This window comes from Phascolarctos cinereus, unplaced genomic scaffold, assembly GCF_003287225.1.
Source record: "Phascolarctos cinereus isolate Bilbo 61053 unplaced genomic scaffold, phaCin_HiC Scaffold_5;HRSCAF=322, whole genome shotgun sequence".
In the NCBI taxonomy this organism is placed as follows: Eukaryota; Metazoa; Chordata; class Mammalia; order Diprotodontia; family Phascolarctidae; genus Phascolarctos; species Phascolarctos cinereus.
The window spans coordinates 6,212,528-6,464,103 of NW_027555958.1; the positions used below are offsets into that span (position 1 = coordinate 6,212,528).

At 46.2% G+C, this 251,576-nt stretch overlaps 1 protein-coding gene across 3 annotated transcripts; it reads left to right on the forward strand.

Annotated features, from left to right (window-relative positions):
• The first annotated feature begins 80,383 nt into the window (after positions 1-80,383).
• SH3BP4 (SH3 domain binding protein 4) lies at positions 80,384-208,298 on the forward strand. 3 transcript variants are annotated; one of them, XR_013486767.1, is made up of 6 exons: positions 80,384-80,672; positions 126,197-126,266; positions 187,557-187,800; positions 192,500-194,850; positions 195,348-195,592; positions 204,745-204,821. XR_013486767.1 is itself a non-coding variant. In XM_020974923.2 (6 exons), exons 3-6 carry the CDS (start codon positions 187,683-187,685, stop codon positions 206,126-206,128), a joined length of 2,883 nt encoding a protein of 960 aa, XP_020830582.1. In that variant the 5' UTR covers positions 80,388-80,672; positions 126,197-126,266; positions 187,557-187,682; the 3' UTR covers positions 206,129-208,298. The 3 variants fall into 3 exon arrangements, 2 of the variants coding, with proteins under 2 accessions (XP_020830582.1, XP_020830584.1); XM_020974923.2 differs by lacking the exon at positions 195,348-195,592 and adding an exon at positions 205,904-208,298 and having other exon boundaries at positions 80,388-80,672; positions 204,745-204,933; XM_020974925.2 differs by lacking the exons at positions 126,197-126,266; positions 195,348-195,592 and adding an exon at positions 205,904-208,298 and having other exon boundaries at positions 80,388-80,672; positions 204,745-204,933.
• Positions 208,299-251,576: the final 43,278 nt, after the last annotated feature.

Here is a 251,576-nt window from a genome sequence, read left to right on the forward strand (position 1 = left end):
ATGAGAAATACACATTGTTTGGCAGTCAAGGGAACCTGGCCATTTTGCAGGGAATCACATGCCTCCTCATACCCTGAAGTGACGTATTCCTCGGAGGTGATGTAGTAAGAACCGAGTTTTAAAAACTGTCTTGTGATCTGCTCCAAATGTCAAGTGAGCAAGTATTTATTAAGTTCTTACTATGCATAGCCCACAAATCCAATGAAATATTGTATAACATTATAAAATATAAGTAAAATAAAATCAGTATATAAATATAATAAAAAAGATTGTCGCTGCCCTCTAAGAGTCACATTCTAATGACAGAGGACAGCACACAAAGCAGGTGGGCCAGGCTGGACATGGTGGTGTTCCAAGAAGAGCTGGCCCACGAATGCAGAATGTCTGGCCTGGACCTTTTCTCAAGATGGTAGCTCCAGGAGGAACTACCAATGAAGGTAGGGGCTTCCGGGACCAAGGGATCTTTCTGACTGAGAAGATCCCAGGGAAGGAGGGAGCTTCCAGGGTGAAGAGGTAGATAAGAAATGGTGGTGAAGTCCTGAGAGGCAACAGCAAAACTGGGAGGGGTTTAGAGCCAAATGAATGGACCAGAAGTTCAACTATGGGAAAGGGAATGCAGAAGCACAGAATTTTAGAGTTGTAAAGGATTCCAGGGGCCCCTCAGCCCAACACACATCTGAATAAGAATCCCCACCTTAACATCCCAAAGACGCAGTCATCCAGCCTTTACCTGAAGACCTCCAATGACAGGAGACTCATTACTTCCCAAGACAACTTCTTCCACTTTGGGATAGTTTTGATTGTTAGGAAGTGTTTCCCTGTACCAAGACTACTTCTTTCCTTTTGTAACTGGTTCTACCCTCCAGATCCAGGTAGAAAAATTCTAGTCCCTCTTCCAAATAATGGGCTTTCAAATACTTGAAGATGGTCATCACCTTCCCCCTACTCGATCTTTTCTTCCCCAAACTAAATATCCCTCAATTCTTCAACTGGTCCTCTCTCCTATGGCACAATAACAAAGCGCTCACCACCCTGGTTACTCATTTGTGGATGTTCCCCAGGTTATCAATGCCCTCCCTACAATATGGCGGCCAGAACTGAGCCCAGTAGTCCAGCTGGGGTCGGACCAGAGTTGGAATGAGTTTGGTGCCCAGAAAGAGCTTATCCTGTGGATTCCGACAACACAGACGTTGTGAGTCTCAGGTGGAGAGACAGGAAGGAAGGTGATAGATAAGAATCGCATTGCCTGAGCAAACCAGAATTAAACCTCAGCCCCAGGGGATCAGATGTTTCCACTAGATCTGAAGTTTTGAGTCCTAGGCTAGAGGAAGCCATTCAAACACTAGATTTTGTCAATGATTTCAGCTTGTAAAATAGCAAAGTTGACTAGATTGAGTCACTCATCCTTTTCCCTGGACCCCCTTTCTAAGGAAAATGCTGCAGACAAGGCTGAGATCTTCATTATAGAAATATCAGTTGCTATTATAACATCTCCCCCAGTGCGTATATATACACACATTCCCTTTGCATTTATCTCATTGATCTTCTATTCACACAGCCCACACCCAATTATGAGGCCACTCAGCTGGTCCAGGAATGGGCAAGGTAACCCCCCTTAGAAATGACAGCCACCAGGCAGGTCTGTCAGCCAGTACCTGGCTGAGCTGTGGAGCTTCCAGCCCTGTATGAGGATGGTGTCCTTCCCTCTCTGCCTGCCTTTGGCCCCACAACAGATCCCCACCCCACCCCACCCCCCCCCGAACACTGATGCATCTCTTCTCCCAAACCCTGCAAGTTTCACTGCAGGGAGCCCAGGGCCGGTCTATCTCCCAGGCCCCCCAGTGCCTTCAGGACATTTATAGGAAAGTGTCACTGACAGTGCTCGGCTCCCCTCCCCATGAAGGAAAGTTGTTGTAAAACTTCAAATTGAAGTTGCCTGGGCCTTCTCTCCCCTCCCCCCTCTTCTTTTCATTGCCTTTAAAAACAAAACCAAACAAAACTCTTCTTGGCCTTGACCTCTCCCTCCCAGCTGGAGATCTTGCACCAGGGATGAGCTACTTCATTATGAGAGTTTTTGATTAGTTCAGGTGGCTGCTCTGCCCCACTGCTAATAACCTTCCTGTCACTTAGCTCAGAATTTCATGAATAAGCATTATGATTAAAAGAAAAGAGGGAGAGAGAAAGGAGGGAGAAAGGGGGAAGGAGAGACAGAGATAGAGAGGGGAGAGAGAGACACAGAGACTATGGGAGAGAAATAGGACAGTAGAGACTGAGAGAAAGAGAGGAGAAAGGAAAGAGAGGGAAGAAAGGAGGGAGAGAGAGAAAGAATGAAGAGAAGAGAGATGGATAGATAGAGGAGAGAGAGGGAGAGACAGAGGGGAGTGGGGAGGGGAAGGGAAAGGGGGGATGGAGAGACTAAAAGAGAGAGAAAAGAAGGAAAGAGGGAGAGAGAGAGCGAGATTGAGAGAAACAGAGAGAGAGAGGGCAGAGAAAGCAAGCTCAGTATTTCTTACTTCACTTGTCTTTCTTCCCCTGCACTCATGGAGTCTACCTTAAGAGAAGCCTAGAACCATGGAGCAGAGAGCAGTGCAGTGCACTGGCCAGAGTTGTGGTTGAGCAGGGAAGGGCCATTTCCACTCTATACCACCTAAGTGACCTTGACCGAGTCACTAAGCTTTCTGAGCCTCACTTGATGGTCTAGCTGACCCCTAAATTCTCTTCCAGCTCTAAATCTATGTCCCTGTGAGTCGTCAGGAGGCAGCTAGGGGGTACAGTGGATAAAACACTAGCCCTGGAGTCAGGAAGACCTGAATTCAAATCTGGCCTCAGACACTATGACCCTGGGCAAGTCACTTCCTCTGTGTTTGCCTTAATCTACTAGAGAAGGAAATGGCAAACCACTCCAGGATCTTTGCCAAGAAAACCTCATGGACAGTGTTATGAAGAGTTGCACGTGTCTCAATGGCTGGACAACACAAATCTTCAAGTTTGGAAAGAACTTGACCCTTCCTTAGGCCAACTCAATGTAGGATCAACTCCTCCACGTCCTCTCTAGTGTATGGCCGTCCACACTCTGCAGGACCATGTTTCCCACGATGGGAAACTCACTATTGCCCCAAGCAACCATTCCACTGTTGCAGGCTCAAAGGGTGCAGAATTCCTCCCGTGCTGAGCCCAGGTCGATCTCCCTGGACCTTCCACTCAGTGATCCCATGTTTCCCCTCTTGACCCAAGGAGAACAAACTGATGCCATCAGCAGCATCAGAAATCTTGGGATGGCTGCAAGGGTGACATGTCAGCTCCAAAAGCAGACACTGGTAAAAGTCACAAAGGACACTGAGCACCTGACTCACATACGGTCCCAGCATCCTCTGGGCTCCTCAGCCAGTCACTGAGGGCAAAACTACTCAGCCCCTGGAACACCATGACTTGCAATGAATGTTAATTTGTTTATGGTTCAGCATCAAGCAGGTCACAATGTTCAACAAATATTGCAGACCTCTGCATTCCTTGGCCGTTCCTGAGCATAGATCGTTCTGTGCCACCTCTGGGACAAGAGGCAGGCTTGGTGCTGGCTGCATTTCTGCAGCAGCCAACAGCATTGGCCAAGGAATACTCTTTGAGGAGTTCTCTTTTTTTTTTTCTAAATCCCTGAGCTTCTCATTTACATGAGTGAGTCCTTATCACCCCCTGCCCATCTTGGAGCCCTAGCCTCTCTTAGGCCATCTGACCTGGTAAGTCTTTGCTCATGGTGATACCCATGAAACCGAACAAACGCAATAGCAAAAGCTAAAGAAAGAACACCAATGGTGCAGTTGCCTATGGGAGCATGGCCCCATCTGACCTCTGTACAAAAACCTGAGTGTGCAGGGAAGCTGGCGGAGATGCCTTTTGTTAGGTATTAGTCCTTATACTCCATGAGGCCCTGAAAGCACTTTCATCAGTGGATCTGGGATTCCATCCACTCGGGCCATCTCTCCATTGATGCAGATCACCACGCAGACAAGCCATCTCACCCTGGATAACTCTCATCCACATCCTCTTCCACTGGGAGCCTTCCCTCAGGCCTCTTGACATGGGCAACAGGGCAGCACACAGACTGTCCCTTGGTTAGCACCGTTGCATGACCTGCACAACTTCTTTTCCAGGAATTCATCTCTTGTGCAATATCTTTTTTTTTTCATTTTAGGATTTAATTTTATTTGTTGATGTTTCCTGAAGTGTGCCTGTGTAGAACCGTGTTCCTATTGCCTGAGAATAATAAAATAAGATTCTCAGAAGAAAGCAGGCAGACTATGTGGTCAAGGATAATAGGATTTAGAACTGGAAAGGATTTTAGAGATCAAGTCATCTAACCCTTTTGTTTCACAGATGAGGAAACTGAGGCCAGAAAGATTTAAGAGATATGATCAAGGTCACAAATATAAGCAGTAGGGCAAGGATATGAACCCAAACCCTTTAAACCCAAAGCCAGTTATAATAAATATCAACAAAACTGACCTTCAAGCTTGGGTTTTAAGATTTATTAGGATGAATTAGATGAGGGGTTCAGAAAACGAACCATCCACTTGGTCCAGAAGTACAATGCACCAATTTTAGAGAACTTCAATTATCTAAACATCTGTTAATTTCTTTATCTGATTTTCTTATGATGTTGGCTACATTGATTTTATTTGTACAAAAATTTTTAATGTAATTGAAATTATCCATTTTACACCTCACTCTGCTCTCTATCTCTTGTTTATTCATAAATTGTCCACCTATCCATAAGCCTGATAGGTAATATGTTCCATGTTATTATCAGTAAAATATTTTTTGGTAATTTGAGATGGCACTGAACATATAAATTAGCTTAGGTAAAATCATCATATATTCACAGATATTTTAAAATGTCTAGAGTTATTTTAAATGGATATCCCTTACTATCTCTTCTTGAAGGGTTTTGTTGATAGTATATAGGAATGCTCATGATTTCTGTGACTTTACTTCTTAACCTGCCACTTTGCCCAAATTATTAATTGTTCCAATTAATTTTTTAGTTGAGTCTCTAGGATTTTTCCAAATATATCATCATATCATTCGCAAAAAGAGGTAATTCTATTAACCTCATTTCCTATTCTTATTCCTTCTATTTCTTTTTCTTCTCTTATTGTCATTGCTAGGTTTTAGCCACTCCCCAGGCACCGTTATTCATGGTATGTCCGGGACCCAATCTTGGGCCTTCCTCTCTTCCCCCTAAGCCATGGCTAGGATCCCCAGCTCTTTGGTAATATCTTAAAAAAAAAAATCCTCCATTCCCCACTCCATCCATGGCTTGTTCTACTTGGAACAAGAGGGCAGAAGTTACAAAGAGACCAATTTAGGCTTGATTTTTCAGAAAGCTCCCCATGATCAAAGCTGTCACACAGTGAACTGGGCTGCCAAGAGAGGTAGTGAGTTCCCCCTCCTTGGAGGCCTTGAAACAGGGGTGGGGCCCTCAGCTAGACCACCACTTGCTGGGGATATTCTATTGTGGGGAATTCCTTTCATGTAGGACCAGACTAACCAACCCCTGAGGTAACTTCCAGCTCTCCAATTCTGTGATTCTTGCACATGGGTTGACCATTGGGTACAACCATCATAGACCTACTGAACCTCTCCATCTTCCTAAAGCCCTGCCATGTGGTCATGCCTTGGGCTCAGAAGGGGCAGTGGCCCCTGTCTGCTCATGGCACAGTTGGCAATACTCTCCACAGCTGCCTAGAGCCAAGTCCAGCACCCCCAAAGCAGCCTACAGCTAATGCACTCTTTCCATCTCTGATCCAGCCGTAAGTGGGATAATTGTAATCTAGGGTTGCCAAGGGGGGGGCACACAGAAAAAATGAAGGCGTCATGCTAGATAATCTCTATGGTCTCTTCCCTTTCAGAGGACCTAGATTCAAATTCTTCCTCTGAAACTTACTAGCTGTGTGATTTGGGACAACTCAAACTCTCTGGGCTTCAGTTTCCAATCTCTAAAATTACAGGGGTCCCTTCCTCCAAGGACCTTTCTTACTACTGACCTTCTGCAAGTCACCGACCCTCTTTAGGTATTAGTTTCCCCATCTGTAAAATGAAGGGGCTGTGGCTCCCTCCTGCTTCGTAACTATGATCCTATAGTGTTAGTTATTCTATCCATTCTGAGTGTAAAGGCAGTTTGACATAACAAGAGAACTGGACTTGGAATTAGGAGTGACCTGGTTTCACATCCCACCTACGACATTTACCAGCGGTCTAACTTTGAGCAAGTCATTTGACTTCTCTGGGCCTCAGTTTTCTCATCTGGAAAATGAGAATAATAAAACTTGTATGGCCTACACCTACTGCCTGGAGTTGTTGTCATTGTGAGGTTCAACTGATGTTGGTCAAGTGCTTACTAAAGGTCAGCTATGCCTGTTATTTGAATGGATCAGGTATGTGGGTTGGGAGTCGAACCCCTGGACTTGGACTCCAGCTCCAGAGCCTTGTGTCCCCAGCCTCCACTGATCCCTTCTGGCTTCCCAAGCCCCTGTACCCACCCATCCATCCTCAGGGAAGGGGCATTGCAGATGAGCACCAGCTGAGGCTAATCCTGGTTTCTTGTGTGGTGTCCATGACAACTGTCACTTGGGGGAGATTCACAGCTAAGGGGAATATGAATCATTGAATTAGCAATGCTTCTATTGAAGCCACCACCACCCAAAGCCAGCCAAGTCCTGGCCCCCTGGGCTCCCACACGAAATTCAGAAATGAAACCCTGTCACTCTCAAAGCCATGGAGTGCCACCAATCGATGAAGCAAACGTGCACTTATTAAGGCCCCACTGTGCAGGGCACTGAAGATACAAAGGCGTGTTCTGTTAGGGGAAACAACAGGCAGGTATCAATATATGGAAAAATAAGCAGGATCTAAATATGCAAAAAATAAATAAACCATGGTTTTGTGGGGGTGGGGGAGGTGCCGCCAGTGCTCGGAGTGGGGTAGGAAATGTATCCTGTGGGAGGTGCCCTTTGAGCTGAGCTTTGAGGGAAGCTAGGAATTCTAAGAGGCAAAGGTGAGGAGGGAGGGCTTTCTAAGTAGGGGGGACAGACAGTGCGAATGCCTGGGGATGGGGGTGGGAGTATCTAGTTTGAGGAAATGAAAAAAGGCTTTGTTAGAGTGAATGAAGGTAGTTAATGTAAAAGAAAGCTAGAAAGGTAAGGGAGGGAGAGAAAACACGTGCTTATGAATTTTTTATTTGAAAACAAAGAGGTCAGCTGGGCTTGGATTATGAAGGGCTGGAAAGGTCAAGCAGAACTTGTGTTGTGTCCTAGAGGCAATAGAAGCCCCCGTAGCTTTCTAAGTAGGGGAGGGGCATGTTCAGATCTGAGCTTTAGGAAGATCACTTTGGAGCTGAATGCAGAGGGGAAAGGCTGGAGGAGCAGGGAGGTCCATTAGGAGGCTGTTAGAATACTCCAGGTGAGAGGGCAGGACTACGTGAATGTCAGCGGGGTTCTGACTTCACAAGCCAGGGCCAGGCATTCATGGACCGCTTTGAGGTTAGCCAAGCCCTTTATAAACACAATTTCATTTGAAATAGATAAGAGAAGAAACAGGGGAGAAAGCCCTCTTCAGAAATTCTCATGTGAATGCTCACTGAGTCAGTACTCTGGAGGGTCTTGATGGTGGTGGCTTTAAGAACAAGTATTTCTAATTCCATTGACTGTTTAGTGCTGCTGGTGTGGAGGAGGAGGAGGAGGAAGGAGAAGGGGAGAGGAGGAAGAGGAGAGGGAGAGGAGAGGAGAGAGGGGGAGGAAAAGGGGGAGGAGGACTGTCAGACTTAGGAGATGGAACAGTGCCCAGGAATAGATGGTGTGTCAACTGGACTATAATACGCCTGCAAAGGCAAAATATGAAATATGCCTGGAGAGGGATGTTGGAGCCCGCTTGTGAAGGGCCAGAAGATCAGGATGAGGAGTTAAAATTATCTGAGATAGCAGGGAGGGACTAAATTTAAAATGCTTGTAGGATAGAGGGATGGGAGGCACCCTGGAACCCCTGAAATCTCCCAGGATGCCCAATGCCAAGCAGGAGAGAAATACTGCCAGTGTCACATCTCCCCATGACTGCAGTGCCAACCCCCCCACCCCCACACTACCTTGGGTGCAACCTGAGTAGCACCACCTGAAGAAAGTGCCAAACATGTGGCTGCAGGTAATTAGTATTCCTCCCAAGATCTCAGACTTTCAAATATTAACAAACCAGGCTTCTGAGAATGACTGTAAGGCCCTAGTCAGACGTGCAAGGAAAAAATCCAGCCCAGACCCTGGGAGCCGCAAAAGGCTGATCTGCCTTAAACCATTATAGGTCATTTCTGGGCCCTATAGACAACTGTTGATTCCTAGGGGCTAGCTGACCGTGATGACTTTAATGGGGGCGGGGGGAGAGAATAACTTCGATTTCAGTTAATAGACATTGGACAGGACAGTCTGGAGCAGAAGGGGTTTTCACTAAGAAATTACTGTGATATAATGAAAAGGATCAATAAAATGTATTTTTGGAAAGAAGGAAAGGAGAGAGGAAGGAAGGAAGGATTTTTTTAAAAGAAAGAGAAAAGAGGTTGAAAAATAAGTAGAAGGACATCTCAAGAAAGGAAAAAGAGAGAATAGAAGCAAACATTGTAGTGAATGGGCATATATCCCAAGGAGTTTAAAGTTGCAAACAAAGACCCAAATGACACCAGAATGTTCAAAGTGGAGCATTTGTGGTAGAAAAAAATAAACAGGGGCATCAAGGTGGTGCGGTGGAAGGTGGAATAGGTCAGGAGGACTTGAATTCAAATCTGGTCTCAGACCAGACACTTGACACTTACTAGCTGTGTGACTCTGGGCAAGTCACTTAACCCCAATTGCAGAAAGAAAGAAAGAAAGAAAGAAAGAAAGAAAGAAAGAAAGAAAGAAAGAAAGAAAGAAAGAAAGAAAGAAAGAAAGAAAGAAAGAAAGAAAGAAAGAAAGAAAGAAAGAAAGAAAGAAAGAAAAAAAAACAACCTGAAAACAAATCGAGGGACCACTAATCAGGGGATGGCTGCACAACCCATGCTCTCTGAGCACTATAAGAAATGACACTATACTTATACTACAAGAAATGACAACTGTAAGGAATTCAGAGAAACAGGGAGGATTTGTATGAACTGATGCAGAGATGGAAATTAGAAACAGGAAAAGCATTTACACAGTGATTCCCAAGAGTATACAACAGGGGTTCTTAAACTGTTTGGCTTCACCGTTTGGGTTTCTGATGAATGTTGCCTACATCATAATTGAAGAAGAAACTCAATTTCAGACAGAAATTAGTGAAACAAAGGTTTTTTTTTCTCCAATTAAGTTTATAACTCCCCAAAATCTGCCCAGTGACCTTAGGTTAAGAATCCCTGGTGTAAAATGGTGGCTCAGTAGATAGAGCACTAGGCCTAGTATCAGAAAGACCTGAGTTCAAATCCAGCCTCAGACACTTAGTGGTTGTGTAACCCTGGATTAGTCACTTCACCTCTATTTGCCTTAATCCATTGAAGAAAGAAATAGCAAACTACTCCAGTATCTTTGACAAGAAAACTCCATGTATCGTATTGGCATGCCATGGTTCATGGGATCACAAAGACTCGAGCACAACTGAACAACAAAGGAGAAAAACACTAAAAAGGGGAAAAGGGAAGAGAACGAGTATATATATATATATATATATATATATATATATATATATATATGGTGCCTACTATGCGCTGGCACTAGACTGAGTGTCTTACCAGTATTATCTCATTTGATCCTCACAACAACCCTGGGAGGTAGGTGCTATTATTCCCATTTTAAAGTTAAGGAAACTGAGGCAGATACAGGTGAAGTGACTTGTCCAAGGGATATCTATCTGGAGTATGTGAGGCTGGATTTGAACTCAGGTCTTCCTGCCTCTGGACCTAGAGGTCACTTCACTTCACTGCCAAACCCAGTTTGATCACAATGCACAATAACAATCCCAGAGAACAGATGATCAAACTCTTTTCCTTCCCCTGCCTAGAGATGGGGGCTGGAGTAGGCAGAATGCTGGGAATGTTCTGTCAGACCTTGGGGCATCCATCACTTTTCCTGGCTGGCTGTTCTTTGTCGGGTGGGGGGGGGAGGTCAGTGCGAATCAAAAAATGACCATGATTTAAAATGCATAGGATACAAAAATTATTCAAATTACAACAAATGAAAATATTCTTAAAAGATAAATAAAGAAGAAATGTATGGAAAAGAAGACTGGATTTCATGTAGGAGACCTAGATTCTGGTCCCAGCTCTCCCAGTGTTGCGTGCTGGGACCTTGGACAGAGTACCAGGGGGTCTTGGCCTCCCCAATCATGAGTTTATTTACCTGAAAAATGAGAGGCTGGAACAAAATAATCCATCTGCTTCTAATGTTCTGCATTTGTATGAGCTAACACTCTCCAGGCTAAAGAGATGCCTAGGCTATGGGCTAAGCTGCACTAACAGAAATAACCATGCAAGTGCTTTAATTCTCAGAAAATGACATCCACTCAAACAGATACTGAAGACATAATCGATTATTAAATGAAGTCAAGATAACTTGGCAGTTAAATGCTTGTGGAACTGAAATGAATGCAATAATAAATACTGTACATTCATTTTACACTTCATCAGAATTCAAGATGTAAGAGAATCCATTTTGATTATCAGTAGTAATCATAATTTAAGCATTTATGAAACACTGACTCTGTGACAGGAATGACTGTGTGTGGACCTGGAAAGAGAAAAACCCAAAGGAAGCAGAACCTACCTTCGAGAAGCCAGCATTCTATAGAGAGAAAAACAGAATGTGCTCAGGTAAGGAAATGCACAGTACAGTGGGAGCTGGGGGAGCAGAAAGGGGAGGGAACACATTAACAATGTGGTGGGGATGGGGGGGTGGGCTAAGAAAAGCCCTTACGTAGTAGGTGGCAGCAAGCTGAGCTTTGATTGGAGCTAGGGGTCAAGAGAAGGTCTGCTCCAAGAATGAGGAAAAGTCTGTGCAGAGGTATGGAGCTTAGTGTCTGGCATACAGTAGGCATTTAATAAATGTTGATTGGTATTGATTGATGGAGACAGTTCATTGAATCTCATGTAGAAGTTACAGCAAGTTGGCAAGTTTGACTGAAGGCTGAAGAGCACAAAGGGAGGAATATGAAATAGGCAACTAGGTGGCTCAGTGGCTGATAGGACTTGGAACTGCCAAGATCTGAGTTCAAATCCTACCTCAGACACTTACTAGCTGTATGACTCTGAGCCAGTCACACAGGTCTTAATTTTCTCATCTGTAAAATGGAGATAATAACAGCAGTTACCTCACAGGGACATTGTGAGCTTCAAATGAATTAACATAGAAAACACTTTGTAAACCTTAAAAGTCTATATAACTGCTAGCCATTATTGCTGTTATTAGTTATTGTTATCAATAACTCATCTTTCTATAATGACTTCCGTTTTACAAGGTGCTTGCTTTACAGCCACTCTAAGAAGAGGGAGGTACAGTTATCAGCCACATTTTATAGTGAAGAGACTGAAGAGAGAGAAAGCAACCTGTTCCACATCAGCACCATGGAGAGAGCCTGGACCTGCAGTTAGGAAGTCCTGAGTTCAAATCCAGCCTCAGACACTAGTTGTATGATCCTAAGTTACTTAACCGCTCTTTACTTCAGTTTCCTCAACTGTAAAATGGAATAATAATAATAATTATTATTATTATTATACCTACCTCTTAGGATTGTTGTGAAGTTCAAATGAGGTAATATTTGTTGTTGGTGGTGGTGTTAAAAACAACAAAATCAATTAGTGCAGTGACTGGCATATTGTAGGAGCCATATAAATGCTGATTTCTCTCCCTTCCCTGCTCCGTGTCATACAGTGAGTATATGTCAGACCTAGAGTTCGAATCCAGCTTTAAAATCAGGGCTCTTTACATTACACGGTACTTTCTTTTATACAGATTTTTAGCATATATTTCCATTTTATTTTGGCAACAACTTTCATTTACTCTGATTAGTGGAGAAATTGTGAAAAAGCAAATAGTAGGTAATCCCCAGACCATTTATTCGCAGTCCTGGAATACTCTCAAAAATTGATGCGGGGGTGGAGAGAGTGTTGTAATTCAGCGTCTCTTCCTGACTATGCTTCGAGCTAATACAAAAGTGAGCTGGCATTCCCCGAGCACACACCAGTGGATGGCAAAAGGAAAAGGCCCAGGCATGCACTGGGCACAGGGCAAACCAGCTAGGGATTCTAATCTGCTGGTGAGTAATTCCTGATTTTTAGCCCTGTGCTAGTTCTGCAGTCTCACTGACAATGGGAGATCATCTTCCCCCTCCCTCTCACATTTCCTCCACAAAAATTCTATCCAAAGAGCTGAACATCTTCCTCTGGGTGACCATTGACCTCCTCAGGCCGCCCACCTGTTAGCCCTCAGGTTGGTTAATTAACAAGCATTTATTAGGCACCTACTATGTGCCGGACATTGTGCTATGTCCAGGACATACAGAAACAAACGGTGAAACACTCCCTGCCCTACAGGAGCATGTGTTCTATGAGGGGAAGCCGTGTGTGTATACACGTGGAAGGTAATCAAGTGAATCAGTCAATCAATCAATCAATCATCTCATCCCACTCAGCCCATGGAGCTTTATCAAATGAGAACACCTCCACTGAGTCGATCAGTGAGTTGGAGATGGGGGAGGGGGGAGTCTGTGAATCATTCAAGCAAGTACTTCAGATATGAAAAGTCCTTCAACCATTTAGCAATCCTTGACAGCCATTGGATGACATGGAACAACTTGTACAGAGTATATTTAGATTGGTTGGGGAGATCTGCCCGTATTAGTGGGACTTCACAAACCAGCAAGGCCGGCAGGGAAGTGGGCCTTCAGGCATCTGGGGGCCCAGTGGTGAAGCCATTGCAGCCACGTGCTTAAGTAAGACGGTTCTGCGTCTCCCCACTTCTTTCCCACTGAACGGCAGAGGTCCTGGTGAGAGCTGACGGCTCAGGTGATTCCCAGAACAGCAGACCCCGTGTCTCATTGGGAATGAAGAGCAAATGCAGGAGAGGTGGCTTTAGCACGGCCCAAGGATCCCAACAGAAAGTTCACCTTACTTCAAGAGAGCAGCACGAATATTTCACATAGTTCGGCTTTCAGTGCATTAGTGGGAGACAGTGTCGGACTCTCGGGGGACACTTTGTGCCAACGCTTCTTACCACACCACCCTAGTAAACACCCCTTTCTAAAAGCTAATGAAGTCTGCCTGACCAGCGTATAATCACAGGGGGGAAAGCACGCTAGTGGGGGCATATGAGCCAGGACCGGAAAGACACCCCCGAGGCCTCCTTTGAGCAGCAGCTGGGCTCTGGGGACTGACCTGCCTGCACGAGTGGGAGCTGGGACATCCCAGGGCATGGCTACTCATAGAACAAAAAATCAAATAGAGAGGAAAGAGAAAGTGTGTGTTGGGGGATGGGCTAGCAACGGAGGAAAATCAGCAAAGGCTTCTTACCTGGACGAAACTGAAACAGCACCTCCTCCAGGAGGCTTTTCGCATGCCTTCCCTCTGAGATTAGCTTTAATCTGCTTTCTAAAGATCTTCTATGTGACTAGTTACTCACATGCTATCTCATCCAACAGAATGTAAGCTTCTTGAGGGAAGGCACTGTTTTTGCCTTTCTTTTTACTCCCAGGGATTAGCCTGGTCCTTGGTATACAGTAGGTGCACAATAAATGCTCATTGACTGCTGGTGACAGGCCACAAAGGTGGGAAGGAGCCTGTATTTGGCCTGGGCCCGGTAGGCAGCCCATAGAGCTTCTTGACATGGCTGACGTGGTCGGTCAGGTGTGCTCTAAGAATCTCACTTTGCCGGCTATGGAGAGAATGACATGGACCGGGGAGGGACTACAGGAAGGGAGACCTAGGATGAGGCAGATGACTTGAGCTAAGGGGAGAAGTATGTGAGTAGAGAAGGAGAAAGAGACCTGGGACCCAACAGGTACATGTGGGGAGGACAGCCCAGGGCTGGCTACAAGGGCTCTTCTGCTGGGGCTAAGAGCATTATGGGGGGGACTCAGCTTCCAATCAACAGTGGCTGGCTCTTGTCAGGTGTCAAACAGGTGCTGAATAGGATTCCTTCAGACTCGTTTTCTTGCCGATGATAAAACAGGCTTATTTCCCTTTGAAGGCCGTGGCCATGGCAGCTGGTGGCACCCAGGTAATAGCCGTCGTGACAAACAGCCTATTTTCTGGGCCCATTCTTGATTTCAGGAGGAAAATGCTGTTTGTATGGAAAGGAATGGCCTTGACTGGTGGCAGCACCCTCTGCTTCCTTCAGATTGCTCACGTCTGGCTGGCCCGGTGTGCGTTAGTGCACAGGACTGATCTGTCACAAGCACTGGGATGAGGTTATTTAATAGACAACTAAATTTAGCAGAGAAGTTCCTCAGCATCCTTGCCCCTCCCCCCAAAAAAAGCCAGTGGCTGAGTATGGATATCCCAGTGAGAATGGAACAGCATTCCTATAACACAGGGCTGGTGGTCTAGCTTTATCTGGGCACCTCCCCACCCCCCCAAATACTGGGCCCTTAGAATAACAAGGAGAGAGCAGCACAGCTCAGTGCATGGAGGGGCCTGGAATCAAAGTCAAGTCCTCTCTCTCTCTCTGTGTCACACACACACACACACACACACACACACACACACACACACACACACACGCCTGATCCTTAGAAAAGTCATTTGGGGCAGCTAGGTAGCACAGTGGATAGAGCACCAGCCCTGGAGTCAGGAGGACCTGAGTTCAAATCCAGCCTCACACACATAACACTTACTAGCTGTGTGACCCTGGGCAAGTCACTTAATCCCATTGCCTAGCCAAAAAAAAAAAGTCATTTCAGAGTTTCTTCTTCCAGAAATGGGGGGGGGGGTTGGACTCGGTGGCCCTTGGGGTCCCTTCTAGCTGTAGTTCTAGCATCCTAGGATCTCAGACCCCCCCAAAATATTCCCACTCTGGTGTGTTTGAAGGTTGTTAAATCCTGCTCGACTGGACCTTAGGGTGAATTGGAAATGAGGCCAGCAGGGTATAAGAATAAGGAGGGCCTTGAATGACAGACCAAGCAGAAAGGACTTTGGCCCCTCGTACATGGGGAGTCATTGGAAGGTTTCTGAGCAGGGAGGCAGCTCCCTCCAGAGAGGTCCCCATGTCAAGGGCGGTTTAGAGCAAACGCTGAGCTAAGCACGCTGTGCTGCTCAATTATGAATAGATGAAGGAGAAAGAGGACGGAGGAGAAATTCTGCCCGTGGATGAGAGCTTTGGCACCTTCACAGATGCTGGTACAATCCAAAGAACAGCCAGCAGACCCTTTCCCACAGCGAATCATCTTCAAAAGCGTACCTTTTTACAACCCCAGTCTGGGAACCAGATTGTCCAGAGCCTGGGTCCGGAGGACAGAATGAAAAGAAAATCAAGCCTTGAGAAAAGCACCCCAGGCCCCACCTGCAGAGCTCACACCACCCATCCTAGCTAGCAATTCATAGGGAGCTTCTTGGGCTCAGCCCCTGGATAAATAATGCAACCTTAAAACAGAGATAAAATATGCAAAAGCAGCATACATAAATGCATTAGCAGCGGGCCTCGTGTTTCATTTTTGACAACTTATGAGTTTAACAGATTTGGGGAAGTGAAGCCATCCTGAATTTTCTCAGCCTTTTTTTCATGGGGATCTTGGGAGGCATTAATGTGGCATTTATCTCAGGAAGCCCTGGGTTCAAATCTCACCTCTGACACTTCTCTACTTTATGACTGTAGGCAAGTGACCTCAACTCTCTGAGCCTCCATCTGCAAAATGGAGAAATGAATTGATTCCTATTTCATGAGGGTCATTGTCAGGATCTAATGAGATCAGGTAGATTTGTAAATCAAGTGAGATACTCTATACCAGGCATTGTAGGAGGTGCCAGGGAAACAGGAATGGGAACCAGCATTCAACTGGATATACAGATTTAGAGTTGGAAGGGACCTTAGAAGCCATCTGGTCCTGCACCCTTCTTTTACAGATGGGGAGACTGAGGCCCAGAAAGGGGTAGAGATTTGTCAAAGATCTCACAGCTCTTTGCACCAAGTCTAAGGATTCTGAGAGACAGAAGTAAGGACATCATGCATGCCAGGCAGACTAGCTTTTTGTTAAGTGCCTACTGTGTGCTAGGAAAATTTGCCAAGGAAAAGTTCAATAATCCATGATTATCATGCATCTAAGCTTTATATAACTTCAGCTTCCACCTTTTGAGTAAACCAGTCCCAAACCCTTACCCAGCTGTATACCATAGTGTCATATGGTTTTTTGTCCCTCAATAACAGGGGAAAGAACATCGGCTCTGGAGAAAAAGGGCTTGGATTATAAATCTATCTCTTGAGGCTTACAACCTGCATGCACTCAGGTGATTCATTTAATGTCTCTGACTCAGTTTCCTCACCTCTAAAAATAAGGATCTTGGGCCAAATGGCATCTAAGGTTCTCTCCATCTCTAGAAAGATGATCCTGAGTCACTTCACTGCTCTAGGACTCAGTTTCCCCATATGCAAAATGAGGAGGATTGGACTTAGATGATGGCCTCTGAGATCCCTTGCACCTCTAATTACAGGATATCATCCCCCAATCTTAACCCTGCCTTTCTCAGGTACCAAGCGATATTCCCCAAATTCTGAGCCATGGAGAAAGTCAGCATCCCTGTTGGGGATCCATGCTCAGTGGATGGAATCTATGGAAGATCCAGTGGTCTCCCTCTTCTCCTAGAATGTAAGTTTCTTGAGGCTAGGGACCATTTGTGTTGCTTCTTTGAATACCCAGAACTTCACCCAGCACTTGCCTCCTGGAAGGCTCTTGCTGAATGATCCGAACCCTCAGCATCACTCGGTGGCAGTCAGAATGCTCACCTGCCAGCCCCCTCTCCTCATTTCCTTGGTCTCTTCCTCTGTCTTCATCCTTCTTTGGGCCCCCTCTTGACCTGGCACAATCTCCTTGCAGGCCAGCATCCTGAAAGGGACTAGTAGCTGTAGCGAGCATTTGCACAATGACAAGGCTGTGATTCCTGGATCCATTCCGACCCCCTTCCCTGTGATTTCAGATACTTAGTCGGCCTCTCTGGCCTCAGTGGAGCTCTAGTCTTCAGCATAGCTAGAACTGATCTCCAGGTTCCAGGAGCGAGTGAGTATCAAGCAACGAGCCAACATGGCCTTCTCTGTAAAATTATGGTATGGGACAAGATGATTCATTCCATGCCATCCAACCTACTTCATCATTCATTCATTCATTCATGAGCTGCCTGTTATGTCAGAGTGCTAGCAGCACAAAGATGAAATGGCCCCTTCCTTCAAGAAGCTTACATTCTATGGGAGAGAAATGATGCTACACAGATAGGTAAATGCAAAATAGATGAAAAATGCCTACAAAGTCATTGGGGGAGGGGGAAGAAGGGATGGGAATTCAAGGACAAGCCTATCTTCAAGGTCACTTTCCCCTGGAGCCCAGGCATCCCCAGGGATTATCCAGACCAGAGGTTCCTCACCTTGTTTATGCCCTTGACCCCTTGGGCAAGCACCAAAGAAGCTACTGAAGACCTGCCCCACCCTCCTGCTCAGAATCCTGCTGGTTGCTTCCATTCGTAATAGAAGGAAATGCTAGTTTTCAGTTAGAGGTGAATGAAAATAAATGGATTTTCCCCTCATCCAAGCGAAAGAAACTATTCACTGCCAAAATCTGTCCACAGACCCTTTCCAGGCTAGGAACTCCTCATCTGACACAATTCTTTAATTTCACAGAGAAAGAAACTGAATCCCAGAGTGATATAAAATGACTTACACAAAATCAAACAGCTGCTTAGTAACAGGGTCCAATCTAGACCTCAGGTATCTGATTCCCAACCCACAGGGCTCTTTCTACAAAGGAAAGCTGAGGGATGAAAGACCACAAGATCCAGGCTCGCGGAATTGAGATCTACAGCCCGTTATCAGAGGTCATTGAGTCTAACTCCTCATTTTACAGATGGGGAAACTGAGGCACAGGCAAGGGGAATGACTTGTTTAAGGACACTTGAGTTACCTAAGAGGGCACTGTGGCTGGAGGAGGAGAAATAAAGAAACATGAGAAGTTTTATTTCATTTCCCTATCAGCTGTTAAAAACTTCTGAAGCTTTCGGCTAGTAGGAAATCTAAGGACAAGAATTTATTCCACCCCAACACCCCCCCCAACTGAGGATGGGAGGAAAGAGTGAGTGGACAAAGCAATTGATTTATATATAATGATACACTCAGCACATGTCAGCTCCAATTTGGGCAAAGATTTCTTTTTGAAGCTTGCTTTTATTTCAGACTACCAAATGTTATGAATCTATGCATTATAATTCATCTCCCAGCTCCCAGTCTCTGCTTTTTCATGTCCATCCTCCACAGAGCTGCCCAGAAAACCTCCCTGAGGCCTGGTTCTGATCTCCCTTGGAAGCCTTCAGTAGCTCCCTAGGGCCTTTGGAATAAACTTTAAACTAAGCCCTCCGGAGTCTAAACTTACCTCACAATCACTTCTCTTCACACTGAGTTCCAGCCAAACTGGCTGTTCCTTAACCCACAGCCTACCAGCTGTTCCCTAGCATGAGCATGTAGTCTCCAACCTCCATGCATGTGCACGAGCTGTGCCCCAGGCCTAAAGAGCACGCTTTCCTTATCTCTATCACTCGGAATTCTTTTCCTTCAAGACTCCACTCGGGGGCCACCTACTCAGCGAAGGTTCCCTGATACCCCAGGTAGGAGTGCTTTCTCGCTCCTCCAAATTTCCGGACCGTTGTGTGGCCCTGTTTCCTGCCCTCTCCTTTCCCCAACTACCTATCAAGCTCATCTACCTTCTTGTAGCAGCTGCTGAGTCGTTTTCAGTTATGGCGGACTCTTTGTGGCCCCATTTGGGGTTTTCTTGGCAAAGATACTGGAGGGATTTGTCATTTCCTTCTCCATTATCTGCCCTACTCCCATAGAATGTAAGCTCCTCGAAGGCAGGTACTTGTTTGTGTTGTCTTCACATCCCCAGGGCTTAGTGGAGCTCGCTGGACAAGGACACTCCTCTAACATGGTGAGTCAGAACCATCTTTGTCATTTACAATCTCAGGGAGTGTCCTGAGGCCACGGAGAAGTAAAACCATTGGCCAAGATCACACAATTCCAGTCCATGGACCCAGGTCTTCTTGACCCTGAAACTGGCCTAGTAGACATTTGATAAAGATTCACTGTATCATCGAATGATTGAGAATCTACCTTCAGAAGCCAACAGTAGTAAGCCCTAAGGCCAAAAGACATGGTTATTTTTCAAGATTTGACTGAAAATAGCCATTGGTTTTTGGTTTTACACAGCCAAGGAAGAAGAGGCAGCTAACTCCCCAAAGTCTTTTGGTAACAGCTCCTTTGTTCCATTGTCTGGAGGAGAGGGGAGAGAAGATAAGACCCCAGCATCTTCCACAATCACCTCTCCCACTGGAGACATAATATTTGGAATTAGACTTTCAAATGATGTGTACAGATGGACCCAGAGGCTAGGGTTTCTCCGTAAATATTTATCCTCCCTTTCCAGTTTGCTGAGGAAGCTTTCTGGGTTTTTCCTGACAGGTTGTGAGTGACATTTCTTTTGGTGGGGGAGGGAGGGAAGGATGGGGAGAGGGTGGTAACAGAGAACAGAATCCCAGAATCTCAGAGCAGGAAAGTCCAACCTAGATAGGAAACCAAATCCCTACAATACAACTGACAAAGGACCATCTAGGCTGGCTTAGAGACCTTCAAAGAGGGGGAGGAACCCCTCCCGCTCCAGGCTGCCTGCTCTGCTTTGGAATAACTCTGAGAGAACTGATTATTAATGACCAAAGAATTGGGGACATCCAGAGTTCTTCCCTTCTTCTAAAGTCCTGATTTTACTAAGTAAAAAATTCTGTCTCTAGAAGGACATCACTGATAATGAGATTGAATTAACTCTCCTCAACCTTGGCCAGACCCCACCCAATTTAGGAATTTAATCTGAGGTAGAGAGAAGCCCATTGCATTCTGCTCAGGTTTGGGTTGGGATAAATTTTTTGATTAGATTGTCCAAAGCTGGGGGTGGTCTGGGATAAGACTCTCAGTCCAAGGGTGACTTGCTGTCATGCTCAGCCCCTCATTTTAATATAGCCCACCTCCCATTCTGTTAACCAATCAGAGCTGATCTTCACTCCTCCCCCAAAAGAACACATAAGCCCTGAGCCATGAAATACATGCCATGTAACTACTATGATTGTCTTTGGTCAAGAGAGAAGGCCAAATGTGCTGGCCTTATTAATAAAATGACTAAATTACCCATAAACGATGTCTCTTGAACATTTGAATTGCCATAACTCTGTGCAGATAATGTGAATGTCTAACCCTGCCTCTTTGCTACTCCCTCCATGTCTCCAAGTTTATCTCTTTAGGGATAAGCAGAAAAAGTCTAGTCCCCCTCCCTAAAGGGTCTTAGGTATAGAGACAGAAGGAACCTTAAAGGTTGTCCAGCCCAACTCTACAAAGGCAATAATGAAACAATTCTTTCCCTAAAGGAGATCACATCCTACTGACCAAAGTGTCAGAGACCCAGAGACAGAAGGGACCTCCAAGTTTGCCTGGTCCCATTCCTTCATTTTATAGAAGGGGAAACTGAGGCCAGGGACACAAAGGGCCACACAGGCGATAAACATCGAAGGCAGAATTTGAACCCATGTTCTTTGACTCCAGAGTGAGTACTTCTTACTGACATAAAATACAAACAAGAGAAAAAAGCAAATTCAGGAATGAGACAAAATAAATCCAGAGTGATGGAGGGGGCCGCTCACAACTCTGGGGACCAGGAAAGGGCCCCTGAAGGATGGAGCTCATGAGCTAATCCTTGAAGGGAGGCCTGGGGGACAGCCCTGTGGCAGGCACCCTGTCAGTTCTGTCTTAGTGGATTCCTCCAACATTGGAAAACTGAGGCCTGAAAGTATTCACAGAAACATTCCATGCACCCATGTGAAATGGATAAAGGGAATCAGGCCAATTCTTCCAAGCTGTGAAGATTTAATTAAACCTGTCATATCCCAAATTTCATAATCATAAAGAGATTTTCTAGCAAGTAAAAAAAAAAAGAATGCAAACAAAGTGAGTATTTCAGAATTTAACAGGCAGTATGCAAAGTCCCAGAGGGCAGAAATTGTTTGATTTTCATCTTTGCGTTCCTGGTGAGCCCCCAGAGCCTGGCACTGTGTGCTTCATTGCAGGAGCTCAGTAAATTCTCATTGACTGATATTGTATCATCTCAGTAGAATATAAGATTCTTGAGAGCAGGGACTGCTTTGCATTTCATACTCTCAGAGCCGAGCACAGGGCTTGGCCCACAGTAAGTGGCTAATAAATGTGTGTAAAGTTAAAATTAATTTTAGCCCTTCAGAAAAACCTGGGAAGACTTGTATGGTCTGATACTGAGTGAAATGAGCATAATAACAGCCACATTGTACAATGACTAATATTGATGAACTTAACCCTTCCCAGCAGTACAAGGATCTAAGACGTCTCCAGAGGCCTCCTGATGGAAAACACTATCCACATCCAAAGAAAGAACTACGGAAGTTGAATTGCAATTTTTTTTCTCTTCTGTTGAGTTTTGTTTCCTCTTTCTGATGGTTCCTCCTATCGGTTTTAATTTTTATTTACAACTTCACTAATGTTAAAATATGTTTAATAGGAATGTGTATGTAGAGCCTATATCAGATCCTGGGACTTTGGGAGGGTGGTGGGGAGGAAGGGGGAGAAAAATTTTAAACATAAAAGCACATGGAAGTGATTGTTGATAAATCAAAATAAATTAATAAAATAAAAAAAAAACCCAAAACCAAAACAAAACCAAAACAAGAAAACAACCCACAAACTTCAATCAAGGAAAAAGTCAACAAGCACGTATCACATGCTGGGTCTTGTGCTAAGACTTTGACATACAAAGAAAGACAAAAAGAGCCCCAGCCCTTAAGAAGCAATCATCCTAAAGGGCAGACAACACACAGAAAACTACATGCATATACAATACATGCAGTGCAAATGGAAAATCAGCTCAGGGAAGGACCATAGGTAGAGGATGCAGAGGAAGACTGGGAAAAGCCTTCTCACTTAAGGAATTTATTCTGAAAAAGAAAAGGATTAAAAAATTTTTTTTAATTTAATTTTAGCCAAAATATTAAGCTGGGATGTCGATCAAGGGACTGGTGCTTTGGCTGTCCATAGCCACAAAGAAATCAATTTCAATGCAATTTTAATGACTGCATACTTTCCAATATATGGAAGGCATGGAATAGCCACAAAGACTCTCTCTTGGCCTTTAGGAGAATTCCAGCTCAGTTCCTCAGGCTTCAAGCAGGCAAGTCTCTGAAAACTCCTTGGTTTCTCCTGTCTCAGACTCCCCCAGGAAAGAAGAGACTGGAATAGCCCAGAGGATGTTATGGTAGGAGAATCTTGGGCTCTAGTTCGGTCGTTTTCAGTCACGTCTGACTCTTCATGACCCTGTTGGGGGTTTTCTTGGCAAAGACGCTGGAGTGGGTTGCACTTTCCTTCTCCAGCTCATTTTACAGATGAGGAAACTGAGGCCAACAGGATTAAGGGACTTGACCAGATTCACACAGCTAGGATGTGTCAGAGGCTGGATTTGAAACTCAGAAAGAGGAGTCTTCCTGTGGCCTTTTAATAGGCCTTCCCACCTTTTCCTTCCCTTGATCCATCCTTCACCCAATGCCAGATTTACTTTCCTTATATGTAGTTATATTACTCCTCTACTCAAAATTCTGTAGTGGCTCCCCATTGCCTACTGAGATAAACTCAGATTCTTGGCATTCAGGGCCCTCTACAGTCTGGTACCACCCTGCCTTTCCTGATGAGCCATTTCAGTCTCTTCCATGTTCTTCATGCTCCCAATGGATCACCTCCTTCTGGCCCCAGAACAAGATGGCTTTCCCCATGCTGTCACCTCTGAGTCTGACTTGCCTTTGGCCCCACCCACTGCAGACAGAGAGACAGGGAAGGGCACTGAATGGCCAGTCTACCCAGTTCCCACATTCTTTCAGGGGCTTGTGGGAAAGACTCTTAACACTTGGCAATCTTGATCCAGAAGGCCACTCCCCTGCCCCATGTCTCTGCTCCCAAGGCTGTGGCCATAGGCAGCTCCCAGATGTGATGCTCTCCCTTTCCTGCTGTATCTGGTGAATTTCCACCAATATTTTGAGCCAAAACCAAATGCCATTCCTCCGTGAAGTCACTGTAACCTCCCCAACATGGCAGAGACTTCCCCCCTCAGACCCAATGAGAAGCTGATTGAGAAGAGAATTCTTCCCTTGGGGGCTCCCCCACCTCTTGAAATACATAAGTATCATTGAGTCAAGTGAGGAAAGTGACAGACTGGGGCTCCGTAAACATGATGTCTGTGAAATTATTAATGCATTTGGAAGTCTGGAAGAAGAATATGTGATTGCAGACCTCAAAGAGACATATAAAGCAGGGTTTGTTGGGCTCTGACACAGTGCACCCAGCCCAGCTTCCTGGAATGTTCAGGTGCCCCCCATCTCCCATCCTAGGACCATGATTTAGAGCACCTGGGAGGCACCTGGGGGCCACCCAGGCAGGCACCCTCTCTTTGCAGAGAGGCCTTCCCCTTGTCTCAGTGAGCCATCCAGCCGCAGCCGAGGATCTGGCCCCAGTCCCAATCAGAGAGCTCTCACTGGCTGATTAAACAGTGATTGAGGTCTGGATTTCGAAAGGACCTGGCTTTTCTTCTTGACTTTCATGTGGCCTTATATCACTGGATGCTATAACCCAAATGTCCCCTGTGAATCCTTAGATACATCTGGTGAAGCAGCAGAAGGAGAAACCGCAGGAAAGATACCCCCAGTGCTTCTAGTGGCTGGGCCCCATGTGCTGGCCCCTCACTTCCTGCTTCTGCGAGGAAACCAGGGCCAACTGGCCGGGGCAATTAGGGTGGCTGGTGGAGCCGAGCCAGGCCAAGAAGTATCTATGCAGCATTTCCCATGTGCAAGGCACTGGGCTAAGTGCTGAAGACACAGAGAAATGACACAGAGTATGGTCCTTGTCCTCATACTGTCATGGAGGAGAAAGCATGCAGACAACCATGTACACATGAGCTATCTACAGTGTAGATGGGCTGCAATCTCAGAGGGAAGGGTCTAGAAAGGGCAGGGGCCAGGGAGGGCTTCTTACAGATGGTGGGACTTGAGATGAGTCTTGATGGAAACCAAGGAATCAGGCCAGAAGACAGAGCTGCGTTCCAGGTGTGGGGGACAGCTGGTGAAAATGCCCAAAGGTGGAGACAGAGCATCTTGTTCTGGGAATAGCAGAGACCAATGCCCCTGGCTCGGAAAGAAGATGGAGGGAGTCAAAGGGTAAGTCGTCTTGGAAGGCTGAGGTGGGGCCAGATTGTGGGGGCTTCATTAGCCAAGGAGGGTTTTCTATTTAGTCCCTGGGGTTTATGGGGTTAAGGGGTGATAGGATCCTCTCTGCTATGTAGGGAATGGCCTGGAGTACGGAGGTATGGGAGGCAAGGAGCTCAACCTCTGAGAAAGCACTGGGTGCAAAAACTGCCATCAGGTGCCTGGTTTTATCACCGCCATCCAGCGTCTTCTCCCGCTAGCCCAGCTCCAACGGAGCGGGAGACCTGGGTTCGAGCCACTGGCAGCTGGGCAGGGATGTGGGCAAGTCACTTATGCCTTCAGTGTCCCCGCATCCGGCACTGCGTTCTGTGCACTGCCCATGCCGAGTAATGTTTGGTGATCCAAAAGAGGTGAAGTAACAGGATTCCAGAACCCAGAGCCGGAAGAAACCTCAGCCACCACTGAGGAAGGATCTCCATCACAACCACATCACTCAGCCAGTCAAGGAGAGCCATTAACTAAGTGTGCATTCCGTGCCAAGCACTGTGCTCCACGACCTCAGTGAGAGACACCCCTACCTCCCCATCAATGAGCAATGATTAGGCACCTACTGTGTGCTCGGGCCAGCACCCAGACACAGAATAACAGCAGTAACAGCAGTCCCTGCTTTGCAGGAGTCTACATTCTCTGAAGGAAGACAAGCATGCATTCCCTTCGGGGAGACTCGGAGAGTGCTCAGCTTCTCTTTGTCTTTTATACTGGGCCTCACTGTACCTCACTGCGGTTTGTTTTATTTTAAATGCAATCCTTATTAACAAACACGAACATTTCAAAAGACACAGAAGAGAAAAGGGGCTTGAACGTGAAACTTTGAGCCGGTTTGCCCTAGTGTTAAAAGTAGTGTATAGCAGCCATTAGGGCAGCCCGGGGGCTCAGTGCACAGAGCAATAGACTTGAGTTCCAATGCACCCTCAGACACCAGCTGTGTGACCCTCGGCAAGTCCCTTCACCCTGTTTGCCTCAATTTCCTCATCTGCTAAATGAGCTGGAGGAGGAAGTGGCCAACCACTCTGGTGTCTTTGCCAAGAAAACTCCAAATGGGTCCAGAAGAGTTGGACATGATGAAGAATGACTGAACATTAACTGCAATAGCAGTAACAGAACTGCCCTGCTCGCCTGCTTTTCTCAGCTACTACTACTCTCTTGTATGAATTGTTAAAAGTGTTTTATCGGTGGTCTTTTCTTCCATTCTCATTTTGTTACCACTGCCCATTCCACCCCCCACTCCACCTGAAGCCCTGCCTTGTAATGACCCAACATAATGAAGCAATACAAACCTCTGTCCCGTTCTGCACCTTTAGCCCACCCCCTGTCTGCCAGCAGAGAAGAAGCCCATTCTACCAGCAGCCCCCTGGCATCTTGACTGGCCCCTGTGTGGGTTGGGGCTTTGAAGCCTTTCCAAGTCGTTACATAATAGTGGCCGTTGTGGAAGTTGGACTCCCTGTTCCGCTCATGTTTCTCTGTATCAGTCCACCGACGTCTTCCTAGAAGGAGTTTGTTCAAACCTTCCCCAGCTGATGACTACCCTCTTTGTCCTCCATTCTGGGTGGGAACAGAAAGCACTGCCAGGGATTTTTTTATGCATACAGGTCTTTTCCCTCCATCCTTGCCTCTTGGGATGTGTGCCTGGTGGTTTATATCAAAGGCTAATCCCCGGTTTAGTGTTTTGGGGTTGTAGTTCCAAATTCCCTTCCAGAATAGTGGGACTGCCTCACAGTTCCACTAGCAATGTATGAGTGTGCCGCCAACATCTTTGCCAGGCTTGGGGGAGGGGAGACTTCCTCTCTGCATTTCCCACCCTTCCTCTTAGTACTTCCCTGAGGGACCAAGCAGAACAGGTCTTAGCTCTTTTCCCTGTAACAATGAATATCCCTTATGATACCCAAAGAGAGCATTCGTCCCTCCCCAAGTCCCTTATCTGGGCTGGAAACACAGTTCTTTCAACGAGTCCTCATATGGCATGACCGCCCTTCTCTGAATGGTCTCCAGGTTAGAAATAGGATTCCTAAACTGGGGTGCCCTGAGCTGACCGCGTTGCTCCAGGTGGAGCCTGACCAGGGCAGTGTCGGGGGATTCTTGCCTCTCAGTTCCTGGGCATTGTCCTCTGCATCTCGTCATGCACCTCACTCCCCATCTGTTAGCTTTCTTCCTGTGTGGAGTAACATAAAGATCTGGGAATGTATGTCTCAAATGCAATGTTTGGTTGCATGCTGTATCCCCCATTATAATGGGAACTCCATGGGAGCAGGAACAGGCTTTTGCCTTTCTTTGTATCCCCCAAACTTAATAAGTGCCTGCCACATAGTAGGAGCTTTTCACAAATGCTTGTTGACTGACTGACTGACACATACAGGCCAGAGCAAAGCTGAGCTGCAGCAAAGCCCTTTCTGCGATTCTAGGGGCCAAACTGTCCTGGCAACCCAGCAGACCCAGCATAGCTCATTCCTGCCTGTGGAACACATAGCCTCAGCCTTATTGGCAACAGGGACATGTACACTCACATCTTCTCTGTCTTCCCCCTGGTTGGAACAAAGGTCAAGGAATGAACCGTTGAAATCCTGCCTGTGACAAAGAATACATCCCAAGATCAACTGAAATGAAAATAGAAAAGATTGCTAAAAAAACAATGAGCAGGGTGGGGAAATCACCTTAGTAAAAGGCATGAGCTGATTCAGCTGAAAAGAAAGTCAAAAGGCTGCTGGGACTGGGTCCTACCAAGTCGGATGTGAAAAGAGGCAGGCAGCAGGACTAAGGCTGGGTTGTTTGGAGAGCTGGAAGGGAGCATCATTGAAGGACGGCGAATCAAAGCCCTACCTTTACTTAGGCAAAGCTGGACAAAGTAAAAATCGTTAATGTCAAAGAAATGCGCGTACATATCAGGAAAGGACTGGGGAGTTACAAAGCAGAGAAAATGCCTTAATTCCCTGGGAGAAGGCTGTGGTGTCAGTGGATAGAACCCCGGGCACTGCGAGTCAGGGAGCCTACCTTCCAAACCCTCCGACGAGCATTTATTAAGCACCACCAGCACTGAGTGAGTCACCGCCCTCTCTCAGCCTCTATTTCTTCACTTGTAAGAAGAGAGGATTGGACTCTATGCAGACACGCTGAGCTCTTTTCTAGTTCACGCTCTTTCATGAATGGGTGGGTCAACAGCTCAGAGCCTCAGTTTACCCCTCTCTAAGACAGGGCTAATAACTGCAATACCTCATGCCAAGGGTCATTTTGAAGTTCTAATGGGTAATGTTTAGCTTGCATTTCCAGTGTTTTAAGATGCGCAGAGCCTATACAACAACAACCACGTGAGGTAGAGATTTCCTTTTCCCATTTCTGTGAGCTCTAGAACACCTATGCAGTGGCTCCAGAACTAGACCGTGAGGAAGGAAGCGCTGAGTTTCAATCCTGCTTTAATGACTTCCAAGCTGTGTGACCCTGGACAGATCACCTAACCCCTCCCAGCCTGCTTGGGCAACAGCCACCTTGGCCCACTGGCTCCCCTGGGCAAAGGAGGCAGGGCATGCAGAAGACACGCAGAGCTCCCCACCACCAACCATGTTGTATCTGAACTACAAGGCCAAAGACCAGAGGCAATCCCTGGACAAACTGTCAAAGCCAGTTAGGTTGGTCTCCTAGCCCCTGCTTCCCCAACCCCCTCCTCTAAGCCACAGAAATTAATGTCTAGTGATTGAATTTCAGACGTGGCTGAGCAGACCAGAGAGGCCTCCAAGGATGGCTGTCCCAGCCTACCTGTAAGGTCTCCCCTGACAAAGACAGAATTCTGGAAGGATCTTAGAAGTCACCTAATTCAATCTACCCATTGGAAAGATGAGACAACTGAGGCTAAAGAGGCAGCTATGTGACTTAATGGACACAGTTGCCAAGAAGTTATATTTTTTTCTTAAGTAGCTGATTTCTAATGGACAAGTCTTTGTGCCTCAGTTTCCTTTTTTTGTAAAAGAAAAGGGTTGTACTGGAGCACAGATTTTGAGCCAGAAGGTACCTCAAGGGCTGGCTAATTGAATTCCATCCCTTTATCTAGGAGGAATGGGGGTATCCAGAGGCAGAGCCCCCCAGGTAAACATGGCGTGTTGTACCTGGAGGGTAGACAGCGATTCCTCACCTGGGTTTAAATGCTGCTTATCTGGGCATGTTAAAGTGAAAGCTTTCCAACCAAGAGCCCTCCCAAACCCCAAACCCTTGAGCTCCCAATGTGAACAGGAAAATTATATCATCATCCTCAGAGATAAAGAGGCTGCAGCCTCTCCTGGAGATCATTGACTCCCTGAGATCGATAAGCAATCCAGTCACTGTTGTTCAGCAGGCATTTCACCTCTGAGAGAAAGCCCTGGAGCATAGCGCCCCAACCCAGCCAGGATCCTCTCAAGATGATAGGACTAAGGGAGACACATCTGCTGCCCTGATTTTTACCACCCTCCTACAAAAAGCTTCTATGGCCAAGGACAGGACCCTAGAATGTCAGAGCTGGAAAGCATGGCCAAGCTTATTTACTCCCTTCTCAATTCATTCATTTATGCCACAAGCATTTATTAAGTGCCTAGTGTGTACCCAGAACAGGACTAGGCTCTGGGAATACAAAGAAAGTCTGTGAAACTGCCCCTGCCCCCAAAGTGGTTCCATTCTCTTAGGAGGGCCAGGCTGACACAGGGTCACATGGCCAGTGTGTGTCAGAATTTAGATTTGGTTTTCATATTAAACCTATTTTCACATCAGTCATGTTGTCAGGAAGAACTAGAACCAATGGGAGAAAGCATGAGAAAGAAGAAACAAAAAGAGAGAGAGAGAAAGAGAGAGAGAGAGAGAGAGAGAGAGAGAGAGAGAGAGAGAGAGAGAGAGAGAGAGAGAGAGAGAGAGAACAAATAATATGTCTCGGTCTGCATTCAGACTCCATAGTTCTTTCTCTGGATATGGATAGCATTGTCTACCATGAGTCTTTTGGACATGTCTTAGATCCTTGCACTGCTGAGAAGGGCTAAGTCTATCAACGTTATTCATGGCACAACATGGCTGTTACTGCGTACAACATTCTCCTGGTTCTGCTCACTTCACTCAACATCAGTCCATACAAGTCATTCCAGGTTTTTCTGAAGTCTGCCTGCTCATCATTTCTTATAGTACAATAGTATTCCATTACATTCATATACCACAACTTGCTCAGCCACTCCCCAATTGATGGACATCCCCTCAATTTCTAATTCTTTACCACCACAGAAAGAGCTACTATAAATATTTTTGTACATGGGGGTCCTTTTCCCATTTGTTTGATCTCTCTGGGATACAGCCCTAGAAATGCTATTGTTGGGTCAAAGGGTATGCACATTTTTGTAGCCCTTTGGGCATAGTTCCAAATTGCTCTCCAGAATGGTTGGATCAGTTCACAACTCTACCAACAATGCATTAGTGTTCCAATTTTCCCACATCTTCTCCAACATTTTTCATTTTCCTTTTTTGTCATGTTAGCAGGTGTGATGTGGTACCTCAGAGTTGTTTTGATTTGCATTTCTCTAATCAATAGTGATTTAGAGCATTGTTTCATATGACTATAGATGGCTTTAATTTCTTCATGTGCAAACTGCCTGTTCATATCCTTTGACCATTTATCAATTGGGGAATGACTTGTATTCTTATAAATTTGACTCAGTTCTCTATACATTTTAGAAATGATTTTAGGTCTACATTTAGGTCTTTATCAGAGGCACTGGTTCAGAGTTTAGATTTGATCCTAGGTCTTCCAACTCTCTTGAGCACACCATACTGCCTCCCATGGTCACATGTGTAAATAAACATGTATGCCAATCAACACAAAGACATCTGGGGAGAGGGGAGGCACTAGCTACTGATGGACTGAAGAGGTTTTCTTGGGAAAGGCCCTACATGCTACATGTGGACATTCATAGTTGATCTTTGAGGCCATGAGTAGAGTCAGGCCCCTGTTTTAAGAAAATCACTTTGGCAGCTGTGTGAAGACGACTGGATCAGTGGGGAGGGTCTGGCCTCTTCTCAAGTGACCGTGAGGTCCAGTGCACGCTACCCACAAGGATGTGGTCCTCCAAGCTCCATAAGAAACTCAACATCCTTTTTGCGAAGTGTTGCCCATTGCTGGACTTTGGGAAGAGGAGGCGAATTGTTTGAATCAGTCCTTAAATCGCTGCTTTACATTTGTGGGATTTTTGAAATGTTCTAAGTAGGTTAAACAAGATTGGAAAGAATGCGTTGGTAAGACCATTGGTGCAGGAGTCAGGAGACATTGGGGATGCCCTTGGGTCAGAACCCTGTGTGACCACAGGAATGCTCCACCTCCCAGGTCCTTGGTTCCCCCATGACTCAGCCCCAGACCAGGACAGTGGCCTCTTGGCTGGACTCTTTGTGCCAGCTCTACCTCATCCATCACCGAGCTCCCAAAATAATGTAACCAAGGCACTTCTTCTGCTCAGAAGCCTGTAGTGGACCCCAAGTGCCTCTGCAGCCCAGCATTTAAGACCCTCCCGCTAACCAGCTGCAGCAGCAGCTGGGTGGTGCAGTGGACAGATCTCCTGGCCCTGGAGTCAAGAGGACCTGAATTCAAATCCTGCCTCAGACACTCACAAGCTGCATGATCCTTAACCTCTGTCATCTGTAAAATGAGGATAATAATAGAACCTACCTTACAGAGTTGTTGTGAAAATCAAATGAGAAAATATATGTAAAGCACAATATAAACATGAACTTTCATGATTATTGTTATCATTATTATTATTATCTCTAGGCCCTTCCACCAGCCAAAAGACTTCCACAAATTTTCCTCTTATTCATTTTCCCTATCACTTTCTTTTTTTTCCTTTTTAATTTCTTTTTTCTTTCTTTTCTTTTCTTTTTTTTCCCCCATTACCTTCTACCTCGTGTTGTTCCTTGTGTTACTTACCATATAAAATCAGCAGAGGAACAGACCTACGGCCTGCTATAAAGCCCACAGGCCGGGGGCTAGAAGGGAGCTCAGAGGCCATCTAGTCTGATGCTGTCACTTTACCCATAAGGAAACTGAGGCACAGGCTGCTTCCCAAGATCCCTGGCAAACCCAGGTCCTTCCTGTGATTCCAAAGCCAGGGCCCTTTCTGCCCACCCAAAGGGCAGAGGGCACCACAGGTCAACGTGATGGGTCATCAAACAACCTCAGAACATTGTGTCAGCTGTTGGAGGGAGAGGGAAGAGGCAGCAGAACAGTCCCTTCCTTCGCCATGCATTTCTACGTGCTTTACTTTGCTCTCTCTGAGCCTGCAGAGGCAGAAGGGTGAGCTACAGACGAGCTAAAGGTGGAAGACTGGTGCGGACATTTGGGAGATGCTTGTAATTAGACTCAGACCTAGGCCAGACTCCACTCACCCTCTTGGCATTTTGGGCAATGAACGCTTAGTCATTTTAAATGGTCATCCAAGTACCCCTAAGCTACATCCAGAGATTTCGTCTTTCAGATCAAGTTAATAAAGCAGAGCAGGATGAATGGATGGATGGATCTATGGATGGATGGATCATTTCTGAGGTCTGCAGCCAAATAGAAAGTATCTTCATTCTATCGGGATGAAAGCGAGCTGTCCAGATCAGCTGACAAAGCAAGGCCAGAGAAAATGCCTGCCCTTCTCTGACAGGGGCCTGGGCCCAGACGATGGTTGATAAAATGAGTTACTTCAATCTAGTCCCTAGAAGACAGTTATTCACATACCAACAGTAGGAAAAATTTGCCATTTCTATGAAAAAAAAAAGAGGAGCTGGAATAGTCTTCACTCCAAGTCAGAGCCAAGCTAGAGCATTCCTTGTGAGCATTCAGACCATGTCCTCAGAGTCTTGCAGCTTACATCCCACAGAAACCACAGCACAAGAGGCAGTGTTGCCTAATGGAAGGAGAGCTGACCTCAAAGACAAGAAGAGTTGGGTTGTATGAACCTGGCCAAGTCACTGAAGCTCAAAGTGTGCCTGGCAACTCTCCCAAGACCACCTTCCGCCCGAGCTTAGAAGAGTTCAAAACCTTTCCCTGCCTTGTTGCATTCATTTGGTCTTCTCTGACTCAGGCTAAGAAAACAGGGTGTGCAGCACCCCTCTTTGTCTGGGCAGGGGTTCTCCACCTGTGTCATGATCACCTTTGGCAGTCTGGTAAAGACTGGGCCTCAGCTCAGAATCATGTTTTTAAATCATTGGAGGAAATGCTAAATTTCCATTCGTTTTTAGTAAGAAAAAAAAAGGAAAGAAAGAAAGAAAGAAATTGGGTTGTTTTTTTCTCCATCCTAGTTCATGGACCTCCTGACATCACCCCAAACACCCTTCATGGCCCACAGATCCCAAGTTTAAAAACCCCTGAGTTAGAGAGATGAGGAAATGAGAATAAAGCTGGCTTCTCCTCAGTCAGAGGTTCGAGGGTGCAAGGATTTACAGCTGGAAGGGCAAAGAGGGCTCATCTAAGCTGGTGCCCAATTAGAAGGGTGAGGAAGGAAAATGGGTTCTGCAAAGTGGAAAATGCCCAGCAGTCAACTCCAAAGCTCCCACCCCGTTAAAGAGGGCCACCATAAATCACTGCCGACAACTCATTAGGTTTTACAAAAGATGTGCCGAGTTGGAGAGATTCTTCCAGATCATTTGCAAGAATGTGTGAACTAATTAGGGGCTGTTCAATGTACCTTTGCAGAGAAGAGTTCAGTTTTCATGTCTCTGGGAAACAATTTATACCAGAGATGGAAAGCTAATCGCTAATCACTAATTGTTTCAGAAATCATCACAACCAAACCAGATTTCCAAACACCCTGCAGTTGTGGGGGAAGACAGAAGGAGGAGGGAGGAAGGGTGGGGATTGGGTGCATAGATTTTTAAATAAATACAAAATGCCCCCCCATAGTTCACTACCCCCACTCATGCCCCATTTTGAGGTGGAGGCGACCCTAGAGTAAGACTCTGGAAATGGTAAAATGAAAGCTATGCAGAACTTCAAGAAACAACATAACACTTGTATGAACTGATGCAGAGAGAAAGAAGTAGAAGCCAGAGACAGTTTGCATAGCAACCTTAAGAAGTGACCAGTCCACTTCAGAAGACTGAGCATGAAGCACGGATCTGACCTCTGGGCGCAGTGGTTATGGGCAAGTCTAGGATGAGACCCACGTTCCCAGGGTTGGTCGCCATGTTGGGCTGTTTTGCTTGCCTTGATCCATGTGTTATGTCGACAAGGGGAGATGATTCTATCAGGGCCAGGCAGAAGCGTATTTCAGCCAGCTTCAACAGACTGGGAAGAGTCACTAAGGAATGTTTATTCATTAGGAGCATTTATACTTTGGAATTCAGAAAGTCCTACAAAACAGGGCTTGATTCATTGTTCTGCTGATTGTCTAGACTCAGGAAGGTGATGGAGAAAATGTTGATAGTACAGATTACACTTGAAAACACATCCTACTGTCTGTGGTGTCAAGATAAAGGATTCACCAGAACCAGCCCTGCTGTTCCTTGCAACCTTCACTCTTTCCAAGATGGTGGATTTCACCTAACAGCACCTAGAGCCATGTGGCACCTTAGAGATCATCTCCAATCACTTCATTTTACAGATGGCAGTCAAGCTAAAGGCTCCCTCCTGCATGAGCTTTTTCCTGATGCCACCCCCAGATGCTGGGGTCCCTCCATTAATTTATTTTTGCATTTACTTGTTATATGCATGCCCCGCATCCCCCCCATAAAACATCAGTTCCTCTGGTTAGGATGCTCTCTTTTTATGTTTTCTTATCACCAATGCAGAGGGCAGTGCCTGTTAACAATAGGCAATCAGGGTGATTCGTGGTCATATCTCAGTGATGACACGTGTTGACCGTGCAGTTCACCAAACCCTTCTGATCTTATTCTCTGTTAATTTGTTGACTAAGCCCACCCTATAGTTCTGCTGCGAACTCTTTTTTTAATCTGGTGACATCCCTTACATTTTTCTCTATTAAATTTCATTGAATTCAGTCCATTCTTGTAGCCTAATCTTCTTGGGTGATGTCTGAGGTCCCTTCCAACTCTGAGCTCTATGGTCTGTGCTCTGCTCTTTGGACCACACCTGTAACCCAAAAGCTCACTTGAGAAATAAAAAGCTTAAATCCACCTTTGGTCCATCAATCAGTCTGTTTTAGAACAATCACATTTGGCTGGATTCAAGTGGGTGTTTTCAAAGGAGGCCCTTTTATTCTCCCTTCAAACAGGCTTGTGTATATATATAAACATGGTCTTATACTAGGTTTAAATGTTTTGTTAATAAAATCCATCTATTTGCATCCAAATTGCATGAAGATTCCATAGCTGAGCTCCAGATAAGCCAGGGTAAGGTCACAAAGCAGCATCCCAAATGCAGCAAATTTGTCAGGAGGGAAACAGACCCTGGCAAAACTAAGGCGGTACACATGAATTTAGGCCTGCATATACAAGTATGCACACCAGCACACACACAGCTGGGTTATTTTGAGGCGCAAACATTTACATTCCTGTTTCCTGGTATTATTTGCAAATTACCCAGTGATTATGCAGGATTCAATGTAGCTTTGTTTTTCCCTAAAGCTTTGTTCTCATAGACTGGGGTGCTGACTCCCTCAAACAGCACCTAAGAAAGCCAGAGGACAATGTCGGGTCTGGAAGCCCTCACCTCTGTGAAGGAAGCTGCTGTGGGGTCATTCAGGGTGAGAACTCAGCAAATGCTCCTGTAAAGACTTTGGATGCCAAACCCCTTGTCAGGATCATTTCTGTCCTTCTGGAAAACCAGAAGCTAGACATGACCTGACTTCTCCCTTCTCCCAAGGAACACATCAAGATTGACAGTCAGACAAGTGTCCAAGAAAGTCCCAGCGTGCCTCCATCCTATGCCCTGAAGAAACTCAGCAAGCAGTGAGTGCTGGCTGCAAACGCAGAAAGGTTTGCTCAAAAGTCCTGAAGGGTCCATGGCTCTTATTAAATCCGATCAAATCCAGAGGCCACACAGGCACTATGTAGACAGATTTAGAAGGAGGAAGGAGGCAGCTGACTGATGTCTCCCTTTGCCCCAATTCTAACCCATTGTTCTCTAGTACCCCCACACACACACACACATCTCCAAAGCCAGGAATACATAGATTTGTGTTACTCAACAAATAGAGTGGGTCCTCCTGAAAGTCTGGGGGATTTGCCTAGATTAGAGAATGGGTAAATCAAGCACGTTTCCTTCTCTCCAGGGCTCTGAGAAACTGTCCAATGAACACAGCGAGCAAGTTGTCAGCCTCTGCCTTCTACAATCCCAGGACTTTCAAATGGGTCTCTTGGGACCATCATTCATGCTTTTAAAACCCCGGGGTGGAGTGGGGGAAGAGGGAGGAGAGGCTCCCTCCCTCTCTTTCTTGCAGAAGTGGGAAGCTATAGGTGTGGAACATTGATTATACTATCTATCGGATTCAGTTGCGCTGGTTCATTTTGCTGAACTGTTTTTACCTTTTTTTAATTGTTTTCTACAGGGGCAGCTAGGTGGCACAGTGGATAGACCACTGGATTTTGAACCAGAAAGATTCCTCTTCATGAGTTGAACGCTGGCCTCAGACACTCACTAGCTGTTTGACCCCGAGCAAGTCACTTCACCCTGTTTGCCTCAGTTTCCTTATCTGTAAAATGAGCTGGAGAAGGACATGGCAGACCACTCCAGTATCTGTGCCAAGAAATCCCCAGATGGGGTCACAAAGAGTCAAACACAACTCAACAACAATAAAGGGGGGGGGCAGGCAGGAGAAAGAATATGTCTGGAAATACAAGTTGTGTAAAATAAAAGATATCAATATTTGTTTATAAACCCATGTCACCTAGCTCAAAAACCTTCAGTGACTCTCTGCTGCCTCTCAGAAAAAAACACCAACTCTTCAGCCTGGAATTGAATCTGAAGCAGGTTTTAGAATTCAAAGGTCCCTTGGAGAACCATGTGAGCGAAAGGTTCTTCTCTAGGACCCTGCTTGAATACTTCCAGTGATGGGCACTCCCTCACCTCTACCTGCCCTCCCAGGCAGCCCCTGGTGGTGCTCTGGGACTACTCCAAAGAGCAGGATGTTGGGGCAGCTAAACTGCATGGTGGATGGAGCTCCAGCCATGGAGTCAGGAGGACCTGAGTTCAAAACTAACCTCAGGCACACGACACTTTACTAGCTGTGTTACCCTGGGCAAGTCACTTAACCCCAACAGCTTCACCAAAAGGCAAAAAAAAAAAAAGAGTGGGATGTTCTTCCTTCCCTCAGACCTAAATTTTCCTCTTTACAACTTCCTTCCTTTGCTCCTGGCTCTGCCCTCTGAGATGAAAGAGCACAAAGGCAATCCTTCTTTGATGTGACAGCCTTTCTAAGCCTCTGTGGCAGCTCTCAAGCCTACTTGGCTGCCCAAGCCTCTTCCACACTAACTATCCCCAATTCCTTGGATGGATCCTCCATCACAAGAAGTAGAGAAGCACCCAATGCTTCCCAAGTGGGAGTAGCCTCCTGACCGACCCAACCCCACTCTTTATTAGAACCAAGCCCAAAGCCTCCAAGCAGAATGGAGAAAGGTAGGGGACAGATGCAACGAAGCATTTCAGGAGAGTACTTTGGGCGTGATGCCCATCAGACCTTGGCAGCAGAAGGAAGTCCATGAGGGTTTTCCAGTCGGGATGTAGCCACCTCATTATACCAAGCATGTTGCCAATTTGATGGGTAAGATCTGCCATCCTCCCTGTATCTGGACAACAAGGGATGCTCCAGGACACCAGGGAGAGGTGGTCCATAAGGTCTCATGGGGGCATTTCTGATTGGTTTCCTATCTGTGACATCACAGGAAGGGAGGCAGCAGTCAACTAGGAAAGTAGCAGCTTCTGATGGCTCTGGACTTGGGAAGATAACTGATGAGGAGGGAGCCTCCAGCCCTGATGGTGTCTAGAAAAGGACATTGGTACCAGGCCAGAGAAGAGAGGCCTGTCTGGAGCAGAGGCAGCCTGTCTCCAGAAAGAGAGCAGTCTTTTCAGACTTCAGAACTTGGCTCACCAAAGTGAATGGTTCAGACTGGTCATAACACACTCAATTAGAACTCCAGGACAAACAGTGAATGTGCCTGAAATAATTAGTCATTTTTATTAGCCATTAGCTTCACTAAGTACCTTCCTGTTTAGCAAGGACTTTCCAATCTGGTATGTAAAGGAAATAACATCACAGGGCAGGATGCCTGACACTAGCCTCATAGTGGAATCTTGGGAGTCATACAATAGACCAGCAGGTAAACTCTTTATGGTGCCCTGCCATCTTAGCATGTTAGAGCTAGAAGCACTGTCGGGGGACATCGAGGCCAACCCCTGCCTTTTAGAGGGGAAGAAATGGAGAACAAGAAAGTAGAAGGAACTTGGCCAAGGTCAGCGAGAGAGTAAGTAGTACATCCCTTGTCACCAGCGATGATTTCAAGCAACCATGTTCTTCCTGTTACTAAACAACTAATTCCCCATCCTAGATTTAACCAAATTGAAACCATTAAGGTTTCTGACTTGAAAATAAAACAGTATATGCCTCAGTGAGCAAAGAAGCTATTTCATTTCCCTACTTTCCTACCTTGCTTCCAACCTCCTCGTTCCCTTCGCTTTTGAGAGAGAATTTCACATCAACACTGTCACAGATTCTATGAGTTTGAAGAGGATGTCTAGTCCATACCTATGTGGGCACCCTGGCCTGTGAATGATCCAGCTTCCTCTTGCAGAATTCCAGGGATGGACAGCTCATTTCCTAAAGGTACAGCCATTTCTCCCGTTGAGGAGCACTGACACTCTTTGAAGGGAAGCACATATAGATATGTGTGTTGATATGTATTATATTAGATATATATATATGGACATGTTATATACCGCGCTCAATAGCTTCGCTCACAGAGAACGTAATTGCTATAACTGTCCAAGAGTAAATGGCCCCTTAAATTAAAGTAACGGGAGAGGCTACTGTAGTCAATAAGGTACTTTGCAGGGGGAGAGGGAGGGAGGGGGTGGCACTAACATTTCTGGGAATCAAGAAAAGCCTCACACAGGAACTAGAACCTGAGCTGAGCTTTCACACCGCCTGCCTCTGGGCTACTCCCCCAAACTTGCACTCACACTCCCTTCCAAGTTGTCTCTAGAGAGTACCTATGACCTTGGGCTCCACGGGGGCAACCCCATGAGTCTGCATTCCTAGCCCACACCAGTGTGCTTCCTTTTAGCCCTGCTTTGGGGGCTTTTCTCATTGAATGAGATCTGTGGCACACTGATCACATTGTCCCCTACCTTCTTCACCTTCTGAAAGCGTGTGCCAATGTGTACAGTATTGAAGAAAGCACTGAACAGAAAAGGAAGGAAGTCTCCCAGTTGGAGAGGTCTTCAGTCTCTGTTTGGTGACTTTGTTGTCAGATACTGACTACACAGAGAAAAATAGGGGAAAAACATTTATTAAGCACCCCCTACATGCCAAGCACTGTGCTAAGTGCTCCCAAATATTGTCTCATTATGAGGATTCTGCCCTGAAGAATGAGATTTTAGAGACAATTTTGTACAGTTTGGATGTCTTTTAGGGAAGGCTCCAGGCTCCAAAGATACAGTAAAAAGAACACTTCTGTAAATAGGCATTTCCATGCCTGATTGGCATCACCTGGCCATCTGGGCATTACATCAATACTTCCTGTCTAAGATTTTCCCTCAAATTCCTCCTCATTCCCTAAGAGTTCCAGAAAACCTTGAATGGATTGGAAGGCATTCCTGCAATAACTTTTGCTCAGTTCTTCCCAGCAATTTGCTGACTGTGGGTCAGGAAGGTGAAGCAAATGGTGTTTGTAGCATTTCTCCAGCGAGCCCTGAATAAAAGATGCCCTTTCTCCACTCTCCTGTAGGATCTGCCTTTCACTCCTGGGACAGGAATGCACGGCAGCCGAGCTCCCACTTCTTCCCAGCCTGATCTGTTGTCTCTACTCATCATCATAGGCATCACCAATTGGCAGTTTCAATAAGAAGCACTATATTCCATTGGAAGTGACTCTCTTACTTGCCCATCTTGGAACTTCCTGCTGGCCCTGAAGCCCCCTCACGCTGGATCAGCCGATCACCCCCGTGGCCTTTTAACCAGGAATATCTGTCTGCTAGGTGAGACTCCTCTTCTCTTAATGAGTTCCTCCTGGAGCCGAGTTTTGTGAAGGGGCCCTAGCCAACCAGATCTATTCTTCTGCTGGCCCTGGCCTTGACATTATGGACTTCCAAACCATGCCCCCTCAAAGAAGCCTTGATCTCCCCTCCCCGTTTCAGGTCCCCTTGGTATGCTTTCTTCCCCCATTCGAATGAAAGCCCCTTGAAGGCAGGGCATTGTCTCTCTTTCACCTTGCATTTATATCCCCGGTGCTTAGCATAGTGCTCGGCACTTAGTAAGTGCTTAATCAATGCTTGCCTGGCCTGGCCTGGCCTAACAAACAGTCAGTAGACACAGGTAGCTCTTATCAAATGGCATGATGAGGATGATTTTGTTGAGTCATTTCAGTTGTGTCCAACTCTGCAGGATCCCATTTGGGGTGTTCTTGGAAGACATACTGGAGTGGTTCGCCATTTCCTTTTCCAGCTCATTTTACAGATGAGGAAATGGAGGCAAATAAGGTGAAGTGACCAGCCCAGAGTCACACAGCAGAAAGTGTCTGAGGTCACATCGGAACTCAGGTCACCCTGACTCCAGCGCTAGCGTTCTATTTACTGCACCGTCTATCTGCCCCAATGAGGACAGTCATTTCAAAACATTTCCTTAACAAGCCTGAGGCACGATCGTCCACAAATGTGCATTCATCCTTGGAAAGAGGTGGCTCAAGCCGAAAGTACAATTGTAGGAGGGACACGATGTTATATCTATATATATACATATATACATATATACATATATAAAGTCCTTAGCCAGCCTTAAAGCACTGTAGAAATGCTGGCCACTGCTACTAGACTTCCGTGTAAGTTACCCTTTGGGTAAGGGCAACTTTCAACTGATATTGTGGCTCACCCAAGCCCTTTCTTGTCTTTATAGAGTCCTCATGCAGTTCTGCTTGAATGCATCTCTGCTGGTGGGATTACCCAGGCCTGGAAGTCCTTTAACCCACAGCATAAGCCTAACCCTAGGCTGAGGGTCTGCTCTTTTTTGCAGCCAATTCTCATTCACCAGGTGTCACCATCCTCACAGCTGTTTCCTCCCTCCAGGGACTCTCCATATCCGTGTCTGTCAACACTCTTATTCAATAGTGTACTGGAAATGTTAGCTACTGCAACAAAAAAAGAAAAAGAAATTGAAGGAATTAGAACGTGCAATGAGGAAACAAAACTATCACTCTTTGCAAATATGATGGTACAGAGATTCCTAAATTCCTAAAGAATCAACTGAAAAAAGCTACTTCAAACAATTAACAATTTAGCAAAGTGGCAAGATACAAAATAAACCCACATAAATCATCAGCATTTCCATATATTATTAACAAAGTCCAGCAGCAAGAAATCAAAAGAGAAATTCCATTTAAAATAACCATTTAATTCCATTATTTTTATTTATTTTATACATACCTTTATTATTATTAAAATATATTATTGAAAATATTTAATTCCATTAAAATAACTGTAGACAATATAAAATACTTGAGAGTTTACCAAGACAAACCCAGGAAATATATGGACACAATTGCAAAACACTTTTCACACAAATAAAGTCAGATCTAAACAATTAGAAAAATATTAATTGCTCATGTATAGGCTGAGCTATATAACAAAAATGATAATTCTACTGAAATTAACCTATTTATTCAGTACCATACCAATTAAACTATCAAAAATTTCTTATAGAGCTAGAAAAATAATAATACAATTTATCTGGAAGAACAAAAGGTCAAGAATATCAAGAAAATCAATTTTAAAAATATGGGGAGGGGTGACCTAGCCATACTAGATCTAAAACTGCATTATAAAGTGGTAATTATCAAAATAATCTGGTACTAAGAAATAGAGTGGTGGATCAGTGGAATACATTAGTTACATGAAGACCAATAATAAATTAACATAGTAACCTAATATTTGGTAAACCCAAAGATCCAATCTTTTGGGACAAAAACTCATTATTTAATAAAAAAAAACTTCTGGGAAAACTGGAAAACAGTATTGCAGAAGCTAGGTATAGACCAATATCTCTCATCTTATACCAAGATAAGGTCAAATGGGTGCATGATTTACACATGAAAGATGATACCATAAGCAAATCAGGAGAACATGGAATCATTTTACCTGTCAGATCTATGCACAAGAGAAGAATTTAGGACCAAACAAAATATAGAGAACATTACCAAATGTAAAATGGATAATTCTGTTTGTGTAAAATTAAAGATGTTTTGCACAAACGAACCAATGCAAGCAAAACTAGAAGGAAAGCAGAAACCTGGGATCATAGCACACGTCTCTGATATGGGTCTCATTTCCCAAATGGAGAACTGAGTCAAATGTAGAAGAATACAAAGCATTCCTCAGTTTATAAATAGCCAAAGGATATGGACAGCCAGTTTTCAGACAGAATTGGAAATTGAAGGGATGCCCATCAACTGGGGAATGGCCAAACAAGTTGTGGACTATAATTGTAATGGAATACTATTGTGCTGTAAGCAATGACAAGCCGGAGGATTTCAGAAAAACCTGAAAAGACTTGTATGAACTAATGCAAAGTGAAGTGAGCAGAACCAGGAGAATATTGTGCATAATAACAGCAATATCGTATGAGGAGTTGTGAATGACGTAGCTATTTTCAGCAATACAATGGTCCAAGGCAATCCCAAAGGACTCATGATGAAAAATATTATCTGCCTCTGGAGAAAGAACTGATGTTGTCTGAATACAAACTGAAGCATACTATTTTTCTCTTTCTTTCTTTCTTTCTTTCTTTCTTTCTTTCTTTCTTTCTTTCTTTCTTTCTTTCTTTCTTTCTTTCTTTTTTTCTTTTTTGAGTCTTCTTACACAAAAGGACTAATATGGAAATGTTTTACATGATTGTGCATGTATGACCTATATCAGATTGCTTACTGTCTCTGGGAAGGGGGAAGGGAGGAAGGGAAAGATAGAATTTGGAACTCAAAACTTAAAAACAACAAATGTAAAAAAAATAGTTTTTACATGTAATTGGTGGGGAATAAAATATTATTTTAAAATATTATATTTTTAAAAAAGAAAATCTATTCCTGAGTGCATTTTAAATTTGTTGTCTCCGACATGAATTTCTTCTGGATATATTTAGTCAAGTAGAGGCATTCTTCCTGACATCATCATTTTAGTAGTTTCAGCTACTGAAAACCCAGAAAAGAAAGGTCTGGTCATCCAAGTCCTTGGCACTGTCAAATGATTCAACATCATAAACTGAAATGGTTTTATAAATGGAAATTACATTAAAGAAGGAATATCACCATCTGCTTTGCTGCTGTACTCTAAGGACCATGAGTCCTTTCCATCTGGCTTACCTCCTATGTGTGTTGTCTCCCCTTTAAGAATATGAGCTTCTGGAGAGCAGGGACTGCCCTGTTTTTCTTTCTCTATCTCCAGGACAGTGCTTTGCATATAGTATGCACTTACTAGATGTTTCCTTTTTTTTTTTTTCGTTCATTAAATGCTATTGCCAATTGATTTCTTGTGTATGACGTCAGGGACCAAGGCAGTAGAAGGCAAATTTACAAGCAATTTTAGTATCAAGAGAGGTTGGAAGAGATCTGTGGAAAGAAAACTCCCCTGGAGAGCCAGGCAGCTCTATTCCCTTCTAAGCGTGTCTGCTTCTCTTCTCCCAGCTGAATCTATGGACTCTAGTCGATGTTGTTCAGCCATTTCAGTCACATCCAACGCTTTGTGACCCCTTTTGGGGTTTTCTTGGCAGAGATACTTACTGGTTCACCATTTTTCTCCAGCTCACTTTACAGATGAGGAAACTGAGGCAAACAGAGTTAAGTTCCTTGCCCAGGGTCACACAGCCACTGAGTGTCTGAGGCAGGATTTAAACTCAGGTTTTCCTGACTCCAAGCCTGGTGCTCTATCCACTGTGCCAGCCAGTATCCTCTAGACGTTCCTTAGCTGGAACCCACCCCAAGCTTTCTGCAAACTCATTCTCTCCTCAACTATTTTGTGAAGTGATGCAGCTCCTCTTTTCGTATCCTTCTGTTTTGTGATTTTTTTTAAAAGAACCCATTCTCCAAACCAGGGTTTCCCTGGCCAGCTGTGCCTCTCTGCTTGGCCAGAATAACAATAATGATAATCACAATAGCTAGGAGGGTTTTTGGTCTGTTTCCTTCTTCATCGTGGTGAATGTTGGTTAAACATCTTTAAGAGCTGACGATAGAGTCAGGATCTTTCCTCCTCAGCCCCACTCCCATTTCCCATGATTTTGGTACGTGGGTAGCTTGTTTAATCACTACATGGCACAGTGGATAGAGTGCCAGGCCTGGAGTTAGGACATTAAAAGTTAGGAAGACACATCTTCCTGAGTTCTGATCCAGCCTCAGACACTACTTGTGTGATCGTGGGCCAGTCACTCAACCCTGTTTGCCTCAGTCTCCTTATCTGTCAACTAAGTCGGACAGGGAAATGGCAAACTCCAGTATCTTTGGCAAGAAAACCTCAAATGGGGTCATGGAGAGTCAGACACAACTGAAAACAGCTCAATCTCTTCTTTTGCTTGTTTCAGTAGATCAGGTATGGGCTTCTATAGCTATCGATCACTGGGTCTCGTCACCTTTTTCTCTCCACAGATTTGGGACCTCCTTTGATCAAGCTGGCTGGTTGAAATCCTTCCACACAAACAGATGACTGAAACAACGGCTCCTTCTGTATCTAGCGGCTTCCTGTCTGTCCACAGAGAGCCCATGATCTGGATAAACAGGAACAAATAGGAAATGCACACACACAAAGATTGTATTCAGGGAACGGGCAGCCCCCTGGAGGGGAGATCACAGGGCGGTAGAAACAGTCCTTCGTTGGAAGCCAGTAGAATGCGGATTCTGCTGACCTTGACCTAGGTGCCTGCCTTCCTCACCAGCAAAAGGGCAGGGTTAGGTGATCTCAGCTACCTCAACCAAGCCCACACCCACTAACTCTGAAACAAAGCATCAGAATTCAGTCATCAGCTCCAGAGAAGTCTCCCCAAGACTTGCTTTGCTGTTGAGAAACAGAGGACACAAAAAGAAGGCATCTTTCAAGGAGATTTGAGTATCCCTCAGGGCAGCCACCCCACTTGATGCTGACCAGAACCTCCACTTTGCCGCTGCATTATCTTTCTATATCTTTTACTCACCGGGAGCCAAACTGCTGGTCCCTGTAAGGGAAGGAGGTCAAGATTTGGATTGAGCAGACCTTGATTTGAACCTTAGCTCTGACCCTTGCTGTGGGATCTTGGACAATCTACCTTCCTCTCTCCAGTTTTCCCATCTGTCAAAAGAAAGACATGGGCTTGACAACTTATGTATTTTCTCCCAAGTTTAAATTCTAAGACCCTATGACTGAGGCAATTTCTAAATCGCTTTGAGCCATGAAAGCATAGTCTGATTTTCTTTTATGGGATCAGTACATTAAAAGGAAGATGTAGTGTACAATTCTATTTCAATTTCTAACATGACAACAGTTGCATTTCTGTGAGTTATAGAATTCTGCAGTCTCTGAACAATTAAACAGGAGAAGCACCCAGAGGGCCAGAGAAGGGCGAATGATGGCCATTACCAGGCTGCCTGACACAGCGAATAAGAATTAGGAAAAAGAACCAAAGCAAAGGGCATCATCAAAGATGTACCTGAGAAAGAAAGATCAGCAGATCCCGTGGTGCCAGTGAAGGCTGGCTGGTGGGCATTGTGTGGGATTCAGTTGAGACTATAATGTTGAGAGAAATCGAGGAAAGAGCCCAGGATAGTGGCTGGGCACCCTTGCTGAATTTCTAGGAGGATTAGAGGGGCACAGACTCAGAACTAGAAAAGACCTCAGGGAACGTCTTAGTCCACCCACTTTATTTTACAGATGAGGAGACTGAGACCCAAATACACAAAGTGATTTGTCAGCATCGTTGTTCAGTCGTGTCCAACTCTTCTTGAGCCCATGGACCATTGCATACTAACACTGTCCATAGGGAGTTTTTCTGGCAAAGATACTGGAGTAGTTTGCCATTTCCTTCTCCGGTGGATTAAGGCAAACAGGTTAAGCCAACATCATATGAAATATCATAAGACTGTAGCCTTAGAACCAGAAGGGACCTCCGAAAGTATCTAGTCAACCTGTTCATTTTTCAGAACAGGAAACAGAGATTCAGGGAGATGAAATGATTTGCCCAAGGTCCACATGTAATAAATGTCAGAGGTCAATGCTCTTTTCTCTGTTTCCCAGTGACAAAGGCAAGAGTCGTAAAGGATGGTCCAGCATGATTGGCCTCCAATTATCTGCACAGTTGGAAAGAATGCCCCATATTGATGAGCTCCCAGACCCACTGCAATAGCTGAGTATTGACTTAAAGTTCTTTCAGTTTTAAAAAGTGCTTGATAACCATTGCCTCCTTGGAGCCTCTCACCAAGCCTGTGAGGTAGGGATTACAGCCATTCATCACTGGCAGAAACTGCCTACCCAATGCTTAACACATAGACAAAACTTAGAAAGGGTGGGCAATGTTCCAACCACACTTTGCTAGCTGTTATATATATAGCTGACAGAATTGTTCCATTCCTTTCCAGGTGTTCGCTAGTGTAGGAGGAGTGAGATTATCAGTCCAACCTGGCAAAGGGTTTCTGTGGATTTCACAAGCTGCTCTGAAATACTGTAATTCAATAAAAAGGAGGGGATGGGGCACAGGATAGTGTTTTACTGGGACCACCTTGCTCATTCTTAGTCATGTTCTAAGACATCCTAAGAGCCGAAAAACACTGAATGAAGGAGCAGCTTTAGCCCAGGTCTACCCGTTTCTAATTGCTTCTCCTTTGGAACTTTGTTACCATTGAAGAAACCTTGACCTGCTTATAGGAATTCACCAGCCTCCTACTCTGTTTCTGTGATTGACTCCTGGAAAATGTGCCTAGAAAGTGTCGTGGTCAGAAGTCCAACCACAGTGGACATGAAATTGTTGGGCTTGAAGCAGGATCACATAGAGAGTTGATCTAGGTTATAATCTGTATTTCCAAGAAGAAACTTCATTTCTCTCCTGTTCTGCTCTTGTTTCCTGGGTCAAGAAGGCGATTCTATTTCCTCCTGCTCCAATTATAAAAAAGTCAGCTTTGCTAGACTATTCATCATGGGACACTCACTATATTCTGTTGAAAGGCCAGGTTTTGTGGAATCCGGTTATTGGCAGGAACCTTGAGTTGGCTCTATAGCCACCGAGCCCCCGAACCCTAGAGCTGATGCGACTTCTCTGCCTTGTTTCCATGGGAGATGTTTTCTTTGAAAACAAGGACATAGAAGAACAACAACCTCTGGAGAGCTGAAGGTAGGGCAAGACAGGCTTGGGATTGCAATGAGGAAGTAGTTTCACTGAATGCAAAAACGAAACTCATCTGCTATCCTCTTTCCTCTGACACTACTCAAGCTTCCACTTCGACCCAGTCAGGAACGATCCCTCAGAGGGAAGTTTGGCATTTCTCATAGAGCTCTGTTGCACTTCCAGCCCTCCTTTGACCTCAGATTTCCTTCCTAACCGTCAGCAACAGTTTCCTGCTTCTGATGATTCTGTGTTTATTTTTCAGTGCTCAGGGGTCATTCTTGTATCGCTTGATCAATAGTAAATTACTTCAGAAGAATGGGAAGCTTCCCGGCCCGCGTTTGCCGGGTATGTCTGATAACAAATAGCTAGATGACGGAAGACATTGAATGTGGTGGAGCAGGTGGAAGAGGGGACCAAAGTCAGGAAGACCTGAGTTCAAATCCTCCCTCTGACACTTACTAGATGTGTGACCACAGACAAGCCATCTTAAACTCTCTGAGGCTCAGTCAGTAATCACTAAGCTTATTGTGAAGCTGCTGTGTGCTAAATGCGGAGTGCACAAGACAAAACCAACCTCCAAAGGGTTTCTGTGCCACGCGGAGAGAAAAGGAGAGAGAGGAATAGATAGAAGGATCACTGTTGTTTGTCCTTCATTCTGGAAGAGGACCAATGACATCACAAGGTGACTTCTTGACTTGAGTGTGAGTTGAAGTGAGGCAGGGCTGTGCAAAGCCATCAACCTCGCTCTCTCCTCCTGAGTCATCAGAGTCCAGTGGCAGGACGTAGGCCAGGACAGTGGGTGATGGCCGAGGGCGCAGTGGGAGACCTTGGCCTTTTTATCTGAATGAGCGCAGGGAGAGGCTGGCAGCTTTGTGGAGTCCACAGGGAGACGTCCCTAAGGTTGACAACAACTTCTGCCTTTCTGCAGCTACAAGTTATGAAACATGTCGATCTACCTGTTGGTGGGAATTTCTTTGCACCAATGAAATCCTAGGTTGTAAACACCAGTGACAAAAACATAGACGTGCAGCGTAAGGAAGAGACAAAGTGAGACAAGTCCCAGATATTAGAGATAGAACAATCCATTGAGGGAATTCCTGGTATTGTAGGAGCATAGATTTAAAGATGGAAGGGACCTTTGAGGCCATCAATTCCAAACTGCACTTTTTACGGTTGAGGAAACTGAGTCCCAGAAAAGTTAGTGATTCACCCAGGTTCACACTGCTGTAAAGTGTCAAAGATGAGATTTGAATCCGGGTCTTCCTGATTCCCAGTGCTTCCCTTTATCCTTTGTACCTGGTCTGATGGGTGAGTTCAAAGGGGCAGCAATCTTCCTCCAGACAGGTATCTAGGGGGCCTGGGTGTCTGGTATGGACGCAAAGGGGAGGTAAACAGGGCCACACACGTAGGAAGCCCTGATTGGAAATGCTGGGAGACTCCAGCGACCTGGCATGGCCTCCATGGACGCTAGGCTGCTCCAGCCAGGCAGTGTCAGGCCTCTGCAGTTTTCAAGACTCAGCTTTCTTCTCCCAAGACCCGCTGGACCAGGGGATGGCAATTTACTTCACTGATGTCCTCATCTCCTCCTGGACGGCTGCCCAGTGTGCAGAGCTGGTTCAAGCCATTCTCCAGTGCTTACACAACATGAACACTGTCCTGTCCCCAACATGGAAAAATGCCAGGTTGGGAAGGAGGAGATAAGGAGCCTGGGACAGAAAACAGGTCCCCGGGGAGTCTACACGGCCCCAGAGAATGTGGTGGCCACCCAGCAGCAGGGCGCCACCGCCTCCCCAGAGCAATTCCTCCCTGAATGAGACACAACTGTTGTTTTATCAATAAGGTCTCTGTTTTGACAGCAGCCTTTTATATGGCTTCTGGGGGGGCCACAGTGGTGGCTACTTTCTAGCACAGAAGGATCAGCTCAAGGGCTAGCCCATCATTACCCACATTCAACATAAAAGTCCTGGGCTCCTGCTTTAGCAGGAAAACGCTGGAAACAAAGTTGGTGCTCACTACCTTTGATGCTGTTCAGCCATTTCAGTCACATCTGACTCTTCATGGCCCCATCTGGGCTTTTCTTGGCAAAGACACTGGAGTGCTTTGCCATTTCCTTCTCCAGCTCATTTGACAGATAAGGAAACTGAGGCAAATAGTGTGAAGTGACTTGTTCAGGGTCACACAGCTAGTAAGTGTCTGAGGCTGGATTTGAACTCAGGGAGATGGGTCTTCCTGACTCCAGGCCCTGTGCTCTATCTACTGTACCACTTAGCTGCCCAGAATAAAAGCTAAACAATCCATGATCTATGAATATAATGGTATATTTCTGTGCCATAACGAATGATGGATGTGAAAAATTTAGGGACAGAGGAAGGAAGGAAGGAGAATGGAAGGAAAAGGAGGGAGGAAAGAAGGAAGGAAGGAAAAAAAGAAAAGAATGAGGAAAGGGAAAGAAGAGAGAGAGGGAAGAAAGAAAGAAGGGAAGACAGTAAATGCAATGCTATTCCTGGAGTCATGGGATCATAGGAACATACATTTAGAACTGAGAGGGACATTAGGAGCCGTCTACACACCTGTTCATTTGACAAATGAGGAATTAGGCTCAGGAAAGTCCTTTGCTGAAGCTCCCACAGGTCAAGGGAGGATTTGAAACCAGACCCCGTGACTCCCAAGGCAGCCCCTTTTTGCTGTACAGAACCAGTAGGCTTGGATCGCACCTAAGACACTCAAAGCTGTGTGACTCTGCGCAGATTAATTTCTCTAAGCCTCAATTTCCTCATCTGTAAGACTGAAAGTGTAATTACCCCAGGCCCTGTCTCTTGGGGTTGCTGAAAAGCCCCACTGACATAATGCATATTTAAAGCACTTTGCAAGCCTTCAAATGCTTCACAAATCCCAGATGTTCTCATTAAGGCACTCAGAGAGATCAGGATTAACTTCCGGTGGGCAGTGTGGACCTCCACCGTAGAGCAGCCTCACCTTCACGTGATGAGTGCCGAACAAGGTGCTTTCCTCTCCTCCCAAAGATGCTCCTTGGCAGGTCAGGGCTCGCTGGCCAGCTTTCTCTATCTAGGTCCCACGTTCCAACCAGCAAACCAATTTGAAAATGTTAATTACCGAGCAGATAGCTGTATCTGAGTTCCAGGATTAATCAAGTCTGCTCACATTTCCCCTGCCTGCCCAGTGATCCTGTAACTTCTCATTTGCCCAGAGCGCTCTTCATCGTTAGGGGGCTCTCACTCTGTTCCTTGAAGGCCCATGGGGAGAAGGCCAGCCTCTGCCATCCCCTCTGACACAAACACACCCCCTCCTGGAACCTGGATTAACCCATTGTCTGCCAGGACATGGGCATGCATGCTTTTGTTTCCATTCCACCTTCTCCTCCCCCATGTCAACGCCCAGGGATGCTCTAGGTAACTGGTTCAAAATCCCCTCTTTTTACAGGTGAGGATGCTGAAGCACACAGGTGAGGGAGGTGACTTCCCAAGGCCACCCAGTTAGTAAGAGCAGAACCAAGGCTGGGACTGGGGTCTCCTGACCTCCCAAGCCTGCACTCTTCCCCCTCCAAAAGATACCCACCCTCAAAGAGCAGCAGGGTCTTTTCCTATTGAGCACACGTCTCAAAGAAACTGTGTGGGCAGAAATCTAAGATGCTGACATTAAAACAAGGTGACCAATGCCATTCAATGTGTCCAGCTACCATGATGCTCGTATCCCTGGCTATTCCTGGCTTGTTCCAACATTCTTTAGAGCTACAATGTGGGCCAAGACATCTAGGCTTGGCCATTTAAGTGGTTGAATAAACTGTCACATTAATAAAACTTTCCACTGAGACATGGATGGGGCTGCAAATCCAGACTTTGCACCTCAATGCCTTTTTTATTGAGTGATCAAGGATCTGAGTTTGCCTTCCTACTGAAAACCTTGCTGCGATTTGTTGACTGACTATCTGCTAACCTAATAAAGCCAAAATTCCTCATCTTGGCCTTCAAGGTCTTTTTCTCCTGCCATCCTACCTTTCCAAGGGGAAAGGGGAAGACAGAAGGGAATAAATATGGATCTAGTGCCCACTAGGTGCCAGGCACATTACAGATATTCTCTCATTGGAGGCTTAGCACAACCCTGTGAGGTAGGTGCTATTATAATCTCTATTTTACAGTTGAAGAAACTAAGACAGGAAGAAGTTAAATGACTCACCTAGGGTCACACAGCTAGTAAGTATATGAGGCTAGATTTGAACTTGGGTCTTTCTGACTCCAGGTCTGGCTCTTTATCTGCTGCACTACCACCTTTGTAGCCTCTTCTTGTCCTATTCCCCTCCACACACCTTGCAAGCCTGCTTCTGTCTGGATTTGGAGGCTGAAGGTTCAAATCCTTCCTCTTACAGTTGGGTCAGTAAAGTACTTCCCTCACTTAACTCTTTGGGCCTCAGTTTCTTTATCTGAAAAATGAGAAGACTGCAGTAGATGACCTTTTAAGTTTATTAAAGCACTAGAATTAGGATTCGGTCTCATATTTTCCCACTTCCAAGTCTTTCCTAACACCATTTTTTTTTTATGAGGTAACAGGGGTTAAGTGACTTGCCCAGAATCACACAGCTAGTGAATATTATGTGTCTGAGGTCACATTTGATTTCAGGCCCTCCTGATTCCAGGACTGGTGCTTTACCCACTGAGCCACCTAACTGCCCGCTAACACCATTTCCTACCCTTGGAATGACCTCTTCTCTGATCCCTCTTCATCTTTCAGGACTCTTCTCAAATATCACCTCCTCAATTACACTTCTCCTGATCCTGCCAGACAAAAAAGACCCTTTCTTCCTCTGACATTGAAAGGAACTTTGTATGTCAGATTGCTGGCCTTAGCAGCTATAACTCATCAGGCTGAGGGGGACAGGATACAAAATGGCAGTGATGATGATGATGATGATGATGATGATGATGATGATGATGACTGATGTTGGCAAAGACCTTCATAGACATTATCTTTATTTCAGGACCATCCCATGAGGTCCCTAGTAGGGGCGATGTTACCCTCATTTACAGTCAAGGAAATGAAAGCTCTGAGAATTTCACTGATTTGTCCAGGGTCTCACAGCTAGCAAAGAGGGTCCTTTTTTCATGATGCCCCATGACCCGTTTAACAAGATTGGCTGGTCTGGTGCTTCTGCCCCCCCAGGACTCCTGGGCTGCCGGACAAATTCCTGTCCCACTTTCTGATGCCTGCTCCACTCAGGCCCAAGGGCCAGGGAGGAAAGGCATTCATGTTGTCTTACCCACTGCTCTGGGACCAGGACGTTCGGGAAGCAGCCACAGCAGAGCTGGCAGACCCAGTGGGTCAAAATATGGTGCTTCTATGATTCCTGAGCTAGACCTCACTGGGGAAGGAGTCTCTCCAGGGCTGGCCAGCAGAAATGCCCCAGTAATATCCCTGCCATGTCTCAGCAGCTGAGTCAAGGCTCCAGAATAATTCACTTGACTGGATCACAGACCTTCCTCAGTGAGGTTGCTCCTGGAGGCCCGTCCACAGAAGGTATAAGATGACCACCGGGTCAAAGTGGCCCAGGTTATCTCACCGCTGGCAGGGATGGCCATCTGCAGGATCTCAAAGCCTCCAGTCCGAGTGAGCAAAATGCAAGAAAGCCTTTACCCAGGCAATGCGGTACAGTGGGCAGAGGACACGGGTTCAAATACTGTCTCTTATGCTTACTGCCAATATGACCTTGGGTAAGTCCTTTCACTGGCCCAGCCCTCAGTTTCTTCATATGTAAAATGAAGGAATTGGATTTCATGGCCTGTGAGGTCCAATTCATGCCCAGGATCTTATACTCTCTATATTATTGTGCCATAAAACCAAGCCCTGTTTCCCCATCCTGGAGACCTGCAGCTGAAAACTTCCAACTAGACCCGAGGTTCTCATGCTCTGAGAATATCAGCAAAGGACTTAGCTATCATCCAAACCACAAGAACCCCTGGTCTCATATGAGGGAAAAGACATGGGAAATTAGGGGCCGTTCCTGCCAGTGAGGCAGCCAGTGGCATGTCCGTTTGGGGCTGGCACTAAGACCTACGCTGTCTAGCTCTTTAAGACTCACAAAGCATGACCCAGGATTGGAAGGGAAGCAGAAAGCTGGGGCGGGGTGGGGGACGGGAATTTACAGTCAGTGTCTCTGATAAAGTCCTCACCTCTAAAATATAGAGAGAACTGAGGCAAATTTATAAGAATACAAGTCATTTCCCAATTGATAAACGGGCGAAGGATATGAACAGGCAGTTTTCAGGTAAAGAAATTAAAGCTATCTATAGTCATATGAAAAAATGCTCTAAATCATTATTGATTAGAGAAATGCAAATTAAAGCATTATACCTATCAGATTGGCTAACATGACAAAACAGGAAAATGATAAATGCTGGAGAAGATGTGGGAAAATTGGAACACTAATGCATTGTGGGTGGAGTTGTGAACTGATCCAACCATTCTGGAGAGCAATTTGGAACTATGCCCAAAGGGCTATAAAAACGTGCATACCCTTTGACCCAGCAGTAGCACTTCTAGGTCTGTATCCCAAAGAGATCATACAAATGGGAAAAGGACTCACATGTACAAAAATATTTATAGCAGCTCTTTTTGTGGTATCCAAGAATTGAAAATTGAGGGGAATGCCCATCCACTGGGGAATGGCTGAGCAAGCTGTGGTGTATGAATGTAATGAAATACTATTGTGCTATAAGAAACGATGAGCAGACAGACTTCAGATAAATCTGGACTTACATGAATTGATACAGCATGAAGTAAGGAGAACTAGGAGAACATTGTATGCAGTAACAGCAACACTGTGTGATGACCAATGTTGTCAGACTCGGCTCTTCTCAGCAATACAAGGATCTAAGACAATTCCAAAAGACTTAGGATGGAGAACGCTGTCCACATCCAGAGGAAGAACTCTGGAGTCTGACTGCAGATGCAAGCACACTGTTTGCTCTTTTTCATTTTTTTTCTTTCTTGTGGTTCTTCCCTTTTGTCCTGATTCTTCTTTCACATGACTAATGTGGAAATGTTTAATATGATTGCACATGTATAGCCTATATTAGATTGCATGCTGTCTTGGGGAGGGGTAAGGGTATGGAGGAGGGTAAATTTAGAACTCAAAATTTTATGGAAGTGAATATTGAAAGCTAAAATAAATAAATAATTTGTAAAAAGACTCACAAAGCATGTTCCAAACATTGTCCATTTTAAGAGAGACAGTCAGGTGCAGTGGTACGAGTGCAGACAGTGGAGGAAGAGGAGCTGGGTTCCCATCTCATCTCTACTGTTTGCTGGCTCTGAGACCTTGAACAAGTCACTTAACATCTGAGAAACAAGGGGCTTAAGGGTTAGACCATCTCTTCTAGCTCTAAATCAATGTCGATCTATGATTGATCGGTATAATCTGCCCCAAGTTTCTAGACTATTGAATCAATTTAGTCCAGCAGTGACCCTGAGCCAGCCCCTCCTCCGGAGGTCTTACAGCCTTCTCTGTCTCCAAGAAGGCCATGAGTGCAAGATGACCTTGCTCTATGAGAACACTGAGTCACGCCCTGCAGGTTTTACCCTGCCCTGAAGTTTTTCCATGGTTCATAAAATCTATTTTCTGGGACTTATTAGAACATGGAGTTATCATCTATCTGGATGATATCCTAATTTGATCTTGGAACCATAGCCAGAATGCCAAACTGGTCTGAACTAGGCACCAGTCTCAACTCCTCACCAGGTTGGCAAATGCTATTGGGATCAAGAGAAGGTAGAACTTCTGGGGCACTTAAGCAGTCAGTGAGGGGTGCCAAGGGTCCACAAGGGTGGAGACTGTGACTCTACCTTGACTAATGGGTTGCAATGCCTTCTGGGCTCCAGGGGTTACCAGCACTGCCTTGTCCTTGTGGGAATTTTGTGGTTTTTTTGCTTTTTGGTGAGGCAATCAGGGTTAAGTGACTTGCCCAGGGTCACTCAGCTAGTAAGTGTCAAGTGTCTGAGGCCGGATTTGAACTCAGGTCCTCTTGACTCCAAGTCTAGAGCTCTATTTACTGCATCACCTAGCTGCCCCCTGCATCATGGAATTTTGAAGGAACCAATGACATTTTCTTGGACACCTAAAGCAGAAATGGTCAGAGCTTCTTCCTCTGTTGAGCAGCTCCTTGGGACCCTGAAATCTCTCCCTTGGACTTCCAGTGAGATGGAAGTGGGAAGGAAGGAGGGAAGGGAATAAACATTCATAGAGTGCCTATCACGTGCCAAGCACTGGGCAAAGTGCCCTGATGATATCATCTCACAACATCCTGGGAAAGGGATTATCATCTTCATTTTACATGTGAGGAAACTGAGGCAGGCTAAGTGACTCACCCAGAGTGATGCAGCTTCAAGTGTCTGAGGCTGGCTTTGAACTCAGATCTTCCTGATGCCAGGTCCTGTGCCCTGTGACGCCTCCTAGCTGTACTTCGGAAAGCACAAAGCAGATGTTGCTTTCTTCTCCTCCCCAGCAGCAGCTATGGTGGCTTTGAACACACGGGATAACTGCACTTTTAAAATGCTCTGTTTGTACTTGTCCCATGACAAACCCCTTCCTGTCCATTTGCAGAAGGGCTGCCATTACCCAAACCAAGCAAACAGAAAACCCATCAGCAGCCTCTCCCGATGCTGCCTGCAGAGGAGTCGGAGACTTTTTAAGACAACAAGGGATCCATAGTGGCTAAGGAAACAATCCCAAGCCTTTTAAGGGCGGCCACATCCGCTCAGAAAGCAGGGCTTATGGTCCATATTTTGCATGCTAACTATCTAAATAAATCATAAGACCCGATCCTCCAAGGAGATCCGTCCACACGTGAAGAGAGGCCCAGTGGTGGCTGCAGGAGCCAAGGAGAAGGCTGGGGCATCGGGGGTGGTCGAAAGCAGGGAGGAGGCGGCCACTGGGAACAGACAGCAGAGAACAGGAGGAGATGGGAGCGCAGAGAAGAAGGGGGGTAGAGGGGAGAGAGACAGCTGGGAAGAGGAGGGGGAGAACAGGGAAATGGGTCAGTCAAAGGATGGGGGAAAGCCAGCATCCCACAGAGAAAATGCAGACATTCTCAGGGAGAGGGGATTGTACACCTTTCATTCCCAGGTTTCACTTCAGTCTTTGGGAGTGGGGACACACACACACACACACATACACACACACACAGAGCCTTCTTCTATTTGATCCTACATGACTACGCTTGGGAACAGTTTTTCCAAATATCAAAACCACACAGAATGTGCCCTAAATCAGTCAAGAAGCTTGCTTCTGATTCCTCTCCAGATGGCCCCCATATCTAGGTCCCTAGCCCATCACCCTCCTGGGCTCTCTTTCTGCATCACCACCTGCTTGTTGGAAAAACATCTCTACCCAAGCTCCCCTCCACCAGTCTCAAACTCAATCTGTCTGGAGCCAAATTATTCAGCCTCTCCTCCAAAGCGATCCCTTCTTCCAGCTCGTCTCCTTCTGTCGTCATCGATGGGGGATGGGGGTAAGAACAGCATCCACTTCAGAGGGTCTGTGTAAGGAGCCTTCTCATTCCTCCTGTGCTCACCACCACCAGATGCTGAGTTCAATTGCTTTGCTGTTGTTCAGCCATTTTTCAGTCATGGCCAACTCTTTTATTTTTTTTAAATTTCATTTCTTTTTTTTTTTAAATGTTTTTTTTCCATATGCCTTTCAGTTGAAAATTTTTTTCTCCCTTTTTCTTCCCCCCCCACCCTCCCCAAGACGGCGCACAATCTGACATAGGCTTTACATTTACATACCCATTAAACATATTTTCACATTAGTGAAGTTGTAAGCAAAAATTAAAACCAATATGAGGAACCATCAGAAAGATGAAACAAAACTCAACAGAAGGTAAAAATAAGTGAGAGTGATTCGACTTCCATAGTTCTTTCTTTGGATGTGGACAGCATTTTCCATCCGAGGCCTCTGGAGATGTCTTAGATCCTTGTAATGCTGAGAAGGGTTCAGTTTAACAATTTAGTCATTGCATAACGTGGCTGTTATTGTATACAAAGTCCTCTTGGTTCTGCTCACTTCACTCAGCATCAGACCATATAAGTCTTTCCAGGTTTTTCTGAAGTCAGCCTGTTCATCATTTCTTATAGCACAATAGTATTCCATTACATTCATATACCACAACTTGCTCAGCCATTCCCCAATTGATGGGCATCCTCTCAATTTCCAATTCTTTGCCACCACAAAAAGAGCTGCTATGAATATTTTTGTACATGTGGGTCCTTTTCCCATTTGTTTGATCTCTTTGGGATATAGCCCTAGAAGTGCTATTGCTGGATCAAAGGGTATGCACATTTTTGTAGCCCTTTGGGCCTAGTTCCAAATTGTTCTCCAAAATGGTTGGATCATTTCACAACTCCACAACAATGCCTTCCAATCCAACCTTTATCATTTTCCTGTTTTGTCATGTTGGCCAATCTGATAGGTGTGATGTGGTACCTCAGAGTTGTTTTGATTTGCATTTCTCTAATCAATAATGATTTAGAGCATTTTTTCATATGACTATAGATGGCTTTAATTTCTTCACCTCAGAACTGTCTGTTCATATCCTTTGACCATTTATCAATTGGGGAATGGCTTGTGTTCTTATAAATTTGTCTTAATTCTCTATATATTTTAGAAATGAGGCCTTTATCAGAGAGACTGGTTGTAAAAATTCTTTCCCAATTTTCTACCTTCCTTCTAATCTTAATTGCATTGGCTTTGTTTGCAAAAACTTTTCAATTTAATGTAATCAAAATTATCCATTTTGCTTTTCATAATGTTCTCTATCTCCTGTTTGGTCATGAATTCTTCTGTTCTCCATAGATCTGATAGGTAAACTATTCCTTGTTCTCCCAGTTTACTTATGGTATCAGCCTTTATATCTAAGTCCTGAACCCATTTTGACTTTATTTTGGTATATGGTGTGAGATTTGGGTCTATGCCTAGTTTCTGCCATACTCTTTTCCAGTTTTCCCAGCAGTTTTTTTCAAAGAGTGGGTTCTTATCCCAGAGGCTGGGGTCTTTGGGTTTATCAAATAATAGATTACTATAGTCATTGACTACTGTGTCTTGCATATTTAACCTATTCCACTGATCCACCTCCCTATTTCTTAGCCAGTACCAAGCAGTTTTGATGATTGCTGCTTTATAATACAATTTAAGATCTGGAATTGCTAGGCCACCTTCCCCTGCATTTCTTTTCATTAGTTCCTTTGATATTCTGGACCTTTTGTTTTTCCAAATGAATCTTGTTATTATTTTTTCTAACTCTATAAAATAATTTTTTGGTAGTTTGATTGGTATGGCACTGAATAAGTAAATTAGCTTAGGTAGGATTGTCATTTTTATTATATTAGCTCGGCCTACCCATGAGCAACTGATGTTTTTCCAATTATTTAGATCTGATTTTATTTGTGTGAAAAGTGTTTTGTAATTGTGTTCATAGAGTTCCTGGGTTTGTTTCAGGAGGTAGACTCCTAAATATTTTATAATGTCTACAGTAAGTTTAAATGGGATTTCTCTTTCTATCTCTTGCTGTTGGGCTTTGTTGGTAATATATAGAAATGCTGATGATTTATGTGGGTTTATTTTATAGCCTGCAACTTTGCTAAAGTTGTTTATTATTTCAAGTAGTTTTTTACTTGATTCTCTAGGATTCTCTAAGTATATCATCATGTCATCTGCAAAGAGTGATAGCTTTGTTTCTTCTTTGCCTATTCTAATGCCTTCAATTTCTTTTTCTTCTCTTATTGCTAAAGCTAAGTTTCCAGTACAATATTGAATAACAGTGGTGATAATGGACATCCTTGTTTCACCCCGATCTTATTGGAAATGCTTCTAGCCTGTCCCCATTACATATAATGCTTGCTGAAGGTTTTAGATATATGCTATTTATTATTTTAAGGAAGACTCCATTTATACCTATGCTTTCTAGTGTTTTTAATAGGAATGGGTGTTGTATTTTATCAAAAGCTTTTTCTGCATCTATTGAGATGATCATGTGGTTTCTGTTGGTTTTGTTGTTGATATGCTCAATGATGCTGATAGTTTTCCTAATATTGAACCAACCCTGCATTCCTGGTATAAATCCTACCCATGTGTATTTATTCTTGTGATAAGTTGCTGCAATCTATTTGCTAGTATTTTGTTTAAAATTTTTGCATCTATATTCATTAGAGAAATTGGTCTATAATTTTCTTTCTCTATTTTGACTCTTCCTGGTTTAGGTATCAACACCATATTTGTATCATAAAAAGAATTTGGTAAGACTCCTTCTTCACCTATTTTCCCAAATAGTCTATATAGTATTGGAATTAATTGTTCTTTAAATGTTTGATAGAATTCGCATGTAAATCCATCTGGCCCTGGAGATTTTTTCCTAGGGAGTTCATCAATGGCTTGTTCAATTTCTTTTTCTGAGATGGGGTTATTTAAGTATTTTACTTCCTCTTCGGTTAATCTGGGCAATTTATATTTTTGTAAATATGTATCCATTTCACTAAGATTGTCAAATTTGTTGGCATATAGTTGGGCAAAATAATTCCTAATTATTGTTTTAATTTCCTCTTCCTTGGTGGTAGCTTCGCCCTTTTCATTCTTGATACTAGTAATTTGGTTTTTCTTTCTTTTTTTTGATTAAATTAACCAAAGGCTTATCTATTTTATTGATTTTTTCATAAAACCAGCTCTTAGTTTTATTTATTAGTTCAACAGTTTTCTTAATTTCAATTTTATTAATTTTTCCTTTGGTTTTCAATATTTCTAATTTGGTGTTTAGTTGAGGATTTTTAATTTGTTCTTTTTCTAATTTTTTTAGTTGTATGCCCAATTCATTAATCTCCTCTTTTTCTATTTTATTTATGTAAGCATTTAGAGATAGAAAACTTCCCCTAAGAACTGCTTTCGCTGCATCCCATAGGTTTTGGGATGTTGTCTCATTATTGTCATTCTCTTGAATGAAATTATTGATTGTTTCTCTGATTTGTTGTTTGACCCAATCATTTTTTAGGATTAGATTATTTAGTTTCCAATTATTTTTTAGTCTATCTTTCCATGGCATGGCCAACTCTTTGTAAGAAGCACATGACCCCGTCTGAAGTTTTCTTGGCAAAGATACTGGGGTGGTTTGCCATTTGCTTTTCCAGCTCATTTGACAGATGAGGAAACTGAGGTTTCCTCAACAAGGTTAAGTGACTTGCCCAGGGTCACACAGCTAGTAACTGAGGCTGACTGTGAACGCAGGTATTCCTGACTCCAGGCCCAGCCACTCTGTCCACTGTACCACCTAGCTGCCCCAAGGGAGGTGATATCATAAAAGTGTTTGAAAACCATAAAGCACTATATAAATGTAGCTATTATCATCACTCATTCATGCCGGTTCACAACCTTGAAATCCTCCCTCGCTCCCTATAGCCTATCAGTTGTTAAATCTTTTCAATGTGGTCTCCACGTCTCTTGAACTCCTCCCTTTCTCTCCGATCACACTAAATCAGAATCTCAGAAGTGGAAAGGGCCCACAAGGCCATCCAGCTTAGCACAGTGTCCAACACACAGTAGGTGTTTAATAAAGGCTTAGTAACTGAAAAGGGGCAGTTCTGTTACAGCAGGCAGAGTGCTGGGCTGGGAGTCAGGGGGACCTGGGATCTGAGCCCACTTCTCACATTCTGAGGTCATTATAAATTAATAAACGTCTCTTAAATGCCAGGCCTGGGCTAATCACCGGGGACGCAAAAAGAGCCAAAAGAAATGCCTTGCCCTCGAAGGGCTTACAATCTAACGGGGAGAAGACAGGCCAACCAACGCGTACAAAGCAAGCTACCTACAAGATAAATAGTAAATAATGAACAGAGGGAAGACACTGCAATTAGAGGGCTTACTGGAGGAGGTGGTGTTTTAGTTGGGACTTAAGGAAGCCAGGGAGGCGAGGAGTCAAAGCTGAGGAAGAAGAGCGTTCCAGGCCTGGGGGACAAAGACCAGAGAAGATGCCCAGAGCCCAGAAATGGAGGGTCAGCCAGGAGGCCCGGGATCACTGGGTGGAAGACTATGTGTGAAAAGGGAGGAGGGGGCCAGGTTAGGAAGAGCTTTGAAGGCCAAACAGAGCATTTTGTATTTGCTCCTGGAGGTGACAGGGAGTCACTGGAGGTACCTTCATTTTAGGACACTTCAGTGGCTGAATGGAGGATGGACTGGAGGGGAGAGACTGAGGCAGGCAGACCTCCCCCCCACCCCCCCCACCAGCATCTATCACCATAGTCCAGGAGTGAGGTGATGAGGGTCTGCACCTGGGAGGGGGGCAGGGTCAGATGACAGAGGTGAAATCCACAGACCTTGGTGCCACATTGGATATGGGGGTGAGAGATAGTGAGGATGACTCCTGGGTTGGGAGGACTTGGGGCTGGTGGTGCCCTCTACAGTGACAGGGAAGACAGGAGGGGGTTAGGGTCGGGGGGGGGGAGATCATGAGGTCATCAATGCCTTCACTTTCCCCTCTGGACCAGGGATAGCTTCCCTTTGCCAGGGTACTCTTGAGGAGTAAATATTTAGAGAGGATGTTTGCTGATAAGACACCATCCACTAATAAATATTTTGATAAAGAAAATAGCTACATAAACATCTCTAAGATGAGCTGGCACCAGCCAGGGGGAGTCTTCCCTGCTGCCGAACGACGAACTCGCTCCGATTCAATCCAATCCAATTAGACGAGCACTGAGTGTCCCTGTGCGCCAGGCACTGGGCTTGGCCGGAGCTCAAACGAGGCAGCTTAGGTAAAGTCCCTCAGCAACACCAGCCATTGTCTCTATCAGTTTAGCATCACACAAAGGCAAAAACAAAATCATCCTTGGCTCCAGGGACCTTACATTCTGCTGGGGGGAAATAACACATATGTAGACAAATGAATACAAAATTTGGGTTCTAGTTGGGGGGGAAAGCTAACTTGAGGGACTAATGATCATCCTGGCATTTATAGATCACGTCAAGATTCAGAAAACACTTTACCTGTTATTCATTTGCTACTCACAACTACCATGGGGTATTATCCCCATCTGACAGATGTGGAAACTGAGGCTGAGAGAGGTTAAGGGTTCCACAGCTTGTAAATGTCTGAGGTAGAATTCAAACTCAGGCCTTCCCAATTGCTGGTTATGTGCTCTACCCACTGCTCTACCCGGCTGCTTCAGGAATCAGGAAGGGCTGGGAGCCCAGATCACTGAAGCGAGCTTTGAAGGGAGCTAGGATCTCCAAAAAGCAAAGAGAGCTAAGGAGAGGGGGTGTTCAGGCACACGCCTGGAGGCTGGAGACTCAGCCACACACATGCAGGAAACGACGAAACAGACACCAGTGCTCTTAACTTGGGGTCGCAGATTTAATTTTGGCTTTTGTTCAATATTGCAGTTACTGAGGTTCAATATAATTGATTTCCCATGTCATCCATCCTCTGCCTTTCACTTTCACACTGAAGCATATGACTCAGAGGAGGGTTCTGCTCATTTCCAAGCCTGCCAAGGAGGTCCAACCTCTGCCCAAGGAAGGCAAAGAACTGGCTCCCGGGAGGCGGAGGATCAAAGCTGCCCAACCGAGGGCATGCAGGCAGCTGGAGGCGATTCCCTGATAGCTCCTGAAGCCTGGGGAATATTTACTCAGAAATTACCTTTCTGATGTAGATGCAATGATGCTCCATCTTTCTCCACCCAATGACTCACTTCTTTGGCATGCCAGAGAAAGTTGTTCTGGGTTCTTGTGGAATGGTCCTAGCTCTGGTGGCAGACTTCCTTAATCAGAGACCTAGGAATCACTCTAGATTCCTTCTGTAGGCCTGAATAACTCAGATATGAGGATTCTTCCCCTCTGTAAAATTAAGCTTATCATTGACATTTCAGAACAAGGACAGATTGAAGTTCTAGAAAGAAAGAAATAGCCCATGCTGGAAAATCATGTGTGTGTGTGTGTGTGTGTGTGTGTGTGTGTGTGCGCGCGCATGCGCAGGCACTTAATTTTTTTTTTTAATTTTTGTTTATTTAATTTTTAATTTATGGAATAATGAAGCATTTGCATAACAGAATAATTTAAAAAGTCATATTGCTGGGACCAGAGAAGACAGTAAAGAGTCCAAGGGGGTAGCCTACCTTCTGACCCATCCAGGGACCCACCCTCATTATGTCCTAGTGGGGCCAGGACCTAAAGACTCAGTCATTATCCCTCAATCTGTTTTATAAGGGAGGAGAACGAAGCCACCATATCCATTTTCTACCTGATGTAGAGGCTAGCCTTGGGCCCCATACTTGGCATTAGAAAAAGACACAGGATTCTAATCAGGATCTGAGCTACGTAAGTTCCCATCCTCCTCTCTGGACCACTCTTTCCTCTTCCACAGAGTGGAGATAAGATGAGAAGATCCTTACCTCATAGAGTGGCTATAAGGGGGCCATTCTGTAAACTGCCCTAAGCAGGTGAATGCTGGGGAAACTCCAGAGCTGCAGCCACTGAGCCCAGCCTGGACCTGCCCAAGAGGCCCTCTGCAGGCCTCTGACCAAGTAAGTGGGCATCCAGCCTTGGTGTGAAGACCTCTAGGGAGAAGGAAGCTGCCCCTTCCTCCTAAGGTGGCCCTCTCCACTTGGGGACAGCTCTCCTTGTTGACATCCAGCCTAAACTGGCCTGCCTGCAACATCCCCCCAGTCGCTCCTGTCCTCTGGGGCCAAAGAGCAGCTCCGGTCCTTTTTCTATAGGACAGCCCTTCAAATATTTGAAGACACTTGTGTTCCCCAGAATCCTCTCTTCCTTGGGCCAAACACCCCCAGTTCTTTCAACTGACCTTTAGATGACCTCAGATTGTCACCATTCTGGCTGCCTCTCTCAGGATACCTGCCTGCTTATCAGTGTTTTCATCTGTGGTGCCCAGAACCAAACACAGTCCTCAAGAAGAAGTCTGACCAGGGCAGTGCAGAGTGCGATGACTGACTGCCCTATATCTGAAAGCCTGGATTCTCCAGAGGATCCCATTCACTTTTCTGGCTGTCTTATCTCACTGAGGACTCATGGAACTTGCAGTGCACTGACCCCCTTCCAGATCCTTTGCAGAATACCTGCTCTCTACCCATTCCTCCTCCATCTTGTCCTAGTGAAATTGACTTTTTGTACCCCAGTGAAAGACTTCACATTTCCCTCGACTGGATTTCATCTTGGTAGACCCAGCACAGTGTTCCAGCCTGGCCAGTTCCTTTTCTCAGCCAGAATGTCAGCTGACTATGAGTGACCTTTGCCAATGGGATAAGTGTGTTATTTCTAAGTCACTAATAAACACGTTAAACAGGAATGAGTCCAGATCCTGAGGGCGGTCCATACACACGGCTACTAACCCATTAGCAACTACTCTAGCTGGCCAAGCAGGTCCAACGATGGCTGCTGGGGTTATTGTCTAACCCATATCTCCCCATCTTCTCCAGCAGAAGAGCATGCAAAGCCCTTGACCAAGGCTCTGCCAAAAGCAAGCTCAGCTCTCTCCACGATACTCCCCTCTTCTACTCCTTACTTAGTAACACTGTCAAAAAAGGCAATGAGGGAAGCCTGGCACAGCGTATTCCCGATAAAGCCAGGCTGGCTCCCTCTAATCACAGTCTCCCTTTCTGATGCTAGTCAACCATCTCCTTTAATAACTTGGTCTAGAACTCTTCCAGAAATTGAAGTCAAGCTCACTAATCTATAGTTTCCAGACTACGTTCTCTTCCCTTTTTGGAAAATCAGGCCAACCTCTGATCTTCTCTGATCTTGCGGGACCTCTGCCATTGTCCACGCAACATCCCAGTTGCCAGTTGTCTCAGGACTCCCAGATGTGGTTCATCTGGGCCAAGTAACTTGAATTTAACCCCCTTATTGTACATAATGGGAAACGGAAGCCCAGGGGATTGCCCAAGCTGTGAGTTTCTGCTGTAGGGCATGAACACAGTTCCTATGACCTCAGGTGACCCTCAGATTTCTGACCTCGTGTCTTAACCACTAGTTTCTCATCTGTAAAATGGGCATCTTGTTATTTCAGATAATGGGAATTGGCATTTAGTGTTTCCAACCTGCTTCCTGGGCTCAGCCTCATTTGATCATTAGGAGCTTCTTGAGATAATGAGATGAGGAATAGGAAAGGCGTATGTGAATACAAAGGATGAATAGAAGACATTGGCAGTACAGGGGAAACTGAGAAAAGGGGGTTTCAAAGTGACGGCAAATTCTGGATTCGAAAGCTGCTTGAGAATGGACCACCTAGTCTGCCATTACAGGGAGACTGCATGCAAACGATATGCAAATGAGACTATCCTTCAGTTTCACATGCCTGGATTTGACACGTAAGGAAATTCACAGAAAACCCTGGTAGGAAGTTTGTCCCTTCTCAGGACAGCTTTAGAGACTGAGAAGGCAAACCTCTCAGGATAATAGATTTCAAGCGACAGTGGAAATCATCCAGTTCAGCTCCCTCTCTTTGAGAAGGAGAAACTGAGGGGCAGCTAGGTGGCGCGGTGGATAGAACAGCAGCCCTAAAGTCAGGAGGACCCGAGTTCAAATCTGGCCTCGGACCAAACACTTGACACTAGATGTGCGACCCTGGGCAAGTCACTTAACCCCAATTGCCTAAAAAAAAAAGAGAGAGAGAGAGAGAAGGAGAAACTGAGGCCCAGAGAGGGCCATGCTCGTCATGCAGGCAGGTGGTGAGTGGCAGAACCAAACTTGGGACCTGATATCTTCAGCTCCAAACACCCTGCTCTGCCCATTGACAATGCTGTGGACATCTCCGGAAGCTGGCCTCAAGTTGTGGCTGTCTGGGCTCCCGCCCTGACCTTGCTTTTTCCCTTCCCAATGATGTTGTCCAACTCAGGATGGCTAGATGCCAAGGCAGCTGCCGCCCAGATCAAGAGCTGTCCTTGGCCAACGAGCGGCCGCTCTGGGTTACAGCTGCCACTGGCCCTTCTCCCCTCCTGGAAGTCATCGAGAAGCATGCCCCTCCGCCCACCCACCATCCATCACCTCATCACCTCATAACCATCGGTTAAAACAAAACCATGTGGAAGGGGGGATTGACTTGAGCCAGGCCATAGCATTTATTGAGTGTCTATTCCACGTTAGGCAGAAAGTAACAAGAAAGAGGTAAAGACAGAAAGGAGACAGATGATTTGGCCCCTGGTGGGAGTGCTTAAAAACACCAGCCAAGAAAGAGACTGAGCTAGGGTTAATGGATTAATGAGGATTTCAAAATTACTGTCCATTAGTGGGAAGCATGCTGGATTTGGAGAACATGAGTTCAAATCCTGTCTCTGCCTGTCGCATAGTAGGTGCCTAATAAATGTTTATTGATTGCTTACCTATGTAACCTTGGGGAAAGCCACTTCCCTCTCTGGACATTGACCTGCTCATATACAAAATGCGGGGATGCCCTCTAAGGTCAGGACCAACTCTGTGGTGCTGACATCCCATGATCCTCCTCTGATATCTCATCCTGGCTCAGAGGTCCTCTAGTTCTCAAAGACCAGCAAGCAGACTATGAGCTTCAGCAGGTCCCACCACTGTTGCAAAGACTTGGACTAGAATGTAATTGAACAAAAGGTTCCATTCCCTTGGGGGAAGATGACGTATTAACAAGTAAGGAAATCCTTCTCTCCCTGGAAGGTTTTCCTCAGCTGCTACTTCCTCCATGAAGGCTTCTTTGATTCCTTCTAGCTGAAAATACTCCCTCTTTCCTCCAGCGATCCCAGAGACCTTTGCCTCGATTTCCCCTGGGCTCCTGTCATACCCTCTCAGTAGAATATAAGCTTTATGAAGGCAGGAACCTTAGCTTTCTATTGTGCCTTCCCTATTTGACATTGTGCTTTACATCACTTAAGAAATACATGTAGGTGGCTAACATGGAAATTTTTGTATGACTTCATATGTACAATGTGTGTCATACAGATTGCCTTCTCAATGGGTGGGAAGGGAGAGAATTTGAAATTCAAAATTTTTTAAAATGAATGTTAAATAACTGAATAAATAATTTTTCAAAGCAGTACATGTAGAAGGAATTAATTTTGAATCAATGAAACAAAATTCAAGACAGCTGCCAATATTCTGGGTCTGGTCCCCCCCCATTACTTCTCCCCCTCCCCCCACATCACTTCTCCCCCTTCCCCCACATCACTCCCAGGCTTTTTTAGAGGACCACACTTAAGGAATTGAGAGGTGATAACACTAGAGAACAAGGGACAGGATAAGGAGCTCTTTGAAGGAGATTGTGGTTGAACCTACAGGCAGCTGGTGATCCAGGAGTGCCCGGATCAGAACTGGGCTTAAGGAAATGAAAAGACTGGGAGTGTTCAGGCTCAGGTGGGAGAAGAGACAGATGGCAGAAGAGCCAGAAGCTCATCTCAACAGTCCAGGAGAGAGGTTCCAAAGGTGAGTCAATAGGAAGAAAAAGGAAGGTGACTCAGATGTTTGGAATGAGGATAATCAGGAGAAATGGAGAAATGGGAAAGAGAGACTGTGAGCATAGATTTGGAACTCCGAGGGACCTTAGAGACCATTGAGGCCAACCCCTTCATTTTTACAGATGAGGAAACTGAGGCACAGAGAGGTTAAACTGATTTGTCCAGGATCAAATCAATGGTAAGTACCTAAGACAGGATTTGAACCCATATCTCCCTGATGTCACATCCTATGTCCTATCCACTTAACCACATTGCCTTTCTGAGAAGTTAGGAGGCAGAGCAGAATTGGTTTTTTTTTTAGAGGGAGGAGGAAGGTTGGTTTTTATTTTTGCAAGGCAGGAGGAAGAAAGGAAGATGATGAGCTCAGCTTTAGAAATTGAATTTGAGGTCATGGCTACAGTCCAGGTAGAAATGCCTCAGAACCTATTGGAAATGATGATTGGGAAAGCTGCCAAGGTTAGAGAGAAACAAGGTATAAAACATACAAGGTATAGAAGGGGGAGCTAACAGTCCCAGAAGCTGCCCAAGAAAGTCTATCTCATTAATTTTTGGTCACACGTCTTAGGGCTGGGTCACACTTACAGAGGAGAGATAGAAGATGCCAGAAAGGATGATGACACCACTGAGATGCCTTAAAAACACAAGGTCACTGCAGGGTAGGGACAGGTCTGGAGCCAGAAGTGACCTTTAGGGACCATCTGGCCTAGCTCCACCACTTTACAGATTGAGAAACTGAGCTCCGGAGAGATTGTAGGATCATCACTTTAGAAAGAAGGGACATGAGAGGTCAATTAGTTCAAGAACACAGAGAGGGAAACTGAGTCCAAGAGAGTCCAAGTGACTGCTCCAAGGTCAGGGTCAGGATTTGGGCCCTGGCCCTCTGAGCCAGATAGAGCACTCTCGACTCATAACGAGGCTGCAAAGAGCTCGGCCACTGTTAAGGGAAGGGAGGAGAAAGAGGAGCTAGAGAAGGCGCCTTTGGAAAGGGGGACCAAGCAGGAGAGAACAATGCCATACAATTCAAAGGACCAAGGATCTTGGGGGGGGGGGGCAGGGAAGTGGTGGACACTGTGAGAGGTTGTAAAGGTCCCAGAGAATGAGGACCTAGAAGACACAGACATTATGGGCGAACAAAGGAGGCTTGTTTGCTCAGAAGCCAGAGAGCCAGGAGTTAAGGGGAAATGGGGTAGCCAGAGGAGGAAGCAGAAGCTCAAGGGGGGGATAGTGAGAGCACTGTCAGACTCAGCTGGTGGCTTTTAATGGACCGCTATTTCTCCCTTTTGAAGGGAAGGAGTTTATAAAGAATTTCTCACTGGGAAGGAACATAGTAAGCTGTCTCTGTCTCTGTCTCTATACCCATATATGTGTATATATAATGCACACACATATATACCCATGTGGATGTATAGGTATATATAAACAAAATGTATGTATACATATTTATACACGTATGTATGCATACATACATACGTGTAGCTGTATTGAATGTCTGTGAGACAGTTACGTGGCTCAGTAGCTAGAGTGCTGGACCTGGAATCAGGAAGACCTGAGCTCAGATCTGGCCTTGGACACTAGCTGTATGACCCTGGGTAAATCACTTAGCCTCTGTTTGCTTTAATCCACTGAAGAGAGAAATGGCAAATCACTCCAGGGGCAAACACTACTGAACGACAACAATTGTGTGTATGTATGTGTGTGTATATATTCTGAAAAGGTAATGGAAAAATAACAGATGTCCATTTTTTCCCTTTAAAGAAATGGAAACAGTAGGTACGTACATATGTGAAAAGTCTGACAGGGAAAGGAAAGAGCAAACTTGGACACTAGCTAGTGAGTGAGGGCCCCAGGGTCAGGTGAAGGGCTGTTTGGCTTAAGTTTCTTTTTTTGCTTTAGAATGGGGAAGCCAGAGAGACCCTGACAGTGCTGGGGGTGGAGGCAGGGAGGGAGATTGGATCACTGGGGGAGTAAGGTTATACAGGGACCCTGGAATTCATGGGTTCCAGCAGTTTTATGTATGAAGATGCTGAGTCTTAGAAAGGTGAACCAGAGGGCCCAGATCCACACATCAAACAGGTGATAAATCTGGCATCGGCTCCCAGCGTTGGGCGTATGCTGAGATAAAACCCGTCGGGGTGCAATGGGAGGAAGCTTGCAGACAGGTAGGTTGAGGCTCGGAGTCAGAACAAAACAAAACAAACCACCTTCCCGACCAAGAACTGTCTGAAAGTGTGAGGGAGGGGGGCGCCTCAAGTAAAGACAGAGGCCGCTTGGTGAGAGGACCCGGGGGTGCTTCTTCAGATACAGGTTGGACTAGATTGGGGCTGGGTCCTGCCCACCTCTGTGGATCTGTGGTTCTGGGTTCCGTGGCTAAGCCACAGTGGCCTTCGCGGAACAAACAGCAAGGAGGGAGTTCCTCTTTTGGATGAGGAAGGGACCCTTCTCTTGAAGATAGAAAGGAATGGAAACAATTGGAGGGGGGAGGCAAAAACAAGGAAAGATGAGGACTGTTGTGCAGTGGCTTTTAAGTCGTATCTGACTTTTTGTGACCATTTGGGGTGTTCTTGGCAGATACTAGAGGGGCTTACCATTTCCTTCTCCAGCTCATTTTATAGATGAGGAAACTGAGGCAAGCAGAGTGAAGTGACTTGTCCAGGGTCATCCAGCTAGCAAGTGTCTGAGGCTGGCTTTGAACTCAGGTCTTCCTCACCCTAGGCCAGGCCTTCTATCTACTTTATCACCTTGCTGCCCAAAGACAAGGGGCCTTTCCCCAAATCAGGCCAGAGGCAGTGGTATACCAGAGTTTTACATCTGAAGAGCTGGGTTCAGGTCCTGCTTCCACCACTGAATTGACCCTGGGTTACTTTCTGAACCCCTCAAGCTTCAGGTAAAAGAGGAATAACACATTTTGCAGGACTTGCCTTCTGGGGTTAGGAGAAGTAAATGAGACAAGGTCCTGGGAGGATTTTGTAAACTGGAATGTTTACGCAGAAATACTGATCCCCTCCCCCACCCTCGGTAACTGTGTCTGTGCCCAGGACTATCAGTAACACTCATTTGCTAGGGCCCAACAGTTGGCGATTTGGGCCCTGTCCCTCAAGAGATGATGCCACAAATGGGATCTGCAGGACTCACTCCTGTTTCCTTGTCATGAGGAAAATGACGGCCAGTCTAATGTTAGACAGCTAGCCTCTGCACAGCCCTGTGCCTGACAGTCCAGGGCTCTGGCACTCACTTCCTTCTCTCCTCTCCGAGGTGGTGTGACCTCTACTCAATGAGGGGAGTTCGATGCCTCCTCTCTCAGGGTCTCTTAAAGCCCTGAAGCCTGTGGAGCTGCCACGGACCAGCCCAGGAGGAGAAGGTTCCTCAACCCCTCCCCAGGGACATTCCCTGATGATGCGAGGCAGACTGACTGGCCCCAGGAGAAGGTTGGGCTCAGTTTTGACACTGCCCTAGACAGAGCTCAGCACAGCTGTGGCCAGGAAGCTGTGTTGGCATTTGGGGGGAGGGCAGAAGGAATCTACAGTCATCAGAATAGCTGACCCAGGTCTAGCCTCACCTGCTTCAGCCTTCCAAGTAACTTTCTGCCTGGCTGGAAAAGCACACCGAGGCCCCCCAGAAAGCTCTGGGCAGTCATCCCATTTGCAGAGATAGTAGTGATGTTAAAATAAAAGGCATCAGTAAAACACGGTAAATTAATAGAATTGGACCCCCAAATCACATACCTGGAAAACATTCATACTGTTTGAAACTAGAAGACGGACAAGACGTTAGAAAATTCCTCAAGAGAAATTCACAGAGATGCCCTAAAAGGAGCAAATCTGAACTGGTTAAATGATAAGCCATTCTCAAAGGCCATGGGGTGGGGTGGGGGGATAGGGAGAGTGTCTAAGGCCTCAGGTGGCCAACTCATGAGGAATGAGTAAATCAGGACGGTGCTCCCCTTGGAAGTCCTCAGCTAGCCAGGCGTAGATCTATCTTTGCCGTTCAGTCGCTTCAGTCCTGCCCAACACTTTGTGATCCCATTGGGGTTTTCTGGGCCAAGAGACTGGAGTGGTTGGCTGTTCCCTTCTCCAGCTCATTTGACAGATGAAGAAACTGAGGCAGACAGGGGATAGTGATTTGCCCAGGGTCACACAGCTCGTAATTGCCTGTGGCCAGATTTGAACTCAGAAAGATTGGTCTTCCTGATTCCAAGTCAAGTACCCTGTCCACTGTGCCACCTAGCTGCCCCATAAAAAAGACACACATATACATACATGTGTATACACGTGCATACATACACAGCCCCAGAATAAGGCCTGGCATATAGTAGGTGTTTAATAAGTGTTTATTGATTGAGGCACATACATATATATATTTTTTAAATGGTATTAACTTTTTTTTTATTGTTCACAATTAGATTATTAAGATGGAGGTTTCTTGAACTCAGTTCCTCCAGTAACATATCTATTCATTGGTCATTGGCTGAGGATCTCACTCTTAGATGACTGACAGCAGAATTAATATTTACAGATGGTCCAAAGAATGTGGGGTTGTTAGGGACGTAGACATGGAGCAGAACATCAGATGTCATCTACTACAACTCTCTCCTTTTAATTGATAAATATTAAGCACCTACTGTATGCCACACACTGTGCTAAGTGCTGGGGATATAAAAAGAGGCAGAAGACAGTCTTTGCCCTCAAGAAGCTTACAATCTAATTTTACAGATGAAGAAATTAAGACCCAGAAATCTCGGGTGAGCTACAAGCACAAAATCATAGGGTCATAGGACTAGCGTTAGAAGAGACTTCAGAACCCATCTAGTCCAATCCATTCATTTTACAGAATAGGAAACTGAGGTTCAGAGAGGTTGAGACAAGCCCAAGATGTTGTAGCAAGAGATTGAGCAAGATTTGAACTGCATCCTTTGACTACAGGGCCATTGTACTTTCCACTATACCAGCAACCTCTGGCACCTGAAAGAGCAGAAGAGGTCTGCATGGGACTGGAGCTGTTTTGCATTTTGCTTTGTTTTCTGAGTTGCCATAATCAAAGAATTCATCACAAAATACCCAGTCTACTGATGAAGAACCTCTTCAGACTTTAGCTAGTCTGGTGCCGAGAAAGCAGACTCAATCTCTTGCTGGGATTAGATTAACCAGGGAACAGCCCTTTTCTCAACATCCCATTTGTCTCTTAAACATACAGTAACAAGATCTGTAGTTTCTACAGCAGGGCTTAGGGAAACAGGTGTTAAACTAGCAGTCCTGGCATATAATAATTGCTTAATAAATGCTTATGAATTGATGATAGAATGTGTCAGAGTTTATATCCCACTGGCATATCCCTCAAGAGCCCAGAGTCATCTACATTCTAAGACGAGGCATCATTTTCACACACACACACACACACACACACACACACACACACACACACACACGGGTGCATCCGCCCTTCTTTGCCTCACAATTCAGATTCCTTTCCTTTTTCTAGTTTTCCCTTGATGCTAAGTGGCATAGTGGATAGAATACTGGGCATGGTATCTGGAAGCCCTGAGTTCAAATCCTGTCTCAGACACTTAACTATCAAAGGAGATTAATAATTGTAAAGCACTTAGCACAGTGTCTGCTACATAGTAAATGCTACATAAATGTTAATTAACACCATCATCACTACTACTACTACTACTACTACCACCTCTAGTGCAGCTATATGATTTCGGGTCAGTCACTTCACCACATCTCTGGGCTTTAGTTTCTTCATCAATAAAGTGAGGTGGTTAGATTCAAATTACTTCTAAGACCCTCTGATTTTCCAGTGAGAAAATGGCTATGAGTGTTGGGGTGACGGAGATTAGTGGTGTTCCTACACCCCAGTGTCATTTGTCTGGGCACACATTCTTCCTTCCCAGAATGTTTTGCCATTCCAGGTGGTGTTCTAAGGCAACCTTCAGGCCTAGAAAATGCCTCTTTTGGGCCATGGGGTACCCAAGACTGTTGTGATACTTGGCTCAAATAGTTCAGGGCCTGTCTGTGGTGTAAACCAGATGTATGGGAGTATCTGGGCTTAAGCAGACGCAAGGCAAAAGCGTTCAAACCATTTTAATCCAGATTAGGCCCTTAAGTGTTCACTGTTTTCGTCAAGTGGAGTTTGCAGGACATACTGTGGAAAGTCATTGAACTCCAAAAGAAGACACATGACAAGTGAGCTCACTGTGTGGGTGTCTGCTCCAGCCACTTATCCTGCAGACTTCAAAGGGAGTCCTCTCCAGGTCATATTTACTGCTTCTATCATAACCAGAACTTTTGGGGGGTGGGGATGGCCTCAGGTCCTCCTCCCCCCAAACCTCTAGCTTCTAGTACTATCTCCTTTGGGGAGAGGGAGAAAGGAATTGGTGGGGTGGGGGACAGGAGGTGAAGGAAAAGCAGGAGGCCTCTCGGTCTGGACAATGTCGGGGGCAGATCTAAAGCTACTAAAGGAAAAACCAGGTCCCCACGTTCCTCTGCCTAGGGGGGGCAAATGGTGAATGAGCAGACTCATTTTCCCATCTTTTCTTTCATTTACAGCATTTTAATACATATGGAGGAGGAGGATTTGAGGAAGGGAAAGTGTGTTAGAGATTTACTTTGCTGGCTGTAAATAGAACCCAGGGCTTCCAGGTCGGGCTATTAACATTTTAGAAGCAGGGTAGGTGGGTGGAAGCCTACACTTTGAATTGATTAAGGAGGGCAGGGCTTTGTTCAACTTCTTTATCAGCTTCCATCTGGAAGACTTCGATATAAAATGCCCGCCTGTCCCATTAGGACTAGTAGGGAAAACCAGCAGCTGGGTCCTAACTATTTTCAGAGGGAAGGAAGATGTAGGCAGCATCCAACTGTATACATTAGGCAGCCCTAGAAAATGGCAAAAAGTCTGTTAGTCCCATTAATTTTTAAGCAGACCGCAGAGGACTGCTTCATTCTAATAATGAATTATTTGTCTCGTTAAAGAGTGACCATGTTTTATCTGCCAAGTTGAAGTGGCGTTCTTTAAAAAGGGATTCCCTGCTATGGCACCCAACTAAAAAGCAGGACCAACCAGTGTCTGTTCTGAATTAAACGACTTCTTTGGGGGGCAAAGGGCCCCCTTGTCACTGGACAGAGCCAGGTCTGTTCTGGATAAAGTTGTTTCTCCAAGTATAGTTTGAGGGAAGAAAAGACTACACTCCCATTCTATCTCCTCCCCACACCCCACCTCCTAGCATATTGTGGCCTCTCTGTTTAAAACAAACAAACAAATAAAAAAAAACAATTTTATTGATATTTTTATCACTTATATTTCTCAGTGCATACCTCCATGGTCCCTAAAACCATTCTAGGAAGAAAGGATTGTTTTTTGAAGTGGGGAAAGAAACCCAGATAAGCGAAGCTAAATAAAAGATGGAAGTCAGACACTGTATATAGTACTTTATACCCACTGCTACCCCCGAAAAGAAGAGGGGAACTATGCCTTCTCCTATGCCTTCTTTGGTGGCTCTCTTTTCTTTACACTTTTGTACCCCACCCTTTCACCACAGAATCCACCATAGTGCCTTCCTTGCTTAAGAAGCATAGATAGATAGATAATATATATCTACATCTACCTATATACATATATATATATATATATATATATATATATATATACACACATATATATATACATTATATATACATAGAGAGAGAGAGTGAGATTTACCAAGAAAAATAGAAGTCTCTTTCTTCCGGCCTGGAAGCCCCCTCATTCCTCCTACCTAGAAGGGTAAGGCAAAAGAAGGTAGTGTTCAGTGAGTGGCCAGAACTGGGCCAAGATAGGCATGGAAGGAAGGACGCTTAATTATATTGGGGAGGAGGAGATTCCTATCCAGTGCTAACAAGACAGCTGCACCATCTCCTCTGCATGGCAGATACATTTCCAATATTTGCTTCATTCCGTCCCCCTTTGTCCCACCCCCCCAAACAAACTCCAAAAGGAAGACTCCCCACTCTCTTCCGTTTTCCCCATTCATTTACAATCCAAACAGCTCTGGCCCTCGAACAATCGCAGATTGTAAAGTTCAAAATAGACCCCAAGTGGCTGCAAAGTCATCTCAGGGTACAGAATCACTAACAACTTGGGTAATCAGGGAAAGCCTCTGGAGGGGCATGGTGAGTTAAGCCTTGCAGGGCCCAATGGATTCCGAAAGCTGAAGATAAGGAGAGGAAGCCCATTTCAGCATGGGAGATCAGCAGGGGCGGGGCTGGAGGCCAGATTCCTTCCCTGTGGGTGGGGCCAAACCCAGAGATGGAATAGCCTGTCTGCAGAACAGCAAGACATCCTCTTTGGCAGGTCCATAGGCTGTGTGTGGAGGGAGTATGTGGGGAAGCAAGGATAATTAGGTCATAGATCACGGGGTTTAGGGTGGGAAGGACCTCAGGCTATGTAGTCCAGCTCCTTCTTACAGATGAGAATCTCAGTCTGGGGGAGGTGAAGGAATTCGGCTCATTGGCAGGCCTGCCTTCTCCCCTTATACCCAAGGGCCTTTCCAAAGTAGAGCTACCATGGGGCAGCTAGGTGGCACAGTGGATAGAAAACCGGTCCTGAAGTCAGGAGGACCTGAGTTCAAATCCGACCTCAGACCAAACACTTGACACGTACTAGCTATGTGACCCTGGACAAGTCACTTAACCCCAATTGCCTCACACACACACACACACACACACACACACAAACCAACCCAAAACCAAAAAAACAAAAACAAAGTAATGACTGACATTCCTGAGCACTCACCACTCAGCTTCCCTTCACTTCAAGACTCCATATGGCAGACAGATGGTTCCCAAAGCAGGGTCTGACTGTGCCATTCCCCTGCTCAGAAAGAGTCTGGAGCTCTCTATTACCTCTAGGATAAATGCAACCTGCTCTTTGGGATGTTTAAAGCCTTTCATGTTCTGGCCCCTACCTATTCAAGAGGTATGTAGCTTACTGAAATGGGAAGAATGCTGGAGCTGGTGACAGACCCCAGGGGTTGCAATCTTGCCTCCCCCAGACATTGCTGACCGTGTGTTGTAACCCTATGTGATTTGGGACAAATTTCTTCACCTCCCTTGGACTGAGATTCTCATCTGTAAGATGGGGTTGGACTAGATGGCCTTAGGTCCCTCCCCACCCTAAACCCCATGATCCTGTGACCTAATTAGCCTTGCTTCCCCACATAGTCCCTCCACACACATCCTATGGACCAGCCAAAGAGGCCATCTTGCTGTTGTCCAGACTGGCTATTCCATCTCTGGGCTTGGCTCCACCCAGAACGCCTTCCAGGCTTACTTCTGCTTACTGGACTGCTGGGCTGCCTTCCACGCTCCACTCTAGGAGCCTCTTCTATGAGGCTTTTCCTGACCCTCCCTGTTCTCCCAATTGTCGGTGCTCCTCACCCACCACATCCCTTCATTTAATTCATTCAATGTGCATTTATTTGTTTGTTTGTTTGTTTATGTGTTTGTTTGTTAATTTATTTATTTATTTTGTGAGGCAATTGGGTCTTGCCCAGAGTCACACAGCTAGTGAATGTTATGTATCTGAGGCTAGATTTGAACTTAGGTCCTGACTCGAGGGCCGGTGTTCTATCCTCTGTACCACCTAGCTGCCCCTCCATGTGTATTTATAAAGGCCCTACTATGGGTTATGTGCTGGGCATCCAAAGACCAAATAAAGAAGCCTTATTCCCAAGGAGCTTACAAATAACATTTCTATATATTTACCTATCTTGGTATACTGCATGCTCTCCCAGTAGAAAGTAAGCTCTTGGAGGACAAAAGCTGTCTCACAGTTGGCATCCTCAGTACCCAGCACGATACCTGGCTGGTAGTAAACACTTAATAAGTGCTTGTTCATTTGATCGTTCATTCCCTCTCAGGAGCTCCACTTGATGTCCCCAACCAGGAGAGTCCTTTTCCCTCCTGAACCCCCAGGGCACTTGGTCTGCACCTTGCTGGACTCAATGAATAAATAAATGAATGAAAAACATGTATTAATTCCTTGCTTTGTGCCAAGCCCTGTGCTGAAGTGCTGGGGGTAGCAATTCAAAAAAGGCAAATGTGCATTTACTTCTTGCATGTCTTGTATGTGCCTATTTATTTAAATGTTGCCTTCCTTCCCGAGGGCAGGGGCTATTTTGGCCTGTCTGTGGGTCTTCACACACAGTAAGGCTTCACACAGTGTCAGGCTGACAGCAGACACTTAGGAAATATTTGTTGTCTGACTGGCTGACCCAAAGGGCCATGATGGGCAGAGAGAGGAAGTTATTGAGAACTAGAGTGGGGATGATAGAAATAATGTTGATCTGATTCCTGTTCTCTGAGGCAGAAAGCCCCTTAGAGTATTTTCCAGTGTCTTTAGGATTATACTGATTTGGCTACCTGCCTCACCTCCAGCTATTAGACTGGAAGTCCTTGGAGGGCCGAGAATCAGATTTTCTTGATGACTTTCCCACCTACTGGAAAACAGGTTTGTGCAATGAATGAAATGAGACCCTGTGGTCTTAGGCCAGGGGAGAATATAAGGGCCAGAACAAAGCCCAGCTCTCTCTTCTTGTTCCTGCTTTTATTTCCCAATGAAAAAACCTAGCAATCAATTACAAAAAGCCAGGTGGGCCTCCAGGGCTGAAAAAATGACCAGACTTGTCAGAAGATGGAAAAATCAGGCTTATTATATTGGAAATCTCCCCTCAGGCCAATAGTTAATTCCTTCTCCATGAGTATGGATTGCATGGGGAGAGACCCCACCTGCCTCTCCATGCCCACCTGCCTCTCCATGCCCACCTGCCTGCCAGGGTTCTTTTTATGTCTCCTTTCACTAAGAGTTCTTTGCTTATCGTTTTTATAACTGCTTCTGAAATAAGTATTTGGCTGGTTATTGATTCCACTTCTCCAGAGGAATGCTTTTTTTTTTGTGGGTATTATTTTATAGCTAGCAACAAATGCCCTTGAATACAGTCCTGCTCCAAGGAGGCCATGTGAGCTTTCCTTATAATCTCATTTCATTTGGGTTTTCTCTGTGTAATATATTTTATAGATAACTATCATGCTATTATAGTATATTACAATGATTTCTACAGCATTTTATAACTGGAGACTTCTCTGGGAACATGAATCAGGGAGTCGAAGCTCACCAACTCCCCTCCCTGGCATTTCTGTGGCATCGATTTTTTGTTGGATTTTGATTTTGGGTAGTGGAAAGAGAACCTGGCCAGAAATTAGGAGTCCAGACCTGAATTCTAGACTATTGGCTCTTTATTCTTCCTGTGGTTATGGGCAGATTTTTTCTTCTTGCTGACCTCATCTCTCAAGTGAGGACAGTGGGGAAGAATGCCCTATCCTCAAGCTAGCTCTCTCCAGCTCTCAAATTCCATGACTGGACTAGAATGAAGAAGGAATGGGCTAGAATTGTCTGCAGGCTTATTTTATTATTTGGACCAAATGACTGAGGGAAGGCTGGAGAAATATTAAGAGAATGTCCCAAAATTTTAGTCACTGACCTCCTAGCTCCACCAGGATACAGGAGGCCAGAGACCCAGAATGTCTCAGCACAAAGACACCCCTGGAATCATTTAATGCACTCTCCTTCTTCGACAGGTATAAACTGAGGTCCAGAGAGAGAGGAAGTGCACTGGCAGCTTGACTGTAAACTCCTCCAGACTGGGGGCTGCTGTCTTTTTTGTCCTTGCATCCTTAGCTTGGTCCTGGCACAACGTGCATGTTGCCTCATCAGAAGTCACAGGTGGCCCCTAGCCCACCCCCTCATCCCCTGTAGTCCCCTTGTAGTAATAGCGCCTCCATATTTATACATTCGGGATTTTCAGAATGAATTATTCGCATTCTTCTGCCTGTTGGTTGCACAAACTCTTCACAAAATCTGTTTGGTATTTGTTACAGGCATTCGTGGGAGAGAAGAATGGAAAATCTTTGTGGGATGAAGCCAAGGCTGTTACGAAGGCCACATGCATTACAGCTTCACGGGATTTTAGGGTTGCAAAGATGCTGAGCAGCCATGTGGTCTAACCGAGACCAGGACAGAATCCCCACTACAATATACACCACAAGGGGTCCTTCAGCCTTTGCTGGAAGCCTTCGGACCTCCCTGAGCAGAATGTTTCCTCTCTGAACCTAAAACATAACCGGGCCTCGGCAGCTTCCAATTGCTCCAAGTTCTGGGCCCTGGGGCCAATCAGAAGACGTTTGATTGGCTCTAGAGCCAGGGAAGACCTTACATAATATCTTGAATTTAGAACTCGAAGAGGCCTTGACGGGCACTCAGTGTCACTCATCTTAGAGACTAAGAAAGCAAGCCTGGACAGTCTTGTCCAGATCATAGAGGAGTAAGGGGCGGAGCTAGGTTTTGACCCTCAGTCCCCCCAGCCGCTTCCAGAGCCACTGTTCTTTTCTAGAAACCAGATCATTCTGCCGTCGGAGAAACTGAAGGCCAGAGATAGGCAGCGACTTGCCCGTGGGCGCCCGCTCCAGTTACCGCTTTGTCTCCCGGACACCCAGAAGCCTCCCACCGCGGGCCACTTCCAAGACCTCTTGCAAAAGATGGTTCATCAACTCGCTTTCCCCACAAGGGCTTGGGCGCCAGTTTCGACTCCTGGCCAAGAGAGGAGAAATAAGGTTTCCGCTCATCCCCCTCGGGAAGGGAAACATTATTTCCAGTGGAGCCTGGGAGTTCGCACCACTCCCCGGCCGATTGCAAAGGCCTGGAGGTGGGCGGGCCCCCCGGTCCTGCCTCTCAGCCCCGGCCCAGGGGAGAGGGCGGGGCCCTCGTGACGTGGGCGGATTCGAATCCCGCCGCCCCGCCCCCCAGCCCCCATCGGGGTTCTATTCCCCGCCCGCGCGCCCGCCTGGCTCCTCCCCAACCCTGCCCAGCAGGGTTCAGCCCGGCGGAGGAGCTGAGACGGACCCAGACAGGAGCGCGCGCGCACGGTGCGAGCGCCCCAGCCCGGGCTGCCAACCTCCTATCCCGGAACGGGACTCGCTCGGTCGCAGCTCCCCTCACACCCTCGTCGCCCGGCCGGATCCTGCTGGGCACGGGCGGCTAAGCGGCCACCTCGCCCGCTGCTGCTGCTGTGGCGTTCCCGGCGATTCGTCAGGGCTCCTTGGCCCGAGCAGCCCCAGCGGCGGCCCCAGGAGAGCAGACACTATGGGAACGAGGTAGGCTCACTCACAGGCTTGTGGGAACCCGACACGCTTTTCCCTTGGGGGCTCCTGCGGGCTCTCCCGGGCCGCTGGATGTGGACACTAACCTTTCTCCCAAGGGGCCCCTGATTCCTGGCTGCAGCCTGCAGATGCCCGAACCCGGCTCCTTGGGTGTCCTGGACGTTTCTAGCACTGCCTGCCCCTGACCGCGAGCACCCCCCCCCCGCACGCTGTTCCCCACACTTTCCTGCTGCTCCGATCCCTCTCTGTTTCCTCGAGGCGCCTGTCGCCGTGGGGTCGGTTTGCCAGCGTTGGGAGCGGAGCCTCGTCTACCATCGCGCCCCTACTTTTTGCTCGTGTAGGCGCTGCTGGCCACTCGGTTTGGTGTTCTCCTGCCCTCAGGTGGGCGCCGTATGAGTACGGGCTGGGGATGAGAGGGGAGCTTTGCCGGCCGGAGTGCTAGGTTGGTGGGGATAGTGTAGTGCCTGCGGCTCGTGGACCCCAAAAGAAGGCGTCCAGCCAGGGCCACGGGCTCAGGTTAGCGCTAAGAAAGAGGAGATGGGACCGGATTGGAATAGGGGATTTTCCCAGGCACCCAGTGAAGGTGGCTGGAACTTGAGTGGCGGCGACCACACACACACACACACACACACACACACACACACACACACACACACACTCGAACAGTAACATTCAGACACAACACAAACACTTAACACTAACTCACACACTCACACTCTCTGGCCCGGTCTCTTCGGGTGGGAGGGGACAGTGACCCAAGCATCCAGGGATAGCAGCACCCACGCACACTGGCACGCAGGGAAGCTCCTTGTCATCGTCCTGGCTTTCTGCCGCTTCGCTCCCAGCGCACTGCTCCTTGGCTGCTTGGGTAATTGCGGGTAATGGAGGTCCCCGGGTGCCCCTGGAGCGGCGCTGCACTCAGCCTTCACCCCAAAAGAGCAGGAGGCGGTCTCCCTGCTTAGAGCAGGACCTCCCACCTCCTGCCTGCCTTAGGGCTGCCCTGCTTTGCGTTTGCGTTGTTGGAGTCTGTGGCTGGGGCCAGAGGAGAGGGCTTGGGGCCCCGAGGTGCTCTCTGGGAACTTTCCCAGGCCTCACTCGGACTCTTTCCGAGGCTTCTGTAGTGCCCCGCGATGGCTTTTCAGGTGGGAGACTGACCACCTCGGGTAGATCGCTTTTCTGTTCTTAAGGCTGAACCAGCAGCTGGGCAGACGAGAGCGCCAGGAGTGCCTTTGCCAGTCTGCTCATGGACCGAAAATGAACAGGCAGGGAGCTGTAGCCCTGGCAAAGTTAATGCTTTTAGCTACTTCTTGTGGCTTGCTCACCTTTCCTTGGATTTTCACAATCGTTTTCAGCTTTAGCTAGAGCAGGGCTAACTGTCTGTGGAGGTGGACTGCGGGGGTGTGTGTGTGTGTGCGTGTGCGTGTGCGCGCCCACTGAGGAAGCTCCCTACCCTTTTTCCATTTGGCTTCTCCATCCCAGCAGGGAAGGTGAGAAGGTGAGAGCCATGCCCTCTTTGGGAGTCCTTTGCAGCCAGGATGACATGGTCTGAAGAAGAGAGGTGGCGGTCTAGGTGACTTGCTCAGAATTATTAGTGAAAACAGTGGGCTGTCTGCTTTCAAACCTGCTTTCATTGTAACCTTGTGGTACCAGGAGAACCTGACCACGGTAGACTTGGGGAGGCTTGTTGTGAGGGAAGGCTCATTCTCTCCTCTGTCCTTCCCTCCACAAGTGCCTTACAATCATGACTAAAATAAACCTTGAGCTTTCCTGAAAGGCTCAGCTAATCCTGACCACCCAGTACTGGGAAGCAGGCTTGTACGTATTGCTGTGCTGTGCCCCTAACATGGACAATACTGATAGCAGCTGACTGCTCTAAAGTATTTAAGTGCTGAGCGCCTAAGGTATTGCAGAGGAGAAAACGGAGATGAAAACGAAGGCTCCCAGAGCTTTTAAGTGACTTCCTCAGGGTCACAAAACTAGTAGGTGCCTGAAGCACTCTTGGCTGACCGATCTTTGAATCCAGCTCTTAGTTAAGGAGTGCTACCTGCCAGGGAAGGCAGCCTGGGTGTGCTAGAGAGAGGACCACCCCTCCTTGAGATTCCCCTGGCCCTTAGGGAGCTTAGCTGTCCTCCTAGTGAGCGCTAGGCCTGCTTTTACACTCCAAGAGGTCAGGAGGCTTTTCCTAAGGCTCCTATAAAAAAATAATGAATGGTTGGGGAAGCATTTGGAGGTACATTAGCCAGGGGGAGCTACTACTTAAATGCACACTGTGGACCAGAGGTTGGCATAGATAGACACAAAACCAGGGCCTGGCGCTGGCTCTGCAGAAGGAACCACGACTGGAGGTCTGGGGTTGGGGCAGGGGCAGGCTAAAAGGTCCATTATTTGGGGGCAAGGAGTAAGTTTTTCAGAAAATGAGGTTTCCGAAAGGGGAGAGGATGATGCCCAGATCTCTGGTTTATCAGCAAAGGAAGAAATATGGATTAGGTGGGGGGAGGGGCAGAGAAGCTCTCCCAATATATAAACACAGAAACTGCCCTGGATTGCCGGCCCCTGTGCCTCCTGATGGGAGGAATGTGAGAACAATTAGTCCTCAGCTGCAGATTGGCTCCCAGACTGATAAAGCTTGGCTTCCTAGGGGTTTGCTTTATGGCTGACTTGTTTACGAAATGAACAATAGATTCGTGAGGCCTGATGGGGGCTGGGGGCCCGGTCAGGGAAGCTGTCCCTAGCCTGAGGTGGCCATGGGTCCCTAAGTCCTATGATTTTGTGTGTGTGTGTGTGTGTGTGTGTGTGTGTGTGTGTGTGTGTGTGTGTGTGTGTATGTAAGAGAGAGAGAGAGAGAGAGAGAGAGAGAGAGAAGGCTGTATAAAGGGGCAGACTTCCTTCTGTCTGCGGGGAGTCAAAGCCAGTGGCTGGTCTGTGACAGTGCATACAGGGCTATTGTTTACTCCAGCCTCCGGAAAATCCTTTTTAAAAACGTTGACTGGCCCTTTAAAAGGGCTGGAGAATGCCAGCCCACTCCTGGAGAATAGGGGGAGGTTTCATTCTTTGTCACTACATTTCTCAGTCAATCAATCAATAAACTGCTTAGCACAGTGCCTGGCACATAGTAGGTGCTTAATAAGTCCTGTGGATCTGGAAGGGAATCAACCCCTTCATTTTACAGTTGGGGAAACTGAGGCCCAGAGAGATTGGTCTAGGGTCACACAGGCAGTAAGTGGCAAACCAGAATTCAAAACTAGGGTCCAGGATTTGAAAACTTGCTCTCATAAAAGTTAAACTCTCAGATTTCCTATGGGGGGAAAATTCATTTTTTAAAGAATCAGCTTCCACAAAAGAAGACACGGTCCCTGTTCATGGGGGAGTCTGCTCCCTGTCTGTCACTTCTGCACTGCCCACCAGGCCCAGATGACCTTTGGAAGTGGGAGCTGCCTCACTGAGTAGATGAATAACTGTTTAAGGCCCCAAGGTCCTTTAGTCCAGCTTGTGTCAGAGCAGACAGAAGCTGCTATTGTGTGTAAATGCCCTAATCTCTCTGCTTTCTGGATGTGCGGTTGTTTCCTGGAGAGAGACTCCTTTGTGACTGGTCAGTCAGTTGTGGCCGATTTTGGTGGCCTCACTAGGGGTTTTGTCGGCAGAGATGCTAGAGTGGTTTGCCATTTCGTTCTCCAGCTCATCTGACAGATGAGAAAACGGAGGCAAATAGGGTGAAGTGACTTGCTCAGGGTCACACAGCTAGTAAATGTCTGAGGCAAGATTTGAACTCAGGGCTTCCTGACTGGAGGCCAGGCGCTCTAACCGCTGTGCCATTAGCTGCCCACAAAATTTAGTCTAGACATCTGGAAATGCTTCCCAAGAATCAGAGCTGTCCAGGAGTAAAATGGGCTAACTCTGGAGGTGGTCATTGGCTCCTCGTTGGAGGCTGACCAACCACTCAATGGGTTCAGCCATAAAGGCCTCTTTCCATTCCAAACACTTCCATTCTTTGACTCCACCAGTTGCATGTTGGAGAATGGAATCTACTGTGTGTTTCTCTTCTTCCCTGTTCTAGGTCAGAGAAGCCATAGAGGGTCAGGAACAGCCTTAGTATCTACCCTCTTTACTGAATAGTTACTTGGCCATATTAAAAAGGATCTAAAAGGTTTGTGAGAACAATGAACCCAATTCCCTGAGGCCCCAAGTGACTTCCTTATTAGAAGCTTCCCTGTGTCTCTGCTACCACTCATTAGGGGTTGCATCTATGTAGGCTGTGGCGCCAAAGAATTCCGGTAACGGCTCTCTTCATGGAGAGAATGGGGATGCTGCCCTAATGGCTGGGGCGTCGGTCTACCCAGACTGTGCGGGAGGTGTGGGCTGGCCCTTCAGGCCCGGGGTGCCTGTGGATTTCAGCAGAAGCTGCTTCTAGCCTCTCTGTGTATACAGGGTCTTTGTCCTGGATTCTGATCCATGGCCAATTGAGACGTGATATTGGGGAAAGCATCTTAGCAGAGAGATCCCACGGTGAAATGGGCTTTTCATGGGGGACACCCTTTGTGGTGTGCCTTAGGCAAATAGAGGCTGCAATCACATTGGTAAGGGATGGGATGGAGTGATATCTTCCACCGGTACACATTAGTGTAGGTGACTTCCTGCTCTGAGATGCTGAGATCATATCGAGGTTGGCTTGGAAAACAAGATCCCCTTTTGCATTATTAAAAATTAATAGAATTATAAGTGAGGCTCTGAGCATGTTTCCTAGCTCAGCTTAGCCCATATCTGTGCAATGGGTGCTAGAGTCTAACACAACTCACTGTTTTGATCAGATCTTCTCTAATTCAGCCTTACTAAGTAGACATGTACGCACTAGTATGACTCAGTGAAATAGTGTGTTTTGCATTTATCCTTCTAAGGTCTTATTTTTTGTGGCCTCTTTGTGGTCCAGGAACTATTTTGTTTTAGAATGTTTTGTTTTATGTTCTTCTTCCCCCCTCCCCGTTATCATCTTCTCAGGATTCTCCCACTCCAATAAACTCTCCATTTTGTACTGTAAGGACAGTCAAGCAAAGTCAAGCCTATCTAGGGGCACCTCGGAAAATGCCACCTCTGTGCCAAAAGGGGTGGCGTGTTTTCTCCATCAGCTCCCAGAAGGCGTGACTGGACACTGAGCAGAGTTCTCAGGTCCTACAAGTAGTGAAGAAAGTCTTCCCTTTACCTTGGGAAGGGGGTTCTTATGCAAATCATTCCCAGATTCTACCTACTTCTCTCCAGTCAGTGTATACAAGTCTTCCCAAGTTTCTCCTAAATTATCCCTTTGGTCATTTCTTGTAGTGCAGCAATATTCACTCACACATCTCATGTTCAGGCCATCCCCCTGTGGATGGGCAGTGAGTGGGCTTCAGGTCTTTGCTTTTACAAAAAGAGTCACTGCTATAAATAATTTTTATTGATATGGTGGTTTTCCTTCAGTCTTTGACTTCTTGGTGGCTGCATACTCATTAACAAAGAGCAAGTACACTGTAATGATGTTTCTAGCTTTTTTTGTCTGTCTAGATTTTTTTAAAAATATTTTTTAATGGAAATACAGATTTATCATGTCTATGTGCACAGTGATAGTTCTAATTTGTGTTGTTCAGTCATTTCCGACACTTTGTGACCCGATTTGGGGTTTTATTGGCAAGGATACTAGAGTGGTTTGCCATTTCCTTCTCTAGCTCATTTGACAGATGAGGAAACTGAGGCAAACAGGGTTAACTTGAGGCTAGGAACTTTATCTACTAGGCCACCTAACTGACGTCTTTTCTCCTTGGTCTTCCAAGGATAAGTGTCTGAGGCCTAATTTGAACTCAAGAAGATGAGTCTTCCTGATTCCAGGCCAGGCGCACTGATTTCATTAGTGTGGGGAACTTCTGGTATTGAAAATCCCTTCAGTGTGGAGGATCCCCAGCCTTTTTAGGGAGTGCCTTGGAGGCCGTGGGAGTTAACCGACTTGCTCAGTGATCCGACTGCATCTGTGTCCAAGGGAGGCTCCTGAATTTCTTTATCCTGTATGTAAACCAAGCTGCCTTTTAACTCCTGGGGAGGAGATGCCGCAGTGCCTGGAGCCTGGGCCTAGAGGCGAAATCTGTTTGCCTCTGGGCAAGCTGCTGAACACAGTTTCCTCATCTGTAAAATGGGGATGATAATTGCAGCTATTTTCCAGAGTTGTTGCGAAAATCAAATGAAGTAATATTTGTAAAGCATGCTGCAGATCTTAAAACGCTACATAGCAAAGTTAGCTATTGTTATTATCATCATTATTATCATAATAAAATAATTGCAAATTGCTTTGTAGAACAGTTGGACCAATTCACAGTTCTACTAACTTCTCCCGCTGGCACCTCCTTCCAGAATACTACAGTTACCCCTTCTACATTGCTACTTTCCCCATCTCCCTCTCGATATCGTAGGTCAGCACAAGAAATTACTGTAGTATTTCGTACTTTTAAAACTTCTTTTTCATATGACATTTTTATTTAGCATTGACCTACATATAGCTTATGACCAAATACCTAACCCAAATTTTACAATAAGGTACTGTAAGCACCCCATAAAAGAAAAAGAAAAAAAAATCAGACTTCTCAGGTAGGAAGGGAGGGCCAAAAAATTTTATATAGATTTTCCAGATGATGGGGGAGCCACGCCCCTAACCCTTTCTCCATGCGGAAGATACAACTATATTTTTGTCTTTTGGCAATCTGGCTGCCAGGCCAAATTTCAGAGTTACTTATATTCTCTTAGAGTTTTAACTGAATAATCTCCAGAGGATATCTACAGAGAGAATGGGAGAATTGATGCGATCTGTGCTTTTGTAGGTATATACAGCCCAACTCACCACACCCTTAACTGCAGAACTTTGTTCACTGGGTCCAAATGGCCGACTGGCTTGTGGTTGTATGGGCGGTATGTCAGAGGTCCGACTGGAACCCAGGCTTTCCTCACACTTAAATCCTGTGCCCTATTCACCATACTACATCGCCTCTCCGTCCTCTGATACGCTCACAAAACCCCTGGTAAAGTACATAGCCATAAACCCAAAGTCAGCAACTTAGTATCTGGGTAACTCTGGATGAGTCACTTGAATGCCTGAGGCCTCAGTTTCTGTTTCTACAAGATGGAGAAGTTGATAATATCTCAGCTCCCTTCTTGTGCTGGGTGGCTTTATGGAATGGAAGCTCCCTGCGGCCAGGGGCTGGTGAGCATTAAAGGGTTTTTTTTGGTCTTTGTATCACTAGTGCTTAGCCCAGTGCAGGGCAAGTAGTCAGCACTTGAGAAGTGCTTATGGGATTAGATCTTAACAGTGAGGAGGGAGCATGAAAGAAGAGTGAAGTGAACAGTGGCCCTGGGGCTTTTTGCTAAAACCTGCAGTGAAGAATATCCAGTTATGTTCTAGATCAAATGCAACCCAGTTAAATGGAGAAAAAAAAGAAAAAAGATGAGAACAGGAATTGTGTCCCTGGGTGTCAGTTATTCTGCCCCTAGCAGCCAGTCCATTGGACAAAACCAAACAGGTGCCCCATAAAGGTTTGCAAAATGACTGTTGAATCTGGTTACTTGGGCTTTTTTTGTTTTTGGTTCCTTTTCATCATGAGAATATAGGGAGACCAAGGAGAAAAGACATCAGTTAGGTGGCCTAGTGGATCAAGTTCCTAACCTCAAGTCAGGAAGACTCACCTTCAGGAATTCAAATCGAGCCTCACACATTTACTAGCTGTGTGACCCTGGGCAAGTCATTTTATACTGTTTGCCTCAGTTTCCTCATATGTCAAATGAGGTGGAGAAGGAAACAGCAAACCACTCCAGTATCTCTGCCAAGAAAACCCCTTATGGAGTCAGGAAGAGTCAGACAGAACTGAAGGACTACATAACAGCAAAGCAGAAAAGCTTCCCTTTGGCAGATCTGACAGAGGGAGATGCTTTCAGGATGTTCTGTCCTCAGATGGTCCTGTGGCCTCATTGATCCTTGTCTCTCCCCAATACAGATTTGACGATTCCATATCTTAGCCTCTTGTGGGATTCTTGCCCACCTCCTCCCACTTCTACGTAAGACATTTAAACAAATGCTTTATCAGGGTTCGGAAGCTACCTTCTAGATCCGCTAATACTTGGTGGATACCAGTGTTACACTTCTGTTTGGCCTCCCAGGATCACAAATTTGGAGCTGGAGAGGACCCTAGAATTTAGCTCATGTTTTCTAGACTATTTTAATTTTTTCAAAGTCCTGTATTATATATCATTCGATTCTCACAACCACCTTTGAGGTAGGTGCTATTATTATCCTCATTTTACAGATGGGGAAATTGAGTCTGCAAGAGATCAAGTGACTTTGACATACCTAGAGAATGTCTGAGGCAAGATTTTAACTCATGGTTCCCTGACTCCCAAATCTTACGCTCTATCCATTGTACGACTCAGCTGCCAATGACCTTATTTTACACAGGGGGACACTGAGGTCACAGAGGTAGGAACTGGCAGTGCTGGAATTGTGATTTTCTGACACCAAATCTAGAGTCCTTTTTGCCATCTCACAGCCCTGCCCTTTCTTCCTTCTGACCAGATAAGACCCCACAACAGTGGTACCTTTGGGCTTTTCCCTTACCACTGATGATCACCTAAACATTCTCCGCCATGCTTTACTGCTCCAGTTTATGGAGCAGTTTATGGATTTCCATCCTAGGATGTATCTGGGGATGCTGTGCTACTCCCCTGTCTTACAGCCCTTTCATCTAGTCCCTATGTGATTGGGACATTCACTGCTGTATTCCAGGCATGAGTCAGCTAACAAATGTCCATATCTGTATCCTTTGGGATAAAATTCCTTCTCCTTGGGTTGACTTGGATAATCAAGAGCCCTAAGTCCTAGATGAGGATGGTTTTCTAAAATGATGAGCAGGGAAGCATTGTGAAGTACCATTTATCCTGCTCGGTGCCCCATCAGAGACTGGGGCTGAGGAATATATGGGACTAGATAAACAGTAGAGCTGACACTGAGCTGATTTTCTTGTAGAAGTGACACCCATATTCTCCTGTTGAATGGGGAAAATCCTGATCTGGGAAATGAGCATGTTTTATCTAAGGCCAGGCCTTCCCTAGAGCAATGCAATAACTGGTTTGGTGCCACCCAGCAAATGGATGAGGCGCTGCTGGTGATAGAAGAATACAAGTCAGATATCTCCTGTGTCTAAGAGCTTATGTTGCCTGCAGATCAGGACACTGCTCACAGATGGACAAGTACAAAGTTATCTGCAGAGTGATTTCAAGGGGGAAGAACAGGGCAGCAGCTCTGGGGCTTAGCTGAACGGGCAACTGAGGGCCTTCAAGGGAGTGAGGAGAGGCTGTGTTGTTCCAGGAATGAGAGAGAGAGCCCATGCAAAGGCCGGCTGGTGGGAGGTGTGGGGGCCTTCCAGAGGGGAAGCGTTGCCCCTCCCAGTGTGTGTAAAGGGCTTTGTCCTCCATGCTACCCTGAGAGGGGTAGGTGGCATAAGTGTTATCTGTCTTCATAGAGGAAGGATGAAACCAAACTAGGAGAAGGGAAATGAGTCATCTCTGCAGTCCTGCACCCAGGGCGTCCCAACAGCCTGTGTCAGAGCTGGGCCCAGAGCTTGTGCTCTTGGGCATGGACAGCTTGGGGCCTGCGCCAGCCAGCTGCAGGGGGAGGGCTGGATTAGAGGCACCTTGGACCACCCATGCAGAGAGCCCTGCCTGCTTGACTCTGTGTCCCTCTCCAAGCTTTCTGTCTGCAGAGCAAGAGGAGAGAAAGTCACTGGTATTCTGTAAGCAAACAGTTGCCACAGCTAAGGTTTGGGTTCTGGCCCTGAACCTCCTGAATGGGCCTTTTGAATAGCTCCTTCAGTGAGCACCTGTACCGTCAAGGTTTGCCAAGCACCTTTCGTGTATCGCCTCCAGACCCTGTCTGCTGGCAGTAAGGAGTCTCTGTGTTCAAATCCTGCCTCAGATGTGTTTCAGCTGTGTGACCCTGGGCACATTTCTTCACCTGGCTGGGCCCAAGTTTTCTCATATATGAAAGGGTTTGTGGCACCTCTGGAGGGTTTTTAGCTTTATCAGGATCTGATATAATGGGGAGATTCCTGGGTTTTCATCCAAGCTCTGTTTTTCACCTCCCTCTGCAGGAGTTGGGGTGAGGACCCCCAACTCTGGGCTTTCTTCACCTGTGGAGGATGAGAGGGTTGAGGATGGCTCCTGAGCCTCCATCTGCCCCTGCCCCCATTCTACCTATCTGTGGTCCTGGGTTTCTATATGAACTGGGTGAAATCAGTGTCATTCAACTAGGCTTTGTGATGGAAGAAGGGTGCCATCAATAAACGGAGGCTCAGATTCTGCTGCAGAAGAAAAGATCCTAGTGAATGACACTGGGGAGAGGAGATGGTAAAACATCTCTAATTCAGGCGTGTGGGGATTGTTTGGAGAAATAGGGGCTGCTTAGTCTGGAGAAGTAAGCGTCATGGTGAAGCACGTAGGGAGCCATCGGAAGACCTGGGCTCAAGGGTTCAGGTCCTACCTCTGACATACACCGGCTGGAGGACTTGGGGTGGGTGGAGGGATGGGCAGGATGGGAAGGGGAGTCTCTGCTTCTCAGTAATCCGGGCAGTCTATGCACTTGCTAAGTAGAAATTCATTTGCAAGTCAGGTTTTCTGTCCTCCTGACCTCATGGGTCCTCTTGTAGAACACCACAATAACAATGAAGCAGTTACCAATAGATTGGAGGGTGGGGATGAGGCCTTTTCTTACTGGGAGCATTATACTGAGCCTAGGTCTAAGTTGTCCCCTCCCCAAAAATATCGTAGAGAGGAGAAAACTGGGAGATCGTGGTTACCTACCAATTTCTGAAGATCAGTCATGTGGAAAGAGTGGGCTTATTCTGCTATCTGGGAACAACTGGGGCGGATTTAGATTTGGGAAGAAAACCTTCCCTCAAATGAAAACTATTTAGAAGTGGGATGGGCTGCCTCTAGAGGGAGTGAGCTCCCTGTCACCAGATAGATGCTTAGGAGGTCCCTTTCTTCCAACTCTGGCGTTCTATGATAGTGATTCTCTGAAACCCATTTTTCTTTGATCATTTTTGAATTCTTAGGATAATAGGATTTTGAATTGGAAAGAGCCTTTCATTAAGATTGTCACTTCCAATCCTTTATTTTTGTGGAGAAGGAAGCTTAGACCCCAGCAGGGAAAGCAATTCAATAACTTAAGGTCATTGTCAAGCCTTAGGCTCATTTGGGGAAAGCTTGATTTCTATTATTCTAATTCTAGGAAATTCCCATTCGAGAAATGAAGGAAAGCCTTGGGTTCAGGTCCAGACTGCTGCAGTTTCCCGGGTACAGTTGGGGGGAGCCCCAAGGGAGGGGTATGAAGGTGGGCGGGCTGGGCTTAAATCTGGCTTCTGCCCCTTCTCTGGGTGACCTTGAACAATTAACTTGCTACCTGCTAAAATGAAGGAGTCAGAGACTTTGAGATCCAGAGTCCTGCCAGTTGTGACCCTCTGATGGGGTCTCTCCAAATATTCGAATGGGAGGCATAACTTCCTCTGCACCACTTCCTGAGAGTCTTCTTGCCAGAGAGGCTAGAAAGCCAGCCTGGAAAGCCGGGGTTCAAGCCCCTCTCCTGTCAAGGTAATGCAAGTCAGCCACAAGCAGTAAAGCACCTGCTGTGTTCTAGGGACGGAGCTTAGTGCCCCAAAGAAATGCTAAGAATCCTTGCCCTCAAGGAGCTCCCATTTTAGTAGAAGAAGCAACATGCAAACAGCTCGGTAGAAGCCAGATCTATACAGGATAAACTGGGTTAGCCTCTGAGGGAACTCGCATTAAAGGGGACAGGAAACAGCTCTTTGGCAGAAAGTGGCGTTTTAGTCGAGATTGAGGTGAGAGAAGCCCAGAGAGGGAGAGGAAGAGGGAAGGAGTCTCAGGTAGGGGGGATGGCAAGTGAAAATGTCTGCAGTCTGGAGATGGCATCACTTGTGCACAGAATGGCCAAAAGGCCGGGTAACTGGGGAATTTTGTTTCTTCTCTGTGGGGAAGGGATAGTAAAGTATAAGTAGACTGAAAAGGGAGGAAGGGACCGAGTTATGAAAGCCGAAAAGAGGAATTGCTCTTTAATCTTGGAGGTGACGGAGAGTCCTTGGAGTTGCCTGAAGTGGGGGATAACCTAGTAGAAGGATGCTTTTGCTGACACTTTGATCATCCTTCTGGCTGTGTGACCCTGGGCAAATAATTTAACTCTTCAGGGCCCTAGGCAGCTCTTTGAGACTGTACCTGAGTTGGGTATCAGTGAAAATATTGGGCCAGGCCCCCTTTCCATTTTCATGGAAGCCCTAAGGGAATCTGAAGGGTCCTTCTAAGGGAAGGGAGGCCTTTGGGTCACTTCTTCACAAATGAAAGGACCAAGGTTGGAGGACTGGAGTGCTGGGTCCTCCCAGGCCAGGGCTTTGAGGAAGGCAGAGGAAGGCTTGGGGGGCTCCTTCCTCCAAGTCAGCCATGGAGTTTTCTTGGCTGTTCTGACGTGATTTCTAGGCATATATTTTAAATCAACACTTCAGTCTTTGAGAAATAATCTTTGATGTTGGAGGCACATTTAGCCCTTTGTTTACATTTTGTTTTGCTCTTTCTTAAGTATGGAGTTCGTATTTGACAGCACGCCTATTTTTTCCGAGATTTTCATGGTGATCTAATAGGCGGCATCCCAAAGTTAGCGGCCCATTGTGAATGGAGGTAACTTAATTCCAGGGAGGTTTCATGGAGCTGGGAGCTGCAGAGCCATCCATCATAGCCCTGTAATCGTCCTCCCTGAGAAACACAGCAAGATGAGCCGGGGACCGACACAGGCCGGAAAATGAGTCCTAAGAAGTCTCTGCAGTGTCGGCTCCAATCTAGGTCCAGATAGCCAAGGATAGTCGATTCAAGTTAGAAAAGGCCTTAGGGGCTTCGTAATCCAATGCCCTCATTTGACTGGGGGGGGGGGGCGGAACAAGCCTGAGAAAATCTCCCCCAAGGTCACCCAGTTAATAAGGGACAGAGCAGGATTCACACCCAGATCCTGTCTCCAAATCTTTTCCCATTGTACTCACCATAGTCCCTGAAGGCAGGAATTTTTACACATACATACATATGTGTATATGTACGTGTATCTGTGTATCGATATTTATATGTGTACAGTTTCGGTTTTTTGTTTGTGCACTGGCACCTGGTACCCAGTTGGCATCTAATAAATTTTTATTGGATTAGCTTGTACTTGGGGCCGATTCTTTCCCACAACTGATGTCCCCTGGCTCTCATAGATTTTCTTCAAACATGGAACAGCCATAAGAGGCGGCCGTGGCACAATGGGTAAAGAGCTGGCTTCAGTCAAGACAGATCTGGGTTCCAGTCCTGTCTCTGACACCTGCAGGCTGTGTGGCTCTGGGCCAGTTACTTAACCTTTCAATGTCCCGGGTGATTCACTGAGACTGTAAGTTGCAGAACAGTTACTTCGTGGGAATTTCCACACCTTCACTGGTGTAGACACAGGTCTAGAGTCCTCAAAAAAACTGTAGCTGCCAACTGGGAACATGAGTGTAGACCAGGCCTGCACACCATTGTGGGCCGTTTACGGCCTCGAGCCACTTGGGAAAGGATTTTGGGCAGGCAGTGGAAAAGGAAGAGGATGTGAAACAGGCCTGCACACCATCCCACCCTCGGCCTACTTTGGCAGGCTGTGGGGGGGGCAGGCCTGTGTAGACCATAAATCCCCCTGGGTTTCCAAGAACCAACTCTCATGGTGGGTGTATGGCATCTTTTTCTGGGAGATGGGAGTGGGGTTCGCTGGTAGCCAAGACTATTTCTGTTGGGAGAGAAAAGACTTCTCCAGTGCCAGCTTACCATTCTAGGAACATGCCTGAGGGTTTCCATAGGGTCCCTCAAGCTAAATCCAAGCCTTTGCAAGACTTGGGCTATTATGGTGGTTCCTAGCAATGGGTGAGGTCTCTTGGTTTTGTTAACTACTCTCAGAGACTGAGTTCTTGGACAACTCTGGATACAATTATGTCTTTCTGGGCACCTTAGTGCATTAAGAGCTGCTCCCCTAGAGCCTTCAGAAAAGGAGCTGATGAGTCTGGGCTTCGAGGCCTGAGAAGTTCTGCTGTTTTCTGGTTTGATTCTCACAGTCCTGCGAGGTGAGCACCAGAGATCACCCCTTTTAACAAGGCAGGAGATTGATGCTCAAACTGTTATCTTGAGTCCTGCTCCTTTGTGGGTTTTAGGCCGGATGGAAGGAAACACTTTCCAAAGAGGAGAAATGTCCAAAAGGGAAATGGAATTTCTTCCGGAGAAGAGGTTCTTAAATGGGAATCTGATGTCAGCATCCCCAGGAGGCCTCCTGGCCAGCCTGTGGTCATGCTACATGTGCATTTACTAAACGTCCATGTACCAGGCACTGGCGATATAGGTGCAGTGAATGAAACCACCCCCAGACAATGCTACGCTTCCTCACAATCAAGGTGGAATGGGCTGCTTGGATGGGGAAGGATTCCTCATCACTGGAGGTTATTTGATCAGAGGTGGGGTGGCTGCTTCTTGCTCCGATACGATTTGGGTTAGATGGTTACTGAGGTCCTTCTGAGCCCAAGAGTCTGTCATTGGCATCCTGTGTGCACTCTTCTGGAGGGAATGGGCGTGACTACTGGGGATTTGCCCATTAGGTCTCAGATCTGGTAAATTCTGTGTTGGCGTTGGCAGCCATCAGGTAGTTTCCAGATAACACAAGAACAAAAAGCATTGGCCCATGCATAGTCTTATCTCTGCCCCCGACACGAGGGTAAAATGTCGACGTTATCCTCTTAGTCAGCAGGAATGGAACAGAAATCTTGGTTTGCTGGGTTCTTGTCATGAAGGAGACTTTGCCTCGCTGCTCTGGTACATGAAGATGGACTGAATTATTTCTTCTGGATTAATCATTATCCATTCCTTAGGGTCTCTTACTAAACATGGGTGTACCTTTTGGAGTGTTAATGATTCGAGCCACCAGAGCTTTGGCTGGGGGAGGTGGTTTATGAGGCCCCTCTCTTGCCCTCGAAGGGCTGGGGCAGCAGGAGAGAGCCCGTCACTTGAGGGAGAGGGACTGGGGCTCCACTGGAGTGAGGAGGACAGTGAGTAAAGAACTGGATCACAGTTTTGCCTGGGGCTGGTCCTATTGGTGGGATAAGATATTGGATAGCCCACTAATGCATTCAGATGTATTCAGCTCAATTTCTTTTCCTCCGTAGCTTCTACCCTCCAAATCCATTTCATGCACCAAAAGTTGCTAGGATTCTAACTCCACAGACTGAGAATTTCTTGAGGGCAAAACCTCCATGTAATGTTACCTGTGGCTCCTAATACAACAATTCTATTAAAAATGTGCCTTGCTGGTTGATAAATTCCAAAGAATTTTGCTGCATCCTTAGATGGAAGAGCTTTCCCTGGAGCAAAGAAGCATATTGATTCTGGATTTTTGAAGGGCCACTAAAGACTTTTGCCTTTTACATATTAATCAGCAGCTAGTAAAGAAGTATCCCAAAGGAGGGGCAAGCCAGCTCCAGTGGAAGGAACACTGGATTGGGGGTTAGAAGCCCTGGATTCGAGTTTTGATTCTCCAACATTCTAGTTGTTCAACCTTGGGCAAGTCCCTTATCCTCTCTAAGCCTCTGTTTCCTTAGCTGTAAAATGAAGAGAAAGGGCTGCTAGGTGGTGCTGCAGCGCATAGAGCACCAGGCCTGGAGGCAGGAAGGCTCATCTTCCTGAGTTCAAATCTGGCCTCAGACACTTACTAGCTTTGTGACCCTGGGCAAATCACTTAACCCTCAGTTTCCTCATCTGTAAAATGAGAAGGAAATGGCAAACCACTCTAGTATCTTTGCCAAGAAAACCCCATATGGGGTCACGAAGGGTCAGACATGACTGAAATGACTTAACAAGTAACAAAGTGGAGATAGTCATTTATAGGGTAATGAAGAAAGTGCTATATAGAAATGAGGGTTTATATTTCATGGGAAGGCACTAAAGACCCCTAGAATTTGATGTCAGCTAACCGACCCCATCCGTACCCAAGGGGGAATCCTTTGTCTTGAGCAGGGGTCCTGTCATTTACGCTTGATTATGCCCCACAATGGTGAGCTCTCTGCCTCAGAAAGCATTCCCATTCAGAAATCCCGACCTTTTTGGATATTCGTGGTTTAACAGAAAGCAGGCCCTAGTGTTCCTTTCGTTCACCATAAGTCTTTGTGCTGATCCTGAGAGCACTCTGTGCTTATTTTCCCCCAGTCATCCTCAGTTACCTGCCCTCGTTCTCCTCCCCGGTTCCTTGGGCAGTGACACCAGACTGACTCTTACTTGGACAGCTCCCCTCTCTGGAATGGCTACTGTTTCAGACTTGACTGTGGAGGGCTTCCTTTCCCACTTGTATTGATCTCAAGGTATCAGGCCGTGGGATCCATCTGTATTCAGGGTGAATCCTATGAAATATCCTTTTGACACCAAGGACGGGCACTGGGTCATGCTAGGCTTTGCCTATTTTTTCCCTTCGCCTTCTCTACAACCACCTTGTGGAGTTCCACTGTCCTGACTGGTGACCGTGACCATCCCAGACCACCATTCCATGAAAGTCTCCGCTGCCATCCTTTACTTACCCAGGCATCTCCTCGCTCCCCGTCTTGCCGCAGCACAGATATCCCTCATTCCACACACCCTCCCCTCCCCCCATAGTTGTACAGCCATGAACTCCCATCATATTAACTCTGTGGTTGTTCCTGGGTAGGTGGCATCAATCTACTAACCTTAGGCCCCACCCAACATCCCAGTAACCTTTTTGGACCAAAGTGCTTCCATGCCCCTTGGGGGAACAACGTAGTCTCTGTCATTAGGATGTAACCTTTTTAGGGGCAAGTCTCTGCTTTTACTTTCCATACAGTGCTGGCCACTTGGTGGGCACTTAGGAAATGCCTTCTCATTCCTTTGTGAGGTGCTTTGCCACCTCTAAGGCTCACATTCCTTTCGTACTTAGCTTTGGTAACTGTATTCCCATGGTTGGGTTGAAAACTGTCTCTGGTTTCCAGTGGAACAAAAGTATCTTTTCTTCCAATTCTTATAAACAGCTATTATAGCTTCACTTAATCTTTTTCTCTTTCGATTAAATATCCATGATTTTTTCAATCATTCATCTTTATGAATGGTTTGTAGAACCTTTCAGGAGGTATTATTTCTTGAAATTCACTGTACTTTGTCAGGCCAATTTGAGCTTGATTCCACCGCCCTGGGGCCGCTTCTCACTTATCAACATTCCTCTGAAAGTGGGGAGCCCAGGAGGGAAAAAAATGACCTTGTCAGAGCTGCTGAGTGGCAGATGAGATTGGTGAGGCTGGCAGGAGGGGAGAGGCCAACTTATGTCCTCGCGTGTACGCTTAGGAGGGCTTGATGTCACACGTACATCTTAGGGGCTTGTAAGCCTGCTTGTGGCCAGCTAAAACTGCACTTCCCCCTAGAAGAGCTCTCCCCCACACCAGCCAGTCTCCCCCCTCCCTTCCCCCACCCTGAGTGATTGTTTTTCAACAGACTTTTACATTTTCTAAATTAATTATCAGAGCCAAAAGGCAGAACTGAATTCTCTAAAACCCTGCCGAAAATGATTTCTTCTTTTTGTTTCTTAGGGGATTTTTTTACAATGCAGGCTTTGCCTGTACTGTATTTGCGATTGTGATTGTTGTGCAAGAGCATTTATGGTGAGGCAACCAAGTGGTACAATAGATAAAGTGTAGTTGGGAAGACCTGAGTTCGAATCCTGCCTCTGACACTAGCTGGGTGACTGGGCAAACCACTTAAGCTCTGCTTGCCTCAATTTTCTCAACTATAAAATGGGGGATAATACTAGCACCTGCTTCCAACGGTTGTTGTGAGGATAAAATAGCAATGCTTGTAAAGGCTTGGCCAACCTTAAAGGGTTACGTAAATGCTAGCTTATGGTTATTGCCGTTGTTGTTGTCTTTATGTTTCTGCTTTTTGATTTAGGTGGCCTCGAGGGCTTTGCTGGTACTTTTTCATTCATTCATGAGGTGCCAAGACTGTTTTTGCTCTTTCTTTTGTTCTCAGCTCTTAGCTAAGTGCATGCACAGAGTAGCACTTCATAAATGTTTGTTGCTTGAATAAATGTACCACATGCCTTTGTTAGATTGTAGCAGGCAGTGGGTGGAGTGGAGAGACTGGGGAGTCTGGAGAGACCTGTGTTCAAATCCCTCTCTTCCTGATCTTGGCTAAGTCTTATCCATAGCCTCTGAAAGCCTCAGTTTCCTCATCTGTAAAATGGAGCTAATTATACTCATAGGATTGTTTTCCTGAGGAATGTAAATGTTTGAGCATCGTCTAAATGTGATTCTTCTGGCTGGACTTTTGGAGGAGAGAGAAGGAAAGGTTCACCCTGGGCCAGACTTCCTGGCAGTGGTTGGAAATTCTAGCCAGGCAACAGTGTAAGCGATTCATGAATTTTCTCCTTAAAAGTGAAAAGCGCCCAGGCTCATTCTATCTGAGAGGATTTAGGAATGTTTACGTCTGAGAGTTTTTGAATGCTAGCTCCTTTCCATTCTCGAAGGAAACCTTCTTTGGGAACGCATCCTTCCCTAAAATTAAGAAGGAGGAAATCTCCAAGGCTCCCTTGCCTGGAGTGAGACATCTGCATTTGGAAATGTAAAGAATTTTTGGTAAAAACAGACCTGCAGCTGCGGGGGTGGGAAGCCTTTCATAAACCAAATCCTGGCAAAGCTTGCCAAGGCTGTCTCTTAAGGGCTCTGATGGGCCTTGGGCTCTAACAAATAGAGCTGCTTCCTCTGCCCACAAATTAGGGAATTAGGGGAGAGGTCCAGCTTGGCTAGCAGACATTCAGGTTGGACAGTCATCCACCAATTGGCGGCATTCCCTTTTCTCAGTGGATTCTAGCCCCAGATTATCTTAAATTAGGCTGTTATCTGTGCCATCTGGCTGTTTGCCTCTCAAATGTGCCAAGGTCTTGGCTATTCAGCTGTTTGTGGGACAGGCCAGGAGAAACGTTGGCAGTCTCCTCGTGGCCTTGGTCTCCATCTGAACCTTGTAGGGATAGTTGGGGCTGCTGAACCTTGCTTGGTGGTGGTGGTGGTGATGGTGATGATGATGGTGAGGAGATGAGGAGGAGGAAGATGATAAGAGTGACATTATGCTTGTGATAAAGGCATCTCTGACCTCAGTTCTGTTATTTCTAAGATAGAAGGGATGTTAGCCCCTTAGGGAGGTATGGAGGCTCAACTGAGAATGTCTGGACAATGAGGTAGACACCCTCGACCACCCCTGTGTTCTTTGCCTTTTTTTGTGTCTGACCACTTTGGCACTCTCTGGTCACGCCTGTGCCCCCCTTCTCAGAAGCAGGTTTTAAAATCTGTGAAGTAAAATACACAGGATTAGAAAGGAAACCAATTATATTGAAATACAACTAGTTCTCAGTATGAATAATGAATGGGGTGAAGTGGTTGCATTATTCTAATTTACACTATATCATTCCATGGGGCTGGATAAAATGACCATGTTTTATGTTAGAACTCCAACTGGTACTAACTGGAGTTTTTGCTCGTACGTTGTCTTCATTTTCAGATGTATCCCTCCCTCGCCCAGCAAGCCGTCCCTCGTAAGAAGGAATAAAAAAGAGGAGGAAAAAGCGGCTAACAAAATGAGTCAGTATTACACACACTCATTCTTCCATCTCTGCCAAGACAAAGCATTTTTAAAGTTTTCGTGATGCTTTTTTTTACATTAGTTCTTTCAATTCCTTCTCCCCATTTAATACTCATTCCCTTCCAACAAAGAAAAATAAATGAAAACGGAATTTATTGCATCTGAAATCGTCCATCATCCTTTGACCTGGCTGTGTCCTGCCCCTGCTGTGAGAGTGATAGGTAGCTGCATTACCTGGGAACCTCAGCCCCTAGCAGGATGCCCAGCACACAGTAGGTGCTTAATAAGTGCATGGCTGCTGGAGCTCTTCTCTGAAACCTTTGTCGGGCTTTCATATCCTTTTAGGGCCTGCTCTGTGCCAGACACTGCTAGATAATGGATATGCAGGGACAAAATTGAAACCATTCCTGCCCTTGAGGGGTTTAATAAAATGACTAAACTTAGAGTCTTAGGAAGATTATCTTAAGTCTTGATCAAAAACCCTAATCATCAGCTGCATCCAAGTTTTAAATGAGAGGCCCTGTGGTTCAGTGGGCAGAGCCCTGACCTGGGAGCCACAACCCCTGGGCTCTTATAGTTGCTAAGGTCCAGGTGACCTTAGCAAGGACCTTCAGTTTTCTTATCTGGAGAATGGGGGGGGCGGCGAGTCAGACTGCTGAGAGGGCCCTTTCACCTCATGATTTGTGATTTTCTCTCTCTCTCTTCCTGAATCATGGAACAAAAGCCATTTGCAATCTTAAAACAGTGACCACCTGAGTTTGTTTGCTCTTCTCCAGGACACATTTGGCAGGGGAAATGTGGCCTAGCTTTGATCCAGTGCAGTATATATTTGTCTCTCTAATCATTCCCTGAGCTCCTCATAATACAGACATTCCCTTTGCTCTAAAATTTGGGGAGTCTTGGTAGAGCTCTCTGTAATCCTTTTTTTAATTTAAAAACATTTGGTGTCATTAAAAAAAATTTTCTGATTAACATTTCCTTTCTCTTCCTCCAATCTTACCCACTGGGGGGGGCGGGGGAGACAATAAGAAGTAAAATGTTTGCAGCAAATATACAAAGCGAAGCAACAAAAATTCCCACATTGGCCGCCGCCAAAAATCCGTGTCCCATTTGGCATCTCGAGTCCATTCCTGCTCTGTCAGGAGGTGGGTGGTAGCATGCACCATTATTGATCAGGATTCAGCATGCAGTAATCTTTCTAAATATATTTTATTTCGTTAAGTATTTCCCAATTGCATGTAAAAAATTTTAACATTCATTTTTTAAAATTTTGAGCTCCAAATTCTCTTCCTGCTTCCCAGCTCTCCCCCCACCCCTTGGAGGCAAGCAGCATGACATTGATTATGCATGTGAAGGCAGTGCAGTAACCTTCTAATGATTCAGTCTCCCTCCTTTGCCTCTCTCTCATCCAGGTTCCAAATGGCTGCCAGGTCCATCCCCCTCCATACTGCTCCCATCACTGGAAGGCAGGCTGGGACCAGAACAGGCCCCTAGGCCTCCACAGTCAGATACCCTGGGTGCTAATCCTGCCTCTGACACTAACCTTGGTATTTGGTCTTGGACCTGGTGACCCTCTTCTATTAAAATGAAATCCCTGCTTTGGGGGTAGGCTTGCCTTGCTGAAAAGCCCTCATTGACTCCTGTCTGTGGACTGAAGTCTAAATTCTTTCGCTTGGCATTCAAGGCCCATGGTAGTCCAGTCCCTATCTGTGCTTGTGCCTTTCTATTCATACACTTCTCGTCTCTGTGCCAACGAGTCCGGTCTGCCCAGTGTTGTCCGAAATCCTTGGTCCTACTGGTGACCTCTTCTCCCTCCCCTGTTCCGTCCCACCCCAAGACTGCCCATCTTTGAAAGGGAAGATTTAGTTCCATTGAGGTGGGAGGTGCAGCAGCTGTGTGACCTTGGACAAATCACCTTCTTTCTTGAGCCTCACGCTGCCCACCTGCCAAGTAAGGAGATGGGGCCAGGTTCCAGCTCTGACCTTCTCTGCTCCCCCTCAGGATTCCTCACTGAAAGAGTTGGATTTACCTGTAGTGTCAGAGGTGAGATTTGAACCCAAGTCTGGTGACTCCAGGGTTAATCCTCTTTGCCCTGTACTCAGCTGGCTCCCCAGTCCGGTTCTCTTGTCCTTCCTCAGTCTGCTCTTCTTCAGGGTAAACATTGCTAGCACTGACTCTGGAAGGGCACTGCAGGGGAAGTGGGCGGCCCTTTATGCATACTGGGCCAGGGAAAGACCCGAATAAACCAGATCGTATCCCTTCACACCGAGAAGTGCGTGAAGACAATGACACAACACCTCCCATCACACTAAGAGGATCTTGGTTATGCGTGAGTGTGTTTCAAAACCAGCAAATCTAACCTAAGAGGAAAAACTGAAGCCGGGCTGCTCCTGCCAAAAGTTGTCTCAGACACATGGCATTTCCTTTCTCCCCCGTCCCCCTCCCCCCTTGATTGCATCCTGGCTGGGAATCATTTAGTCAAAGGAGAACCAGATTAGTAATGCACTTGGGGGGTGGGGGAGGGGGAGGTACCACGCGGAACCAATGTGTCTCCTTCTCTCGCCCTGGCAGAGCTGGGGCTTCACAAAGAAACCATTTCTCCAGGCTTTGCCAAGCTCTTCTGTCAGATCCTGCATGTAGAGATGTGTCAGGCATAGGAGACTTCTTGGCTTTCAGACATCTTCTGGCTGTCTTAAAGAGCTTGGGGGCAGAGAAGTGATCCCTAACTTCCTGGTGGGGTAAGGATCATGTCTGTACATCCATCCCATTGACATCACTGTAGGGATGGTTCCTTTATTTGATTCAACAAATATTAAGTGAATTAGTGGGTGGCAGAGGGGAGAGACAGACAGGACAGAGAGAGAGAGATCAATCTTCTTTCTTTACAGAGCTTATTGGACACTATTCTCTTTCCTTTTCCTGGTTCTTCTACCTCTTTGATCACTCCTAATCAGCATCCTTTGCTGAATCTTCCTCCATGTCACACGCAGTAGCATCGGATGTCCTTCAGGGCTCTGTTCTGGGCCTACTTCTCTCTCTTCTCCCTCTCACGTTTGGGGACCTCTCCAGTTCCATGGATTTGATCATCATCTCTTTGAAGATAATCCCCAGATCCACACATCCATACCCAGCATCTCTCTTGGGCTTCAATCCTGAATTTCTAGCTATAGGTCTCTTTGTCTATTGGTCATTTCAGATGGGATGTCTTGGCATCTCCAACTTGACATGAACAAATCAATTAATCAACATTTATTGAGCACCACTCTTCCCAGTCACCCAGGCTCACAACCTTGGTATCATTCTCGACTGCTTTCACGCACCCCACGTAGCCCATCCATTGCCATTTTTATTTTCACAGCATCTCATGAATACATTCCCTTCATTCACTCAGTTGCGTCCTGGGACAGGCCTTCATCTCCACTTGCCACAACTTGAGCACCAGCCTCATAATTGGTCTCCCTGCCACAAGTGCCTCCTGACTTCAGCCTGTCATCCAGCAGCTGCCAAAGGGATTTTCTGAAAGCACAGATCTGACTGCGCCACTCCCCTACTCAGTAAACTCCAGGGGATCCCTGTTTACCTCCAGAATCAAATATAAAACTCTCATTTGACGTTTAAAGCCCTTTACAACCTGGCTCCTTCCCGCCATCCAGTCTTCTTACATGTTATCTCCTGGAAATGTGATGCAGCCTCACTGCCCCATTGGCTGTTACACACACACACACACACACACACACTCTCTCTCTCTCTCTCTCTCTCTCTCTCTCTCTCTCTCTCTCTCTCTCTCTCTCTCTCCCCCTCTCTCTCTCTGTCTTTGTGTTTGCCATTCCTCATGACCTCTGTCTCTTGGGATCGCTGGTTTGTTTCAAGACTGGGTTAAGCACCATATTCTGCATGAAGTCATTCACGATTCCCTTCCCTTCCCACCCAACTTCCTCTCTCCTCAAACTACCTTGTATTCCTTTCGTACATGTTTTGCCTATGTTTATGTATACTTCTTGCTTCCCCAGTTAGAATGTCGCTTCCTGCCCTCAAGGAGAATTAGAGTGTTTCTACTCTAGATTTTCCTAAATCCTTTCATCATTTAGGCTCCTGAGCCATCACTTGCTCAGCTCTTTTTTTTTCTTCCCCCGGTTGATGGGAATCCGTGTGGTTTCCAATGCTTTGCAGCAACAAAGTACTTTTGTAAATATTTTTGTGTATCCTTTTCCTCCACCTTTGATCTCTGTTGGGTATAAGCCTAGTAGTTTAGTCACTGGATCAGATGGGACATGCAGGTTAATGAGTACGCCCTCTGCATTCCCACTTCCCCCCCCCATTATTCCACTTAAGATTCTTTTGTTCTTCCTGATTAATTTTATTCTAGTTTTCTAAATTAACCCTTTGATAGGTTGATATGACCCTGAATCTATATACTAATTTAGGTATTCTCATTTTTTACTGTGTTGACACAGCCTAACCATGAGCAGTAAATATCCATCTTATTATTTAGTTCTGCCTTTATTTCTGTAGAGTGTTTGGTTGTATTCTCATAGTTGCCATGTAGATATTAGTAGCTACACCATTATATATAAGGAATTTCTTATCTCCATCTCTTCCTGCTGGGTTTTGCTTTTAGAAGGGCTATTTAGAAGGTTAATATTTAGAAGGGCTGATGACTTTGATGGTTTCGTTTTTATCCTGCTATTTTACTGAAATTATTACTTGTTTCACTTACTCATTTTTAGCTGAATTTTCCTTCCACCTCCTCCCCCCACTTCTCCATGATTCACTTGCCACTTCCCTTGAATCCCTTCCTTTTCCCTTGACCTTTTGTTGTTCTAATCTGCTAATAATTAATCCAAAGAAGCCTTTACCATCTGGTTTCTTCACTTTTGTATTGGGGTTTTCTCATTGTTGCTGAAGAAAGTCCTCCCAAGTCCAGCTGATTCACCCACTGTAAATTCCTTTGGCTATCTTGTCCTGACTCAGTTCCCAAAAGTGAGTGTTACTGACTCCCACAAAATTCCAAGTAAACTCCCTGTTCCCCCATCCCCACCACCTTTCTCCGTCTTTTTCCTCTTTCCTGATCATCTCTTCCACTCCCCTGATAAACAAGTGGTGCTCATTTCTGGGCCATTTCTGCACCATCCTGAGCCATGATCCTCATCACTCTCACTCTCCCTCCACCATGACCTCTCTCTCCCCCTGTCCCCCATTTCTGCTGTTTAGGATTAGATGTTTGATGGCCTTCAGGTCACAGAGGGAGAAATGGAGAGATTTCCTGGTTTTGGTTAGATTACTTATCTCTAATAGAAGAGAGAAGACATAGCTGAGGCAAAGCTGTAGGAGACATCAATATGTGCATTAACCTAAGACCCTCCATTCCTAACTATTGAAGGAATTAGTAGTGAAAGAGCCAAGGAGACCTTTAACTTGGTATCTCCTCCTGTGAGCAGAACAACTGGAGGAAGATGATTTTTCTGGGGAGGGGGAAGATTAAACCAACACTATTAAAGGAGGAAGACACAGAGGAAATGTGCTGAGTGCTTGTTACCAAAGCCATAATGCTCTTTTCTGAAGTTTTTGAAGATTTTTTTATAGGGACTATTTCTGAATTTTATTAGAACTTTCTAAATATGATAAATGCCTCAGAAAAGTGGAGGCCAGCGCTCTAACCACTGTGCCATCTAGCAGATATCACCAAGAACTGGTGTTCGATTCTGGAGGTAGAGGGGAACCCAGGAAGTTATACGAAGAGCAGCTTCAGAAAAATCCATTTGGAGCTGAGTGGAGGATGGTTGAGGTGGGGAGAGACCAGTTAGAAGGAAGAACTCTTGTGGTCATTCCTGCTGGAAATACCAGGGACCTGAACTGGGGTGGGGGGGTGGCAGTGAAGAAGGGATTAGACTCTAGACATGGTTTGGCAATCATGGAATGAGGATAGTCTGAAAGGATGGAGGACATTTGACCCGATTTAGAAGAGAAGAGTTAGTGGGGAACCTGCTTACAAGCAGCCCAAGTGTTTGGTGGTTGTCCTGTGGAAGAGCCATTTCTTCTGCCCTTCTGGGCCCTGGGAGGGAGAACCGGCAGTGGTGGGTGGACCAGGCAGCGCCAGGATGGAGCCGTTCATTCTCTTCCAGCCCAGGTCCCAGTGCCCTGGCTGAGCTCTTGGTGAGGTAGATTCCTGCCCAAGTGGGCTGGACTGGATGCCCCCGAGGTCTCTTCCTAGGAACTTGTGATTCTGTGACTTGGTTATGTCACTGAAGAATTGTGCCAGAGACCAAGGCCCAAGGACAGCTTGGGAGGGGAGGGAAGGAATTGGCCATTGGCCATAGAAATGGTTCCCACATGGTCCAGGAAGATGGGCAGGGGATGTGTAACCTGAGAAGCCGCATTTGAGGGAAGGCAGGGAGAGAGAGAGATTGTGGCTGAACAGGTTTTTTTGTTCTTTGCTTTAACATTGTGTCATTGAAGATGTTGGGGAAACTAGTTGTTTATTCTTTCTAAGTGAAGAAAGCCAAGTGGAAAGTGTGGTCTTGTTTCAATATCAATGATTCCTGAGCCAGAGGAATTGGCTTTCAAATCAGAGGGGGTTGGGATGCTGTGTGACCCTGGGCAAACGGCTTTACCCTTCTGAGCCTCAGTTTTCTGATCTGTTAAATGGGGGGTGGGGTAGAATAACTTTTCCATTGTCCAAATCAAAGGGCTGTGGGGAGGAAAAAACTTTGTATATTTGGCTGTTCTACGGAGGTGTGCGTTTAATAATAGGATAATAAGAACAGCAGAACGCCAACTTCATAAATATCCAGTCAGAACTTTGCAACACCATTCTAGAAGCAAGGTGGCTGAAAATCCTTGGTTGAGATCTCTGTGGTATGGTAGAAAGACAGCTAGAGCTGGCATCAGAAGGGAATAGGTTCACACTTTGCCATACCATATCCTATCTATAAGACCATGGGCAAATCGTTTTTTCTCTCTGGCCTCAGTTTCCCTCTCTGCAAACTGAGAGGGTTGCAGCAGAAGCCTCTGACGCCCCTTTCAGTTCTGAGTCTAGAATCCTATGACCTCTTTGAGCCTCAGTTTCCTCATCAGTGAAATTCACAGGGAGTTGACATTAAGCTTATCCCAGACCTACAGTTTGAAGCACTTACTATCTTTTTCTTTCTTAGAATTACAGCTGGGTTCTTAGTTCCCAGGCCTACAAGTCATACTCTTTACATCCCCCAGATTTTCAGAGATTCCCACCAGCAGCTGAACCTCCATTACATTTCTCCATTTATTTATTAGCCTGGGTGTATAGTTGACTGGGATCTTCCTCGGAAGGTTCCCTCCCCCTTTCCTTCCTTATTAGGGGTTTCCATTCCTGTTAATGGCTGTGCTTTACTCCTTCCCACTCTGAATATCATTCCCTTTGCTAAAGTAGTAAATGGTTGGAGTTTGCTTAAGAAAATCAAGTCAGCAAGTGCTGTGTGGCCAGGATGTGCAAAAACTCCCTGTGAAGGAGACCACCCGTGGGAGGCCACAAGGTGGAGTGGAATGGGTCTTGCCTCCAGAGTTAGGAGACATGGGTTCTAATCCTGTCTTCTCCACTTAGTGGGTGTGTCGCCTTGGACAAGCCACCAAGTCCGTTGGGATTTTCTTATTTCCAGATGGCCTGGAAGGTCCCTTCCTTGCAACTCTGAAGCTCATGAATTATTTGTTTGCTTTAAAGAAATACTGCTTGGAAGCTAAGGGGTGTTATTGCCCAGAAGCTCTCTTTTAAAAGCTTAAGCTTGCTATTGTCTTCTAAATATTTAATCTGATCCCTCCTGGTTGAGAGGTTTAGTAAAGTGATTGGTGTGTCTTGGAGATTTAAACCGAACTTCTTGGGATTCTCTGCAAAAAACAAAGGGACCTGGGTAGGGATCAATTTCAGTTGCCGGTGTCCTGGTTTGAAAGGAATTGTGTCCTAGGGTGCCGGGCACCGAGTCAGGAATGCCTGTGGTCAAACCCTACTTGGGCTGATGAAGGTATATGTCACTGTGGAGAAAAGACTTCAGCCCTCCCAACTTTATTTTCCTCATCTGTGAAATGGGGACCAGGGCACCTGGAACTCATGATTGTTATGACACTTTGATGATGTGCAAAGTACTTGGCAGGTTTGGAAGTGTCAAAACTCAGTATTCTGGAGAAATCCAGGACAGGGGATGTGCAGGTAGATTCCTTTTGGTCAAACTTCAGGGAAAACCCCAGATATGAAGGGGGCCTGGAGTGGGCAAGGGGATGGATCGTGATCTGCTTCAGTGGGTGGAATGTCCACCTGGATGAGGTCAGAGATGCATCAGCCAGTTTGATGCCGGCTCTATTCCTTGAGCTCTGTCCCTGGACAGCCAGAGTGTCCCGTCCTCCTCAAAGGACAGGCTCCTTGTGTCCATCCCATTTATAGACTTTGAGGCTTTGACAACACCCACCTCATTCTTCATCTGAGTGTTACCAGAGCAGTAGATGGTGCTCAAATGAACCAAACCCCAGTCAGCTGTTGGCTCAGGAATGCCCAGGACGCGGCAGCTGTCCTCAGCACCCTCAGCCAAGGGCCAGAAAGTCTAGCGGTTCTTGGGGCTTTGCTGAGCTGCTGTGGTCAGTCTTAGCAACCATTCTTTGTCCTTTCATGTTCCAGCAGCATCTCATTTCAACATTCCCTTCACCCCCAATTTTTAAAGACCATTTCCCCCGCAATGAGCCATCCTTTAACAGAGAAAAACCATACTGCGACTGTGTCTGATATGAATGAAACACTTTGCATCTGTAGCTCCCCACGTCTCTTACCAACGGATGGAGATGCATTTCTTCATGTCTTCTCCGAAGCTGATTTTTGTTGTCAAAAGTCAGTTAACAAACACTTATGGGCACCTACTGGGTGCCAGGCTCTGTGCCGATCGATGGGGGCACAAAGAAAGGTAAAACATAGTTGTTTTCTTTTGCTGTGTAGTTCTAGTGCTTGTTTCTGTTTTCCTGCTCTCACATCTGTGTGCTTCCTCAGTTCTCCCCCTGATTCTCGGAGCTCCTGATTTGTCCGGCCTGGCTCCTCGGTGTCCTCATTCCTGTGCCACAGGTTGGCCATTTCCCCAGTCATTTGGCCTCCCCTTGGTTCTGGTTCTTTGCTGGCCAGAAATTCCTTTTTTGGTCTGACCTCCGTGGCATGTGTGCCTAGGACCAGCATCAGTGGCTCAGAGAGTGTGAACAGTCTTGTGACTTGTGTCATTTCAAATGAAGGCGCACCCCCCCCCCCACGCACACACACGTCCTCTGTCTTTCAGGGCCCCAGGACCCAGAATTGTGCTCCCCTTTGATCAGAGCCACTCTTGGCTGGGAGCGGGTGGCTCGTTCTGGCTGGTGGCCATCATTCTAAAGGCCAATGTTAAGTTAATGCTTTGCACAGGCTCTCACTCGAGTCTCATGAGAACCATCCGAGGGTCTCTAGGGACTTACTCACATTTTATAGACAAGGAAAACGAGGATGGGAAGGTTTTCAAGAACTTTGTGGGGGTCACAGTCTGCTCAGTGGGAGGTAGGAGGGCAGAAGCAGGGGCTGTGGGTGAAGGTGTCACAGGCTGACGTAGGCCTGAGCTAAGGAAAAGCTGAAGTGGAAGTGGGGTGGGGTGGCTTCCCCAGGCAAAGGCTGTCCGGGGGGCATTTGGTTAGTTTGACCACTCGATGCTGTGTGTTAGTTATTTCAGTCACTTCTAGGCATTGAATCCTCCCTGGTAACCAAAAAAAATTACTTAAAAAAGGGCAAGATGAAGAGATCTGACGATGTGTGCAGCGTTTAGCCCACAAAGGCCTCACCTTTGTCTGAAAGAAGGTGGGAGATTCCATTAACTGTTCTTCCTGCCACTGGTTTTTCTTTCCCTTTCTTTTCTTTGTTTTTAACCTAACCGCCATGTCCAGTTATAGACTAGCCCTATTGTATATCCCTGGTAACAAAGTACTAGGAAGGAAAAGGGACAGTTCATTAAGGTAAACCAGCATGGCGTCATGCCCCCTCGTGCCTAACCTTGCAAGAAGGCGGGGCAGGGCAGTGCATTTTCTCGTTGGTCCCAAGGAAGAGCTACTCAGTTATTGATGAGCATTTGGTTTCTCATCTGGATGTTTTCACTGACGTTGTAGTTATTTTGTTTATGATCTCAGTTTTGCATGTTTCGTTTTGCCTCAGTTTATCCAGATCTTCTCATGCTTTCCTGAACTCACCATTCCCCAGTCATTGGCACCTCCCTTTCTCCCTAGTTTTTTGCTGCAGCGACAAAGAGTTGAGCTGAGGATTTTGGTTCGTGCTGAGCCTTTCTTTCTGTCTTTGAGGCGCTTGTCCCGTGATGGGACCACCCCTGCAGTGGATGGCCTGCTGCATTTTGTTGTCCCAGGAACGCACTGATTCCCAGAATGATTCAACCACTTCACAGTCCCAGCAAGAGGCTGAGTGATTTCCCTGGTGCCCACACAGAGTTGATTTGCAGCTTTAATATGGGTGAACTCTGTCCTTGGAAGCTGGGCCGGTTATGAGTTATATTGGCCTGTCATGGATGGCTCTGGTTCCTGGTAATTTCTTGGAACTCAGTGGCCTGTTGTTTCTTGGACTGCCTATTTGGACGCTGTAGGAGGTTGCTGGGCTAGTTTCTCAAAGCAAACACTGGGGACCTTTCTGCCAGCCCGGAAGGGGAGAGCTTCGGAGCGCAGGAGCACAATGGCTGCATTCATACCTTGCCCTCAGAGTGGGAAGAAGGTAGGCTCCCTAGGAGGCTCCGGCTGGGAAGTGGACCTGCCGCTTAGTTATCTGAGCTGCCTCGTGGGATGAGAGCTGGGACTGAGCCTCGTTCTCAGGCAGGCAACGCACAAACAAAGGGGGCTGCTGGTAGTATCAGAAGTGTCGGATTTTCATTGCTGTCCTTGGCTTTTACCTGCCCCTCGCTTCACATCAGCTCCTAGCCCATCCACTCTGCTGTGAGCAAAGAACGGGCTGACGCAGTTACCAACGATGGGCTGCATCTGAGGGTACCTATCACGCTCCACGCCCAGAGGGCAGCGGATTAAAGAACATTCTTATTTAGCTGTTTGGCTCGTTAAGCTCTTCTTTTTGAGATTAAGAGAGTTCAGATTCCTTCTTTGTAAGCTGTCCACTAACATATAGTTATTGAGGCCCATCCCTGTGTCCCTCTTCTGAAGGAGCTGATGGTCTAGCTGGGGAGAGGGGGAGCATTTACATTCATTTTTTCATTGCGGACTGAGACTAGGACTGGGTTGACCTGGCAGGGGTGTTTGGCGGATGTAGCCGCACAACGGCACAGTAATTGCTTAGCCAGTTCCAGTTTTAGATGCCAGCGCTGGGCTTCGGCTGACGAGGCTCAGGAAGAAGGATTATAATGAAGGCGGAGTCACGGGAACTCGGGTGATGGTGTCAGCAAGACTCAAGCTCAAAATCTGCACTCAGACACTTGCTGGCTGTGTCACCCTGGGCAAGTCACTTTACCACTGTCATCTTCGGTTTTCTCATCTGTAAAATGGAGATAGTACCTACCTACCTCCCATATTTGTTGTGAGGATTAAATGAGATAATATGTCTGAAGTACTTTGCAAACAACCTTAAACCACTGTATAAATGTTAGCTATAATTATTACACCAATCAAAGTTATTGTTGTTATTCTGAGAACTCCCCAAGAGTAGAATGCTAACCTCAGGGGGTAGTGAGTTTTCCTCTGCTGAAGGTCATTCCCCCCCATGCCCCCGAAGGTTTTTAAGCCATTATTAGATGACCACTTGGTGGGGATTTCATAGAGGGCATTTCTGTTTCACCTGATTGGGCTAACTCGATGGGCTCCAAGGCCCCCTGTGCTCCTGACCTTGTGTGATTCTGAGGGATGGAGGAAGATGCTCCGATCTGCAGATTTAACCACCTGGACTACCTCTCCCTCTCACGTTTGGGCAAGCCGGGCAAATATCAGGTGGGTAGTTGCTGTGACAATATCGTGTGTTGCCGTTTTCCAGTCTTAGTGAATGTATGTTGGTGCTCCCTATTAGGTGACATTGGGTTTCCTCTCTCCTTCCCTTCCTTGTTTTCTTCCTTCCTTCCCTCCCTCCCTCCTTTTCTTCCTTCCTTCCTTCCTGATTCCTTCCTTCCAAATTAGAGGGAAAAGTCATACTCATAAGATCATATCTGGAGAGTTGGAACAAACCTTAGAGGTCATCACATTCTACCACCTACCAACCCCACCTCCATTTTATAGTTAGGCAAACTGAGGCCAAGAGGAGCAGTGTTCTTGCCCAGGGTTGCACAGCTGTGATTTGAACCTAGTTCCTCTGTGTGTTTAAATGTATTTAATGCCCCTCTTCTGAAGAACTTGGCAAATACTGAGATCCATTGCTAAGTCCCTGAACATCAGGAGAGATAGATCAGTGGGCCTTTTCTAAGCTCAGCCATGGCCCAGCTGTTCTGTTCTAGTCATGGTTGCAAAATGCTATGCTTCTCAGCATTCTGGTTTGTTTGGTGCCCACATGGGCATCACCCAGCCTGAGGTGCATGATTTATCTCTATCACTTCCATGTCAGCAGAGGTGAGAGGAAAGATATCTCATTAAAAAAACAAGCCTCTGAACCGCCCCACCCAGCTTCGCCCGGGGAGTCCTGAAAGCCCCCAACAAATTCCTTAGATACAAGGACTCCAAAAATACAGCACATTTTTCTCTTCTTGCATCTTTGGTCGGTTAGTGGGCAGTGTCTAGCTCTGCAGAGCTGGAATGCCATTGCAGGGGGCATAAATTTTCTAGCCAGCTCCCAACCCCTTCAAATTTATGTGAAAGCTAAAATCAGGCTTAATGAAGTTCTCCTCTGAGTGTCTATCTTCTCCGTCTCTGTCTGTCTGTCTCTCTCTCTCCCTCTCCCCTTATCTCCCTCTCTTCCTCTCTCCCCTATCTCCTCTCCTCTCCTCCCCTCCCCTCCGCTCTCCTCCCTTCCCCTCCCCTCCCTTCCCCTCCCCTCCCCTCCTTTCTCTCTCTCTTTGTCTCTCGTCTCTCATCTCTGTCTCTCGTCTCTGTCTTTTTCTGTCTCTGTCTCTGTCTCTCTCGTTACTTCATTAGAATGTGAATTCCCTCCCATAGAAACAGGGCCCCATTTGCTTCCAAGCGGATCTTGCCGTTGTCATCCTGGCCCTTGTCCAGTAGGATTCTCAGACTGTCCATGGAAGTTTGTTCCTGTGATGCTAGGAAGACTGTAAGTAAAGTCAGTCAGCAAACATTAAGCATCTACTGTTTGTCAAGTGACATGCTGAGTGCTAGGCTGTGAATATGAAAGACAGAGTCCTTGCCTTCAAGGAGCTTATAGTCAAATGGGGAAAGAAAGCACCCAAAAGGAACCTGAAAAGGGGGTATAGAGAGGGAGGAAGGATGGTAGCCAAGGAAAGGGCATGATGGGAAAGTCCGAGGAAGCAAGAGATGACTGGCTATGAGCTCCCCCTGGAAATGGGGCCTGGGGGAGGAGCCTGGGCACAACTCCCCCACCCTCCCCCCGGTCAGAGGGGCCTGAGGGGACTCCAGAGGCAGAGGGGCCTAAGGAGCTGTGAGCTGTAGGATGAACAAGTCCCAGGGTCTGTGAGGTAGGCGAGGGAGGGGGGCAGGCGGGCGGTGTTCTCCTGTGTCTGTCTACAGAGATAATCCTTGAGGGCTGTGACCACTTAAATTCTATTTCATACAGAAGTCCCCAAACAGAAATAATGCTGCATATCAGAGATAGGGAGTAAATGCTTTTGGAATCTCATGGTTACATGCAGTTGTTGGGAGGGTCATTTAGTGATGCTCAGCAATGGCTCCAAAAAAGATCTGGGGGTCCTAAAAGACTGCATTCTCCCTGTGGGCCAACAGTGTGATATGGGATCAGGAAAAAAAAAAAGTGATCACTAGACTAAGTGAAAGGCTTTAGTATTGAATAAGGACATGATGGGAAACCAGTGGTGCTTGGCCTTGGTCCAGCCCCACCTGCGGTTCTGGGCCAGGCAGGTTATGTGACTTGCCCAGCGTCATGTAGCTTATAAGTGTCTGAGGCCAGATTTGAATTCAGGTCTTCCTGACTGTAGGCCTGGCGCTCTGTCCACTGAACTACCCTCTAAATGGCTGGTGTTCTGGGCAGAATAAGGTGAAAGCTCTTCTGGTAAAGCCCTATTTCCCAATGGCAGCGTCCAGGCAGCACGATGTCCAGTGACCGGGGTACTTTGGAGGGCCAGTTCTAGGCGGGATTATAAATTCGCTAACATATGATGCCATGTCTTATTCATCGTCATCGTGGTGGGGCCCCCCATTTACACAGCCCTCAAAAATTTGAAAACCAGCCCACCTAAGCGAGCACATTGTAGCCCTGGCAGGGAGCTGCTGCAGGGGGTGTCCCCACTGTGACGCTGTCACCCAAGCGAATGCTCATTTTACCTGGCTTGCAGTTGTGGAAGAGGCTGCCAGGTTACCTTTGACACCCCTAACAGAGCCATGCACAGAGTAGGAGTCCAAGAAATCTTCTGAACTGAAATGGGATGAAGCTGAGTGATTGTTGCCATGGGCACCTTTGGGTCTCCTCTGCGGGATTCCAAGAGTCCCTGCTCTGGCTTCTGCCAAACCAAAGGTGCTTTGAGGCTGTTCCTGGTTCATGTCAATTGTCTGTGCTTTTAATTCTCACTAAGCAGAGACAGAGCTCCCTACCAGGGAGGGAAGGGGAGCAGAGGAGGAAGAGGAGGCCTGTAGGATGAAGGGAAGCTGAAATCTGGGCAGCTTTCCAGATCCCATTTCTTCTTGGGGCCCCAAGCACCCATCTCTGCTGGTTTTGTTAAGCGTTGTTGGAGAGGAGGCTTCGTGTCCCTGGTCTTTGCCTCTGAAGTGAACAGGGGGAAGGCCGCTTGGGAAAGGCTGTTTCTAGCTGGCTTCTGTGGAAGGCCATGACGGTCATAAGGGTTTGTATGAGGGTAGGTGTGTGGGGTAGAGGCCAGGATCCCCACCCCCAGGGATGGCCAATCCTGCCAATGTCCAAAGAGCTTTAAAGCAGGCAGAGGTGATAGCGATGCCTTTATTTGAGCCAGAATAAGTCTCATCCCCTAAAGACCGTATGGCCTAGTGGATAGAGAAAAGGCCTCAGGATTATGAAGACTCAGTTATGCAGTTCAAGTTTCATCTTTGACACAAGCTGGCTGTGTGACCCTAGACCGATCACTTAACCAATGAATTCTGAGCCCCGATAGTTGTAGAGAAGGTTTGTACCTGTTTGTGATTTCATGGGCATGAATCTGCTAATGCAAGGAATTCCCCCCCCGCAATGAGACTGAGACTCTAAGGAGCAAATGATGGATGTGGTGGAGATGGGCAGCACTCGAACACAGAGCCTCGGACTCCAGGGCTGGTGCCTTGAGTCGAGGGCTGATGCTGCTTGGCCAGGCCGTGAGGAGTTGGTAGGGGGCCCGGCCTGGCAGGCTGAGCTTGGCCTTGGGGCTGAGAGGTTTCTGAAGGTCTGTCTGTCTGAAATCTGCTATGTACTGTTACTCTCTTACAGTTCACTGGCCTCTAGCTGCTATAGTCATGATCATCCCATGTAGGATGGGTTTCCTCCAGAAGGGATTAATCTTAATAATAAACAATAATACTGATGATAGGATTTGAGGTCCCAGAAGGGTTGATCCCATCTTCAAGTCAACAGCACAAACTTATTAAGTGTCTGTTGTGTTTCAGGGACTGTGCTGAGAGCTGGGGACAAAAAGAAGGACAAGAACGGTTCTAGGCGAAGGAGATTTCTTATTCGTTACTGGCTAGTGGTCAGATTTCACATTGAGTTCTAAGTTGATAACACTGACCCACATTATTATTTCCTGCTTCCCTTTCCCTCACCCTGTAGTATATATCACATCAGTTTCTTGGTTCCTGTTAATTCCATGCCGGAAACATCTCCTCCCTGCCTTGGTTTCCACTTCTGTCGTTTTAGATTGACCCATTGTTATAGCCTGTATACACCATGACCTTCTTAAGATCTAGAACTGAAAGTGGCCTCAACTCAAATCTCTTCTTTCCTCCAATCTCTCTCTCATATTTTATCAAAATAATCTTTCTATGTAGAGCTCCCCCGAATCTTCATTGGCTCCCTGTGACTTGCCTAACATAGTGTACTCTTCTCTGTTCAGTTCACAATCTCCCCTTATAGAATGTAAGCTCCATGAGGGCAGGAATTTTTAAAAAGAAATTCTAATTGATTTATTTTGTTTAAAAATCCCCTCTATTTCCTTATATATCCCTGCTTGGGTCCCATTTACAGAGAAGCTATCTTAACTCAACTTTGGGACCCTCCTAGTCTCTACCACAATTCTCTATAATGAAGAATCCCACAGTCTCCAAGTTGGGAGCGACAGGAGACATCCAGTCCGACCCATAGTTGAGTTAGAATCCCCTCTATATCATCCCCAACAAATGACCTTCAAGGAGGGGCCGGTGGCCAGCTAGTGCCACTTGGGAACAATTTTCCTTGTTGGGAAGCTTTGCTTTACTTCTGTCAGTGTCATTCAGTGAATGTTGTTTGTCCCTTGAGGCAGTTGGAACAAATTGTTTTCATCCACCCATTCCACCACGGAAAGTCTTCACCTGCTTGGAGTAGACATCCCCCTAACTCGCTGACGGGTTTGAGCCCATCTGCTGAGGTGGTTCTACCAGAGCATAGCGCATGCACCGCGGCTTCTTGGAGCCACAGGGGAGAATTGGGTGAGTCAGGTGGACACCAAAGCGGGGTGAGCGCCCTGCAAGGGCTCGGCAGCACCCACATCAGAGGCGCTCGTCTTCCCTGAGCACCCCCTGAGCCCCAGTCAATCAATATGCATTTATTGAAAGTAGTCAATCAGTAAACACTTAATGAGCACCTACTGTGTGCCAGACCCTGTGCTAAGCTGAAGTTTAAAGCTACATTGGTCCCTTTTTAATCTCAATCTACGGTTCCTCCAGGTCCATGTTTGTTGGTGAATTTCTGTGTTGTTGTGTATCAGTCAGTCAGCCCAAAAACAAAAGTTCCCTGGAGGCCCTAAACTGACCTCATTAAGTTTGAGCTATGTTTCTGGAGAAACCCAATATTAGAACCAGGCCGCTCCATTTCCTGCCATTCAATTCTAGTTGGTTTGTGTTTATGTAAGGTTCCGCCCAGTCCACACCCCAGTTTTAGATGTGCGGGCACCCAGGCTTTGTCAACTTGAGGGCACTGCCCTGGTCCAAGTCATGTCAAACCCTGAGAGAACACACATTCTGTAATTGTGAAGAAAAGATGCAGTCCCTGGGAGTTTGGGGGAAAAGTGGATTCCTTGGGAAGTAAGCCCTCCTCCTTTGTGTCGCCTGGCACTGGGTCTTCTCTCCACTGCTACACATCCTTCTCCAGCTAGCTGGCTGCTCGCTTAAAGGCAAGGCCAAGAAGGGTCAAGTAGATACTGGAACACTAGGCTTTAGAATTTATTTGGCCCCCACCTCCTTACGTGAAAAAGGAGGAAACTGAGACGTACATGGACAGTCTTCATATTCTGTGCTCACGATACATAAGGCAGTTTGGTTACATAAGCATTTATTCAGCACCTACTGTGTGTCATCCATTGCAGATACAAAGACAGCAGTAAAATGGTTCCTACTCTCTGGGAGCTTAATTTCTGTCAGCTGGTTGGAACTCATTTACAAATAAAAGAAGAGAGAGAAGCAAGTCGAATGAAAAGTTATATTAGGACAGGTCTGAACAACTGGGGAATCCCGGAAGTCCTCTTGAACAAATGAATGAGTCCCAGGTGGGGAACATGTGGGAATAGACCTTTATTCAGCACTTATGCTCCAGCACTGTGCTAAGCCCTGGCCATATGGATAGAAGTAGAAAATCCAACCAGTTGCTGTTCTTTAAGAGCTCACAGCCTACTAGGGAGAGACAGTATACGAACAGGGCAGATGGAAAAGCCTGTTGGTTTTTTGGGTACAGCAACAGAACAGATGTATCTTCTTCAGTGTTGGTTACATTAATAAACTATGTCGAGTTTTGATCTGGAACCATTTGATGGTACCAAGGTTTTGCCATCCAGTCTTTTCTGGGTTTTCAGTAGCTGTGTGACCACCATGCAGACAGAGGCTAGATTTCAAGTTCAAGAGGTCTTGATCTTTGGGGAAAGGAACAGGGAAAGACAAGAGCTGCTCTAACAGTAAAGACCCCGAGAAGAGAGGGCCATGTGGGCCATGGCATCAGCCTGTCCGGTGCCTTGGGAGCCCTGGAGGGGTGGGTAGCATATTGACTACATGGGGAAGAATAAAGAAACCAGTGACAAGTGGGAAGGGTTAGAACGCTTTTAAAATTCCCTCCTTTCAAGCTGAGTTAGAGCCACCTCTCTGTCATATTTCCCAAAGATTTTGTTAAGTGACACATTCCACATGGGTCAGTGTTACAGGGTGTCGTGACTACAGAATAGTCCTGAGTGTGCTTCATTATCCATTTCCCTGTGTTCCAGTTCTAACCAAGCCAGGGGCATCAGCAAAAGGGCTGATTGACGCGACTGGTTTTCTTCGACTTGATTTTTCAGAGGTCAGAAGTATTTTTGTCTAACTTGCCAGTCTCTCAGCAACAGAGGGAGGATGTTCAAGGGAAGGGATGCTGCCTTGCTCTATTTTGCATAACTTTGACCTCTCATACACTGGGAAGCAAAACGCCAGCCACCAGGAGTATACAAACTGGTCAAGTGTACAAAAAGGTCAAGAGACTTTTCATGTCTAACTGATGGTTACTCAGTAAGAAGGCAAAAATAAACAAACGTATCAGCAGCTGTCATCAAGGGGGTGATTTGTAACCCAGTGCAGAGGAAGTGGGAAGGAAGGGTATCATTGACAGTGGACCTGGGCACCGTGGTGCTGGCTGACCAACAGTCATTTGTCCACAGCCCATGTTTCTGTTTAGGCTTGTCCCTTGAAGCCGTAGAGAGTCATGATTATGGATTTTTAGGGACCCAGGTAGCCTGACTCTTCCAGTGGAATGGAGGGAGAGGGAGTGAACTGACAGAAATCCATGGCAGTCCCTAGAAAAAAGAACTTCTCAGAAGGTGTCTTCCTCTTAGCACAGTGGCGTGTTAAGATCAGCATCCCAAAGACTAGATTTTGTAGAGAATTGTAGAGTGTTGGGGCTCCAAGGAACCTTAAAGTCCATGTCATTGCAGAACCACACAGTGTCTGAGCTGGAAGGACCCCGATAACCCTGACCAGGAAGCTCCTCCACAACCTAGCCTTTGAGTGACCGTCCACCCTCTACTCGAAGACCTCAGGAAGCCAAGGTTGAGGAGGTGACCTTCCCCTCTCTCGGCAGCTCGTGCCATTTTTGAGCAGCACTCATTGTTAGGACATTTTTTCCGGAGGGCAAGCCTACATCCACCTCTCCTCTGCATCTTTCACCATTGCTTCCTCCTTCTGCCCTCTGGGCCAAGCACAGGAAATCTGCGTACTCCCTTTTGCTCATGGTAGCCTTGGAAATACTTGAATATGGCCTTCATATCCCCCTCAAGGCAGATCCCCCTCGGCTTACATTTGAAAACACTGAGCCCCAGAGAAGGATCTTATGTGCACAGCTCAACTAGTTCGACCCCCTTGCTTTACAGACAAGGCAGCTGAGGCTGAGGAAAGTAAAGGAACTTGTTTAAGGCATCCAGATTGAAAGGAGCAGAGTTGGGATCTGAACCCAAGTCCTCTGATTCCAAAGCAAAAGCTCTTTTGTGCTGCCTCGGGTAGACATTTGTCCAAGTGGTGCAGTGGGCAGAGCGAGGGCCTCGAGTCAGAAATGCTCATCATCCTGAATTCAAGTCTGGCCTCAGACACTTACTAGCTGTGTGATCCTGGGCAAGTCACTTCACCCTGTTTGCCTCAGTTTAAACTGGAGAAAGAAATGGCAAACTGATCTAGTATCTCTGCCAGGAAAACCCCAAATGGAGTCATGAAGAGTCAAACGTCAGTGAACATTGTTATTAATATTTGTAATAATAATAGCTAGCATTTATGTAACCATTTAAAGTTTGGAAAGCACTTTACAACCACATCAACAATATTTTTCTAAATATAGAAGTTTCTTCTGCGCACCGTCTGATCTACACTCCAGCCTTGGTGCCCTATGCACTGCCCATATCCCTAAGGGGCGTGTGTGTGTGTGTGTGTGTGTTGGGCTCATCCTTAGAATCCATTGCAGTAAATACAGCTGCGTCTGATCGCCTCCATCGCTGGTGACTGTAGCCGCCCAGCTTGGAGTATCTCTGGTGCCGGGGAGATGGCTTGACGTTGCTGAGATTCTCCAGGGCTCGGCACCTGCCGAGGCTCTTTCTTAAGCTACATTGGAGGGAAAGCCCATCCATCGATGCCATGTTGCTGGTGCTGGTGGGCTCAGCCTCTGGGGTCACTCTCTGTTTCTACCCTGGGTGCTTCTCCACGTGGCTGCGTCGGACTGGCAGGAATCGGAAGGTGATTCAAGGGTGGAGCAGAGGCCTCCTTTCATCTCTTCTCCCTGCCTTGGGCAGCCAGTCTGGAACTGGAGAAAGCGTACAAAGGGTGTGAGATGAGGTGGTGAGGCCATCCCTGAAGAGAGTTGAGATTGTTGTAAAATACTTTGCCAATCTGAAAGCACCATATAAATGTTGCTGTTATTATTATTATTAATTTAGCATTTATTGTGATTGTTGTTCTCATTGTTACTGTTTGACTGTGGAATTTGTCACGAAGCCGTTGATTTGCTTCCTTTTCCCTGCTAGATAAATCGCACTGAGATCATCTCAGTGGTAAGAGAATTGGATTCCGCCCCCGCTTTTTTCCCCAGTCTTCATATCAGTCTTCATATTCTGCACTCCATCCGTGCATCCCCTAAGGCCATCCTCATCTCACAGTTTTTGGAAAAGCCTTCCTCAGGAAACTGCCCACCCTGTGCTGGGCCTTCTGCTAAGTGCTGGACACTCCCTGGTTTCAAGGCATTTGCATTTCTTGAGGAACAGTTGGTGGGGGGTGTTAATGCTATGAAGAAGACAAACAGAAGTCAAAGGGGCAGAGCCCAGTTCGAGGAGATCCGTGGGGAGGAGACTCATGAAAGAGAAGGATAGTCAGGGGAGCCACACGAGACATGGGGAATCCCCGGGGGGTTAGATGGCCCCCAGACCCCTCACACTCTAAATCTATGATCCTTTTTGTGCCTGGGAGATGCCTCCTGCAGAGTGCGGACCTTGAACTGACTCCTTGAGACACCTGACATGTTGAGGTGAGGGGGGAGGAGAGCCATTCCAGGCATGGGGCAGCAGCACCAAGGCACAAAGCGGGAAGCTGGAGCGTTGTGTGTAAGGAACGGAGAGGAAACGTGTCAGCTGGATGCAAGGATGGGGGAGAGGGGACTGAATGTGTAGAATGTGTGACAGCCTGGAATGTTACATCAGGCCCAGGTCACATGCTGTTGTGCAGTCATTTTTCAGTCCTGCCCAACTCTCCGTGACTCTACGGCGGTTTTCTTGGCAGAGACGCTGGAGTGGTTTGCCATTTCCTTCTCTAGCTCATTTTACAGGTGAGGGAACTGAGGCAAACGGGGTTGAGAGTGACTTGCCCAGGGTCACACCCCTGAGTCTGGATTTGAACTCAGGAAGATGAGTCTTCCTGATCGCAGGCCTGGCGCTCTTTCCAGTGCTGAACAGTGTTGGATCCCAGAGAAGTTCAGATGAATTTGGTCATCGTGCCCATGGGCCCCTAATCAAAGATCCCTCACGTCTTGAAACTGTTCAAGTGAACAGGCTATTAGGAGATTAGTGTCTCGTCCTGATGGTTCCTGGGCATTTCTTTGCATGAGCTAATTACAACATGGGAGGTTCCAGCCCCATTGATGGACTAGATGAGGCATCTAGGGCCCCTATGGTTCCGTCTGCCATGCTAGTGCTACCTGTGGGCAGAAGCCTCTGAGGCTTCGTAGGCAAGCCAGCAAGCATTTTTAAGCACCTACTGTGTACAAGCCACTTTGCTTAATGCTAAAGATATAAAGAAGCAGGGGGGTGGGGTCTCCTGCTCTCAAGACACTCGCAGTGTAAAAAGGAGAAAAGAAAACGTGAAAACTATATATACAAAATGTATACCTATATTACATATATACATGTGTAGGTGTACACACACACACACACACACACACACACAAGCTATAGCCAGGACAAATAGTAAGTAATGAACAGAGGGGAGGCATCGGCATTAAGGGAGGGGGTCAGGAAAGACTTTTTGAGCTGGGTCTTGAAGGAGGCAGTGGAGGCACCAGGGCATGGAGGTGAAGAGGAAGAACATTCCAAACCTGGGGGAAGGGTCTGGCATCAGTGTAAATGGGCGTAGAATGTGCTCTTTATCCTGAGCTGGGCAGGCCTCTGCCAGAATGGATGCCGGACGTACCTAAGACCCTCTTTGACAGAAAGACCGGGCCTTCTCCAGTCAGCCCTGTTTTCTTCATTGCTGTCTCCTGGCTGTACTCCTGGACATCTCCATCATCATCTTGCAGGGACCTCTCCATCCTACAAGATCACTTTAGTCTGAGAACTCATATTTGCTTGGGGCCCTCCTTAACCTGTGATGGCGTCTGACCCGAGCACACACAGTGCTGCCCCTCACGTGTCCTCATGGCTGGAAGCTGTGCCTCCAATCTCCAGATTGCATTCTAGTCTCTTTTGGGTACCTCAGGCATCCACCGATACACCCAGACCCCTATTCCAGAAGTCTGCCCACCCGTCCTTGTACTTGTGAAGTGGACTTCTGTTGGAGCCGAGTGTCAGCCTTTACATTGCTGTCTGGAATTCTTCCTTCTTGGCCATCCCAATGCCTGGGCCTGTGAAGTTCTTGGATTGTGCCGCTCTCTGTCAGGGGCAGATTTCATAAGCATGCCAACTCTTCCTTTGGCCAAATGGCCCGGGGCCGCCCAAGCGCAGATTCCCCTGGGCTTTGTAGGGTGCCTCCTTCTAAGCTGATGTCAAACCAGGTTTGAGCAGACCAGCCAGGCCAGCCCAGCCCACAACTTTATACACTGTCCACAAAGAACACATTGAGACTGTCAAATGCTATGACCCTGGGCAAATGCCTGAGATCAGAGATTTAGGTCTTCTTTAGAGGTGATCTAGTCCAACATTGTGTAGAGGAGACAGTGCAGGCCCAGAGATCGAAATGACTTGCCCAGTGACATATCTAGTTAGTGTCAGCCAGCATTTGAACCCAGGTCCTCTGACTTTTGGTTCAGCTTTTCACTCTGCCCAAGGGTCCTCTGATTAAAAACAGCATGTTTTCTTCTGTAATACCTACATTCTGGAGAAGTTTGGGAGGGAATAGGGAGCCCTGCAACATCCCTACCCCCTTAACCCCTGAGCCTGGGGGGGACTCTGCGGAGAGCCAGACTGCTGGCCACCTTTGTTGTGCAAGCAGCTGTGAGTGGATCTGATAACCATCCCCCGAGCAGGCTTAGGAACTCAGGAAACTGTACCCAGCCCAGAGAATAAGGCTTCCCTTGTCCACTCTGGACCCAGGGGGGAGGCCAAGCCAAAAGTCTTCAGCTTTCCAGTGTGATTCCAAGGCAACCTTCAGAGCTGCGGTCAGATTTTGGACTCGCCCTCCTCCAGGGGCAGTGCTGTGGGCCCCATGGCACTCATTGCTCTACCAGGAACTTTGGCTCTGAGTTCTTGGGCTACCTACCCCAGGGCTCCAGGTTTCTTGGGTTTTGTCTCTGTCTTTTTTTTTTTTTCCCCAGCCAAGCATTCAGGATTTGTCTTCAGAAAGTGAAACTTCACTAACAGGTCACTCAGCACCACCTCCCCTGGAGATTCCTGGATATTGGATGTGGTTGGGTTTTTGTTGTTGTTGTTAATGTACCTTCTTTGAGAATTAGTCATGGGGACGTATAAAGGTTAAGGATCTTGTTTGGGGGATGAGGTGGGGGAGAGGGAGGTAACTGGGACAAGGATGACACTTGCCAGTCCAGTCCTCCCTGGGATGGCAGAAGTTTTTATTGGGAGTGGGAGGTGGAGGAAGAATAGCCACTGTTGTGAGGATCACATGAGAAATAATAGCAATAACAATAACTTTTAGCATTTCTGTAGTACTTTAAGGCTTGCAAAATGCTGTATAAGTATTTTATGATCATGACAAACTTGGGAAGTAGGTGCTGTTTATAGCCCCATTTTACAGGTGAGGAAAAGGAGGCAAACAGGCTAAGTAACTTGCCCAGGGTCACTTAACAGCTAGTAAGTATCTGAAGCTCAATTTGAACTCAAGACTTCCTGATTCCATTCCCAGTGATTTTCCCCTGGACTGTTCCGGGGTCTGAGACCTGTAGAAAGGCTAGATTATGGATTAGTGGGTGGGGGAGGGGTACGGGGCTGGGAAAGGGTGGCTTTCCCAGATTGAAGGTCTGGTCCTCCTCCATTCTTGCCCCTTAGACCTCTGAGTCCCAGGCTCCTTTCTCCCAGTGTGGCCTGGTGTGGAAGGGGGGGTCCCTTCTAAATCTGTGGGTCTTAGCGGAAATGCCCGGAGTCAGATGCACCTTCAGATGCCAGGCTGGAGCCCTGCAGTCTTCAGGGTGGTTTGAATCGTGGTTGGCCACTAAGTAGCTGTGAGACATTTCGCCTCTCTGAGTCTCAGTTTTCTTTTCTATAAAATGGGGACAATAACGCCTGCTCTCACGCTGTTGTTCTGAGGACCAGAAGAGAACCCCAGTAACCGTCTATATAAATGGCTAGTTCAGCTCAGGGCTCCTGTTGGCTCCGGGGGACAGTCTCTTTTTAGATTTTCCAGGTGTTATACAGGTTTGTTCCTACGTTATTGTATAATCACCTCTCAATAAATGTACACCTTTCGATCTCCAAGCCCTCAACAAATAATTCAATTCAATAGGCGTATTAAGCATCGACTTTATGCTAGGCATAGCACTGAGTCCTGGAAATACACAAAAAAAGGCAAGAGACAGCCGCTGCCCTCGAGGAATTTACAATCTGACGAGATTTAATAAAATAAGTAAAGAAAAAGGAAGCCACTGGCAGATTGGTCTCCAAGTTCATCACCCATGGTCCCCTACTCCTCTCTCCAGAAGAAAACCAAGGTTGATCCGTGTGGATTCAGTCACAAATACTGCATTTTCGTGTGACTGTCAATTTTCCCTCTGGTTTTGCTTACTTCTGCTCTGTATCCGCTCATACAGTCTTCTCAGTGCCTCATGGGGCAGTGATTTTATAGATGCCTGACCTGGGGTGGAGAGTAGGGAATTTGGGATAGCTAGGCAGGGTAGGGGGAATCTTTCCTGGTCTCTCTGCTCCCCAAATGCCTCACAACGTAGTGTGGCCTTGCAGAGCATCTCGCCCTCAGGGCCTGCCCCCGTCTCTCTAACTGAAGGGATCTCTTAGCCACGTTGCTTTGGGTTATTGCTCTTTCTTTTACATTGTATTCCTGGTGCTGCTCCGTAGTCTTTGCATCAGTTACAGTGATTCTTCCCATGCTTCTCAGGACTGGTCCTATTTATCTCAGGCTCTAGGAGTTGCTGAGGGAGGCAGCTGCCCAGGGCCACAGGGGAGAAGACTCTCTCCCCTAGTACTAATTCCATCACCAGCAAGTACAACAGTCTGTTCTACCATCTCTGAGAGATGAGCATCGATTTTGTCTCTAGTTCTTTATTATCACAGAATAGACAGAGAAAAAAAGACAGGAGATAAAAGTTGTCTTTGAAAGCTGAAAAGACTTTATAGGTGGGTAGTTAGATGGGCATGTTTCATGATCTTGTTTCCTTTTTCTTGTAGTTTCTGGATCCAAGGCAGGGACGGCCCCATTCTTCTCTGACATCAGAGGGGAGTGACCCATCTCCTTCAGGTAAGAGGAGCTGATGACACCGTTTGGAAGCCAGACAGGGGGTAGAATTGAGTTATTGACCTCTGGCAAGCCATTTGAAAATTGCAGACGTAGTGGTCCGTTGGCAGGAGACCAGGGAGGGTGAGACATGTCTAACAGGAGGGAGCAGAGGTCGCTCCGAAGCACGGTGGTGCCTAGGCTTGACGGATTGTTACTGGATCGCATCACTCCAGGGGACCTTTTCTGGAGGAGAGGTGATGGTGTCTGGCCAGGCTGCTGGTTTTCTCAGGGTTCCTCGTCCGTAGTGTCTGACTGCCACCCTGTCTTCAGACATGCTAAGAAGTAAGGTGAGCGGTGTGGGCAGAGATCTGGCTCCTGTGGTTCCCAACAAAATCCCTTCCTGTTTGTTTACGTTGGAGGCCTTTCTCTCCAGTTCCCACCAAGAGGATTGTGCTTGTGATGCCCAGAAAGGACACGGGAGGCTTTTTTCTGGGTTGACAACAGGTGGATGTGGCTGTGCCTTTTGTTCCAAGACAAAGACATTATTCTTGTACTGTGGGTGTTCAGAAGTTTTGAAAACAATAAAGCAAGAGCCAGATTGGGGGTGGGAGAGTTTACAGTAGCCACTCTGGCTCCACAACTGAGCCCCGATGAAGGCTTCTGGGAAGTGGCGAGCCTTCTGTTAAGGCAGCTGTCCCAAAGCCCAGCTCTTGTGCCTTAGTAGGGCGTGGAGATGACCCTGATGGCTCTGAGACTCTGCTGGCTGAGTGCAAGCTCCTGCAGTTCTGGCTGGCCATTGCCCTGGTGACAGACTGTCTTTGGTCTAGCACTATCCCAGCTATGTTGGGAAAACCAGCTCTGGTTACCAGGTGAGGAATTTTTCCAGAGCTATTTCTCTGCCCACAATTATCTTCTAAGGCAAATGAAGAGTTATAAATCAGAGGGCATAGCCACATGGGTGACATGGACAGCTTCTGCCTGTCTGTATCTCTCCTTTGCCCCCACCACTCGGCTTGTCTCACAATTATCTGGGAATGCAGATAGAATGTAAGTTTCCTGAGAACACAGATTTTTTCTGCCCTGTCTCCTTCAATTCACCATTCACTAAGTGCCTACTATATGTAATGCAGTGTGTCAGGGCCTGGGGGTGCACAAACAGAAGACTGGGTATTATCAAAACTCTCACATCCTTCTAAGGTGGTATGATGAGTGTAGAGGTGAGGAAATAAGTAAGACCTACAAAGCAAGAGGAAGAGGGAAAGCAGTAACAATCGGAGGGATGGGAAAAGGCCCTGGAAGGTGGCCCCTGAGAAGAGCTCGGAAGGCACCTAGGAGGGCCGGACAGTTGACTGAGGGCTCCAGATGAGTCTCTGTCCATTATTCACCCACGTCACATCACTTTTCTTGGTTTTCATATTTAAGCCCAGCAGAGGCAAAGGCCATGCTCCATTGCTATTAACCTTGCCACACTTGTGTGTTCCAGTGTTCCTCGATGGTGATAGCGGTGGGACGAGCCATGTCTTAAGAGCCTGGAGGGAGGCTTCCAGGTACAACAGACCAGCCTGGACAAAGGTTCAGAGGTAGAAAGGGGCAGAAATACAGTGTTTGTGGATTGTTAGGTTCATAATTAAGTTTAAAAAGGTATGAAGGGAACAACTTACAAATTGGAACCTAGTCAGTGAGCATCTATTTGCTTTCCAAATCTTTGACCTCTTTGGGAGGATGAGCTGGCCTCTGTTCTTGTCACTTGACAAAGAACGTGTCTGGGAGGTGTCCTGCGTCTCAGTTCTCCTCATGTTTGGCCCCGGCCTCAGCTGTCGTTCTCCTTTATCTCTCTCTCTGTAGCGTTAGACTGCACCAACTCGTCCACCTTCCTTTGATGTCCATGATATTGTATTATACTAGTTTTCCTTTTCTGACTGCCCCTTCTTGGTTTTATTCACATCCATTTCTCCAACACTGTATTGAGAATGGTAGATGGTTGTTCTCCAAGGTTTTGCTTCTGGCTTCTCTTTCCATGAGCTAACTTACCCATTTCCTTTGCTTCCACAAAGCAGATGACTCCCCTCCCAAGTCTGTATCTAGCCCTGACCTCAGTCCTCACCTTTCTGCATTCTTCTGGATGCATTTCTCTCCCCTACCATTTGTACCAGAGTATCCTGATTCGCTGTCAATTTTCACTAAGCCAAAATCTTCCTCTCCCAAATCTACTCTTGACTTTCCTAGTTCCATTTGTGTCTCTGACCTTTGTAATCTTGCCCCAGTGCACCTTTCCAGCCTTACCTTCCACTAATCTCCTACATCTTCTCTTTGCCCCAGCCAAGCAGGATGATTCGCAATTCCCCAGGTAAACCCTATCACTTCTTGCCTGTACATGGGCCTTGGCTCATGTCTGGACCATCTTCTCTTTCCCCTCTGCCTCTTTTTGCCTGTTGAAATCCCACCCAGCCTTAGACTTTAGGTCAGATGCTACCTGTTTCATGAGCTCCACTTTGATGATTTAGAGGAGACTTATCTCTTCTGAGATGCCCTGGCACTGGTGGCACACCATGGAGGGCCTTTTCTTTTTACCTGGCATCGTCATGTAGTCTTCATTGACCTTGGTGAATCTCCCCCTCTGGGGGCACCTCTTCCAAAGGCACAAATTTTGGGCCCAAGTTGAAACGATTGCATTGGTATCTAGTTCAGATGTTTCTAACTTGGGGTCCACAAACATTCTTTTCTTCCTCTTCAAATAAAGTTTTGGCAACTGCACTTCCATTCCTACAGATTTTATTTTATTCTGCATTCAACAACATGATTCTAGGAAGGGGTTCCCAGGCTTCACCAGATGGATGCCAAAGAGGGTCTGGGAGCCAGAAATTGTTACAGACCCACGCTCCACATCTCCAGGGAGCTGGGTGCACTGACTTCTTTCCCAGCATCAATTCTAAGCACTATTAAAAAGTAGATTTTAAAGGTCACTTTTCCTCCCAAATCTATTTAGTGAGTGTTTATCAAGTGCCTACTATGGGTAAAGCCCCTTGCTGACCATGGGCATTCAGAGGCACTGATGTGGAAACTCTGCAGCCCAGCCTGTGTACCCAGAGCAACCTAGACCAGGACAAACCTTGCAGTGCTCGCCGGGTCCGCGCTGAGGATGGAGTGCGGCCACCCCTTGCTAACTTTGCCTGACTTTGCTATTCTCCTTTGGGCCGGTGGTTTATACCCTAAGATCTCTGCCTATGGGCTCTCTTCTTTGGGGGTGGGGAAGAGGGAGACAAGGGGGTCCCTGGGACTTGGGATTTCCTTTTCATAGGGAGCTCCCAGGGAGGAAGCTGCCCTTCCCGAGGCAAAGCAGCAGCATTTCTGTAACTCCAAGCATGGTGTCCTAAAGGTGCTCATGCAGCTCTGGGCTCTAATAGCTTAAAACTCCCCTGAAAATTTCAGGGTCCCCTCTGTGTCATCAGAGGTCAGTGGGACCTTTCAAAGCTTTTTAGTCTGATCATTTAATGCAACCAGTGTTTACTGTGTGCCTACTGTGTACCACCAGAGTCCGTGCCCTCGGGGCGCATCCATTCTACCAGGAGATTGTTTCCCATCCAGAGCTTTGGCAGAACCTGACTCTGCTCAGGTGTCTCTCTCAGGCTTTCCCTATTGCAGCCAGGGGTCCCTGAGCTCTGTGATGGTGCCTCTCCTTACTCTGCCTTTGTACATCCCGGTCCATCCTGGCTGGAATGCCCTGGCTCCTCCTGCTACCTCTCTGAACCCCTTTTCCCCCCCAGGGCTCCCTCCCACAGGGACCTTTTCTTTCTTTTGCTTCTTTGTGGCCCCAGGGCCTGACACTAGGTGCTGGTAACGACTGCTTGGTTGATTTTGTAGACTCCTCCCCATCCCCAATTACTGTGGGGCTACAGTGTCCCCAAGCCTTGGGCCTCCCTTAAGCTTCAATAGCTTCAGAAGGATCACTGCTGCCAACTTAAAAAAGGCATCACTTGGAACTTTATTTGAGTTTCTTTTATACTCAGGCTTTTTTTGATTTTTGAATAACACATTTTAATTTCAAGAAGTTGGGGAGCCCTCTCAATTGACAATGCATGAATGGCAGATTCTGATGACCCTTTCTCAGATCAGTGGGTGAGTAGAGGAGGTCCTCTGCCTTGTGGAGTCCCATCAGAACAGTGGAAGATGCACCCAGAGGTCATTCTCTGTATGATTTTAAGGCGGAGGTGACAAATACAGTCCTTTTAGCCACTGAGCAGAAGCCGAGGAAAGTTTTTATAAAGTTCAAAAATAGAGTAACTTATTTCTTGAGCCGGTGGGTATATTGAACTGCAATAAGAACTATATCAATATTTTACTCTTTTAAATCTCTAACCTTTAATTGTGTGTGTGTGTGTGTGTGTGTGTGTGTGTGTGTGTGTGTGTGTAACATTTATAGTTCTGAAAATATTACAGCTTAAAGGTACACCAAGACTTTGGGGACACACTTTGTGTACTGTATTGGCTTACTTGTTTGTTTGCCCCCAGGAAAAGGAAAGCTTCTTTTGGGCAGGGACTGTTTCATTGTCTCAGTATCTTTCGTGTCCATCACAGGGCCTGGTACATAGGTGGCGTTTAATAAATGCTCATTGAATTGCATTGCTTGGACCAGCGCCAGGATCCTACTTGAGGCGGCTGTGTGGAGAGACAAAGGCCATGTTGGTTTGTGGTTTGCTTGGTTTTTCTGTTCTAGGGTTCTCTCTGGTAGTTGTGCCAACTAGGGGGATCAGGCAGTGGTCCCATTCTTTATTTTACCAACTAGAAGCTTCCAGGTCGCCTCATACTGGCTCTGAGGAGAAGGTCTGATGCCAGGGTCAGGCCGAGTCCTCGGGCCACTGAGAACTTTACTGGAAGCTCTGCCAAGCTTCATCAGGAATCTGCCTGTTAAATATAGACTCTCCAAGCAGCTGCCTTATTACAGAACTCTAATGTAATTTGGCTGAGGTCATAAACCACAGGAGTGAAGCTCAAGGAATTTAAGATAGTGAGAGCCAGAGCTCGGCTGCCGGCTGCCCATTTGGCTAAAATGGGCGTCAGTTTGTCCAAGCCCGAGATTTGGGTCTGTTCTGCATCCCACCCTGGGCCCTCCAGAAGGTAGGAGCATTAGAGAGACGCAAAAGTTAGGAGCGTTAGAGAGGTGTGGCATTCCTCCACCTTGGAACAGCCAGAGACTTGGGACGTCAGATCCGATCTGAAAACCTTTCCCACCCTCCCCACCTTGTGGCTTTAATATTTAAACCTGGCAGAGCCAGAGGCCTTTCATTAAGACTGGGCTGTAGAAACTGACTTTTCACTTGGGCGCTGGTATAGGTTTGGGTTTTCAAAGTATTTTAATCTATTCGAGAAGTAGATGGGTGTTTCAATCAATAAACAGTTATTAAGTGCCTATTGTATGCTAAGCAATGGGATACAAATAGATATTAAAATCAAGGCAGTTCCTACCCTCAAGGAGCTTACAATCTAATAATTGTTTTGATGGCTAACAGTTTGGGTATAGTTGAGCTATTGGCTTCAAATCTCTACCCCTACCCCACCAATTTTGACAATTCCTAGAATCATAGCATGAGCTTGAATGAAACTCAGATAATTTAGTCCAAGCCCCTCATTTTTACAGAGGGGGGAACTGAAGCCCAGAGAAAGGAAATAACTATCCCCACACAGAGAGATTCCTCAGTTTCCTCATCTAGACAATATGCCTTATAGTATCCTAGGTCATTGGGGTTCTGTGAGGCTCAGATGAGCTGTGTAGATAAAGTCATTTGCAGAGTGCAAAGCCTGGCACACAGACATGAGTTATTGATCATCGTTACTGCCCGCTTTGGACTATCCCTCATGGACAGGAAAGGAGGGGAAACCCAGGGTAAACAACTTGCCTCAAGGCTCTAATTAAGTGGTAGAGGCTGGGCTGGAGCCTGAAGCTTCTCGTTGGTTTCCTAGGGGATGCCCCTGGAGCCAAGGTCCAGCTGGGTTCTGCCACTTCTTCCCTTGAAGAAGTTATCTCCCCTCTCAAGGCCTCAGTTTCCTTATCTGTGAAATATGGGGATTGTGGTAAAGGAAATCGAAGCATTGCAGTCTGAGAGGTTCAGAGACCCTCCAAGGACTGAAGTACAGGACAGGGTCCTCTGGAATGAATTCACAGACTCAAGCATTCTTTAAGTCAAGTTGGTAAAGATTTATTGTTACATTTTTCAGTGGCAAGGGGCTCTTAAGGAACCTGCAACCTTAAAGTTTATATAGGATAAACTATAGTAAAACATGTGCCAAACATGCTAACTAGGTGATTCAGGACTGGATTGGGGAGTGGTTAAGAAGTGGTCGCTTCTTAAAGGAACATGCACTTTTTGTATCTGTGGGGCAGACATTGTGCCCAGAGTTCACCAGGAGAAAAGCCCATATGGAGGTATGGTTTTTGGGTCTGCTTCAGGACCGGCTGAGGGTTGTCCCGTCTGCCACCAATCAGTGTCTTGTTTGACAGGATAGGTGTAGGGAGTGTACATTTGTCTGCAGACTAGGATACACGTAATGAGTTCAGAATGCAGATAACAAGGTAGGGAGTTGGTATAGATAGTCCAGTGGGTACGAATATCTTCATGAGCCAGGACAAACCCAGTTCAACTGATAACTCCTACAGGTGCCGTTTGTGAGCGCACCAGGGAGAGAGAGAAGTGTGTTGTTGAGGCCGACTCATGAGTAACTGCAAGGCAGAGCGTCTGTGGGCTGGGGAGAAACTGCCTGGGATAGTGGCTAGGGAGAATCAGGGTCTCGGAGTTGGGGTCCCAGCCCAAGCACCCCTTCACGAGGATCTTTTCCTGTTTACTCATTTTGGGTAGGGTTGAGAAGGTCAGGCGGTAAGACCATGGGGCTGGAGGAACAGAAGCTGTGGGGTCAGACCTGTAGAAAAGAAGCCTGTCTTCTCTTCCTATTGGATGACAGCACAGTTTGTTTTTTTTTCTTTTTTTAGATAGGCAATGGGTTTAAGTGAGTTGCCCAAGGTCACACAGCTAGTAAGTGTTATGTGTCTGAGGCCGGATTTGAACTCAGGTCCTCCTGAATCCAGGGCCAGTGCTCTATCCACTGCACCGCCTTGATCCCAAGCCGTTAGTCGTGTTACATGAGTGAGCTCTCAGTCCTACAGAAGGTGGAGGTACAAAGGGTGAACCTGGTGTCAGTTCATCATACAGTTAACTACCTGCTGTGTGCCTGGCACCAGCCAGGTGCTGGGGATGGAAAGCCAGATGTGGAAGCTATTCCTGCCCTCAAGGAGTTTCTGTTCCAGCTGTATCAGACACTTACTAGCTGTGTGACTTTGGGCAAGTCACTTAACTCAGCCTTGGTTTTCTCATCTGTAAAGTGGGAGTAATAATAGCACCCACCTCCTGGGTTTTTGTGAGGATCAAATGAGATCACATGGGAAGCACTTTGTCAATGTTAAAGTGTTATGCCAATGCTACTATTATCGTTATTCAGCACAGGAGGAGGAAGACCACTAAGGTCAGACCAGTGGGGTTGGTGAGAAAGCTAACACCCCTAGGCCGGGCAGAGGAGGCGATTCTGCTCCCAGGGGAGGGATGGAATAGAGATCTCTAAAGACCTTTGATTGAGTTCACTCCAACAGATATTAATTATTTGCCTCCTTCTGTGCAAGGGCCTGGAAATGATGCCAAGATAAAAATAACAACCCGTTCTTTCAAAGACTTTACACTCCACTGGGGGTAGGGGTGGGGCAAAGAGGATACAACTTGTACAAAGGACAGGAAGGAAATTTGAGGAGGGTGAGAGAGTACGGGGCGGGGGGGGAAGGGCTTGAAGGAAGCTCAGGACTTCAGGAGGTAGAGTTGAAAAGGGAGGGCACCCCCAGGAGGGGACCAGTCCAGGCAGAGCCTGGGAGGTAGGAGATGGACCCCTGAATACAGAGGAATAGGGAGAAGAGAGACCAGTTTGTCCCTAGCATAGATGATGTGAATGGTGGTAGAACAGAAAGCCGGGGCCGAGTGAGATGGAGCATTTATCGAGAACCTGCTGGATAACAGGCGCTGTGTGATGAGACGCTGAGGGTGGCAGACTGTAATGCCAAGTTGAGGGGCCGGTATTTTATCCTCCAGGACACAGGGAACCACGGAGCATTCTTGAGCTGGGGAGAGGTGTGCTCTTGCGGCCCTTCACCACCCTGGCTGCTCTGCAGCTTATCAGTGTCTTTCCAGAATGGAAGCAGCCTCAGGTTTTTTCATGCTTCCTCCTCAAACCTTCTCCAAGGTCTGTAACATGTCTCCAACTTTAAATCTCTTGACAAAGCAGATCAGAAAGAAAGGAGTGTTACCTTATCCCCCAGACCCTGGACGTCTTACAGATATGCACACGACCCTACCCCTATTACCGATGGCCTCGTGTGAGCAGAAAAAAGTGATTCATCAGACCCCAGCCCTGCCACTTATTACCTACCCGACCTCTCTGGGCCTCTGTTTCTAATCCTGTGAAATAACTGTTCCATAAAAACTATTGAGAGGCATTGTTGCTTTGTGGAGAGCACTGAATTTGGGGTCAGTAAGATTTGAGTTAAAATCCAGCCTCAAGTACTTATTAGCTGTATGACCACAGTCAGCACTCTCAAGCTGTCTTGAGACTCAGTTTCCTTACCTGTAAAATGAGGGGGTTGCACTCAGTGGCCTCTAAGGTTCCTTCCAGATCAAAATGTAGAACCCTGTGCCTTGCTCTAAATAGGCATTAAGTCCTTCTAGGTCTCTTTCTAGGGCCTGTGGTGCTGCTCAACCAGATTAGGTGCCTGGTAGTTACTGATTTAAATATAATTTTAATTTAATTTTATAATTTGTAATTTTATATATATTTTCCATGTCTATACTGTACAGTGTTTAATCATACAAATGCTGATTGTTATTCATTGGACCTTTCTTGTATTGTATAAGATGGGGTTCTGCACTCCCTACTGGAGGGCCCCAAGGCCAAGTCTTGCTCAGCATTGTTGTCAGGGGCAAGTTTGTTCAGTATAATCAGACAGGACTTGGTTTGGATATTGCTGTCCCTTCATTTATGGTGTAGTCGCTGTGCATGTTGTCTTCCTGGTTCTTCCTTCACTATGGATCAGTTCATAAAAGTCTTCTAATGCTTTTCTTTACTCTTTGAGTGTGTGTGTGTGTGTGTGTGTGTGTGTGCGTGTGTATTTAGTACACTCATAGGTAGAGTTAATTAGGTTCAACTGTAGTCTTCAGCGCTAACTGTTTTGTGCTGTTTTTCCCTTCTCTGCCTTTTAAAAGGTATCTTGATGACCTTATTTTCTTTCTTTTTTTCTTCCCTATCTCTGTGAGCCTTTCTGTCATTAGGAGAAAACAAACAAAAAAAGGAGAGGAAGGGAAGTCCTTGTAACAGATCTACATAGTCAAGCAAGATAAGCCTGGTTGGCTTTGTCCAGTCTTCCCATGAGCCTGCTGCCTCTCTGACAAGCTTCCTCATTAGCTCTCCGAAATTGCAGCTGGTCATTGCCTCCGTCACAATTCTTGAGCGTTCCAGACTTGTTTTTCTTTGTAATGTTGCGATTATATAAATTGTTCTCTTGGCTCTGCTCACTTTGCTCGGCATCAGTCCCCTTGTCTCTTAATAATTAATCCTTTCTCACAGCCCAGTAATATTCTGTCGCATTCATGTACCTCAATTTGTTAGGCATTTGCCAACTGACAAGCATAATAGAGGCATTTTAACAGGGATGATAAGCAAAGTGCTAGGCTTACAGGTTTTTTTTAAATCAATTTCACGAATAGAGGATGTGGAAAATCTGGCTAGCCAGCATTTCAAGTAAAGCTCCCAGATCTTGCCATGACCATAGGCTTGCTTTGTGCCAGGGGTTTGATTATGGAGACTAAAATATTTCCCAGAATCTTGTAATGATCTAATGGCATTTGAGTGTCCCTACTTCACAAATCAGTAGTCCCAGGGTAGATGGATTTGGTGAGAAGACGTTGGGAGAGCTGTGTTTAATTCTGGCTGTTAGAGATATAAGGACATTAACCCCTTCCAGTGTATTCAGAGAAGTGTGGGTAGGTATCTGGAGACCATCTTTCATGGAAAATGGTTGATAGAGTCATGTCAGATGAATCTGGATGAAAACCAAAAGAAGGACGTGCTGGCTGTTTTTCCCCATTTGAAGGGCTGTAACTTAGAAGATGAGCAGTGGGGCAAGACTTTTTTTGGTTTTGCTGTGGTCGGTCATATCAGAGCCAGAGGATGGAAGTTACAGTGTGAAAGATTTGGGTTCCATAGGAAACATTTTGTAATCAGGGTTGCCTGAAGATGGTGTGACATAACAGCTCTGGATTTCAGGTCAAAGGACCTGGATTACATCCCTCACATCTTGGCTGTTTACCTCCTCTGTGACTTTGGCTAAGTTCTCTGCACCTCAAGTTTCACTAAGATGGGAGGTGGATTTAGTTTATCGATGGGGGTGTCTCTTCTAGCATTCTTCTCTGATTCTGCCATGATAGCTGATCATGATCCCACAGTACAAGCATTCACAGAGCAATCACTGTGAGCCAAGTACTGTATATAACTGTCATATTCTATTAAAAACATAGACCACTGACTGGGAGTTTGGTTGCAATGTCGGTGTCATTGGTAGAAGGGACTTCCTGGGGAGAAGGGGCAATTGTTGCATTAATGAAATTGACAGATCTAGCCGGCCAAATGCAGAAAAATGAAAAATCACACCAACTATGTACCGTTGGGCAACTCTGGTGAGTTTTCATATGTGAGAATTGACCTGAGTTGAATTCCTTCTTAGAAAGGAGTCTTGAATCAGAATAAGGTGGGGACTCCTCGGTTTGTTTCCAGATTTGAGGTTTCAAGGTTTCCTGCATGTTAGAATTCACAGATGGTGATGGTTTTGCCAAATTTTTCTCCCATGAACAAACACGGTATAAACATTTGGGAGTGGTTGTAGTTACCAGATGGAAACAGAGGAAATTAATGAGACGCCAGCCTCCGTAGAATGCTGTTCTTGGCACCTCGTTGTAAGATTATCTTTTAGGTGAAACCACTTGAAAATGAAGTCTTTTTTATTGATACTTTAGTAATTAAGCTCCACTGGACAGGATCCAAGACAATGAACTCTTGTGACAACAAGGTTCCAGTGCAAGGGATTGAACAGAAAACCTTTTCCTGCTGTAAACGATACCGTCAGCTCCGTTCGGCTCCAGGGACTGAATGGAACGTTTCGGTTGTTTGCCGTATTTTCATGGAGTCCAGTGTTTGAAATGTCTCGTGACACTTGTGTTTATTTCTGTTTGCTAAATCTTAACTTGAGCTTCCATTGCTAGGGTAAAGATAGGATGCGAATTAAAGGCTTGAGCCAGAGCCGAGGAAATCCCAAAGGACGGCTCCCGGCAGCCATGTTTGATTCCCATGTGGGGTATTTCACAGTTGGAGGGGTTAGTCTGTCGGGGGTGCATTGATCTGTGTTCACCAGCTGGGACATCTGTGCCTGTGCTCTTGTTAACTCCCTTAGAAATTGCTGTTGGTTGTGAGTTGAATTTGCTTTTTCTTTGTTTTATAAGCACCATGGAGATGGGAATAACTGAATTCAGCCAACTTGTGGAAGGTGCTATGTTCTAGTATAGGTTCTGAGGAGAATTCACAAAAGTCCCTGCCTTCAAGAAGTTTATGGTTTACTCTTGTCCCCTGAATGCTGAGCTAGGAGAGATGCATTGTTGTGTCCAACTCCTGGTGACTCCATTTGGGGTTTTCTTGGTAGAGATACTGGAGTGGTTTGCCATCTCCTTCCCCAGATCATTTTACACATGAAGAAACTGAGGCAAACAGGGTCCAATGACTTTTTCAGGGTCACAGATCTAGGAAGTGTCTGAGGCTAGATTTGAACTCCTGTCTTCCTGAGTCCACTGTGCTACTAGCTGCCCAGGAGAGATGGATAGAAATGACAAAGAAGCAGTCCAGAAAAATTCCTAATAATTGGAGGTATCCCAAAAAGGAATACCACATGCCCAACCCTCTGCCACCACACGCAGCGTTCGTCGGAGCAGAATTCTAGTTCAGGAATGGATTAAAGGAGACAGCCTCTGATGTCCCTTGCAGCCCAAGATGCTTTGCCATTCTGTGGTTGCATCTTTAAGGAGAATGCATGGGATCATTGAAGACGTGCCCACATCAAAGAAAGCACTGTGTTCTTAAGAGCAAAGCAGAACTGCGACAGCCCAAAGAAAATGTAAGATGCACAAATCTAGTGACATCTCCGTCCCAAATGTTCAAAGGGACTGTGAGGGCTGAGCAGGACGTCTTTGTTACTGTTGTCCTCTTCCTGGTCTTTGCTGTTCTGGGACTTGAGGTTGTCTCAAACCACCTCACTTGCCAGCTGGGGGTGGTGAGTGCGGGTTTTCTCTCTGGGCCTTTGCCTCCAAATCCACAATTCTTTACACCATAGCCAGCTGTCTCTAGATGAGCATGTGGAAAACTAGTTTTTGAAAGCACTAACATTTATTAAGTGCCCGCTATGTGTAGGCACTGGGATAAAAATAAAAGCCCAAGTGAGTGGCTGTTCTGAAGGACCTCACAGTCCAGTGGGAAAGACAGCATTCAAATAAGAATGTACCAAGATATACACAAGATCATTTGGAGATAATCACAAAGAAGGCTGGCGTGGAAGGAGACTGAGAAAGGTTTCTTGTAGAAGGTATGATTTTGGCTGAGACTTGGAAGAAGCCAGGGAAGCCAGGAGATGAGGAGGAAAAGCATTCTAGGTATGGCGGACAGACAGTAAGATCTCCCACAGCCTTGTGTTGTAGGGAATAGCAAAGATGCCAGGGTTATTAGATCCCAGATTCTCTTTGGTGGAGGACTCCAAGGTCAGCCACAGCATGTCGTCCAGAGCGCTCCTACTCTGGTGTGGTGGGATAGTCTGATTGTGTGGTGGCGGGGAGGGCTGTTTAGGCAAGAATGACTTCAAGGTCCCTTTGACCTCTGGATCTAGGGTCCAGTGAAAAGGATGAATGATCCTTGAAGCATAAGAAGAATTCAAAGGAAGAGGATTGTTTTGCTGAGACCTTAGGTCTTTGAACAGAAAGGATTTTAAAGAACCCTCAATCATTGAAGAAATGTTTTCAGAGTTTGCTCCAGGGACCCCCTGCGTCTTCTGTGTCACACAGAGAGAAGAATGAGGAAGAGGTTTTGTCCTGTGGAAGCGCACAATCTTGCTGGAAAGATAAGATTCCTTACTCTATTTCCAGGGCTTGTTGGCTGAAAGGTAATGGGCACGTTGATGAAGACTTTCATGTAGGGCTGGGTGGTGAAGGAGGAGGGGTAGGGTTTGATAAGAGGAGCTGAATTGAGGCCTTGGAGGATAGACAGAGTTAGGGTCTGAAGGCTTAACAGGGGTTGAGCTAAGGGAAAGCAACCAGAATTGGTAAAAGCCTTTGAGTCAGTCAGAAAAAGGGTGTGGGGGAACAGCGTCCACAAGTGTTGGTGGAAAGGACTGAGCACATTTAGCCTAGACAATACTTGGTCCAGGGAGGGAAGAGAAAGGCCATGGATCTGTGCTCACGCGTGTGAAGGACTGTCAAGTAAAAAGATCATTTCTGCTTGGCCCCAAAAAGTACAACTGGTAGCCATGGGAAATTGAACCAAGTTCTAAGATGTCACTTCAGGAGACTCTGTCTTACTTTAATTGAGTTTAGAAGGATGACTTCCTGAAAGCTATGGAGTTCTGTGGCCATTGTTCAAGCACCCACAATTATGGAACCCACTAGTCCTTGGCCACGAATCATGCATTCAGCAGAAAGGCTTCATTCTACTCTGTTTGACCTTTTAGAGAATGTAACGAAAGAACAGAAGGTGGGTTCTTGGCTATGGGGTTGCTCTGGGCTGGGCAAAGACAGAATAGGTGGGAACACAACTCTATCTGCCAGGGAATTTGTTTTAGGGGAATTTTGCATTATTTCAAAATTGTTATTTTCAAAAGTGGCATTCTGAACTCCATAGAGCTCATTAAAGTGGAAGTGATCACCAGGCACCCATTCATCTCCTGCTCCGTGCTGAGCACTGGGGACACCGAGGTAGAACCCAAAGAGCCCCTGCCTGAAGCAGATGTGTGCAGAGTGAGGCACAGGGCTCAGATGAGGCCCAGCTCTCATCACATCTTGGCTCTTGGCAGCTATGATTTTAAGGAAAGACAAAGGCCTCAGCCTGCCTTCTTCTGCTCACTCAGGTGCTTCCTCCCAGGTGAGGCTGGGACTGTTTCTCCAGTCATGGTAGAAGTCTTCATGATTCCTCTGAGCTAATCTCTTCACCCCAAGGAAACATGGGGAGATTCAGTCCAAGCTCTGTCTGAGGAAGAACTGTTCTGGGGTGGGGGTGGGGATGGGGAGAGGGTTGGTCTCTATCCCCAGCACTCACAGTGTCTGACATACAGTGGATATGAGTGCAGTTTCGTTGATTATTTTCTTCTTTTTCACCCCAGTAGAATGTAAGCCCCTTGAGGACAGGAAAATCTGGATTTTATCTTCTTATCCTTAGCACTTAGCACAGTGCCCGGCATGCCATAGGCACGTAGTAAATGTGGGTCAGATTGAATTCCTTGTTTCCTCCGCAGCAGAATCTAAGCTGCTTTAGGGCAGAGACAGTTTCATTTTCATATTCTTAGCCCCCGAGAGCCTAGCCCAGTGCCTGGTGTACAGCAGGCACTTAATGAACCAAGCCTGCGAGAGCTAAAAGAACCCCTGACCAGGCACACGGTGTGGGGGGGGGGGACAGGGGAGAAGTGGATCCTCAGGCTTTGTTATTGTTGTTACTCAGTCATATCTGACTCTCCGTGACCCCATTTGGGGTTTTCTTGGCAAAGATACTGCAGTGGTTTGCCATTTCCTTCTCCAGCTCATTTTACAGATGAGGAGACTGAGGCAAACAGGGTGAAGTGACTGGCCCAGGGTCACACAGCTAGTAAGTGTCTGAGACCAGATTTGAACCCAGGGAGAGGAGTCTTCCTGACTCCAGGTTGGACGCTCTCTCCACTCCACCACCTGGCGGCCTCATCCCCAGATTTAGTGCCTAAGAATCCTGCGGTCAGTGTCAGAGCTCTGTCTGTTGTACTTGGCTGAGATTTATGCTTCGTGCTTCTTACTGGCCTCGATCACAGTGAGTTGGTTTTTCATTTTGTTTTTGCCACCTCCCCCCCAGCCCCCACCAGGATTCTTCGATGTCCAAGTGGGTGATTCCAGGGAAGCGTCCAAACCAAACAAGATGAAGTAGTGTTGCTGTGCCCTTTGCCCCCATGCCGCACCTGGGCAGCAGCAGGGGCATGGCTGGTTTGTTTGGCCGGTACGTGGTCAGGGCACATGGGAGCAAATTGGAAGTAATTCCACCATTATGGAATGACTTCAAAGCTCTCTGTTGACCTGAACGAGCTCAACTTCCCCCCCAACCTGTCAGGTTGAATTCCATTTCTGGTCCACCTGCTACAGCTGCATCAGAGAAGCTGGTGAAAAACCTGTGATGATTCACACGAAGGATGCTAATTTATGACTTGCGATAGCAGATCAAGACCAGATGCCCTGTATTTGTGTTTTTATAGACTGTTACTTAAACCATGTGGGCAGAAGTGAACCACTTTGGGCTTCTGGTGAGCTCAACTGATGCTTGTCACAGGTGGGGCACATGGAGACAGGGAGGTATACTGGCAGGAGCAGTACATGTGGGCCTGGGGGACCTGGGTTCAAGTCTAGCCTCTGGGAATCAGTGTGGTGTGGTAGTGGCGAAACAGATCTGGAGTTGTGGAACCTAAGGAGATTTAGAACTGGAAGAGGCAGATCTTAGAGGTCATGGGGTCCAAACCTTCCCTTTTGCGGATGAGGAAACTGCTTTGTTCCTGGAAGGCAATAAAGGTAAGAGGGGGCCAGGTGGTTACAGTCATTAAATATCAAACAGAGGTGCTGATGTTTGACCTTGGAGCTAGGAGGGGGACGAACCATTGAAGTTTGGGTAGGAGGTAATGTGGGCCTGGAACTGAGGAAATCACTTTGGTGGCTGAGTGGAAGACTAGAGTGGGAAGAGTCTTGAGGCCATGTGGGAAGCTATGGCCGTAGTTCAGGGAGGACGCGATGACAGAATGGCATCTGCATTTTCCTGAATTGGGTTCTTCGCCTCCCTTTCTGTACTCCAAGATAGGAGAGCAGGGGAGGAAGGGAAGATCTTGTGTTAACTAGTGGCTTCCCTTGGTCATTTGTGGACTCGGTAGGGTATGTGCCTACCCTGGGTTTTATTCTGCCTAGTTCCCATGGGCTTATTACTACCCTCAAATATGGCATCCATCCCATTGATGTGCAGGGTCTCCATAAAGTCCTTAAATACCTTTAAACTTAGATTGTCAGTGATGGAGCAGGAAAAAGTGGAAATCCATTTATTTAAAAGTTTAATGTTTGGGACCTACGTATTGAATCTAGCAGAATGGTCAACTCTGTGTCAAAGGCAAAACTTCTATCAGCTGTAGATTTCTGGGGCCCCATACTTCTAGCTCCATGGAACCTTGTCCAAACCTCCTTCTGCCATTTTTTTAGATGAAGAAACTAAGACCCAGGTAGGGAAGTGACTTATTCAAGGTGACGCAGGCCACAGGTAGCAGAGCCTGCATTTGAACCCGAGTTGCATCAAATTCCAAATCTATTTTTGGGGGCTGGGGGTGGGCACTAAGCTACATTTTGTGACCTATAGCCATAAGAATGTTTGTGAGTGAAAGTTCTTATCCATTACCCAAATATTTAATAACTTGGGCTATTGTAAATGATGAGGAATACTAAAAGTGTAGTAGGTCTTTGGGAAATCTCTTCCCCCTCCCTTTCTTCCTCTCCTTTATACCCACTTAGAGGTTCTTTAATTGTAAACATAGCCAACATACTTAGTAAATCATGCAAAGCTATTAACTATTTGACTCAGTGTTTAAGAGGAAAAAATATATAAACTTTAATACAACACTAATCTTCCTTTTTCCTTTTTTCAGTCGTCTTCACTTTTGTGACTTTTTTCTCAAAGGTGAGCATTATATCTCCTTCCAAGTATTCCTCTTGGGAACCTACACCCTTGTTCCAAACAAACCGTAATGGTGGAAAAGCATTTGGGGCATTCCTATACTACCACCCCCATGAGCCTAGGTTAGCCCCTGTGCAAGATGACTTGAGGTCCAGAAATAAGGAAAAATGAATTCTGCTAATTCATTTGATTCTGCTGGTGTGAAATCAGAAAAGTGTGTCTGTGTGTGTGCACATGCATATATATATGCCTTTATTCTGTATAGATTTGAATTGATCCAGGGATCCAGTAGGTTGATGTAGCTCTTCATCCTGACCCATCCTAGAACCCAGTCCCTCTACAGCTGAGTAGATGACTCGAGAGGTCCTGTTACTAACAAACAGTCTTCTGTAGCCCAGCAGACGTTGGCCAATGCTGGGCCCCTGCTCAAAGCCCACCAAGCTTGTTAGGATCTGACAGAGTTTGCCCTTGGCTTACAGCACCTTTGGAAACCCAGGCTCACTTGCAGACCCCAGTGAGGCACTGAATGGTACTTAGGCTCACATATAAAATTTGGGGAGGAGCTCAACAATCCTGGTGTTCTAAGGCATTTGAAGAAGGCTGCAGCAGATTAGAAGCAGCAGGGGCCAGGAGGCAGCCTGCAGGAGATTTACTGGGGAATTCCAACTTCCACCAACCCCTCCCTCACCCCCCCAACCCCACATGGAGGAAAGAGACTGATGGAGCACAAACTGCGTAGGGGAAGATCAACATGCCCACCCCAGGAGGCCCTGAGGGCATCACTATGGCAACCCAGAACAATAATGGATAAGCAAAGATTTCTGATTGTCTGTAGTGATACAGCATATTAAATCCATAGGAGGAGGCAGTGTGGGATAATGGACGGTGTTGTACTTGAACTTAGGACAGAGTACGTTTGAATCCTGTCTCTGACACTTAGTAGCTGTGACCGTGGGCAAGTCCCTTCACCCATCCAAGCTTCAACTTTCTCATAAGATAGGTTTACCGATACCTGCGTTATTTACCTCATGGAAGGGAAAGGGAGAGCAGAGGGGGTGGGGAAGGAAGAGGTGGAGAAGGTTACGTGCCAGACGCTGTGCTAAGTGCTATTTTACAAATATCTCATTAGATCGCAGTTACCCCGTGATGTATGTGCTGCTATTGTCCGCGTTTTATAATTAAGGAATGGGCAGAAAGGTGGCAAAGTGGATAGAGCGCTGGGCCTGAGTCAGGAGAACCTGGGTTCAAATCCACCTTAACTGCCTGTGTGACCCCAGGCGAGTCCTTTCACCCTGTTTAACTCAGTTTCCTCATCTGTAAAATGAGCTGGAGAAGAAAATGACAAACCACTCCATTATCTTTGCCAGGAAAACCCCAAGTGGTGTCCCAAAGTGTCAGACATGACTGGTTGACTAAACAGCAACACAGTTAAGGAAACTGAGGCATACGGGTTAAGTGACTTGCCCAGGGTCACACAGCTAATAAATGTCTGAGGCTAGATTTGAACTCAGAGAGGTGGTTCTGGAATCAGGAAAACCTATCTACTGTGCCACCCTATTGCCTGATGGATTATATCAAAAGAGATGTCAGCAAGTGACTTTATAACCTAAAAGACTTGGGGGCCCTTGGGCAAACTCCCACCCCCTGGCCCTCACTTACTCGACCTTTAAAATGTGGGTGTTTGGGCCAGATGGTGTATAAAGTATGATCTTCTTGACTTTTCCCGCTCTGTCTAACCGCCTCTAAGTCTGAATTTCCAGGACAATTAACTCACTGAAGGCACCTCATCCCCACCACTCTTGGATAAATGAGACATGCCTGTATTTCTGTACACACACACACACCCCAGCATCTGACTGCAGTGCATGCACATGGGATCCCTAAGGAGAGAAGCAGCTTTGGTCTTCACCCATTTTCTTTCACTCCCAAGTCGTACATATACCTTTGGGGTTTGGCCAGTTTCCCAGCTGGGCTAATGGTTTTCCTGCTTGAACCTGTTCAACCAGGCAGGCCAGAAATAGCTACAGCTCCTGCTGCCCCAGCACTAGCGTCATCCTACGGCAAGGCCTTGCCTCTGCCTCTTCTTCCACTATTTGTGTGCTTGCATTTCCCTGTTAGGTTGCACTCAGGCTGAACAATGATCCCAGAGAATAGAGAACCTTCCCGGTACCTGGCCGGAATACTCTGAAGCCTTCTATGGGGCCTGCTGTGACTGGGATGCCTTGCAGATCAATGGCACTTCTGGCTGCACACCTTAGTGGACAGCCATCCAGCTTCAGCTAGAGGACTTCCTGAGATCCTAGGTGACTTAGAGCGGGAAGGGGCTTCAGCTGGACCCTGTCATTTTACGGAGGAGCCAGAGAGCTCTTGGAAAATCTGCAGAGGGAGAGATCACTTTCAGTTGGGGGAAATCAAGGAAGGCCACTTGAAGGAGCTGAGACTTAAAGAGAGAAATAGATGACGAGGTGAGGACAGCCTGGAATCTCTTGTTGGCGCTGATCTTTCCATGTGAAATAGGAAAGGAGACAACTGGAGAATTCTGGAGGCATTGTGCAGAATGCCTCAAATCTTAGCACAGTAGACACAGGACGAGACTGAATGTGCTGGTGTAGTTCTGCCATTTTTTTTTAAACGGCATTATTAGGCATCTACTATGTGCTGGGCAGTGTGCTGAGTACTTTACAAATACGATCGCATTCGCTTCTCACTACAACTTTGTAAAGTAGGTCCTTTGTTATTCCCATTTTGCGGATGAGGAAACTGAGGCAGACAGGTTATATGACTTGCCCAGAATCATATGGCTAATAAATATCTGAGGCAGATTTGAACTCAGGTCTTCTGAATGAAGTCTGGGGCTTTATCCACTGCACCACCGAGCTGCCCTATGGCCTAGATGGTACTTGGCGAAGGTTACCTCTCCTCTCTGTAGTAGCAGAGGGTTGGGCCAGACCCAAGATGGTGATCTTGAAGTGCACACGTTGACCGCTTGGATCCGTGGTCACAGAGGTCTAAAGATCATAGATCCAGGGCTGGAAGGGACCTCAGAGGCTGTCACTGGCTGGTCCCCTTGTACAGGAAAAAACTGAAGTCTACCCAGAGTCACCCAAGTAGGGGCTTGGATTAAAACTCGGGGCTTCTGCCTCCAAATAGCACCTTCCCTCTCCATGCCATGATGTCTGGGGCTTCTGATAATGACCATCACAGCCTCCTGTTAACTTCTTGGACTTGCTTGGTTGAATATGAACATGAGACCATGAGGACAACATATTTATTGTTCCTGGCCTCAGTTTCCTCATCTGTAAAATGGAAGATTTACATCAGATCATCATTCTCTAGAATTCTAACAGAGAGTAGACAATACCTAGATGACAAACCACAGCAGAAAAAAAATGCCCAGGCTTTCTACAGGACAAGATTTGATTTGCTTTATCTATGAAGATGCCCGGGAACTTGAGACTCCTAGGAGCAGTAGACAAGCCAATTAATTCTTGCTTGTGGTTGAAGGGACTGTGGCAATCGATACCTTTCGGACACCAGGCAACTAACTCTAGAGACTGGATTTGTGTCTGTGTGTGTGTGTGGGGGGGTGAGTGGGTGTGGGTAGGTGAGAGAGGAAGAGAGAGAGAGTGTGTATGTGAGAGTATGTGTGTGTGTGTGTGTGTGGGAGGGTGTGAGTGTGTGTGAGAAAGTATGTGAGAGAGTGTGAGAGTGTGTGTGTGTGTGTGTGTGTGAGAGAGAGAGAGAGAGAGAGAGAGAGAGGGAGAGAGAGAGAGAGAGAGAGAGAGTGAGAGGAGAGAGAGAGAGTCCTGCATTTGGAGTCCAAAGGCAGCTTGGATTGAATCCCAGCTCTGCCCTGCCGTGCCTGTGTGATGCTGGGCACATCCCTTCCTCTCTCTGGCTTCAGTTTCCTCCCCTGTAAGATGAGAGCCTCAGACTAGCTGGCTTCTGGGGTCCATTCCAGACCTTGATTGTGATAAAACCTGGTGCAGGCAAGTGATTTCTGAGAGAGAGAGGAGGTGCTGCCCTTCAGCTGGCCCTGTCTCTCCCTTCCTTGTGGGACAAAAAGATGAAGCTTGGAGATTCCATTGACTTTTATTCCCAACCTTCAGGTCTCTGCAGAGCGGGACTTCAGCCCCTAGATTGCTGGGGAAGGCTTCCCGAGTGAGGCGTCCTGCCACAGTGTTTGAGGACCTGTCCAGCAGAGACAGCCTTGCTATCTGCCGGATAGGTATCTGGCCTTGTGTCCTCACAAATGGCTCCTTGAGAGACGCCCGACTGCTTCCCCAAAGCTCTCCTCTTTCTCCAGGAGCCCTGCTAGTCTGTGATCCACTCATGTATACGTCTTTTCCTGTTTTGTCACCCGGGCCTCAAGCTGAGAACGGCTCTGCCAGAGCAAACATTAGCTCCCCAGGGCCCTTTCCCTCTTGGGTTTGGAGATGAGATTTGTATCAGTTCTCATCACTGGAAGTGTGATGGTATCTGGAAGAGAGGAATCTCTGCCAGCCAGTTCTCTCCTCACCCCCATCCCCTTCTCCACCCCCTGTCGGGGGCAGGGAGGAGGGGGGGATTAGAGGCCTTATCCCTTTGGACTGGGATTGGATGGAGGGAACATGGCCCAGGACACTCATCTCTTCTTCCTAAGCAGGTATGTCTTCTCCCTCCTCCCACTCTATCCCCCGACACCTGCTGTGACATAATGGGGTTCAGAGACAAGGTTGTCTGGCTTTGTCTTGTTCTAGATAGCTCATAGGAGCATGCGTGGAGGCCTACGAAGGGCTTCTGGGGCGATCTAGTCCAACCCTCTCTTTTTACAGAAAAGGAAACTGTGACCCAGAGAGGCTGAACAACCTGGCAGTTCTGAGGATGCCGTGCTGCAGCCACCTTCCTTATTCGTGACCTATTCTGGAAGAAATTTCTTACCTCTTTACCTTTTCCCTCACTCTTCAGTGAAGCCATTAAATTATTGTGATCTTTGGGCTGGAGTGGGAAGGCAAAGTGAAACGAGTCATTTCTTGGTCCCCTCCTGATATCCCAGTGGTTTAAAGTCTAGCTCAGAGACCATGAATAATTATGATTCCCCCTGGTCATTACAGACCTCTCCCGTCCCTTCTCCACAATGGCAGCTCCAGCTTTTATTGTATTTGTGATTTCTTTTGATTGTCACAAGACCCTGGTGAGGGAGGCGTTACCGGGATGGTCATCTCCACTTTATGAATGGGGAAATAGAGGTTCAGACAGACCAAAAGATTTGCTCATGGTTGAACATTAAATGGTGAAAGCTGGCTACCATCTCAGGTCTTCTGATTGCAATACTAGTGCTCTAACCCCAGTAAGATGTAGCCTCATTGCAATTTGGTTTATATTTAGCTAATGGATGTTCTGCTAACTGTATGCATGGTCTAAGCGCCAGTACACTGAATTCCAGGAGGGAAAGGATAGTTTAAGAACCATACAACCTCAGAGTTAGAAGGGACCTGGACTTCAGGTCTTGGCCATGCTGCCTAAGCCAGGGCAGAAAGGAATCCCCAGCTAGGACCTATCCAATTGTTCCTCTAACCTCCCAAGAGGGAGGATCTCACTTTATCTTGTCTATATGTATACACACACACACACACACACACACACACACACACACACACACACACACACTACCATATACATTGGATGTTAGTAGGTGTAACTTTTTTATTTTTTTTTAGGCAATTGGGGTTAAGTGACTTGGCCAGGATCACACACCTAGTGTCAAGTGTTTGGTCTGAGGCTGGATTTGAACTCAGGTCCTCCTGACTTCCGGGCCAGTGCTCTATCCACTGCACCACCTAGCACCCCCCAAGTATAACATTTAATACAGCCTCTTTCAGACAAACCTTCAGGCCAAGAAGTCCCAGCCTTACCGCACAACAGTGACTGCCAGTATGAGGTTTTATAAAGCATTTACAGAGACTATTCCCCTCCCCCTACCTTTTTTAAGATCAGGTATTTTTCTCTTGGTTCTGGTACCTTACTCTGGCTTGATTACGGTACAAAGAGTCCCCTGCTTATGTACCCCAAACACTGCGGTTTCACTTCTGGTGGGAGTGAATTCCTTCTTCCCTGTCTCCTAGAGCGTCCTGCACAGAGCTGAACTGAAGCTTACTTATCTGTCCTTCAAGGCTCATCTCCTGAAACCTGAAGGGTTGGGCTCCAGTGAGCTCTGTCCTCCTCAAGGCCATCAGCACACTGTCGGGCACTGAACTGCACACCCCCTGGCATCACATGCTATCTCTCGATGAGTTTACACGTGTGTACATCCCCAGCTAAAGTAAAACCTCCAAGGCTGAGCAGTTGTGTGAGCAGGAAGAAGCTGCTTCACTTCGGTCTGAGCCTGGGACTCCGAGGACATGAGGAACATAGCACTGTCTGCCACATCCCGGGGGGGGCTTGGGCAGCTTCCAGTGAGACAAGGAGCTTTGGAAGCCATAAAGTACGCATTCTCACCATCATGTGAAAACATCCTCTCACCAGCAGCCATCCCTCCTGAGGGCAGGGGCCACATAGACCTCGCTGTTGTTGAGTTACTTAACTCTGCTCAGCCTCAGTTTCCCCATGCATAAAATGAGAGTTATCCTCGACGCCGTCAAAGGCCCTTCTAGCTCCAGAAAAGGAAATGGGCACCAGTCCCTGGGAGCAGACAATCCATACTAATTAGCACCAGGTCACCACTGGCTGGGAGAAAGAGGAGGAGGAGGAGGATGGCAGTCTTGCTCCGCAGCATCTAGAAAGCACACTATTGGCAAATCAGATTGGGTCCCAACCTGTCTTTCTAAGCAAATCGCCCATGGATCTCCCTCACTTGCTCTAGTCCGGTGGTTCTCAAGTGTTCTGGGAGCCTCAAGGAGTCCTTGACACTCTCTCAGGGGGCTGATAAGGTCAAAACTATTATTTCAATACCAAGACATTTAATTATTCATAATAATATTAAGGCATTTTGACTTCTAATCAACAAAAGCTCTTGGGAGAGGAATCTCAATTTTTACGCACATAAAGGGGTCCTGAGACTACAGGTTAGAGAATCGCTGCTCACTTGCTCTGCTGTCCCTCTGCCATCCACCTTCACTGGCCCCGGGACCCTCACTCCTCATCTGCCCTTCTTGGGCACGGCTCAGAGGCTGCTTCCTATAGAAGGTACATACTGGTCCTAGACCCTCCATTGGCACCCTCCCTACCAAAAAGTCAGACTTAGCTGTATCATTCTATCTCCCCAGTGCTTAGGGAGATGGTTTGAGTTTATTAGGCAAAAGAAGGAGTATCTTAGGGGGAATAAGGAAAGTATAATTATCTGTTTTTGTTTTCTGGGGCAGAAAATACCAGTCAGTCAAGGGATGACAGAGACCTTTGAAAGGTGACTAAGAGGGGATTTGACAAATCACTGGATGAGAGGGGAGAGGGGGAAATCAAAGAAGGCTTTGAGTTACATACCCAGCGGTGGCATGGGAAGAGCAGCTGGGAAGGCCGGCGGAGGAGGAGGCTTTGGGAGAGATGATAGGGAGCTGAGCTTTGGATGTGTTATGTGAGTGATATGCTGGTGGGGCATCCAGGTGGAAATCAGTCAGTCTACACAGCTTTGCAGTCTGGATTGTTGTTCCATCAGTCTAGGGCATGCTGTCCATACAGTCTTAGAGTTCATCTCGGGTCCCACTGCTAGTGTGTGTGAAAGAAGAATTGAACCCCAGACTTTCTGATGCCTACCTCTGGTCCTCATCTACTACGTAACACTGTCCTTTGGAGGAAAATCATCGTCAGATTTATTTACTAAATTTGTATTGTATTTAATTTACTAGAAGATTTAACATTTTTTAAGTCCAGATAAAAACTTTTTCAATTTCCTGGCTTTTTGGTCACGTTCTTTACCCTTCTCTTCACCATCTTCACTTCCATTTGTTGGTACTAATGGCATGATTAGAAGAAGAGTCAAGAGTGGCCTGATGGAAAGGTGGACTTGGGAATCAGGAAAACCTGAGGTCAAGTCTCCCTCCCCCTTTCATTTTTATTAGCTGTGTGACCAAGGCCAAGGCGTACAACTGGAACCCCACTTCTCATATCTGTTAAATGGGGCTGCTGTGGGGTCATAAAACAGACTATGTATAAAGAGCTTTGAAGGTCTTGAAGTGCCATATTAATGTCAACTGTGAGTTGTAGGGTATCTTCATTTGTCGGGCAGCTAGGTGGTGCAGTGGGTAGAGTGCCAGGCCTGGAATCAGGAAGACCTGAGTTCAAATCCTGCTTCAGACACTTACTAGTTGTGTGACCCTGGGCCAGTTACTTAACCTTGTTGGCCTCAGTTTCCTCATTTATAAAATGAGGTGGAGAAGGAAATGGCCAACCACTCCAGTATCTTGGCCAAGAAAACCCCAAATGGGGTCACCAAGAGTTGGACATGACTGAAACAACTGAACAACATTTTCGTTAGTAGAAGGGTTTTCACCCAGAGAGCTCCCTCCATTGTGAAGATATTTTGTTTTTTAAATGATTATCACCATTTTCATCGTTGTCATTGTCACCACCATCCTCTGCTGGCCTAGCCAGATTTGGTGGGGGAAGAGAGCGCTGTGTGGTCTGTATTTAGCCCGATACAGTAAGGGTTAAGCTGGTTCCAGAGGTCATCCTAGCTAATTCCAGGATTCCCCCACATGGACTCTCTCTGTCTCCTCATCTGATGGGCACCTGAGGGAACCTCAGCAGCTGGTATGGTAGAGAACTCTTGTGCCAGTGGGGACCACATGCCCTGAATTTTTGAAGAGGGTGTGGATTTCAAGAGAAAAGGGACTTTAAAAGGGTCTCCTTTGGCAACGTCTGATCCTGTAAGGCTAGAATTTTGCTTCAGGAAGTATGTTGCTTTATCCTCCTTTCCCCCAAAACAAAAGCCTCTGACCCTACCCAAACCCCACAGACTGGCCATAAAGTTTGTATTGTCTGACTTAGGGGTCTATTGACATAGTTTGACCGAAGTTTCTTCTGTATTTTTGGAAACTGAAGGTACTCTTCCCTCTTGTCTTTGGCCGAATTTGTGGAAAAACATGGATCAAAATGTGTGTGGATATAGGAAAGCACCAGTGAGTAGCATCATGGAGTTCAGAGCTGGAAAAGGAGGTCACTTAACATCCAGTTCAATGCCTTATGGCTGCTACAGCCGAGGGAACTGGAGCCCAGAGAGGGAGACACTTGCCCCACGTTGCCCCAGCTAGTGGTAGCAGAAACCATGTCTTTAAGGTTTCTACCAGTCTGAGATTCCAGTGTGGACTCTAGAACGGGCACTTGGATACCCCTGAGGCCAGCCTACTCCTTCCTTGTACAGCTAAGGGAAAGGGAGGTTCAGGGAGGGGCCGCTTGCCCAAGGTTTAAAGCTACTAAGGAGCAGCTTCTGAACGTAGCTTCAAAGGAGAAGTTCTTAACCCGGGTTCTGTGAGCTTGTTCACAACAAAAACCAACTGACAGCTGAATAGCAGTGTGTTGCTTCCTTGGTAGTCTTTTCGATTTGGTTTGTTGCATTTGAAAACGTGATTCTTCATGAAGTCCATGGCTTTACCAGCCTCACCACCCGTGGAGTCGGAGACGTCCAGAAAGTCTGCATGCTCCCTTGTGTAGCTCCACAGAGTTTTTGTCAAGCCCTTCTCTCAGTTCCTCTCCTGATCTGGATCTCCAGTCAGCGACATGTTACCTCTAAGGTCCCTTCCAGGCCCCTTAAATCTATGATTCCAGTCCACTTAATCCAGCTGGAGATCGGTTTACTCATCAGTCAGATGGAATGGGGAGAGGGTTCCTCTTGGGTAAAAAGCTGACCCATCATGCTTTGCTGTATTTGGGTCACAGCTCTGGGGTCTGTTCATTCTCTGTGCAGCCTGGCCCCTCTGCCGCTGTATCTCAAACCTTCTGCTTGTTTGCAGGGTTTTCTGCTCTGTACCCACAGGTGAGCAGGGCCTTGTGGCTCGGAATTCCTCTTCTAGCTTTATCTCCCAGCTCTGTGTCACACACCTGGCCTGTTTCTGTTACTGTACATTTCCTTTTGGTGGTTGGGTGTTTTCCTTAGCAGTCAACTCCCGCTGAAGCCAACCTGAATGTTAGGCAGGGTCAGTGAGACCACAGGGTAGTGACAGTGAGAGCAGGGTCTGGTGTGGGCCATTTGATGTCGGCGGGGCTCCTATAGGCGGGTAGCCCTCCTGGCTCTGCCTTTATTCTGTTCCGACTCGGCATTATTGGGCCAATTCCTTCATTCTTTCCAATAGCTTTGCATTAATTGTAGTAATGACAACAGGAAGTGTTGAAACAAGCACAGAAAAGATAGCCCTATAGGAAATGTGTGCTTGTCTTCCTGTGGGGCCCGGGGGACTAGAGGTCCTGGGCCTGCGCATTCTTACATTACTGAGCAAGAAAACTCAAGTAGAGGAGCAGAAATGGGATTTTTACGTAGGTGGCAGCTGGGTGGTGGAATGGATAGCTACCTGGACTCAGGACAGCCTGGCTTCAAATCCTGTCTCAGATCCTTGCTAGTTTATGATCCTGGGCCAGTCACTTTACTGGAAAATGGTGGCCTTTTCTTGTTTTCTGGTTTATCTTTCCAAGGATGAGATTGAAGCTGACCTCTGGAATTCATTCCAGTAATTGACTAATAATGATGCTTAAAGCTTAACTTCATATTTTCAAGCTATATTTTAGAACATTTCAGGAAAATATTTGAGAAAAAACTATTTTAGACATAAAAATATTTTCAAAAGTTGAATAGGTTCCAAAGACCTACTTTAACAGTGTGAGGTGAAATCAGGTCTGAGTCTCTCATCCCCCTTCTCCAGAGTCTTCAGTGGGTCCCGCTTCCCTCATGGATGAAATAGGAATGCCTTGGCTTGACTTTGAGAGTGCTGTCTAGCCAGACTCCAGACGACTTTACCATGCTTGACATTATTCCCTTTTGTATACTTCAGTCTAGCTAAACTATCCTACCTCCTATCCCCAAACTCCGTTCCCCTGCCCCTCCAATTTCATCTCTTACCTCTGTCTTTATGCAGGTTGTGTGGACAGTGCACCATGCCTGGCACGCATTCCCCTCTTATCAGCATGTCTTAGAATCCATCGCCTCCCTTCAGGACCTGGTTCAAGGGACGTCTCTGATGGGAACCCTTTCCTGATTGCCCAGGTGTTAATTCTTTCTTCTCAGGTCATCACGAACTTAGTTATTTGCCTGTTTCATATACTAACTCCTCCCACTCCCAGTGTCTGCTGTGACTGGGCAAGGAACTGTTTTTTTGTTCTTTGGGGGTATGTGTTATACCCTTAGGGGCTAATACAGAGCCATGTTACATCCATCCTAAAGCACTTTTGTTTTGTTTTGTTTGTTTTTTGTTTTTGCTAGGCAATGGGGTTAAGTGACTTGCCCAGGGTCACACAGCTAGTAAGTGTTATGTGTCTGAGGCCAGATTTGAACGCAGGTCCTCCTGAATCCAGGGCCAGTGCTCTATCCACTGTGCCACCTAGCTGCCCCCTAAAGCACTTTTGATAAATGTTGGGAGCCGGATTAAACTAAATTGGGAGATGGATTTGGTAAAAGGGATTCAAGGTCAAGACCTGTGAGGGAGTTCAAGGCAAGACTTTTATTAATGGGCAGAGCATAATGTCACCCTGCCCCTTCCCCACCCCCAAGCCTGGCCAGATGGTGTATTTGTTTCATAATTGTGCCCTGTCCCTCGGGGGAGAAAACTAGCAGCTTGGAGGATGACTAGAGGGAGCTTAAGTATAGCTCTGCTTTCCAAGAGGATGCCCCTCCCTCTGGACTCAGCACATTGGTTCCGGGGCCCCGCAGGCCTTTAGCCTCTCCGCCACAACTGCTGGGGAGAGCGTGGCCAGCCTGCTTGAGTTGAATAAGAATCTGCAGCGTTCCTGAACCTGAGCCTGAGCAGTGTATCCTTAAGTGGCTGAGACGTAAGAATTACACGGTGCAACAATAGCCAGCCACATCTGGACGATGTCAGGCCTGGGGATGATCTACCCAGGTGCTTCCCAGTCCAGCTCTAGTGGTCATGTGACTGCTTCCCCCAAATGCATGCACGGTCTGGTAAATTTCACTTTGTTCATTTCTTCCTGGCCATGGGAATTGACCCACTTGGTTGATGGGAAGGCACTGAAGGCAAGATGATTTGTTTCCAAAGGACCAAGGTTAACTAAATCTTGGACCTCCAAAACTTTAGATGCGTCAGAAATGTAGCAGCAAGTGGAGTAACTGTAACAACTCTGTGAGGAAGTCCAGAAGTTAGTAGCAAAGATCTCAGCAAGCTAGAGACAGAAGGTGTCCATCCTATTATGTCCAGCAGGGCGCTGAGAACTGCTGCTGGAAATACCAAGAGGAGTAGTACCAGGTATTGGAAAAGGGGCCAAGAGGGAGGGCTCCAGGTTCAAAATCTGTCTCTTCTTACCTCCTGGTGTGTGGCCATGGACAAGCCGCCTTCTCTGAGCCTCAGTGCCTCACCTATAAATGGGAGACAGCAGTAGGCTGGGGTAGTGGCCACAACTCTGGATTTGGAGTCAGGAAGGACTGAGTTCATCTCCTTCACCCCGACTCCACTTTCTTTTGGGGATCTTCTTACCTCCCATGGATTCAATTATGCTTATCATGCCTACAATATTATGACCAGCCTTGGTCTCCTGAGCCCCAGGCTTCTGGCACTGTTAGACATCCCCAAGTGGATGTTCCCTGTGCATATAGAACTCAGTATATCCAAAACGGAACTTTTCTTTTTCCTACCTTTCTATCCAAGGAAATACTTTCCTTCAAACCCCATAGCAATCCTCAGTTCTTCGATGTCTTCACCACCAGCTTGTCAAGCTTTGTTCAGTCTATTTCCACAGCCTGTCTTCCTATCCATCCCCCCTCTCTCCTCACCCTGGCATCACCTAGGCATCCTCACCTGCCTTCACTTGTTCTACTAAACCTAAGGGAAGTGCAGAGAGACCAGACACTGAGCCCACATTGATTCATAAAAGTTCCCAGCATATGGAAGAAGCCATAAAGCTGTGTGATCAAATGGAGCCAGAATTGCGTCCACCTTGGGAGCCATGCTTTGGAAAACTTGAGCTCTTATTATCTTCATTATATTTAGCTAATTGACCTCTTTGGAATTTATTGTTGCATCTGGTATGAATTCTAATTACGTTCTTTTTAGCCATACTTAATTGCCTTCCAATTTTACCGGTAAAATTTACTGAAATATAGATTAGGTATCATGTCACCCAAAGGGCAGCAGAGTGACATGTGCATGTAAAAAATAGGATACAGTGTACCACTGATATCGAGGTGTGTGTATGCAGGAAGTGGTGTAAACGAGATAGATGGATGTACAAAATGTAAGAGACATGTGGCCAATCATGTTTGAGGATCAAGGCTTGACTAATAGCAGCCCATACTCTACCGCTATTCCATGAAGTGTCCAGAGATTTAGAGGACGTGTTGGGTGGAATCCCCTAGGAGTGTAAGAGTCACTGGGAAAGATGAAATGTTTGCGTTCTGTACCATTGGAAGGAGAAGCCATTTCAGTGAAGCTGTGGAGATCTGTCGAAATGTTGGACAAATATTCTTCCTAATATTTTGAGATTTTGTTGGTTGGACCAGTGGGTTTTCTGTTCTGTTGTAGTGATCTAATAATATTTGCTAATATTTGTATGTTGTATTAAGGCTGATTTTTGCTGTTTTAATCCATTACCAGATACTTTGTATATTAGTAATGGTTTCTGATGTGACTTTAGGAAAGATGTTAAGCTGGAGAGCCTTCCATCTTGGATGCTTGGAGCTTACACTGGCCATTGAAGAATCACTTGAGAAGCTTGGGGAGAAGGTTTAGCCTTGTAAGGACCTGCTTCCTGTTTTATTATTATTCTATTTTTTAAATAATAGTTATAATTCCCATTCGTGTTCTGTAGCCTTTGCTTTTCCTTAGATGTTTTATTCTAATTTTGTCATTCTGTGAAATAACTCATTGGTTGTTTGGTGATTACTATATATGATAGGATAGTAACTGGAGAGTTGGAAAAGATCTTGAGGCCATCAGCCTCAAGAAACTGAGGCAGAGAGATTAAGTGACTTGTTCTAGGTCACACAGCCATTAAATCTGACATTAACATATTTGGGATAATATTGCCCCATTGACTTTGTTGGTTTGTCTAGGCCATGTTCATGGAAGAAAGTTCCGGTTATCGAGCAGATAGAGTGACTTGGAGTCAGGAATTCCTGCAGCAGATACTTTAGCTGTGTGACTCTGGGCAGTCATTTAACCTCTCTCCAGGCCTTGGTTTCCTCATTTATAAAATAGGCATAATAATACCACCTACTCACAGGGTTGTTGGGAGGATTAGTTGAGCATGTCTGTAATGCACTTCGTAAACCTTAACGTGATATGTAAATGCTAGCTCTGATTATTGTTGTTGTTATTATTATTATTATTATTATTATTATTATTATTATTCTGCCTCCTCTTTTTGGGTCAATTTTTTTTTCCTCAGCTGTCCTAGTATAGCTTTTTTAGGAGAGAACCACACCTTCAGGTTTTAATTTAACATACAAAAACAACTGCTAAAACACATCTGCTTGCACATTGGGTGAGGCATGGTGGTGTTAGATGGGTTAGGCGTGATCTATTTTTTTCTGTAAGTTTTTTAGACCCTAACTTTTCTAATGAGAAAGGAGCTATATTTAGAAAGAGGCAGAAAGTCGAGACTGTTCAGCTTGTATTAGGTGCAGGCCACTAGAGACATGAAGAACATTTCCCAGGCCTGAGCTGGAAGGGGGCATACAGGAAGGCATTGCCAAGCTCTTTGCTGCCCCGGTGAGGGAGCTGATGCCAAAGCCCTGAAGTTCCTTGTCTTAGCAGATGGTAGGCCACGACAAAGCCTCCTTAAAACCCAGGCTGAAGACTCTCAGCATTGTGGTAGGTCTTGGGAGCAATCCGTCCAGCGTAATCCACATCTGGACAAGAATCCCTTCTATAGAGAACCTGAGAATTTAGTCGTCTAGCGTTTGTCTGAACATGACTAATGATATGCCTCCCCAAGCAGCCCATTTCCTCTTTGGACATTTATGCTGGTTCAGAAGTCTTTGCTGAAATCAAACCCAGATCAGCTTCTTTGTAGCTTACCATAGTCTTCATGTTGTTACTCTAGAAATGGTTTCCTGGTTCTACTTGCTTCTCCCTGCTTCAGTTCAAACAAGTCTTCCCAGGTTTCCCTGAATCCATCCCCCTCATCATTTCTTACACTACAGTTGTGTTCCACCACATTCCTATACTAGGATTTGGTCAGTTGCCCCTAACATATAGACACTTTCTTGGCTTCCAGTTCATTAGTTCAGCAGTTGGAATGACCTTGCCATGCTCCATTTCATTGATGAATGCGTGTTTATTCACAAACAAACAGACCTGGAGCATAGACGCTGCAGCACCTGACGACTCAGTCCTTTGTGGTCCCTGCACCCATTGGCTTTCATTCAGGAAGCTTTCCTGGACCCCATATTCAGTGTGAAAAGAAAGCCTAGATTTGCCATCCGCATTTACATGTGAGAAGAAGATAAGGATCAGACCCCTGATTTCATCAGGGGAGTGAACTTTCAAGTAAGGAAACTGCTTTCGCCAGTCCAGGTCAGCGCCTTCTTTACGAGAGAGAGGAAAGGGATTTGCTCAGGGTCCCACCTCCAGTATGTGGCAGCGGTAGGACTCAAACCCAGGCCTTTGGGGCTCTTAGGCTCTCTAGCCACTACACCATTCTATGCAGGTAAGAAGAAAGAGAGGATTTTAATAGAACTATTTATAGATATTCCTTGTACCTGCCACAGACTTCTCATACTCTGGGGAATTCATGTTCTCCCCCCATGCTGGGGGATTCTGTGGCAAATAAAGAGTTCAGCTCCATGGCAGCCACCGCCAGGCCTCCGTCCGTCTCATCGCTGTCTCTGAGGCCGCTGAAGGCCTAGAGAGCAGTTGACGAAGCTCCCAGGAAGGGCTGAATGGACATGTTGAAGAAGACAATGCACACTTCCCAGAATGGAGAAGGGAAAGAGGAGAATTTTCTAGGAGTGAATGGTTTCCCATTCCAGTAAGAATCCTAATAACCTGTATTTAACTGTTTTTAACTTTGTGGAACAAATCTCAAGAGAGGAAGCAGGCTTGTGCCTTCACCAATTTATGGAGCAAAGGTTCTAAAATAGAGCCATGGTGTCATAGGGTTAGAGTTGAAAAGAATCTTTGAGACCATCTGGGTCAACTCTCATGATTTAAATATGAGCAAACTGGGGCACAGGGAAATGAAATGACTTACCCAAGGTCACATCAGGCAGGCAGTGACAGCTGGGATTTGACCCTTTGGCTTTTGAGTCCAAATCCAGCCCTCTCCACTGGACCACACCACCTGAGTCATCTTTTGGCCAGCTGGAAGGAAACAAAAAGGAGAAGATGGCTAGATTTTAAATTTGAAAGTGCCTGTTCAATCATGTGGACTATTTCTCTTTCTCACTTTCTTTTTGTGAGGCAATGAAGTGACTTCCCCAGGGTCACACAGCCAGTAAGTGCCAAATGTCTGAAGGCACATTCAAACTCGGGTCTTTCTGAATTCAGGGTTGGTGCTCTATCCGCTGTGCTGACTAGCTGCCCGTTGGAATATTTCTTAAATACCAACCTTGAGATCAAGATCAGGAAAGTGGGGAGAAGTTGCAGTGGGGCCAATTTAGGGGCAGAGGAGGAGAAAGGAATAGGTGTTTCTTCAGTGCCCACTCCGTGCCAGGGACTGGTGCGATGTGCTTTTATGAGTATCATCTCATTGGATCCTCGTGACACCCCTGTGATGCAGGTGCTGTTATCATAATCCTTTGACAGTTGAAGAAACTGAGACAAGCAGAGGTAAAGAGACTTGCCCAGGGTCACACAGCTAATAAATGCCTAAGGCCGGATTTGAACTCACATCTTCTCCAGTCTCCCTGACTCCAGGCCCCATTCTCTATCTCTGAGCCACCCAGCAGCCTCAGTATAGGCTTGATGCCTGGAAAACCTTACTAACCATTCGAGACCGCCCAGAGTGGAGTGGGCTCCTTCAAGGTGTTGGGGTCCCTTTCTTAGGAAATCAGACAGAGGATGGATGACTGTCATTCCTTGTGAATGTCAGAGAAGACATGCACATTCAGATGAACGTTGTGTAAGCTGCCGCCACCGCTGCTGCTGGTGGAGAGCTCTTGTCTTCCCCTCCCACCTCAGGCACTAGGAAGACTTGCCACCCTGTGCCCTCCGGGAGCTTCTTGATCCAGGAGGATGTTTGGGATGCTTAGGCGTGGCCCTTCTTAAGGAAAGGCTATTCACAAGTCATGGAGTAGTAGGTAGAACTTTTGGATTTTCCTGTGCTTTTTCATTTCATTTTTGAGGGGGGATCATCAGGTATTGGAGCTGTGGGGTAGGAGCAGGGCTTTTCATGTCACTTACTCAGTAAATGAGGCAGTCATGAAGGGTCTTCTGTGTTCCAGGGCCTGAGATTACTGTGAGAAAACCCGAGTTCTTGCCTTCAAGGAGCTTACCTTCTATTGGGGATAACAGCGTAAACACAAATCAGTATCAAATGCACATACGATAATTCTTCAGAGATGGATGGGCTAGAGAAAATGAGCATCTAAGGCAGGTGAAGGAATGAGAGGGTTGCACCAGAGGCCTGTGAAGGCCCTTGGAGCTCTAGATCTCTGATCCTTGGTCTGTTTTAGGAAGTGGCACCTCCAAGGAGTCTCCAAGGGAACTAAGGATTCTGGCAGGCGGAAGTGAGGAGAATGTGCGTTTCAGGCCCAGGAGACACAGCCTGTGCAAAGGCGTGGAGGTGGGAGGGGAAGAGCTGAACTGTGGATATGAGAAGGAAAGCCTTTTCTGGCTTGGCAGGCAGAAGTTGTTAGGAAAAGGCAGAGAAAGAGATTGAACTTGCAGGGAAAATCTAACTCATTATCAGCATATTTCTTTATATTGAATATTGATGAAGAGGTCACATGGTCATTCATGAACCCTCATCTAAGGAGGCTTCTGGCATTTCATTGGATTTAAGTGAAAATGGTTAGGACAAAAGAGTGATTCCCAGCCTCCACGGAAGCCTGGAAGTCTGTTTCCCATGCTTGGTCCGTGTTTGCAGCCACTGGTGACCAGCTGGCCATTCACGTCTGAAGCCACTTTGATTCATTCCCTCTCCGAGGACTTGTTACAGTGAAGCCAGACCCAGGCTCAGCCCTGGGGACACAGACTAGTTTTACCTTCTAACATGGGAAATCGTGGATGGAAGCTTAGATGTAGCCAAAAAGGCAAAGTCTCGGATGCTGGTAAGGTGGGGTGTGGGGAGTCAGGATTGACAGGGAAGTAGGCAAGGGCCAAGAGGGAAAGCACGCCAGGCGTGAGGCACAGCTGGCGCAAGGAACCACAGGCTGGCTCAGGCAGAGTCAGAACTGAGCTCCCAGTTCAGCATGTGGACTCCTCCATGGTGCCAGCCCTACACCGGGTTACTTTTTATTCCCTTTTGATGAAAAAGCAGAACAGCCACCCTACCTCCCCAGTGAAAGTCTCTCCCTCAAGAAGTCCACCTGCCACCCACTAGGGAGGAAAAGCATTCCCATACATAGATGTGTACAAACTAGAGGGATTCGGACCAGGAATATCCATGATTTCCCAGAAAGAATGTATGTACCAGGCTTCCTCCTGTTTCCATGGGTGCGAGACAACCAAGGAGAATGGACTGAACCATGAAAAATCTTCAGTAATTATCAGAGGATTTTACTTCAGAAGAGACCATTCTCAGTAACATCTGATCTCCTCCAGCCTCCTCATTTTATAGTCAACAAGCATTGTTGTTTTGGCTAGGCAATATGGGGTTAAGTGACTTGCCCAGGGTCACACAGCTATTAAGAGTCAAGTGACTGAGGCTGGATTTGAATTCAAGTCCTGACTCCAGAACTGGTGCTCTATCCACTGTGCCACCTAGCTGCCCCCAACAAGCATTTTTTAAACTGCTTCCTTTGTGCCAGACACTGTAACAAGCGATGAGGATAAAAGGGAAGGCAAAAATCCATTGCTGCCTTCAAGGAGCTCCCAATCTAAAGACAAGAGTGAGACAGCCGTATAAGCAAGACACGCACAGAGCAGACTGGAGATGGGGAAGGGGTGGCATTGGCTGTGGGGAGCCAGGAAACGATAGCAAAGGCGGTCTGTGCACAGGGACAGAGAGACGTTTGCCAGTAGCCCAGGCCTGCCATTCTTAGAGCTCTGTACTAAGGCTCGTGGAGCCCCTCATGTAACCCCCTTTGAACCTCACAACAGCCCTGTGTGAGGAGTAGGCACCGCCAGCATTTACAGATGAGAAAGTGGGGGCTCCAGTCAGCACAGGGACCCTTCATGGTTAGAAAGGCTGAGCCAGGGCACACCCACCACCCAGCTTGTAGGAAGTCCTCGACGCTGCAGAGAGAACATGGGGGCAAACAGTGGAAAGAACTGGACCTGGCATCGTCGGCCTCTGTGATCTTGGGTTAGTCCCTGGCCCGCTCTGTGCCTTGGTTTCCTCATCTGTAAATGGTGCAGAGGAGGGCACCGACCTGGAATCAGAGGAGCTGGACTCCTCGCGTTATTTCTGTGACCTTGCTCCGGCCGCCTCAGATTCCTGCTCTGTGAAATGAGGCAGTGGGCCTGCGTGGCCGGCGAGGGCCCTTCCGCCTCCGTGATCCAAACAGTAATTAGTGTGTGAGCTGGGCATGGTAATAATAGCCCCGGCTTCCCAGGCGCTGGCTGTGAGGCTCCACAAGCATTTTGCTACATGAGCGTCAGCTCTTTTGAAGGCTTGCTGTTTTTAATGGTTGCTGTGGACTGAATACATTTCCAAATGGGGCTGTGCCTGGCAGAAAGCCTGGCAGGAAGGAGGAAGAGGAGAATTTTTCTCCTGCCCAGTGAATGGGCACTGGTGAAATGTTGGCCTCCGAGGGCCGTGGACTCCTTTCTCAAACATCCTACTTGGTAATTCTTGGAGCCAGTGGGGCCCCGGCAGAGGATGGTGGTTGTCAGAGTTCCTTTAGGGGAGGGGTTTTGTAGAGACAGGATAACTCCCTCATCTTTCTTCGGCCCCTTTACAAGCGTCCGCAGGTGGTGAACCCACCATCTTTTCATCACTGTTGTTTGCACAGGCCTCTGATCCAATCTCTTCTGTTTCTTGGTGTCTGTGATTTGGTCCCTTTCTCAAAGAGGCCTTGAGTGCAGACCTAAATCTAGAAGGGACCTGTGAGGTCATCTGGTTGCAGCTAGTAATTTTGGAGGAGAAACAAGGCCGGGAAAAGTTAATGACTGGTTCAAGGTCACATGGATCATGGAAGGGTCAAGATTTGAACTGGGTTCCTGACCCCAAAGCCACTCCTGTTTCTCCCTTCTGTCCTGCTTGGTTTAGATTTCTGCCCTGGGCATGACTTCCCAGGCTTCAGCTGTGTCTCATTCCGTATAACTGTGATTTAGACCGATCATAATTTTTTAACTAAAGGTTCTCCTTGGCTTTGAGTTTGCCCCAGGCTGACCACAGACATCATCTCACACACCCCAAATAATGCCTGGTTTTAAAGAGAAAAAAAATCCCTAAAAAAAAAAAAGCAGTTTTATTTAAATGAGTGTCAAGTGTCTTGGATTATGCCCTTCCAAAGTGACAGGAGAAAAGGCGTGAGCCCTGGAACCCTGGGCCTGTCCCCACGCCTCCCTGGGTCAGCAGAGCCCTACTTTAGAGACAGAAGTCTAGTGCTGGTGGTGTTTGGAAATGTTCCCCATCCCTGGCTAATCACAAGACCCAGAGGGCTGACACCCCTCCCCCAGACAGCTGCGGCTTCCTCCTGGACGTCATGAGAATCTTGGTATTCTCCAACTTTCCCGTGACAGTTTCCAAAGCAGGACCGACTGGAATCATTCCATGGCCCAGGCTATAAGAACTCAAGACACCAGGCACTATTTCTATTTTTTTACATTCAATCAGAAAACATTTAAAACAACATTTTTTTAAAAAAATTTGAGTTCCAAATTCTCTTCCCCTTTTCTGCCACTCCCCTATCCCTTGAGAAGGCAAGCAAGATGATATTGATTATGCACGTGCAGTCATGCAAAACATTTCCATATTAACCCTGTTGCAAAAGAAAACACACACACACACACACACACACACACACACACACACACACACGAAAAATAAAGTGTGAGTCAGGAAGACTCCTCTTCCTGAGTTCAACTCTGGCCTCAAACACTTCCTAGCTGTGTGACCCTGGGCAAGTCACTTCACCCTGTTTGCCTCAGTTTCCTCTTCTGTAAACCTATCTTTGCCAAGAAAACCCCAGGTGGGGTCATGAAGAGTCAGACGTGGCTGAACAACAGTGTATGCTTCAATCTGGGTTGTCCGTGTTATTTCGTAGAATGATGAGAGCTGCCCCACAGTGGAGTAGGCTTCCTTGAGAGGTAGGGGACACCTTCACATTGGAAGTCTCACAGGTGTGATGTTCACCTGTGGGGGGGTTGTGGGAATCTTTTTTTTTTTTGGTTAAAAAGAAATTGGGGTTAAGTGACTTGCCCAGAGTCACACAGCTAGGAAGTGTTTGAGGCCAGAGTTGAACTCAGGTCCTCCTGACTCCAGGGCTGGTGCTCTATCCCGGTGCCATCTAGCTGCACTGAATCTTTTTTTTTTTCAAAAATAAATATTATTGCTCTTTTTTCTTTTCTTTTGCTGTTTCTCAACATGTCCTTCTGTCTATCTCCTAGACAGCCATCACTTACAACAAAGACTTAAAAAGGGGAGAAGCAGTCCAGCAAAACTAACTGAGATATTTTACAAGTCTGACCTTAACTGTAGTGCCCCACCCCCTCTGCAAAGCTGTGGAATGATGCCCTTTCTACCTCTTTTCCTGGGGCCAGGCTTGCTGGGTGCTGAAGGGATTCTTGCTCCATCCTGGCTTGGGATAGATGGCCTCTGGCCATTCTCACCCACTCAGCTGGCTCCTTAACAAAAAGGTTCGCCACCCCAATGGGTGGTTGGTTTTCAGACTCAGGTACAGCCTTGTCTTACATTTAAAAGCCCACCTAATAATCTGCTAGAGAAGTCCTTTTACTCAGCCTGAGCCTGCTGGCTGTGGCTTCTAGAGGTGAGCCAAGCCCGGGAGCTACTGGGGCCCCACCGAGGTGCTGAGGGGCCCCTTGGGGATACAGAGGCTTCAGGGATCTTGAAGCCACAAGCTGGACTTGAAGGCACCCTCCTTATCCCCCCCCCTTACCACAATACAAAGTTGACCACTGGCCCAGGTGAACCTCTCTGTTTGTCTGCCAGCTCTTTTCAGCTAGGACACAGTAGGTGTTTATTTCAGTGTCAGACCAGGTTGGATTCTGGCCTGTAAATCCAGTGCTGGGCTTCCTTCCTCATTTCTTCCATGACTTCTCGAGGGCGACAAATGTGAATTACAACACTCATGGTACCTTCAAACCACAAGGCACCTCAGCAGCTTTGTGGCCAGACCTGTGCCTGAACAAGAACGCCCTCTACCGCACGCCCCACAGGGGGTGGTCCAGCTTCTGCTTAAAGGCTCCCAGAGGAGGGATCAGCCCCACTGAATACTGGGACAGCTCCCCTTGTACGGAAGTCTTTTTCTGCCTCAGTTTCCCTTTGCAGCCCACACCCGGTGCTCTTGGTTCAGCCCTCTGGGGCCAAGCAGGATTCACTTTTCAGAATATTTTGGAAACAAGCTTGTGGAACCCCTGCCTTAAGAGATCATGAATGTCGAGATGGAAGTGAGTGCAAAGGCCATCTGATGCCACCCTCATGTCCCCTCAGACACTGGGAAGCCTGTCTTATGCCCCTCCCCCCCAGCCTTTTCTTCAGAGTAGATCTCCTCCCTTCCTTTGGGCTCTCCTCCTCAGGTAGGTGGATGGCACTCGGTCCTCTAGACTTTACCACCTGAGTGACCTAAACTGTGACTCCAAGAATTTTACAGAGTATTCCCAGCGGTCAGTTACCAATCCCAGAACACAGTGGGAGAGTAGTGGGAATCTGACCCACCCGGGGTCCTCCTTCCACCCTCCCTCCTGGCTGTCTCCTCCCTGCATCGCCTCCGCAGCTTTCTCTCTGGGGCCATCTTGTCGGGAGGGTTGTCATGGCTGCCGCTGGCTGTCTCACCCTCCTGTCCTGTAGAGTGGTCTTCCTGAAATGCCATCTGAATTATGTCACTCCTGCACTCAGTCAAGCGTTTGTGGCTCTTTTACCTACAAGATAAGAGTTGCTTCTCTGGGACTTAGTTTCCCCTTCTGTAAAATAAGATCCAACTCTAAGCTGGGGGGAGTTCCGCTTCTTTTAATTTGGCCCCCGCTCGCCTTTGCAGGCGCCATCCACCTCACTGCCCTCTCCTTGGTCTTAATTCCTGCCTGTGCACGTTTGCCTGGCCTGTGCCTCCCACGCTTGGAGAGACGCTCGGCTGTCCCTCTTCACCGCCTGGAATCCAGGTGCACCTCCTAAAGGAGGCTGTCGGACTCCCTGCCATTAGACGGTAAGCCGCCCCGTGGCAGAGCCTGCCTTGTACCTCTTTTCATGTCCCTGTCTTGGTTGTTTCTTCAGTTGTTTCAGTCACGTCTGACTCTTCATGACCCTGTTTGGGGTTTTCTTGTCAAACAGACTGGAAGGGTTTGCCATTTCCTCTCCCAGCTCATTTTACAGACAAGGAAACTGAGGCAAACAGGGTGAAGTGAGATGCCCAGGATCACACAGCTAGGAAGTGTCCGAGGCCAGATTTGAACACTGGTTGTCCTGACCCCAGGCCCTGCGCTCTGTGCTGTATGGTGCCACCCGGCTGTTGAGTAGAGGCCAGATTTAAACCTAGGCCTTCCTAGACCAGCCTTTGCCTGCCCCCCCCCCCCCCGCAGAAGGACGGAAGCCCCTTGAGGGCAGGAATGCTGCGCTTGGAGCTGTGCCTGGTCAGCCCTTGTTTGCTAGATGTGTCAGGTCTGTGACCTGAAGTTCCAGATTCCTGCCCCCTGCTCTAGCTCCTTCTTTGCCTAATCCTCTGCTAGAACAGGACAGCTCAGTGGCCGGTCTCCAGAAGGCTCCTGACCGTACCTTGGTCGTTGTCATGTAGACGAATCCTACCCCCTTGGGACCCAGCTTTCGCTCCTGCTTCCTCCGGGAAGGCAGGCTTCTCCCTCTGGCCGCCCAGACCTCTTCTCCTGAGCTCCCTCCCTTAGCGCTAATGCTCAGAACCCTCCCTTCACTGAAGGATCCCCCCAGTGTGGGCTCTGGACAGCTCTCACGTTTGTTTTGCTTTCACTTTTCCTTGGTTGGTTACTATCAAACGTACCCGGCACACAGTAGGTGCTGCATAGATGCTTATTCCCTTCCCCTGTCTCATACTCTAGTCTGAGGTATTCCCAATGCAGGAAATTTTCATTTATTTGAATCCCACTTATTGACGAATTTCTTTGGGGTTTTAGAATGGTGGAGCTGGAAGGCACGATAAAGTCCAACCCCTTAGTACATAGATGGAGAAGTGACTTGCCCAAGGTCACACAGCTAAGTAATTGAAATGCGATCCGAACTTGGGGCCCCTCCTCTCTGAATCTTCAGCTCTGTACAACCCAAAGAATTCCTTTTAGGCTCCAGCTGTGGGAGCGAAGCTGCCATGAGGTCATTTTTGTCTCCTTCCCCTCCCCCAGAACAAAGCCTTTCTCCTGGCTGGGCGGCCTGTGAGCTCATCTTAGCTGGAGGTACCAAGCCCCTGGAAGATAATCACTCACTTACATTAGCATCTGCAAGCTGGCTGCCTCTGTTTACCCTGGGGCTCTTTTATCTGTTGCATTTCTAGCTTTGCAAAATGCTTTCAGACCTTATGTCAGTTGGATGTCCTAACACCCTAGGAAGTCAGCTCTGCTGGCCTTGTTATGCCCATTTTACTGATGAGGAAAACAAAGTCTACATTGAGGTTGCAAGGTTGAGTAACTGCCTAGTATTCAGGAGAGAGATGTGTACTCTGCTCTTCCTAAGTTCAGATGGGTGTCTCCATCTCCTAGGCCACTGTTGCTGGACTTTTCTTCAGTCCAATCCAGTAAACATTTATTAAGTGCCTATAATGTGTTAGACACAGTACTGGAAATACAATTAATAAAAAGAGTGACACTCCCAGCTTAACAAGGAGGCAGGAAAAGGAGACGTGGGAAGGAACTGGGGTGCCCGGCAGGGGCATCTTCTATGCAGTTGAACCGAGGCAGGGCAGCAGCTGCTGTGATCTGAAAGGATACTTTCTGCCCTCTATAAAGGAGGGCATTGGGAGGAGTTTGATTCTCTGCCCTCTGAATGGGGAAGGGGGAGTCAATCAGGGCAGCTTGGTGGTGAGATTAGAGGTGGTGAGCTTCTCCTGGGAGGGGCTGCAGCCAGGTGGACTTTCTCTACTCAGTCTTCCTTGTGTGACTCAGTTCTAGGGTGGGGAAGCTGGGTCTGGAGAGAAAGGATCTGGGTTCAAATCCTGGCTCTTCCACTTACTGCCTATATGACCTTGGGTAAGTGACTTCTCTCTGAAACCCTTTTATGAAATGATGGAATTGGACCAGATGAGAGCTAAGGTCCAGAGAGAGGTGCAAGATCCTTTGAGGCAGGTTCTTAACTTCTGGGTGTAGCACAGAGCCCTCTGACATGCTCATTCTGGTGAAGCCTGGGGACCTCTTCTCAGGGTGATGTTCTTAAATGCAGAAGACAAAAGGTGTAGGAACTACAAAGGAAACTGATTATGTTGACATATCATTACTGGAATGTTTTTAAAGTATGCTCATGGACTCCTAAGCCAGAAACTTCTGCTTTAAGGCTGTAGAGATGGAAGTGGCTTTAGAGGCATGGCTTTGAACTCGAGTTTTACAGAGGAGGAAAGAGACTTGGGGAGGCAAAAATGATTTACCTGAAATCACACGAGAGGGCAATGTTTGACCTGGCTTGGTCCCTAGACTATTGTAAGAGAGACCCAACTGGATTCCCTGTGTCTAGGTTCTTCCCTCTCTACTCTGTGCTCCCTGCAGCTTTCACAGTAATTTTCCTGATTACAGATCAGATCATGTCCCTCTCCGGCTTAAGAACTGTCACTGACTCCCTATTCCCTCCAGCTCCTGCGCTTGGCATATGAAAGCCTTTGTGTTCTGCATCCAGCCAGCCTTTGTTGGTGTGGGTCGTGGGATAGCCCAACACACAATCTGTTCTAGCTAAACTTGCCTTCTTCCCATCTGTGGCTTCAGAACTCAGCTCAGATGCTGTATCCTTAGAGCCACCCAGCCCCCTGACTCATATCAACTTAGTACATTATAGACACTATGCAGTCACATTATCAAACTGAGGCAATTGTCTGAGAGGGTAGAGTATGGAAGTTGGAATCTGAGCACTGAGATTAGATCCTGCCCCAGTCCCTCCTACTGTGACCTCAGGTAGGACCCTCCCTGGACTAGATTGTCTCTCAGCACTCATCAGCATTCCTAGCATACAGTAGGAGCTTAATAAATGTTTATTGATTGACCGGAGGTCCCTTCCAGCCCTAGACTTGAACCTATCTCTCTCTTAACCTCTTTGGACCTCAGACTCCTCATCTGTAAATGAAAGGATAGGACATACTGGCTTCTGAGTTCCCTTTTGGCCCTAGAACTACGATCCTAGTATGATCTGTAAAATGAGGGCTCCTAGAAGAAGGGGGCTCTCGTGTCATTCCTATGTGTGTGTGTTTGTTATTTGTAAAATAATATTATGTTTATGTAATACACACACGCATGCAATAAAGCAGTATACCCAGGGGCATACTGGGGAAAAATGTATATACCAGCCACTTGTAGTCTTTAGCTTCATTATGAAGTCGTCCTTTTCTCCATCACTTTAAGTCTAGACAATAAGCCAAACCCTGAATGCAGCTTTGGCCAGTTTCTAACATGTTAATGCTCACCCTGAGAAGTTTCGAGCTGACTCTAGCCCACCTGTGTGCCTCTAACAGACAGGGGGCTCTGGTGCTTCTAAAGGCTCTAGCTAAGACATAAGTGGAGTTAGATACCAGCCTTTTTTTTTTTATTAATGGATTCATGGGCTCTTAGCCTCATGGTTCTAGAAATAGGAGCATCTTTAGAGATCACCAAGTTCTAGGTGAGAAAGCTGACCTAGGGTTACTTAGCTAGCGAGTGTCTGAGGTGGGATTTGAACCCAGGCTTTCCTGACTCCACCCGCAGTGCTCTGGCTGCTGCTGCTTCTAGGAGCTTTTTATGAGCAGCCCACGCATGGATGTCTAGCTGCTCTGGTCTGGCTCTGCTTTGACCTTTTCAGCCCACCTGAACAAAGCTCTCTTTTCATGGGTGCCCTTGGGATCCAGGAAGGCGGAAGCGCCAGCCGGCTGTCTTCGGAGAAGCCAAAACAAACATCTGAGTGCCCCACAGCTCCTCCAGGCACACAGAAGAAGCTCAGTGTCCAGGAGTCATCAGCTGACCTTCCTGAGTTAGGAGGAGCCAGTCAGATGATTGAGGTTTTGATGAAAAGGAAAGTCCCTGATACCCAGAGGCCCCATTAACTTTGCTGTCCTAGCTTTACCTTCCTGAGGGTCCAGGGAATTTGTTTTCCTTGACCAAGTTTATTCTTTTTGTTTTTTTGGTTTTCAGTTGTACCTTGTGGGAAAGGATGTATTGACCAAAACTTTAAGTAGGTATGCAAGTAATTTAAAAATCCAATCCATCCATAAACATCTTTCAGCTTTGCTGCTCTGCTGTTATGAAATCTGCTGGGGCCAAGGGGAGGTCATTCAACCAGGGACTAGATCCTGGAGGCCACTGGCCAAGTTGTCTGGCTCTCGTAAGGGGGACACTGGCCTTGTAACTGCTGTGGGCTGAGGTAAGGGGCTTTTGTGTTTAAGGGTAGGATTGTTGCTTCTTGTTCTTAAGTCTCCTTTGTGGCTGGCTGAGTTAGGAGTCATGCTCTGGGTAGACCACATCCACAGCATCTCAATCGGTTCTGGATTCCTTAGAAGGAGGACCTTGACAAATTGGGAAGTTGATGAAATGTATGTGAGATAAGCATAAAGTCTGGTACTTGGGTTCAGAAATTCGACCAGCAAGTATGAGATGGAGGGAGGTGTGGCTGGATAGCACTTAGTCCAGGGGAAAAAAGATCTGGGGGTTTTAGGGGCCCCGAGAGGTCAATCAATCGGTAATATTTATTAAGCACTTATGATGTGCCAGGCACTGTGCTAAGTGCTGGGAATATAAAAAGAGGCAGAAGATGGTGCCTGTCCTCAGCAAGCTGACAGTCTAGTGGGGGAGTCAACATGCCAGCAAATCTATACGAGGCAAGATGAATGTAGGATAAATAGGAAATAATTATCAGAGGGAAGGCACATGAATTAAGAGGGGTTAGGGCAGGCTTCCAGTAAAAGATGGGATTTTAGTTGAAACTTAAAGGAAATGAGGGAGGTCAGTAGGTGGAGTGGAGGTTTCAGGCTGGGGAGATGCCTGAGAAAGTTCCAGGAGCCAAGAAATGGGGTGTCTTATTTGTGGAGCTTTGGGGAGTCAGAGACAGAGGAGCCTTCAGATAAGCGGTCACTTCGAGGCTAGCCTGAACCATGACATAGCCATCTTGTAGAATTCACTCAAGGGCAGGTGGGGGCCCCAGGGGCACCTTGGAAGCTGCCTTGTTGGCTGGCAAGCCTGCCCTGGGCAGATTACACAGAGAGGCGGCTTCCACAGAGCCTCCTTAGAGGTTGGTGAGGGAGGGAGAAAGAAAGAAAGAGAGAGAGAGAGATGGCGGCCACACTCCCCTCTTGCATCACAATAAGGTCTGGCTTGTGGAACTTAAGTTAACAAAACTGGTCAGGTTTAAAAACAAAAAGAAAATTGGAGAAAGCTATTTCACAGCAGGATTTGTGTGAGCAACCCCCAGTTCTTGCCATATCCATAGGTCTAACTCTCCTCTGGGAATGTTGGACAAGCACCCTTCAGTCCTCTTGATTATGATTTTCCTCTGTTGAAGGCTCTCAGTTGGTTTTACATATGAGGCAGTGTTGCCTAGAGAGTCGAGTGCTGGGCTTGGAGTCAGGAAGACCTGGGTTTAAGACCTGTGTCTTATACTTACTAGCTTTGTGACCCTAAGCAAAACCCAACCCAAGGCAATGCTCTAAGGCCATGCATGAGAGATGGTTTGTGAAGATGCCATGTTGGAGAGGAAGTGTCCATACTGGTGTACCCATCTTCCTGGACTATGAATTTTGATCTCTGCATTTCTAAGATTCTCTCGGGTTCCTGGAAGGTATCTTTAACAATCATCTTTGGTTTGGCTTCAGGTAGTTCAGTGAATTGGGAATCAGAGCCATGATCCCTGCTCTTTGGCTTGGCTCTGTGGCCTTATACAAGTCATGTCACCTCTTCTGGAACTGTTTTCTTCTCTATAAAATGAGGGTATTGAATTCGGTGACCTTTATTAAGTTTTCTTCTTCTAGCTTTAGAGCTAGAATTTTGCAATCCCATGTACCAGGTAATGGGGAAACAAAGGGTTTAAGAATTAAAACTGCTTTTTAAAATGTTGATCTAGTTGAGAAACGGACATGATGAGTTGAATGGAAATTCAAGGTGAAGTCTACTAGAGTTTACAGCAGACGAGGGTAGTTGGGAAAACTTTTACATATGAGGAAACTGAAGCTTAGAAAGGCTATAAAGCTAGTGACTGGAGAGCCAAGATTTTGAACCCAGGTCCTCCAGCTCTGAAGATATCATGAAGGTGGTGGGTCTTGAGATTGTCCCTTAAACAAAGGTAGAACTGAAAGCCCATCTTTGCTTTCCCCCCTTCCACTTTCCTCAAAGGTACTGCACTAGGCAAGGTGATGATGGTGGGAAATGCTGAGTTTAGCTAGCACACAATCTCTACCCTCATGAAACTTACCCTTTAGTAGGGGAATAAGACACAAACACAGATAATTTTAACATGCAAGGGAGAGAGTGGCTCCACAGTAGGACAGAGGTGGGTTGAAAATCAGGCACAGATACCACCTAGATGATAATGAGTGAGTTTCTTGCCTTTGCATTGACTCAGATCAGCTTTGTTGGACCATGAGATCCTAGTAGGACTGGAAGGGGCCTCAGAGGTCAGCTAGCCCAACCTCCCTCATTGACGTATGTGGAAACTGAGGCCTAAGGAGACTAATGGACTTACCTAAGATCACACACACAGTAGGTGTCAGAAGCTGGATTTGAACCCAGGTCTTCTAACTGCAGAGCTAGTGTTCTATCTCATGGCTGGCTCCGGAATGACTCCAGAATGTCAATCAACAAATATTTATTAAGTTCCTACTATGTGCGGGCAGTGTGCTAGATGTTGGGGATAAAAATACCAAGAATGAAGTGCTCCCTAGTCTGAGAAAACTTAGCTTCTAATGGAGATGAGTGTGGATAAGATAGGTATATCAAAAAGATTTCTCGGGGTTCTGTCAAGGGCTCAACTTACGGGGTGAGAATAGTCCTCAGATTTAAAAAAGAAAAAAAGCTTCTGTAGTTCTGAGGTCCCGGGTGAGAACTTGCCCATTTATTATACTTGTGTCCCCAATATCAACCACAGTGCCAAGCACTTAGTTGGCAAGTAATAAAATAAATGCTCAGTGATTAATTGATTATAAGCTGGTGATTAAGAGTGGGGAATCACTGAGGCTCCAGGCAACTGGCCCTGGTGCTGACGTAGGAGAAGGCTCCCAGGGGGGTAGTTCTTTCAGTAGATTTCACCAGCCCAACAAGGAAATAAAGACCAGCGGTTCAGAAAACTTCTTAAACACAATTTCATTTTGATTGTAAAGTAAACCCCTGCAGATAATCCAACAAGAATCCAACAACAGCATATTCCTAGCAGTAAAAGACTTAAGCATGCCCCTGTGATGTGTATAGTGTCCCAAAGGTTTTGGAAACTCTGTATGTACTTATTTACAAATTGTGTGCATGTGTGTGTGTGGCACTGTACTGATATGCATATTATAAAACAATTCTTTAAAAATGGAATAAAAGAAGAATGAGACGAAAATGAAATGCATGTGATCCTAGGCTCAGTAAAGGAGCCCCTGGAGTTTGAGTAGGGTGGTGACAGGGTGAGACCATGCTTTGGGAAAGTCACTTTGGCATCTGTGTGGAGCAGAGTTTGGGGAAGGGAGAGGTTGGAGGCAGGCAGACCCATTAGAGGAAGCTAGACTGGGTAGAAGTGAGGAGAGAAGGGAATGGAGGTGAGATTTTGTAGAGGTAAGTTTGGTAACCATTTGGATGTGTTTGTGGTGGGGAGAAGAGGAGGGAAGGAATTGAGATAAATGGAGTATGACTTTGCGGGCTTAAATGGGGAAGGAGAAGGATGGCCCCTTTACCCGTCATTTAAAAGAGGCTTCTGAGACTGCCTTTATAGACGTGAAAGGAGTTGAGCTTTGGCGTGCCCCCTGTGTACATTGGGAAGTGTGTCCTCATGTGCCATAGCCTTCAAAGTAAGTCTGAGGTCACCACAACTGCTTTGACCGACAGGACTGGTTACTGGCTGGAGCCCTGGAGCTATATCTACCACGATAGATGGGGGAGGTCCCCTAGCTTGTTGAAAGCCTGTAGCGCCCAACGGCTTTAGAAAGCCAGGAAAAGAAACACAGAGAGGCTCCACAATGCAACCATCTCAGCAAGTTTCCTTCTCCCCTTTTATTCTCAATCTTACTCAGATATGTGAACCTGAAGTTCTAATTTTTACCATGGTTGGGGATTCCTCCCAACCCAACTTCCTAAAGGCAGTTTCATACCTTACTGTGGCCAAGAGATTCCTCACTAGATACTGGGGAGCCCTTCTGACCTTGGCTAGACTGTTCTTGAGACCGGACCTCAGCTTCCCACCTGGTGGGACCCACTGGAGCTTTGATCGTCCTCCTGGTGGGGGATGCTTCAAGACCCCAGGCCATGATGATGTCTCCAAGGAGGATGTTAGTGAAGGAACCTAGAAATATTTTGTCCCTAAACCTTTAAAGCAAAGCAGCGTTTTGGTCATAGATACTTAATAACATGTTAAATAAATGGGTCTGTGGCCCACCCCTGCTGGGGGCAAAGAGAACAGTGGGTTGTTGGCACTCTGTAGGACTACAGGGCTTCTGAGTTCACCGAATCGTTGTGTTCTTCAGAAAGTCTATGGATATAGTTCATGGCAGATTTTAGATTCAGAGGTAAAAAAGACTTCCTGAGGGGCAGGTAGGTGGCGCAGTGGATAGAGCACTGGCCCTGAAGCCAGGAGGACCTGAGTTCAAATCCAGCCTCAGACCACACACTTGACACTTACTAGCTATGTGACCCTGGGCAAGTCACTTAACCCCAATTGCCTAAAAAACCAAAAACAAACAAACAAAAAGAGCTCCTAATTAGAGGTGATCTTGTCTACATTCTTCATTCTATAGAAGAAGGTGAAGCCCAAGGAATGTTAGATGAAATTCTCGTTCAAATATGAGTCAGATTCCATGCAGGCTTCTTCATCTGGCTTCCATGAACTTGTGGCTGGGTGTTAAATATTTTGATCATTATTTCAATATTCATTTCTTTGTACTTTGTATTTTATTTTATGCATTTCAAAACATGATCCTGAAAAGAGGTATTCTTAAGGCTTTGCCAGACTGCCACCGAAGGGCAGCCAGAATGCCAAAGGTGAAGGACCTGTTATGGAAGGAATTCTTTTTGAGCACAATTCGCACTGGATACCTTCAGAGTGCCTTCTGACTCTGAGATGTGGGGGCTTTCATCGTCTCATTTTGAGCTGCTAAGCCTTTCTTACAGAAGCTTCTTTACTGCTTCTATTTATGCCTCAGCTCTGTGGAGCATGTTGCTGTTACGAGCCCATCAGCCTAGTGGCTGGATAGGTCAATAGGTGCTGCCCTGGCAGCGGGTTTTACAAATTTGGCTCCCCGTTGAGGTCTGTGTATTCCTATTAATACATCCTGAGTGCTAGAATGTCCTCAAGTCCCCCAAGCAGGGACCATTACCCCATTAGGACAGGATGGTAAAGGAACGAAGGGTACTTTGGAGGTCTGCTCCACCTGCAAATGTTACAGACGAGGAAATAGCGGCCCCAGAGATGAGGAGTGAGTTGTCCAAGGCCACACAGGGCGTAAGTGGAGAAGCAGGATTCAAACTCTGCTGCTGTGGCTCTAAGCATCTTTTCCCCAATTATTTAATCAACACATTTTGGCTGTTTTCATAGTTTGGTTTTAAGAAAATCTGTGGATATTTTTGGTTTTTATATTTCCGTGATTGAATACTCCTTTCCCCATGTCTACTCAGAATGGGAAGATTTAGAAATGGAAGGGGTAGGGGGAAAAGGAAATCTAACACATCAGTATGTTGGATAATAACCACAATATTCCACACCCCTAACTCCCACACACCCCCAGTACAAGAGGGGGAGGGGCGCGTCTCCTCAGCCCTTCTCTGGGCTCAGCTCAGCCCTTCTCAGGCCACGTGCTAACAATTTCCTAACAAGGTGAGGGCCCATTCACCCTGAGAACTAGGACAAGTGATAGAAGCAGAGGTAGCGTCTTAATGCACGCTTAGCCCATTGTAGCCTACTTGTTCCCAGGGTGGACTCAGTGCCCATCTTGGCTGTATCTGCTCTAAAGCCCTGAATTTCTCCTGGAGGGATATGCCTTTTTGGAAATACCTGTTATACTAAACCTTAATTATTTAGGGCCCTATTGGATTTAAGGAGGAGGGTTTTAGAGACATGCTAAAATCCCAGGGCCAGAAATAGAGATCTCAGATCATCTAGTTCCAATTCCTCTCATCCCTCTCTTTGATTTACGCATCAGGACATCAAGGCCCAGAGAGGAATCACTTGCCACACTAATTATAGATCACTCAAAAGGCTAGACACAGGGGTGGGGGATCCTGCAGCCTCCAGGCCACATGTGGCCCTCTAGGTCCTCAAGTGTGGTCCTTTGACTGACTTCAAACTTCACAGCATAAATCCTCTTAAAGGATTGTTCTGTAAAACTTGGAGTCAGTCAAAAGGCCGCACCCAAGCCTAGAAGGCTACATGTGGCCTGGAGGCTATAGGTTCCCCACCCCTGGACTTTGGCTTAGAGATCTGAGTGCGCATTCTGGCTCTGACACTTACTGATTCTGTGACCTTGGCTAAGTCCCTTTCCCTCCCAGGACCTCCATTCTCTCTGTAAATGAAAGGAGTCTGGCTTGGTCTAAATGACTTCTGAGCTCCCTCTTAGTTTTCAAGCTGTGATCCTGTGTTCTGCCCCCTTCCAGGCTGGCACCTGTGACGGAAGCGAATGAGGAGGTGCCTCCTCTCCTAGTGTGGCAGCCCCCTGCCCCTCCTCCTAGAAGAGGGTGCCAGGACCCTGCTCTTGACATAAAAGGCCAGCTCTCCAGGGGGCCAGGTCAGCCGCTGCACTGGGAGCTGAGAAGATGCTGGGAGTCTGCCCTCCCCGAGCAGGCCACTTGGCTTTGGACTCAGGGAAAAACAAGGAAGATGCAGAAGAAAGCAGCAGTCCACATCCATGGCTGGCCTTGACAATCACACAGAAGTGCCATTTGTGACTGAAGTGGATTCTGGGAGCACTGCTTTCAAAGCCTGGGAGGGTTGAGTTTCTATTACTTCCTTTGTCCCATATTTGCATGCGTGTAGGACTGGTCCCTCAACACCTGAAGGTCCCCAAGGCAGCTCCCAGACCTGTCAGTTACTGGAAGACGGGAAGAAGCTGCTGATCTACCATGATAGAAATGCCACCTATATCAAACCTCCTCCCTTCTCCAGAAAAGCCTTTTATCAGCTCGAAACAAGTCCACATCTTCCCTGCCCTTAGGTCAAGCGTTCTTAACCCTTTTGGGGTCAGTCTGGTGAAGCCTGTGGCCCCTTTGTCAGAATCATATTTTTAAATGTATAAACTCAAATGTATAGGATGACAACAGAAGCCAATTTTATTGAAATATAGTTATCTGTCTGTCTCCTTATGTGTTTGGAGGTAAGGAGGTTAAGTAACTGGCCCAGGGTCACACGACTCGTAAGTGTCTGAGGCCAGATTTGAACTCAGGTCATTCTGACTCTGGAGCCAGTGCTCTATGCACTGCACCACCCAGCTGCCCCAAAATATTTTCTAGAGCATTGGCCTAATCAGTTAGTATTTGGAATCAGACCTCGAGGAGACTCTCATAGAAAATGTGTCCCGACATCGTCCCACAGCCCGAGCCAAGGTTGAATGACCGCCACTCAGGGGCACCACAGAGAGAAGTTCTCATTCGGCCGCGAGGCTGGGCTCCTTGGCCTCTGAGGTCCTTCCTAGATGTGAGATACTCTGGGATTGTGAGCTCACAAAGGGATCAGGAGTCAGTCAGTTCACAAGCCCTATTAGATATCCCCTTGGTGCTTGGCACTAGCAATGAAGCAATGAGCAAAAAGAAATTTATTTCTGGCTTGCTCTGTGCCTGACATGGTGCTGAGCCCTGGAGATTCAAATCTCAGAGTGAGCTGGTCCCCCGTCCTCAAAAGATCTTCCTTCCTAGTCAGGGCAGGCAGCGCATTCGTGGGGGGTGAGGGCCAGGGCAGTTGCCTCGATGGTGACTGGATCCGTAGGACGTCTGATTGACCTGCCCTTTGCAGGAGCGGCAGGAAGACTGCTTAGATTCCTGTGCCCACAGAGCTGAAGTGAGTTGCCCAGGGTCAAGCAGGTATCATGTAGCAGAGCCCAGGTGTTGGCCCAGGTTCCCTGACTCAAACTCAGTGTTCTCCCTGGCATCGCCCTGGACGAAGTAGCCCCTGAGGTCATAGATCATGGCGCTAGGAGGAATCCTGGAGGTCGGGGAGTCCAATTCCCTTGTTTTTCAAACATGAGAAAACTGAGGGTTAGCGAGTGTAAGGGTCTTGCCCAGCAGTCATACAGCAAGGAGATGATTGAAGCGGGATTCAAGTCTTCCTGAGTCTAGAAGCCCAGCATTCCATCCCCCTGCCAAACTCCCTCTCAGATTTTTCATCTCTAAATCTGAGCTGAAGTAGAGGGGAGAGGAGTGCTCCTACAGGCAGTGCCTATGATAGAGTGGCCTTGTTTCCTCTCTGCCACGGAAGGTCCAAGACTTTTTTATGACTAAGGCCATGCTTATTTGGCCAAGTTCACTGTTCTTTTTCTTTACATTTTTTCCCCTCCATTACATGTAAAAACAATTTTTAACATTCTTTTTTTTTTTATCTTGAGTTTCACATTCTCTGCCTCCATTTTTCTGACAAATATGATTTAGGAGTGAATAACTCACTTCACTTTAAAGGCCAGGCCTATGTATTAAATCGCTCATCTGTCATTGCCAGTGAGGCTGAATTTGGGTCAAATGTTTGAACTGAGTGACCTCTAAGAAAAGATAGTAAGACCACACTTCTAGAGGTCGGATGTTGGGAGATCTCAGCCTATCTCTGCCCTCAGAAGGCGATGAAAGTGACCTGGGCATTCAGCCCATCACTCATGCCAGAGCCCTGGGTTAACACCGGCCCTTTAGGTTCGATGTCAAAGCCTGAAGATGCTGTCTCGGTTGTATTTTTGGGTTTTTTTTGTTTTTTTACCAGCACCAGCAAGCTCTGTTACCTCACTTCCTCTACTGTTTGTCGTTCATTCTTTTCCGTCAGATCCAACTGACCCCGTTTGGAGAGGAGGTGGTTTCCCCTTCTCTGGGGGCCTTCAGGCAGAGTCTGGAAGCTGCATTTACTGGTCAGCGGCCCCTTCCCCATCTGTCCTTCTGGGGATCCCAGGTGGGCTTAAAGGATTTGACGCCATCTTTCTCATTGTGCTTCTTGGCGTACCCACACATTTTCCCCAGCCTTGGAAAGGGCCTTTCTCGCATTGACAGCTGATGGCATTGGAAAGCTTACTCTGCAGTCTTCATTGTGAAAAGAAAGCCCATTTGGGTTCCATCTTAGGAAAAAGGCAAGCCCATTCCCTGCCCCCTGGCCGTGTTCTCTACATTCAGCCGGCCTGGCTGTGTAAGAAACGGGCTGATTTATACCAATCTCATTGAAAACATTGGCATTTGTTGAGTGGGTGAATAGTGCTGACCCAAGGACAAAACATGTCTAGAAAGGTAATGTATTCTGTCCCTCCAGTCGAAGGAACAAGGGATGTTTGAAGACAGGGATGTTCAGAGAAGAAATAGCTGTTTGGGCCCTTTGAAAGACCAGCTCTTTAGAAATGTTATTTCGCCCTTATTTTGGGTGCTAAGTGGCCAAGGCTTTGGGGTTATCCAGTTTTGTGACTTGTCTATCCAGCTGTTGGCAACCGCTAAGTACTGGCTTTGTGTTTTTAAGGGCTGACTGATCCTCTTACAAACAACTCCACAGCAGCTTAGCATTCCTCAATTCACTGTGACTCAGTGTACAAAGCCATCCGATTCAGTTATTTACTATTGTAAAATTGTGGGGAAGAGGGTGGGGCTATCACTCCTTTAGAAACAGAACTCTCTCTCCTGATAATTGCAGAAATTCCTAGTCTGCAGCCAGGACTGCCTTGGATGCTTTGTGATTAAACCTCATTGGGCCCAATAAAAAAATGTCAGGGAAAATGATTTCCTGATTTGCTGTGGCAGGGCTGGGCAATGCGTCATGTTCAGGAAGGAAAAAAAAAAGACAACCGTGCACTCTAAGAAAGGATGAAACCAGAGAATATCACTTAGAGGGGGCCCCAGGGTCTGTCTAGTATCAATTAATGAGTCATTCAGTAAGCGTTTATTGAATGCCACCTATGTGCCAGGCACTGTATTCATGCGGGGGCCAAAAAAGGGTGGAAAAGGCAGTTCTTCCTTTCAAAGAGGTTTTCAAAGATAAGGGGAAACCAAAAAAAAAAATACACATTAAAGTCTGTAGAAAAGAAATACAAAGTAATAGGGAGAAGAACTCAAGCATTTATGAAGCACCTTTGGTGTGCCAGGCACTGTGTTAAGCACCTAACAATTACCTCATTCGATGCTCACAGCAACTCTTGGAGGCAGGTCTTTTTATTCTCATTTTGAAGTTGAAGAAACTGAGGCAGGCACAGTGTAAATGACTTGCACAGGGTCCTTTAGCTAGTACTATCTGAAGCTGGATCCGGCCTCAGGTTTTCCTGACTCCAGGCCCAACATTCTTTTCACTGTGTGGACGGCTGGCAGAGTGGGGAGATCAGGCAGGCATTCAAGGAGGAGGTGCACATCTGAGCGCAGGATTTTAAGAGGCAGAGATAAGGAGGGCATGAAGTACATTGCAGGTTTTGGAGACACGGAAAAACGTGGACGTGGGGGAAAATCTTTTCTCTAGCCTCCTTTATCGGCGGTCATCGGGCCTCTGTTGGAGGAACTGTGGTGGCCTGGGGTCCCCTGGCTGGTCATTGCACTAAGTTGTCTGTCCATACAATGTCATTGCTCTCCTAGAAGTTGCTCTCCTGGTTGGGCCCGCTACACTCTGCATCAGTTCATGTGCGTCTTCCCAGGTTTCTCTGAGATGGTCGCCTTTGCCATTGCTTATAAAACAAACACTTGATTCTATGACTTTGTCATGATTTGTCCAACCAGCCCACAGCTGATGGGTGCCACTCCATCGGTTTCCAATTCTTTGCCACTAAAGAAAGCCACAGTAAATCTTTTTTTCAACTTATGGATCCTTTTTCTTCTCACTTGGGTGAGTATCTTTGGATTCAGGGCCTCATGTTGTTAGAGCCGGGCCAAAGGGCCGGTGTAGTCACTTTGGGGACGTAGTTCCCAGTGTCTCTCCAGAACGGTTGGGCCAGAACGGACATCCCTCCTACAACATTGCGTTAATGCACCTGTTTTCCACAACCCACCTCACCTTTGTCGTTTTCCTCTCTTATTTACTTTACAGATCCAATGAGTTGGAAGTGTAACCTCAGGGTTGTTTTAATTTGTCTTTCTCTAATTATTAATGATTTGGAGAATATTTTTTTCATATGATTGTAAATAGCTTAGATTTCTTCCTTATGATCTTTAGAGAAATTTCTATGAAAATCTTGTTTTTCCCCAGGAAGCTTCCTCCCTTCCCATTTTAGATGCATTGGTTTTGTTTATGCAGATTTTTTTTTTCTGAGGCAAGTGGGGTTAAGTGACTTGCCCAAGGGTCACACAGTTAGTGAGTATCCTGTGTCTGAGGCCATGTTTGAACTCAGGTCTTCGTGATTCCAGGACCGCTGCTCTATCCACTGCACCATCTAGCTGCCCCCAAAAAACCTTTTAAATTTTATGCAATCAGAACTGTCTATTTTATCTTAAGTGTAGATGGGCTGCTCTTAAGAAACAGATGGGCAGGTTTGCCATGGGGTGGACATTGGCCTTACTGTACCTCGTGTTTGTACTTTGGAAAAAATGGCATGAAGTAAGCGTCCTTGAACCCAGTGTGGGTGTGCCCGTGTGGATGCACTCACGCTCATGTCTGTGTGTGTGTGCCCAAACACACTTGTGTCCGCTCCACGGACACCGGTCTTACATTTCTCATGAGGTGCAGAGATAACCCTTTGCGCTCTCTGAGGCTCTGCAGTTGAGTGGAAGGTCCGGCTCTTCCTGCAAGGCTGGGCGTCGTTCAGATGTGGCCCCGGGACAGATCTCATGGACGTCATTGGAGGATTGGTTGAGCTTACTTTGTAGGGAGTCTCATTGTTGGGCTGGCTGCCTGGGGATGAGTTTTTGGCCACAGCCACCCAAAAGGACCATCTAGGCTGTTGGGGTTTGAGAGCAATTCCACAAAAACATTGATCACTGACTGGTCTGATGGAGATAATCTCCAAAGAGCAAGAGGTTCACAAGAGTGAGCCCCCAGGAAACCTCTTAGGGTGAGAAGCCATGGTGAAGATGGGGGCCCCGGGCACTTCCATTCGTGAGGTCCAAGGCACCCCAACTTGCCACAATACTGCTAGCAAGGAAGGGGATCGTGTTTGGCTGGCAATATTTTCCATGTTAGATGGACTTTGGCTCTAATAGCAATAACAATAATAATAATAGCCAACATTTATATAGGGCTTACTGTGTGCCAAGCACTGGGCCAAGTGCTTTACAATTATCATCTCATTTGATTCCCCACAACACCAACCCTGGGATGTAGGTGTTGTTATTATCCCCATTTTACAGATGAGGAAATTGAGGCAGAGTGTGAAATGACTTGTGCAGGGTCACACAGCTAGTGAGTATCTCAGGTTGAATTTGAATTCGGGTCTTCCTGACTCTAGGCCCAACACTTTATTCCTAAATGTGTGCCTGGCTGCCCAAGGCCCAGGGAGATGAAGTCATTAAACTAAGATCATGTAGGAAGTAAGGTTCTGAAATGGGATTTGAACCCTGGACCTTTTGCCTCAGGAGTCAGTGCTCTTTCCTAGAAAGCACATCCTAAGCCTTAAAAGCAGATAGAGATGAGCTGTTCTTATCATTATGATTATTTAGGGGGCTGCTCAGAGGCAGAGAGCCTCACAGTTTATGAAAAGAATAAATATGCTGTATTGTAAGCGGTGCAGTCAGTGAGCCAGCTAGGGCAGTGTTGCAGGGTTCTATTTTTCAGTTAGTCTTGGAGCGTTTAGAAAATCAGTTCATTGTTTAATTGGGAGGTCCCTCTAGAAAACCCAATCCCTATTGGTTCTGATCTGATCATTTCTCTCTCCTTCTTCTGCCTTTATGATTTTCTCCTAGGAATTCTACTGAATCATAGCTGCCTTAAAGGGTTGTTTTTGTTTTTGTTTTTTGATGTGATGTTTGGGAGAAGGGGGATGGAAATGGGCTCCCGGTTAATCATGTGAAAGCTGTCCCATTTCCAAATGGTGCTGCTGGGGCTGGGGGTGGACATCTCAGTCTGTGCTCTGCAACATCACACAGGAAGCTCCCTAGCTTGTAGCCTTCGTCCTGGTCCTGTGGGAAGAAGGCCATGAGTGGCTGGTTTGCTTTGAATAAAAGGAGCCCTCCCATTCCTGCCAGAAGCAGCCACCACTCATTCAGGGGGTCAGCTGCGCCTGCTCCTTGGCCATCTGGTCGTGGTGTGAGGGACGGCTGCATTTCTCTGAGTTAGGTCTGTCCTTTCCGCCGTGGGTGCCTTGTGCCGGCTGTGGGGTGAGACCCAAGGACATCTCTGTTGAGGCGGGATGTGGGTAAGGGTATATAGGGTAGAGGGTGACAGGGTCAGAGCCCCTGGAGCTGGAAGGGCCATTGGGCCCAAGGCCGAGGCCACCCAAGTAGTGAGTCACAGGGCAGGGAGGTGAAGCAGCTGTTCTCACTGACACATTCTACAGTCGAGGGTGAGACGGTTGAGCAGGGACCATTCGATTTCTCATCACTGGCTTTGGGAGCAGCTTGTTCCACTTTGGGGCAGTTTTATTAGGAAATTATCCATGAACTTTTATGTGCAGAGGCATGTATATACATGTGCCCACAAACATGGGCATCATTGCCATTCCTGAGGGATCTAGTCCTTCACACTGTTAGAAAGCTGCCTTTTCTTTCCACAGCAGATGGACAAGCCCAGTGGTGGTGTCTGGTGGGAGTAATCCAAGGCTGGGCTTTGGCAAAGCGCGATCTGATGGGACCAGAGAGCAGGGAAATTGATCCAAAGATCATGTTCACTGACCTGTGGTTCGTGGGATTCACCTTCTTCTCCTTTTTGAAAACATGGATTCCATTTGTGGGTGATGTTTTTCTGCCTCACCAGCCATAACTTCTACAAATTCTTTTGCTTGCCCTCACAAAGGACTCATCTGTGGATTTCTTAAATTCACTGAGTGCTCTTTGACTATATCTTGAGTTGGCAGTTTTGAAAGCATTCTTAATGACCTTCCAGAATGCCAAGCAATCTCTTAAGACCCCTAACTTGTAGACCCTTCGTTGCCTATTAGATTGGGAAGGGGAAAAGTCTTTCCGGTGGAGGTCTTGTCATCAAAGAGATCACAAAACTAGATACCTTTTTTTTAATTAAATGGTATTTTTGTATGAGAAAGGAAAGGCTGAATTTAATTTCATTAAAAAGCATTGGCAAAAACAAAACAGTCTCTGCTCTGGAGAGTTTGGCTTTAACTGAGGGAGAGTGGTGCTAGGTAAATATCATTATAGCGCTAGGGCTAGTGACCAGGTTGGCCATTGAGTCCACCCCTTCAATGGCAGTGACCCAAGGTCACACAGGTAAGTCAAATATTGATTTTGTCTTTTTTATGCCCAACTTAGCAAAATCAAATCAGTTGCATTCTTATCTACATTTTATGACCGAAAGAGGGAATTGTATGTGAAATGGCAAATCTCTACCTTTCAAAACTGTCCTGTTTATCTGTGATTTCATCCAACTTTCCTTCCTATCTCTTCATTGGTGGGGTGGGAGGAACCTCATCGTTCGTCTTCTGTCTCACCCACCCCAACACTCTCCAGGAACAGACAGAAAAACAAAAACATACGGTCAAGCCAAGCAGAGTCTCCTATTGGCCATATTCAAAAATGCTCGCCTCGTTTTGCATCTTGGGTCCATCATCCCTCTGTCAGGAGGTTGGTAGCATGTTTTACCATTGCTCCCTTTGAAATGGGGTTGACCACCGTGTTCACTGGACTTCTTGCTTTCAGAGTTGTTTCTCTTTATGTTGTCCTCATCTAAAGGGTCTTCCTCGTTTTGGCTGTGTCATCTGGAAGCCAAGTGATTTCAGAAGGGGTGGGGCACTGTTAGGTGTGTGAGGGGGGAGGGAGAGGGGGACATCAGTACAGGCATTGTGTTGAAGGCGGTGCCTTAGCTGTGCTTTTGGAGACAGCCAGGGAGTCTTTGGGGTGGGGGTGAGGAAGGAGTATGTTGTGGTCATAAGGACCACATAGCCTTGTGCAAATGTTCACACACGGAGATTTGCTGCTTCCTCCCAAAGATTTGAGCCAGTCCTTGTGTGACTGTCTCAAGTGAGAAAAAAAAAAAACCAAACAAGTACATTATGTTATGGTTGACCCTGCTTCCAGCCAATATTGAACACTGGCTCAGGTGATCAATGTGGAACGGGTTGGGAGCAGACGTGGGAAGCCCTGCAGAACCGCCCTGGCCTTTGGTGGTCTGGTGGCAATGCCTGTGTTTGTGGGAGACGCCCAGAGCATGTGAAAGTTTATGCAGCATGAAATGAGTTCCTTTAGAGCAGGCTCCAGACCTGCCTTTTTCCAGCCCATGTGCTTCGGGGAACTGTACTGTCCCCCATCAGTGGGTGCCCCCCCACTCTTGGGGAACAGGACAGTTGCTTTGTGCTCTTCTGTGAAAAACATAAGTCCAAGAAAATGCAACATATCTGTTTTTCTAGAAGGCCAGTGCAGGAATTGGTTTTCCTTGATGATGTCTTTTCCAAGGTGCCTCCCCCATCGTGCCTGAAATGTTCTTTCATCTCTGGAAATCCCGACTCCTTCAAAGGCCAGTTTCCAGGTGCCACCTTTTATGGGACGCTTTGCTGATGCCAGCCACCCCCAGTTGCTTTGTATTTACTCCTGGACATCAGTGTACAGTCTTGGTGTCTCCCCTCTTTCTTGGTGGGGGTCATTTCTTTGTATCCGTGTCACCAGCGTCTAGGCCAGGGCCCTGCGTGGAGACCTCTCATAAAGGGAGTCAAATCTTTTGTGTCTTTGTCTCCCCAGAGTGTGGCCCTGTGTCTACACCTAACCTAGCTGCTTATTGTTGGGAGCCGGGTGATCACCGTGTGGTGCCCACTTAGCTGCTGCAGAGAGCTGGGAGTGAGGCTCTGTGAGTCAGGACAGCTACCACGGGCTGTGGCTGGGGGTGGGAGGCAGTATTCACCATTCATGAAATAACAATGATTGTATTGTTGGGTACACACTCATCTCCCCCGACCCACAAAATCAGCTGTATATTCAGAACAAATAGTGTTTTATCTTGTTCCTTGACTGAGATGAATGTGCAGGCCAGGTGGCCCAGGAAAGACATTGTGGGCTGTGCTGGGGCCCCACCAGGAAGAGAGGGCATGAATACCAAGCAAAAGCAAATTGTGCTTGGGTTGGCTATGATGGCACACAGTGGCCAAATCAAAGAACAGAAAGTTGGCATGGGCTCTTGGCTCTTGGCCATGCATATTGCCTTTCCCAGAAAAATGAGGGGCTTGTCCACCACGGAGCGACTTCCAAGTGGGGAAGGGAGTATTTTTTTTCTTGTTTAAATGAGCATTGTATCCATGTGTGACACAAGGGCCATGCCAAAGGGATCCACCCTGACGGTGCTCTTGTTTCTCTTTTCTGACAGAAGCCCACTGTAAAAGCACAGCTCTGGGAAGGCCAGGATTGCCCAGGACGGACATCATAGCAACCGCTGCCAGAGCCTGGGGAGGAAACATGAAGCACTAGCCCCCACTGAGGAAAGGATTTAAAGATGGCAGCTCAGCGGATCCGTGCGGCCAACTCCAATGGGCTCCCACGCTGCAAGTCCGAGGGGACGCTGATCGACCTAAGTGAGGGCTTCTCAGAGACGAGCTTTAATGATATCAAAGGTGAGCTCCTGGGAAACTGGGCCCCGTAGGGTTCCCCAGGACAGAAAAAAAGAATGTGGAGAAGACTGTTGATTGGACATAGGGCCTTCCTTCCGTCGTTACCTTGTATGTACATAGTTATTTGCGTGTTATCTCATCCGTTAGACTGTGAGCTATTTGAGAGCAAGGAGACTGTTTTCACTTTTGTTCATATCCTTAGGGCTTAGCACAGTTCCTGGCACATAGCGGCGTTGTTTGTTGGCTACCTACCTGGTCAAGTACGGGCTCAAGGTGAGGGAACTGTGAGCCAAAGGATCTGGCTTGGAGAAGTCTAAAGAGCCTCTTCCAGTGGAGGGGAAGGATGGGTTGGGAGATAGCCAACCATCGTTTAAATGGTTCTCAAGAAACAAGACCTGGCGAGGAAACCTGTGGGAGGCACAGCGTGGGGAGCCATGGGGTGACTTGAATCTCTAACAAAAGGATGTGGAATTGCCCGGCTTCCACGCCGATCCCATTCCAGTTTCTCTTTGTGGTGGGGGAAGATGCTAGGTTCAGCGCTCTCCATTGTACTACCCTGCCTCCAGATAAGGATGTAGGACCCTTCATCCAAAGCTGGAAGGGACCTTAGAGGCCCTTGTCTGAACTCCTTATTTTACAGAGGTTGAGAATTGTCCCAGGTTGAGCAGATCATGTGTGAGGCAGGATTCGATCTCAGGTCTTCCAGACCCCAAGATCCGTCTTCTGGGCCACCCACTGAGGAAGAGTCCAAGGTGCCAAGACTCCCCAGAAGTGTCAAGTGCGTTTTTGGTTAATTTTACTGTAACTGTTCTTTCCCTCTCATCTATTTATGACTCTCTGCATTTTGCCATTTGTTTCTTTGGCCAGAAAAGGAACGTGATCAGATCATATTTGTTATTTTAAAAAGCACCGAGTCTCCCTGTATCTCCCAGACTGAAGTGCAGAAGCCACCCGTGGGCACGTGATTGGCAGGGAGCTGTGGCGGCTCTATCTCCTGAACCAGTTGGCCCCTCCCTGGGCAGCCTGGTGTGCCACCCTCCCCGCGCGTGCGCCCCCCCCCCCACAGGGCTCAGCAGACAGGTTCCAGACTCAGCACAGACACGCACTGCTGAGCAGCATTCCGAGCTGGAGAAACCCAGCATCCTGCCCTGTTCCTGGGTCCCTGGCATTTCAGGCCTGAAGCACCGTGCCCACACCAGCCTGGCCAGATCATATTCTCCATTAGAGTGGCCGCTGATCACCAGACTTTTCCTGAGCCTCAGTTTCCTCCTCCGTATAATGAGGGAGTTTGTTAGAAGGCCTGAGGGTCTCTTCCAGCTTGATGCTGAATGCCTGTTACTGGCAGACTTCAGAGAATCCTGTGAAATGGCCAGCTCCCCTTGTCATGCATGGAACTTCAATGTTTGTACATGAAATCCTTCCCACTCATATAAGGAGGGCGTTGGTATGAGTCCCCTTTTGGCCCTAGAAAAATTGAAACCCGACAGTTACAGGCCTGACCCAAGATCACTCTTGCTAGCAGGGGTCTGCAGAGGGAATTGCTTCCTGACTTCTAGTCCAGCACCAAAGTCTTGTTAGACATCTGGTTTTGCCTCTGCCTAGATCTGCGTCATGGATTGCCTCCCTTTATGTAGAGGCAACCTGAAACGGTGGAGAGAGGGCTGGCCTGGTGGTCAGAGCCCCTGACTTCAAATCTAAGCTCGGCCGAGGTGCTTTAGGCAAGCCACTTGTTTTCCGGGCCTCAGTACCCTCTTTTGTAGAATGAGAAGATTGGACAAGGTGGCCTTGAAGGCCCCTTCCAGTTTGTGATCTAGGGTCCAAAGAAGGAACACGTGGGCTTGAGATAGTAGATTATTTTTAGTACTTTCAGGAAATGAAGGGAGAAAATGTGGGAAGGGGAAAAAATCCAATCACTTTTTGTTGTTGATCTTTTTCAGTCATGTCTGACTCTTCATGACCCCATTTGGGGTTTTCTTGGCAAAGCGACTGGAGCGGTTTGCCATTTCCTTCTCCAGCTCATTTTACAGATGAGGAAAGTGAGGCGAGCGAGGTGAAGGGACTTTCCCAGGGTCACACAGCTAGGGTGTGTCTGAGGCCAGATTTGAATTTAGGAAGTTGAGTCTTCCTGACTCCAGGCCCAGCCCTCTATCCACTGTGCCACCTAGCTGCCCCATCAAGTCGCTAAAAAGTAAAATTAAATGCCTCTTAGCCATATCTGCACCTCATTTTCTTCATCTGAAAAATGGAGGTGGGGGGACACTACATCTAAGGTCTCTTCCAACTTGAAATATAGCTAATATACATACAGGCCCTTGCACAGATACGCACTGTGTCTGTCCTCCGGCAGGAGCCTTCACTCTTAGCTCATCATGTCCTTTCTCATGCACGAGCAGAGGACCCAGAAGATCGAAGTGCAGCTTTACTATAACACCTACCCTCTTCGATACTTTTATTTTTATAACAATGGTTACTGTTAGTGCTGACCACAGGAATTGGGGGGAGGGAGTGCAGCCCATTTTGTGAACTCAAAGCTCATTGGCTCAAAAAGGCAAAACAGGACTTTGTAAGTGGACTAGATGACCTTGGGGGGTGGGGAGCAGGGGGGACAGGGGTTCAATATGCTTTTGCTAGCTTATGAAGGTAACATTAAAAGATATTTAAGAACTGCAGGGTGTGGCCATGGGTAGAGCTGGGCCTTGACATTGTGTCTTATCAAGATCACTGGAAGGATGGTTTAATGGGAATATTTAAAGAGAGACCAGAAAAGCCTAGGGGAGGTGATGGCTAGCCTCTCAGACGGAGGGCTTGACTGGGTTCTTAGCACCAAGAGGGCCTAGCCCAGGCTGGGGGCTAGAATTTTCCCTAGGTGGGTACAATCTTGATAAGAATGGGGCCATCAAAGGCACGTGCAGGTAAGGAGCTCCCTGTGCTGGGGAAGTTCCATAACCACTCGTCACTGTGTGTGACAGGGAGGCTTCCTGCCCACTTTGCTCTGCACGGCCACGAGGGCCTGTATACCTCAGAAATTTCATGAACTCTGAGGTCACGTCACAGTCAGGAAAAAGACTCGCCCCATTTAAAAGTCGGTCTGTCTGACTTTATGTCATTTTAATGTTTAGGCGTCCAAAGGAAAGACAAAGAAAGAAGGCAATTTCCTAGGGCGAGAGTTCTTCCCTTGTGTGTCCACAGCCTTTGGTGGTCTGAAGCCTGTGGAGCCCGGACCCTTCTCAGAACAAGGTTTTGAAATGCCTAAAATAAAATCAGATTACAGAGGAAGTGTTGGAATACAGTGATCATTTTTTTAAAGTTCTCACACCCCAGGTTCTAGACTCGTAGATTTAGACCCCAAAGGAGTCTTGGAGACCCCCTAATCTAGGTTAATCCCTTCATTTTAGAGTCCAGCCAAGTCGGAGTGAGTTGTTAAGGTTGAGTAAGTAATGAATGGCCACCCTGAGGTTGGAACCTGACTTCTCAGCCTCCAAATCCAGCCTTCTTTCCAGCCTCCCATCGGATTTCTACCTACAGGCGGGGGTGAACAGAAGGCACCCCCGAGCCTCTCCTCATGCCCTGACTTTTGAAGATGTTGCTTCCTGGGTCAGGCTGTGAGTCGCTGCTCCTCCGCTGCTGAGACTTTTCTTGGGGGAAGATGCTTATGGGGTTCAGATGTCCTCTCTCCTAGCACGTGGCCAGTGCCAGAATCCTTACTCAGTAAATCCGTATTAAATCGAATTAATCAGAAATGAGTCCTGGAGTCCAAGGTCCTGGATTTCCAATCCCGCCATGCTTACCTGTGCGAGTAACCTTAGGTCAGGTCGCTTCGCTTCTGGCTGTTTACTTGTCTTGAGGAAGCTGAGGGCTCGGACTCGATGGCTTCTGGGCCCCCTTGTTGCTCTGGATCTCTGAGGGATCTCAAAGGGCCCTCCCAGCTCCCCCTCTGCTGGTGGCTGATGCTCCAGATGGCATTGGATGAGCGAAAGCAGAGACCTTCCTGTCGGGAAGCCGTGGGCAGTCATCCTCTCCACCCTTCTCTCTCTTTTTCTAAATAATAATATTTCTTTAGTCCATTTGGGATCTACTGTGTTAGTCACCAGCATTCCTCAAGGGCCAGTCACTTTGCTGGGCACTGAGGGGACAAGTAAAAAGAATAAACAATTCCACCTTCCTATTTTGGTGGGATTTTCTTGGTATCCGTTAACACAACAACCCGCCAAAGTGGCTGCTGTAGGTACTAGTATCCCTGCTTTACAGAAGGAGACGGAGAATCAGGGAGGTAGTGACTCGTCGCTCCCACACGTTCCAGAGGCGAGATTTGAGGCCACACTCTTTCTCTCCTGCCTCCCTTGTCTAGTCTTTGTCTTTGAAATCCATCTTTAGGTTGGATACTTCTTGTGGTAGTTCATGGGATGGTAGCTCTAGAACTAAAAGACATCCAGCCCATCTCCTGTATTTTAGACAAGAAGGATCTAGGGAGATAGAATGGTTCCCCCAGTGACCCTCGAGTTAGTAGTGCCAGAGGTAGGATTTGAACCCGTGGACTGTGACTCCAAATGTGGCACGCTCTTCCCTCTGCTCCGCATTCAGGTCCCTCTGCTTATGGATGCTTCTCTGTGGCTTTTCCCTCCCAGACCCTGTTTCCCATTTGTGAGAAGCATCAGAGTCCCCAGAGTGGACGGCTCACTGACTCTGTTTCCCTTTTTTCCAGTGCCTTCTCCCAGTGCCTTGCTTGTTGACAATCCCACGCCTTTTGGAAACGCAAAAGAAGTGATAGCAATTAAGGACTACTGCCCCACCAACTTCACCACTCTGAAGTTCTCCAAAGGGGACCGCTTGTATGTCTTGGACACGTCCGGTGGAGAGTGGTGGTATGCGCACAACACCACCGAGATGGGCTACATTCCCTCCTCCTACGTGCAGCCCGTCAGCTACCGCAACTCCACGCTGAGCGACAGCGGCGTGATCGACAACCTTATGGACGGCCCTGATGAGATGGCCAAGGAGCTGGAGCTGCTGGGAGGGGGGTGGACGGAGGAGAAGAAAGGTTTGAGCAAAGCCCACAACAATAACCCTTTCTGGAACGGGGTGCAAACAAACCCGTTTCTGAATGGAAACGTGCCCATCGTGCCCAGCTTGGAGGAGGTGGCTCCCAAAACAACAGTGGATTTGCTGATCTTTGACACGGAGGTGCCGCCATCTTTTACCACCACTGGTTCTGCAATGACCAGTAGCATCAGCAATATTTTTGACGAGCTGCCATCCACCGAGCAGCCCGGCAAGCGGGAGAACCCCTTTTTCAGAAGCAAACGTTCATACAGTTTGTCGGAGCTGTCTGTCCTCCAAGCCAAGTCCGAAGCCCCTTCATCGTCCAATTTTTTCAACGGGTTAAAATCCCCAACCCCGGAACAGTTTCAGAGCCGGGAGGACTTTAGAACTGCCTGGCTGAACCACAGGAAGCTGGCCCGCTCCTGTCACGATTTAGATCTGCTCGGCCAAAATCCCGGCTGGGGTCAGACGCAACCCGTGGAGACGAACATCGTGTGCAAGCTGGACACGTCAGGAGGAGCCGTCCAGCTCCCAGACACTGATATCACCATCCACATTCCTGAGGGCCACGTGGCTCCTGGGGAGATGCAGCAGATCTCCATGAAAGCCCTGTTAGACCCACCCCTGGAGCTCAACAGTGACAAGTCTAGTACCATCAGCCCGGTCTTGGAGGTGAAACTGAGCAACATGGAGGTGAGGTCGTTCATCATCCTGGAGATGAAGGTTTCGGCTGAGGTGAGGCAGGACGTGGTCAGTAAGAGCACTGTGGCCTTGCGGTGTCTGCGCAGCGACACGAAGGAAGGGCCGTACGCCCCCGTGCCTCTGACGTACAGCTACGGAGACACGATCCAGGTGCACCTGGAGAACCTGGAGCCGTGCATGTACGTGGCCGTCGTGGCCCAGGGACACGACATTCTCTACCCTTCCACCGTCTGGGACTTCATCAATAAGAGAATCACAGTGGGGGTGTATGGCCCCAAACACATCCACCCTTCCTTCAAGACAGTGGTCACGATCTTCGGGCACGAGTGTGCGCCCAAGACCCTGCTGGTCAGTGAGGTCACGCGGCAGGTCCACGGTGCCTCTCCGGTGGCCCTGCAGCTGTGGGGGAAGCACCAGTTTGTTTTGTCCAGGCCGCAGGACCTCAGGCTGTGCATGTTCTCCAATATGACCAATTACGAGGTCAGAGCCAGCGAGCAAGCCAAAGTCGTCAGGGGCTTCCAGATGAAATTGGGCAAGGTGAGCCGCCTCATCTTTCCCATCACGTCCCACGACCCCAACGACCTCTCGGACTTTACCCTGAGGATCCAGGTGAAGGATGACCAGGAGGCCATTCTCACCCAGTTCTGCGTCCAGACCCCTCAGCCCCCCCCGAAGAGCGCCATCAAACCTTCTGGACCAAGGAGATTCCTCAAGAAGAACGAGATTGGGAAGATCATCCTGTCTCCTCTGGCTGTGACCACCAAGTACCCAACTTTTCAGGAGCGCCCGGTGGCCAGCCTCAAGTTTGGAAAGTTGCTTAAGACGGTCGTGAGACAGAATAAAAATCATTATTTGCTGGAATACAAGAAAGGAGATGTCATAGCCCTGCTTAGTGAGGAGAAGATCAAATTGAAAGGCCAGCTGTGGACAAAGGAATGGTACATTGGGTATTACCAGGGTAAGATTGGACTTGTGCACACCAAGAATGTGTTAATTGTTGGGAAAATTAGGCCGTGCTTTTTTTCTGGGCCTGACCTCAGTACCAGTGTGCTTCTGGAACAAATTCTGAGGCCCTGCAAGTTTCTGACTTACATCTATGCCTCTGTGAGGACCCTGCTCATGGAGAACATTAGTAGTTGGCGGTCATTCGCAGATGCCTTGGGCTACGTGAATCTACCACTCACGTTCTTCTGCCGAGCAGAACTGGACAGTGAGCCTGAGCGGGTGGCCTCCGTCCTCGAAAAGCTGAAGGAAGACTGTAACAACACTGAGAATAAAGACAGAAAATCTTTTCAGAAGGAGCTAATGATGGTAAGTACTTGGCCCATCATATTCCTTTGGGCTTACTTGGAAGGCATCAGGAAACATTTGAGATTTAGCCAGTGCCCTCCACGCCCATGACAAATCATCTTCTTTCAGACGGGTCCTAGGAAAGCACAGCCAGTTATGGTAGTAATGCCCATTTCGTGGAGACTTCCAGGGGTTTTATTCGATCCATCGCAGGGCTTCTGTGGGCATTCTGACAGCTCTTACTTAGCATGCTTATTAATATGGAAATGTCAGTGATGAAAGCAGAGTGGGCACAAGGTAGCAGCTGGTGTTGATGAAGCCAGTTTTCAATGGTTGTTGATTTTTAGCCATCTTAGAATGGTTCCCGATTTCTGCCTATGAGTCCAGAACAGCATGCCCTTCAAAGGCAATGAGGACGGAGCCCAGTCTGGCTGGGAGGCTTTGTCTTGTATCCCTCCTCAAATGCTGCCATGGCCAATTATCTGCTGTGATGTGTTGTTTATGTTTTAATAATGAAGACCATGGAAAGGAAGGGGAGACGTTACTGTCCTGGTGCATGCCAGTCGGGATCTAAGAACACGGCAGTCTAAGGCTGGACTCACTAAAAATTCCCTCCCTTCAAGAAGAGGATCATCGTTGACTTGTTGAACATATTGTCGAGGGCCTACGGGCTTTGGTTCACATGTGGGCTGGACAAGCTGTCCGTGCTGAGCTCCCTTCCGATGCTGAGATTCTGTGGTTTCATGGAGTGTGCTTCTTTGAGGTAGGAGGAAAACGTTAGGTCGAAATATGCCCCCTGCCCCCCCCAAAAAAAAAAAAGAAAAGAAAAGCAACCCTTGGTCCAGCTGCTAGTTAACCACCTGTAAATGCTGCTCGTGGGGGTCAAAAGTCTGTTCCTCTATAATGGAAGAGACGCCACAAACGTGTACAAAGCCTGTGATGGCAGCAGAGAGTGGGAAGGGGATAGGTAGTGGGGGCAAGGGGTGGGGAGACCTGGGTGCTAGGCCTGGCTCTCCTGCTGACTTGATCTGTCCTCTTAGACGGCTGATTCTTCTTCCCTGGAGTTTCCTCATCTGACAGGTGAGCAGGGTTGGTTTAGAGATGATCTCGGAGGTCAGGTACACCAGAGTTCTAACACTTTTTTCTAGGATTTAAAAAATATTGAAGTGTTTCTGTTACTGTCCTCAGTCAATCAACAAACATTTTTGAAATACTTGCTGTGTCATTAGAGTGTGAGCTCCTTGAGGACAGGGGGTCTGTCTTTTGCCTTTTTGTATCCTTGGCATTTAGCACAGTGCCTGGCACACAGTAGGTGCTTCATAATTGTTTATTGACTTACTGCCCGTTCCTGTGCTCCAAAGATAAAAATTGAGTCACCCCAGCCTCTAAGGAGCTGGTGTGTACGTCATGGGGAACGTGACCAATCTTGCTCGTTTGTGCTCATGGTAAGTGGCCTGAGGACTGGGATTAGAGCTGTCCTTTCTGCTGCTTACTTCTCTGCGTATCCTTGGAAAAGTAGCCTGTTTCCTCCTCTCCAAAAGGGAAGGCGTTTGATGATGCCTAGAGCTCCTTTTAGAGCGAGACGGTGTAATACTGTGACTTGATCATGTGGGCAGAGCAGAGACTTCTCCTTGTGTGAGATGGTGCCTCCCTGGTTTGGGAGGAATTGGCCTGCCCCGAGATGCCAGCCTGGCGGTCTGTTACCAGAGCACTCCATCAACGGACTTCACATTCCAGCACTGCTGTCATCGGCCTCGCAGTAGACACGGGGTCCAACTGGCATGCTGCTGGGGAGCTCTGATTTAGGGGACCTGTCTCCAAAGATAACAGAACCTGGGTATATCAGCTTCCATGAGCTGCTGAATGGATTGGGTGTCAGAGCTCTCTGGAAAGCCACGGGGCTCTGGACCATGTTAATTAACAGACTCAGGATAGACAGAACACATTTTCTCCTTCCAAGAAGGCCTTGGGCAGGGTCCCTCCTCACTTGTCAGTGCAGCTTCTTCAAGTCCAAGGATGCTGTCTAGGATGGGGCGTGTTTCCTTGTGTGGAGATAGGGAGGGATGCCCTCTAGAAACCCTCCAGAGGCCCCTGTGGATCATGGGTAATGGGTCCAATCCAATAGGTAATAAGGCATCCTGAGTCACAATTCCTGCTTACATCCTTGTGAAAGCTAGCAGAGATCATTAAGGAGAAGGTGAGATTGTGGTTCTTGGCATCAGAGAGCTAGAGCCTGGACCTCAGAGGGCATCCGGTCAAACCTCCTTTACTGAGGGTGTACTGAGGCCCAGAGAAGCTGCGTGCCTTTTCCAGGGTCACATCCCAAGTGTCAGAAGTGGAATCCAAGCCCAGCCCTTTGCCTTGCTGCGAGTAGGCGTGGCCCCTGAGCGGGGGCTCCTCTCCCTGTCCTCCTTCTCTGGGTCTGCAAAAGCCTGTGGAGAGAACCTAGACCTTTGGAATGGGTTGGCTCGTTTTGCTCGAGTGTTTTTATTTTTGATTTGTTATTCTTTGCCAGAGAAGAAATGCAGGTGATATCAAAACAAGATGTACCATTAAACAGTGCTCCCAAGTCAGAGGCAGTGTGGCCTAGGGGGTAGAATGAGGCTTCTGTGTCAAGAAGAGCTAGGTTCAGGCCTGTCCTCTGACACATATTGACTGTGTGACCTTGGCACAATCACTTAACCTCAAGACTCTAGAAGAGTGGCCAGTTGGCGCCGGGAGAGGGTTATTTCTCACTGGAAGTTCTCTATACCACCAAAATTACAAGCTTAGTGTCTGGCCCACTAGCTCCATTCTCCCCCCAAAGCTGTGCTCAGAGTGGACTATAATTCTCCTGAGGACTGAATGGGTTAAGTATGACTTTGCAGCTCCCTGGCCTCTTATGCAGCCCAAGGTGACATTCGCTTTCTTGGCTGAGGTATCATAAGCTCGCAGCCCATTGAGTCCCCTGGGTCTGTGTATGTCTGTCTGTCTAGGAAGACAGATACATGAACAGACAGACACACACACACACACACACAGGCACGCGCGCACACACACACACACACACACACACCCCACAGGCATGTGCACATGGGGAACCCATGAGATTCTGGGGAAGATTCAGGAGGAAGAAGTCTCTATATGGCTAGGTCCTGATGAGTGTAAAGAATGAGTTGGGGGGTGTGGTCATTCAAATTCATATTGTACATTTCCATTGGGCTAAAATGAATAACTTCATTTTACATAATTATTACTTGGAATGGTGCAAATCTGAATACATGAGACCCCTTCACAAGGTTTGGTATTTGCAGTCATTGAGACCAAGCTGTTACCACCACACATTGCAAAGAAAGGGGAATTTGGAATTGGAAAACCTGAGTGTCCAGGCAGGAGGACAGCTTGAGGGCAGGAACTGGCTTTTTAATTCTTTTTTTTTCTTTTTCTCCCCCAGTTACCTGTAAAAACCATTTTGAACATTCCTTTTTTTTTTTTTAATTTTGAGATCCAAATTCTCTCCTTCCCCCCACTTCCCAAGATGGCGAGCAATTTAATGTAGGTACATATGCGCAGTCAGACAAAATATATTTCCGTATTAGCCATGTTAGGAATGAAAACACAGAAACCCCCTAAAAAAATAAAAACAGAACAAGAAAAATTAAGTAAAAAACCATGCTTCAGTCTGCATTCAGACTCCATCAGTTCTTTCTCTGGAGGTGGAGAGCGTTTTTTGCTATAAGTTCTTCGGAATTTTCTTGGATCATTGTGTTGCTGAGAATATTTAAGTGATTCAGAGTTGATCGTCGCACAGTGTTGCTGTTGCTGTGTATAACGTTCTCCGACTCACTTCTCATGTAAGACTTTCCAGGTTTTTCTGAACTCATCCTGCTCATCACTTCTTACAGCACAGTAGTACTCCATTACATTCATATACCACAGTTTGTTCAGCCCTTCCCTGATGGGCATCTCATCAATTTCTAGTTCTTAGTCACCACAGAAAGAACGGTTATATTTTTGTATATATGGATCCTTTTCCTTTTTAAAAAATTCCCTTTGGAATACAGACCTAGTAGTTGTTTTGCTGGGTCAAAAGGTATGTACAGTGTTATAGCCCTTTGGGCATGCTTACAAATTGCTCTTCAAAATGGTTGGATCGGTTTACAACTCCACCAACAGTGCATTAGTGTCCCACATCTCCAATATTTGTCATTTTCCTCTTCTGTTGTATTAGCCAATCTGATAGATGTGAAGTGGTTTACCTCAGACTTGTTTTAATTTGCATTTCTCTAATCAAGAATGATTTAGAGCATTTTTATATGACTACACACACACACACACACACACACCCCACATTTGTTTAAAAACTGCCTGTTCCTTTCCTTTGACCATATATCAATTAGGGAATGATTTTTATCCTCAGGACCAGCTTTTCCCTTTGTATCCTCAGGGCTTAGCATACTGTAGGTACTTAATAAATGCTTAATGAGTGTTCACCAGTATCAGATGGAGCTGATAGGTCCAGAAAGATAAGGACTGAGAAAAGATCCTCCCTCAGATAAAGCAAGTGAGATATAGTTCGTACATTTGGAGAGAATAGTTTCAGTTGAGTGGAGTTTGAAGCCAAACTGTAAAGGATTTAGGAATGAGTGAGAGTAAAGGGAGGACACATGTGTAGACTGCCCTTTCAAGGAGTTTAGTTGACAAAGAAAAAAGCTCAAGTGGGTGGTGGGGTCTGATAGATTTGCTTTGTTTGTTAAAGGTTTAGGAGCTAGGTTTAGTTTGTTATCAGGGAAAAAGCTAATAGCCAGGGAGAGGCTTAAAGAGCAGTGAAGTTGTATCTGCTGGAGAAGATGAAATTAAGTGAAAAAAGATTGGCTTTCCGTGTCAGAGACTAAGAAGAGGGAAAGAGTGGCAGCTGATGTCCGGGGATTGTGAGATAGAGAGACAGGAGAAAGGGGGAGCTCATGTTGTATGGCCTCGGTTTTCTCCATGAAATAGGAGACAAGGGCTTTGACTGGGTCAGGTAGATGGGTGAGTTGTGGGGGATCAAGGAAGGAAGAAAAGATGCAGAATAGCTTTTCTGGGGAGATAGGGAGGAACAAAAGCACTGCCTTGCTGTAGAGAGGGCGCTGTAGAGTTTGGCTCGCATGAAGTTGTACCATGGAGGGCTGTGACTCTTTCCCCAGCTGAGCTCTCAGCAGCTTTTGATGAGTAGGAAGCTCGTTTGGTGGGTGCGTCTCTTTGATCGTCAGTGATTTGGAACACTTTTTATTCTGCTTGCTGATGACTTGCCTTTCTTCTTTTGAGAACTCGCTCTCCATAGTCCTTGATCATTGATCTGTCGGGCAATGCTTCTTTCTTATATTTTTTTCCATTGCCTTTATTCGATGTTTATCATGGAAACATACTCCAAATTCTCAGTTCAGTGTCTCCTGATTTTACTTACACTGAATTGGTTCAAATCTGTATTTTATTCACACCACCTGTTTTTCCATTACTATAATTCCTGACATATCCCTTTTCTCTCCACCCCTTCTAATGAAGAATTTAGAAGCAGAGCAAAGGCAGTTAAGCAAAAAGGACACGATGTTCCGTGCCCAGCATCCAGACCGGCCTGATTTTGCTCGTGCAGAGAAAGCTTTTGGATTTTATGTCGTTGAAATTTGTCCCTTTTATCTTCTCTGAACATCAAGTGCTCCTTCCACTTCACTGTCTGGCCTCCTTTTGGTATGCTCCTTAACCCTTCCTGAACCCCCATGCCTGTAAGAAGTGGGCTGGACCATAAAGGGAGGCAGAAAGGTTCTGGTCTTCCAGCTCTAACCAGTAGCCTCAACTTCCCCAAGCTTTCAGGGCTCCTGAGTTCACAAGGGCTCCTCCAAAATGCTTCCATCTTATCCCCTGATCTTGCTACCCTCACTGAAGTCCTCATTGGTACCCACCTGGATTGGATCAGGAGCCCGTCCTCCCTCCCCCTGCCCACCCTCCATTCCTGCACATTGTTGTTATGCTGATCTTCCTTACCAAAATCTGGAAATGGCATTCCTTAAAAATCTTTATCGGAGCACAGTTGCCTAAAACATCCAAATATGCACTCTTTTTCCCTTGGTATTCAGGGTTAATCGAGTTACTACCTTCCCTTTACAGCCTTATTTCAGATTACATATTATCTTTTATAACCAAACTGGAATAACATCTCTCTGTAACAGAAAAAATAATATGTACAGTATAATACAGGGGAAAATCCTCCCTGTCATCATTTCTCTCTGCTCTCTCTTGGCTTACCTTGGGACAGAAATATTCTTACTTCCTTTCTGTCATTTGACTTCCTAGCCATCTTTCTGAGCACAGTTCCAATGCTGCCTCTTTCAGAAAGCCTCTATCTTCCCCCTACCTCTTCCATCTGGCACAGATCTATTATGCTACCTGGTCTCTGTTTTCCCCCTAGCTTCACTAGGGGCTTCTTTGTCACCACCAGCCCCACCCCTGAACCAGTTTTAAACCAGCATGAGGTACTGAGTAAAGGTTTTATTGCTGCTAATTAGTGTGAAAATACCAGTGAGTCACTCTTTTCTACAAATGGGAATGAAAATCCCAAATATTTTTTTTGGGTGGGGTGTCATCTAGCAATTCCCAGGACTTCCTTTCTCCTATTTCAGATGGGAAATGGGGGAGGGGTGATGTGACTAAATAAAGTATTGACGGACTTTTGGCCCCACATCTTGAGCTGAAGATGACGGCCTGTTAGCGCCAGCCCCACTCAGGGCAGAAATGAAAGTGTAATGTTTTGCGAACCTTTGTTACAAGAGCTCGCACAATTTCACACCAACAATTAGATTTCACTCAGCCTGAAAGATGGAGATGAGATTAAGGAGACTGAGCTTGGCTAGTGACTTACCAAGCAGATTGATTATTTGTTCGTTATGGCAGATTGAGAGCCCTCTTTGCCAGGATGTGTGGGCCCTAAAAATTGAATTGCAGCCTTGACTGATTTCTGGTGTACTGGTGGGCTTTTTTTTAATTTGTTTGGTTAAATTTTTTTTTTCAGTTATCAGACATTTATTTTTTCTCCTACCCACCTTCTCCCACTCACTGGAGAAAAAAGAAAGGGAGAATGCACAAAAAAAGAAGGGGGGGAGGGAGGGCAGGGATTAAGAAAGGAAAGAAGCATGGTGTGTCATAGAGTTATAGGCAAGTCATACAAAGTGCCATGTTTGCCCTGTGCACCAACATGGGTCTCACTCTGCATTAGGCCACCGTCTCTGTCCTGTGGCCTGCAATGTTCTTCCTCGTCTCTTCGCTGGAAGGAATCATGGTGGTGTGTCTGGATCTCGAATAGTTCAATCTTAGCTTTCAATGAGTCGTGACTGGGACGGGCAAGGCCACACAGTGCAGTTTCTCTTCATCCAGGTAGCATAATAGATCAGTGCCAGATGAAAGAGGTAGCTTGGGAGGTTCCCTGAGCAGGCTGGCGAGGACGCTGACTTTGTCTAACAAAGGGGCTGATCCTTGGGGGAGGGTCATTTTGTGTATCCATGGTAATGCCTTATGTTTGTAGCTGATCCCCTCTGATCCTCAAAACAACACCCGCCCAGGAACCCACCTGCCTCTATGTTTGTCTTGGAGTGTTTGGACAGGTGCCCATTACTTGTTTTTAGTGTTTTTTCAGAGAATTATGCAAGATCCGTGGTGTGGTCCTGGTGGTGGTGGGGAGTGGAGGTAGGGGTGGCCCATTCTCATCCCCATTGTTGGGAGATTGGTCACAGTTTACCCCTGGTGTCAGAAGAGGCTCCATGGAGGGCAGGGTTCGGAGGTGGAGACCAAGGATCCCACCTCTCTTACTCATCTGTGCTCTTGGTCTCCCTCTGTTTGGAGCTGTCTGAGTGGAAGCTGGATGACCCCTTATCAAATTCACAGAATTAAAAAGAAACTATTTATTAGAATTTTTTTTTCCATTAACAGAAGCCTATTGTTTCTCCCTCCCACTTATCCCTCCTCACCAACCACCACTGGAAAACAAAACAAAAAAAGAAAGACAGAAACGCTTGTAACGAATAGGCAGAATCAAGCAACGCCGATTTCTCCAGTTGCCCTGACCCCATCCCTTCCCTGTTTGGAGGTGGGTAGCTCACTTCATCCTGGGCCCTCTGGAATTCTGCTTCCCAAACCCTTCCAACTCGAGTGAACAACACACGAGAGGTGGGTGGGCAAATATTGAACTGGAATATCGAGGCCCAAGGAAGAAACGGCTTTATTTTGCGGGTCTTTTCTTACACTGTTTTTGACTTCCCAAAGTCCAAGGCAGGGCAGTTAGCTGCTTGACAGCTGAGGCCTGTGATTTAGCAGCGTTTTCAGTGTAGAAGATTTGGGGGTGCCTGATGAAGCAGACTTCCATCCAGTTAATGGTTCCCCACCCCCTTCCCTACTCTGCTGCGCTGAGAAAGGTCAGCAGATGATCAGAGGAAGAGGTGGTCGTGGGATGAAGGTGGAAAGAATCTGGAAGGTGGGGATGGGGAGGGGCTGTGTTCCAGGCCGTGCATGGCCCTTGATGCAATCGAAACCTGGAATGTAGAGCTGGTGTTCAGAGAAGGGGGGAGGAGGAGATGGTTGTTGGCCTTCAGGGAAACATCAGAACTTCAAGGCCAAGCTGGGGTGTTTGAATTTGATCCTATCGCCAATAAGGAATCCAGTGAAGGGCACACTCAGTGTGATTTGAGTTATTGCTTAAGACTTGGAGGGGATGGGGGTGTAAAATAATCAAAGGAATGAGGTTTTAGAGGAAGATTCAGCGGATGTTGCACACACATCCATATACCTGTATACCTATGTACCTGTATACTCATATACTTATATACCTGTGTACCTGTATATCTATATACCTATACAGACATTTTGAAAGAAAATTAAATGAAGAGCTTATAGGAAGAATGTCCCCAAGGCCTTGGATTGTAAAGGGGGGAAAAAACCCATCAAGCACTTTGCTTTCAAGTGCTCTGCTGATGTGGGGGCCCAGGGCTGCCCACCTGCAGATGGTGTGTGATGGAGGCCAAGCCAGATTTGCCCAGTGAGGAATGGCTTCATTCAGGCACTGAGCAGTCCGTTCATCTCAGACTCCATTGAAGAGACAGCCTGGCCTCAGTTACCTCTGCTCCCAGGGCTTAGCACACAGCTCCTGGACCCACGCCAGATGGCGTGGGCAGTTGCCAGTTACCAACACAACGCGAATTTCTTGAAACCTTTGGGTTTTGGTTACAAGTGATGAGCCCATTAGAAAGCTTTCATCCTTACATGTCCCCTCCAACTTCAGAATCAATGGAGAAACATGCAAATAAGTGCTCTTTTACTTGGAAATCTAACGTAGCTCAGAAGTGGGTATTGTTTTTCCAAAAGATTTACAACAGCCACACCTTGATAAAGTGTCTTTGATCCCTAGTGTCCTCTGAAAAGGACACTTCCAAATTCCAGCCTATCATTCTAACTTTCTAAATGTGACTGCAAGAGGTAGCTTGAAAAAGCCAGGACTGGGTGCTCTACTGCTTGGGTTCCTGGCCGGGGTCTGCCATGCAGTAATCTTGACAAGAATTAATATCTTCACAGTTAGGTAGTGCAACAAGGTTTGCAAAGCACTTAACAAACATTGTCTCATGTGATCCTCATAACAATCTTGGGGGTGAGTACTCTTATTAGCTTCATTGTGCAGATGAGGAAATTGAGGCTGAGAGAGGTTAGTGACTTGCCCAGGGTGACATGGCTGGAAAGTGTCTGATGCCAGATTTGAGCTGCGTCTTCCTGATTCTCAAGGCCTGTGCTCTGACCATGGTGCAGCCTAGCTCAGCGTGACTGCCTTGGGCATCCAAAACCCTGTGCCTGTGTTTGATCTGAAGTCTGATGGCTGTGTGTGGTGTGCTTGGCCTCATCATTATATTCTTGCCTCTCTAGGCCTTGTTGAAGATGGACTGTCAGGGCCTTGTGGTCAGGCTCATCCAGGACTTTGTGCTCCTGACCACGGCCGTTGAGGTGGCCCAGCGATGGAGGGAGCTGGCCGAGAAGCTTGCCAGAGTATCTAAGCAGCAGATGGATGCTTATGAGTCTCCACACCGGGACAGGAATGGGGTGGTCGATAGTGAGGTGAGGAGGGGCTCTGTCGTTGACACAGGCGCAGAAGCGTCGGGTGGCATGGGCGGGAAATGCTTCTGTGGATGACTGCTGTGTAGGGCTCTGGGTAGGAAGAATTCCTATGTTCAAGCTGCCCCAGTGGAGGAACATGGCTTTTCTCTTCTTCTTCTTCTTCTTTTTTTTTTTTTTTTGGCAATTGGGGTTAAGTGACTTGCCCAGGGTCACACAGCTAATAAGTGTCAAGTGTTTGGTCTGAGGCCAGATTTGAACTCAAGTCCTCCTGACTTCAGGGTCGGTGCTTTATCTACTGTGCCACCTAGCTGCCCCAAGCATGGTTTTCTCTTGAGCTCAACTGTCGCTAATAGGGGATGGATTTATCTTTGGGCTCACACATGGCTCTTTCCACTTAGCCACTAATTCTTCTAGGCCTATGTGTGACTTTACATTTGTAAGATAGATTTAAGTCCCATACTTGAGCCTCACTTTAGAAATATACCATTGAAATAAGTGATGGCTTATAGATTCCCAATAGAAATCCCTCATGTTGGACTGCAGCGGTGAGAAGGTCTCTTTTCCTAGATGCATCTGATTTTCATGTATGTGGACTTGCCCCTAAATTTTAAAGGCGGTCAGCCCAGGAATAAAGAAATCTTGGTGTAGATAAAAGAGCACTTGAAACAGAGGACCTGGGTTCAGGACCCACACTAGCCTTCAAGTGGCTATGGGCAAATCCCCTCACTTTGGTTGTTGAAACTTTATTCTTCCATGAGTGATGATGGGCAGTGACTGTTTCAGGTGATTTTAGTCAGAGCTCTACTCAGAAGGTTCCTTCTGCTTCTGTCTGTCACTCACTTCTCAACTAGTTCGTCTTTGAAAGGGGAACCATTCGTAAACTTGTCTTTGCTAAAGATAGAGATGAAACAATAGTTCTCGTGCCTCCTAACCTTGTCCCTCTCACCCTTTGTCTTGGCTAACATTCTAGGCCATGTGGAAGCCTGCGTATGACTTCTTATTGACATGGAGCAATCAGATTGGAGACAGCTACCGGGATGTTATCCAAGAACTTCATCTGGGCTTGGATAAGATGAAGAACCCCATTACTAAGCGTTGGAAACATCTCACGGGGACCCTGATCCTAGTGAACTCCCTGGATATCCTGAGGGCAGCTGCCTTCAGCCCCATGGACCATGAAGACTTTGCCATCTGACACGAGGGCTTTCCAATCCCTCCTGCTGCTTTCTCATTAGGATGAATGGCCTTCAGCCCAGGGTGGAACTGAAGATGAAGAGCAGGCCAGTCATTACAGCCCAAAATGCTCTGCTCCAGACCGGTACCATGGCCAAGGACTAGGCATCTCCCAATTCTTCTCTTTACCATCCCACTCCTCCCCCTTCCTTGCTATTCTTCCAACCCAGGAATGTCCTGAAGAGATTTTCTATTGTATAGTGTTGCCAATCAAACAGACTTTCTACTTGTAAAGTATAAAATGAAAAATCATGTTTTTATAGATATTTGGAGAAAACATACAGAATATCTAATTTTTTAACAGACAAAAGAAAAAAAATAAAAACACTGATGAAGTGGGGAAGATATAGGCTTTTTTCAGTTGTGTAAAGACTTCTTTTTTTAAATTATGGTATACATTGTTTTCCTTTGATCCTGTGAATATATATATATTTAAAAAGAGTACAGCAGGCCACTCTCTCCTTTTGACTCCCCTATCCAGTTTTGCATTTCAGCTCTGTGAGGCTGACAGGACTGTTAATCCAGTATGATTAGGCTGATGGAGTGGATTCCAGCTTCTAAGGTGCTGAGAGAGGGAAGTAATGGCATCTGAAAATGGAATCTGAAACCCAAAAGACTGGTTTACACTCATTTGAGAGAGCCCCAGGCCCTGGTCTTTGGGGTTTTGTATCATTGGAGTTTTGTTCGTTTTGGGATTTCTTGCAGTGCAAATCAACCAGTGTAAATGTGAGCTGTAGTTGCACTGACCTTATGATCGTGCGTAGTTCTAGAAGAGGTGCTGTTACTAGCCATCAAGATGCAGCTGGGGGAGGAAAGGACCACCCCTTACTCAGTGGAGAGGTTGTCTAACCTGACTTGGAACTCCTGTCCTGGATTTCGTGTAGCTGGCAACTCAAAAGACAGCCCTCTTTGTGGTTTACAGTCTTGGATTACGCAGCAGTGAGAAGCCCCTGGAATCTTTCTCCCCTAGACTAGACAGGCAAACCAGCCCATAAAAAACTTGTCACATAATCAGTGGATGTGACTGGGGGAAAAACATCCCTCCAGACTCTGGCTTGTTTCCAGATGCAGCGTCTGGCGACCTCTTCCTCCCCACTGATATCAGTGTACTGCAGGCAGCCAAGTCAGCAGGACCATTGGACAGTAATTCCTTGGGTGATTTGGGAGCTCCGTTTGCCAAATTATCGACACATAACTTTGCTCCCTTGGGAATCCCATCGGTTCTCTTCTCTGTTCTCCCTGTGGGTCCTTGGAAGAAGTGGGTGTGAAGAGTATTTTAGCACAATGAGATGTAATTTTGAGTGAGAAACATATATATATATATATATATATATATATGTATATATATATATATATATATATATATATATATATATATGTTTTCCATGTAGGGAAAATTTGGTTGAAACAGGTTCAAAACCACAACAAAAGAATCCCTTTGTGAGTTGTGAAGCAAACTGGTATGAGTGTGTGTGCAGGTTGGTGGCTGGTCTCTGTGTTCCGGTGACTGGTGTCTAGCTGGGTCTGGGAAGGGAGAGGATGGCCTACAATTCACCCGGTGGGCACTGAGGAGCCCATTTCAGGTTCAAGGAGAGCGATCCCCCTCATGACAAAGGACGCAGAAAGCTTTGCTCTCTGATCACCCACCCACCCACTTAACGTCTGCCCTGATGTTGTTGATTTGTCTTTCTGCTGGGCCCCAGTGGGAATCCAGAGCAGCTGGTGTCCCAGTTGAGCAAAGTCTGCCCCACATTAGTGCCAGGAGTGGTTTTCCACTGCCATAGGGCAAGCAGATGTTTCCTAGCAATGGAATTGGCTTCCCCAATCAGAAAGAGAGAGATGTCTCTGATTCTCCCTGAGCAGCCCCAGAAGAGCCTCCCTCCCACCCCTGACCCTTCCCGGGGGATCCTGGGCTTCATCTCGAGTCTTCTCCCCAAAGAGAAATAAACGGCCATTTATGCCTTGAACTCCGTCTTCTCCTCAGGGGCTTTGAGTAGTTTCCTATGCAGCTCACCTTGGAGTACAACCAGAAGTCACCAAGTCGCAGAAGCTTTTTCCTTGAATGTTATAACCTGTTGAGTGTTGGTTTTTTCTGCACCAAACCAAAATCTAAATAAAATTTGAACGAATCAGTTGTGGCTTCGTGTGTGAATGTAGGGAGGGGGAGGTGCTGTCAGGGCTGGGGAGAGGGAGGGGGAAAGGCCACTCCAAGAAGCCATTTCTCCAGCTCCCCTTGAGTTTGATTCAACAGCATCACGCATCCTTTGTGCAGCACCAGTGGACTCTGGAAATGAGGCAGTGGAGTGGAGTGGAAAGGGGGCTGGATTTGGAGCGGGTGATGGGGGGGCATGAGTCCTCGCTGTGCCAGTCATTGCCTGTGTGGTCTTGGGCAAGTGGCTTCTTCTCTGAGCCTTGATGTCCCCTTCTTTGAAATGATGGGATTGAATTATTTGGCCGCTGAGGTCCTTTCCAGCTCCAGGGCTGTCTGTGATCCTACCTGGGTGAACTTGGGCAAGTTATCATTTGTCCAAAGGCTCGGTTTCCTCCTCTGTCGAATGAGGGGATTGGGCTAGAGGTCCCCAACGTAGTTTCCATCTCCAGATTTTTGATGCTATACATGATCCCCACCAAACCATGGGAGGAGTGAGGCAAGAGCTGGTATATGACCTTGTAAACCCAGCATTGCTGTGAAGTGTTTGGACCACAGGGCCTCAAGCTGAAAGGAAGTATTTATCCAGCAGTCGCTCAAGGCATCTTTACCTTCCAGGAAGGGTCTGGGTCTAATGGTCTCCTTGGCTGTTTGTTTGAAAGCTTTATGTTTCTGTATTGGTTTATGGCTTCTTAGGAGCCCTTTGAGTCTGAAGCCTTGTCTACGGTGCCCATGTTGTGTATCGAAGGCTTGTGTGGGACATGGGGACCCAGTCAGCTACATTTGGGGAAGCTTAAAATGAGCCACAATGCAGCCTTCTTTAAGCAGTTTTCCTGGACAGCTCCAGGTGGAGACAGAATTCAAAGAGATGAACTATTGGCCCCTGTGAGGTTAGCCCCCAAGTCATTTTAAGAGGGAGCAGCTATATAGAGGAGGCCTCTGAACTGGGCTTGGAAGAATGTTAGGGATGATAGAGGACGGGTGAGGACCCTCACTTGACAGGGCATCCCCTCATTTTCCTTTGACCATTGGTGTTCATTTGTCTGACTCTTCATGACCCTATTTGGAGTTTTCTTGGCAAAGATACTGCAGTGGTTTGCCATTTCCCTTTCCAGCTCATTTTACATATGAGGAAACTGAGGCAAACAAGGTTAGGTGACTTGCCCAGGGTCATATAGCCAATAAGTTTCTGAGGCCAGATTTGAACTCAGGCCTTCTTGACTCCAGGCCCAGCACTCTGTGCACTATGGCAGCCTTGCCAGACCACATCTCCTTGGGTGAGAGGACTGGAGCCTAGATTACTTCTCCCAAGCAGGAACAGAGAGACCATATGCCCAACTAACTCTTCCTACCTCATACTACCATTAGTTTTGGAGAATTCTGTAATTTACCTTCTCATCTTTTCATCCTCTTGTGATTATCTGTAGGGATTTGCTACCCAGACCCTGCCATGCCATTGGAGTGGCATCTCTATTCCCTAACACAGCTGATCACCGGCACTCACACTGGCTGAGCACTTTAAGGTTTATAACCCATTGAGGTTGACAGTGCTAATAGTTATTACCTCCATTTTACAGAAGATCACCCAGTTAAGACATAGCAGAATTTGAACCCAGGTCTCTCCTGACTCCAAGTCCATCAGTCATTGCAATGCGCTGCAACTCTCTGAAAGTTATGGGGAACAAGACAAAGCCCATCACTTAGTGGCCCATGTGGCGATGCACTTCTCTATGCTTGGTCTGTCGTGAGATCCTGCTCTTCTGGGATCTGCTTCTCCAGGTTAGTTCCAGGTACAGTTCTTGGGACTTTTAGAAGCTACGGCTCTGGACCAGCCATCCATGTGATCTTCCAAAGATCGCGCCTTCTCCACCCTCCGTGAGGCTCCGGTTGGCTTTGAGTCTTGTAGAGTCATCAAATCCCCAGATTGGGGGAAGAGCTAAACAAACGGTGATACAGCAATGGAATGGGATGATGTTACACTATATGAAATGGTAAATACAGTGAAGAGACAGAAGCACGGGAATGTTAGGAACCGAGGCAGAATAAAGTCAATGGAACCAGGAAGAAATGATGACACACAATGACTGTACCAAAGTCACTGCACCAATGTAAGTGAAAGGGGGAAACTCCAAACACTGCATGTCCTAATAACCAAGCTTGGCCCAGAAGAGCCATGAGACTGCACATCCGACCTCCTTTACAGAGGTGGGGCACCACGGACAGGGAACCCTGCATTTGCTGTAAGACTTGATGAGGTGTTCATTACTTGCGGTGAACTGTTTTCTCCTTTTCTTATTCTCTGTTGTAAGGAATGGCTTGTTGAGCAGCAGGGGAGGGGAGGCTACGTTGGAAAATGAAAGTGATACTAAAGCAAGAGACCCCAACCAACGGAAAAAGTGCTAAAATCTCAGATCAAGAGTTGGTTAGAGGCTATTTAGTCTCTCTTCTCATTTTATGCTTGAGGAAACTGAGACCCAACAAAATGAAGTGATTTGCTCAAAGTCACCCAGTGGCAGAGCTGGGTTTCGTGCCCCACTCTTGACCATAAATCCACATTCTTTCCTGCTGCAAAATTCAACCTCTTTCCCACTCCCTTCCCTAGCCCCTGCATTGGAGATGGGGACACATCTTTGCTCTCTGACTTCCAAAGACCCTCTGAAACTCCCTTGCTGTCTTCAAGACTGGTCAGTTTAAGTGTCCAGCTCCAAAGCTGTGGTCTATGGCCTCTCTGGGCCTCAGTTTCTTCTTCTGTAAAATGAAGGGGTTGAACTACATGGCCTCTTAAGGGCCCACCCAGATCCAGAGCTGTGATCCTCAGATGAGTACAGCCAAGAGACTGCATAGACCCATTTCCCTGGCCTTCTTGTCACCTGGGCTAGGGGTGGGGTGCAGTGAGGATAAGGGGCACAGCCCTGGGTTGCAGATTTGGAATCCAGAGAATGAGGACATCATGGAGCCATTGCAGTTGTTTACCAGTTGTTGGGGGCTTTTCTCTCTCCAATTCCTAATCCTGAGAATGGATTACCCTCGTTTTCCTTTTAAACTCCAATTTATTTTGTCCCAGTTTAAAAGAAAATCTCATCTGTCTTCCTAATAAAATGGAAAAGTCAGACTTCAATTCTGGGGGATATTTACATAATACCTACTGTGCAAGCTGTTTGCAGATAAGGATGTGCCTTTTGAGATGAGTTGTATTGTCAGGCTCTTCAGAGAGCTGGCAGCTCCTCGGTCTTTTTAATGCTTTGCTTCTCCACTGAGATGCACAAATCCTGCCATTTAGCCAGCAGAGTGGGGAAGGGGAGGCCAAACATTCTACCAGAAACTCTTGTATGCCTGTCTTCCTTTTTGGGTCCACTGAGGTGCGATTTCTTCATTCTCTGCCTTTGAATTGGCTCACCCCCTTTTCCATCTGGACCTTGCCAGTGTCTACCTACTGGCGGATTCGTGAATGTTCCACCAAGGAATACCCCTGGGGGGCATTGCTGTTGGGTGGATGTAATTGAGTTGGCTTCAAGGAACCTTAGAGGTCATTTAGTCTGACTCTCAGCTGACCAGGCATCTCTGCAGCATCCCTGACAAGTGGGCATCCAAGCCTTGCTTGCAGGGCCTCTTTCGTTTTTGTCTTTGCAGCCCCAATGCCTAGCCAAGGCCCTGGCCCTGGTAGGGTAGGAGGAAAGGGAGTCAACAAAGTCCTCATGGAGGAGATTGGCCCATGAGCTGTCCCTTTAAGAGACCTAGGGATGTCAGGAGAGGGAGGTTCAGAGGAATGGCATTCCAGGCTTAGGAGATGAGCTGTGTAAAGGAGTGGAGGTGGGAGATGGACAATAATTCTTTTGCAGAAAGCCTCTTCAGTTATCAGCTGGCACAATTCTTCATCAAGCCGTCCTGTAAAACGGCTTCAAAGATCACTCATTGACTCTTCTGGCATTTACATTCCTTGGTAGCTTGGCCTCAGCCTTGGTTTCCAGGCGTATCATTCCCTCTCTCACTCTCCGATGATCCGTCCCCCATCTCCATGTATTTAGAGGCCATCCCCCATGCCTGCAGTCCACTCCTTTGCCCCATCCCTTAGCATCCCCAGCTTCTTTCAGTGGTCCTACTAAGAAACCCTCTCTACATGAGGCTTTTCCTGCTCTCTCCTTCCACTCACACCAACACTACGGTGCCTCTCATTTCCTTGTGTTTTCTTCATATACATGTTTGCCCCATAAAATTTCAAGGGTGAGGCTAATTGAACAAATCAAGTTAGGCAATCCCACTTAGAGTAAGTGATAAGATGCCCTGACACCTTGACAAGGTAAGAACCTTCTCAGTCACCTATTCATCAATACTTAAGACTGAGTTTGAAATGTCTTTAGATAAAGACTGGTAGGAAGAGCATTTGGATCAGTGGAGGATACTTGGTCTCACTCTACACATATTCTGGTTTCCAGAATCCCAGGTATTTGAGCATCTGGTGAACATCTAGATTACATCAAGCAGCATCCAAGAAGGGTGTTCCTGCCAAACTTCCTAAGAAGGGGCGGATACAAGTTCCATGGGGATTGGGGGAGGGAATTGGCTTTGGCCTGAGTCTCCTATCCCCATCCCCTTCCATCCTTAGACAGAAAGACATTTTTAACTTCATAGGTTCCATAGGATTTGGGGTTTTTTGATTGGTGTCCTAGATTGTCCCTTAGAACAGCAGCCAGCGGTGACAGTGTTGAGAGCTAAGGACAGAGTGGACCCAGATCCCTGAAGTCCCACAGTGCCTAATGGGACTTCTTGGGCACCTCTTAGAGGGAAGAAAAAGAAGCTTCAGCACCTGGGGGCTGTGAGTTTAGCCCCTCTGGCCATAAGTATTCCGTAAGCCTGAGCCTGCGTTTTCCTGGACTTGCAATATACTGATTACAGAAGATGTCACGAACTCTTTTTTTGGTGGGGGGGGGGAAGATATTTTGTACTAGCCATGATGCCTTCATAAATGGTCCTTTCTAGTAGTGAATTGAGTCTGACCCAAAAGGACAGTCATGGTGGGAAGCACACCAGTGGTAACATTGCCCTATGACACTAGAAAAGATACCTCCCAGTCCCTTAGAGATAGCCCCAGAATGCTCGAGTCAGCAAGCATTCATTAAATGCCTACTGTGTGCCAGGAACCATGTTGGGCACTGGGAATGTGAATATAGGCATACCTTGGAGATGTTGCACATTCGGATCCAGACCACTGCAATAAAGCAAATATCCCCATGCATATAAAATTATGCTTTTATTGCAGTATATTAAGTATGCAATAATATTATGTCTAAAAATAGATGTACCCTAATTAAAAATTCCTTATTGTTAAAAACGCTGACATCATCTGAACCTTCGGCGAGTCATCATCCTTGCTGGTAGAAGGTCTTTCCTTGATGCTGATGGCTTCTGACTGATCAGGGGGCTGGTTGCTGAAGGATGGGGTGGCTGTGGCAGTTTGTTAAAATAAGACATCAAAGATGTTTGTCGTATTGATTGACTCTTCTTTCCACTTGAACACTTAGAGGCCATTTTAAGGTTATTCATTGGCCCAATTTCAATATTGTTGTGTTTCAGGGAATAGGAAGGCTTCAGGAGATGAGAGACTGGGTCCCTTCTCCCTGTAGGGTGAGCTCCCTCCTTCCTGTGCTCGAGGAATTCTGGACCATGCTTTCCCTCTGAGAAGGGAGACTTCCTTATCTTCTTGTGGGCTGGACAAAGCCCCATCTGTAAACATCAAGGCAGACAGTAACCTATTAGAACTTTCTGAAGTGGTTTGGGCTTGTTAAAGTGGTTTTGGGATGGTTCAAGTATCCCCATGTATTGGGAAATGTGGAAGGATGGTAATTCCCAGATATGTTTACAAATTGCCACGCAGACTTTTCCCAGTACTCTGTAGCAGAAGTCACCAGGGAAGTCTTTCCCACAAAAATTAAATGCAGAACTGCCCTGGTCTCATAAGAGCTGTCCAGATTTTGGAATGGCTGGCATTGTCCGGCACACTCCAGCAGATATGCTGGGGACAGGCAAGGATGAAGCAGCTAAAGTATGTGCATGGAAAAAGAAGCAGGACAATTGGTCTAGAATCTGGAGGGCTTGAAGGAGCCTGGTGGGCGGCAGGCCTGCCATGGGGCCTGGGCCTCAGATGGTGAAAGCCTTAAAGGCAAACATGGAGTCTGGATTTGACCTAGGAGGCCCTAGGGAGCCATGGCACTTCTTGAGCTGGGAAAGTCAGTTTGGGAGTGCTCTCCTACTATGCTCACAGGTTCAGTTCTAACCCAATTTCACTGGTCCTGCAAACTCCCCCCCTTTTCCTGGAGGGGCCCACCATCCTCCCACTCAAGATCACAACCTCTATGTTGTGCTGCTCGCTCTCTCTCTCTCTCTCTCTCTCTCTCTCTCTCTCTCTCTCTCCCCCCTCTCTTCTCTTTCTCTCCCCCTTTCTCTCTTCTCTCTCTCTCTCTGTCTCTCCCTCTCTCTCTTTGTCTTGCTCCTCCCAGCCCATCCTCCACTCAGCTGCCAAATTGACATTCCTAAAGCAGAGGTATAATAAGCATGTTACCCTCCCTACTCTAAAAATGTCAATGGCTACCTGCTGACTCTGGCCTAGAATCCACTTCTTCAGTTAATATAAAGCCCTCTACAACCCGCCTGCTATCTACCCAGCTCATCTTATTTCATATCATTTTTCTTTATGTGCCCTGTTTGAGCCAAATGCACCTATCTTCCATCTCCTCCTTCTACCTTTGCCCAGGCTGCCCTCAGGGCCCTCAGATGCTTTTCCACCTCCCCTTCCCCTCTTAGAACCCCCTGATTCCCTTACAGGCTAAGCTTGGGTGGCACCCCCTACACAGGTCTCCTGATCCTGCCCCACTCCCCTCCACATAGAGCCGTCAGTCCTTCCTTCAATGCCTTTGTCTACCCTTAGGTTAGTCTTGGACTTCTCTAGCTAGCGAACATTTTTGGGGGACAAGACCTGATTCTTTGTCTTTGTACCTTCAACGCCCAACGCAGCGCTCTGTAGAGCACAGACCAGGAGTTAAAGATCTTTTTGTTAATTGAAAGGGATCTGTGGTTCAGTGTGGACCATCCTCTGCTAAACAGGCTGCAACCCCACTCACACTCAGTAGATGTTCTTAGGGAGTTTCCCAAAGCTCAGAGGTTGTGACTCAGCCATGGTCACAGGCTTCTTGGAGGCCAGATCTGAACTCAGTTCTTTTGCCTCTCAGGCTCCCAGACACGGCACGTCCATTTTCTTGTGGCCATGTGATAAAATATTTAATTAACAACTTCATTCTTCTCTGCTTCCTGCCCAAGTTTTTTGCCCCATTTTTGGCTACCTCCTGCTGAACCTTAATTAAAGCTTCAGGCAATCCCTTTTCCGAAGTCTGCTACCCACCAAGGCCCTGGGACCGGTTCTGCTCCCCAGCTGGGAATGAGAAATGAGCTGGAGCTGGTTGCCTGGCAACAGAGGCTACTTCTGTAACCAGAGCTATCAGCAGGCCTCTCTTTGTGCAGTTATGGGCACTTGGTGCTCACGAAAAGTGAGCCCAGTGCCTGCCTCGGTGCAGACAGATGGGCACATCTTTGGGGTTCCAGTGATATCCGTTATTCAGTGGCCTCCCTCTGTTAGCATCTAGTTTTCCTGGAGGCCTTCTGTTTCTTCTTGACCTGCCTGGTTCCAGGGAGCGGAAAGAAGCCTCCTCCAGGTCAGCAGTGCTGGGTTAGAATTGTTCTGACAGTAACTGGCTGTGTGATCATGAGAAAGCTATACAGCTGCTCTAGGCCTCAGTTTCCTCAATTGGAGAAATAAGGGGGTTTGACTGTCTCTGAAGTTCGTTCTAGCTCTGCTCTTCTATGATTTTCCAATGATGCTTATTTTTTTTTAATTAGATGTTTTTACTAAATATTTTCATTTGAACATCAGTACAACTAATTAAACATTCTTAGTTATGACTTACACTTAGACAAGAGAATTTTAAATTATAAAACATCGTAATCCTTTTAGTCATTCAAAGGCCCCATGAGCTTTTGTCTATTTGTTCTCCATTTACGTTTTCCTCTTATGTGGTTGTAAATAAATGTGGTGAATATAAATAAGTAAATATAATAAGTAATTGTTGTTCATCCTTCCTTTCAAAGAGGACCGATGACATCACAGGGTGATGACTTGCTCATGAATCGGATTTAAGGGAGGCAGAGTCCCATGAAGTCCTCAGCCTCACTCTCTCTTCCAGAGTCATCAGCATCCAGTGGCAGGACAAAAGTCAGGACTACTGGCATGGCCAGGGATGCATCAGATGACCTTGGTGCCTTTGATGCTGACCAAGCGCTCAGCGCCCCACGGAGCCTGCCGCAGCTGCCTTCTTGGCTGTCGGAACAAATTGTTCTCATTGGCCCATTCTGCTGGGAGAAGTCTTCACCTGCTGGTGGTAGCCGTCCCCCTAACTCATGGGTTTGAGGCCTGTCAGTTGCCTTCAACCTTATTTAGCCCATCAATGAGATGGTTTTACTGGGGTGTGGGCCGCTGTTCATGCTCAGATTCTTAAAGCCAGGGGTGAAAACTGGATGTACCAGGTAGACACCAAAGGTGCATGAGCAGCCCTCACACCTGAGGTGCTCATCCTCCCTGAGCACCCCAGGCAAATGATTTCAATGACCACCTCAATGAATGTTCTCTCCAAAGTCAGCACTGGTTTGTGGAGAAATATTGACTGAATGATGGTATAATTCACTAGAATCACAAGTAGTTCAATGACCAGATCCAGAGTTCTGGTTAATGGATCAATATCAGCTGGGAGGGCAGTACCAAGGAGATCCAATGATTCTTGGATCTGTACTCTTTAACATGTTAATCAGCAGTTTGGATGAAGGCAGGGACAATATACATTTAAAATATGCACATGACAGAAAGCTAGGAGGAACAGCCAACGTATTGAATGAAAAAGTGAAGATCTGGAATGGTCTTAATAATCTGAATCTAATCAACTTAAATTTAATACAGATAAATGCAAATTCCTACTCTTGGGTCCAAAATGTCAACTGCCAATAGGGGGATGGAGACAGCGAGGCACAGTCAGGAAACAGTTATTATATATAAGATCTGGAGGCTTTAATGGTCCTCCAGCACAACAGAACTAACAAAAAAGTTCACTGGAGTATCTGAATGAATGGATGCATATGGCTTTGGATAAGAGAGGCAATAGCTAAACTACATACTCTACTCTACTCTTACTGCATCCAGAATATTATGTTCAGTTCTGAGTTCACTTTGTCAGCCTGAGAAAAACAAGTAATCTTTGCTCTCCCCAAATAAAACCGAAACAGGGAATTCAAAGAATTCTTTCAAATTTATTTCTAATGGGAATCTATAAATTACATTGGTTAGTTGAGATCTGGGTGGAATGCCAGTTGGATAATTTGCCAACTTGATTATACTAGCTGCTTTTTTGAATGACTATTTTGAATAAGTAATATAATAATAAAGAAGCAAATATAATATATAATAAAAATATGTAAATACTAGATAGATACATACATACATACATACATACATACATACATACATACATACATACATAAACTAATTGTGGGGCCTCTGTCTCCCTCAGATTGCTCATCTGTAAAATGGGTCTGACAAGGGCCCGCACTACTCAGGGTTGCTGTGAGGATTAAGTAAGATAACATGTGCCAAGGGCTTTGCAAACCTTCAAGTGCCATAGAAATGAGAGTTACGGTTCTCCTGATTTGATTAGCCTTGGCATTATTTCATGAAGGCCTCACCATGTTTTCTGTGTTAGAGTTAGTCTTATGTTCTATGAATGTGCCACATTTTATTAAACTAGTAACAGTGGGTCGGGGGTATGTGTGTGTGTGTACAAGCACGTTTATATAAATGTGTGTGCTCATGCGTGCGTGTGCTCCTACAAGCACAGATGCACAAATACAATTAACTCCAGCTACTTTCCACAGACAACCCTTTCTTTGTTCTTTATTTGGACTTTTTTTTTTTGGGGGGGGCAGTGGGGTTTTTGGGGAGGCATTTGAGGTTAAATGACTTGCCCAGGCTCACACAGCTAATAAGTGTCAAGTGTCTGAGGCCAGATTTGAACTCAGGTCCTCCTGACTCCAGGGCTGGAGCTCTATCCGCTGCGCCACCTAGCTGTCCCAATTTGTTCTTTCAAAAAATGCTTTGAATGAATGGAAAAGCATTTATTAATCTGTAAACTTACTCAGTGCAAAGCAAATAGTCCCACCCTTATGGAGCTTACCTTCTTCACTGAAGGTATTAACTGTCTTAATTAGAATCTTTGTGTGTTTTGGTAGATTGCTCCTCACATAATTTCTGTATTTGGTGTTTATTCAGAACAAATTTCTGTTTCTAGTATTGCCTTTTGTTTTTTGTTATAAAAGCAATGATAATAATAGATAGCATTTATATAATACTTAAAAATTTTAAAAATCTTTTATGAGTATTATCTCATTTGTCTTCACAACAATCCTGGGAGGTAGGTGCTATCATTATCTCCATTTGGAAAATGAGGAAACTAAAGTAGATAGTTGCCTGACTTGCTTAGCATCACATAGCTAGTAAGTGCCTGAGGCTAGATTTGAATTCGGGTCTTCCTGATTCCAGGTCTAGCACTCTATCCATTGTGCCACCTCACTGCCTGTAAGAGATACAATTAATTTTGTGGGTTTATTTCATAACCGACAACTATCCTGAAATTGTTAATCGTCTCAGTCACTATCTTCACTGATATCCTAGGATTTTCTAAGTAAACTATCATGTCATCAACAAGCAGGGATAGTTCTATGTAATCTTTGCCTATCTTTGTATTTTTAATTTCTTTCTCTTTTCTTGTTGTTATTGCTAGCATTTCAAGGCTTCTATAAAATAATAGCAGGGGAAGTGGGCATCCTTGCTTTACTCCTGTATTTATTGAGAAAGCGTCTAGTGTAGCCCCATTGCATAAGATGATTGCTTTTGGTTTCAGATAGATACTTTAATGATTTTTTTAAAGAGGTCTTTCTATTCCTATACTTTGTAGGGCTTGGGGCATAAATGGCAGTTTACTTCCTCAAAAGCTCCTTCTGCAACTCTGAGGTAGTTTTGTGGCTCTGGAGTTCTTGCTTTTAGTGTAACTGTCTTCCTGAGGTTGCGCCGTCTCTGCAGCCCTGGTGTAAACCTGACTTGGTCGTAATGAGTGATTTCTTGAATGAATTACTTAGTTTCTTTGATAGAATTTTCACAAATTTTTTTTTGATTCAATATTCACTGATGTTATTAGTCTGTGCTTCCCTATTTCAATGTTTCCTGCTTTAGGTATTAGAACAAGTTTATTCCCCTCAAGAAAAAAAAAAAAAGGAAGGATTCTGGCAGAGGGCTTTCTTTTCCCATTTTTGAAAATAATTCCTGCAGTGTGGGCACTAATTGTTCTCTAAAGCTATGACAGAATTCTCCCACAAACCATCAGGACCAGGAGTTGCTTTTGTTCCCTTCCCCCTTTAAAGCAAGTTCTATTTCCATTTCTCAGATTGAGTTATTTACAATCTGTTTGATTTTCTCTTGGTTTGGATATTTTATATTTTTGAAAGTATCCTTCTATTTCTTTTCTCTTCTCATTATTATTAGAATAAAACTATGCACAGTAGGTTCTATTCATTCTTTTTAATTTTTTTATTTCATTTTCTGCCCTCTTCTTTTTAAAGAAAATTGGGATTAGATTGAATTGTCTAACAGTTTTTGTTTTTATTAATCGCATCTATAGTTTTTGGGTTATAGTTTATCATTATCTAATTTTAACATCTCTTGTGGTTATCTGAAGTTTGTTTATTTGCGTATTCAGTTCCTTAAGCCTCTCTCTCTCTTTTTTTATTTTGTTAATTTATGTTTGTAGGGTTATACTTTTCTCCCTGCGGACTTCTTTAACTGCATCCCAAAACTTGTGCTTTGTTGTTTCAGCATGATTTTCTTCCACAGAATCATATGCCTTTCTCTTTGATGCACTCATTATTTCAGATTTCATTGTTAAGTCTCCATTTGAGTCTGTCTTTTGTTTATGCTTCCTGAACTGATTACACTTTTTAATGACTTACGATATTTAGAGGATGTGTTTACTACTTCTGTCTTTTTATATTTGTTTGCAATATCTCCATGCCTTAATATATGGTCACTTTTTGTAAAAGTTCCATGTGGTGCTGAGAAATAAATATATTCTTCAGCAATGTCATTTCCCCAGGAATTTGTTCAGTTCTCTATTTTTCCTTTGTATTTTTTTAAGACTTATCCAAAACTGAGAGACAGATATTGAAACCTCCTGCCATTATTGTTTTGCTATCTATGTTTTTTATAGTTCATTTAATTTTTCCTTTATGAATTTAGATGCCAAGTCATTTAGAAGATGTGTCATATTAGTTTTTTGTGTATAGTTCTGTGTGGGACAGCGACCCCAACCCAAATTAATTTCAGAGACTTCTCAAGGTGGAAAGCAAAGGTTACCTTTATTACAATCTCCCGAGATGGCTGTCTGCTCCTCTGAAACACGTGGAGAGAGACAGAGAGAGCCGAGTAACAGAAGCCGCCTTATAAAAGCAATTCTCTGCCAGTGCAAAGTCTCCACCCACTACGTAAACAAGTCTCCACCCACCACTATCCCTTACCCCCTGAACTGGGGGTGGGCTTACATTCTAAACTTGAAGGTGGGGCTTACATTCCAGGCTCGAAATTCAAAGATAAGGAAAGAGGCCAAGGGCAAACGGCTCAGGTTGGGGGTGAGGCAGGGCTTATTCTTTCTGTTAAGTGCTTAAAAACAGGCCCTGAGTGGGGGAGGATTTCGAAAGTCATAATCAAGAATTATTTGACCCTTTGAGGAGCCTTCACTTCTGAGAGTTCATTTCTCACACTACCTTCTGAACTCATTACCTTAATTACACTGAGAAGTCTTCACTGGGACATCCCATTCAGTTCTTTTCAGTATAATATGAGGGTTTTTTTTTTTTTAATCAATCTCTTAGTAGTTTGGAAATGTTTGGTTTTGCATGATTGCAACTCTTACTTTTTTGGATTCACCTGATGCATTATTGTTTTTTTCCTCACTCTTTCATTTTTATTATATCTTTGTTTTTTACATGTGTTTCTTTTAAGTAACAGATTGTGAGCGTTTTGTTTTCCTATACAATCTGTCACTCTTTAAAAAGAAATTATTAGATTATTTATTCTATTCACATTTGAAGTGATAAGATTTAAGTTTCTACTTCTATCACTACTACCACCCCCCATTTCTTTTTAATATTGTTTTTCCAATGAGTCTTTCTTTTTCTCTTCCCTTTATAAAGACTGTTCTTTGCGTCTTCAGTTATTTCAGCTTAATCTGCTCCAAGATAACTCTATCCCCACCGGCTCTCTTCTCCAGATAGACAACAAGACTTATTTTCCTTTCTTAAACTGGCTTACAGTTTATCCTTTGTTATTGTTCAACGTTGACTTGGGTTATCATCTTGACTTCGTTATCTAGGTCTGGTCTGTTCCTCCCCTCTCACTTTTATTCACTCTCTCATTCTTTCAATTAGTCCTACTGCAACACTGATACTCCTGGAGGTGGGGTGTTGTGAGGTTCAGTCCACGTGTTTCAGGACTCTTTTGGCACAGTCACCATCATTTCTATTTACCTTTTGCTTTTATCCTTGGTTCCCTTCATACTTTTTTTTTTTAAAGAAACAAATCTCTCCATTTCCTTTGTCTTGTTATTCTGTTGTTGCTGTCCTTGGCTGCTGTATTTTTTTCTATTCTTACATTTCTGTTATCTGAAGTGTTTGAAAAGCAAATAGGCTGTCTCAAGCTGGTGTTCCTTCTAGCAAGCCTTCAAACACACATTTTTGATTGAATATCTATCTTTTTCATTAATCATGAAACTCCGGTTTGCAGGGTATGTCCCATTTTGTTGCATCTTGAGGTCCTTTACCCTTCAGAACACGTTTGATATTCTTTCCTGTTGTTGCTTGTGAGGATAGAGTAGCCTTGTGTTATTTGACTCTCCTGTCTTTATACTTGAATGTCTTCCTCCTGGTCACTTGTAAAACTTGTTGTTTGACAATGGTACTGTTAAATCTAATGACCTGGATGTCATTCATGTCTTGGGGTATGCAGCACAGATTGTTTTTTGTTTGTTTGCTTGTTTGCTTCCCCTGGAGAGGATCTGCTGACTCTTTGGACGATACTTTATTTTTTGTGTTCAGAAGTTCTTGGCAGATTTTTTTGGATTAGTTCCTCCATTCAGGTTTGTTGACTTGTATTCTTCTGAGAGACCTAGAACCCTTGGGGTGTCTCGATACACCCTGCCTTTGAGATCAATAGGTTTTGCTTTTATGGAAAGCAAACTTTCTTGTCATCTTATTGCTTTTTGCTGGTCTTCTTCCAGATCGTCCTTCACTTCCGTGGATGTGCATTGCCCGTCAGCTATCCTCTCTTTTGTTTCTTTGGCGAGACTCGGCACTGTGGATTCAAGTTTTTCTATTCTGCCAATTACGTCTTCTGCGTAGGTCATCCGTTCTGCTTTCGCAGTTCTTATTTCTCTTTTACACCATCTGAGAACAGCCTACCATGGTTCCATGATCTCTTGAGAATCTACAAGATCCTTTGCCTCGTCAGGCACTGATTTATTTTCCTTTCTCCTTGTATATAGACATCTACACACTTTAACCTAATCTGTAGGCTGTCTCCCCTTCTCTCTTCCCTTATTGCTCACTTTCTGACTCCTTCTACTTTGGCTGTTTTACTGGGGGCTGGACTTCAAAGTTGTTTCAGCTTCCTCCTGTTGCTCAGCAAATCATATTCCACTGGCACAAGTCTCTGTCCCAAGTGACTTCTAGAACAGAATCTACTCCAGCTGGAGGCGGGGCTCTTTCCCTCAGGCATACCACACACATGTCCTGCCCTCTTTTCTTCTGTTCCTTCATTCTCTGGATAAATCCTGTTTCAGCACAGTACACCAATACGCTGCTGTCTCAGCAGAGCAAGTTTCTCTGCCTCTTGGTTTTCCACCACTGCGGCAAGGTGGGGTGGGGTTGAGCTGAGTTTTGCTGCAAGCCTATGGATTGGATTGGGTGGCCCTACCCAGTCATTGTGGGAAGCAGGAGATGGGGTGCTGAGTGAACACACTGCGATTTAGGGATTAGCCTTCTCTGCTTATTTGATTTTTACTTTATTAAGATTTTTGGTCCTGGAAGCAGCTTTATCTCTTGTGCATAATTCCTGTTGTGGAGAGGTTTGAGAGGTTATGAGGCAATGACCATCCCTCCATCTTGTTGGCCAGGTGACCCTGAGCTTGCATTCTAATGGGGGGCACAACACATCCAGGCATGGTGTGGCTTGTAGCATGTATTCCTAGCAATAAAATGATTGGGTTGCGAGGCCAGTTAATCTATGATTTTCCTACCTTTGTCACTCTATCCGTGTTATCCCAGTTAGCAGCTAGTGCAGAGCCCAGGGGATCTGAGTAGTTCTTTTACAAGTAACATTCCGAAAGCTCCAGGTAACAGCAGAGTCATTCTATAAAACACTTCAGGAAGAGAAAAGCCAATAAAAGTTGCTGGCCCTAAGGTTAAAAGCAGTCCACTAACGTCCTAAAAAAAAATCACTTTTCAACTTTTCTTGACCAGAGTATACACAGCTGGGTCCCAGATCAATCCACTGGCAGATAAAATTAACCTCAACTGCCTCAGGTGTGCTCCATACCTTCTTTGACTGTGACAATTCTGACTGGCTTTTGGGGAGTGAGTGTGTGTATGTGTGGGGGGTGGTTAACCCATGCCTCTCCAGGTCCCCTAGTATCTTGGCCCCTCCCTAACCCCTTTTCCTCTTATCCCAGAGACAAGAAAAGGCAGGACGCTTTTCAAATGGCAAGCAGTTCAGGTTGGGGGCAGGGTATTCTTTCTGCTAAAGCTTTTAAAAAAAACCAGGGTCTGAGCAGGGGAGGGTTTTGAAAGCAACAATCAAGAAATATTAACAAGAACTATTGATCCCCTGAGGAGGCTTCACTTCTGAGAGAGCATCTCTCACACATATAATGCTCTTTTCTTATTTGCATTTTGAACTTGAGAGGCGACATGTAATAGCGGTTAGAAAACTAGCCTCAGAACCATGAAAATGTTGGTTCCAGTCCTGTGTCTGATACATATTGGCTAAGTGCCCCTGGGCAAGTCTTCTGGCAACTATAAATTTCAGAAAAGCTGCCTCCCTCCATTGATAGTGCTATCTCCAAAGTAGATGCTTTTAATGGATTAGCTGAGCCAGCCTGGCTCCCTTAGCCGAGTCTTGTAGGCTCCTTTCTGCTGCTGCTGCTTTTGCTGCCTCAAGGTGTCATTTTCTGTTTCTCTTTTAATCCCATCTTCAAATGCTATAGACCACAAAAATCTGGCTTCTAAGTTACATTGCCAGGAGAACAGAGAATGTAAAAATTCATAAATATTTCAATAAGGTAAAGGAATTACATTTTTTATAGTTTGATGATTCAAAGGGACTTCAAAGGGTTGGTCCAACCCCTTCATTGATGAGGAAACTGAGGGCCAGGGAGGCTAAGGGATTTATCCGAGGTCACATGGGTAGCAAGCAGTGCAGGTAGAATTCCAACCCAGGTCTTCTCTTTCCAAATCAAATTTTTTTTTTATTCTGTTTACATGGTTCACAAAGGTCCCCAGCCCCAGCCCGGACGCCCTACGTTTCCAATCCTCGGTGCCGATGTTCCTCACCTGGCCATCTGGATCCTGTCTGCTGGAGGAACACTCAAGAGAGTGTGGCTCCTCTCTGGGCCCCAGAATGGCGTCCCTCAGTGATAAGGCAAGCTGAACATGGCACCTTCTGCTTGGGACCCGCGTACTTGGTCCATTCTTTCTGTCTGCTGGCTCCCTCCTCTCTGGGAAAGGGGGATCCCCACACTTGCTTTGCCCACCCCACATGGGGGTTGAGGGCAAAATGTTTCCGAAGCCATAGAGGGCCAGAGACATGGAGTGGCGTAGTGCTCAGAGGCCACGTTCCAACCACACTCATCTCAGCTAAACTTAAACAAAGCTTCCCTGGCTAGGATCTAATTTCACCTCCCCGCACCAGGAGATAAATGAGAAACACAATCAGAGGAGGCAGATGGAAGAGTAACCCTATCACTTTTAAATCACATGAATCCCAGTAGATCACCAAATCCAGGTCACGACAGATGACTGATTCACAGGCTCTGAGCTCCAGGGGCCTCAGAGGCCATGAAGTTCAAAGAATCTCCATGTTCCCAGTGAGTGGCCACCCAACCTTTGCTTCAAGCCCTCCAGTGAGGGTAAGTTCACCCTCTCCTACTGCATGACTTTGGGCCCTGAACAGTACTAGGGAAGCTGAAAGCATGGCCTCAGAGTCTCCTCCGGTGCTGAGATTCTCTGCTTACCTAGAGAGTCTAGCCAGGCATGTGTCAGGAATGTTGCAGGGGGGAAATCCTGTTTCCAGTGCTGGTGAGACTGGATGCTCCTGCAAGTCTGCAGGCACTCAACCCAACATCCTTTTGTCAGGGATGGTGGATTCACTAGATGTCCTCCAGCACCCTTTGATTCTATATGTTGCAGTGCAAGAATCCTGGGGGAGGGGAAAGAAAGAAGAGTTGGAGAAGAACGGAAAGAGGGGGTGGATCATACTTGGAAGGGAACTTGGAGAAGATCAATTCTAAACCCTTCTTTTACGGATGAGGAAACTGAGATGGAAAGATGAAAAGTGATTTGACCCTTAAGTACAACTGGCCGCCGGGACATCCCCCGAGTGACCATCCCGGATCTCCTTCCTCTTCCAGATCTCCTCCCACATGCTCTGTATGTACTCTAAGTGTGCCTGCTCATCTGCACGTTGTCCTCCCTTTTAGAACATAAGCTTCTTGAGGGCAGAGGCTGTTTTTGTCTTGCGCTACGCCCGGGTCTTAGCACAGCGCCTGGCCCATTCTAATTACTTAATGAATACTTGATCGATTGAAGACTTCACCAACTGCTTGTTCCTATTCTGGAGAGCTAATTGTTACAATCTTCCCTCCTTATGTCAAGCCTGAATCTGCCTCTGTAGCGTCTGTGCACTGCTTCTAATTCTATTGGCTACTTGAAGTAGGGGGCCACTGAGAGCTGACTGCAAATATGCAAGGAATATGAGATAAACCCACTAGGCCAATCTGTATGTTTAAATTAGCAGTCGCTCCAGGGTCCAGTTATGTCCTAAGTTGTTAGCCCAGATGCTGAGGGCTCAGAACGGAGAGGTCAACAACTGTGAGTTGGAGAACAGGACAACTAGCCAAGAAGACATTAATTGGGGTTAGAGGAGGAGGAAGAGTGATGGAGAGAGGGCAGCTAGGGGGCGCCATAGTGCATAGAGCAAAGGGGCGCCATGGTGCACAAAGCACTTGGCCTGGAGTCAGGAAGACTCGTGTTCTTGAGTTGAAATCTGACCTCAGACATTTACTAGTTATGTGACCCTGAGAAGGTCACTTAACCCTGTTCGCCTCAGTTTCCTTATCTGTCAAATGAGCTGGAGAAGGAAATGGCAAACCACTTCAGTATCTTTGCCAAGAAAACCTCAAATGGGGTCACAAAGAATCAGATGCCACTGGAAATGGCAAAACAACAAAATACATTTGAACCTGAGTCAGGTCTGGACCTGAAGTCTGTGAATGAAACTTTAAAAATACGTAGCGAGCATACTCTGGCCCTCTTACCCAGAGCAAGGCTAGTTACATCTCCCCTTAAGGCTCCAGAATAGCCTGGAAGGGCTATGTTATCTCTGTTCTCTGTTTTCATCCACCCATTCCACCAGGAGAGTCTTCACATGCTTGAGGTAGACACTCCCTAACTCACCAGTGGGTTTGAGATCCCTCTGTTACCCTCAACCTGGTTTAGCCTGTCTGCCAAAACTGTTTACCAGGATGTGGTCGCTGTGTATGCTACAGCTTCTTGGAGCCACAGGTGAGAGTTATGTAGATCAGGTAGATACCAAAGGGCTCAGCAGCTCTCACGCCAGAGGTGCAAGTCTTCCTTGAACACAGTCTACACCCAAGGAAGACTTGGGTTCAAATTCCACCCCCAATACTTACTAGCTATGTGACCGGCAGCCAGTCATTTAATCTTCCCTCATCTGGGAAACAAACATGAGGGAGATATACTGGCTGGCCTCTGGGCTCTCCTGCTCTAGATTTAAGAGATTCACACTCATGAAGCCAGGCTGCCTCTGGTTTGGGGAATCCTGCCATGTCTACTGGCCCAAGCATCCAAAGAGCCAGTTTTTTGGCTCAGCTCTGTTCATCTTTGCTGGGTGACTTTGGGAAGATTGTCAAAAACGTAAGAGATTGAAGAAAATGGACCTGGTCATACGTAAGATATGCAGAGGTCCTGGGAGTCTAGACACACCTGTCAGAGTGAACAGTCTTGTAGAATTGCTATGATTTAAAAAAAAAAATCCCCCAGCAGCCAATCTGTCCCCAGCCTTCTTCAGACATAGCTGCTTCTTACAAACAGATGTGCTGTCCCTGATCAGGACTCTCCCACTTAGAAGGGCCTGCCTCAGTTTGCTAAGTATTTTACAGATGTTCTCACGTTGGTCTTCAAAACAACCTTCTAAGGTCAATGCTATAGGGATTGTTATCCCATTTACGGATGAAGAAACTGTGGCATGGAGAAATTATCACTTCTCCATGTTCACCCACATAATATGCACCAGAACCAGAATTTGAAGCCAGGGCTTCCCTACTTTCATCCAGCTCTCCAGCCTCCATGCCAGGCTGCTTATTTGTGGATTCTACTGAGTCACCAGGCATTTCCTGTTTTGTTGGAGCTAAAGAAGATACAAATGACGATGCTTGGTTCACATGAGAATTCTGTCATTCCTTGGCGCCCGAGAGTCTTCAACCTTCAGGTTGGTAAGCCTTATCGGTAATCGTGGTTGTCATCAGGACTGTAACTAGCATTTATGGCTTCCCACAGTTTTAGTGAAGTTTGGAATCCCTGGGGGAAAGGGGATTCTATATATGTTTTATAAGATTTCACTTGTGTTTCAGTGGTACCTTTAGCCCTCTAGGGAATGCTGGGGGAAGGGTCTGGAACCCACTGCTCGTGATGGGGAAAGTCCAAGGGAGAGATGTTTGCCACTGCGGGGCACAGCCCCATGCTCCCCATACTAGTTGTAGCTGGGGTGGGCAGCAGCGATGATGGTAGAAAGCTGACATTATCAAGAACAGATCTTCCTTTCTTCAGGAAAACCTTCCCCATTTCCTTCAACCAATCCTCCAATATTATGGCATGAACTCAAGACAGTTCACTGCCTGTTGCCTTACATAATCTGGGTGCTCTCTAGTTTATCAAGTTCCCCCCAAGTGGAGCGCTCAGAGACTAACACAATGCTCCAGGTGTTTTCTGTTCAGGGCAGAAGACAGAGGGACTACCCCCTCTTGGTCCTGGACAACATGTCCTTTAATTAAGCCTACATTCCCCCTCTACTTCTTTGTTGCCATATAAGACTTGACTGCTAATAAGCTTGTAGCTCACTTTAATTCCCTCTTTTTTCCCCTCGACAAGTAGCTTCCTCGCTCCGACGCCCTCATCGTGTACTTAGGAGATTGATTTTTTGAATTCAAGCACAAGCCTTGATATTTAGCCATATTAAATTGTATTTTCATCAAGAGTTTCTAATAGCTATGAGAAAAACTTTAAACAAATAACCAAGATTGTGCCTTCCCCTGAGAAAGGCCATTCTCAAGAAGTGTTTCTTTGAGCCTCGTCGGTCCTTCACTAGCTTCCTCAGTCCCTATACGTGGTCCTGCAGCAGGCAGTTGGAGTCTCATTCAGCCTAGAAGTCATTCCGGCATTGATTTCTTGCTCAAAAGGAGCTTTCTGGCAGCAGCATAAAAGGTAAGTTGTCTTAAGTTCTAAGATTATTAGTCTTCCTGTTCAAATAGTGACAATAAAAATGATTCCAGTGGCAATCATGATAATGATGATGAGGATGTTTTAGGACTCACAAAACACTTGGCGCATATTTTCTCCTTTGAACCACAGTGTTATCTATGGGAGCTGCAGCCCTTCTTATCATGGGTCACATGGCAACATATTAAAACACAAATCAGATTTCTGACTTGGCCACGGAAGGATCAATATTCGCTCGGGCTAAGGGCAGGAAGTTCTTCAGGGAGTGCTTGTCATCTCTGCTGAATTGTGGATATTTCTCACATAGCCTGATGCTCTTTGGTCTTTGAAGCATGCCGCCATACACACAGTAATACTGGGAAGCGGACAACCTACCTCCCCTGTTTCCTCATCTGTAAAGTGGCCATAATGGTGCCTCTGGAGTGTTGACAAGGCTAAAGAGATCATTCCTGTGGTTCTCTTTGATCTTCTCAGAAAGGAGGTCACTACACAAATGCCAACAGATGTTCTGCCCCTTTACGGGTCCTTCTAGTAACAATACCTGACGTGGACCATGGAGTTTCAAGCTTTTGAAAGCACTTCCCAGCCATTGCTAACCCATATTCTCTTCACTCCAGTCTTCTTCCTGCTCTCCCATCAGAAGTTGAGCTCTGACCATGGGACCACCAAAGGTAAGCCTTTGTTTGCACCCAACCCAGGTCACTGCCCACTCTTCCCAGACATTTCAAAACCAGGCCCACAGGCCACTTTTTAACTCTTTGTTAGAGGGGCGGAGCCAAGATGACAGAGTAAAAGCAGTGACTTACTTGAGCTCTCTCCCAAACCGCTCCAAATACCTGTAAAAAAAATGACTGTAAACAAATTCTAAAGCAGCAGAAACCACAAAAAGATAGAGTGAAACAAATTTCCAGCCCAAGACACCCTGGATGGTTGATTGGAAAGGAATATCGCGCTGGGCTGGGAGAGGAGTGCAGCTTGGCATGGGTGCACAGGCAAAGCAGGCTTCAGTGAACCTGGATCAGGCCTCAGAGGACTGAATCATGGGCAGCTGTGGTGGATTCCAGACCTCTCAACCCATGAATGCCAAAGACAACTTAGAAGGTCAATAGGAAAAGTCTGTGTCCATGGTGATAGAGATGTGCAGGATCCCAGCCCCATTCTCCAAGCGGCCCTCAGGCAGCGGCTGCCTCCCGAGTTTCCAGCCCACAGATTGAGGGGGAATTGAGTGGCTGATCAGAGGGGGATTGCAGGTATCTCTCTGCTAGTGCAGGATTCTCTTGCTTTGCCCGTACTTGGATCTGGGTAACAGTTCTAGGTCACAGTCCTGGGGCAAGAAGGAGCACTGGCATGGTGGAGCTTGTAGTAGCTGTGAAGAGAGAATCCTTCTCATAGTTCCAAGACAGAAAAGAGTGCTTGTGGTCACTCATAGACAAGAGCACAGGCCAGGAAAGGAGTAAACACCTCACTTTGATCATAGCACCTCGGAAGAACTGAAAAATTTCAGGTCCCTAGAAGTATGTCTGAAAACAGCTGCACAAAACCCCCGAAGCTTTCTCCACATTGGAAGCAGACATTCTCCACACTGGAAGCAGACTCCTACCTTAACAAAGAGTTTATAACTCAAGTAATTGGCTGGGATCATGAGCAAGCAGCACAAAAAGAGTCAGACCACAGAATCTTTCTTTGGTAACAAAGAAGATCAAAACATACAACCAGAAGAAGACAACACATTCAAAGCTCCCACATCCAAAGCCTCCAAGAAAAATATGAATTGGTCTCAGGCCATGGAAGAGCTCCAAAAGGATTTTGAGAAGCAAGTAAGAGAGGTAGAAGAAAAACTTAGAGTGATGCAAGAAAATCATGAAAAACAAGTCAACAACTTGCTAAAGGAGACCCCCAAAAATACTGAAGAAAATAACACCTTAAAAAATAGCCTAACCCAAATGGCAAAAGAGGTCCAAAAAGCCAATGAGGAGAAGAACACCTTAAAAAGCAAAATTGGCCAAATGGAAAAGGAAGCCCAACAGCTTCATGAGGAAAATACTTCCTTAAAAATTAGAATGGAGCAATTGGAAGCTAGTGACTTTATGACGAATTAAGACATTGTAAAACAGATTCAAAAGAATGAAAAAATAGAAAACAATGTGAAATATCTCATTGGAAAAACAACTGACCTGGAAAATAGATCCAGGAGAGAGAATTTAAAAATTATTGGACTATCTGAAAGCCATGATTAAAAAAAGAGCCTAGACATCATCTTTCAAGAAATTATCAAGGAAAACTGCCCTGATATTTTAGAACCAGAGGACAAAATGGAAATTGAAAGACTCCACTGATCACCTCCTGAAAGAGATCCCCAAAGGAAAACTGCTAGGAATATTGTAGCCAAATTCCAGAGTTCCCAGGTCAAGGAGAAAATATTGCAGGCAGCCAGAAAGAATCAATTCAAGTATTGTGGAAACTCAGTCAGGATAACACAAGATTTAGCAGCTTCTACATTAAGGGACCGCAGTGCTTGGAATATAATATTCTGGAGGGCAAAGTAGATAGGATTACGACCAAGAATCACCTACCCAGCAAAACTGAGCAAAATCCTTCAGGGGGAAAAAATGGTCATTCAGTGAAATAGAGGGCTTTCAAACATTCTTGATGAAAAGACCAGAGCTGAATAGAAATTTTGACTTTCAGATACAAGACTCAAGAGAAATATGAAGAGGTAAACAGGAAAGAGAAATAATAAGAGACTTATTAAGGTTGAACTGTTTACATTCTGCATGGAAAAATGATATTTGTAACTCATGAGTCCTTTGTCAGTATTAGAGTAGTTGGAGGGGAAAAATTATATAGATAGATAGATAGATAGATAGATAGATAGATAGATAGATAGATATAGATAGATAGATAGATAAATAGAGGGCACAGGGTGAGTTGAAGATGAAGGGGTGATATATGGAGAATAAAATTAAGGAGTGAGAGAGGATTATACTGGGAGAAGGAGAGAGGGAGAAGTAAAATGTGGTAAATTATCTTACATAAAACAGACATGAAAAGGCTTTTACAGTGGAAGGGAAATGAAGGAAGGTGAGAAGGAATGAGTGAATCTTAACTCTCATCAGATTTGACTTAAGGAGAGAATAACATACACACTCAATTGGGTATGGAAATCTATCTTACCCTACAGAAAATGGGGGGGGGGGATAAGAGAGCAGGGGGATGAGAGAGGGGAGGGCAGATTGGGGGAGGGGGTAATCAGAAGCAAACAATTCTAAGGAGGGACAGGGTCAAAAGAGAATAGAATAAATGGGGGGTGTGATAGAATGAAGGGAAATATGCTTAGTTTTTCACAATATGAGTACTATGGAAGTGTTTTTCATGACTACACATGTATGTATAACCTGTATCAAGTTGCTTGCCTTCTCAATGAGGGTAGATGGGAAGGGAAGAAGGGAGAAAATTTGAAGCCCCAAATTTTAAAAACAAAAGTTTAAAAAAAATTGTTTTCACATACAATTGGGAAATAAGATACACATGAAATGGGGTATAGAAATCTATCCTGCCCTACAGGAAAATTGAAGGGGAAGGGGATAAGAGAAGGGAAGGGAGAGATAGAAGGGAGGGCAGATTAGGGGTATTCAAAATGCATGCCATCTTGGGATGGGAGAGGGATGAGATGGGGAGAAAATTTGGAACTCAAAATCTTGTGCAAGTGAATGTTGAAAACTAAAAGTAAATAAATAAATTTAAAAATTTTTAAAAATAACTATTTGTTAGAAAGATTAAAATATCTTCTCTATTCAAATGCTAGCTTCTTTAGGGCAGGGATTAGCTTAATTAACAAAAATGTATAATTTTAACCCTTGTAAAGCCCATTGGTATGAAACTCTCTCCTCATTGGTGGAGTTGAGTGCCCTGCACAAAAGGCAGAGTTGGTGAGAGTGGGAGACCTTCAGCTTTCCCAAGTCCTCTGCAGGACTCAATGATTGAGTCACTTTGGGCACTTCTGGCATCCAGCTTCCAAAGGAAAGATGGAAGAGGCCAATCCATTTTAGACTGTGGAAGGAAGAGACCCTTGCAAGATGTGAGAAGAGCTGGCAGTCTCCACCATGTTCCTGTTCCCAGCTGGTTACACTAGAAACTTTGGAGAGTTTTCTTTTGGGTGAGTTCTCTGACTCTCGTCAGTGGTTGCTCCCAATGGGAGAGCTCTTCACTCTGGATTAACTACTATGTATTTTCCTATGTATGCTTTCTTTTATTTCTGTTTTGCTGTGATTTGGTTAAGTGAGTTTCTTTGCTATTTGCTATATATATTCATTGTGGAACCAGTATTTGGTTGGAAAGGAGCCAAGCCTTAGATGTAAAATGTGGGGGCCTGCTTCCTTCTAACAATGACCAAGTGAATAGAAGTTAGCTTGAATTTGATCATATCCCCTAGATTAAGAATATTTAAGGGAACTGTTATATGGCATTCTAGCACGGGACATCCTTTCTCTGAGGAAAGCAGAATGGTGGCCTCTGGCCACAGCTTCCACTTTCTGTCTTTGCAGGAATGGAAGTCTTGCTTGGAGAAGGGTAGGGGGAGAAGAGGCTAGGGATGGTGCCTCTGCCTCCCTTCGAACCACACACCAACAGCCCTCTCTACACAAATGGGCCCCCTCTATTATGTGCAGGACTGTCTACATAACAAAGACCCACAATCAAATAAAAGAGAACCCCACATTGGCCCCATCCAAAAATACACGTCTCATTCAATATCCTGAGGCCAATTACTCTGCCAGGAGGATGGGGAGCATATGGCACATTATCAGGCCTCTGGGATTCTGCTGCCCTCTCCAATTATAATGTAGGTTTCTTGAGGGCAGGGACTATTGCACTTGTATTTATGTGCAGTGTCTGGTCCAAACAAAAGGCCCTGAATAGGTGTTTTTCCATTTACTCTGTCCTCCATTTTGCAGGGTAAATATTTTCACCAAAATTTGACATCACTATGTCAAGAATCTCTTCTTTTGTCAATGGCATGCCAGTGCATTATTGGATCATAAGATAACTTCACTCTCGTGATCTCAGCTTATGGGAATTTGGTTGTTTTTTAAACCAAACCTTCCAATTCCTTTCCCTGTACCAGGGACAGAGAGAGGTAGGGAGGGGGAGGGAAGATTATGAAATGAGACAGAAACTGAGCCAGAGAAGGAGGGATGCCCCTGCTTGTGGGCATAGTCTGGTATAGTGAAAACACCTCTGGATTTGGAGTCAGGAGACTTAGATTGGAATCCCAACCCTCAAAACTTATTGGCTGTGTGATTATGGCCCAAAACTCTCTGGTTCCTCAATTTCTTAATTTTAAAAATGGACATAATACTTTTCCCATCTAAGCACAGTGTTATTGTGGGGGCGGGATGCTCTGTAAACTTTCCAGCTCTGTGGAGGGTCCCTGGTGACCGAGCATCACCAATCACATGGTGCCTGAGTCTGAGGTGCAAAGCTCGCTGGCCATCCTTAGGATAGAATCAAGGGATGGGATCCCACTTCCTAGTCACCTCTTAATCCTATCTGCCACCAAGCAGCTCCATTATTTGGTTTTCAAGACAAGGCGACATAGTTAGAATCAAAGGAGAGCACAACTCAGAACTGAGAACTGTGGAGATTGGTTTGGAATAGGGCTCTCCCAGGGAGCAATTTCCCTTTACTGATGTAATTGATACTGTCTCTATGACTCCTGATCTTTTTTTTTTTTTTGGTGAGGCAATCGGGTTAAGTGACTTGCCTAGGGTCACACAGCTAGTAAGTGTTAAGTGTCTGGCCGGATTTGAATTCAAGTCCTCCTGATTCCAAGGCACCATGACTTCTGATCTTAAAGAGTTATCTGGGCATGTGATTGCCCAGGGTCACTGAGTATTTTTCAGAGGCACTGCTCGAGCCTGGTTTTCTGAGAGGAAGTTAGCTTGCTGTCCACGCCTCACACTGCCTCAACAATAACACATTAAGCACATGAAGTTACAAAGTATCTGTCTAGTTTATTCCTCACAATAATCCTGTGAAATAGCTGCTGTATACCCATCTTATAGATGAGCAAGCTGAGGTTCACTCAGGATCAAGTATTCTTCCCACACAGCTGAGGGAGGGTCTGAGCCCTGATTTTCCAGAATTCATTTCTTGTCCTTTCACCACTACACTAGGCTGCCTCTAGTGAACACCAACCCACCTTTTAAAATAGAACTCTTCCTTGACAAACCTCTTTCTAGGCAATCCCTGTCTGAGTTTTACCCTAGTGGCCTAGAGAGGGGCTGGGTGTGCTCTTCCCAACCTGGACCTGAGGACAGCCTGCAATGCATGTTTTTTTTTTTTCCCCGCAGTGCCCACTTTTATCTGTTTTCTTTTTTTCTTTCAAAGAGATCTTATTTTAATCAACAGATACTCATTAAATACCCAACCTCTGCCAGGCATTGTGTACAGTTTAGGGGGAAGTAGTTTATCTTTAGAGGCAACCTTTACCTGGACCAATATAGTATTATCCCCATTAACAAATGAGAAAACCGAATCTCAGAGACATTAATATATCTGCAAGACGGAAGTGTGGTAGGGTGGATAGTGTGCTGGGCTTGGGATCAGGAAGACCTGGGTTTGAGCCCTTTCTCAGATACTCCCTTGCCTCTCTGGGCCTCCCTTTACTTTACTCCCGTTTCAGAGGACCTGGAAGTCCGTCCAGCTTGAAGTCTAAGATCAGGGGGATGGTCTCAGTTTTGTGGGTTGACACTTTGGTTTGCAGTCCAGAACACCTTCCTCCATGTCAGGGGTCACTGGGCCTGGGCCCACAGAGGTGGAGGAGATGAAGAGGGTGTAACTAGATGGAATTGGGCGCTGCCCACAGGAGAGGCTGACCCAACTGATGGGGGTACCAGCTGGATGTGATTTCCCATGAACAAGGAAGCTGTCCTGCCTCCTCCGGCATTCCATCCTCCAGCTCCCCACTGGGATCTTGCTCTCCGGATCTCAGGCTGTTTCTACAGGAAGGCCAGCCCAGCACTGCTTGCTCCTCAGTCAGGATTTCAGTAGCTTCTGTCCTGAGCCCCTGCTCAGCTCTGATCCTGGCTGGAGAGGAAGGCATCACTTTTTACTTTTCCTCCTCTTGAGGACAAGTGGAGTCCACTGAGAGTGATCCAAGGTCAGTTATGCAGCATCTGTGGTCAGGGAAAAGAGCACTGGATTAGGAGTCAGGGCACTTGGGTTGGAGTCCTGCCAAGGACTGCCAAGGTTGGTGTGACCTTGGCCGAGGTGCTTAATTAGGGTTCTCATCTATGAGTTGGACTGATGTCCCTTTGAGTAGTAACTCTGTAATCTGGTGATGCTGCTTAGGGAGATGCTGAGAAGACTTCAGGGTATCTCTGGTCACTCAGTTGTCTGCCTTTGAGGATGCAAAGGGTAGGATGAGGCAGAGTGAAGAGGAAGGATTATAGGATCATAGATCTCACTCTGCCAGGGACCTCAGAAGTCCTCCAGTCCAACCCTGCCATTTTACAGATGAGGAAACTGAGACCAGGTAGGTTCAATGATTTGCCCAAGATTGCACTGTGAGCATCAGGGGTAGAATTTTATCCCAGATGCTCTGACTCATGAGGCAATGTGCCTCATCTGACTGGCAAAAAAGGTCTGCAGGACAGCCTGGGCTATTTCCCAGGCAGCTGTAACTCCTAGCAATGCCTTGTGGTGACCAGTCGTATTTGGGATGACGTATCACAGAATCACAGAGCCTCAGAGCAGGACAGAACCTCACAAGCATCTGGTTTGATCCACAGATGACCAAGAAGCCCAGTTACCACGTCTCCAATAAGTGGCCATCCTCTGATGCCCACCTGAAGACCTCAAGTGGGGGGTGGGGTGGGATGGGGCCCTCTACTTTCTCAGGCAGCCCATTCCATGTTGGGCTGGCTCTCATTGTCAGGCAGTTTATCAGGACACAAAGCCTAAGTCCGCCTTTCTACAACTCCCCTTCCCCTTGCGGTGGTTATTGTTGTTCAGTCATTTCAGTTGTGTCCAACTCTTCGTGGCCCCATTTGGGATTTTCTTGGCAAAGATACCTAAATGGTTTGCCGTTTCCTTCTCCAGTTCATTTTACAGGTGAGGAAACTGAGGCAAACCGGGTGAAGTGGCTCACCTGGGATCACACAGCTAGTAAGTGTCTAAGGTGGGGTTTGAACTCAGGAAGTTGAATCTTCCTGACTCCAGGCCCAGCTGCTGTATGCGCTGGCCACCTAGCTGGCCCTTTGCCCACCTCTCCACAAACCCCCTCCCACCACCACTGCCATAGCTCTTAGTTTTCTTCTCCCTCCCCAAGCAGAACAAAGTAAATCCCAGCTTTATGGTCACACCAGATAGAATGGGTAAGGGGGGATTTTAGCCACTGCCTCGGTCTCCAAGTCATTTCCACTGTGCTGCACAGCCTTCACCTGGAACACAGGCTCTGAGCGGCAGGGTGGAGATCTGAAGCTGGTCTCAGGCACTCCCCCCCACGCAGGGAAACTACTCTGAGCTCTACAGAGTCCTTTTGTCTTCAAACCCATCGATGGTTTCCAATTGTCTCTTCCATTTGCTTTATTGACAAACAGGTCTCTCTATAGCTGAGATAAATATTGGTCCTTTTTCTTCCATTTTTTCTTTCCTTTTTTTTTTTCATTTTGATCACATGGGCTGTGTAGAAGTTTATTGCAGTACATGGTATGAGGCAGAGATCTGTACCCATTTTTTGCCATTCGACTATCCAATTTTCCCAGGATTTTTTATTGAATAGCGATCTCCCCTCTCCAGTGTTCCTGGTGTGGGTTTCTCATAGACCTTTCAGGGAGTATTAGATTCTGTTTCTGGGTTCTTGTTTGTGTTCCATTAATAGATGCCTTTATTTGATTTTATTTTCTGGCACTAGGCTGTCTTTGCAATCCGTGCTGTATGGCGCATTCTGCCAGCTCGCCTCACTCGTCCTCGTGCCCTGGTTTTCTCAGTCACAATTATTCTTGACTATTTTTTCCATATAAGTGGAGGCATGGGAATCCAATTCTACAATATAATTTATCAGTATTTTGATATTGAATTAACTCTTTAAAATAGCTTGAGAAGTATTGATATTTTTACTATAATTTCTCAATCTAACCATGGAGGAAGTAACATGGGGTCATGGGTAAGGGGTTGACCTAGGAGTAAAGACCTGGATTCAAGTCTTACCTCCGACCCATCCTAGCTGTGTGTGACCTGTGCCAGTCACTTCACCTCTCAACTCCCCAGGTGAGTCTCAAGACTTGTTTGTTGAGATGGCATGAACTTGATAGAGACAGTTTCTTCCTGGGGGAATACCCAATGCAAAATAAATCAGAGCTATGGAATTTAAAAACAAAACCAAACAAAATTATGAACTGAGATGCCCTTCCTCTGATGGCCTTGTCATTTCTTGGTTTCTATCAAAATCAGCTTGAATGTCTCTTGAATGTCTTGCTAAGTGAATGCCCACATCTTGGACGTATTTTCTTGTTATTATAAAAAATGGCTTCTTTTCTTTAGAGGGCCTTGCTGGATGATCCTCTGCCTTGAAAGTTTCGGTTTTCTTTGTGTTTTGCTCTCTCTAAATGTACCACCAATGGGTGGGTCAGAGGCTCATAGGACTTTGAACCGGAAGGAACCGTACAGATCCCCCACCGCAGCACCCCCATTTTACAGATGAGAAAACATCAGTCTGGAGAGAGCTATAATGTGTCCATAGTATTTCCGCGTTTATAGGCATTTGTCTGGCCCACCCCTGAACAGAAATACGTCCACTACAACATCCCAACCTCATCTTGAAAACCTGCAGTGATGAGGAGCTCACTTCCACAGTCAGCTCATTCCAAGTATGGATGGATCTCATTGTTGGGGCTTTTCCCTGACGCCAAACCCAAGTTTACTTCTCTGTAACTTCTCCGGCATGGCTCCCAGTTCTACCCTCTGTAGGCATCTCTCCACACCACAATCCTTGAGATACTAGAGGGCAGCTCTGTCTCTGCCCCACCCTCAAGCCTGCTCATTTCAGCCTAAAAATCCCCCGTTCCTTCAAGTGGTTCCCAATGGCATGGACTTGACAGTCTTGCTCCTTTCCGGCTGTCCTCCTTTAGACGCATTTGTGTTTTGGACAGCATCTTCCCTTTCCTGTGATGCCCATTCCCAAACTCTATATTGTAGGCGCTACCTGACCTGGAAGAAGAACAGCACAGCAGTACTGTGACCTTCCTTGTTCTCATCGCGGTCCTCTTCAAGAACAAAGGACAAGCCATGCAGCCAAACGACAATTCGGCTTCTCTTAGTGCTACTTGGTCGTCCAGGCTGCCGCCTCACACGGTGACTCACTTAGCAAATCGCTGAAACGCTCAGGTATTCTTGTAGGGGGGACGCTCTCGATTCGGAGGCTCGCCGTTCTTTCCTGGTGTTTTGGGACCTGATGTAAAACTTGGCATTTATCCTTCCTAAGTTTTACCTTAATAGGTTTGACCTGTCAGTCTAAAGTTTGCCTCTCCAGTATCCCCAATTAAAAACAAAAGTGAGGTAGAGTAACTAAGAGTTTGTCTCAGTAACAGGAGAAAAAACCTAGGGAGTAACCTTTGGGATGCCAGAAGGAGTCCTGGGCTTGAGATCAGAAGGCCTGGCTTTGAATTGGGATTCAGCCCTTCAGCCGTAATAGGGCCTCGCTCAGGGGAGTCCTTCCTGAGCTGGACTTTCTGCATCTATGAAATAGTCATGGAGAGGCAGCATGACCCACTGGGTGGCTTAAGGCATTTGGAGGCATGAAGACAACAGCCGTGCAACCTCGGGCCAGGCATCTCATCTCTGCGAGGCTCAGAAAATGCTTTCTGATTGATTAGCTGAGGGTTAGCAGGATTGTAACCCACACTTGTGTTCCACCGATAAGATCAAAGAAGCCAGATGTGTTCACTAGTCTGAGGTCTCAGAGCAAGGAGAAGCAAGACTCAGACTTGAGGCACATCATCTCCCACCCTCTCCTCTTTCCAGATGGGTCTCCCAGCATCGTCCATTCCCCTTCACTCCTCCCCACCCCTGCCACGCTGGGCCAGAACAGGGGCCGCGTGTTTCCTCAGTAACTAAGGATAACAGCACAAGAGAGCAGCAGCAAATGCTGCCTGGGGTTGGAGGGGTTTTGTCATCTTGTCCACGGTTTCCAGGGAAATACTGCATTTCATTCTGGCTAGGTAACGTGAGCAGCGGCTGAGCTGGGACTGTTTGAATTCACGAGGCCCTAGGATATTGCCCTTCTTACCTTTAAAGGAGAAAAATGGATTTCATATTCACCAGAATATTTGGTTCAGCTGGCCGTCCACCATGATATTACAATATGGCCCACTTAAAGTCAGCTTTAGTAATGATTCTGTAAATTTCACAGGCTTAAAAAACACAAACACAAACTCCCTGACTGCTGAGTCACTTTCTAGTCAACAGCACTTTTCAGCAAAATGTCAGACATGCCCTCAATTTTCTGCATCGCATTCGAGGATATAAAAGCTTTAGTGATGTTACTGTGGGGTTTTTTCCCCATTCCTATTGGAGCTGTCAGACGCTGGCATGAATGTTTATATATGTTCATCAATCAGACTGTAGCCTTGTTCCCCAGAGAATACGGGAATGACAAATTAGCTCAGTGCCTTTAAGAGGAAGTAGAGAATTTGAAAAATGACATCCCCTCTCCCTAATTCACACCATAGAGCAGCCCTTCATCCAGGTCCCCGACTGTCATCAATCACAACTGCCCTGTTTCCCTATCAGGCCCAACTGTTCCATCAGAATGACCAGAATTAAGTTGCTAAAATTCTACTTTTCTAAGGTGGGTGATGCTACATGGATGCCCTCCTTGCTACTTTCCTACCAGCTATGACAGCAGGTGTTTTTCTGTCCCTTTAACATTTTTTTGCTTTTCTTACAGGAAGCTTATCTTTGAGTCACACCTCATAGCCCATGCCTGCATCCCAATTCATCTTTCCCTCTCAGTTTGTGATTTCTGTGAGTCCAGCCCCACTCCCTCGCTCTCTGGAGATTAGTATCTTCCAAGGATGATCCACACAACCCTAATATTAATTTGGTTCTTTTGATCAAAGATGTCAATGTCCCCTTTGGAGGTGTCTTCCTATCAGAGGGAGCTGTTTCTTACGTTTTAATATCCGGCCAGTATTTTAATTTGGAGCAGGCTTTACAAAAGGAAGGCATATTTTGTTCTTATTGACTTTTATTATTGGTTTCAAAAGATAAGTCATGGTTTCCCACCCCCTTTGGCATCTTTGCATTAGTGTCTCCTGAGGCAGGGGGAGGGAAGGAAGGAAAATTGTCTGAGTTCCTTCAATATCCATTATCCTTGGGGTCAGACGGCTTTACCTTAGGACTGTAGCATAATAATGAGAACAGCCACTTCTAGGACGCTTGAGAATGTGCAGGTTCTTTTAAATACATGACCTCATTTGAGCTCATTTGAAGAGCCAGGTATTACAAGTAGGTTTAGAATAAAAGCTTAATGAATGGAACTGCATCCCCATTTCTCAGGTGAGGAAATTGAGTTCTCAAAGAGGTAAAGAGAAATGGTTGTTTTTCAGTCATTTTTCAGTCATATCTGACTCTTTGTGACCCCATTTGGGTTTTTCTTGGCGAAGATATTGGAGTGGTTTGCCATTTCCTTCTCCAGCTCATTTTTTTTTTTAGGCAATTGGGGTTAAGTGACTTGCCCAGGGTCATACAGCTAGTAAGTGTCAAGTGTTTGGTCTGAGGCCAGATTTGAACTCAGGTCCTCCTGACTTCAGGACCAGTGCTCTATCCACTGTGCCACTTAGCTGCCCCCTCTCCAGCTCATTTTACAGATGAGGAAATTGAGGCAAGCAAGGTGGAGTGACTTGCTTAAGTGACTCAGACATAGCTAGTGTCTGAGGCCAGATTTGAATTCAGGTCCTCCTGACTCCAGGCTCTGCATGTGCCACATGGCTGCCAAAGAGTAATGCCTGTGGTCAAATTGGATGATAGATGTAGAGTGAGAGGAGTGACCTGAGAGACCATTGAGTCCCAAACCCTCCCTCTACAGCAAAGGAAACAAAAATAATCAGTCACATGGGATCAGAGATTTAGAACTGGGAGGTGCACACAATCACGGATATAATCACCTTATTTTATAGTGGAAGGTCCTGAAGATTGAAGTGAATTGCCCATAAATGGATAGGATCCCACCCTAAAGTTGGGAGGAGCCATAGAATCATCTCATCTTATCCCCTCATTTTACAGAGGAGGAAATTGAGGTTCAGAGACTTGATGAAATGCCTTCTTGGGGGTCCCACAGGTTAAAGCTTCAGAGACAGGGCTTGAACCCGGCCATCTGAGTCTGAACCCAACATTCTTCCCGCTGCAGTATCCTGCCTCTCGTCTCAAGGGAACTGACAAACTGGGAGGCAGGGGTCAATGGGCGTCTCTTGGGACAAATTGGCGCAAGTGGTAGCTACACCTTCCTGGCAGAGGATTCCCCATTTGGAATGTGAGCTCTGTGGGGCAGGGACTGTGTCATTTGTGAATTTGGATAAAGTGCCCAGCACACAGTAGGCACTTCTAGGCACCTGTTTGCTTTACCAGTTGAATTACAGAGGCTTCCACCGTCGTAGATCCCTTTGCTTGAGAGAATTGGGGTAGTAGATAGAACCCTCCAATAGCCCATTTCAAACCAGCTCAAATCTTTTTTTCTGAATTAACAAACTAATAATTTCCTTCCCAATGGTCTTGCACTAGGAGGTATTGGGATAGGCTACATTCACTGCATCAGCTTGAGATGCCAGAGCTACTGAACATGTTAAAAATCTCTCTTCCTAGCAGTAAATCATGGCCTGCTGAAGAGGCCGGAATCAGGTTACTTGGGTCTGGTTTGCGGAACCAATAGACACTGTGTATTTTGGCATTTTGAGCAAAGGTCAGCAAGGGGCAGATGGCAGCTTTCCCAGGAAGACCAGGACAGGAAACCTGTGAGTACAAACAGGGATGAACCTCAGAACTCAAGCTCAGGCAGGCTACAAGCACTGATGAATCCCTTGCTCTGTTCCAGGTATCCAGTCTGGGAATGGAAAGACAAACCTAGAATAATCCCTGCCCTCAAAAAGCTTATTTTCTACTGTCCTAATAGCTTAGATGGACAAGTCAAGACAAAATGTGCACAAACTTGTGTGCAGGAACCAACTTTAGAGAAGGAATCTTAAGTCTCCTCATTTGGTTACTATCAATCAATGAAAACACATCCAAGTGTCTAGCGTGCGCCAAGGAATATGCTAGGGGGATACGCAGGTAAAGATTAAACTCTCCCTGCCCTCAAGGTGCTTACATTCTATGGGGAGCCATGTACATACACAAAATAAATTCAAGGTTATTGGGGGTTGGAGTGGGAAACAGGCAAAAACTCAAGAAGGGGGAGGGAGTTAAGCTGAACTCTGAAGGGAACTAGGGATCCTAAAAGGGAGAGGTGAGGAAGGAAGGGAACTCCAGGAAGGGGGGCAGACTGGGCAAAGGTATGGAGGTGGGGAATGAAAGATCATCCATGAGGAACAGTTGGGTCAAACCATAGCATGCCAAAACAGGAGAGGTTTTGGACAGGAAAATCTGGGGAAGGCAGTTACGTCAAAGAAAAGGTCTGCTTTCTGTTCTCTGCGCATGGCGTGCCATCTCCCACTCACATGGCCTTGCAACACCACCCCTGTTTTGTATTTTTGCCTCTGTCCTTCCAAGTCCATCTCCTTTCAAGACTCCATCCAAGTGGGTTCTAGACTGGGCCCTTCCTGCCTCAGCCGGTTGTTGATGTCCTCCCTCTCCCAAAAGTGACTTTCCCGTGTTTTGTATTTGTTTCTCTGGGTCCGTGACCCTTTCTCTCAAAAGAGGGGAAGCCCTTGAGGGCAGGCAGTCTTTCATTTTGTACCTCTACTGCTTAGTACAGTGGTGTCTGGCATACTGTAGGAGCTTAATGAGTGCTGTACGGATTGAACTGAATTAAGTTGCACCGAAGGAAGTCAACATTGGCCTATTGGCTCACCAATGAAACAAATCCAGATGGGCCCCAATGAAAACCAAGGGGCAGAACTCAAAAAAAAAAGTGATACAGGGCCTGCTTACATTTCTAATATCTTTTTCTTCATTGGATAAGGGTGGGGTGTGGTGAGGGGAGGCTATGGAAGAATCCTCGAAGACTAGAATCATAGAATCACATTAGCTGTTGGACACTGGGGAAGTCACTTGACCTCCCTGGGCCTCAGTTTCCTCATTTGTAAAATGGCTTCAGACAGTCCTGAGGGTCCATTTTCAGCTCTAAATCTATGATGCTATAATGTCAAGTTACAGATGAATTGCCTGTCTTCATTGATGGAGGGCGGTTTCTTCCTCAGGAACTGTCCAATCTGACGAAATTGCACACCACAACCAGGTACGAAGAATTTGTTAACAAGCCCGGGTACAAAGGTCATTCCTTCTGTCCCATGTCAAGGCTGGATGCAGAGCTCATAGCTACCACTATTCTTGGGCCACAAAATGATTTCTATTGATCATTACTTGCATTAGGCAAATTGTTCAACTTTTTAAGGCCTTTGTCCACCATCCTTTAAATAGGACCACTGCCAGGGAAGAGGGTGTATGTAAAGCAGGTGCCCTTGAGGACATTCATGAGAGAATGTGACATCACTTACAGAATCACAAAATCATTAAATCCTTGATTTAGAGCTGGCAGGGACATCAGACATCACCCAACCCCCTCATTTTACAGAGAAGGAAACTGAGATCCAGGGCAGTGAAGTGATTTGTCCAGGGTCACACAGTGAGTGGCAAAGGCAAGGTTTGAGTGCGGGTCTTCTAACACTTAGTTCAGCATTCTATCCGTGGGGTTATGGTGCTTTTTCTCTGATTTAATTTTTAAGATAAGAAATTTTAAAATAGATTTTAATGATATATTTTGTTTTTACATCACCAGAATTTTTCAAGTATTCCTCCCCTCACTTTGAGAGCCATTCCTTACAACAAATATTTTTTAAAGAGAAAAAAAAAAGAAAAAGAGCAAAAAAAAAAATCAGCAAAATCCAATCAATACATTCAAATAAATCTGAAAATAAATGCAATGTCCCATACCCGCATGGACCTTCTACCTCTGCAAAGCACTGGACTGGGGGTGGGGGGGGTCTTCTCATTTCTTTAAGACCATGTTTGTTGTTTGTCATTTTGTAACAATCACCTTCTAAATAATTTTTAAAATCAAATATCATTGTAATCTTTATTTTTTGCATCACCAGGAATTTCCCTAGTTCCTTTTCCCCTCTCATTGCCAGAGAGCCATCCCATATAACAAATCAGATTGAAAAAAAAACTCTGAAAATGCATGCAACCTCCCACATCTCTGGGCTCTACCATCTCTGCAAGAGACAATGTGGGGGAAGGGGGAGCTCTTCCCATATCTTTTTCTTGGTGGCCAGGCTTGCTTTTCATAATGTTGCAACATTTACTTTTTATTTGGGGGGGGGGAGTCTTTCCATTTCCATTATTGTACTCACTGTATATGCCATTTTCTTGGTTCTGCTTACTTCATTCTGCATCAGATCATGTCAATCTTTCCATGCTTTTCTGCATTCATCACATTTTTTCTTTTTTTTTTTTAGATTTGTTTCTTATAACACAGTAGCATTGCATTACATTTGTGTACCACAATTTGTTTAGCCATTCCCCAATCAATGGGCATCTGCCTTTTATTTTTTTATTATTATTTTTTTTACTATCACAAAAAGTGCTGCTACAAATGTTTTGGTGTAGATGGGGAGCTCCTTCTTATCAATTATTTCCTTGGGGTATAATCTCCTTGCCAAAAGGCACAGCCATGTTAGTCACTTTATTTGCATAATTCTAAATTGCTTTCCAAATTGGTTGTACTGATTCACAGATTCATTAACAATGCATCTATGTTCCTACCTCCCCACAATCCCTCCAACATTGACTATTCTCATCTTTTGGTTTTTTTGCCAATTTGCAAGATGTGAGGCAATATTTGACAGCTATTTTGATTTCTCTTTCTCTTATTATTAATGATTTGGTATATTTTTTTTTCATGTGATTGTTAATAGTTCACAATTCTTTTTTTTTAAGAAATGTTTGTTCATATCTTTTGACCAATTCTCTATTGAGGAATGGCTTTTGGGCTTTTATACATCAAAGTGTGTTTGCATATATATACACACACATATATATGCACGTGTGCATGGATATATTTGTGTAGATAGTTAGATGTTGTTTGTATAGCTTAGACACAAAACCCTTACAGAGAAATTTCATACAAATATTCCCTCATTTGATCACTTTGCTTGTTATCCTAGGTGCATTGATTTTGTCTGGCCAGGAGCTTTTCAGTTCGAGGTAAGCAAAGTTATCTGTTTAACTTGGAGAATTGCCTCTATCCTTTGTTTGGTTAAGAATAGATCTCCAACCCATAGTTGTGAAAGATATAAGATCTGCCCTTTTAATTTTTTTGGTAAGATCTTTGATATTAAAGTCATGTATCCATTTTGAATTTATTGAGAAATATGGTATAAGATACTGGTTGAAGCCCCAAACTTGCCAGACATTTTCAGTTTTCCTGGTGGCTTTTCTAAAATAAAGTGTTTTTCCTAAGTAATTCATATTCTCTAGTTTATTGGACACTGGGTCGTTGAGTTCCATTATTTCTGATTCTTCCTGGTCTAATCTATTCCATTGATCTATTTAGTTTTTATCCTGTACCATGTAGTCTTGGTGGGCTGCTTTACGATATACTTTGAAGCATTTCCATCTTCATACCTACTTTTTTCATTATTTCTGTTGATATTCTGAAATATTTTTCCCCAAATGAATTTTCTTATTATTTTATTGGCTTCTATAAAGTATCCTTTTGATAATTTGATTGGTAACCATTAAAGCTACAATTTCACTTTGGTATTACTGCCATTTTTATTATACTGACATGGCCCAGCTGCAATCATGGAGTAGTCCTTCAGCTATTTAAGCTGGTATTTATTTAAAGAGCACTTTGGAATTGAATTTATACGATTATTTTGGTGCTTTGAATGGTCCCTATGTGTTTTATATATTTTGTATATTTGTTGGAACTTCTCTTTATATTGCCATCTCTTAGATTTTGTTATTTTTATGTAGAAAAAGGATTGATTTTCATGGTCTCATTTTGTAACCTGCAACTTTTCTGGAGTTATTGTTTCAATCACGATCTTTGCTGATTCTGTAGAACTTTTGAAGTAAACCGGCAGCAAACAGAGTTACTTTTATCTCTTCACCTTTCTTTATACCTTTAATTTCTTCCTTTTGTATTATTGTTATTGCTAGCATTTTGAGGACTATATGAAATAACATAAGGGAGAGAAAACCTTCTTGCTTCACTCCCATATCTATTGAGAAAACATCCAGTGCATCTCCAACGAATATGATATGTGCTTTAGGTTTTAGATGTTTTTATGATATTTAAAAGGTCTTCTTATACATATATTGTATAGAGTTTTGACAGAAATGATTATTGTACTTGTCAAAAGCCTTTTTCTGCAGCTATTTCTGCCTTTTTACATTTATTTGAGTTATCTCTATGTCCTAATAATACATGAGCCAATTTTTATAAAAATTCCATGTGGTGCTAACAAATGCAGATATTCTTTAACATTTCCTTTTAGAAGATGCCATGACTCTTATAGCTCTAGTTTCTCCAGTAATTTGTTCAGTTCTATATTTTCTTTTGTTTTGTTTTGTTTTGTTTCTTTCTGTTAGATTTCTCCAAAACAGAAAGAGACATAGAGGGGTTCTGCTTTTATTACATTAATGTCTATATCTTCTTTGTAATTCAGTGAAATTCTCCTTTATAAATTTAAATGCTAAGACATTTGGATCATATGAGTTTAATATTATCCTTGGAATATTATTACTTCCTTGAAATTCTCAGCAAGGTAAAACTAGACACTTAGGAAACATAAGTGGATGAATAGTATCTATTGCCAATCTATGCAATGAAGCCTAATCAGCTTTTCAGGACAGCTAGATGGCTCAGTAGATAGAGTGCTGAGCCTGGAGTCAGGAAGACTTATCTTCATGAGTTCTAACTTAGTAGCTTTGTAACCTTGGACAAACATTTAACCCTGTTTGCCTCAGTTCCTCATCTGTCAAATGAGCTGGAGAAGGAAATGGCAAATTACTCCATTGTTTTTGCCAAAAAAATTCCAATGGGATCATGAAGAGTCAGACATGACTGAAATGACTGCACAACAATGATTAGTTTATCAATAATGGGTACCTTGGACAGCAGCACCCAACGACCAATGTGCAAGGTATAGAACTGAATAGGATGAAGATACCCTGCTGGTATTGATACCCTGTATTGACTTGGAGAAAGCCCTCACTGGGTTCAGTGGTCCCATGCTGCCCATCACACCCAGAACACACCTCTTCCCAATGCTACCCTTCCAGGTTTTGACTTCAATAATTCAATGAGGAAGTTCACATAAAATTGAGTAGGTTTCTATTTGTCTCTAATCAATCAACAAGCATTTATCATGTCCCTAGGTCCTGGGCACACAGAGAGAAAAATGAAACTAATTTGAAAAGTAAATATCTTTTGAAAGGGCATGTGAACAGGGTTCAAATCCTGCTTCAGACACTTGGTAGCTATGTAATCATCACATAGTCTCAGTTGCTTCAGTTGTTAAATGGGGATGATAATATCTGTAGTCCCTGCCTCACAGGGTTACTAAAGGGCTATTTAAGGATGTTTATGTGGACAGGAGATAAGACTTGTTCTGCTTAGCCCTGTAGGGCAGAAATAGGAGTGTTGGGTAGAGGTTGTAGAAAGGCAGATTCAGGCTTTTATGTAGCACTTATCGGATTGCAAAGTGCTTTACACATATATCATTTGATCCAAACAACAACCTTGAGAGGTCTGCGCTATTATCATCCCCATTTTACAGATGAGGAAACTGAGGCATAAAAAGGTTAAATGACTTGTTCAGGGTCACACAGTCAGTAAGTGTCTGAGGCTGGATTGAAACTCAGGTCTTCCTGACTTCGGGTATAGAACTCTAGCTAGTGTGCCACCAGCTGTTTCCAGGTGGCCTCTAAGGTACAACTCTAAATCTTCAATATTATGAGGTTCTGCTGTTTCATGTTTTTCCCAGATATAAATCTATGACTTTCATCCAGAACAATCCTCAGCACTGACAAGCAGACTTTCTCAGGGTATTCCAACTGGCATGGTTTTAAGGGCTACACACTATTTTGGCAACCCAGTGTTTTCTTTATCTAAAATCAGCTTTCCCAGTGGATCTCTAAGGCACTTCTTAGATATCATTATCAACAAAATCCACTCCCTCTTTCCCCTTTTTTCCTTAAAAAAAATTAAAAAAGGAAAACACTTCCGGGTCCCTGCTATACCTCTTTTCTTTGTTTGATCTGACGGGACAAGCTCAGGCTGGAGCTCCAGGTTCTGACTTCAGCCTGTTGTTTAGGAAGCTAGCTCTGACAAATTTAGAATGATGACTTCAGTTCAAGGTCAGCCAGCAGGAACTTGTTGGGTGGGGGTGGGACGTGGTGAGAGAGGGAGAGCGAGCCCAGCAGACGGGCGAGACCAACTTCACAAACAGGAGAGTAAATCTTCTTGAAACCACCAGGGACAGGAAAACAGATTCCCCCCCTTCCCCTTTTGCTCTAGTATTAAAATCCCTTTGAGGGTTTTCCCCATTTCCAGAAACTAAGTTAAAAACAATCATCTCCCAGGTCACACTCTAAATAAATAGAGAGACCAGTCCACCATCTGCTTCCTGGGTTTGGGATTTGTTTATTCAATCCCCAATGGTGGGGTTTGTCCTTGATGCAAGTTGCCTGGGATAAATGAAAGTTAGATTTCTTCAATCAAGAGGTGTTTCAAAATCAAGAGCAGAGAGAAATCTCTTCTATACACACTTTACTGATCTGAACTGTCTCCCCCTTTGCCCACCCAGTAGCTGAAAAATGAGGTTGTCAGGAATAAAGCAGGAGGAGAGGGCAGGGGGCTTAGCTTTTTATAGTTTACTAATAGCTGAGAGCTGAGAAGATCCAGTAAGGGTGGAGGGGATTCCAGAGAAAGGCTTTGAACTCCCCCGATGGTGAGTTTTTCAGAAATTGAGGAATCTGGCCTATTGTCAAGAGAACTGCATTCCAAAGGCATGAGGCATTCCTGGTGAGCACCCAGCATTCCAGAAACCCAGGTTCAAAGAGATAGAGGGAGCTTTGTGAAACCCGAAGGGAAGGCTGGTTACCAACCATCTGAAAAAAAGGTCAGAGCTGAGGTTAGAAAACTATGCCAGCCCCGGACAACTTCAGCCTGTGACCGAGATTCTAGGAAGATAGAGGGGCCTGGGGGTGTATAAAATCCCAGTCTAGGTTACAATAAATCCAATAAAGCCTAGCAAAGGGACCAAAAGCAACGATATGACTTGTCTAGAGAAGTCAGCTCTGCTTAAATGATTTGAAAGTTTTAATTAACTACATACCTAGCTATCATTACTATTATCATCATTGTTATTCCGTGTTTAGACAGTTCACATCTTATCTCTTCTATTAGACTGTGAGCTCCTTGAGGGCAGCGCCTGCTGTTGGGGCTGTTTTTGCCTCTTTGTATCCCCGGCACTTAGCCCAGTGCCCAACTCCTTCATAAGGAGTTCAGATAAAGATGGTTTGGGGACGAATCTACTATTATTCACTGATATTTAACATTCAGGGAACTCTTGCACAGGAGGACCTTTTTTTTTTTTAATCTATTTTTGCAATTGAGCCAAACTCTTGAAATTCAAGCTCACTTTCTGTAGGTTCAAGAAAGCATAGTCCAACAACGCCTTGGTGGGGAAGATAAGTATGCTAATCATGCCCACCTGCTTTTGATTTCCTCTTCAAGGTCATTGTTATTTGAGAGGTGTTTTTATTGATGCATACCTTCTACTTAGAGTGTAAGCTCCTTGAGGGCAATGGCCGTCTTTTGCCTCTTTTTTGTATCCTCAGTGCTTAGCACAGTGCCCAGCATACAGTAGGCACTTAATAAGTGTTTCCTGATTATTAAAGAAAACTTGGGGTTGGTAATTCCCAGACCTTTCTTTTTCACTTCCCTTCAAATCTCTCACAAATCCTCCTTCTACTTGTAAACACAACCAGGCTATCACTTCAGGAGCCTCTCAAGCGATGTCCTTGTAGCCTACCCTATCAGCTCGGATTGATCCTCCACCCAGCTGCCTCACCGATATCCTTAAAGCATAGGGCTGCTGATGTCACTCCC

Excerpts from the sequence above, each read along its gene's own strand:
- SH3BP4 (XM_020974923.2), top strand. The coding sequence starts at position 187,683 with ATGGCAGCTCAGCGGATCCGTGCGGCCAACTCCAATGGGCTCCCACGC. Across the intron at positions 194,851-204,744 it reads TTCAGAAGGAGCTAATGATG|GCCTTGTTGAAGATGGACTG; the intron begins GTAAGTACTTGG and ends TTGCCTCTCTAG. Across the intron at positions 204,934-205,903 it reads ATGGGGTGGTCGATAGTGAG|GCCATGTGGAAGCCTGCGTA; the intron begins GTGAGGAGGGGC and ends CTAACATTCTAG.